General features: G+C 40.8%; 1 protein-coding gene across 14 annotated transcripts; it reads right to left on the bottom strand.

Moving 5' to 3' along the window:
- Positions 1-781: 781 nt before the first annotated feature.
- RPS6KA5 (ribosomal protein S6 kinase A5) lies at positions 782-186,040 on the bottom strand. 14 transcript variants are annotated; one of them, XR_009264722.1, is made up of 18 exons: positions 185,907-186,040; positions 135,773-135,844; positions 114,166-114,384; positions 84,041-84,156; positions 80,986-81,093; positions 56,834-56,917; positions 54,793-54,896; positions 35,493-35,643; positions 31,867-32,028; positions 29,855-29,980; positions 28,852-28,985; positions 28,063-28,156; positions 24,099-24,269; positions 20,382-20,573; positions 11,970-12,129; positions 10,006-10,169; positions 3,709-3,907; positions 782-2,760 (listed from the first exon to the last, which is right to left on the bottom strand). XR_009264722.1 is itself a non-coding variant. In XM_058740018.1 (18 exons), the coding sequence occupies exons 4-18, from the start codon at positions 114,320-114,322 to the stop codon at positions 7,972-7,974; spliced, it is 2,163 nt and encodes a 720-aa protein (XP_058596001.1). In that variant the 5' UTR covers positions 114,323-114,384; positions 135,773-135,844; positions 149,835-149,967; positions 185,907-186,002; the 3' UTR covers positions 6,375-7,971. The 14 variants fall into 14 exon arrangements, 12 of the variants coding, with proteins under 12 accessions (XP_058595997.1, XP_058596004.1, XP_058596001.1 ...); XR_009264721.1 differs by having other exon boundaries at positions 3,695-3,907; XM_058740018.1 differs by lacking the exons at positions 782-2,760; positions 3,709-3,907 and adding exons at positions 6,375-8,211; positions 149,835-149,967 and having other exon boundaries at positions 185,907-186,002.
- Between the last annotated feature and the right edge of the window lie 46,434 nt (positions 186,041-232,474).

Below are 232,474 nucleotides of genomic sequence, written 5' to 3' on the forward strand. Positions count from 1 at the left end.
TGTTTGCTAAAATCTGAAGTTAAAACGAGAAACCACAAGTGGGCTGACTGGATCACATATGGACACTCACGGAAGGATTCGCTTTCAGAGCTATGTTTGTTCTCCCTGAACGAGTTCCTGGAGTTTTAACTAGAATTGTCACTTACTTCTGCTCCAAAGTAAGTCTCTCAAGTGTTTGTCTTGTCCCTATGATGTAGAAACTCGCAGATAGGGAGGTAGGCATAATGCCTTAGCTTTTCAAAAGATTAACCCACTGTGAAGTGGGTTAATCTCTGCGGAATTTTTTAAAAGCCTAAAAATATTTTTATAAACTCGGAAGGCGTTGTCATCCTAAGGGCCTTGAGCTCAGTCTGTCTCTCATTCACCCACACACAAGAAAAAGTCTTGAAATAGTACAACACAGAAACCCTTTGGGAGCAGTCCTTCTAGGAAATGAGAGGCTCTAATTCCCAAAGTGGCCGAAATCTTATTTCCTGCTGTATTATCCATGTCGAGAATAGTACCTGGCCTGAGCAGGAGCTCAAAAAGACGTGTGTGAAGGAACAAACGAATAAACTGGGTTTCCTCCTATGTGAACCCATGACAACCAAGTTATCATTGCAAGAAGCCACTGTGGGGAAAATGACTTTGGTGACTGAAAATGATTACCATCAGATTTCTGCTCTGGGCCACAACAGAGTAGCTTGTGTGTTTATTCCAGGAATGCAACATTTGAAAATCAATTACTGTAATTAATCACTAGATGAGAACGAAAGAGAAAAACCACATGGTCATCTCAGAAGAGGTAGAACAAGCATTTAATTAAAACTCTCAGAAAACTAGGAGAAAAAAATCCCTTAATTTGGCAAGTGGTATCTATTAAAAAATTTACAGCAAACATCATATTGAATGGTAAAATACTGAGTTCTTATTTTGAGTTTAGGAACTAGCCAAAGAGGTCCACTGTCACCATTCTATTCAAGATTTTGCCAGAAGTCTAGTCAGCTCAGTAAGGGAAAAAAAGAAAAATTGGAAACGGAGAAGTGAAACTATCATTATTTTTAGGAGATATGTGTATACATGAAGAAATACAAAAGAATCTATAGAATTAGTATAATTAAAGTGAAGTTAGTAAGGTTGAGAGATGCAAAGGCAGTATAGAAAATAATTATATTTCTACATACTAATGAACAATAATTAGATAATAACATATAAACATCAAAAATCTAAAGATAAATCTAACCTCCACATGTAAATCTTAAAACCTTGTTGAGACAAAGTAAAGATGATCTAATTAAATAGAGAGATATACCATGTCTATGGATTACAAAACTCAAAATTGAGAAAATATAAATTCTCCTGAAATTGATCTCTATAACTTAATGCCATACCAATTAAACCCTAATAGGTAACCTCCCCAAGGAAAACAACAACCTGTTTCTAAAATGTGTATGGAAGGGGTGCCTGGATGACTCAGTCGGTTGAGCGTCTGACTTTAGCTCAGGTCATGATCTCACGGTCTGTGAGTTTGAGCCCCACATCGGGCTCTGTGCTGATGGCTCAGAGCCTGGAGCCTGTTTCAGATTCTGTGTCTCCCTCTCTCTCTCTGCCCCTCCCCCGCTCATACTCTGTCTCTCTCTCTCTCTCTCTGTCAAAAATAAATAAACATAAAAAAAATAAAAACAAATGTATATGGAAATGCAAAGCGTTAAAAATAGCCGAGACTATCCGGAAGAAGATCAAAGTTAGAGATCTTACATTACCAGATGGGAAGACTATAAAAATTACAACTGCAATGCACTGAGATTTTCAAGACACTGTACTAGGTCAAGTGAACACTCATGGAATAAGTAAACTTTGCAGTATCTCACACCATGCACAAATACCAGTGCTAGATGGATCACAGATCTAATGTGAATGATAAAATAAAGCTTTTAGAAGAATAAGAATCTTGGGGTAAAGATTTATGAAACAGGACACAAAAATCACTAACCATAAAAAACGGGTATACTGCACTTCACAAAAATTAGAACTTTCTGGTCATCAAAGGACATCGATTGGAAAGTGAAAAAGCAAACCAAAGAGAAGAGATTTATAACAACACATCCGACAAAAACTTCATACCAATAAAATATAAAGAGCCCCTGCCAACCAATAGGAAAAAGACAGACAAGCGAATAACTGTAACTTGTTAAGTGACTTGAGTAGGTGCTCAACAAGTGAGAATGTCCAAACGGCTAATAAAGATATAAAAGGGTGCTCTACTTGTCACTGCTTCTCAGGGAAATGCAAATTAAAACTACAACAGAATCCACACTTGCCAGAATGCCTAAAACCACAAGGAAATACAATTTCGCCAGAATGGCTACAACCACAAGGAAATACAACTTCGCCACTCACACATTGCTGGTGGGAGTGTAAATTGGTGCGACAGCTGTTGGAAACTATTTGGCAACATCTTTAAGCTAAATATGCATCCATCTTATGATTCAGTAAGTTTCATCCTTATGTATAAACCCAAGGGAATGAATGTACATATCCACCAAAAGTTACGCACGGGAATGTTCGTGACAACTTTAGACAAAAAAGCTAAAAATTATGAACCCAAATGTCTATCAACATTAGAATGGATAAATAAATGGGGATATACTCATCTGATGGAATAATACAGAGCAATGAAAAAGAGCACACTATTGTTATGGCTGCATGCACCGACGTAGTTGAATTTCACAGATACGATGATCATCAAACCCAACCAGACACAAGGGCAGGCAAACAAGTCTACGGGAGACAGAAGCCAGAAGAACAGTAGTTAAGTTTGAGTATGGAGTGGGAGCCTTATCTTGATTGAGGTGATGGTTATGAGGGTACATACATAAGTTAACGTTCACTGAGCTGTACACTTAAGATCTGTGTACTTTATATGCTATACTGCATTAAAATTAGAAAAAAAATTGTTTATTTATTTTTGAGAGACAGAGAGAGAGAGAGAGACAGACAGAGTGTGAGCAGGGGAGGAGCAGACAGAGAGAGAGAGAGAGAGAGAGAGAGAGAGAGAGTCACAGAATCCCAACCAGGCTCCAGGGTTGGAGTCGTCAACACAGAGCCCAAGGCAGGGCTCGAACTCACGAACTGTGAGATCACGACCTGAGCTAAAGTCGGACACTTAACCGAGTGAATCACCCAGGCGCCCCTAAAATTTTTAAAGAATATGATCACTACCTACATGTACCCTTAGTGCTCCATTTGGACTGGTCTCTTTGGCCACGGAAAGTCAATGGTCTCCATGGCAGAAAGCAGTAGGAACAGTTGGAGAGGGAACAGGGAAAGAGAGGAGAAGGCAATCACATGGGCCTCCTAGCAAAAAATAACCATCTTACAAAGCCTGTATAGACATACTAAATAAGTTCACCTACCGACCCAGTAGATACAATGATTAAAAGAGATTTATACACATGGCTACTGAAATGGCCTTTTTGTAAAGTCACCCTCTGTCCATGTTCATAGCAATTGTTTGTACCTCTGAGATGTAAAGCTGCTCATTTTCCCACAGGGCCAGTATTTCCCTTTTCCTACAGCCCTTTCATCCCCAAATGTTCCCTTCTCTGCCCCCATCAAGGATTTCTCTGATGTTAACTACAATCCATAAACATTAGTCAACACATGGGTGTGTTAAGAAGTGGGGAGTAAAGTGTCAGTGTAGGGAAACACTCACGTGTGCGGTTGTACCATTGGAAAGCAAGAGGAAGTACACTTGCTGCCATCCGTGAAGACACCACAGATGGCGACGGGCGGAATGGCATTCGTCTGAATTGTGTGACACCACTGTCCCCCTTAATCGTTCACACAGAAGAACAACAATGTTTCTCATCTTTTTATATCCCACTTACTTACTTTCTAGGAAGACGAATTCTTATCTTTATGAAGGCTGTGGAAGAATTTACATAGTTACGTGGATTACTGTAGCTTATTTTCGGCAAGTTTTCAATTCCACACCCAAGGATGCATACATACCCCTTGAGACAGAAGTACACCTGCTATCCATTAAAATGCCAGTCTTTCAGGGGCGCCTGGGTGGCGCAGTCGGTTGAGCGTCCGACTTCAGCCAGGTCACGATCTCGCGGTCCGTGAGTTCGAGCCCCGCGTCAGGCTCTGGGCTGATGGCTCAGAGCCTGGAGCCTGTTTCCGCTTCTGTGTCTCCCTCTCTCTCTGCCCCTCCCCCGTTCATGCTCTGTCTCTCTCTGTCCCAAAAATAAATAAAAAACGTTGAAAAAAAAAATTTAAAAAAAAAAATAATAAAATGCCAGTCTTTCAAAAATTTCTCTAACTATGTTCGAATGTGCCTTCCTCTTGTTCTTTTTAAAAAGTCATGCGGTAAAGTTCTTAGGGATATTTTTCAAAACTTCAGTACTAAAGCGTTACCTTTACATGTAATGTGGCACCCTCTGTATTTCCCTTCTTACTCATCAGGAGAATGAGAATTATTGTACACTTAATCTCTCCTTTTACTGGTGTTTATAACTTCAGCAAATAGGCTAGCACTACAGCGCCTAAAATAAACTGTTATGAATGATCTAAGGTCTACACAACCAGTAGGTCTTTCATGAGGATAATTGTCACATATATTTCAACACAACAGTGCACATTTTGCGTGACCAGCCCCATAGAAAGTCAAAAATAAAACCGCCGTTAAGAATGTCATGTTCGTCAACCTTCCTGGATTTTAAACAAAGAAAACAAGAGAAACAACGATTTCCCCATCTACCTACAAGCAGGAAAACAAAGCTGTAGCATTGGGTTCATATTTAACTTAAATTTCCTTGTCTTTTTTTATTTAAAAAAAACTTTTTTTTTTTTTTTAACGTTTATTTATTTTTGAGACAGAGAGAGACAGAGCATGAACGGGGGAGGGTCAGAGAGAGAGGGAGACACAGAATCTGAAGCAGGCTCCAGGCTCTGAGCTGTCAGCACAGAGCCCTATGTGGGGCTCGAACCCTAAAACCTGGTATCATGACCTGAGCCGAAATTGGACGCTTAACTGGCTGAGCCATCCAGGTGCCCCAAACTTACATTTTAAATGTAGCCCTTTACATAGTTTTTTTAAGAAATCAGTAGCAATATAAAAAAATGAAAAAGCAGCTTTTCACAGGTAAATGAATCTGCAACTCCAACACAAACAAGCATGTTTGAAATGAACCCAGGAGGCTTGATTTTTTGTTCCAGTGGCTCATTGACTTATTATTTTATAGAGGTTTGGAAGAATTAATGAATTTCAAAATAGCTAATTTAACTCAGTCAGCCACAGGATCTGGCATAGTAGTTAGAAGAAATGGGTCTTTTAAAATTTATTTCCTCTACGACTTTCCTTTTCTTATTCTTGACTCTCCATTAGCCATATACAGTTATAAAATATTTGAATCAGGGTCTATGATGGTATGAAAATGACATGCAATAAAATCAATAAGGGAAAAAGGAAGGGGTGATTTCGCCTTATCTCCAAAATTAATATTATAAAGAGAAATTAATGTATTTATATATTGGGGGCTTTTTTGGATCTACTTCTATTCTACTCCTAATACTAAGAAAGAGTTCATATGAAGTATTTTCATATAAAATATTTCTTAGTGTACTTCTGATGCGACTAAGTGAAAGTGTTGTGAATTTTAGAATACAAGTCACTGGGCGGTGACAGTTTGCACACAGTGTAACCACTGCAAGCTTAGCATCAGAGGCTGTCTTTCTGGAATTCATAAGCGGGGTGGGGATGAAGGTATTTGACATGGGGCACCACCCCGAGTGCTTTTAGGTCTTTTCAAAAGCCCATTCTAGATTATTCAGAGACCCTCATTGCGATGGATTAGCTGCTCCTTCCTTCCTCTTCTTACTCTACCTTTTTACCCATTTCATTTTCTGTCAAGTCCTTCTGAAGAAGAGGCAATGAAAATAAACGAAAATGAAACCCCTCAATTTCAACATCCAGGAGTCAATGGCATCTTCAATCATTACACTGACCATTTTTCTGGATCGTTTTCCATTAGCAACAAAGTCCGTTTAGTTTATACTCTGCAAGTAGTATTTTCTACTAGGATGCACAGTTAAAAAAAAAATGACCTGAAGAGCTAACTTAGACATTTCCAAATCTATTTAACATAACTATAGATACAAACGGACATTTTCTTGGTTATTATAATTCTGTGCCTGAGGAAATCAGTTTGTGAATTAGCTATATGGTGGTAATAATTCATGTAAGATTTCCCATCATTACCAGGAATGACTGAAAGCTAGGAGCACAAAAGTTTCATTGACTCGTGAGAATTATATAGCCATTTGGGCCGCTAAAAAGTATAAAAAGTCATTTCCAATAACCTTCACGGACAAAAATGTGAACAGAGTGATACAGTATTTTGAAAATATTTTAATATTTGCCATTTTTTGCCTGTGCTATTAATATGTACATTGATTTAGTAATAAATATACTATTACATAGAGTGCAATATTTTTAGTATTTGTAACTGTTTGAAATTAATGCTGCTATTATCTCAAGAAAGGAATAAATAAATATCATGCCCAAATTCCAAACCAATGCTCAAGAGATTATCACTAACAAAAATTATAAAATAAACATGTTGGGCATTATCTTTTTAAGCATGATTCTTGTAAACACAGCCAAGATCACTTTTCTCAGTCCTGACATTTCCTGTGATGGCTTTAAAAGAAAATACAACGTACAAATCCTATCTTTTTTTTTTTTTCTTTTTGCATAGGGAATGAATTCATTGTATTTGAAAAGGAAGCAATCTTTTTGGTGAAAGGTCTCCATCACATAGTACTTGTTTTCTGTAGGAATGCAGAACTTTGGAGCAACAAAAGGGCTCTGCGGAAGTTTATAAAATATGCTCTCTGCATTTAAAATTTAACAGAAAAATTTCAAGACAAGTCAGAGTCATGATTCTAAAATAGTATGTACATAATATCCGACTCCGGGAGGGCATGCCTCGCTGCAGCACAACGCAGTACACAGATGTGAAGCACAGTGTTTCATAGAATTTTCCTTTAGATTTTCTTCGCATCGGTGCCTAAGTGGATCGTGATTGTGCCCATTCCGCTTGTCGCAGACAAGGTAGAAGGGGGACGTGAGGACAAATTTAAAGCGGATGTGGAAAAACGGGCAAAAATGCAGCACATGTGCTTTAAACGGTGCACTTTATAAAATAGTTTGCTTTATCCATAGTCTTTTACAAAGTGCAGTATTACTTAAAACAGAGACGTGTACCTCAATATTCGGCAATAACCATTAAAACAACCTGCCAGGAAAGAGCAGTGCGAAATTAAAACCGTATGTAGCTTAGCATGCATGTCAGACGGGTCCCCAGTACAGAGTATGGGACCTTACGTTCCTGTATCTTTTTTTTTTTCTTTTACTTTTTAGAAAAGGACTCATAACAACAGGTTACCATCGTAGGCAACCATAAAACAAAGACAATAAGTTAAAACCCTCTCTCAGGAAATGAGCGAACGCCACGCATCAAATTCACTACACAATCTCTGCACTGCTCCGCGGGGGCCCATCTCTTAAAAGGCCACACGGTCCCCGAGGCAAAGCAAAAGGCATCATCATCACCGTACGCGTGACTCCTGCGGGCGGACGTCTGGAACACCCGAGACTCGTTTTGTAAGCAGCTCGAACCTGACCCGTCCCTAAGTAGGTTTACAGACACCCCTGCTCTTTCAGGAACAGTCCTGTTGGCGTCACGCCAGGTCACTCAACAGTAAAACGTGTGCTCTGTTCACAGTAACATTCTCCGTGCAGTGCTTTTTGGACACGGGCAACCAGTTGGGTTTGCCTGAAAACGACTCCCTAAGAGGCAGGTTCCGCGAAGACCAATGGGGCACGTTTTTAAAAGCGCACGACGTCACCTCAGGCACAGGCTGAGGGCACGCGGGTGCGATGGGTCGTCGTCGGCGACAGTCCTGCCCTCCGCCCGCCTGCGCTCAGTCCGAGAATTGGGAGAGGGTGTCCGGGTTGCTGCCGTCAGCGGGGTGGACGGGCTGCAGTGTCTTCGTTGGGGTGGTCTTCCCGTGGGACTGGGAGGAGGACGAGTGGGAGCTTTCGCTCGAGCTGCTGCGCGTCTCTGTGCTGGTGCTGGTTTTCTTCATTTTCCTTCTCTTGGCCAGAGGGGCCTTATCGACATTCTGCAGGCAAAACCCCTCTCTCTTGTATTTGTTAAAGGCCTAGGGGAGAAAGAGAGGGAGCCTCTGTGAAGGCAAAGGGGCTGACGCTTTCCGGGCATGTCTGAGTTCTAGAAGAAGACAACTTTCGGTTGGCAACCACGGCTCCAAGTTGTTTCAGGAACAAAGTCCTTAAAACCGGTACTTGCCAACCTCCTGGCAGGACACACAAGCTCAGGGGAAGAGTCCCCAGGGCTCTGCGTAAATCAAACCAGCCAGGCTGCTCAGGAGTCCTGATTCTTCCTCAATCTTTTGACGAGGTCAGCGCTACCTCTCAGTAAAAAACACTCACCACCCCCGCTCCAACCCCCATTACTTTTACTGGTCCTGCGTCTGAGATTTAAATCCAACCACAGGGGCACCTGGGTGGCTCGGGTGGTTAAGCATCGGCTTAGGTCATGATCTCATGGTTGGTGGGTCCGAGCCCCGCATGGGGCTCTGTACTGACAGTGACGAGCCTGCTTGGGATTCTCTCTCTCTCTCTCTCTCTCTCTCTCTTTCTCTCTCTCTCTCTCCCCCCTCCCATGTCTCTCTCTTTCTCTCTCTCTCTCTCAAAATACATAAATAAACTTATAAGAATAAAATAAAAATAGAATAGAATAAAATAAAATAAAATAAAATAAAATAAAATAAAATAAATTCTGACCACAAAACCCCAATACAGAGCAGACCTGATCCATTACAGGCCCCCGTCTCCACCTCCAAGTCGGGGTAATCCGGGTGGATCTTGGACACTTCATCTACATAGAAAGGCTCAGCGCCACATGCCTCGGCCTGGTTTCTCCTCCCAGCAGCCTGTCCCTACTTTTCTTGGTCTCCAGCTTGGGTGTCACTGGGGCTACTACTGATCGTTTTGCCTCAAATACCACCGGGAAGATGGGCGACCATCTGCTACAACCTTCGCAGTCACTCCCTGCGCACCTCAACGGTATCCTCGTTCATTAATTTTCGATCCACGTCTGCCGCTGAAGAAGAAACTGTCCTTTTTCCTCTCTCAAGATGATCCCTTCAGAGGTAATTGTACTTCTCCAGAACTCACCTATTCCTTATGCGATTATCTTAAAGCATTAGCAGCTGCTTGGTACAAATGCGTGTACTCTGACGACACGTCCCCCGCAGCCTCGAGGATATGTGATGTGTCAATGGTTGTTAAGTGAACAGACTTTCACATGTGCCTTCGCTCCTAATGTTTATTTATGGCTTTCAAAGAAAATGATTTAGGGGCGCCTGGGTGGCGCAGTTGGTTAAGCGGCCGACTTCAGCCAGGTCACGATCTCGCATCTGTGAGTTCGAGCCCCGCGTCAGGCTCTGGGGTGATGGCTCGGAGCCTGGAGCCTGTTTCCGATTCTGTGTCTCCCTCTCTCTCTGCCCCTCCCCCGTTCATGCTCTGTCTCTCTCTGTCCCAAAAATAAATAAAAAACGTTGAAAAAAAAAAAAAATTTAAAAAAAAAAAAAAAAAAAAAGAAAATGATTTAGCTTATTTGAGAGAGAAAAGTTCCAATATGAAGCCTATTGTTTTCATGATCTCCCAAAAACTTTCAACTACTCAAATGTCACACGACTGCCCCATCTCACAAGCTCATTCTAAATGTCATATGAGTGCTTGTGGGTCAGCAGTGACTCTGATGCCCCACACACTTTGTGTTAATCCATGTGTTTATATCACAAAGGCATTTCTAAAAACATACCTAAACTTAAAAAAAAAAAAAAACGCATTATTTTCAATGCACCACTAAGGATGTGTCTCTGAGGTCATGATTCAAACCCGCCCTATGTGTGCAGAGCCCAGGGCCTTACGTGGAAGGTGGCTTTCACACAGGTTTGCACAGCAGCCCCTGAAGATCCTAGAATGTCTGGAGTCATCAGAGGATTTGAGGACAGCTGACTGCCATCTTGAAGCCATTCATTGTGTCTCAAGCCTGACATTTTAAGCCTTTTATTTGGATCGACTGTGAGAAGTCCTATGGGAATAATTGAGATATGTTTATTTTATGATTTGTTGCTTCAGACATAAATCTCAATGAGGTTCACATGACACAATGGTTTCTATAAGGCTTCAAACTCCTACTAAGGTAATTACATTTTCATATACATTTAAATCTCCTAGTAAATGCTGGGTGCTAATTGATGATAAGGCCTACAATAGCCTATGTCTGCTGTAGGCTAACTGGCTTCTTGATCAGGAGAAAATTAGCACCCACATAAAGACGGCCACTGGCCAATGGGAAGCTCCAAGGGAACAAAGAGCACCTAGATATACTTCATTTGTGTACAAACAATCCTTTTTTTAATGTTTATTTATTTATTTTGAGAGAGAGGGAGTGTGCACGTGTGCGCTCATGAAGGGGAGAGAGGCAAAAAGAAAGGAAGAGAGAGAATCCCAAGCAGGCTCTGCACTGTCAGCTCAGAGCCTGACGTGGGGCTCCATGGCGTGAACTGTGAGATCATGACCTGAGCCCAAATCAAGAGTCGGACGCTTAACTGGCTGAGCCACCCAGGCGCCCCTTGTGTACAAACATCTTGTACAAGTCAGTAAGTGCCATAAGGCAGGGGAGATATGGAGATGGAGACACAAAGAGGAGCTCTGAGTTGATGTACAGACAAAACCAACTAGGACAGCATCAGGGGACGAGCGCAATAGCAAAATCCCCAGGTACAGTGTGTTAGCCGCCCAAGGGAAGGGCTCTGACCAGAGAGTGGGGGCACCCCGGAAGGCTTCCAGAAGATGAGTCCTGGGGGGATGGATACAGGTGGGCTCAACGAAGAGGGACGCCCCAGGAATTACAAAGCGCCAGAGTAAAGTCACACAGGAATCTGAGGGCCGGCACATTTGAAGAATTCAAAGGCAGAGTAAGGGTAACAGGAAGCATAGGCAGGCAGGGCCAGGTCACCAAGGACTTTGAATCTCAAATGCTCCCATATAGGAGTCTGACCTGAAGCTAACAAGGACTCTCTGAAGGATTTTTAACAGAAGAGAGGCATGAGCACGTCTGGATACGAGGAAGGTCACTCTGCTGATTGATAACGGACAGGTAAAGTCAGAGGAAGTGAGACAGGCTGAAAGGATGGTGTGGGATCTCAGGAGAGGAAGGATGGCAAGACCCGAGGGCGGCCATGTGAACCGCAGGAGGTGGTGAGGAGAGACACCGAACCTGCAGCACTGAGTGGCTGAGGAAGGTAAGGAAGGTGCGGGACGTACGGTGACGTCCAGGTTTCTGTCTTGGTAATTTGGCTGCTTGGCAGTGCAAGAGGGGGATGGGAAGAGGCATGTTTGGGGGGAAAGGATAGTAAAATAGTGTCAGTTCATTTTGGAGGTGTTAGATTGAGACACTGCGGACCCTGTGCATGTGGGTAAGACTACTAAGGGACAGAGTTCTGGTAAGAAAAAAAATAAGGCCGGGGCGCCTGGCTGGCTCAGTCAGTTAAGTGCTGGACTTCCGCCCAGGTCATGATCTCGTGGTTCGTGAGTTCTGGCCCTGAGTCCCGCTCTGTAGTGACAGCTCAGAACCTGGAGCCTGCTTCGGATTCTGGTGTCTCCCTCTTTCGCTGCCCCTCCCTGGCTCACGCTCTGTCTCTCTCTCAAAAATAAATATTTTAAAAAATGAAAAAAAAAAAAAAAGGTTCAGTAGACTAACCTGGAAACCTTTTAGAACACATGTAAGCTCCATGAGTAATTAACAAATAAATATATGCACAATGAGTATGATTCCACTTTAATCACTACACATCATACAAAATGTAAAATTGCATCAGATTCTTACCTTGGATCAAATCTTTAGCTTCTTGGGATACATTCTTCCAGGCTTCTCCTTCAAAGGAGAAATCTCCCTTTTTAATTTTCTTCATGATCTCCACTGCACTGGTACATGTCAAACTTTTGTCGTGAGATTGGAATGGGACTTGCCCTGACAACATTGTATACTATCAAGAAAAAAAGGGAACAGAACAGAATGTCTGCCAAAGTCATTGTCAAAGCCACTCCAGTAATCTCACTACTAACTTCATCAGCATAGTTTACCAAATATAATAACTAGCCTTACTGGGTTTAGAAGATTATGTAGAGACTTCTATCACTGAAGCAACAAACACACTTCAAAGCCTTATAAATAAAGTGAGCCGGCTTATTATGATACCAAGATTTAAAGAGCAAGAAAAACAAAACAAGGATAATCCGGCTGCTTCTGAAAAAATAGTATTCGTGTTAACAGAGAATTGAGAGGGAGCAGAACGCCTCAACAGCTATTTTTTAATGCAATTGTTTTTAGTTTATGCATTTATTTTGAGAGAAAGAGAGAGAGGAAGAGAGAATAAGTGGAGGAGGGCAGAAAGAGAGGCAGGGAGAGATCCCAAGCAGGCTCCATGCTCAGTGCTGAGCCCAAAGCAGGGCTCGATCTCATGACTGTGAGATCATGACTTCATGACCCTTAACCCACTGAATCACCCAAGTACCCCAATAGCTATTTTTTTCTATTCAATTCCACACATCCTTTCCCTAGGACACTTTTTCTCTTTCTCTCTTTCTCTCTTTCCCTCTTTCTTTCTTTCTTTCTTTCTTTCTTTCTTTCTTTCTTTCTTTCTTTCTTTCTTTCTTTCTTTCTCCTTCTTCTTTCTTTCTTTCTTTCTTTCTTCAATTTTAATGTTTTTATTTATTTTTGAGAGAGAGAGAGAGAGAGAGAGAGAGAGACAGACTGTCAACGGGGGAGGGGCAGAGTCAGAGGGGAAACACAGAATCTGGAGCAGGCTCCAGGCTCTGAGCTGTCAGCACAGAACCCAACGAGGGGCTCAAACTCATGCCGTGAGATCATGACCTGAGCCAAAGTCAGATGCTTAACTTACTGAGCCACCCAGGTGCCCTGGAAGACCCTTGTTCTAAGGAGGGAAATGCTAGGACACCTGAAGAACAATGCCAGAACAATCTAAGAAAACCAGAAACCTCCCTAAATCTTCTTTCCTTCATCCTTCCTGCATACCGGCAACATTCACACAGCCGATGTCTTTTCCCGAAGTTTCCCTCTTCAGACTCCTACACTGGCTTCCCGACATTCACCAGGCACCTTTCAAGCTCCGGCCTCGTCTTCCCTCCTGGGCTCAGCCTCTGCAGTAGCCGTATTCCCACCCCCTATTCCGCACCGACAGTTCCTAGGCCTCTGGACTGCGCACAAGCTACTCGGTCCCCTCAGAAGGCCATTTTCTTTCCTGAGCTGGCAGAGGCCCACCCACCCTTCGGTGTAACTTTCCAGGATGTGTAACGAGGGCCTCCGCCATCTGTCATAGTTACTCCCGAGAGAAGACAGGCGGTAGGAGGGGAAAATGAGCTTTAGCGTCAGACAGACCTGGTTTCCAACAACTGCTTTTTTACTTACTAGCTTCTGTTTTCTGGCTTTTTAGTTTACTAGCTTGGGTATGTTAGTTAACCTCTCTTGGACTTTTTCTTCATCTACACAACAAATGTAACAGGATCACACAACCCATTGCACGTGGTAACAGCGGAAGCCTGCTCACTAATATACCAGGCTTCACTCTGTTCTTCCTCCTCTTTTTCTGGCTGGAAGGCAGCAGGGACCCCATTTTCTCAATGGAAGGTGGGGAATCAGAACAGTGAGTCAGGCGACTTTAGAGCCCCTTCCTAAAGGTCTGCTTTCTAGATCACTGGAGGCTCCAACACTTCAGCCTGGGTTTCCCAGAGAGCAGAGTCTAAAGCTGAAGTGAAGACACAATTACATTCCTGAGCAGGAAGAACTGAGAACAGGGAACAGTGTACACACCAAAGGAACTGCAGGGACCAGCTGCCATGCTGAATGTGGTACAAGTCAATATGGTGCTGGCATTGATAAGCACCTATTGATCTGGTCAACAGATTGTTCTTGATCTCTATCAACAGGAAGGATCAAAGCAGTAGGTCTTCACATACCAAGGATAGCATTCACTGTCTTGCCCAAGAGCTGTGTGACCTCTCCTGCTCTGTTATAATATAGTCTGTTAGGACCTTGATCATCTCGACATTCTCAAGAATCCCATGCTGGCTCTCTATACTGATGTCTTCATTAAGTAAGACCTGGGGAGCAGGAACTAGCAGGTATCCCAAATGCCTTATAAGCACACGAATGTCAGAGGGACGGAGATGAACTCCATAAACGTTCAGGGGACTATCACATTGGTAAAGACTTTAGAGCTCCAATGGTTAGGGGCATAGAGACATTTCCCCTGAAAGATAAATTGCTGTAGCTTGTCCCACTAAGAAAGAGGTGCAGGACTCAGTGGGGCTTCCTTGGATTTTGGCAGCAGCATACATTGCACTTGAGAATCCTGCTCCAATCCATTTATCAAGTGACCTGGAAGGCTACCAGTTCCAAGTGGGGCCCAGAGGCAAGAGGGCTCTGCGGCAGGTCCTGGCTGAAACACAAGCCGTCCTGCTACCTAGGCCATAGGATTTGGTTGACTCGATTGTGTTAGAGGTATCTGCGAAAGGGAAGAATGCTGTGTGGAGTCTCTGGCAGCTGCAACAGAGGAGTTGTAGAGCAGACCTGAAGGATTCTGTGTGGGGTCATGCCTTCCATGGCAGAGAACTACTCTCTGAAAAGCATCTCCTGGACGCTACTGGTTCCTAGTAGACTATGAATGCCTATAGAAGGGATACCAAAAGCAGTGCATCTTATACTATGATCAGCACTGATTCACCAAGCCCGAGCAGCGATCCAATGTCCTATGGACACAGCACACTTAGAATCAACCCTAGGAAGTCCAGAAGGCATGAGCAAGTTACATTCACAGTGCGTGCCACCTATCTCTGTTGCACCAGCACTTCTTCCTCAGCTCAAGCCAATGGCCTCATTGAGGAGGGGTTCTCTAGGACGTCCTTCCTCTACGGAGGAAGAAAGGAAATTGAGACTGCTCGATAGGTGGCCTGCTAGAGCGTGAAAAACTCAGTGAAGGCAGCTGCTCAGGACAATACCGCGTGGGGTTGGGGCTCTGTCCCTGAGGATTGTGTTGAACCACTGGCTGATCCATTGGTGCTGGATCCCCCATATCTGGATTCTGTGAGTGGAGGATCATGTTTTAAATGGAATTAGCTGTCACCCCATAGGTATGTTAAATGTACCCGTGGGGTAGCATATGATCCTAGCCCATGTAAATACTGTGTGTTATGGACTGAATGCTTGTCTGCCTCCAGAATTAATACGTTGAAGACCCAACCTCCAACGCGCCTGTATTTAGAGACAGGGCCTTTATGGAGGTAATTAAAGTTAAATGAGGTCATATGGGAGGGGTCCTGATCCAATAGGATTAGTGTCCTTATAAAAAGAAACACCAGAGAGCTTGCTCATGCTCTCTCTCTAAGCATACACACTGAGGAGAGGCCATGTGAGGATACAGAGAGCAGGTGGCTGTTTACGACTCAAGGACAAAATCCTCACCAGACACCAGCACTGCTGGCATCTTGGTATTGGAATTCCCAGCATCCAGTCTGTGAGAAAATATATTTCTGTTGCTTAAGCCACCTAATCAGTGGTATTTTGTTATGGCAGCACCAAGCTAAGACACCGTGTAAGCTCTATTTTAATTAAAGTCCCGTACGTTTGTTTAAAACATTTTTTTAATATTTATTTTTGAGAGAGAGAGATTGTGTGTGTGTGTGTGTGTGTGTGTGTGTGTGTGTGTGAGCAGGGGAGGGGCAGAGAGAGAGGGAGACACAGAATCCAGGCTCCAGGCTCTGAGCTGTCAGCACAGAGCCCGACGTGGGGCTCGAGCCCACAAACCACGAGATCATGACCCGAGTCGAAGTCAGATGCTTAACTGACAGAGCCACCCAGGCGCCCCAAAGTCCTGTAGGTTTCTGACAGGGATTGCATATCTATGAGGTAGACGGGGGTTGTAATCATGCCATATGATACTACATGATGCAGCTTCCTGGAGTATTTGTTTTACTCAATGGGGGTAATATAAATTATTTTCAAACTATAATAGCTACATTCATGTTTATTAGATACAACATACAAAAAGGCCATAGATTTCCTTTCTTTTTTTTTAAGATTTTATTTTGTTATTTTTTTAAAGATGTTATTTTTAAGTAATCTCTACACCCAGTGGGGCTCAAACCCACAACCCCGAGATTAAGAGTCACATGCTCTTCTGACTGAGCCAGCCAGGCACCCCAAGGGCCACAGATTTCTAAGGCAAATCAGGAGACTCCAAATAAACTTTCTGCTTGTTATGGAATAACTGAGGCTTTGTATCTAGATCCTCTGAAGATATGCATTTATTCATGTAGAAAAGTTCACAAAGCACTCTGGGTTCTTTTTTTTTTTTTTTTTTTACAGTTTAAGGTGTATACTAACATTCTGCATACGTATTTCATTGTGTATCTCTAAACGGCAAAGATCTTTTAAAAACCACAACAACACCATTATCACATCTAAAAAAAATTAGCAGTAATTCCTTTATATCATTCAGTACCCAATCAATATCCAAATTTCTCCATCTGTGTTATATACGTCGTATGTATCTATTATAATTATATCTGGATGACTTAGAGTTTGAACCTAATAAATAGCATTAAAATTAGAATTTGCTTGAATCAGAATTGAAGTAAGTGTAAATATTGTTTCCTAAGTGTCTTTTAATCTGTAGGGTCTCAGGCTCTTTTCTTTTTTCTAGGAGAAACTGGGTTGTTCGTCCTGTAGAACGGCCCACAGTTTGGATACTGTGACCGTACTCCTGTGGCATCGTGTAAGCTGTTCTTTGCCCCTTGCTTGCCTTAGAAACTTGACAAATAGATCTAGAGAGAAGCATGGCTCCCGTCCGTGCTGTGACACATAGCTATCTCCATAGATGTGGCATTCGGAAGCTCTAAAACACTCGTCCACATCTCGAAGACTGTTTGGTAAAACTTTAAAAAGCATGATGATTAAAACTGACCTATATTTAAAGTAAAGGCTCTTTTACAAGGGGTACTTTTATATTATTACTAAAATTGGAAAGCTCCCCTTTATTTAGACTAATTTTTTCGGAGAAGGTTAATGAAAATGTAATCAGTTTAAGCCCTTAAACAAAACTCTCAAATCTATAGCAGTTCGTTGTTTATTTTTATTGAAAAAACCTTATTCGTAAATATTTTCATTTGAAAATTATAAATGATGAGTTAAAATTGCTGAAATAAAAACTATATAAAGCTTAAAAATAAAAGAGGAACCATCCTGCAGGGACAACTGGTTAGCCACTGTGGGAGAATCGACACCAAAATAAATCCCAGATGGAGTGCAGATTTAAGTATAAAAATAAAATATAATTCTGGAGGGAAATTTGGGAGAATATTTTTATAATCCTGGGTTGGGGTAGGGGTGTGTGACAATCTGACATCAAAACCACATGTCACAGGGGCGCCTGGGTGGCTCAGTCAGTTAAGCGTCCTACTTTGGGCCAGGTCATGATCTTGAGGTCTGTGAGTTCGAGCCCCGCATTGGGCTCTGTGCTGACAGCTCAGAGCCTGGAGCTGCTTCGGATTCTGTGTCTCCCTCTCTCCCTGCCCCTCCCCTGCTCATGCTCTGTCTCTGTCTCTCTCAAAAATAAATAAACATTAAAAAAATTTTTTAAAAACACGTCATAAAGGAAAAGACTGATGTCTTACTACAGAGATAAAAAAATTCTCCATTTAAACCCTGAAACACAAGTGAAAATCCCATGATACTATAAACAAAGTTTTCAAATGACAAAATCAGAATAAAAACATCTCCACTATCAATGGCAGACAAAGGATTAAAGTCCTTCACAGAGCTTTAAAATGGGCAAAGCTCATAAACAGCAATTCATAAAAAAGAAAATACAAGTGTCCAAATACATGAAAAGATGCTCAAAACTGAATATTCATCAAAGAAATGTATGCAAATTACAACAGTAGAAAATAATTTCAGATTGAAATTGATAGTATCCGATGTATTCACATACAGTTGATGGAACATGATCTGGTAAACCTTCTAGAAGGAATTTGAGGCATAGATGTCAAAATAAAGATGTGCGTGCCCTTCTCGTAGGAGTTTATTCCAGGGAAATGAGACAAATGCAGCCACAACTATTAAAAAATAGTCATTTGTGTAGTTTGTAATTAGTGAAAAACTGGAAAATGCTAACTGCTCATTATAAAGAAAAGGTTAAATGAAGTTTGGAGGCTCAAACTACACGTATAATATAAGCTCATTTGCTAAAAAACCCAAACAGCTGTACACGTAAACAGAAGGAGAAAGCCAGAAAGCACACGTAATATGGTGGCGGCAGGCAGTGGGTTAGAAGAGGGGGAGCTCACGCACATCACCTCCACACAATGTCATGAGTGAGTCTGCTTGTTCCTCTACTCTTTCGGTTTTGTCCGAAAATTTCTCCCTAAGATTATGCATTACAAGTTACATGCAGAAAAAGTAGAGCTATTTTGAGAAGAAACATGCCAAGATTATTTTTCTAGCTTAATGTTCTGTTTCTGATCACAGCAGCCCAGGTCATTTTGTGAAAAACATGCTTATCACGATTACTATAAGTTACTATAAATATTTCCCGCTTTATCCATTAATTTGTTAACTTACCCTAAATCATTGTCTTTCATTACAGTTTTAGTCTGAAAATCTCATAGAATATATATATATATATATATATATATATATATATGTGTGTGTGTGTGTGTGTATATGTGTACGTATATATATATGTGTATATATATATATAAGCTTATATATATGTGTGTGTGTATATATACGTATATACATATATATATGCATATATATATACATATATATGCATATATATACGTGTATATATATATATATATATAAAAAAGAAATATATATATACGTATATATATATATATGTATTTCTTTTTTTTTTTTTTTTTAACGTTTATTTATTTTTGAGACAGGGAGAGACAGCATGAACGGGGGAGGGTCAGAGAGAGAGGGAGACACAGAATCAGAAACAGGCTCCAGGCTCTGAGCTGTCAGCGCAGAGCCTGATGCGGGGCTCGAACTCACGGACCGTGAGATCATGACCTGAGCTGAAGTCGGATGCTTAACCAACTGAGCCACCCAGGCGCCCCATATATGTATTTATTTATTTATTTTGAGAGAGGGGGCATGCAGGTGTGCATGTGAGAGAGCAGGCGAAGGGCAGAGAGGGAGAGAGAGAACTCTAAGCAGGCTCTGTGCCACCAGGACAGAGCCAGATATGGGGCTCAAACTCACGAACCGTGAGATCATGACCTGAGCTGAAACTAGGATGCTTAACCAAATGAGCCATCCAGGTGCCCCCTCACGGAATATATTTTTTATTTTTTACTTATTTTATTTATTTTTTATTTTTTTTAAGTTTTTTTTATTTTTTATTTTTATTTTTTTTCAATATATGAAATTTATTGTCAAATTGGTTTCCATACAATACCCAGTGCTCATCTCAAAAGGTGCCCTCCTCAATACCTATCACCCACCTTCCCCTCCCTCCCACCCCCCATCAACCCTCAGTTTGTTCTCAGTTTTTAAGAGTCTCTTATGCTTTGGCTCTCTCCCACTCTAACCTCTTTTTTTTTTTCCTTCCCCTCCCCCATGGGGAATATATTTTTTAACGTTTTTCTAATAATAAATCACTTTGCTATTTTCATATTATATCTGATATGTATCTTTCGAAAATATACTATTGCGTCTTTATAAATTCTTATGCATATAAAATGCAATACCTTAAATATTTCAAAATAAACCAAAATAAAAATTCCTGGGGCGCCTGGGTGGCGCAGTCGGTTAGGCGTCCGACTTCAGCCAGGTCACGATCTCGCGGTCCGTGAGTTCGAGCCCTGCGTCGGGCTCTGGGCTGATGGCTCAGAGCCTGGAGCCTGTTTCCGATTCTGTGTCTCCCTCTCTCTCTGCCCCTCCCCCGTTCATGCTCTGTCTCTCTCTGTCCCAAAAATAAATAAAAAAACGTTGAAAAAAAAAAAATTAAAAAAAAAAAAAAATTCCTACATTGTCTCCAATGTAAATTTTAAAAAAGGGAAATAGCCTTTGGTCAGACCTTTACTTGGTTGTACCGAAAAGAAACCAATTTGTCAATATCCCCCACAACTTTAAGAAAAACAGTAGGAAGAGATAGGTAAGAGGCCATCCAGGAACTGACTAGGTTTAACGGCTCTAGTGAAATGAACTCACCAAAATGACGCCCAGGCTCCAGAGGTCACAGGACTCGTCGTAGCCATTATGGTTCAAGAGCTCCGGGGCGGCATAGTGCAGGGTGAAGCAGGGTGTCTTGAGAGGCTGGTTATCAGGCGGCTTTAAGCGCGCAAACCCAAAATCGATTACTTTAATTTCCAAATTGTCGTTTTCGTCAGTGAACAATAAATTCTGCAAGATACAAACACGTAAATTAGTCTCCCGTGACAATGTCCTGGGACTTGGTGACACCATGTACATAACGTTGTCTATCTCTATGCTGATACGGGATTTGGACACGGAGAGAGGTCTGATAGAGAGGGTCAGGGAGCTGGACGACAGTGTACTGTTCTTCTCTGGCTTATGCTTGTTTATATTATTTCAATTTTACAACGTCTTATGAAACATTTTTCGATTGCACCACGCCTCTTCCTGTGTCAGAGCCTTTGTCTACATTTTTCGGACGGCGTTTGTCCTCTACCCCCTCCACCAACCTCGGTACCGACCAGGCCCACGTGCCCCTACTGCTTGCTTAGAGATACCGCCCTCACCCCCCCAAACGTGCCACTGCACTCAAGTTAGGACTTTTTCTATTTTCTCCTAGCATATTTGCTTTTCCTTTCTGGCACTTAGCATCTCGGCATTATTAGTCCACTGTCTTCTTCCTCATGAGTCCATAATTCCCTAAGGGCGGGGACTATGTGTCCACCTTATTTATGACTCTATTCCCCAAACCTGCTGCACTCATATAGTAGGTGCTTTGGTAAATATCTGCCCACTGAATAAAGTCATAAATAAAATAGCTGTATCCAGTATAGCTTATTAAAGAAGACACGGTAGGCTGGCTTCCAACTGGCTGGCTCAGTTGGAAGAGTGTGTGACTCTTGACCTTGGGGTCGTGAGTCCAAGCCCCACACTGCATGTAGAGATTGCTTAAATAAATTTAAAAAAACACCAAAAACCTTTAAGAAATAAAAACAAATTAAAGAAGACATGGTAAAGACATACATTACATTTCAGAATATTTTCTCCAAAACAGCTAAGACTTAAACATTTTTTGGATGCTTATGGATATTATTCCTCAATTATGCACACATTGTTCTTTTGAATCCCTCATCTGCCAAGCCTTCTCAGTCACTAAGCTTTTACTGTACTGTTTTCGTGTTTATCACATGTTTAATAAATGCTAACTGTACTAAGGCATGATCATCACTTTTATTAGTCTATCAAGCTAGTAGCCACGGTAAGCAAATCTGATTATACTGTCTTCAGACACGCTGACGAAACCTGTTATGTCTTTATGTTCATTAAATAATTCCTCGGATCTGGAACATCATTTTTTTTTTCGTTAATATTATTTCCGCTAAAATAAAAGACATTACAAGGGTTCATTCATATAAAGAAGAAAACATCTTCTACACCTTCCACCCAAAAGTTAAAAATGGATAAAGTGGGGGGAAAGAAAAGCAAAACAATTAAAAAGTTTTCTTAAATTTTCTATCCTAGGATGCTTGATCCTGAACGTGTGATGGAATTAAAATGTGGATAAAAACTGAAGCCCAGCTGGGGTTTACACGCCATAGCTCCGGGCAAGTCTTTCAGCGAATGACTTGTGGGCTCCTCTGCGGCGCAAGCACTGTGATCTGTACAGAGGACCATGGGGCACACCTGGCCCCCGTCCGCACGGAGCCTGCCAAGTCTTGGGAGGTGGTTTCCGTTTATTCTCTGAGAGGACTTCCTTAACCGCAGTTCTTGAAATGAAGGAGGGGGGCGCTCCCCCTCTCGGCTCTCCCGATGGGGCTGGGTGCGCATGGGCGGGAGTGGCAGGAAGCAGCCGCCTTTCAGCGTCCTCTCAAGCTCCACCCTGAAACTCATCTGATGTCACTGGTCTCTCATCTCTCAGGATGGGGACCGGTTTGAAAAGCACAAATCAGTCCACTAAGAATGTCAGCTAGCTTCTAAGTTTATCTGCTTCTCACCTAGAATTTAGGAGTTTGCCCATGCCGAAAGCAAATGCCACATTAATATTGACCAAAAGATACACCATCAGGTCTTAAAATACGACATCAGTGGGAAAGGGGTTACACTTTGGGCCTGGGAGTAACATACTCTGCCATTTAAAAGTCAAAGTCATTTTATTACGAAGATGTTAGTACGAAGGCACATTTTCATTTCTCCAGAATCTATGTTGATTTAGGACTATAAATGTAGTAGAATGTCCTAACTCATCTGACATGTCTTCACTTCAAAAGGCTACTTGAAAGAAAAGGTTGGTAACAAGAAGAACGAAGCTACAAGTATCTTTGTATCGGTAAGATGGGAAGGCAAATTTAAATTCTGTTGGAAAGGACAGTTGCATCATTTGAGACTCATGGGATGACAGATGGCCGGTTATCAAAGAATAAAACATGTGAAAATGAATTCTATACAGTCATGGAACAGATCTCTTCAATTAAAAAAATTACATGCTTGTTCCTTGTCTATCAAGAAAACATTTAAGTGGTGTGCTTTTGCATTTAAAAATAGATTGCTAATCTCCAATGTACAGAGCACCATACTGTCAGTGGGCGTTCTGTAGGAGAGTGAGAACTCGGAGGAAGGAAGCAGAGGGAGAGCTACCACAGTTGCAAGTTCATGAAACACAGTTCACTTTTGATTCATTACTAGTAATATGGATAACAGTAATAGGAAGTCCAGGGACAGAAGTCTATGTGCTTTAGAATCAGTTGATTATACTTGGATGCACAGAATTCCATTTTTAAAACACCCTCTTCCTACCAATGATCCAAGATACTTAAAAAGGCAAAAACAAAAACAAAAACAAAAAAACCGGTGCTTTTGGAGACATAGTCTTTCGTGGTCTAACACAAAAAACAGACTCCAAATAAATTATTATTTTAAGAGTATTTGAAAATGCTTTATCAACATGTGGTAATTACAAATGAAGTTCTATTTTAAAGAGGAAATATGTATAATTTTGCATATGGTAAACGATGAGTCACTGTTGTCCTTTTATAAATCATTGGGTTTTGTTTTTCAATTTTCGTTATTATTTTGATGATTTCCTAAAAGGGGGGGATTTTCATATTTTTGATACTACAAAGGGACATTCTAGAGTTAGAACCTTCTTTACTAACCTTTTGACAGAAGAAATATATAAAAAGCTACTACTTTTGCTTTGCTACACAATTCTATAAATACAGTACACGAGCAAAGACATATAAGGATGGTGTGGCTAATTAAATCAAGACAATTCTTTATGTTTAAGTATTTAGAACAGAATTATATACATTCCTATTCATGAGCTAATCAATTTGATTACAAAAATGAGAAACAAGCTTTCAAAATACATCATTAAAAAAATAAACCTCTAAAATGGTACACATATAGGAGGGATATTATTTTCTGCTACAAAAATTTCCATAGCTATTTTTAGCCCACAACTGTTGCATAAAGTATTTCTTCCATAAAAGGCTCTCACACTTACAAATATAACCTCAAGATGATCTGCTGGCAAAAAAAAAAAAAAAAAAAAGACAAATTTATTTTTGACTAAAATAGAAAAGAAAAAAAAAAAATCCCAGAAACAGGATATCTGCAAGTATCTATTTAGCAGGAAGCCCTAAAAAACAAAACAAGAAAAGCCCACACATACTCGGGGGGATATTCGGTAATGAGGCGAGGCTGAGTTACACGAGAGAGCACGTCACTTTATACCTCGGGTTTCAGGTCTCTGTGCACCACGCCGACATCATGCATGTGGCTTACAGCTGAAACGAGCTTCCGCATGATGTAGCTGGCTTCGGTCTCACTGAAGTGCTTCTTTTTCTTAATACGTTCAAACAGCTCTCCCCCGTTCAGAAGTTCCATCACCAGAAATGTGTGAAGCTAGATAAGAAAAAAGATTAACGTGGAGGGCTTTCATGAAGAGAAGTGTATTTATGTATGAAACATTCCTTGACTATTAACTATCACCAATACATTTACAGAATCCCTTGGTAAAATAATCAACAGCAGTCCGTAATATTTTAGAGGAAAGAATCGAAGGGTAATGTGGCTTTTTTAGAATTCTATTTTGGTAATGGAAAATTTCAAGTACTGCAGTGAAATCTTTATATATCCTTTCCTTGACTAATTCTTTCATTTGAATTCCATTCCAACCCTCTTGATCAAGTTTACATAGCTTTCTTTTTAAAGTGTGACCTGGTGCTGATAATAATGTGAAATCATCTGCTTTAAATAATATAGAAGATTAATGACAGAGAATGGGCAACTGCCCACAGGAGGCCTGACACACCCAATGAATAGCAAATTTATCTTTTCAAAAAGGTGTTTCATGATGTCACTTTGAACCTCCTGTCAGACCTCAACAGATTAGTTTCAGGGTTCCTTGTTAATACCCACGGCAAATACCCATAACTCACTGCCTTTTTTTTTTTTTTTTTTTAATAATTGCTTTGGATACCAATGGCGTTATCTTAAAGAGTTTAAAAAGTTATTTATTTACTATGCTTTGCACACATGTCCATAAAGAAAATAACTCAGGAGCAACTGAAAAGCAAAGGAACTGTATCAGCTCTCAAATGAACACAAACATGTTGTTTAAAGAAAGATAGCCGGGGCGCCTGGGTGGCGCAGTCGGTTAAGCGTCTGACTTCAGCCAGGTCACGATCTCGCGGTCCGTGAGTTCGAGCCCCGCGTCAGGCTCTGGGCTGATGGCTCGGAGCCTGGAGCCTGTTTCCGATTCTGTGTCTCCCTCTCTCTGCCCCTCCCCTGTTCATGCTCTGTCTCTCTCTGTCCCAAAAATAAATAAAAATCGTTGAAAAAAAAATTTAAAAAAAAAAAAAAAAAAAAAAGAAAGATAGCCAATCACCAGATTCAGGTGCTATGCATTACAGAACCAACATCACTTGACAAATATGTTTCTTTTCGAATTAGCAAAATCCTCCCCGAAAGAAAAAGCTTCATAATTATCCTGCACAAACTGGGCGAATTTTAAAAGGTGAACATTTTTAATAAGAGAATTGCTTCCAGCCTACCAGAGATCAAGCTAATTTGAGTTTCTACGTATGACAAACCAGGTCAACACTGAAGGTCTGTTACAAACATCTGCCAGTGACTAACAAACAATGGAATGGTTTAAAAGATGGGCTTTAGGGGTACCTGGGTGGCTCAGTCGGTTAAGTGTCCAACTCTCGATTTGGGCTTAGGTCATGAGCTCATGGTTCGTGGGTTTGAGCCCCACATTTGGCTCCGCACTGATGGTGTGGAGCCTGCTTGGGATTCTGTCTCCCTCTTTCTCTGCCCCTCCCCTGCTCTCTATCTCTCTCTCTCAAAATAAATGAATAAACATTAAAACATTTTTTTGAAGATAGGTTTTAGAATCAACCCTGGATCTGAATGCTGCTTCTGCTACTTACTTATGACCTTGGGAATGCCACTTAACCTCTGTGACTTTAGGACCCTTGCCAATAGAATGTAGATAACAGTGAGAAAATGTATATGAGACAGTTGACTAATGGCCTTCCAGAGATGTCCGTGTCCTAATCCCCAGAACCTGTGGATGTTACCTGATATGGCAAAGGGATTTTGTGGACGTGATTAAGGATCTTGAGCTGGGAGGACTGTCTAAATTATCCATCAGAGCCAACAGTATGGGATGGGACTATGGAAACAAGAGATTGGAGAGATATACAGAAGGGTCACGAGCCAAGGAAGGTGGACAGTCTCCAGAAGCTAAAAAAGGCCAGCAAATGGATTGTCCCTTGGAGCCTCCAGAAGGCACCAGCCCTGCCAACACCCAGACGTTATACCAGTGAGACTGATTTTGACCTTCTGATCTCCAGACTGCGAGATTATAAATTGGTAGTGTGTAGGTATGTGGTAATTTGTTACAGCAGCTATAGGAAACGAATACAAATCATCGCACACGAAGTGAACTATATGCTGCACACCCAGAGGCTGAAGACCCACCCTAATCAATTTCACCCCTCCGTCAAAGAGAAGACTGTGTGTACTTGGGGATGATCTAGGCAACTGTGTCACCAACACAGAAAGAAATCACCCCAGGTATCAACAACTGGACAGCAGAATGATTATATATTTGTACTAGTAGATACAAGGTCACATTGTGAGACAACTCACATTCAGTAACTCTTTAGTATAAAAATAGCAAACAATAAATTTAACCACAAGGGAGGGATGCAGTTCCTGAGATCTGACATCCGCCAGAACGTAAGAGCTGGGATGGAGCTGGGCCCAAGTGCAAACATCAGAGGGGGGTGTCGAAGGTCATCCACCAGTCCCTTGACTTGTTATGTGAATCATCTTCAGGAGGAGACTGTCCGGGCTCCTTTTAGGCACCTCCAGCGGATGGGGGACTCACTACCTCCACTGCAGTCAGGTGGCCCCATGAGGTGGCCGCAGTAGGAGCACGGAGAGCAGCTCCTCCAAGTCCTCCTCTCAAAGACCTCCCTTTTCTGACTACGAGGGCCAAAGAGAAAGGAGATGACGATGTTATTTTTGGGTGCTCGCTCACCTTCTGGGAGAACCGGGCCATGTTGCTGCCTCCCCTAAGGCAGCAGAGCAGAGTAATTAAAAGCTTGTTCTGCAGTCGGACTGCTTGGGTTCAGAGCCCGGCGTTACCACTTACAAGCTGTGAGATCCTGTCGCTTAACTTCTCAGAGTTTCAGTTTTCCCACCTGGTGGAGTTACCTTATATAAGGACTGAATCGCGCATGTGGAGTCTGGGACAGTACCTGGACCATGTAAGGTATGCAATACTAAAGGGCGGCAGTCACTGTGGCTAAGCTGTATCATTCCAGTGCTCTGGGAACTTTCAGTGTGGTGGAGAACTGGGCCTCGGCCTACCCAGGACATGCTGTTACAGCAGCACAGTGGAGGTGGCCCAGATTTTCCCGACGAGATGCTTATGGCCCTGCTCTGTGACCATGGACAGGGCTCATGACCCTTCTGAGTCTGCTTCTTCTTTGGTAAAGCTAGGGTCAGCTGCATCCAGGACTGGTATCGGCTTTTGTGCTTAGCATGCTGTCTCAAGTAGGACTGTGTCTTCCCACCCAGTCTCAGGGGGAAATGTGTCAACAATGGAGCAACTATTTTCATGGAGGTTGGCGGTGGAGGGGCTGAGGAGACACGGACTTGACACATTCCTCCCACATCCAGAGGTACATTGTTTCTGCGCGGGGTCCTGTTGCAAAGCAGGACCTGGCCTGTGGTCTGAGTGAACGTGCCATCTGGAGAGGAAAGGGGGTACCCTTGCCCTTCTGCTTCATCTTTGTTCTGGAGCTTGCATTAACTAGGCTTAAACTCTAAATCCTATTCTAGAAGTGAAAAGAGAGTCGAAGGCTGATTGTTAACTGAATACTGAGAAGTCCAGGGATTAAGCTGTGGAGGGCCGCAGTGGAGCCGGTGGGAGGCCCAGCAGCTGTGACCCACCCTGCCCTCTGCCCTTCGTCCATGTCACATATGCCTATGACTGAGTGAGAAGAGCAGAAGTGAAAGCGTGCACTGGTTTTGGGGGTGGGTAAGAAGTTTCTCTGCCCTCTCTGGTGGCCAGGTCATATCCCATTATCTCTAACTCTGACCCTGGCAGTTGCAACTCAACTGGCAAAAAGAAGAACTCTGTGTGAGTCAGTAGGGACAGAAAAATAGTGTGAGATACCTGGTCGTGGAAAACTTCATGCAGCTTCACGATATTGGGGTGTCCTTCACAGAGTTTCAGGGCTGTTATTTCTTTCTGAGTATTGGCCTCCATCCTGCAGGGATGAAAATGATTAGCCTCCACGTACGTACCTTCTTCACCAAGTTTTCATGTCCATATTATCCCAGCCCTAGTTTTGTGTTTATTTACAGCGTGTTCAGAATGTAAGTGTTCAAGTATCACAATGAGGTTTCCATGACAGTAATGAATCATACCACCCACCAGAACAAGTAATGCATTATTCCTGAGAAAATGATTACTTCTGAGTCAGAAAAGAGCCCATCATGAAGAAATGGGTGCCTCACTTGCCTGACATTTTGGTAGTAAGAATACACAATCATGGAAGTAATAATGAGTTCCCCAAACAACTAGCTGGCTCCCAAAAGCTGCCAGCAAATTGCTAAGTAATTTCAGAAAAAAAAAAACTCAGATACACAACTATTAGGAGTGGCAACAGCTGTCGAAATGAATGGGGCAAGTCTGATTATCACTGCCACAGAAAATGTTCTCATGGTAGACTCGAAAGCCTGTCACGCCATGATTTACGTCCCAAATGGATTACTTTACCAGCAAACATCTATTAGAGTCAGAGGATAATGGATCAGCTAATGAGCTGAATGGCTACACCCAGGGTTAAAAAGCTTTACAAGAAACCACTGATTTCAAAATAAAAATCCTAATTTACAGAATTCCTTGACCAGGATGAGTCCATACAAAAGAATGCCAAAGGATGCCAGAAATGGTCCCTACCTTTTGCTGATTATTTTGACTGCGAACGCTTGGTTACTTTTTTTGTGTATGCATTTTCGACATATTGAGAAACTTCCCTCTCCCAGTGGCTTGTCCTTCAGGTCTAGGTCATAGTGTTGATAGAATGGGGAGTCCTGATAAGAAACCAATATCATTTACCTTAAGAGAATACTAGAAACTGAGGCGCCTGGGTGGCTCAGTTGGTTGGGCATCTGACTCTAGATATCGGCTCAGGTCATGGTTTCACGGTTTGGGAGTTTGAGCCCTGCACTGGGCTCTGCACTGACAGCATGGAGCCTGCTTAGGATTCTCTCTCTCTCTCTCTCTCTCTCTCTCTCTCTCTCTCTCTCTCGTTCCCTCTCTCTCTGCCCCTCCCCGATTGTGTGCTCTCTCTCTCAAAGTAAATAAAAAGAAACTTAAAAAAAAAAAAAGAAAATACTAGGAACACAGAGGGATAAATAACAGAGTAAAAGAACATTATTATTTCTTTTAATATTTATTTTTGTGTGTAAGAGACAGAGAGAGAGGGCATGAGCAGGGGAGGTGCAGACAGGGAGGGGGACAGAGGATCTGAAGTGGGCTCTGTGCTGACAGAAGCGAGCCCAACACAGGGCTCGAGTGCAAGAACCATGAGATCATGACCTGAGCGGAGTCGGATGTTCCAGCGACTGAGCCATCCAGGCACCCCTAAAGAACATTATTAATGTTAATAGATATGCATGGAATATATTTATATGCTTCCAAGATTCAGCTTGCTTTAGATCATTTCTACTTTCATCTGTATAATTTTTTAAGATATATAATTTGCTATCACTGTAAAAAGGAATTCATTGAAATGGATGTGACTAATTCTCTAGGGCAAACATTGCTATTTCCATTTATTCATTTCTTAAAATTGCACCTTACTCAAATGGTAAGCCTATTAAATTCATTGGCCTTGACAATGTTAATTAGCATTGGTATTTAAATCATAACTGTGTCATTTAATTAAGCACATGTATACCTTCATCATTGCGCTCCTGGCGACACTCGTCACTCCAGGGCGATCAACTCCTGTGTGGAACTGAAGAGGATCTATGACGGCCGCGTTCCGCTTAAACAGAATGGAAGGAGCGACAAAGGAATAGCCCTAAGAAAGAAAAGGAAGAGTAAGGAACAAGGGTTTGCAATTTTCCAGTTTAGCACAGTCCAGATTGTAATAATGTTTTTCACTCTCTGTGAAAAACATTCAAATATGTGTGGAGATGAATCTAATTTTATTTTATTTGCAATCTAAAATGCAAATCAATGGAGATTTCAAATCAATGGAGACACACTTTTCCGAAGGAGATAATGCCATCTTCTGGTAGAATTAAACCAATTCAGAATTAAAGGCAGAAAAACCTTCTGTCCAATTCCACCCCCAATATCTGACTCAGAGATGGAGTTCTTTCGCATTGCTGATGAAAGTTCACTTAGGAACGCAACTAGCTTCTCAAAAAAGGTACAGTTAAGGTATTAAACAAAGTGGCCCAAGAGTTATCATTTTTCAAGCTCAAAAAATAGCAAGTTTCACTACAGCGAGTTTCTAATTTAGCAATTATTTGACTCTGATTAGATTTCCTTAGACTAAAAATTTCAAATGGAGTTTTGGAAAAGAAATAAAAATCAAATGGCAGAACGACGTGCCAGAATGAACCAAAAGTAGTATAATGACAGATGATAAATCTGTTCAAGCTAGAACACTCACTAGTTCAAAGAACATTTTTGAAACATCTACTATGTGCTCAGCCACGTGCTAGATGTTAGTGTCATGAAGGTCCAGAGACACAGCCCAGGTGACCAGATGAAGCCATACTAATGGCATACTTATGGGGGTCCAGAAGTGAATCTCTGATAGCATTTAATAGTCTTTAATGGTTTTAATAGCTTTCTGATACCATTTAATAGCATAAGTCTGAGAAAGACCTTTTTCTCAGTATAAAATCTTCCCTAATTCTTTTTTAGGAGTTGGAAAACAGTTAAGATTTCTCATTGAAGATAAAGAATCAGATAACACTTTTTATGAACTGAAGACAATTTTATATGCTAGAGGTAAAATGAAGTAGTCTTGTATTTTTCTATAAAAGCAACTGAAGAGAAATAAAATTTCAAGTAAAAAAATCAACACTTCTTTACATAAAGAACTTGGAGATGCAAGCTGGTGCAGCCACTCTGAAAAACAGGATGGAGGTTCCTCAAAAAATCTAAAATAGAACTACCCTACGACCCAGCAATTGCACCACTAGGTATTTATCCAAAGGATACAGGTGTGCTATTTCAAAGGGGCACATGCACCCCAATATCTATAGCAGCACTATCGACAACAGCCAAAGTATGGCAAGAGCCCAGATGTCCATCTATGGATGAATGGATAAAGAAGATGTGGTGGGTATAGATATCTATATAGATATATAGATATAGATACAATGGAGTCTTACTCAGCAATCAAAAAGAATGAAATCTTGCCATTTGCAACTACGTGGATGGAACTGGAGGGTATTACGCTAAGTGAAATTAGTCAGAGACAGACAAAAATCATATGACTTCACTCATCTGAGGACTTTAAGAGACAAAACAGATGAACATAAGGGAAGCAAAAATAATATCAAAACAGGGAGGGGGACAAAACAGAAGCAACTCATAAATATGGAGAACAAACTGAGGGTTACAGGAGGGGTTGTGGGAGGGGGATGGGCTAAATGGGTAAGGGGCACTAAGGAATCTACTCCTGAAATCAGTGTTGCACTAGATGCTAACTAATTTGGATGTAAATTTTAAAAAATGAAAAAAAAAAAAAGAACACATAAGTAATATCTACTATGTCACAGACCATAAGCTTCAGTTAATAATTTGCAACATCTCCATATTTAATCATTTTGAAGAGATTAGAGAATCTTGCTTTTAAGACGCCAAGAACACTTATATGGGAAAATTAATCTTTTCTTTCACAGCACATCCGGCCACCGCACAGGAGCGCCCTCTCTTGGAGATTACCTGAAACAGCCTCTCGGAGCTCTGGGGCAGCGCAGCAGGGGAGTACGTGGGATCCATCTCTGTGAACTCTTCTGCAAAGTTACTCACATCTAATTCATCTCGGATGACCGGCTTAAATGGGGCGGGCACTTTTTTGGCAGCTAGATCGTCCCAATTTATTTTCTGAAACAGAAAAAGAAAATGGATACAAAGTAGAGACCAGCAGAGTGGAAATATTTTCTGAGACTAACACAGATGGATTAGGGTTTTAATTAGTCAACAGGGAAAGGGCACATCTTTCAAACCAATGATTATAAATATGTTTTTTTCCCAAGCATGAGCACATTTTCTGACTGCAGTTTATTGCTGCATTCAATGCTATGCCTGAATGAGGAGACTGCCTTCCGTCACTGTGGGGTCTGGCCGTATCCTCCGGGGGGCACCAGGATATCCTAATTCACCCATAGGGAAAACAGAAAAATTACTTTTGTCCTGAAGGTGTGAGGCCAGAACAAAATAAAACTGAATGATGACAGAGGGCTTTTCAATGCTCTATGAATATGAATGCTGACTCTAATATTCCTATTTTCTAGAGACAAAGTTAGGTAGCTTTCTTCCTAGACCTGCTTTTCCTCCTGGTCATCTGGACAGACTAGAAAATAAACTCACTATAAGTCATGCACTTGTTTACGTCTGTAAGTTTAAATGATCCTATCATACTGATATAATCACCCTTTTCTCATTTAAGTCTGTATCCTAGCTTTTTAAATACTGCTTCTTGTCTCCCCCATGGGATAATCCGAGCCCCCTCTTCCCCCATGCCAGACACTTGTTGTCTGATAAATAGAGCCAACTCTGTGCTCTATTTTCTTTGTGCTCCTTCTGTCACTTAAAACAACCTGAGATAATACTTCTTGAATCAAATCCCACAGCTATTCTATTAACATATTTCTTCAAATCTAAGATGTCCTCATTCATAGTGAGATATGCCATGATTTCATGTACCATGAAGAAAGAAAAGGCATTATGAAGTAGAATGGTTAAGCTGTCCATTGTAAGACGCATTCTGATTTCAGAGACAGTGGATGACGTTCAGGAAGTTTAATCAACTAACGAAAAAATGTTTTTATTATGCCCTCTTGTGGAGGCAATGGAGAAAAAAAATCATTAGATTACAGATCTTCAAGTTTTTCAGCTAGCGTGGGCTTTAGAGACCAATTAGCTCATCTCCTTTAGACCCAGATGGAAACTGAAGCCTGGAAGTAAGAACTAACCTTCTCACTTAAACATTAGCTCATGGAAGGGTCAGTCTCTTGATTTTCTCGTTAGCGCTCTGTCCTCCGTGTGGCTGTAATGTTTTCCATTACAAGCATATGATTTGTGCTTGGCTATTTATACATACATTAAGAGAAACTTCTAGAGGAAAGGGGTAATTTAAAGAAATATATTGTTAGCAGGAGAATGTTTAGTATGTAGAAAATTGATCGCTGTTACGTTCCTCTCCACGTCCTCTCCATTTAGGTCTTTACAAGTTGGACTCTGGTCTTTCCTAAAGAGTCCTTGTCATTTAAAAAGCAAAGCCATTAAAGAACCTAAAATTACTATTTCAAGCTATAGAAAAATTTCCGTAATATGAAAGACATACTGTAATATTCACAAATATAGTGAACTGTAGTGAAAAAGATCCTATGAAAATATGATGGGGGTATTTTGCTTGAGCACTTTCTTGAATTTTACATTGTTAAATTTTGAGCCACATTTCTCAACAAGGTATTTGAAATAGTTTGTTCAACTATTAATCTTTGTAAGCCATGCTGATTTATGAAATGTACACACTGAGAAGTTAATTTTATTCTAAATGTATTTCTGTTACTGAACTTCTGTAAGATGTGCCATAACATATTTTTAAACGGGTTACAACTGAGAGACTGGTGCTCTTTTTTTGAGTATAGAAATACAGAGAGGGGGGGTCAGTTGGTTAAGCGTCCAACTCTTGATTTTGACTCAGGTCATGATCCCAGGGTTGTGGAATCAAACCCCCTGTCGCACTCTGTGCTGAGCATGGAACCTCTGGAATTTTCTCTCTCTCTCTCTCTCTCTCTCTTTCTCTCTCTCTGCCCCTCCCCGCCACTCGTGCTCTGTCTCTCTCTCTAAAACAAAATTTAAAAATACGTCACACATAAAAAAGATAAGAAATACAGAGAGGTAATTCTTATTCTCAACTATCACTTGTTTTTCTAGATTTAAAAAACAATAGACAACACAGAGGTTACTCTAGGGCAGTTTTCCTTTGTTATGTTAGGCATTTTTGTTTGCTCTGGTGATAATACTGTAAAAGCTCAGTTTGCAGAATAAAAATAAAACCCGGATGGTCCCTTTAGACCATAAACATTTAAGTCATGCTTACTGAGGTGATGAAATTTTTTAAAAGTCCTAAGTTCAGGGTTTTAAAAACTGAGGTCATGGTATCCTGGGTTGACTACTCAGACTTAAATAGCTAGCCAACTCAGCCAATTTAATTCTGTTCCCCCAGTTATCTAAAATTTTGGAGTTCTTTTGTTCGTTTTACTAAAGTGAGCAAACTAAGTTAAGCAGATGTATTGGTGCTCTGTAGAATGGTCTCATTAGGTTTCTTCAGAATAAGCAATAAGTAAGTAAGTAAGTAAATAAATAAATAAATAAATCTATGTTACAGATACGTAACTGAGAAATAGGTACATTTTAAATTTTCTGTGATTGCTCCCGAGAAAAAAGGAGAAAGCATGAAATCACTGTCTAAAGGGCAAAACACACTGGTGGGAATGGCTCGTGAACTGAGAGAAAAGTAAAAAATAAAAGCTCCTTCAGTCCATATGCCTAAATTTCAAGATCATAAATAGAAACCAATACTCAAAACTCGAACCAATAAGCATATGGAAGACTGAACGCCATTATGGTCCTCCCCACTCTCACTTCATTTAGGCAGAAAAAGACCATTTAGGTGTCTCTAAGTAGAATTCTTTTTTTTTTTTTTAAATGTTAACTTATTTTGAGAGAGTGAGAGTGAAAGCGGGGGAGGGGCAGAGAGAGAGGGAGACAGAAGCTCCCAAGCAGGCTCTGTGCTGACAGCAGAGAGCCTGATGTGGGTCTCGAATTCACAAATTGTGAGATCATGTCCTGAGTCAAAGTCAGACGCTTAACTGACTGAGCCACCCAGATGCCCCTCCAAGGAGAATTCTGATCCTAGGATTCCTACAGGGTCCCTGCTATTTAAAAAAAAAAGGTACATTGGGGCGCCTGGGTGGCGCAGTCGGTTAAGCGTCCGACTTCAGCCAGGTCACGATCTCGCGGTCTGTGAGTTCGAGCCCCGCGTCGGGCTCTGGGCTGATGGCTCGGAGCCTGGAGCCTGTTTCTGATTCTGTGTCTCCCTCTCTCTCTGCCCCTCCCCTGTTCATGCTCTGTCTCTCTCTGTCCCAAAAATAAATAAAGAACGTTGAAAAAAAATTTAAAAAAATTAAAAAAAAAATTAAAAAAAAAAAAAGGTACAGTGTATGTGAAGACAGGGAGCAAATGTCTCCAAAAGGGGCCATATTCACTCATTTCATGAAGAATGCCAAGCACCCTGTAAATAGCAGGCCATATAAAACCATCTGTTCAATAAATTTCACCTGAAAAAAGAGATGTTCTTTGATTTCATCCGCATCACGTGGACCACATCCCAATCTTTTCTTGGGATCTTTCATCAAAAGACGCTGAATCAGGTCTTTAGCTAAAGCACTCATTTCTTGAGGATATGGAGGCTCGCTTTTTAATATTCTCCTGTTGACAGATAAAACTTGCTATTAAAACAACCAGAGGATGAAGTTATAGTGATGATATTCTTAGCAAGACAAGTACTGTGCCACACACTCTGAAACTAAACTATATGTGAAAAGCAGAGCAAAAGTATTTAAAATGAGATGCCACGAAATCGAATTTCCGAAACTAAGCAGAGACAAAAAGCGTTGGATCATTTTTTCAGTGTAAGTCGCTCTTAATGGGGAACCACCACCCCAAATATTTAATTGGGGAAAAAAATGAAGGCTTGGGACAGGTTAGACCTTGACTCGACTCTCTGATGAAAGATTTCCCAATGGAAACAACTCCTAATAAACTCAGAGAAGTCAATCCAGCACTCAGCTCCAACCATCATACCCTTCTCTCTTCCCCTTCCCTGTGTGCCGGGGAACAGCTGGGCCCGGCAGGAATGGGGAGGGAAGGCAGGCCAACGCAGGTAGGGTCACAGCCACTGGGGCATGGCTCCACTCTTAATATCTGAAAACGAGCACCAGATCTGGGGCTTTTCATGGGATGAGATCACCTGCTCCATTATCTCCCACTATAAAACAGTCAGGTAAACCCTATAAGGAACTCAAAGGTAAAGTCTACTGTTTACTATGGAAGGTGAAACATTAAGATAATCAAGTTTCTTGATGAAATATTTGAATTTATGCTAAGGTCATGGAAGAAATCAATCCAATCCAAATGTACCTCTGCCTCTGTGAAAGGGCAGATGAATAATGAGAAAGAATAATGAAAGGGACAGATTGAAATTAAGAAGCTTAACACGGTATACACGGAGATAGTTATTCCTTTATTCGGGTTTGTAAAAAGATTCCCTGTTGGGCATTAAAATATTAATAACCGTTATGGAACAAAACCAGGTAACACATTTGTAACAGACAGCACAGTGTGGTTAAGCACACGGACTCTGGAGCCGGACCGAATTCAAAACTCTGGCTTGCTGCTAACTGGCTGTGCGACTCTGAGAGTTAATGAACCTCTTCACACCACGGTCTCCTTAACCTAAAATGGGTATTATGATGCTTAAGTGAGCGAAGACAGTGCTTAGCGCTGCACCGGGAACATTGCAAGTGCTTGACCTGTGTGCCCCTGGCTCCCTTCGGCTACACCAACCACAGAGAAAACCACAGCCAGTAGCCACTCAGAATCAGTCAAATGACAGTGGAACTGTAAGTTTTCACTAGAAATTCTAGCCGTTTTGTTCATTTCAAAGCTAATCCCGCTTCTGGCACTCCATCCTGGGGATGCAAAAAAACCCGGACAGAACAAGGGAAAAAAAAGAAGTACACTTTTTCTCTTTAGGGTTCTTTAGTGTTCCCCCAGGGCTCGCTGCTCGTCAGGGTTTTCTGCATTGGACAGAATCCTCTCCTGGGACCAGGCACAGGCGTCTCTGAGAGACACTGGCAGCCCGGTTTCTGAGGGAAAGCTAAGCAGAGACTTTTCCATTTTCCCCACCTTTCATGTGCTTTTAGCAGGCAGGGACTTTTTGTGTGAAATAGATACGCTGTTGCTGACATTCACTTTGGCTGAGAAATAAGCACTTTGGCCGACGTCGTCGGAAGGTACGGATTCTGTAGGTCCATACACTTGAGTCATCGGCATTTGCTGGAAGTCTACTCTGTACAGGCACTTAGGGAAAGCAACGGTCGTGCCAACCCTGGCGGTTCATCCACAAAAGGAGGGGCATCGAGAGAACAGGGAGCACCCGGAAACAGGGATGGACCCACTGAGATGCCAAGCTGGGAAGAGGGGCGGGAGACTCCGTGTACAACTTGGGGCGGAGGTCTGGGCACGCAGACAGCATTGGTGGGCGACCGACGGCTGCAGCAGGTGCCACACGCAAGGAACTAGAGCGTGACATTGGAGTGAGGCAGGGAGCAGCACATCAGGAAGAGACGGAGTGGAAATCTAAAGGGGTTTCTCAGAGCAGTACTGACGAGGGGACGAGAGGGACCACCAGTGGTGGCCCCAAAGCTTCCCTTTTTCCTGGCTGCAGCGAACGTGGCCAGAAGCAGCCGGAGGAGGTCGGGCAGGCGATGGTGAGCACGCACCCCAGCTCGCAGGAGTGAAAGCAGGGGCCACGCAGGAGGTAGCACAGCAGGACCGCTTCTTAGGCTCCTTGTCGTCTTGGTAAACGGAGTGGCACGGGGCTTCCTCAGTGCGTGGAGAGGTTCTGAAGCCTAATCCCGCGGAGAACCGTAGGGCCAGGAAGAGGACCAGAAATGGAGGTGCGCTGGTCAGGAGAAAGAGCCCCCAGCAGGCTTAAATCTCTTCTCCAGGGGAAGATGATCTCTTCTTCTGCTTCCTTGAAACGTACGGGGCCGAGACGCATGTGAAATGACAGCTGTGCCTGGTTACCGCGAAGTCACCCCTGAGATGTGTGAGCAGACAGGACTATTTAAAACTCAGAGAGCACAAGTTTCTGGGTGTTGTCTCTTACCCCAAGGGTGTCCTTGGAAGCGGGGAGCGGTGGAAGCTGTGCACAGAGGAGTAGAACAATGCAGTCCTGTGGTGGCCTTCCCATGTAGGGGTCACCCATCCACCTGTTCCCATCACTAATGGCTGAGTGTGCCCTCTGTGGGCTGGCCAGCCAGGCCTGGTCACTGCAAGGACCCCTGATGAAGAGGTGCTTGATGCTGTCATGCTGATACCCATGTTTCCTGATCTGTATCTCAGGAAGCTAAGTAAAACTGGTGCCAGATTACAGCCTATTGTGACCTGTGAGTATGAATGTCAGTCTGAAGCTCAGACCAGCGCAGTTACGCAGAATGCGCACTGCAGAGAGGGGGACGCAGATGGAGGATGCTCATGGACCTTTAGCCGTGACAATACTAGAACATCCTGCAACAAGGGCAGGGAGACATTTCTCAGGTGTTGTTGCCACTTGACCTCTTCGAATGTTCTAGATTTCTGAATTGGTAATGACCCAGAACTCTTTCTTTTTAGCTCCAAAGGGAATCTGGGAAACTTGAGAAATGAACTGTAATGGGGTGGGGCCCAAACAAATCTTTTTTTTTTTTTAATTAATTAATCTATTTTTTATACATTAAAAAAAGTTTTTATTTATTTATTTTGAGAGAGACACAGAGAGAGAGCAGGGGAGGGGTAAAGAAAGAATCCCAACTAGGGTGCACTGCCAGTGCAGAGCCCTATGCAGGGCTTCAACTCATGAACTGTGAGATCATGACCTGAACCAAAACCAAGAGTCAGATGCTTAACCAACTGAGCCGCCCAGGAGCACTGAGCCCAAATAAATCTTAGAGCTCTCTGGAAAATCAGAACAGGCTCTGAGTTGACATATCACGTTAAACATTTCTTGTGTTTGTTACCATTTAATCCATACAATAATCCTATCAATAGGCAGCCACTATTATCCCTGTTCTAAAGGTAAGGAAAGATTCCTTTCAAATCAAGACATATACACACAAAATTTTAACTTGATATTCCAGAACATAGATGCTCCTAATATTTTTTTGCAAGAAGCAGCAAATAACAGAGCTAAGAAAATTTTGAAAAATAAAATAATTGGGAAAGATCTGCTTAGCCACATGTTAAAATGTATTATGAAACAAGATTGTAAAAGTGAGGTGCTAGCAAAGTAAATCAACAGCCAAATCACATGAACAGAAGAGACAACTTGAAAAACATCCAGACATATACACAAACTTACATTGTTTTTGAAAAGGGACCAGCCAACATGGGAAATGCCACATTGTTTGACAAATGTGCTGGGGAAACCAGCTATTTGGGAAATAAACGAAGCAAGACCTTGCCCCATACCACAACCTGAAATGAATTCCAAATGGATTAGGAATTACATGAAAAAAGAAAAATCAAATAAAATTAAAATCAATAATATAAAAATGAATATAAAATTTCTTTCTATTCATGAATGTTAAGTTTCTGAGAACCTCTGTGGTGAAAGAAATTCACATCTGATTAGCTTAAGAATGTATGGATTGGGGGGCCTGGGTGGCTCAGTAGGTTGGGCATCCAACTCTTGATTTCAGCTAAGGTCTTGATCCCAGGGTCATGGGATCAAGCCCCACATTGGGCTCCATGCTGAGTGTGAAGCCTGCCTAAGATCCTCCCTCTCTCTCTCTCTCTTCTCTACCCCTCTCCCCACCTCATACACACACACACACTCTCTCTCTCTCTAAAATTAAAAAAAACAAATGTATGAACTAAAGAGTACTAACATCGAGATTAAAATTAAAACTATGATGGGGAGCAAGATGGGCAGATGGGTAGATATACAACAAGCAAGGATGGTAAAATAGTCATGGCAGCATCATGGCAGCGTGTAGGCAGGTTTCCACTGTGACAGGTATTCGAACATTTTCATATAAAATGTGGTGGAAAAAGTGAGCTCATGAAAGTGTGCACGTGTTTCTTATGATCACAACAATATAACAATACGGAACTGTCTCAACACTGGTGTTAGTACAGTGGGCAATGCTCACCTGTCACCCCACTGAGGTCTTTGCTCAAGTGTCACCTTATCAGAGCAGCCTTCTGGACCATCCGAACAAAAATACCTATTTCCCCACCTTATTCATCCCTCTCCTTTCTTTTCTTTTCCTCCATGGCATTTAAAGGCTATTTGTATTTATTGATTGGTTACTCTGATCTCTCCCAGCTAAAATGTAAGCTCTCAGGGAGGAGAGATTCGTTTTAAAGGCAATTTTGTTCAGTGCTTTTTTCCTGGGGCCTAGAACACTGCTTAGCATATAGCAAGTCCTCAACATAGATTTCCTGAATAAATTATTTTCCATTTACGATACCTTGCTCACTCAGGATCTTTCTTCCTCAGTTGCAACAGATGCCTGCAGACAACATCTTTGTTTTTTCACCAATAGCATATGCCTTCTCTTGGGGTGATTCTATTTGTCCTCCATTTCAAAGTTCACAATCTTTCCTATTTTGTGACTTAACATTGTTGATTCTCCCTTGCTGGTTCCCATGTGGTCCCAGAATTACCGGACTACTTATATGCCTGCCTGAATTAGGAAGTTTTCTATAAACTTCATTTACTCTAACTAGATAAGAATATTATGGTACGTCTACTCAATGGTATATTATACAGTCATTGCAAAATTATGTGTACAAAGAGTTTGTATACATGAAAATGTGTATAACTTTAAGCAAAAACTGGAAAATATGAAGTTATATTTCTAGTATAAGTACAACATTATACAGATGTAAAAGACTAAAAGGAAATATATCAAGATATTGGCAGTGCTGGTCTCTGGGTGTTATTACAGTTTTCCCTTATGTACATTTTAAACTATAGTGAACGTTACTTTTAGAACAGGAACAACAGAACGAACTTGATTTATAAGATCACAGACCCACGGAGACCAGCACAAGCCTGGCATGGGGGCTGGGAAGTCTTGAACCCTCTGTGGGTATTTCCCACTGCCCAAAAGGCCTTCTTTTCTGCCTTCAGCGTCTGCAAGCCTCTGGGTCCTCCTGGCCCAGCCCATGCGGTCTCTCCATCATGAACGCTTCCCTGACACTCTCAGTCCCCAAGGGTCCATGCCGCCTTTGTATTTCCATGGCAGTCATCTCACCACTCCAATACTTCCCCAAACTCCTGGTATTATGAATTGTCATCCTTTTATTCACATCTTCCTGAACAGTATACAAGTTTTCTTAGGACAAGAACGCAACGTGCCTCTGTATTTCTCCTCTGCCTTAGGAGGTAAAAATTACTCAGCAAATATTCCAGAGATGAATGAAATCAATCACCCTGTTTTCTGGGCCGGTACTTCCCAATCCCTTACCTGAAATAAGCATTCAGCTCTAGGAAAGAAAACAGCAGCACAGAACCAAGTGTGAGCCATGGGACAGCATGAAGCAACTTTCCAGGAGTCATTTTGTACTTGACCCCAGTCCCAGCGCCCAGTTGCTCTGAGTTCTTAGGCAAGACAAGCCTCAGTTTCCTTGTCTGTAAAACAGCACATGCAGCTACCTGTTTTCCAGGGCTGTAAGGATTCCAGGAAATGCTATGTGGGACTTCTCGGCACAGAGGCTGGCACGCGGCTGTGGCCCGGGGAGCCTCCCCCTCTGTGGGGCTACTCCAGGACTGTTCCTGCTCTCAGACACTGGCTGCCAGAGGGGACACTTCTCTTTGGCTGTTACCAAATCCTTCCTTGATCCACCTACCCCGTCTTTCTTTAGACATTGCCAGTAAGAATAATAAAATGAGATTCTTTACCAACTCCTGCAAAATCTGGGACTCTACTCAAAATCTCAGCCAGTAATCCCTGGGAGCCCCCAGGGCATGTCTTAAGTGAGCTATAAATACTCTTCTTCACTCTCACATAAAGCATCTCCTTTCCTTTTCTTGCCTCACAAGCCACCTGAGAGGTGCTCACTCCTGCCATGGCTTCTGGTGCAGAAGAGAGAACGTTTCTGTTCCCCGTGAGGTTTGAGAACGTAAAGATGTATGCACGATCTTGTAAAGATTTTGGTAAGAGAGCTTTCTTTTTCTTTTCAATGTATAGCATCTCCCTAAAAGTGATGGATACGACCTAGACTTGCCCCCCCCCCCCCCCCCCCGCCCCAGGGCCAAGGCCTCTGAGGACCGAGCTGATCTGCCTGGGCTCCTCCTCCTTGCACTCTCGTGCACTTAGTGGGTCTACCAGACGGCTTTATCAGACATGCCTGAATGTGTCTTAATCATGGAGTGGGTGCAGATTTAGGCTAAAGCTGGGACCCTATTACACTGACTCTGGTTTTTGTTGGCAGGCCTCATCCCTGTCCATCTTTCTTTCTCTCTTTTCTGTGACCAGGATGATGCTCAAGAAGGTTTTACTTCACCCACTCCATTATCTCTGCTGGAACACCTTTCCTTAATTGGCAGGATGAAAGGGATGCGAGAAGGTGGAGAACCACACCTTGGTGATGTAGGACCAAGTGGCTGCAAGGGACAGTAAACTAAAAGCAGTATTTCAAGTCAAGAACAGAGTGAAATGCAAAGAATTTCAAAGAGATTGCTAAAGGGAAAAAGAGCCAAGGTCAGAGCAAAGAGCCAGTACAGAGCCAAGAGTTATCACCCGAAAGGTTTGAGGCCCTTCCCGGGAGGTGCTGGAGAACCATGAGCACCTAAAGAACAGTAAGATTACTCCAGAAACTGAACCAAATGAGTCACAAAGGCAGAAGGCCACCTCCACAGCCTCTCCCAGTACGGATGAGGCTGAGCTTTCAGACTTCAGGTGGATGGGACCAGTGGAGAGCCGACTGGGTGGTAATGAGAGGTGGTGATAAGTACCTCCACAGAGCCTCGCCGGGAACAACCCAAGGCCAGGTCTCAGGGGGAGCACTGAAAGACTACAGTAACCATTCTAATAGCGCCTCTGGCGGGTCCTTCCCACAGTTGGAAGGATTCTTCCTATGTTCTGTTCAGGGCTCTAAGCCCTCCAGTGCCCTAGAGAGTGAGTGCTTCAGAGGACGAGTTCATGATACAGCAGGATTCAACTCTATCCCCACACATCATGCAAGGGCAGCAGGAGTAAGCCGAGCTGAAGGACGATGTAAGGCAGTTAAGACAGAAAGCTGAGGGCAGGGTCATGTCCATCCCATTCCTCTCCCAGCTGCAGCCTCCCAGCACTGGACTCTGTCCTCCAGCTGCTGCAATTGTGTCACGGAGAAGAACATGTAGATGAATCGCTATTGTGACACACGTCATCGGATTCGGGGGGTGGGGGGAACTAGTCAAAACCACCTCAAGAAACACAGATGCTGCTACTGGGTACAAAAATACAGAAAATGAGGAAGAGAAGAAAAAAATGAGCAGCACACTGGGAATCAAGAAGCCTTTATAAAATACGCTGATAAAGGATTTTATCATGAAAATGTGAGAGAGACACGGAAGCCATGGGGGAAAAAATGATCTCTTAAAACAGGGAAAGAAATAATAATGCTTGCCAAAGTTATTCTATGTGTAACTCTAAAAGCAAGACATTCGTAAACAGAACATTTAAAAAAATACAAATGAACTAATTCAAGGTGTTACTGACTCATCAGCATGCATAAAAGAATACAAGAAAACTACTATCTTAATTTTGTTTTAGAACACTATAATAAGGCCACACAAAACCAACGTAATTCCCTAAAGACAGACACTCTTTCGGAGGACAAATAAGAAATTAATCACCTAAGGCAGAGGTCAGCAAACATTTTGTAAGGGCCCATGGCACGCAGACTTCTAAGATGGTCTCCAATGATCGTGGTCTCCTTATATTCACAGCAATCTCCTTGGGTCATCCCTTCCCTTCAGATGTGTGTGGGACCTGGTAACTTGCTTATAAACAATACTATCAGTAAAGGTGACAGGATACTGCTTTCATGATTAGGTTACAAAACAGTCCAGCCACCTGGGAGATGCTTCCTGTTCCTTCCCGGTTTGCATGCTTTGAGGAAGCAAACGGCCAAGTTAGATAGGCCCAGGTGGCAAGGAACTGAGGGTGGTCTTTGGCCCACAGCCAGCCAGGACCGGAGGCCCTCAATCCAACAACGGTGAGGAACTCAATCCTGTTGACAAGCACACGTGCTTGGAAGCAGATCGTCTCCCAGGTGGGCCTGGAGACAACGACAGCCCAGCACTTTGCAGCCTGCGAGTGACCTGGAAGTGGAGGGTCTGGCTGAGCTGTGCCCAGATTCCTCATCCCCAGGAACTCTGAGAGAGTTAATGTATGTTGTTCTAAGCCACTGAGTTTTCAGGCAGTTTCTCACTGGGCAATGGATGACAGATAACCAGTGAAAGGCCAGACAATAAATACTTCAGGCTTTGTAAGCTACATAGTCTCTGGGCCAAATATTCATCTCTGCTGCAGTGGCCCCCAAAGCAGCCAGAGGGGATACCCCAATGAAGGAACCCAGCTGGGTTCTAATAAAATGTTACTAATGGACAGTGAAACTCAAAATTTCATAGAATATTCACATGGCACAAAATATCTTCATCTTTTGACTTTTTCAACCATTTAAGAATGCGAAAACCAGCTCCCAGGCCACAAGAGAACGGGCAGCAGGATGGATTTGGCCTGTGGGTTGTAGTTTGCTAACCGCCTGACCTAAAAGGTACAGCAAGAGCTCTGTTGAGTATTATTTTGATAACACTTAGACCTGAATTTATAGAACACTATGCTATATACAACAAAACACACTAATAAAGCCAAATAAAACAGATAATGAAATGCCAAATAAACATCTCATGGCAAATATTTTCTACATTTCAGAGTCAGAGAAATTGAGGCAAAGAAACGCCCCTGTCAGAGATGACGGAAGAAGTGCAAACAGAACCTGTATGTCCTGATTCTCAGGTGAGGACACAGGACTCAACCACCATGGGTAACAAAGCCCCAGTCAAGTAAAGGAGGAGGCGCAGACAGAACCGATGGAGATACTGTGATCGGGTGGACCCCTCCCCACAGAGCCCAGGAGAAGTTCTACACAGAAGGGGAATAAAGGCTAGTGGGAGACACACATGGAAAGCACACACGCCACATACATGAACTAAAAATAAGACACGGACTCAGAAAAGCTAATGAAAGGTTTATCCTAGATAAAACTATCTTCACTTCCCTAAAGCGACGTCAGGAAGAAACAACAGAACTACTCTATGTTCTTTAAATTTTTTTGAAGCTTATTTATTTATTTTTGAGAGAGACAGAGACAGTGCAAGTGGGGAAGGGGCAGAGAGAGAGAATCCCAAGCAGGCTCCGTGTTGCCAGCTCAGAGCCTGATGCAGGGCTTGAACCCACAAAACAGCAAGATCGTGACCTGCGCTGAAACCAAGAGTCAGAAGCCTAGCCTACTAAGCCACCCAGGTGTCCCAACTAGTCTATGTTCTTTAGAGGACAGAACCAGGATTGATGGGCAGAGGTTAGAGGAAGCTTATTGCAACTTACGTTAAGGGGGCAGGATTTTATACAAAGTTGTTCATTAATGGAAGGGGCTTTCTTGAAAATACCTTATACAACTGTGCTCACCGCTCATGGATGGCACTCAGACAGAAGGCAGAGGACTACAGGACCCTGTTGAAGGGACTCTTACATCAGGGAGAAACTTTTCCTATCATTCTTCTTCTTCTTTTTTAAAAATCTATTTATTTGGGGGGGTGGGGTACAGGCATGTGCAAGTGCACGCAGGGGAGGGGGCAGAAAGAGAGGGAGAGACTCTCAAGTAGGCTGCACGCTGTCAGTGCAGAGCCCAACACAGGGCATGATCCCACACACTGTGAGATCATGACCTTGAGCCGACATCAAGAGTTGGACACTGAACCAAGTTGAATCACCCAGGCGACCCCTCTCATTCTTATTACATTTTGAAATTTGACATACCAGAAAAACATGCCTGCTCTCATTTTAGGCTATGTCTAGACAACAAGAGCAGGTAGATAACTTGGATAAGATGTTCTTTTGAAGCACCTCAAGTCAAAGCTCTAGAAAGTATACAGCATTCAGGGAAGATCACAAAAACTAAGGAATGGAAGGGTTCAATGATGAAGAAAGTCCTTGGCTAATTAATACAGGGGACAAGACAATGATTATTTATCTGAATGGTACATTTTTTTCCACTTTTTAAATTTATGTGTTTTTTTTTAATTGAAGTCAAGTTGACACCAAATGTTATGTTAGTTTCAGGTGTCCAGCGTAGTGACAAGACTATATGCTATTCTCTGCTCACCACAAGTATAGCTACCTACATACACTATTACACTATCACTAAAACTACAACACTATTACACTACCATTTACTTATTCCCTATGCTGTGTTTTTTTATCCCTGGGACTTATTCTTTCCATACTCGAAGTCTATTATCTCCTCCCCCCTTCACCCATTTTGCACCCCCACCCCCACCCCGCCACTTATCTCCTCCCCTCTGGCAACCATCAGTTTGTTTTCTGTATTTATGGGTCTGTTTCTGCATTTTTTGTTTGCTAGTTTGTTTGGCTTTTTAGATTCCACGTATAAACAAAATTATATGGTATTTGTTTTTCTTTGACTTACTTCACATAACATAATACTCTCTAGGTCCATCCATGTTGTTGCAAATGGCAAAAATATCATTCTCTTTTACAGCTGAGTAATATCCCATTGTATATATACTGAATGGTGCATATTTTTAAAAGAACATACTATGAAAGACTTTATACCAGGAAGACAATCAGAATGATTACTTTGAAAGGAAAAGATAGTTTAGGATAACTGAATGATGACACAGTTTATAAATTTCAGTAACAACAGCAAAAACCCCCAAACCACGAAATCACGGGTCAACACTAAGCTTTAAAAAAAATTATTGGGGCGCCTGGGTGGCGCAGTCGGTTAAGCGTCCGACTTCAGCCAGGTCACGATCTCGCGGTCCGTGAGTTTGAGCCCCGCGTCGGGCTCTGGGCTGATGGCTCGGAGCCTGGAGCCTGTTTCCGATTCTGTGTCTCCCTCTCTCTGCCCCTCCCCCGTTCATGTTCTGTCTGTCTCTCTCTGTCCCAAAAATAAATAAAAACCGTTGGGAAAAAAAAAAATTAAAAAAAAAATTATTAATAACATGACCAAATGGATAATTGATTAAAGGGAAAGAATGTTATCTAAGTTCTTGAAAAATATTTTCTAGTTTTAAGAATTTAGACACTCTGATTCAGGTCCTTTCTCTTTCTAAAACCAGAATGTCAAATGATTGACCTAAAGGCAATAAAATCAATTTAAATTTGAGTATCACATGGCTCATAACATTCCTGCCATCATAAACAGCAATATACCTCTCTGCAGGCAGACCTGTGCAGGAAAGGAAAACTGGAAAAAGGAGACTGCTTGTGGATGTGGAATCATAAAGTGGGGAATCAGTCAGAGGAGATACTATTTAATATCATCATTAAGTCTAGCTTTGCACCTGTCACCATGACAGGTATGACCTTGCAAAGGAACCCAAATTCTCAAGACCATGACCAAGGTTTCCTATAATCCTGAAGCATTTTCAGACTGTCAAAAGGCCCATTTAAAATAAGCAAAGTAATATTTTAAAATTTTAATAACAGGCATGACTTTAACTATGATTTTAACAAGAAATATTACTGATCACTTCACTTCAGTATTAAACAAATTGGAACAGTGAGAAATAATTTCCTTCCTAATCTGTCCTGTAATAAGCATATTAAGAAAAATTTAAGTTTTATTAAAATAACGGTGATGTACAATAAGCTTCTGACATAAAAAGTGTGCCCTTTGGTAAGTTCTGATATATGTATACACCTGTGAAATCATTGCCACAAAGTAAGTGACATAGATAGCCAATCACCCTCCAAAGTTTCCTGGTGTCCCTTTGTCATATCTACTGCCCTTCCCCAATCAACTGGCCCTCAATGAATTCCCACATTTGAGCCAGTTTATATCCCCCAGAACCTCTTGAATGAAGGGAAAGATGAGTCACCTTAAGGAAGGACCCTGAAAATTTATACTGTTACTCTTTCTCCCAGCCTTCCCCAAAGGGGCCCACAGCTTTTTAATGGAGGAACTGTACATTGGTGAGAAGGAAATAACCAGACTTCTGGGGCCTACTGGACTCTGGCTCTGAACTGGCACTAATTCCAGGAGATCCCTGTGCCCACCAGTCAGAGTAGGGGCTTATGCAGTCGTGAGTTCAAGCCCCATATTGGGCTCCGTAGTGGCATAAAGCCTAGTTGAAAAAAAAAAGTTCCCACCAAGCAAATTAAAACAAACAAACAAAAAACTTATGGGGTGCCTGGGTGGTTCAGTTGTTTTGAGCATCCAACTCTTGATTTTGGCTCGGGTCATTACCCCAGGATCGTGGGATTGGGCCCCCCATCGGACTCCATGCTCATTATAGAGCCTACTTAAGACTCTCTCTCTCCCTCTGCCCCTCCCCACCATTCATGCACGTGTGTGCATTCTCTCTCTACGATAAAATGAGAAAAAAAAAAAAAAGAGTAGGGACTTATGGAGATCAGGTGACCAATGGAGTTCCAGCTCCATCTCACGATGGCTTCAGTGGGTCCCGGACACCATCCTGTGGTTATTTTCCCAGTTCCAGAATGCATATTTGGAAGAGACATATTTAGCAGCTGGCACAATCCCGTATTAGTTCCCTGACCTGTGGAGTGAAGGCAATTATAGTGGGAAAGGCAAAATGGAAGCCATTAGAACTGGCTCTACCTAGAAAAATGGCAAAACCAAAAGCAATATCACATTTCTAGGGGACTGCAGAAATTAGTGCCACCATCAGAGACTTGAAAGATGTAGGAGTGGTGATTCCCACCCATCTCCTCACCGATTTGGCCTGTACAGAAGACAGATGGATCTTGGAGATGACACTGGAGTATCGTAAATTTAACCACGTGGTGACTTCAACTGCAGTGCTGTACCCGAATGTGGTTGCATTGCTCGAGCAAATTAACACACAGCTGGTACGCAGCTACTGATCTGGCATATGTCCTTTCCCCACCACTGTCCATAAGGCCCAACAAAAGGAGTTTCTTTCAGCTGGCAAGGCCAGCAATGTACCCTCACTGTCCTACCTCAGGGGTATATCAACTCTCCAGCCTGATGTCATAATTTAGTTCATAAGACTCTTGATTGCCTTTCTCTTCTATAAGATACACACTGATCTGTTACATTGATGACCTTATGCTCACTGAACCTGGTGAGCAAGAAGTAGCCACTACTCTAGACTGATTGGCAAGAGAGTGGAAAATAAATCTAACGAAAATTCAGAGGCCTTCTACTTTAGTGATTTCTAGGGGTCTAGTGGTGTGGAGCTTATCAGATACCATTTCCAAGGTGAAGGAGAAGTTGTTGCATCTAACCCATCCTACAACCAAAGAAGATGCACAATCCCTAGTGGGCCTCTTTGGATTTTGGAGGCAACATATTCCTCATTTGGGAGTATGGCTCCCACTTGTTTACCAAATGACCTGAAAAGCTGCTGTTGAGGGGGGCCCAGAACAAGAGACAGTTCTGCAACAGGTCCAGGCTGCTGTTCAAGCTGCTTTGCCACTTGGGCCATATGCTCCAGCAGATTCGGTAGTCCTTGATGTGTCAGTGGTAGATACAGATGCGTTCGGAGCCTCTGGCCCCTATCAGTGAATTGCAGCACAAAGTCTTAGGATTTAGGAGCAAAACCCTGCCATCTTCTGCAGAAAACTACTCCCGTTTTGAGAAACAGCTCTTGGTCTGCTACTGGGCCTTAACAGAGACTGAACACTTAACTATGGCCCTCCAAGTTCCACTGAGACCTGAAATGCCCATCACTAATCGGGTGTTATCTGATCCATCAAGCCATAAAGTTGGGTGTGCATGCACTGCAGCCCTCCATCATCAAATGGAAGCAGTATGCACCAGATGGGGTCTGAGCAGGCCGATAAGGCACAGGGAGTGACATGAAAAAGTGGCCCAAATGCCCACAGTCCCCACTCCTGCTACGATGCCTTCTTCCTCTCAGCCTGCATCTCTGGCCTCATGGGTTGTTCCCTATGACAGCTGACAGAGGAAGAGAAGACTCGAGGTCTCATTTACAGACTGTTCTGCATGACATGAAGGCACCGCCTGAGAGGGCCGGCTGCAGTGCTACACACCCCCGAAGGACATGCTGAAGGGAGATCCTCCCAGTAGGAAGAGCGCGGGCAGTGTACCCGGATGTTCATTTTGTGAAATGGCTGGACATCCAACTTTATATTGATTGATGGGCAGTGGCCAATGGTTTGGCTGGATGGTCAGGGACTTGGAAGAAACAAGATTGGAATACTGAGGACAAGGAAGTCTGGTTGACCAAGATATCCGGGGAAGAGGCATGTGGATAGACCTCTCTGAATGGGGAGGAAAAAATGTGACGATATCTGTGTCCTATGGGAATGCTCACCAGAGGGTAGCCTCAGCAGGGAGGATTTTAATAATGAAGTGGATAGGATGATCTGTTGTGTAGATAGCAGTCAGTCTCTTTCTCCAGTCAACCCTGTCATCATGGGGTGGGCCATGAACAAAGTGGCCATGGTGGTAGGGAAGGTTATATGTGGGCCCAGCAATGTGGACTTCTACTCACCAAGGCTGACCCGGCTACGGCTACTGCTCAGTGCCCAATCTGCGCCAACACTGATTGTCCAAGATGGCACCAATTCCCAGGGTGCTCAGCCAGTTACATGGTGGCAGGTTGATTACATGGGACTACTTCCATTACGGAAGGGGCAATGTTTCATTCTAAATAGAACAGACACTCTGGATATGGATTTGCTTTTCCCGATGAGCTGCTTCTGCCAAAACTACCATCTGTGAACTCACAAAATGCCTTATGCGCTGTCATGGTATTCTACACAGTGTTGCTTCTAATCAAGTAACTCACCGCACAGCAAAAGAAGTGCAGCAGTGGGCCCATGCTCATGGAATTCACTGGTCTTACCAAGTTCTCCACTATCTTGGAGCAGATGGCTTGACAGGACAGTTAATGGCCTTTTGAAGACACAGTTACAGTGTGAGCTAGGTGGCAATATGTTGCAGGAATCTGGCAAGGTTCTCCAGAAGACTGTCAATGCTCTGAATCAACATCCAATATATTGTGCCTTTTATCCCATACCAGGATTCATGGGTCCGAAAATGATGGGGTAGAACTGGGAATGGCACCCCTCACTATTCCCCCCCAAGTGATTCACTAGCCAAGTGTGTGCTTCCTGTTCCCATGACTTTATGCTCTGCTAGTCGAGAGGTCTTAGTTCTAGGAAAAGGAATGCTTCCACCAAGAGACACATAATGATTCCACTGAGCTGGAAATTCAGACAGCCACCCAGCCACTTTGGGCTCCTAAAGCCTCTGAAGCAATCGGAGGGAGTTCTGTGCTGGCTGTGGTGAATGATCCTTGCTACCAAGGAGGAAACTGTGGACTACTACTCCCCAGGGAAAGTAAGGAAGAGTGTCTGAAATACAGGAGATCTCTTAGGGTATCTGTTAGTATTACCACGCTCTGTGATTAAGGTCAACCGAAAGCTACAATAACCCAATCTAGGTAGAACTACTAAAAGCCCAGATTCTTCAGGAAGGACTGTTTGGATCACCTCAGAAGGTGCTGAAGGCAAAGGGAATACAGAGTGGGTAGTAGAAGCAGGTAGTTATAAATACCAGCTATGACTCCATAACCAGTTATAGAAATGAGGACTGTAATTATTGTATTTCCTCATTTAGTTATGAATATATCTGTGTGGTTGTATGTGTGCATAAATAACGTAAATGTATATATTTGTTACAGATATGTCTTTGTTTTCTTCCCTTTCTTATTCCTTTATCATGTAAGATAAGATGTACTGACTTTATAGCATGGTATTTAAGTATTGTTAATTTTTTCACAGTACCTAAGTTATGGGATTTCAAGAAGGGAGAATATCACTTAGGGGTTGTATGTAAGGGGTTAGTGGGTTTTGGTTGTATGAGGGATAACTGTATCACGTTAGGTGGAATTAGAACCGTGTTATTGCCTTTACGGAGACGAAGGACAGTTTGAGGAGATGTGCATGGCTGCCAAACTGACGAGAGGGGGACATGTGATGGTTAATCTGAAGTGTCATTTGACCGGGCTACAGGTTGCCCAAATTAAACTTTCTGCGCATGTCTGTGAGGGTGTTTCTCAATGAGATCATCAGCATCTGAGCTAGGGGACTCCAGTAAAGCAGAATCCTCTCCTCAGTGTGGATGGGCAGCAATGAACCCCTTAAAGGTCTGAGTAGAAACAAAAAGCAGAGGAAGGGAGGATTCAGTCCCCCTTCTGCCTGCCCGCTTGACACCGGTCACTGGTCTTCTGCCACTGGACTGGGTTTTACACCATGGATTCCTGTCGTTCTCAGGCCTGGCTCTCCTGGGTCTCCGGCTTGCAGATGGCAGATCATGGGACTCCTCAGCCTCTATAATCTTGCGAGCCGATTCCACATAATACATCTCCTTTTATACATACCTGCGTGCATGTGTGTGCACGCGCGCACACGCGCGCGCGCGCACACACACACACACACACACACACACACACACACCCTATTGGTTTTGTTCCTCTGGAGAACCCTGATACAGTCTCGCTCTTTATTTGTAGCCATTCTAGTGACTATACAGTGGTATCTCACTGTGGTTTAGTTTGCATTTCCCTAAAGACTAATGATGTTGGTCATCTTTTCACGTGCTTAGTTACCACTCATAGATCTTCTCTGGTGAACTGTTAAACTCTTTTGCCCATTTTTCAAAACAGGTTTTTTTTTCCCCCTTGAGTTTTGAGAGTTATTTATGTATTCTGGAAGCCAGTCCTTTATCATATCCAGGATTTGTAATTTTCTCCCAGTCTGGGGTTTGTCTTTCCATTCTCTTAGTTTCTTTTGAAAAGCTCATGCACGCATGTACTTAATTTTGACGAAGCCCTATTTATCAGTGTTTTCTTTGATTGATTGCACTTTTGGTGTCCTAAGAAATCTTTGCCTAACCCAAAATCACAAAGATTTTCATTTGTTTTCTTCCAGAAATTTTGTAGTTTTAGGTTTTACGTTTAGGTCCGTGATCTATTTTTAGTGAATTTTTCTATACAGTGAAAAGTATTTATTCAAGTTCATTTTTCCCCACATGATAGCCAATCGTTCTAGCATCTGTTGAAGAGACTTTTTTCCACTAAACTGACGTTGTGCCTTTGTTAAAAAAAAAAAAAAATCAGTTGCCTATATTTCTGTGATTCCATGTCTCGGCTTTGTATTTTACTGATGATTTGTCTATCTTAATATGAACACCACAGTGTCTTAATTACTGTAGCCTGTAAACCTTGAAATCAACTTTGGTCTACTTTTTCAAAGGTGATGTGGCTATTCTAGGTCCTCCACATATCTCTATGCATTTTAGGTTGTCAATTTCTGTAAGAAAAAAAAAAAAAAGCTTGCTGGGATTGGGATTGTGTTGAATCTACAGATCAATTGAGAGAGAGATCACATCTTAACTATACTGAGTAGCTCCCAAACACATGTGTGTTTATCCATACTTCGCTGAATACTTTTGGGGTACCTTCTGCAAATCTCTGGACTTCTCTCTGGACTCTGCCCTGCAAACTCTAGCTGCCTGGTCTTCCTGGACTCTCACTTCCATCTCCTCAACTCTGCCTGGGTTTCCCCTCCCTGTGCTGCAGCCTAGATACTCTCTCAAGGCAGTAAGCTGGGCAATCATAGCGCTCACCTCGTTTATTTTCCGTCACTGTGTTCACTGTCCTTCATTGCTAGATGTTCAATGTCTTCAATATTGCTGTTGCATACATTTTGCCCATTTTAAAAACTGTTTCAGGCAGGAAAGTAAATCCGGGTCCCTGTTATTCCATCTTGGTAAGGAGTGGAAGTCTCAATTTTTAATTTTTAATGTCAAATCTGTTCTCAAAGTTATAAAATTCAAGTAAAAACAGGACAAAAACATAACTAGTAATTAGTATAAAGTTTATCACTGTTCGTTTATTTGTTCATTAACTCATTTCATTCCAAAAATATTTATTGAATTCTGCATAGTAAGCACTGTGCTAGCACGTGAGCATACAACGCTGAAGATCAAAGCCAGACATGCCCCTTGCTCTCACAGAGCTTACAATCTAGTGGGACAGACAGACATTAATCAAATAACTATGAACAAAAATGTAACACTGCAATTGCGATGACTGCTATGATGGAAAAGAATAGAATAATGCTATGATAACCTATAAGAGGGTGGTTTTATGGTATTTGTTTCTACTGAGAGTATGTAGCCAGGAGTTGAAGAGATCACTACTGTTTCTTTATTTGCAAAGAAATTACATTCAGTATACAGTGGGAAAAAAGTACCCAACAAATACAGTTCTCAATATATGATGTACTAGGTTAAGACAATATGCTAAGTGCTTTGGAGCACACAAAAATTTTGACACTATCCTTATGAGACTTAAGATCTAACTGGGCACATAAAATATAGAGAAATATAAAGGCTATGTATCTACATTCTATGTGAATATAAATGAAAATTTACCACGAACGTTATTTTGTCTATCTTCATTAAAACATTATCTTTTCTATCAGCCTATAATTGCAGAAATTTGGTTAAGTTCCTTTGATAAAACAATATATTTATTTTATTAAGTCTTACCTAGATATCTCAGCTTGGGAATTCTTCTCTCCATCAACAGTGAAAGGAGACGCTCCAGTTAGTAACTCATACATTAGAACACCTAAACTCCACCAGTCAACTGCCTATAAAACAACAATGTCATTTTATAGAATATGAATATATATTTCATAAGAAAAGATGAACAAAATAAAGCTATATATTTGGAAAATATTTTAACCAAAAGGCTTTGTATATAACTTTCTGTGTAAGGAGTATGAAATTAAGCACTTGCACGAAAGACATTTAGAGAACAAATATCGAGGTATCCTCACAAGAGAATGTAAACATAGTAAAGTCAATCAAGGGGCTAAAAGTGTTTTCATTATTTCCTAAATCATTAAGTAATAGTTTCAGTTTAGTTAATTTTTTAAAAATTTCTATTTTTTAACTTTTTTAAAAAGTTTATTTATTTTGAGAGAGAGCGAGTGAGTGGAACAGAGCAGAGAGACAGGGAAACAGAGAATCCCAAGCAGGCTCTGCACTGTCAATACAGAGCCCGATGCAGGTCTCGAACCTGTGAATGGTGCGATGATGACCTGAGCTGAAGTCAAACATGTTAAGTGAGCTACCCAGGCACCCTAATTTAAAAAAATTGTAAATTTAAAATAAATTTTAAAAATTGTAAGTAAAATCTTTACACTTATGATGGAGGGGAAAAGGGAGCATTCAGCATTATTTATTTGTTTTTGAGAGAGAGAGAGACAGAGAGAGAGAGAGAGAGAGGGCACGTGAGTGAGCTAGGGGCAGAGAGAGAGAGAGAGAGAATCCCAAAAGGTGAAGAGAGAGAGGGAGACGGAGAGCAGAGCCCAGAGTGGTGCTCAGGCTCACCCAACGCGGGGCTCGATCTCACGAACCAAACCATGAGACCATGACCTGAGACAAAGTCAGATGCTTAACTGACTGAGCCACCCAGGCGCCCCATTCAGCATTTTTATTGATTATTCTGCTCCAATAAGTATCATGAAATTCCTTGACCTTACAGGGCAAAAACGAAAATGGTTGTTTTCATAACCACATAAATCAATTCCTCTTATAGAAACATTCACATACATCTTCATTTGTGTGAGCCATCCTTTTTTTGGGAGGCATGAAGACACTTAATACAAAATAAAAGAAGATCTAAAAAAGAAAAAAGCAATCTAAATTGGAAACCAATTTATAAATGTAGTTACCTGAACTGAGAGCATACCAAATTATATATAATTTAGGAATTTTGATATATCTCAAATTAGTTCTTTTATAATTAGGCAAATCAAGATTTCAGTAATTTCTTGAATACACAAGCTTATACCAATGAGATATTAACTGGATGCTAAAATTTTTAACTCTGCGTCCCAACTTCAGGGCAAAGGTTTCAGAGATATGATGCAAAATTTATGAACCTAGAGCTATTTTAAAGAAAATACATAACCATGACATATGAAACATGCAGGCAGACTGCAATCATAAAAGGAACAGTGTGGAGGCAGGTACGTTGATAAGCACTTTGCATATATTGTCACACTTAATTTAACTCAAAGTTGTCAAGCTGTTCCATGAATGGGAAAGAGTATTTATTGACTAGCTCTATTCTGGACCTCAGGTATGTAGGAATTCTAGGAGGTTTTCCTAAAAATTGGTTACTTAGGATGGGACTAAACAAATCTGTACCCTTTAATACAGGAAAAAATAGATTTTATAACAAAACTACTCAGAATGCTTCTTCTACAATCTTCATTTTGCACATACAAAGGCAAGTGAGGTTTTTAGAGGGCTTAGGAAAACAGACTATCTTGAATCCTTGACTATCTCCAAGGATTGTTAGTATGCTTATTTCTACTGAAGAGATAATCAACAAAGTCTTTTTCCTCTAAAACACTAGACACCATAATGTGTTCATGTATACAAAGCAAAGGAGAGAAAACAATGAACGTAAGACAACACTAGAAAGAGGGCTCTGTTGAAGAGACTGTACTCAAGTTATTAACTAGGATTCTTACTGTACATTTTATAGAGATATATAAAGAAGTACAGAACATACCTTGTCATGTCCTGAATCTCCCCCTCTGACAATGTCTGGTGCCATGTATTCAATAGTTCCACAAAAGGAATATGCTCTTTCACCCTTAAACAATCAAACAAACAAAAAGGCATTTGATTTCAAACTAGTCTGACAAGTGACAAAAAAGGAAAGTTAATACTACATGTTACTGGTCAAGATAAACCACAGTAGCAAAGTAGTGGTAGAATCTGCTTGACAGACTCTCCCCCGCTTCTCACCAGGACAGATCATCACCTGTATAGTCAGTCCTGGGTGAATGTCCTGTTGAAAGACTTTGATGCCTGAAAATCTACCATCATCCATCCATCCATCCATCCACCCACCCACCCACCCATCCAGCCACCCATCCATCCATTCATCTATCTGTTCTTCTTCTTTGCTGTATGTATGTATATTTCAATTAGTGGTTTCTTGTACGATTCTCTTTGTAAAACTTCAAATAGTCCTAGTAGGGTACCAAGAACTGCCTAATACTTTACTACTTTATTTCCAGATCAGCAACATTGAGAAAACACTGGGAAACCTTAAGGAAAAAAAAAAAAAAAAAAAGACAGAGACCAAATGCTAAGAAGGGAATAGGGAGCCCAGAGATGAAAAATGATGAAAAAAATTCTTCCTACCTTATTTTTTCTAGGTTTGGCACTGCCAATCATATGCTCAGTAATGATGAGCGGAAGTGTTTTTATAAAAAGACTGTCCTTAAAGACAGTTATTTCTCTTTTGTAGGGCTTTAAAAAGGTCTAGATTTGAAACTAAATTTTTTAATGGATCAACTGTGTCATATGACTCATCCCAATGAAACAGAAGAGAGGAAATATCTAAATTATTATACAGATATATAAAATTAAAAAAAGAACTCCTCTTTAATGGGACACAATTCGTATGGCTGTACCTGAAACATTTTAAGGCACTTTGGTGCCATTAAAATATTTTTAAAAACTAAAGGAAGCTTTTCAATTTGCACTTTATTCTTCCTTCATCAGTAAGATTTTGAGATATAGGCATTCTTCTTATTTGCCAATTTCAAATGTAAAGAACATTACTCCAGCAATGTTACAGAATCAGCAGAAGTTCTCTATTTGTGTAAAGTTAAGCTCAAAGACAATACATGTAATGAATTGATATAAACACTTTGGTAACAAATATATTAAAACTACTTAATTGTAATTATATTAGATGGTTTAAGATTCATTTCTTTCTTTTTTATACTACATATGCTGAAAGATTACTATTCCTGAGTATAACGAAAAGAAGTAATTTACTTATGCTTAGATCTGCAGAAAATATTTTTTGTTATCTGGCAGAATATTGTCAATAAGTAGCTAATATAAACCATATATCAAGTATCATTATCTCTCTGCTTCATTATTTCAGTACCAAATGCAAATTTTGTATCAAACTACAGAAGAATTAAAGCTAAATAAAATTGATTCCATTTTAATTTACATATAAAAAGTAATGAATAATTTTAAACTTTGTTAGACATGCTTAGAAAAAATGTGTATATTAAGAAGCATTCATCTGTTCACTGACTTATTTAAAAAGAAATACTACAAAATTACTCTTAAAAAAAATCCAAACTTCATAAAACCAGTGTTTTTAGTTAATACACTATTTAGTATACAACAGCCTTCTTTTGGGTGAGCAAAAATCACTGTGTAGTTGACATAAAGAAACACGAAAATTACTGAATCATTGTATTTATCATTTGATCTCATCTAAGAAATACCTTTAAACCATTATATCCTAAATCAAGTTTAGATATCCTGAAAAAATATAAATAATACTCCAAACTGTTTTATAAGTAAAAAGAATGAATTTGATTTATTGCTTCTCTAGATTTTATTTATTTAGAAAACTAGTCTTTTTAGCAAATATAAACTTTCACTGCCATTAATAGGCAGCTCCATGTCACAAACCATTTTGAAATCATGCACTTTTCCTTCTAAGTATGAGACAATGATTCAATTTTACAGAGTTATGAAAATATACACTCTCTTCTTCAAAATACTAGATATTCATGAAGTTTAGTGTTCAAAGGGTATAAGGCACATAGATCTTACTGATGAATGCCAGAAAGGTCTGACAGTCACCCCCACTTCTCATGTTTTACTTTCTCTGGCAATGAGAACTACTCAGCTCAGCTCTTGAAGGTCTCAACAGAGAGGAAGCTCAGAACCATATTACGTGCTCAAAGATATCTCATCTACCTTCTCCGTATGAGTTTTGAGCTCTTTAAATCACTTTAGCTTCTCTGTTTTGTGTTTATTTGTTTGGGGGTGGTGGGTAGTGGAGGGGAGTAGGCAGTATCTACATTAACAAATAATTAATAATTACCTATTAGATCGAAATTCTAGGAGACAGAAAAATTAAAGCTTAAGTTTTGGGAAGTTCCAGTTACTGAGAAACAAGAGTGAAAAGCATTAGGAAAAGCATTTCTTAAGTTTCTCTGTTATTTTAAAACATTGCCATTTTAGCCTCTTGCAGTTCTGTATCTGCTTCCTCTTCCTCTGCCCCAATGGTAGTGTTACTCCCTCTGGGTTTTAAGTTTTAGTGTGTCAGCCTTGATTTCCTGAGAGTTTATCTTCTATGTGTAAAAATATCCCGAACTTACTTTTGAATTTGTATTTATCTGCTTAGGAAGATGCATGCTATCTGGAAAGGATGCATGTTATCTGGAAAGTATACAGAATGCCTTTCAAATAATTCTACCGAGGAGATAAACTGATGAGGTATGACAGAGGAAGGTCTGCTGTGGGGGCAGGAATGAATCCTAGGTAATATTTTATGAACTATGGTTTTATAAGGCTAGGATAACATAACTAAATTCTATTCATTACCATTTGTTCAAAATATCTTTACAGTACTATTTTAATATTTTAAAAAATACCCTAACCCTATTTAGGTCCACATTATTTTATAAATAATATTATTGATTAAAGCGAGCACAGAGTTAAGAGATTGTGAATGAGAATGTACTTAAATGTAAATATGGTAAAAGCAGTGTGCGTGTACCATTCTGGCAGATAAGACAGAGTGTTCTTGCGCTTAAGTGACCAGCTGATCAAGGAGGTTCCACTGTCTCTTGGAGAGAAAGATCAGATAGCACTGGACAAAAAAAAAACAAAACAAAAAACTGGCTCCCTTCTAAGAAAAAATCCAAATATAAACTTAAGTGCCAAATTCTTAGGCATTTCTCAATAAACACTAGATTAAATCATTCTCAGCTTTTATTTGCCAATGTTTTATCCTGATCTTCTTTGCTTATGATAAATTTATAAATGCAAAATTACCAATGAAAAGTCTCATCCCCATCCTAATTTTGTCAAATCTTACAACAAATATCTAGAAATGTTTAATTTTAATTTTTAATTTTTTAACGTTTATTATCAAGACACAGAGAGACACAGAGCGTGAGCAGGGGAGGGGCAGAGAGTGGAGGAGACACAGAATCCGAAGCAGGCTCCAGGCTCTGAGCCGTCAGCACAGAGCCTGTTGCGGGGCTTGAACTTAGAAACTGCGAGATCATGGCCTGAGCCGAAGTTGGACGCTTAACTGACTGAGCCACCCAGGTGCCCCTAGAAATGTTTGATTTTTAAAAAGAAGTAAATATTGCATTGCTAATCATCTAAGACTGTGCTCATGAGAAAGAGAGGGGAATCCCTAGATGCAAGCCACGAAGAGGGTGCCAAAAACCAGTGAGGTAGACATATGACCTGTGCTACAGCTGCAAAGGGAGGGCCTTTAGCTTAGAAAACAAATATGCCCCTTTTGAAATCAAATCCCAAGGCTTCTGCCTCTTGTAGACTTGAGGCCTGAATTTACTCTCCCCTCCTTGGTATGAGGAAGTGAGTAAATCTGGTCCAACGTGGTAATACTCTGGAACACATGACAGAACCAGACAAATTCCCACAATCCAGCTGGCCCAGGGTTCACACAGATAAAGCCCTGGAGTCTCAACATTATTAAATAAGTGAACTAGACTCCCCAAACCAAACAGAAGGATTACTTGAAACACTAGAACAACATTCTATAAAAGACTAGTATATTGTAAAAGATGAAAGACATAAAGAAGGAAAATACCTATAAAATAATGTAGCGGCATAAAAAAGATGAGAAAGATATGAAAAGGAAGCAAACATTAACTATATAAATGAAAAAATGTATTAATGAACACAGGCTGATTAAACAAAGTAGACACAAATAAAGAATCTGAAAACCAGAAGATACACTTGAGAAAATATTGCAAAAGTCCCAAGCAGACTAAATAAAAATATATCCATGGGTGGCAAATTCCCATTCTTTTTTTTTTTTTTTTTTTTTTATTTATTTATTTATTTTTTTTTATTTTTGGGACAGAGAGAGACAGAGCATGAACGGGGGAGGAGCAGAGAGAGAGGGAGACACAGAATCGGAAACAGGCTCCAGGCTCCGAGCCATCGGCCCAGAGCCTGACGCGGGGCTCGAACTCACGGACCGCGAGATCGTGACCTGGCTGAAGTCGGACGCTTAACCGACTGCGCCACCCAGGCGCCCCGCAAATTCCCATTCTTGAGTGATGGTTGTAAGTGTTTGCCTTATAAAAATCCTTAACCTATACATTTATTTTGCTTTCATTTTTGCATATGTTTTACTTTAAAATAAAAAGATACACTAGTCCATGAGTAGATATAGTCCATGACAGCTAAATTAACAATGAATTTGCAGTGCAAAATAAAGGCATTTTATTTGGGAAACTCTTTATCTCTCCTTCTATTCTGAATGGCAGCCTTGCTGGATAAAGAATTCTTGGCTGCATGTTTTTCCTATTTAGCACATTGACTATGTTCTGCCACTCCCTTCTTGCCTGCCAAGTTCCTGGGGACAGATCTGTTGTGAACCTGATCTGTCTTTCCTTGTAGGTTAAGGACTTTTTTTTCCCTTGCTGTTTTCAGTATTCTTTCTTTGTCTGTGTATTTTGTGAATTTGACTTTGATATGCCTTGGCGGTGGTCAGCTTTTGTTGAATTTTAAGGGAGCTCTCTGTGCTTCTTGCATTTTGATGTCTGTGTCCTTCCCCAGATTAGGGAAGTTCTCAGCTATAACTTGTTCGAAGAAACCTTCTGCTTCTTTTTCTCTCTCTTCATTTTCTGGGATTCCTATAACATGAATGTCATTCTGTTTCAGTAAGTCACTGAGTTCCCTAATACCTTCATGATCCATCACTTTTCTTTCCCTTTTCTTTTCAGCTTCATTATTTGCCATAATTTTATCTTCTTTATCACTCATTTGCTCCTCTGCTTTGTCCATCCTCGTTTTTACGGACTCCATTTGGGTTTGCATCTCACAGCAGTTTTGATTTTGGCATAACTAGATTTTAGTTCTTTTATCTCTGCAGAAAGGGATTCTCTAGTGTTTTCTATGCTTTTCTCAAGCCCAGCTAGTATGCTTATAATTGTTGTTTTAAATTCTAGTTCAGACATATTATATCTGTAGTGATTAAATCTCTGGTTGTGAGATCTACTTCCTCTTCTTTCTTTTGGGGTGAATTTCTCCATCTTGTCATTTTGTCCAGAAAAGAAAAGAAGAAAACACACACACACACACACACACACACACACACACACACACACACAACAAAGAAGAAAGCAAAAAAAAAAAAAAAAAGTAAAAAAAACCAAAAAACAAAAAAACACTAGGTCCTGGGTGTGTTCTGGTCTGCTGGTTAAAAGAATCTAGATCCTAAATTAAATTAAATTAAAATTAAAACCATATATAAAATATTTTTAAAATAATAAAAAGTTTTAAAAGGAATTAAAAAAAAGAAATGGAAAAAATAAAGAATGAAAATAAAAAGGAAGCTAGATTTGAATTGCCCTAGTAGACTTGGTACAAGCTAGTTGTTTGTGCTGGTCCTTCTGGTGGAGGTGCCTGTCGCACTGATTCTCATGTGAACTTGCCCTAGTGTAGATGCACCTCCAAAGTGCAGGGGGGTGAGACTTGGCAGAAGTGGCTCCAGCCTCTACCATGTGGCACAGTTTTGCTCCCTGAAGGCTTCCAGTGCTGATGAGGGGGGATGAATGTGGCAGCACCCTGGTCTCTAGCCCTGGAGCTGAACATTCACACCCCCACTCCTCAGGTCACCCTCACAGAAGAGCAATCAACATCCCTCAGCTGTCGCCGGTTGCCATCAGAACCCTCTGTTCACCCAGCCTGCGTCCGAGCTTTTTCATCTCAGGTGTGCAACTGAATTTCAAAATCTAAATTTTGGGGACTTCCGCAGCGCAGACCCACACTGTTCCTCTGGGTGATCATCTTGTCACGCTTTTACAGTTTGCTGGCTGTGCAAGGAAAGTGGCTGCACGGGGGTTCAGACTTTATGGCAAAACAGAGCAAAAAGCCAGCACTCCAGCTCCCCGCCCTCAACAGGAACCCCCTGCCCTCCCCACCCCCCACTCCTATGCCTGGAAACAGTGCAGCATGTTGGTGCCACCCTTTCTTCTGGAGACCCAGGGGACCCTCAGTACATGCTGTCATTCCTGGGACTCCACCCCACTAAGCACCTTTAAGCCACGCATGTCCCTGATGGTAGTGGACTTCTGAAAGTTCCAATTTTCCACTCCCTTGCCTATAATACTTTGCGGTAGCATCCATAAACAGGCTTCCTCCCCACCACCTTACCCACAGTTATATCTCCCCCAAGTCAACTCTCTGCACCTCCTACCTTCCAAAACGTGGTTGCTTTTCTACTTGTAGACTTGCAGTTTTTGTTCTCTCAGACCTCCAATTGATTTCTTGGGTGTTCAGAATGATTTGATAACTGTCTAGTTGTGTTTGAGGGACGAGACAAGCTTAGGATCCTCCTACTCCTCCACCATCTTAACTTCCCCATAAAGGCATTTTAAAACAAAGAGAACTTACTATTCATTAATCCTTGTTAAAAGACCCCTAAAAGATGCAGTTCAGCAATAAACTGAACTCACAAGAAAAGAGTTAAGTTATAAGAAGCAATAGTAAACAGAGAAAACAGATAAACATGTGAGAAAATCTAAACAAGTAGTGAATTTATAAAATGAAAATTACACAATAATGATTAATTTGGGGGAATATAATACAAGGTAGGGCTAAATACTAAGTAACAATAATACAGAAAATGAAATGGATAATTGAGGTTAAAACACTCCATGTTCTTGTAGTGGTCATGACAATTATAGACATAATTGTTAAGTCAGTATATAAGTTAATAGAACAGATATAAGTTCTAGACCACTAGGGAGAAATGAAACAAAGAAATCCTAACAATCTAAATAGGAAAGGAGGAGGAGAAAGCAAAGAGAAATTGTGATAAAGAGAAACACATAGCAAGATAAGAGAAATAAGTAAAAATATATCAGTAATCATAATATACAGATTTAACTCACCAGTTAAAAGATAGAAACTCTCTGGATCAAAAACAAAATCCAGCTATATGTTATTTACAAAAGGCACACCTAAAACATAATGACAAAGAAATATTGAAAGTAAAGAGATGGAAAAAGATATATCAGACCAGCACTAGCCAACAGAAAGCTGGAGTATTTTATTAATAGCAAGAAAATAAACTTTAAGGCAAAAGGGATTATTAAAATTAGGTAGAGTCATTGAATAATAATAAAAGGAACATTTCACTAGGAAAATAATACTATCCCATACCTGAATATACTCAACATTTGTTGAAAAGCCTTAAAAAGCAAAAATGGAGAGATGTTTAAGAAGAAATGGACAAATCCACAACCATAGCAGGCATTTTAACATATCTTTTTTATAACTGACTAATCAAGCAGGAAAGTAATTAGTGAAGCTATAGAAGATTTACATGACGTTCCTGAGAATACCCCAAACTTTATATGTAATAGTTAGAGAATACAAATTCTTTTCAGGCATATATGTCATATTTATAGAAATCAACTATGTACTAGATCACGAAGCAAATCTCTAATTCTACAGAAATAAAATCATATATATTTTGTTCTCCATACAGAAAGCAATAAAATTAGAACTCATTTACAAAAAGACAACCCAAAATTCCTATATATTTGAAAACCTAAAAACCCATTTCTAAATAATTCATGGCCCAAAGGAAAAAAAAAAACCCACAATGAATATTAGACTATTTCAATAACAATAAATATCTTATATATCAGAACTGGTGAGATATATCTAAAAGTTGTTCTTAGAAATTATCTCATTAAAAATGAAAAGATTAAATATAGTGAGCTGGAGGTCTGACTCAAAGTTTAGAAAAAGAATATGAACGCAACACTTGAAAAATAAAAGGAACAAAGGAACATCATCAAAGAAATATAAAAAAATGAGAAGCTTGACAAAAGCTGTTTTTTGGAAGAGATTAAAACGGACAAATTTCTAGCAAACTGATCAAGAAAAAAGAGAAAAGTTATAGATCAATAAAAAGGAAACTTTACTACACTCACAACAGAGATTAAAATATAAGTGAATTCTATGAACAAATGATACCAAGGAATTTAAAAAGAAAAAAGATAACATTTTTCTATAAAAATACAACTTACCAGAGTTGACTGAAGAAGAAATTGAAAACCATATATTATTATACATATTTTATAAGATTAAATAAGTATTTGAAAAGCTACTCACACTCGGGGGGGGGGGGGAGAAAAAAAATTACACTCTGATAGCTATACATGTGCAGTAAGAGGAAATATTAAGAGGAATAGGATTTCTATCTATATATCTGATTCTAAATTCATTTCATGATGTTGGTATATAATCTTGATACCAAAATCAGACAAATGTAATATTAGAAAATTATACATCAACTGGAAAATAAAGTCCAAAATAAAATATTAGCAAACAAGCTCCAGCAAAGTGTAAAAAAAAAATAAAATATAGAAAGTAAAGTTTTTTCCAAGAATTGAAAGATGGCTTAACACTCAACAACATAAAGTTATTAATATAACTCACAACACTAGGTGACTAAAGAGAAAAACTATAAGAATTTCTTTATATCAATAAACAATTAGAAACTGAGAATTCATCTACTAAAACCCTAGAGTAAACACCATACTAAATTGTAAAACCCAAGACACATAGCCTTAAAGTAAACAAGCAAGAATACACATGAATAAAAGGGCAATAAAACCAAACCAAACCATCCATTCACAAACACACAGAATAAAAATAATGAGAATCGCAAAGATATAAAACCATCATTACTGACAAACAGTGGTTCCGATTTTCTCTTAATATAGTCATATACTTAAAAAATCCAAGTGAATCTGTAAGTTACTGGAATATGAATTCAGCAACATTGCTTTGTACAAGATCCAACATTCCTGTAGTGCCAAAAAACCCCATATTCTTATTTTTGTAAATTGGAATAAAACTTATAAAGTTAATAGAAATGAATCTAATGATATAAGTACAAGCATTACACAGGAAGTTATAAAGTATTATTAAAAGAAATAAAAGATAATAACTGGGAAGGTAGGACTATTTATTTATGCTAATTAATCAGAAGATTCACTATCCAAAGATCACAGTTATTTCCGAATTAATTTATCAGTTTAATTCTGTAATTCACATGGAGGAACAAAAGACCAAGAATAGAGAATACAGAGAAGAGAGTGAAGGAAGGTCAGATGAAAGGAGGAGAGAATGGCAGGGTAAGAGTGAAGAAGAGAAAGATCTCACCTTTCCAGATTTAAGACTTACTATAAAATCATGGCCTTTAGGGGCGCCTGGGTGGCGCAGTCGGTTAAGCGTCCGACTTCAGCCAGGTCACGATCTCGCGGTCCGTGAGTTCGAGCCCCGCGTCAGGCTCTGGGCTGATGGCTCGGAGCCTGGAGCCTGTTTCTGATTCTGTGTCTCCCTCTCTCTCTGCCCCTCCCCCGTTCATGCTCTGTCTCTCTCTGTCCCAAAAATAAAAAACGTTGAAAAAAAAAAATTAAAAAAAAAAAAATCATGGCCTTTAAGATTTTTTATTTTGACTCAGAGAGAAGCAACCAGAAGAATGAAACTGAGTAAAGAGAAACAGAACAGAAATAGACTCACAGGCATGTATAGGAATTTGGCATATGACAGAAGGTACCTTTCAAATCAGCAGGGAAAAGATTGACCATTCACTGATAGTGAACTATCAACTGGATTATCTATAAAAAGAGGTAACATAATATCCCCACTTTGTTTTATATTCAGAAATTCCTATTAAATTAACATTTTAATGTGCTCATTTTTAAAAGAAAATAAAAGCAAATATCTTAGTGTACTGAGATAAAAAGAGATTATGTTTTTAAAAATTCAAAGAAATCAACAACCCAATTCACACCTCAAGGAACTAGAAAAAGAAAAACTAAAAGCAGCGGGAAAATAAATAAGTACAGCACAAAGAAATGAAACAAGAATAGAAAAACAATAGAAAAAAACTAACAAAACTAAGAGATGGTTTTTTGAAAATATCAACAAGACTGACAAAACTCTTAGCTACATTAAAAAAAAATTCAAGTAAGTAAAATCAGAAATGAAAGAGAAGACATAAGAAAATGAAAGAGAAGACATAAGAAGCTACTATTGGGGTGCCTGGGTGTCTCAGTCAGTTAAGTGTCTGACTCTTGATTTTGGTTCATGGTTGTGGGATTGAGCCCCAAATTGGGCTCTGTGATGGGCATGGAGCCTGCGTGGGGTTCTCTCTCTCTCTCCCCCTCTGCCCCTCTCCTCTGCTCATGCTCTTTCCTTCTTTCTCTCTAAAATAAAGGAGGTAAAATTTTTAAAAAAAGAAATAACTATGAACAATTATACACCAACAAATTGGATAATCTAGAATGGATAAATTCCTAGAAATATAATTTATCAAGACTGAATCACAGAGAAATAGAAAGTTCTGAACAGAACCATGATCAGTAAGGAGATTAAATCAGCAATCAAACACCCTTCCCCCACCCACCTCCCTCCCCGAATAAGCTCAGGCTTAAAGGAAAATTCTAAAAAACATTTAAAGAATGTCCTCACTTTTTCAAAAAACCGAAGAACATACTTTTAAACTCATCAGATGAGGCCAGCATTACTCTGATACCAAAGCCAGCAAAAGATACTGCAAGAAAAGAAAACTACAGCCTTCTATTTCTGGTGAAAACTGATACAAAAATCCTAACAAAATATTAGCAAACCAAATTCAACAGCACCCTAAAAGGTTTATGTAACATGATCAAGTGAGGTTTATTCCTGGAATGCAAGGATGGTTTAAGATTTGAAAGTTAATCAATATAATACACCACATTAACAGAATGAAGAACAGAAGAACAGAATGAAGAAAAATTCAAGTGATGTGGAAACAGCATTTGAGGGGCACCTGGGTGGCTCAGTCATTAGAGCACCCAACTCTTGATTTTGGCTCAGGTCATGATCTCATGGTTTCGTGAGTTTGAGCCCTGCATCAAGGTTTCAGTGCAGAGTCTGCTTAAGATTCTCTCCCTCTCTCTGCTCCCCCCTCCCCCCGCCATTCACACTCTCTGTCTCTCTCAGGATACATAGATAAACTTAAAAAAAAACACTCAGCAACAAAGTAGGAATATAAAGAAACTACCTCCATAGTAAAGACTGTATATGAAAAGCCCACAGCAAACATCCATACTCAATGGTGAAAAATGGAAATTTCCTCTAAGATCAGTAACAAAGTAAGGATGTTCCCTCTTACCACTTCTATTTCATACAGCACTGGAAGTCCGATCCAGAGCAATTAGGCAAGAAAAAGAAATAAAAGACATCCAAATTGGAAAGGAGAAAGTAAAATTATCTCTGCTTGTAGATGATATAATCTTATATGTAGAAAATACTAAAGACTACACACACACACACACACACACACACACACACTATTAGAATAAGTATATATAGCAAAGTTACAGGACAGAAGATCAACATATTAAAATCAGTTAATTTCTTTGCACTAACAATGAACAATCTAAAAAAAAATCCCATTTAAAATAGCATAAAAAATAACAAAAATGCTTAGAAATTAATACAACCAATAAGTCAAAAGACCTGACAATTAACATTATAAAATACTGTGAAAGGAATTAAAGAAGATAGAAATAAAAAGAAAGACATCCCCTGCTTGTGGATTGGAAGACATAATATTGTGAAGATGTCCATACTACCCAGAATAATCTAAAGATTCAATGTAACTCCTATCAAAATCCCAATGGCATTTTTTTTTTTGCAAAAATTAAGAAAAATCTTAAAATTCATATGGAATCTCAAGGAACCCTGAATAGCCTAAATAATCTTGAGAAAGAAAGAAAAGTTGGCAGTCTCACACTTCCTGATTTCAAAACATATTTCAAAGTTACAGTAAATAATACATCTTTGTAGTGGAATTAAGACAAATATATAGAGCAATGGAACAAAACACAGAGCCCAGAAATAAACCTTACAGTGCATATGGTCAAGACCACACGTGAACAAAGGATGGGCTCTTCAACAAATGATGCTGGGAAAACTGGAAAGCCACATGCATTCGGCCCTTACTTTGCACCAAATACGAAAGTTAACTCAAAAAAGACTAAAGACCTAAATGTAAAATCTAAAACTATAAAACTCCTAGAAGAAAAAACAAGTTTCATGACACTGGATTTGGCAACGATTTCTTGGATATGATACCAAAAGGACAAGCACAAAAGCTGACAAATGGGACAATATCAAAATTAAAAGCTTCCTTGCATCAAAGGAAACAAAGTGAAAAGACAACCTATAGAATGGGAGAGAAAATTTTCAAATCACATATCTGGTAAGTGGTTAATATCCAGAATATATAAAGAACTACAACTAAACAACAACAAAAAGTAAATAATCTGATTTTAAAAATGCAAAGAGGGGTGCCTGGATGGCTCAGCCAGTTAACTGCCTAACTCTGGATTTTGGCTCAGGTCATGATCTCGTGGTTCATGAGTTCAAGCCTCACATCAGGCTCTGTCTGCACCGACAGTGTGGAGCCTGCTTGAGATTCTCTCTCTCTCCTCTCTCTCTGCTCCTCCTCACTCCCCCCTCCTCTCAAAATAAATAAATAAATAAAGAAAATAGGCAAAGAATTTCAGCATTCTTCCAAAGATGATATACAAATGGTCGAAAAGAATACGAAAAGATGCTCAACATCACTCATTGCATCATTAATGCAAATAAAAACTACAATGAACTATCACTTCATGCTCATTAGGAGGGCTGCTATCAGAAAAGCAGAAATAATAAATACAGATGAGAATGTGGAGAAACTGGAACCCTTGCACACTGTTGGCAGGAATGTAAAATGGTGCAGCCGCTATGGGACACATTATGGACATTCCTCAAAAAATTAAAAATAAAATTATCATGAGGGAAAATAAATAAAATGTTATAATCATATGATCCACCAGTCCTACTTCTGGATATATATCTAAAATAACTGGAAGCATAATCTCAAAGAGATATTTGTATACCTATGTTCACTGCAGCATTGTTTACAATAGCCAATAAGTGCAAGCAACCCAAATGTCCCTTAGTAGATGAATGCATAAACAAAGTATGATATATACATATATTATAATATTATTTAGCCTTAAAAAAGAAGGAAATCCCAGGATGCCTGGGTGGCTCAGGCAGTTAAAGTATCTGACTTCGGCTCAGGTCATGATCTCGCCATTCCCAAGTTTGAGCCCCGTGTCAGGCTCTGTGCTGACAGCTCAGAGCCTGGAGCTTGCTTTGGATTCTGTGTCTCTCTCTCTCTCTCTCTCTCTCTCTGTCTCTCCCCCGCTCACACTCTGTCTCTCTCTCTCTCTCAAAAATAAAATAAACATTAAAAAAAAAAAAAAAAGGAAATCCTGTCACTTGCTACAACGTGAATGAACCTTGAGGACATTATGTTAACTGAAGTAAACCAGTCACAAAAAAGATAAACGCTGTAAGATTCTACTTATACTAGGTATCTAAAGTAGTCAAACTCATAGATACAGTGTAGAATATTGGTTTTCAGGGGCTAGGAAGGGGAAAAAATGGGGAGTTATTGTTCAATGGGTGTAGTGTTTAGTTTTGCAAGATAAAAAAAAATTCTACAGACCTGTTACACAACAACGTGAATATAGTTAGTACTACTGATCTACACTTAAAATTAGTTAAGATGATGGGGCGCCTGGCTGGCTCAGTCAGTTAAGCATCTGACTCTTGATCTTGGCTCAGGTCATGATCTCTCGGTTCACGGGATCGAGCCCTGCATCAGGCTCTGTATTGACAGCACGGAGCCAGCTTGGGATTCCCTCTGTCTCTCCACCTCACTCTGCCCCTCCCCAACTCATGCTCACTCTCTCTCTCTCTCAAAATAAATACACATTTTAAAAATAGTGAAGATTATAATTTTTATGTGTATTTTCTAAAATTAAAAATTTTACATAATCAAATATAAATATTAAATGATTACAGTAAATTTGATTTTATTAAAATGTCAAATCTGATGATGGCAAAAATATCATTCAAAACAAGTGAAAGACTTGGAAAAGAAACAATACGTATAATTACAAATGACAGGTATCTAGAATATCTAAAGAACTGCAGCAAACCAATAATATCAGAAAAAAAACTTCAATACTGTGATAAACACAGAAAGCTAAATGAATCTCAGTAGGATAATGGGTAAGTAAACTGGATAATTCACATCCAAGAATATTATACAGAGGGTAAACTGAATGAAATAGATTCATACTGATCAACTTGGATACATTTCAAAAATAAGTCAAATAAAACAATTTGCATATGGTATGTCATTTATGTCCATTTTAGGAACATGAGCTAATAGTGTATATAGTTTCTGGATATACACATCTGAAGTAGGGGCACTAAAACAGGATTAAATTCAATCCACCATCTGCCTTTTGCCTGCACTTGTTAAGCAAAATGTGGTTGGAGTAAAACACAGAATCAGGTTGACCAATTTCAATTTATTTTTTAAAAAATTTTTTTTTCAACGTTTTTTTATTTATTTTTGGGACAGAGAGAGACAGAGCATGAACGGGGGAGGGGCAGAGAGAGAGGGAGACACAGAATCGGAAACAGGCTCCAGGCTCCGAGCCGTCAGCCCAGAGCCCGACGTGGGGCTCGAACTCACGGAGCGCGAGATCGTGACCTGGCTGAAGTCGGCCGCCCAACCGACTGCACCACCCAGGCGCCCCGACCAATTTCACTTTAAATTCACGACTGTGAACCTCGAGCAGGCCTTTAACGCTGCCCAGCAAACGCACTCATTTCCTAATCCATTCATTCTCCCACGGACATGACTGCTTATTTTGTATCTTCTCCTCTCTCCTCAAACTCCAGTGTCTCCTTCTTTTCCCTCCTCACTTTCAGTGAGAACACAGAGGCAATCAGAAAAGACCCTCTATGAGCTCCCACTACCACGTCTTGACAGCCACCTGCTTCTGTGCCCAGGAACTCACCCTTCTCTGTTCCTAAGGATGAACTGAGTAAGCCACTAGCTAAGAACTACATCCCCATTTGTGCACTGAGTTTATCCCTCCCAAGGTCCAGCATCTCCCCCCCATCTCTTATTATTATATCGACCCCCACTTCCTTTACAGGAATGTGTCAACCAGCCTATGACGTCTGTCATTTCTCCCGCCTTATAATAAAGAGACCTCTTTTGACCCCGCTTCATCCTCTGCTGCTCTCTCCACACGATTTCACTATTCCTTTTTACAGAAAACCCCAAGGTTGCCTTTATTGGTAGAGGACAATATGTCTATTCCCATTCTCTCTCTCTTGAGGTTTAAATTGAGCCAATGATCAATCTCCTGTCCTCACCTTACTTGAGTAAACAACAGTATTTGACATAGTTGATCTTGTTCGTCCTTGAAACATTTCTTCACGTGGTTTCTAAGATAACACACTCGCCTGTTTTCTTCCCAACTTTCCAGTTTCCTTTGCTGGTGCCTCTTCCTCTCTTTACTCTCCATGTTGGAGTAGCCAGGGCTCAGAGTTTAGTCCCTTTTTCTTTTCTATCTGTACTTACCCTGCTGATATTCTCCTCAATTTTCATGATTTTAAATATACTGGCAAATTCCAAATCTGTATCTCTAGATGGGACTTCTCCCCCACACTCCAGACTCCTATGTCCTATTGCCTCCTGGACATCTCTGTAAGTCTAATAGTCATCTCAAAACTCAAGCTGCTCAAATGAACTCCTCCACTTACCCCAAATCTTCTTTCCATCTGAAGTCCACTAGCTGATGGCGACCTCATCCTTCCAGACTCTGTAACGAAAAAACTTAGGGCTCCCCTGATTCCTCTTGCTCTCTCACACCCCACACCCAACCCATCAAGAACTTTCATCATCTCTAATGTCAAAATATATCTAAACTCTGACTACTTATTACAACCTACTCTGCTAGCCCATGGTCTAAACTAGCCATTACCATCTCTTGCTGGGATTAATGCAAAAGCTTACTAACTGGTCTCCATGTCTCTAGACTTGTCCCACTATTAGAATAGCATGCTTGGCAAATCGAATTACTCTTCTAAAATAAGTCAGATCCTTTCCCTCCCCTACTCGAATCTCTCCAATGGCCCCCACTTCACTAAAAGAAGCCGTAGTCCTTACAACAGTCTTCGATGCCCTACATGACCTGTACAATCCTCCCTCTGTATGACTGCCTGCACACCCCGACTTTCTGCTACTCTAACCGTCAGTCATTTTATACACTTACACTGCACTCCTCTCTGTTCCGCAAACAGCCCAGACATATTCCCACCTGGGATCTTTCACGCTGGCTGATCCCTCTACCTAGAAATGTCTTTCCTAAGATACGGACATGGCTCACACTCTCACTCTCTTTGTGTCTCTACTCAACTGTCACTTTCTCAGCAAGGCCATTCCTGATTACCTGATTTAAAAGTGCAACCTTTCTCACCCTGATACCCCCATCCCTCTTTCCTAGTGTACTTGTCTCCTTGTAACTCACCACTATCTACCATATTCCATACATGTTTTTACTCATTTTCCTGTTACTGGCTGCCCCCCTGTCTAGAGGAAAGATTTCTGTCCATTTTGTTCATTGCTAGATTTCAACACTAGACAGAACTCTGCCTGGATCACAGTAGACATTCAACTGATATTTGCTGAGTGGAAAAAAATACAAAATGTTTATAAGTGCATATGTAAATAGTGGGTGCACAGATTCTGTTGTATCACTTTTTTATATTTTTATTAGTTAAATATTGCACAATGTAAAAAATTAAAAAAGATATTTAAAAGATATAAACATTTATTCATCCCATTTATTCAGGGTTGATTAGTATTCCAGAATATTTTTTGCTAAATTCCCCTTAAGGGCTTGAAAATCCCTGACACTCAACATGGTTTTAAATAATTTTCCTTTTATTATGGTCTATTTTCAGATTAATGCATCCTATGTTAATATAGAATAATGTGACTGCTAAATGTAATTTTCACGTAAATAGAAATTATATATATTTACCCTGATTTGAACAATGGAACACATGATAGAAGTTTCTGTGAAAAGAATCTCCACTCAAAAGTTGTCCCTGCTTGTTCTGTGATGCCATTTACATTAAACCTGCCCACTGAACTTACACATTGAACCTGCCTTATTTTCATTTTTTAAATAAAAAAAAATATTTTTTAGAGAGAGAGAGAGAGCGAGTGAGCTGGGGAGAGAGAAAAAATCTTAAGCAGGCTCCACGCTCAGCCCAGAGCTAGACACGGAGCTCTATTCCACAATCCTGGGATCATGACCTGAGCCAAAATTAACAGTTGGACCCTTAACCGACTGAGCCACCCAAGTGCCCCAAACCTGCTGTAAAACAAATAGTATAACGATAAGTCTTAGCAGAGCCAATAATTTTTTAAAATTTTTTAATATTTATTTTTGAGAGAGAGACAGAGCGTGAGCAGGAGGAGGGATGGCGCAGAGAGAGAGGGAGGCACAGAATCGGAAGCAGCAGAGCCAATAATTTCTACTGTAAGAAAAGTTATAAAGGAATCTGTGCGGCAGACATCTGAGGGCAAAGCCCTATCCGTCTCCCTTCCCCTGACAAATACCTGACAGAAAAACATTGCAAAAACAATGGCTGAAACTAACGTGCTAGCATCTGTAAATTGCATAATACTGTTTGAGTAGAAGAAAAACTGGGGCAACAGAAAAATGCTCTGACTGGTTTCTAGGCCTCCTGTTTTCCCAACGCTTCCATCTCAGTGTTGACCCTAAAATAACTAAAATTATCCTAAAGTCACTCATCTTGGCAAGTGACTGACAAGACTTGCTTACAGAGACTTACTTAATACGTTCTTCAGGAGCACATGCCAATGCAAAGAATCGTGAACATATGTCACTACAAATTAGGCAGGAGGGGGACAGAAGTAACTAGAAAGCTGCCTTAGAGAGGAGGGTTATCTGATTCCTAATGCAAACATGCTCTTTATGGGTCCTGAACCTCCCCAGGCATCTTGTGATATATATGTCACAATAGCAGAATGCTGCAAATGATATTATTAACCAGGCGTTCATTAAAGATGTACTTTAAAACTTTCTTACAAATCAGAAAAGGGAGAATAATTAAGATTCTCATCTGTCTATTTTAATTTTGCTCACAGTAATCTAAACTTTGAACAGTATGTCCTACAAGTAGAAACTGATATTTATTTACTGCTTCACACATTAGAACATACTTTCATAAGCACCAACTCATTTTGTCCATATTATGATCCTATCAATTAGATATGACAGCTATTATTTTACAGATGAAGAAACTAAGACTGAGAGGGGTTAATGACTAAGTGGCTTGCCCAGAGTCACACAGCCACAAAGTGGAGAACTGAAAAAGATCCTCTTACTTTAATACATGTTCCATCCAGTATATAAGCCTTTATATGTTCAAAAAATTAATTAATGAGTAACATCATTTTATAAGCGAAGGTACATTTTTCTATTTTCTGTAAAGAGAAAATAGTGATTAATCCATAGGCCTGTCCCTTTAAAGTATATTATAGTTTGGCAGTATGTTATAGTTTAGCTACTTCTATTTTAAATGTTGGGGTCATTATTTTTCTGCTACTTTTATTTAGCTACCTGTAGGTTCATGTTAATAACCTGTTGTGATATTTGTAAATGTTCAATGTGAAATTATGAAAACATAGAATGCATGCACTATTTAAGTATAGGGTAACTAGGGGCGCTTAGGTGGCTCAGTCTGTTAAGTGTCTAACTTTGGCTGAGGTCATGATCTCACGGTTTGTGGGTTTAAGCCCTATGTCGGGCTCTGTGCTAAAAGATCAGAGCCTGGAGAATGCTTCAGATTCTGTGTCCCTACTCTCTCTCTACCCCTCCCCCACTTGTGCTCTGTCTCTCTCTCTCTCTCTCTCTCTCAAAAATAAATAAACATCAAAAAAATTTTAAGTATAGGGTAACTAATAATACATTAATGTATCATTTTGACATTGTTTACGAAGAGGTAAAAACAAACCCCTTTTAAAAATAATGTTTAAAAATTTTTTTTTAATGTTTATTTTTGAGAGAGAAAGACAGACAGAGTGCTAGCAGGGGAGGAGCAAAGAGAGACAGAGACACAGAATCTGAAGCAGGTTCCAGGCTTTGAGCTATCAGCACAGAACCCAATGTGGAGCTTGAACCCACAAGTGGTGAGATCATGACCTGAGCTGAAGTCGGGCACTCAACCGACTGAGCCACCTAGGCGCCCCCCTAAACAAATGTTTTTGAAATCTTCAATGTTAGAATCATATATCCGATACCTAGCAAATGTCTGACTTACATTAGGAACTCAACAAATGTTTACTGAATTGTACTCTCAAGAAATCCTCTGAAGGACATAGGCTAGCATACAGGTATTTAGAAATGTCTTCTTTTATTCTTAGAGTCTCAAGGGATTTATCAAATTCCATGATTGGGAAAAGAACATATCAAAAGTATCAAACTTGTAAAGTATTCATTATCATATAAAAGACTTTAAAGATTTCTAAAATAAATCAATTTTATCCTGTTTACAATCTAGTTTAGCAAACTGTAATCTAGAAATAATTAATCATATGAATATTTGACAAATACCTCTCAATAGAGGCTCATCAGGGCAAAGATTTTGTTATGTTCCCCACTATATTTCCAGGGTCTAGTACAATACCTGACATACTGTACTCAATATTTGCTCAATTGTTAAATTAACGAATACACAGAGACATGAATATTACGTCATGAACAGAAACTTTAAAGATTTTAAAAGTACACATTTTTTATACTAAGTAAACTCCTAAAAATTAAAAAAGAAGTACATTTCCCAGACCAAATGAGGGCAGAATTTATAACGCAAAATTGCAACATGCTGAAGGAGAAGCAGATTTGGGTGGGGGGAAGACAAGCTCGGTTTTGGAAATGTTGAGCTTGAGGAGCTACAAAAGTGTCAAGTGGAAATACGGTAGAAGCATGTTAGGGTCTGGAGCCCAAAGGAGAGGTCAGAGTTGCCATACATATTTAAGAATCACCAGCCTAAAGGGAGAGAGTAAGGCATAGAGAGAGAAGAGCACTTAGTATTTAACTGTGAGGAACACTTGGGTAGAAGAGGAAAAGCCTGCAAAAGATAGTGAGAGAGATAAGGAAAGCCAGGGGACCGTGGTGTCACAGGAGCCAAAGTAAGAGGCAATTTCTAGTTCAACATTACTAGGTAGTCAAGTTAAGAAGAGGACTAAAAAGTATCTAAAACTGAGGTCAATAGTGACCTTGACAAGAAGACTTATAGTCAGTTGGTAGGTGCGCAAGCCAAACCAGGGTAGACTAAGGAGTGAGTGAGATGTGGGTAAGTAAAGAGTGTGTAGACAAATACTGACAGAGGAGAACAAGAACACAAGAGATGGCAGGGAATATGTAATTTTGAGATTCTTTTTATCTACTAGTCAGTCTGTCCATCCGTCCATCCATCCATCCATCCATCCATCCATCCATCCATCCACTCTCCATCTTTAAAAGTTTAAGACAGGAGAGACTAAGCATGCTTAAATGGTAACAAAAGGGTCCAAGAAGAAGAGGTAAAAAAGGAGAGAGGTTAGTTAGAGCTAGAGCCATACAATCTTTCCCTAGGCACTGGAAACCTAGGAGGAGACTCCTTAAACTAGAGTTTAAACTAAAAACCAAGGAGGTAGAATAGGGATAAACAAAAAAGAAACTCACTCCAAGAAAGATACTTCAATATAAGTGATTCAGCGTGACATGTGAAACCAAAAAGGAATGCTAGCTAATCAAAACAGAAATTGTTTGGTGGAAATATTTTTAAGGTGGAAGGAGTCTAGGCAGGGAAATTGGCTGAATAAGTGGTGGGTGGAATTAGGGAAGCAAAGGACCACGAGATCCCGTTGTAGGGGTCTCAGAGAAGGGTAGTTCCCATGCCAGCCATGAGAGCTAAACCTGAAGTCTAGTGTGATGGTATGTCCCCTACAGAAAGAGGAAGAATGAGCTGGTAGTCTGAGGGGAAGAGATGAAACTAGAAAGCTTAATTATACAGACACTATCACGTAACTATAATTAAACACAGCTAGGTTGTATTCAGTGAAAAATAAGAAAATTTGTACAGTATTTCTCCACTTCAGATAGAATCCCAGTATTTCATTTTTGCACCTAAACAACTACGTGCTCAAAACTTATGGCAGCCAATGAGAGCCTCCCTTGTGGAGGGGCGGCTGACAGGACTCGCAGGACACACAAATCTCTCTTGTGAGGAGGGACCTGGCTGGTTCAGTCACACAGTCTTTCTGATTAATTTGTATCTCTGTATTAAAACTCAACAACTCTGATCCATTTTTGACTTTTGTTTATTTTGTTTTAGTTTCTGACATTTTGCCGTTGCCCAGGGCCAAAGTCTGCCAAACATTCAGCCACATGTACCTGTAAATACAGGAGTCACTAAGTGATTCTTTTCATTGGTGTCTTACCAGAACCTAGCCCAATGTCTCCATGGAGAAGGCCCTCAACAAATACTTTGATAGAGGGAAGGAGCAAATGTGTGAATGGTCCCATGGAGAGAGGAGATGATGGTCACCAAATCTCCCTGCGAAGGGGTCCTTTACAAACCAAGGGCCCTTTGGCTGTCCGTTGAAGCCCACAGACCACTTCTCAGAATAGTGTTTTTAAATGCACAGTATGACAGAGGAAACTAATCATATTGCAATACAGACAAAAGAAACGAATTACGGTGAAATATACTGAAATCAAAATAGAAAGAGAAGTTGTGACATCATCACAAATATGGTTCCGGGGCACGCGCTGGGCCCGTCAAGTCCCAGACATCTCTGTAGAAAGATCTGGCCGGGCTACTTCACTAGCAACACCACCAACTGATAGCATCTGGAGGTTTTGTTTTCAGTTTCTCAGAGAGGAATTCTCCAAACTCCTGTCTGGGAAGACGTGTTCTCAGGACAAAGTAGCAGAAAGAGGCCGTGGGAGCTCCATGGTTCGCTGTGTCATTTTTCACCCCACCCAGTAGTTTCCTTGTTGTGGCCTCACCTTCAGCCCCTCGTCCCTGAATCCAGTCTTTCTACTTAACCCTTTCAGTCTTCCTGGAAGGTAAGGGAAGCATGGCTGCCTGGGTGAATAGGGGAGACAGAGACCCGGAGGCTACCTGTTTCTTGTATAGACTTCCAAACAACCCTCCTATGTCCCATGGCACCTGTGTTCCTACTCTGAGGGAGTCCTGAACCTTTCTGGGGGCCAGAAGTGCAAATTAGTTTGCCTTGGGGCTTCTCACGTTGCTAGCTTAGGATTCAACTGTGATCAGGGATGCTTAAATTGGCTACAAGTAGTATTCCTGCTGACCGTCTTCCAAAATTTGGTTACTATATTCTTTCATCTTTTCTGAGTACATACCTATTTTACTCCTTTACTTTTGTTTATGGGGTTTAATGAGGAAGCAACAGTAAATGTATTTAATCTGTCACATTTTACTGACATTGCCACTAACAGGTTTACAAAGGAGAAAAAGTCTTAAAAATCAAACTTTGAAGTAAATTCCTCAAAAATTCATCTATTTTATAACAATGATTGTCCCATCAAAGATAATCAATAATTATAACCATAACTTCATGAAGGCATCTTATTCACCACTGTATTATCCAGTACCTAGCATAGTAGAGGTGGTCAATACTTAATAAGCGAACTGAATGAATACAGATATGATAAAAAGTTGAGATCTTTAGTTTTTATGATTTCAGCACTTATCAAATTCACTTAGGACTACATGGGCAATACTCCAAAAGGCAAATGTTCAGAAACAGATACGCCTAATTTGGAATTCAAGACCAATGTGTTTTACAACCACAAAGTTCTTCACTACAAAAATTCCACTGTGATTCTGTATTCTAACTAATAATTTCTTAGATAAAAATGAATTGGCATTCAAATTCATCTAGTTACCTTGCATAACCAGTAGTGTAAAAATATAATTTTTATCACAGCTGCTACATGAGGAGTATTTAACTAGAACTAGATGTACAGTTTTAAATGTCATTAAATGCACCTGTAATAATAAAGACGTTCTACTGAAAGTGCAAGGTCCTCCATATTCAAAATCTGCACGTTAGCTATCAAATTTTAGTTTAGCTATCACAAATTACTTCAATAATTTTAGATTGTTGAAGAAGTAGGTCTAGTAGATCCTTGCCATTTTTGTCAACTGAATTCGAAGGGCCATCACGACATGTCCTACTTTGTAAATATAATGTAAACTGTATGTCCTTTGTTTTGTAATGGTCCACCGGTTATCACCTAAGCCATAATTCTCCTAAAGGGCCCAAAGGATTATTCAAAATTTTCAGTCATATTTTATAGGGAAAGTTAAATGCATAGTTTTGATTTGTTTTAGACTGGGGAATTCTGATATATTCATTAAATGTTTACTGCAATTCTAGCAAGATGGTTCCATGTTCCATAGTAATTTAAGCTAAAACTCTTTATAGTCATTCAGGTCAAGATGTTCCTCTAGGCAAACCTGCCCAAAAAATCCATAATCCATATGGTACTATCCTGATAAATGCTTCTTCTACAGCTCATTTTTTATCATTGTGTACATTCCATTGTTACTAACTTCAAATTAAAATATAATACTCACTTCTTCAGCCACAAACTCCTTACTCAGACCAAAATCTGTCAGCACCACGTGGCCATTAGAATCAAGTAGAATGTTCTCAAGCTTAATGTCACGGTATATAATCCCCAACTGTAAAAACAAACAAATATGCATTTTAAAATAACAGTTTCCAAAAAATAAGTTAGGAAAGTCTTTGTCTACCTTAAAAACAAACCAAAAAAAGGATTCTCCTGCTCAGGATACACTAATGGCCCTTAGTGACTGGCCATGGCAAATGTGAATTCCTCTATCTCAGGGCTCATCTGCTAGGCTCGCTGGACCTCTCCTACCTCCTAACTCTTCCTTCTTTGTGTAACGAAGGTCCATCTTTGTTGGACCAGCTTCTGTGGGGTCTTTCTGTTGACTATTGCTTCCTCCTATCTTCTTAATTATCTAATCCTCACTGACATGATCTTCTTCAGGTATTTTTAGCCAATTCGTGTCCATCACTTGCTAATGGATTCGGAGGCTTTCCTGACTAACCAGATTCCACACTGGTCATGTCTTTCTTTTTCTTCTTACAGCACCTACATATATATTGTACTTATCTAAAAATAACTGATATTTTCTAGGTGTTTCCTCGTTGTCTTGATATAACCATACTCTAACTCTGTTCTTCACATTTATCTAGTATCTTGCAAAGCATCAAATAGATAATTAATAAAGTCTTGTTGAATAATAGGCTTCTAAATAAGCAACATAAGTCAATTAGATAACATTTATATATCCCTCCATTTTGTTTTGCATGTATTACAGTAAAACACTTCAGCTATTTCTTCAGCTAAATAAATCTACACAAGTCATATAAGTTCTTGATATATGTGCATTGCACATTTCATGTTATGTCAGCCTAAATTAAATGTTTTTAAACTTAGAAACCCTGCTTTCTACAACATTAAGTATATGAAAAAGCAGATTCGTACTAATTGCTTAAAATTGAAACAAAAAATTACAGAAGGAAACATGCTAGGCAATTTTCCTCCTGGAACTTCAGTGTTCTACACGTAAGAGAGGATAATATCTGCAGTCCGAGCAGACATTTGACTCAAAGCTTCATGAACATCTAACAGCCAGTGTGACTTTTTTTTCTTTGAAACAAACTCTTTGAAAACAATTTTAGAAATAAATTATTTACTATCTGCTTCACCTCATCACTTCCAAGGAAACTCTCATTTTTGTCTCTTCTCAGGAAACTCAATGTTAGCAGCTGTGTCAAGGTGAATATTCCTGGCTTCCTGTTGTATCTCTTTGTATTTATCTTTTTAGGGTAATAAGATTAAGAGAAACTTAGCTGAGATCTGATTTGCTACATTACTTTCACTCTACATCAATTACACGTATATCCAGTATTCATCAGGTTTTCTACTTCTGATTACCCTGTTTTAATAATAACAGGTGTTCATGGATTTTTTTTCTTTAATAAACAGAATTAACAGAATTAAAGATTTCACACAAATTAAAAACTGAATTTAGTAGCTTACCCATTGGAGCTTTGTATTTGTTTTGCTTGTTTCTACTCTGGTTATTTATGGTGATTTTTACCATCGTTTTTATATTATAAAAACTTATACCTAACCATAAAACTCCAAGATCCTTTCAACCCATTCCTGGGGCCCAATTTGGTTCATATATGAAGATGTCCTAAGTGCTTTATATCCCACGGATACTCAACCAGCAAAAGCTGGCCACTCCACGACAACTCCACCCAAAGGAATGTCTGTCAGCTCCCTTCCTGCTCCTCTGTCCCTTTGGTCCACGCACTGCAGCCCCACCCCCCATGCCCACCAGGGCCTTTTCTCTTTCCCTCCTGTTCTTATACATTTTCATCCACTCTCCGTAAGACTGCTGCTCTGACCACCCCACCCCCCCCGCCCCATCCAGTCCTGGCTCTGTTCTGCTCTAGATGTCCCCTTTCCTTCATCCCCTCCTTCTGTGCTTGTGTCTTCTCACCATCTTTTCTCACAGCCTCTCCCGTCCATTGCCTCCATCTTGCAATTCCAGTCTCCTTGCCACTTTAAAATTTTCCTCCCTCTTCCCTGCCTTTTCCTTCATCTCTCTCCACTCCTGTCCATGCTCCATAAACACCACTTTAATCCCTGTTCATGTCTAATCCAGTGCAGGATCTGAATTCACGACAAAGAATAGTAGCTCTACAATGCACCTGTCTCATCCTAATGTAGCGACTCAAGTCGTGATGGCCTCATGATCTCACACACTTTGATGAAAATTACTCAAATACTTTCTATTTCTGAGGAAATACACACACGCTTGGTCTACACAGCTAACTGCTCCTATAATAATCCATCCTCATTAAGTTAAAAAAAATTTAGTCAAAATTTCTTCGATCAAGATTAACAGTATCTGAAATAATATATATATTTTTAAAGTTCGAATGGATTTTATGGAGTTCAAACAGCAGCACAGGCATGAATTCCACTTAAAGTTTTTAGCAACTGAGTTCGCGCTACATGGAGACAATGGAAGAGAAGGGACAGAGAGGGAACAAGAGGGGGGCCCCAGGGGCAAAACAAAGGCAAAGGCAAAGGCAGACCAGAGTGGGACAGCGGGGTAGCTGGGTAGTGTGGCAGGCGCTTCTTTCCAAAAACTCGTATTCTCCAACTTAATCAGGAAATATACCCTGCAAACAAACAGGCAGAGTCTGCAACGGAGTAAGTCACAACTAAGCAAAGATAGATTATGACTTGTGGTTTTATTTCAAAGGTTATTTTAAGAATGAAAAGCTTTTTTCTAATGGTACTTTGTAGTAAGCATTAGGATTTTTCATAAACAAGAACTAAAGAACTGCTCACATTCTACCTTTTTAATCCGTATCGCAGGAACTACCAAGAAAAAAAGATGATTTTTGAAAAAGGGAACTACAGAATTGAGAATATTGGCAACGGTGTGTAAGTGTGCTTTCACAATCTCCACGAAGACAATGACGTTTAAAACAGTAGCTCTTTAGCTCCAGCATTACCTCAGTTAAAATAGATTTTTTTTTTTCAAGAAAAGAACTCTCAAAGACTGAGCATCTTACCTTGTGGAGATGTTCGAGGGCAAGCACAATCTCTCCAACATAGATCCGCACCTCGTGCTCTGTGAAACGCTCTCTTTGAGAAAGATGAGTAAAAAGTTCTCCACCATTTATATAATCTAAAAATGAAATATATTTTTTTCTTTCTTTGACTTGTATTCATAAACTTAAGGAAGTATTCCCTTTTAAACATTTTGGATTAACCACAAGGCACTGACTTTAATATATTATTTTTGTAGAATTCTTTGTCTATAGTATATAGTTTCATCTAGAACATATTACTAAATACACATAGTAATACATTTCATAAGATAACGACTACCCTAAGCCACAATCAAACGAATGTGCATGGAGTATTGCCATTAAAACTATTACATGACATCTGTATATATTTAAATACATTTTTCCAAATGCAGTGTATCAAAACCTCTGCCATCACCACATAATACTTAGCTTGCTGTGGAGTACCAAAACGTCAACCATTGCAACAACTAAGATAAAAAAAGGAACAGAACAAAACAGAACACAAACAAAAATCTCAGCTTTTCCTTTGTAATAGCTGCCAGTCACTATCTGAGCAGATTCCCTATTTTCTAGAATTTTCTATGTACCCTTTCAAAAACGTGTTTCAGGTAGCAGGTGGCCTTCTTATTGCTCTATGCAGCCCATAAGTAAAAGTGGCACAAGGTGGCTGAGTCAAACACCTGACACTGAAAGATTCCCATTTCCCTCTGAATTTGCCCCCATTTAGCCCAAGAATAATGAAATTAGAGACAAAAAAGGCTACAGTGAGAAATACATGAGAGCTGAATAATAATAATAATAATAATAATAATAATAATAATATAACATAATAATATATTATAATGTGATTAATAATATAATTACTAATTATAAATATAATTATTATAATATAGACAGTATAAATATAACTATATTTAATAATTACCATTATTATTTGTAAAAATTATTTGTTTGTAATTAGCTCTAATAAGACATTTATTGATAATCTGATAGTAGCTTCATCAGAAACTAACCACTGCTACCTGACCACACAACATCTACGTGTGAGAAACAACATATACCTAGAAAATAGTCACAGATGTAATTTAAAGCTTTCCTCCTAAATATTTGAGAAGCATGCATCCCAAGTATATTCATTTATCAAGTTCAGCAGAATTTGAAAAAGGAACAAAGCAAAATCTTCACGAACTTGCAAATTTTTGTTTCATCTTGCCTGGTTAGCTTTAAATTCCAAAAAAGCAGATGCAACAGAATGAAAGAACTCTAATGGTTGTTTTGCAGTGTGTTTTACAAAGCGCATGCCAATAAAAAGCATTGCCCTTCTAAGGCTTCTGCATTTTGCTCAGAGGTTTTAATTATATCTTAACACAAAGCTAATTATTAAAAAGGTGTAAAGGAACACAGCATTCCTGCCAACTAACAATGAATTTTTTCTACCTTTAAGTAGTTATTTACTTAAATCAAATACTGATGTTTATGCATACATGGTTTCCACACTTAGTCATGACACAGAAACAGACACCCACAGGTCAGCTGACCAACTGACAAACTCTTACCCATCCATCCTTGCATGTCCTATGCCATTTTCTCATCTTCAATAACCACTCCAGCAGTTGATCACTTCCTTTTTTGTTAGCCACTGTACTTACTAAAGACTTCTCCCACTGCAGTTATCTTACTGTATTGAAAATGTTTATTTGCACACTTGCCTTCTCTACAAAACTCTGAGCTTTCTACAAGTCTGGATCAATGTATTCATCTCTACAAACAGTAGCCACATACAGGAAGCACTCCATAGATGTATTAATTAAACACAGATTCTTTACAGTGGAATATTAAATATACTCTGAAAAAAATCACTCTGAAACTCAAAGGCAAGTGTGTTGTAAAAAGAATCCAATATACTATCTTTAAGGGACTTCAAATATAGGCCATAGGACCTGGGCTTTGTAACTCTCAGACTGGGATCAAACAGCGGTTTCACTGTGTCCTGCCTTGAGCAAATCAAGATTCTCTCAGCTGCAGTTTTTATCCATACAATGGAAATGGTTAACTACTGTGGATTATGGTTGCTTGGAACATAGAAAGTGGTTTATTTTCCATTTACTGGGGAGACAGAGAACAACTAATGACAGACTTAAGAAAACAAACCTAAAATAGCATCAAGTAACCTACTTTCTACTTTTGGAATCGCCCAAGAGCCAAAGGTGAAGACCTGACTTTCATAAAATAAACGTGTTTTATTTGTAGGTACATGGTTGCATACTTTACAAAGTGAACAGCCAGCTCTACGCAGCGGTCCAGGTATCGACAGTGGTAAGTAGATGCAGAAGCTGCCAAAGGGCTATAATGGCAGGAACTATGGTACAACTGAAGTGTCCTTATGGGTTAAGTACTTGTGCTAATCAGTGGCTGGGATATGAGGTCAGTGAGAATTTCTATAATGTAAGCAGTTGGTACTCTCAGTCATTATAATTTTAGTTGTTCTGTTTAGTGTGTTGTGGTATCTCATTATGGGTTTAATTTGCACTTTCCTGAATCATAATGATACTTAGTATCTTTCCATGGCTTATTGGACATTTAAAAAAATATTTACTTATTTTTGGGAGAGCACAGGTGGGGAAGGGCCACAGAGAGGAGGACAGAGGGTCAGAAGCCAGCTCTGCACTGATAGGCTGAAAGCAACGAGCTCGATGTGGGCTCAAACTTATAAGCCAGGAGATCATGACCTAAGCCAAAGTTGGACACTCAACCCACTGAGCCACCCGGGTGCCCCAGCTTATTGAACATTTTTATATCTTCTTTGGTGAAGTGTATTAAAGTGGGTTTTGTTTGCCTCTTGATGTTTTTATTTTTTTAAGTTTATTTTTGAGAGGGAGAGAGTGTGCAGGGGAGGGAAGGGGCACAGAGAGAGAGAGAGAGGGAATTTTCCAAGCAGGCTCCACGTTCTCAACACAGAGCCTAACACGGGCTCGATCCTGCAAACCGTGAGATCGTGACCTGAGCTGAAATCAAGAGTCAGACACATAACTGACTGAACCACCCAGGGGCCCCTGATTTTCTTTTCTTCATTTGAAATATAGTTCACATAGGAGCACCTGGGTGGCTCAGTTGACTGAGTGTCTGACTTTGGCTCAGGTCATGATCTCATGGCTTGCGGGTTCGAGCCTGATGTCGGGCTCTGTGCTGACAGCTTGGAGCCTGGAGCCTGCTTTGGATTCTGTGTCTCTGGCTCTCTCTGCCCCTCCCCACTCATTCTCTCTCTCTCTCTCAAAAGTAAATAAACATTTAAAAAAAACTGAAATATAATTCACATACCATGAAATTCGATAGTTTTTAGTATATTCAGTTATGCAACTATCAACACATTCAATTTTAAAACATCTTCATCACTCCATCCAATTTAAATTCCAATTTATCTTTTTTTTCTTTAGTTGCTTGTGCTTTTGATACCATATTTAAGAAACCATTGCCAACACCAAGGTTGCAAAGATTTACCCATCTTCCACTAAGAAATTTTTTCATTTTAGCTCTTACTTTTAATCTTTGAAACATTTGGAGTTAATCCATTCATGTTGAACAAAGCAGTGAAAGTGGATATTCTTGCCTTGCTCCTGATTTTAGGGGGAAAGAATGGCTCTTGATTTTGAGGAAGTTCGCTATTCCTACCAAAAAGTAGCAGTAGGAGTGTTTTTATCACAAAGGAGTGTTGAATTTTGTCAAATGTTTTTCTATGTCTACCATGATGATAATATGGTTTCTGTCCTTTATTTGACTAGTAAGGTATATTAATTGATCTTCACTTTTCCTTGCATTCCTGGGATAAATCCTACTTGGCCACAGTATACCTTCCTTTTAATATGTTGCTGGATTCAGTTTGATAGTATTTTGTTGAGGATTTTTGTGTCTTTATTCATAAGAGATATTGGTTTATAATTTTCTTGATTTATCTTGATATTTTTGTCTGGTTTTGGTGTTGAGGTAATACTGGCCTCATAGAATTGGTTGGAAAGTGTTTCTTCCTCTTCTATATTTTGGACATTTGTGAAGACTGGCATTAATTCCTTCTTAAACGTTTGTCAGTATTCACTACGGAAGCTATATGGGTCCGGGCTTTTCATTGTGGTTAGTTTATTACGTCTTCTCCTTCTTCAATTTACTTACTTGTTATAGGTCTCTTCAGATGTTATATTTCCTCTAGTCAACTCTAATAGTTTGTGCCTTTCTAGGAATTTATTTCACCTAAATTGTCTAATTTTTGGCAGACAGCTGTTCACAGTTTTCCCTTATGACCCTTTTTAATTCTGTAGTTAGTAGTCCCTTCTTCTATTCCTAATTTTGCTGACTTGAGCCTTCTTCCTGTTTTACTTGGCCAATCTAACTACAGGTTTGTCAATGAATCATCTTTTGGTTTCACTCATTTGCTTTACTGTTTGCACATTCTCTATTGGATTAATTTCTGCTCTAATCTTTATTATTTCCCTTGTATCTGCTTGCTTTGGTGTGAGTTAGCTCTTCTTTTTCCAGTGCCTTAAGGTGGAAGATAAAGTTACTGATTTGAGATCTTCTTTAAAAATTTTTTTTTTCCTTCTTTTTCAATTCAGGCAATTACAACTATGAATTTCCCACTAAGCACTACTTTAGCTGCATCTCATAAGATGTGGTATGTCATGTCTTCATTCTCTCTCATCTCAAAGTATTTTCTGATTTCTCTTTAGAGTTGTTCTTTGACACACTGGTTACATAAGAGTAAATTGTTAAATTTCACAGCTGTGAATATCCCAAATTTCTTTTTGTTATTGATTTCTAACTTCATTCCATTGCAGTCAGAGAACATACTTTGTATAATTTTAAACTTTTTAAAATTTATTGAGGTGTTTTTAAAAAAAGGTTTATTTGGGGCGCCTGGGTGGCACAGTCGGTTAAGCGTCCGACTTCAGCCAGGTCACGATCTCGCGGTCCGTGAGTTCGAGCCCCGCGTCAGGCTCTGGGCCGATGGCTCGGAGCCTGGAGCCTGTTTCCGATTCTGTGTCTCCCTCTCTCTCTGCCCCTCCCCCATTCATGCTCTGTCTCTCTCTGTCCCAAAAATAAATAAAAAAACGTTGAAAAAAAAATTATAAAAAAAAAATAAAAAAATAAAAATAAAAAAATAAAAAAAGGTTTATTTAAGTAAAATTTACACCCAACGGTGGGGCTCAAACTCACAACCCCAAGATCAAGAGTCAATGCTCTTTCAACTGAGTCAGCCAAGCACGCAGAGGTGTATTTATTTTTTTAGTGGCATACCATATGGCCTATCTTAAAAGAATGTTCCTTATCCACTTGAGAAAAATATGTACTCAGCTGTGTTTGTTCAGAGAGCTCTACAGATGTCTGTTATATCTAGGTGGTTTATCTTCTATTTCCTTGCTGCTCTTTTGCTTAGTTAATCTAAAGCATTATTGAAAGTGGAGTCTGTTGTTGAGTTGTTTATTTCTCCCTTCATTTCTATCAGTTTTACTTCACGTATTTTGGGTCTACATTGTTAGATGCATGTTTGTTTGTAATTGTTATGTCTTCCTGATGATTTGGCACTTTGGTCATTATGAAGTGTCCCTTTTTAATCTGGAGTAACATTTTTTGTTTTTGAGTCTATTTTGTTTGATATTAGTAAGCCACTCCTGCTTTCTTGTAGTTGCTGTTTGTGTGATTTCTCCTTTTCCATCTTCATTCTTTAATCTATTTGTATCTTTGAATCTACACTGTATCTCCTGTAAACAGCATAATGTTGATTCTTTTCTCCCCTTGTCTGACAACTTCTGCCTTTTGATTACATGGACTACTCCATTTACACTTAATGTTATTATTGATATTGTTGATGTCTGTCTGCTGTTCTACTTTTTCGTTTTCTATATATTTTTTCTCTATTCCTCTTTTACTCCTTTCTGTTTCACTAAGTGAATATTTTCTAATACAACATTTTAATTCCTTTAATGAATCTCACTTTTTATTAGTGGCTGTGCTATGGCTTATTATATGCACATTAACATCAAAAAAGCTTCAGATATATACCAACTTAATTTCAGTGACACACACAAACATTACTCCTGTAGAGCTCATGGCCTCTTCCTTTTTATGCGATACTGTTATACACAGTACAACTACATGTTACAAGCCACCAGAATATAACAACGATTACACAATTTTATGTCTTTCAGAGAAGCTGAGAGGAGAGCAAGTATATATTTATAATTTAGCATGTTAGCCTTATTTACATTTTTGGTTCTCTTCGTTTTTTTTCGTGTGGATTCAAGTTATGATCTGATTCCAACTCCCTACCCCCACCAGACGCTTGTTTTTATTTATTTTTTCTTTATTTAATAACTGAGTATTCTAGTGAGGTCTGTTTTACCTGCAAGAAGTCTCCGCTGCTGCTCCTTAGAGAACACAACCTTGGGCATTCATAGAATGGTTTAGCAGGACTCTTTTTTTTTTACTTTCTTTAAGAACCTGATCTGTTAAGCTGTCGGACTCTTTCATATTATACCCAGTTGTTGAGCTCCACTAACTGCTGGCTGATTGATCTATTGTTTTCAATTTATGCCCTGGGGCATAAGTTACTCCCCAGTCTGATCCAATAAATTCAGGCTCCTTTGTAGGGTTAGTTTCTGAGGCTGGTGTTTGAGATTTGTTCTGGCCCCAAAAGTGTTCTTCATCCTTGACTATTTCCCTGTATGCTCATTCCAACAGTTTAGTGTGCTGCTCCAATGGAGCTACGAAGCCTCCTCTTAATTGCTTACCACCAAAGTCCCCATTTTCCCCTCTCATCCTTAGGTTTGAACTTCTACATACTCTGCTTCAAATAAGTTCTTTTGTTAAGAGCTTCAGAGTTCCGGGTTTATGCACTACTTCTCCCTCTGGGGAAATCTCTGATGCACTGCTCTGGGGCTGGGGGTGAGGACAGTGGCCCACTTCTCTCAGAGTGACACCCCTGCTTAATTAATAAGGTGCTACATGAAGGCACTAGTCCCTGGCCTTCTCAGTTTGCCTCTACCAGCACAGAACCCTCACCCTACAAATCAAGCAGGGCAAGAGCATCAGAGCTCCATATTCTCAACTTTCCAAGCCTAGAATAAAGCTTCTGCCCTAGGAGTGGGGGCTGGGTGGAGGAAAGGAGCTCCCAAACTCTCAGCCACAATTCTTTGCCAAGAATTTACCCTTTGTAGCAAGGAGCTGGGTGAATGAGAAATGCTTGGTGTCCTGAAATCTCCTGATGAGATACAGTATCTCTTAACTGGGAGCTGAGGGGAAGGGGACCCCAACTTCTTGGCTACCCCCACCCAAATGGAGTTTCGGTCATGCAGTGTGGGAGAGGGCAGAAGGTCATGGCTCAAGTGCCACCCACTTTTGCTGTTCTAACACTTAGATTTCCTTGAATAAATGTTTCTTCAACTGCTGTATGTATGCTCACCCACAGGCTAACCTCCAGAGATTTTAAATGATAACTTTTATTAGTTACAGTTGTTTCCCTGGAAAGCAGGTCCATGTAGCTCCTCACATGACCATTCTAGGAGCAAGCTCTCTTTGTTTACTTTTTAAAATAATTTAAAGGCATTCTTGTAGATTTTGGATACAAGTTCTTTGTCAAGTACGTGTATGGAAAATATTATCTCTGAGTGAGTGGTTTGCTTTTAATTTTCTCAAAAGTGTCTCTTGATGAGAAGAAAATGTTTAATTTTTATTAGTTCAGTTTTCTCCTCCTCCTTCTTCCTCCTCTTCTCATACTGCTTCCGTCCGCCTCCTCCTTTTGGTTACTGTTTTGAGGAGACTTTGCCTACACTAGTTATAAAGATATTCTCCTATGATTTCTTATAAATGCTTTATATGCTTAACTTTTATGTTTAGGGTCTGTTTCAAACTAATACTTGTGTATGGAGCAAAGTAAGTGTTGAGATTCACTTTTTTCATTGTTCTAGCACCACTTACTTCTTTCCCCATTGAATTGCTTTGTCACATTTGTCAAAAATCAAAGGGCTATAAAAGTGTGGGTGTATTTCTGGAGTCCTGTTCTATTCCACTGATCTATATGTTTCATGCCATACTGCCTTGATTACTGTGACTTAATAGTCATTTTTAAATCAGATCATTTAAGCCTCCCATATTTGTTCTTCTTTAAGACTGAACGAGCTATTCTAGTTCCTTTGTTTTTGCATAGGAATTGGAGTCAGTTTGTCAGTCTCCACCAAAAACCCTGCTTGGATTGTGACTTTGACGGTTTTGCATCTATAGTTCAATTTAGGGAGAACTGGCATGTGAACAACATTGAGTGTTCCTACTCATGAACATGGTACATCTCTCTATTAATCATGTTTTCTTTAATTTCTCTCAGCAATATAGAATTTACAGAGTAAATTTATTCCCAAGTATTTTATGTTCAAAAAATTCCACTTTCCAGTTGTTTGATCCTACTATATAGAAATACACCTTTTTTTTCATTTTATTTTGAAACAATCATAAATCTAAAGACAAGTTTTAAATATAGTAATAAAACTTTTTTCAGGAACCCATCTAAGTGATTTGTCAAGTTGACAACCCATCACTCAAGCACACTTTCATTTGGACGCCATACCATGACATGATCATTTACAAAATCAGTATATTAACACAAATATATTGTTACCATCTAATACTCAATCCTAATGTCAAGTTTCCTTAGTTGTTCTCAAAGTATTACAGCAAAAGGTTCCAGTTTAGAATCAAATGTTCAGTTTAGTCATCCAATTTCTTCAGTCCAGAATAGTTCCTGTCTTCCCTTGACTTTCATAACCTTGACACTTGGAAGATTACAGGCTTCGTATTTTGCACACTGTCCCACAATCTGAATTTGTCTGATGTACCTGCATGATCATACTCAGGTGAACATCACTAGAGGAAATCATGGAAGTCGCACTGTTCTTGGTGCATCGTCTCAGGTAGGGCCTGATTTCGATTCATCCTAGTATCAATGATTTTCACTTTGATCTCTTGATTAAGGCAGTGTCTCCTTGGCTTCTCTACCGTAAAGTTACCTATTTCACTTTGTAATTAGTAAGTATTTTTGGAGAAGTACTTTGAAACCATGTAATTATCCCAAATCCCATCATTCAATTTATTTATTTACATCTGAAGGAACTCAGGGGTTTAGTTTATTCAATGAGTTAAAATTCGCTACCACCACTTATTTTTGATTCTGCAAGTGTGGTTCTTACTCTTATGGCCTGGCTCTTCTAGAATTTTGACAAAAGTCTTGTAGAGTTTACCAAGTCCCTATACCTTGGGAGGAATTTAACTGCAAACTGTGTCCCCGAAGGTGGGAGCTGCTGAAATCTTTATCGGGCTCTTTCAACCTTTCCAGCTTTTGTCTGGGCCACTTAGATGTTCACCCCATGCACTCACTGCTGGGAAGTCAGTCCACACACAGAGATTTCTGAACCACCTCACCTGTGGTTCCCTTCTTGGCAGGGTCCTTTGCCACAAAGGAAAAGGGTCCTTTGCAGCCACTGTGTTGGCCCCAAACTCCAACTTTTGACTCCTCAGCCTTGTAAGACTGCCACTTCTAGACTACATTCTGACCTCTTATTTTATATATCCTTGGAAAGAAGTATTTTTGGTATTTAAGAACCTAAGTCTTTAGTGTCAGAAAATCCAAAAATCCTAGTGATACCATTCATCAGTTGTGTGACTTTGAGCAAGTTGCTTAATCTCTTTGAATCTAAAACCATAATTATAAAAGGAGAACAATATATTTCCCTAGGGTTTGTTCATTTCATTCAACAGGCTTTGAGCCCTTATTATATAACAATTACTTTTCTAGATACTGCACCCATATGCCAAACTAAACAGGCAATAATTTTCCATCCTAGTGAAGCCTGCATTCCAGTGGGAAGAGACAAACATAAGTAAACAAGATACTATGAATACGTTGGAAGATGATGATTGCTATGGAAAAAATAGCACAGCTAAAGGCAGATAGGGAATGCCAGGATAGAGCTGAGGACTGCATTTTAATAAGGGTGGTCGGTGTATGCCTCACCAAGGTGACTCTTGAACAAAGAATTTAAGAAAGTGAAGACATGAGCTAAGCAGATGTTGGGGGACCCGATTCCTGGCAGAAGTAACAAATGCAAAGGCTTCAGGCGGGAGAGCCTGGTGCACCTAACAATTAGGAAGGAAGCTAACATGGCTAGAACACAGTGAACAAGGAAAACGTAGCGGGGAGCAAAGGTCACAGAAGTCACTGAGTTATGGGGGTGGGAGAGTTGTGCAAAGTCATACAGACCATCACCGGGGCTGCTATGCATACCATGCACGGTACAATATATTGTGATCCTCTGGAGCTGAGCTGGCCATTGGAAGGATCTCATCTTTCACTCTGAATGAGATGGGAAGCCTGTAGAGGATTCTGAGTAGAACAGTGAGGGAAGATAAGACTTGCGCTTTACTAGGCTCAATGATTCTGGCTGCTGTGTTGAGAAGGGCAAGGGTAGAAATAAGGGGATCACTTGGAATGAAGCAGGGTGAGAGAGGATGGTGGTTAGGAGGAAGGCGACTGCAGTGGTAGGAGTACAGATCCAGTCCCACCGGAGCACCTGAAGAGATGGAGTTGGGGAAGGCTGCTGGAAGAACAGGTTTGGAGAGGATGACCCAGAGTTCACTTCTGGGGATAAGGAATACACAGTGTCTAACAAACACTGAAAGCTCAATACAAGGTAGTTACCATGATCCTCATCATCACCCTCAATTATTCAAAGACTGTTAAAGAGGTACAAAAGAGCCCTCTGAAACGTTTTGAGGGAGAGGAAGATAGACTTCTTATGGCTGGTTTTGGAGCAATGAAGAGCAGGCTCTGAAAGTGCTTCATGTAAATTCCTTGAAATTATGTGCAATTGTTTTCAAGCATATGTAAGCATCTGTGCATTCTTCTGAGAAGAGAGGGTCTACAGCTTTTATCAGATTCTCCAGGGAGTTGGAAGCCAAAAACAGTTTAAGGAACATGGCCCCTACAACAACATTGTAAATTTGAATCGAAAAGTTCCTATCAAGTTCTATTTACAAACAAACCAATGAGTACTGGCTGCCAGCACATGGGAAACATCTGAAAATAGTGTCCTACAGGTCTCCAGCACAGCAAACTTTATCATCACGGCACACACACCTGGTTCCGGCCTCTCCGGGGCACCGAGCTCACTTCTCACTGACTTCTACCCTTGCTTGGCATAGCTGTCCTGGGGATTATTTGTATTTAGGATTGGACTGGTGAGGTCCAGAGCTTTACAAAGTGAAATGGAGCAAGGGGTTTTCATTTTCAACAAGATCTCTGACTACTGAGGATGTGCTGGGACCGCATTCTGGTGTCTTTACATTGGTGTGTTTATCAAGAGATCTAGCAAATCTAATAGGGTAAAGTTGGGGCTTGCTTGCCCTAAGTAAAAAAAATTTAGCCAGGCAGTGAGACAACAATAACACAAATTTAAAAGACCGTAGGGATATTGTTAAATATGAGCTGAATTATAAAATCTTGACTCTCTTGAAGGAGAATACTGGAATCAGGAAAGCAGGCAGATTCTGGGACAGAGTTAGCAATGGCATGGATATGGTCAGTGACATCACAAAAACCCAGATCCTTACTGATATCTGGGAGGAAGATTCTTCTCAGCTTTATAAAGCAAGGAACCCCACCCTTCACCCCCATCCTTTCCAACTGAGCATAAATTATATTTCCTCCCATAAAAGACTTACTAAAAGCTCAGACTGAAAAAAGTCGCTGAGTGGAAACTGGAATTACCTCAGGTCTACTCTGCTTGGTCAGCTTTTGGCCCATGCCAACATGTCTACCCTGAGTAATAAGTTTCCTGTACAAATTATGGATTCGTTAGATTTCTAGAAATTAGATTTCTCAGGTTTCTGCCAATTTCTTTCACAACAAATTGCAAGCATGAAGTTTGGCATTTTTTGGTGGTTTGTTTGTTTGTCTGAAGCCAATGCTGACTGTTTTTATTCTGTTTATGATAAGGAAACTGTCAGAAACAGCATGAGAATGCTCCATTTTTACTGATATTCCTGAATCTTCTTGCCTCTCTGGGCATAAAGTGGACCAAGTGGTACTGACTCAGTGAAGGCTCTTGGCTACTGCTGTTTGTATGGAAGCCGCATCTCTATAGCCTGTAAGTCAGGGAAGCAGGAAAGGGCTGCTGACAGGTAGGAATTCAGGAACATAAAAAAAGGGTTTTCACTGCTCTCCTTTAAAATTTATTATCTCAACACAGCTCGCTGCTTTTGAGACCAGACAAAGAAGTAATAACAACTACAGACATGGGGCACCTTCTATGTGCCTGTTCCACTTAGATATGACAGTGAATCTGACCCTTATCAACAGTGCTCTTAGGTACTATTCTAATAGTATGATCCCCAGAGAAAATAGGTACTCCCTAGAGAATAGTGAGGCTAAACAAATATACAAAGTTGTATATCCTGTGAGTGGGAGGATAGGGATTATGAATATGGGCAGTCTAACTCCAAAGAGTGATTTTTTTATGTCGTATTAGAAATGTGCTTCACTTCCTCCAAATATGGTTTTACTGTTGCTTACTAACAGCAGCCTCATCGTGCAGCTGGTCTGGTTAATTACTGTCCAAAAAACTGCCTTAAGATCAACTGTTCTAAAAAAAAAAAAGAAAATCAACTGTTTTGTCCTTCAAACATGTAAATGGCTTAGAGCCAATAATTCTATATATTTGGTCATAAAATTGTGCTATCTTACATGTTTTTCACAATTAAGTTTGACAAGTTTGGAGGGCTCATCTCAATGTCACAGTGCTCAAAAGTAGACATTCTTGGCGGGAGGGGGGGGTTGCTACACAGAGGGGTTTTTTTAACGGCCACAGTAAACAATGAGTTTCAATCTCTTCTAAGAATGTACCAAGCTAAAATTATCATTGACCCATTTATAGCACATAATTTAAAAGAGTCAATTTATATCTTGCAGGAATGGACTGGGCTGTTTTCTCAAAAAAAAAAAAAAATTACTTGGCCTTGCCTTCAGGAATACCTCCATCCTTGTGGAAGACTCCTTAACTTTTCCTAAGAGGTGATAACCTTAGCCCACCTGCCTGTTCAAGACGATGAATTGAATTTGGCAACACAGAAGAGCTACAGTCTAGGAGTCCAGGTTCTTTGTTGTTGTTATTGTTGTTGAAGTAGGCTTCACACCCAACATGGGGCTAGAATTAACGACCCTGAGATCAAGAGTCCGACGTTCTACCAAGAGAGCCAGCCAGGCACCACTACAGTCTAGGTCCTTGTCAGAGATTAGAACCTCAAATTGTCAGCAGTCCAAATCTCATCAAATATTTGGTTGTGAGAAATAATACATACAAAGGACGATACATGTAATTGTATCTATACCTCTTTCTGGATATGCCATAATGGCTCTGGCCAAAGTCAGAACAGAAGAGAAGTATAAACTTGAATAACACCATTTTGGACAAATTATACTCTAATCTTGTTCCTCAGGCTTACATTATATGGAATATTGACACGAAATGTGACATCATCTTTAGTCAAGAAAGGCTGGTGAAAACTGTCATTACATCTGGGCCCTATTCGAAAAGTTTTTCCTAGGTCATCCTGCCTTGCCTGTGGGCTTTATTTATTTATTTTTAAACTTATCTTGATATAATTTCAAACTTACAAAAAATATTTGCCAGAACAGTACAAGGAATCCCTACATAACCATGATGAAAATTCACCAACTGTTTACATTTTGCTTCATTTGCTTTAGTATTCTTTCATGTTTTTATATATGTGTATACTCTTCCTGAGAATAAGTTGGAGACATCACGCTCCTACCCCTAAATCCTTCAGGGTGCACCTCCTAAGGAAAAAAAAAAACCACCCTTTTCTATAACCACAGTACAATTATCAAGATCAGAAACTTTATGATAAAACACTATTATCTAATTTGCCCTTTATTCAAGTCTTGTCATCTGTCCCACTAATACGCTCTCTAGCTACTTTTGTTTCTAGCCTAGGACCTAGTTTATGATCACACAATGCATTGGAGATCCTAGGTCTTTAGTCTGGACCCTCAGTCTTTCTTTCTTTCTTGATCTTGACATCTATGAAAAGGATAGTTCAGTTATCTCATAGACAAACCCTCAATTTCATTTTTTTCCCCCCAGATGTTTTCTCATGATCAGATGCAGGTTATGCATTCTTGGAAGGAATAGCAATGACATGATGTGACCGTCAGAAAATATCAGGAAGCGTGTGATGCTAGTTCTCCCAATATTGGTGTTAATTTTGATCACATGATTAGTGTGGTGTTTGCCAGGTTTCTCCATAGTAGAGTTACTCTGTTTCCTTTTGTAATTAACTGGTAATTTATGGGGAGATGAATTGAGACTATGTAGAAATATCCTATTCCTCATCAAACCACTGTCTACCCACTTTGGATCCAATGATGATTTTCTAATTCCATTGCTCTTTCTCTTTGTTGGTTGGACGTACATTTTGTCTGGCTGGGCAAGTATAGATTAGTAGGACAGATTCATAGAGTTAGACTGCAGAGCTATAACATACTTACATATTAAATTTTTATTGCTGACAATATTTTATAAGCGCTTTCCTCAGAAAGGCTTATAGCCACTCATACTCCCCACCAACAGTGAATGAATGCCTTAAAAAACAAAGTTCTCACCAACTCTTGATATTATTATTATGTTTAAATTTTTACCAAATATGATAGGCATTTCCAAAAATTTCCAAGAAATTCTTAACATGCAAAAGAAAGAAGAGAGGAAGAAAATCTGAGAGTGTGCAGCAGCTGGGACCCATTTTATAGTCCATACAATGCAAGACCTTAAATGATGCTTGTATAGACTGCTGGTTCCTTGAGTAAACTAAAAGAAACTTCTTATATGCAAATGATTACATTTTAAGGGGTTAATATAAAAAATATATAAAGAACTTACACAACTCAACACCAAAAAATCAATCTGATTAAAAAATAGACAAAAACCCCAAATAAACATTTTCCCAAAGACATCCAGATGGCCAACAGACACATGAAAAGATGCTCGACATCACTCCTCATCAGGGAAATACAAATCAAGACCACAGGTGAGGTATCATCTCATACCTGTGAGAATGGCTAGAATCAGAAAGACAAGAAATAACAAGTGTTGGTGAGGATGTAGAGGGAAAAAAAACCCTCATGCACTGTTGGTGGGAATGTAAACTGGTGCAACCACTGTGGGAAACAGTATGGAGCTTCCTCAAAAAATTAAAAACAGAAGGCGCCTGGGTGGCTCTGTCTGTTAAGCATCTGACTCTTGATTTCTGCTCAGGTCATGATCATGAGACCAAGCCCCATATCAGGCTCTGCTCTGACAGGGCAGAACCTGCTTGGGATTCTCTCTCTCCTTCCCCTGCTCGCACATACTCTCTCTCTCTCTCTCTCTCTCAATATAAATAAACATTAAAAAAAAATATTAGCAACAGGGGCACCTGGGTGGCTCAGACGGTTAAGCGTCTGACTTTGGCTCAGGTCATATTTGTGATTCAGTAATTCCACTACTGGGTATTTACCCAAAGAAAATGAAAACACTAATTTGAAAAGATATATGTACCCCTATGTTTACTGCAGCATTATTTACAACAGCCAAGATATGGAAGCAAGCAACTTAAATGTTTACTGGCAAATGGATAAGGAAGATGTGGGGTGTGTGTACACACACACACACACACACACACACACACACACACACTGGAATATTACAGAGCCATTAAAAAGAATGAGATTTTGCCGTCTGCAACAAGAATGGACCCAGAGGGTATTTTGGTAAATGAAGTAGGTCGGAATGAGAAAGACAAACACCATAAGATTTCACTCATATGTGGAATCTAGGAAACAAAAAAATGAGTAAGCAAACAAAAGCATAATCAGACTTATAAATACAGAGCACAAACTAATGGTTGCCAGTGGGAAGGGGGTGGGGAGATGGGCAAAATGGGTCAACAAGCTTCCAGTTATGGAATGAGTAAGTCACAGGAATAAAAAGCACAGCACAGGGAAGACAGTCCATGGTATTTTAATAGTGTTGTAAGGGGATGGATGGTAACCATACTTGTGGTGAGGTAGCATAACATATAGAGAAGATGAAACACTATGTCGTACACCTGAAATCAGTGTAATACTGTGTGTCAACTACATGCAAATTTTTAAAAAATATTTTATTTTATTTTATTTTTTTATTTTATTTTTTTATTTTATTTTTTAAGATTTTTTTTTATTTTTTTATTTTTGGGACAGAGAGAGACAGAGCATGAACGGGGGAGGGGCAGAGAGAGGGAGACACAGAATCGGAAACAGGCTCCAGGCTCCGAGCCATCAGCCCAGAGTCTGACGCGGGGCTCGAACTCACGGACCGCGAGATCGTGACCTGGCTGAAGTCGGACGCTTAACCGACTGCGCCACCCAGGCGCCCCTTAAAAAATATTTTAAAAGGCAGAAGTTTGTAAAAAAAATCACAATAAAGCCAACTTAAGATAATACAAATTATATCTCTGGGTGCTCTGGGTGGCTCAGTTGGTTAAGCATCTGACTCTTGGTTTCTGCTCACGTCCTGATCTCATGGTTTTGTGAGTTTGAGCCCCGCATCGAGCTCTGCACAGACAGTTTGGAGTCTGCTTGGGATTCTCTCTCTCCTTCTCTCTCTCTGCCCCTCCCCATTTGTGCTGTCTCTGTCTCTCTCAAAATAAATAAATAAAAACTTAAAAAAAATTATATCTCAATTCTTTTGTATTTGCTAAATGGGTCTTTTTACGTTTAATGGCTCATATTCTCTATCTGTAGAATGTGAATATAAATAATTCCAACTCCCACATAAGATTGTCATGAGGATTCAATGAGCTACCAAGAGTTAAACTTGGGCCAGATATAATAAGCATGCATTGCACAGTGTTTATTGACTACTGTTATTGTTTATAGAGATCAATTACAATTTATAGGATTGAAAAATAATGCCCAGTTTACTTGTAATGATTTAGAAATAAAATTCAAATTCATGGTGTCCTGACATCTACTTTCTCAACGTAAGCATAATTTCAAGGCTTATAAATGTTTAACATATATTACCGTCAAGTACTACTAGGGTATAATTAGTTTTAGTCAGTATTAAGCTAAAGAGAAATGTTCTTATAGAATTGGTATTTTAGTGCAATCAAGTTTTAAAGTTGCAGAGATATCTGATTTGTATTCAAGTACAATTAACTTGCTTTTAAAGAGTTTTATGTGACAGTAGTGGGGAGTGTCGGGTAAGCACTCTGTTGCTGTATCTCTAAGAAGCATAAAAATAACTCAGAAATCACACAAATAATGTAAAAATTCAAAAGTGCAGAATCTCTGCCATTTTCAAACAATACCATCCTCCCTAAATCCTGCAGGTCCTCATCTTCTCTTTCTTCTTCCTTTGATGGCAAACTTCTTTAGAGGGTCTATGTGGATATCCGACTCTCCCTACCCTCTGTTCACTTCCTATTGTTGGTAATCAAACTACTACAAGATTTGGTGGCTTAAAACAAAACAAATTTATTACTTTATGTTGTAGATCGTAAGTCTGACATGCATGTCATTGGGCTAAAATCAAGGTGTCAGCAGGGCTGCATTTATTCTGGAAGTTCTGGGGGAAAGTCTTGTTTCCTGGTCTTCTCCAGCTTCAAGAGGCTACCCACACTGGGGCTCATGGCCCCTTCCATCTTCAAAGCCAGCAATGGCAGTCAAGTCAACTGCTCACACCCCGTTACTCTAACCTCTTCTGTAGTCACATCTCCAGTGCACTCTCCTCTTTTGCTTTCCTCTTTCACTTTTAACCACCCTCCCCTGTGATCACACTGGGCCTGTCCAGGTAATCTGGGAAAATCCCCCTATTTTAAGGTAGCTGACTAACAATTTTAATTCCATCTGCAACCTTAATTCTCATCTGTCGTATAACCCGACATATTCATGGGTTCCAAGGATTAGGCTGTGAGCATTTCTGGGTGGCCATCATTCAGCCCACCACAGCCTCTATTTACTGCTTAACACACTACAGAACAATGTCCACCTTCATAACAGCCTCGTAGACTAGGGTTAAAAACAACCTTGCGTTACCAGACAATGGATGCTTTTCAGCCCTCACATTACTTGACTTTTCAGCTGTACTTTGCAAACCAAGAGAAAGATTTCAAGGAGAGTAAAGTAAGACTGGGGAACCATGCCTGTGGGTCCAGCCCAAACTGACTTGCCCCAAAATGGTTGTGTTAAAGCCACTTAACTTGGGGTAGTCTGTTTCGCAAAACAGCTAATGGAGAAGACATTGGTAAGTTGTAAATCGTGCTTAAAACCAAGGGACTTGCTTAAGGTGACACAAATCCATCTGACTCCAAGATCTAAAAGCCCTGCATGATCTGACCTCACAACCACACCACACAGGACTGTTTCCACTGGGTTCACACTGACATTTTGGTAGCCCTCTACTGCCCCTATTTTCAGGCTACCACACATGCTGGGTGGAGCCCTGTGCCTGGAACATTCTTCTATATCCCCTCCTGTTGCTCACCTAACTTCTATTCTTCCTCTTAAATTACACTTTAAATGTCACTTCTCTGGGAAGGTCTTGCCTGACAACACAGACTAGACTTAGGTGTTTTCACGACTGACTTTCATTAGTGCCCTCTGCATCTCCTTCCGACTACTTGCTTCAACTGAGTACTCAGTTATGTGCTAATTTATTTAACGTCTGTCCCCCTTTTCGATTACAAGGCTCTGAGGGTAGAGAATCTTGTCTAGGTTGTTTGCTACCATTTCCAAGCACCTGGCACAGGGTAAGCAGGCATGAAGAGTTTTAGAATTGACAAAATCTTGATACAGTCCACCTCTTGTACCAAAGGGGTCAGTATCCCAAAGAGTCCTCCAGGAAACCTACACAGTGAACTTGAATTTGAAGCCACATATCTCTCCCATGAACCATCATTTATTCGTCCACTTTTGAGACCTGCAAGAGTCCCTATGCTTCTAAACTGGCTCAGTATCCGGCCCATGGACTGAGGAAGAAGTCTTCACCCAAAAGTCTGGGTGAAGTTTATGTCTAGAGAAGTAACAAGTTACAGTGTGTAAGACTTCTACCAGTGGGCAGCAATTCTAGTACTGTGAACACATTAATATGTCCTTGTAGAAAATAATTAAAAATAATTATAAAGTGCCAGATCCTTCGCAGTTCCCATTAAAAGAATCTTTTTCTCTATTATGCTAGAATGATGTTCCTCTAATTTAGGCCAAATTTTTTTTTCATACAAGGGATGCAATTTAGGTCTTATTTCAATGACATTTAACTGACACAGATATTTAACAATAGCAAGTAGATTCCGTTTTGTTGTTGTAGGGTTATCGCATCCTCAATAATATTTCCTTCTTGGATTTAGGACAGCACACTCTGTGGTGTGGGTCTGTCTCTGTGTGTGTTTGGGAAAGGGGGAAGAGATTGGAAGAGAAGGAAGTAGCCTTTAAGCCAGTATATTTGTTTTTTAAAAACAATGAACTAATCTTCAGAACTCGACCTGAAGATCCCCACAAAATTTCCAGGATTCCAGCAACTCCCTATGACAAATTATTCGTATTTTTTGAGACAATATATTATGGGGCTCTCATTAACAATACTGTACTGTATATTTGCAAGTTGCTAAGAGAGTAGGTCTTGAAAGTTCTCATCAGAAGAAAAAATTTTTGTAACTCTCTGAGGTGATGGGTGTCAACTAACTTAGTGTGGTAATCATTTCACAACATATAAACATATCAAATCATTATGTTGTACATCTTTAATATACTGTTATATGTCAATTACATCTCAGTAAGACTGGGGAAATATGGGATTAACATTAAAGTAAACAGCATCTGCTTTCAATCACAATTATTACTTTCTACGTATTATTTAATTTTTCCATTTCAAAACAAAAAAAATAGGTACTCGAAGTCACTTCTAAGTATTTGCAACAACTTTTTCTGTTCATGCTTTGAGTATACTGTTGAGAAGTCATGCAACAAGAGCTTTAATAACATGGAACACGTTCACTTTGTTGAGAAGAAACATACATTGCTAGTTGGTAGAGGATAGTTTCAGCTGCTCAGACCCATGCACATCTGATGTGACTTACTGTTGAACGCAGAAACTCTCTGCTGTTCTTAGTTTATACGCTTCTATTAATAGGTGGAGACACTGAAATCCACTCGAGATACTAAGTTTGATGAGCCTTCAAATGTTACAAAAGACTACAGAAACGACCTACACAGCACTATTTTCCCCTGAGGGTGTACAAGGATAACCATGGGAAGAGTTGGGTCAACTTTTGAAGGCTCTGTTTTGTTTATGTCATCTCCTGGAAATCAGCTGGCAGGAGGGGAAGCAGAGCTAAGAGACAAAAGCAAGGGTGAAATCCTACATCTCCTGTTTTCAAAGGGAGACCTTCTGGTTCTACTTTCACTCTCCACAGATCTACTTATGTCTGGCAATACTCTGACCTCTAGTCATTTAACCTTTTTAATCTCAAATCCCTTTATTTAGCATTTCTCTCTCATGTTTCCTCTTACGGTGGCACCCTCCAAAGAGCTATCTGCTTTACGTCCCATATTCTGCCCTCACCACTACTCCCACTGTGCACTATTACTTGGCCTTCTTTTCTTTTCTTCCCCTACAAATTTTTCTCTTGCTTCAGACTGGCCTCAAATACATGAACTCCTACACATTCTGGTTCTCATTTCCACCTACTCTTCCTCCTCCAGACCACCCAAATCTCTCTTGATCGCACCTCTTCTTGTCTTGTATCTCAAGTACAGTCTTTTTTTTTTTTTTTTTTTTTTAATTTTTTTTTCAACGTTTTTAATTTATTTTTGGGACAGAGAGAGACAGAGCATGAACGGGGGAGGGGCAGAGAGAGAGGGAGACACAGAATCGGAAACAGGCTCCAGGCTCCGAGCCATCAGCCCAGAGCCTGACGCGGGGCTCGAACTCACGGACCGCGAGATCGTGACCTGGCTGAAGTCGGACGCTTAACCGACTGCGCCACCCAGGCGCCCCTCAAGTACAGTCTTAATATGATATGCCACACATACCTGAAAATAATTTCTTTTTAATGTCATGCCAAAGTCATCTTCCTTTTTTTTTTTCTTTTGGTTTTAGCTCAACTTCCTAATAGCACTTCTTCATGAATGCATTCCAGCTTATCGAAATCATTATCAAGTTCTAAGACATCTCTATCAGTGTTGGACATTAGCCATATTTACTTCAAAGCAAAGAAAAGGAAGTTCCTTCCATTACTGCCTGTTTCGCCAAGTACTACAGACTGCAATGTATCACGATCCACTCCAACTGCTACCATCTCGGCAATGTCCTCGCCCTGCAAAGTGTGAGATGATATTAAGACTCAAAAGTGAAACTTTAATGCTTTCAATAACTTCAATTCATATTGAAAGGATGACTCATGATACTGTCTACAAGGCCGGGGTGGCATTCATTATTAACAAAGCTCCTTGGCATCACCTTTATAAAACCCTTTGTGATTTGTTTCTTCACTCTCTTCTTTAGTGTCTTAATTCTACTGATAAATCTGATAGTTTATACAGTCATAAATCAGCTGGTATTTTGACAAAATTACCATTAACAGATCAGAGAATACCAAAAGAAAAATTGTTTTTATAGATTATTTTCCACAGAGAATTCTCTCCCACTGTTAGTTAAAATGAATACAATTTTAAGAGACAGAGACAGAGAGAGAGAACAAGAATAGATTAAAATATTTTTGTATTTCTTGTTATAACCATACAGAGAGAGGTACAAAGAAAGTTATAAAAGGAAGTACGTATGGTTTGCATGTTATAAGACTTGGAAAGGCTAAATAATTATATAACGGAGAAAACCCATTAAATCCATATGATACCATTAGATGTAAATTACAACAGAGCCTAAGAAGATATTCATGATGTAGAATTAAAAAAAAAAAAAACACCACAGAAATGCGACTTACAACAGATGGAGTACACAGGAGTAGTCAACAAATTACAGCCCAGGAGACAAGTCTAGTCACTGCTACTGAGCCCTAAGGTAGAAGACAGTAAAACAACAGAAATGAATGGAAGACAATTACAACTAAACCAGGTGTATTGTAGGAAACAATCGTACCTACGCAGTTCTGACAGAAACACTATACTCCATATCTGGCAAGTGTCAAGGGTAAGCATCTGTCAAGATAATACTAACGTTACAATAATCTTATCGTTTGGAGAAGCCTGTGCCAATCAGGCAAATTTTGTCCCAAGGGAAGGAGACTGGTCAAGAAATGCCCAGTGAGCCATGAATCCGAGGAGGAATGTGACAGCAACCTAGTTGTGGGTATCCACGTCAGCTCCCAACACATCCTAAAGAATAGCAAGAATGGTAATAAATCTCATAACCTGTTCCTTCAGCAAAACTTAGAGACAAACCAGTGTGCCATGAGCAGGCTGAGAAAGAATAGGACGGGACACAAGTACCATGGAGGGGGTAAGAAAATGCAGTCAGACAGCAGGTATAAAATTAATGTACAAAGACTGTCAGCTCTCAGCTAGAAGATACAGTAGAAGAGAAGACCCCATTTACAATGGTGACACGTGGCAGATTATCTAAGATTAACTTAAGAAATGTGGGTGGGAGGAAAATGAGAAACGCTCCTGTAGGTCTCAGAATTCAACACGTGAGAAAAGACATACCGTGTTCTTAAGCAGGAATAACCCGTATCATAAAAATGTCAATTCTCCCTAAATTTGTTTTAATTTAAAACGATCCCAATAAAAACACCCTAACAAGCTCAACACCCATACAGAACTCAACAATTTGATTCTAAAGTTCATGTTGAAAAATAAACAAACGTGATGGCCCCCCAAAAGGTTCTGAGGACCAGCCTTGCCAGGTATTAAAGCACACTGTAGAACTCGGATAAACTAAAATAGCATGATTATGGCTGGTGATTCAACAAACCAAACAGAGCAGAGAATCAAGAAACAGACCCTGATGTATATGAGAATTTAAAATATGGGAAAGGCAGAGCATCAGGTAAGTGGAAATTTGGACTTTTTTTTACTAAATGGTACTGAGAAAACCAGTAGTCATACGAAAAAGATTAGGTTGGATACTTATTTTATGTTATACCCAAAGAAAAATGCTCCATGTATCAAAGTACTCAATCCAAAAAATAAAACTATATAAGCACTGGAAAAAAACATCACTCAGTTCTTTTATAACCCTCAAATTTGAGGAGATCTTTTATGAGGATTTTTATGACTGAAAATCTGTAAGCCATAAAAATAGTTTTAAAATAAATTCCACTACACATAAATTTAAATTGTTTACCTGGCAAAAACATCGTAAAGTCAAGAGGCAAATGGAAAGCAGGGGAATTTTTACAATGCATATTGCAAATGGTTCCTCTCTCTAAGAGCTCCTCGAAAATTAAGAAAAAAATGAGCAAAGGGTACAAATGATTTTCAGAAAAAAACCCCAGATGACCTTTAAAACATAAGCAAAGATGTTCACTGTCACTAACAAGACCGTACATTAGCTCTATACTGAGATGCAACTCCTCGCCTGTGAGACCAGGAAACACCCACGAGTTCAATCGTGCTCCACAGACAAACAGGCACTCGAGGACAATGCTGGTGGGAGTATAAAATGATGCAACTGCTATGGAAGGGTATATGCAAAATACAGACCTAGAAAGCCTTTGGTTTTTTCCTACACAAGTGGGAAATTACATGTGCAAAGTTGTATCTGAAGCCTCAAAATAAGATTAGAACCAGCCCAAAGATCCAGTCATACAGAACTGGTTATGTACACCATAGAAAAGAATGGCATTGCTACAAAGGAAATTTAAAAGAATGAGATCTTTTTTTTTTTTTTTTTTTTTTTTTATGATTTTAGTTTTAAGTAATCTCCACACCCAATGTGGGGCTCGAACCTACAACCCCAAGATCAAGAGTCACACGCTCTACCAACTGAGCCAGCCAGGCATCCCAAGAATGAGAAGATCTTTATGAACTTATGCAGGGTGAGCTCTAGGACACACTTGTAAGTGAAAAAGAGAACAATCAGAACAGTACACGGGACAAGCTACCTCTGGTTATGACTGTTGGTAGTTGATATCAGGCACCCTGAAATACAGGCCTACTGGAGTTTGCTTTTTAACGTCTCGCTTTGAATGCAGACAGTTAAAGGAAATGATTCTTGCCCTTCCATTAGAAACCGTATCTCAAGGTAACCAAAGAATTACAGTGGATGACAGAAAGCCACACTTGACGAAAGAATGCCAGCCAATAAACATAGAAGAAATGATAGATGTAGAAAATCACCACTTTGCAACTCATAATTCGTTGATTTTAGCAAGTAATTATCAAGTATTGTTAAAACCATAAAGTGCCAAAACAGCATGCAAATTATTTTCACTAATAAGGAAAAAACATAATTCTGTTATAAAGGGATCAGACTGTCATCTCTCTTAGTCTTCACATTACTAACAACCAGATAATGGGTTTCTCCTGATGCGATACAATATGAAACATGCAACACCACCTACGATTTATTCCAGCTAAAATAGTGAACGTCAATCTATCAAGACCAGATCTAACTTCCCAACTACTAGAATTCAGTAGAGAGAGGGATAAGCTAAAAGATACTACAAGATAATTTCTCAGACCAGTAAGCCATGGATACAAAAAAGGGTAGGTTCCAGATTAAGAGACTTCAAGGACATAACAACCAAGTACATGTTCCTGGACTGGATCCTGGTTTGGACGAATCAGCTGAAAAAGATACCGTGTGACAATTAGTGAAATGTGAATATGGCCTTGTGTGGTAGACGGCCACCAATTATTTGTAGTCCCCTCATCAGGAAGTGAGGTCTTTGGCGAGCATGTGAACAGGGACCCTCCTGCACTGTGGGTAGGAATGCGCCCTGGTGCAGCCACTGTGGAAGACAGTATGGAGGTTCCTCAAAAACTAAAAATGGAACTACCATATGATCCAGCAACTGCATTCTGGGTATTTTTCTGAAGAAAATGAAAACACTAACTTCAAAAGATATATGCCCTCCTCCCGTGTTCACTGCATCATTATACTTACAATAGCCAAGATATAGAAATAACCTAAGCATCCATCAATGAATGAATAAAGAAAATGTGGTATATACACACGGTGGAGTATTATTCAGCCATAAAAAAGAATGAAATCATGGCATTTGTGACAACATGAATGGACCTTGAGGGCATTATACTAAGTGAGATAAATCAGAGACAGAAAGACAAATATCATATGATCTTACTTATATGCCGAACCTTAAAAAAGAAACAAAAGACAAACAGAAACCAAGCTTATAAATAGAACACTTAGGTGGTCACCAGAGGCAGGGATGAGGATTAGTAGGTGACATGAGTGATGAGAGTCAAAAGGTACAAACTTTTTGGGGCGCCTGGGTGGCTCAGTTGGTTAAGTGACCAACTCTTGATTTTGGCTCAGGTCATGATCTCACACTTCGTGAGTTCAAGCCCTGCATCAGGCTCTGTGCTGATGGTGTGGAGCCTGCTTGGGAATTTCTCTCTCCCCCTCTCTCTCTGCCCCTTCAGAGCTCTCTCTCTCTCTCTCCCTCTTTCAAAATAAATAAATATACATTTTTTAAAAAAGGTACAAACTTTCAGTTATAAAACAGGTCATGGAGATGTCACGTACAGCAGGGCAACTGGAGTTGTTGCATATTGTGTTGCATATTTGAAAGTTGCTGAGAGAGTACATCTTCAAAGTTCTCATCATAACAAAATTCTGTAACTACATGTACTGAGGGACATTAACCAGATATACTGTGGTGATCATTTTGCAATATATACAAATACCAAATCATTATGCTGTATACCTAAGACTAATATAATGCTGTATGTCTATTAGATCTTAATTAAAAAAAAAAAAAAACTAAAAAAAAGGCGGAGGGGAGTCTATTTCTCTACTCATCAAATCCAGGCTGGTCTCAGGTCAGAGGTGAGGCTGCATGAGTTCCAGAGCCTGGCCTTGGGAGGCCTTGCAGCCTCTACCTTTGCCCTCTCGGCGGCTGCCCTGAGGCTGCTGTGCTAGGAAGAAACTGATCTACTGCCCTGGAGGATGACAGGCCACACAGAGAAGAGAGGTGCCCGAGACAACCGCCAGCACTCGTTTTCAGACACGAGAGTGTAACCATCTTGGCAATTTAAGGCCAGCCAACCCTGCAGCTAGCTGAGCACCACCCCACGAGCAGGTCTGGGCTCCACCGGCAGAGCTCCGCCCGGCCAACCCACAAAATGACGAGAAAACAAATCCTTGCTGAAGCAACTACTTTGTAGAGCGGTTTGTTATATGCACAATACATCACTGGTACCACCGGGTATTAAATGAAGTGAAAGTTTATTAACCAGGAAAAGCAGGCATCATCAGCTGAAAAATGGATGTTGGGTGCAAACCGTAAGTAGCACGGGACCACCTCATCTGACAAAATGTGCCTGCATGCGGACACACAGACAAAAAGATCTAGGATACACATACTAAGTAATAACCGAGCGATATAGAATGAGGTAAACTCCCAGTAGTGAAAAGGTTTTCTTATTTTTGCTTTCCCATATTTTCCATACACAAATACATGCTTTTATAGTAATAAATAGTTTTAAAAATATATATATATATATATATTTTTTTTTAAAAGGCCTATAATATTTACTTCAGACAAAAAGGTCAGCTGGGCAGGCATCTGGGTGGCTCAGCTGGTTAAGCATCTGGCTTCGGCCCAGGTCATGATCTCACGGTTCACAAGCCCACGCCGGGCTCCCTGCTGTGTCAGTGCTGAGCCCACTTTGGATCCTCCGTTCCACCCCCCCATCACTGCCCCTTCCCCACTCATGTGCTTTCTCTCTCTCTCTCAAAAATAATAAATTTTAAAAAATTAAAAAAAAAAAAAAGGTCAGCTAGGTCCCTGAAGAGCTCAACATGAAAATTCTGCTATCTCTAATCTATAAACTTAACAGATAGTTATGGGCTGAACTGTGTCCTCCCTGCCTGCCCTAAATTAATATATTGAAGCCCTAACCCCCACTACCTCAGAACGTGACTGTATTTGGGGACAGGGTCTTCAAAGGTAATTAAATGACTAAAATGAGGCATTCAGGGTGGGCCCTAATCTAATCAGACTCGTATCCTTATAAGAGGACTATTGAACACATAAAGCACCATCAGGTGTGATGCACAGAGAGGGGACTGTTGGAAGAGGCAGCAAGAGGACGGCCATCTGCCAGCCATGGAGAGAGGCCTGGAACAGACTTTCCTTATGGCCCTCAGAGGAAACCAACCCTACCGGCACCTTGATCTGGGACTCAACACCTTGATCTGGATCACAACAGTGAGGAAAACAGACGTCTGTTGTTTCAGCCCCCTGTCTGTGGTATTTTGTTACAGCAGCTCAAACGGACTAAGATGAGGACTAAGTGTATAGCACAACATTTGGAAAACTGGCCTAGTGTGCATTCTAAGCATTGCAAACTGAACCATAAAAACAGTTGATAATAAAGCCTTGCTCAAAGATTCTGCAAAGTTTCGATTTTAAAGCCGAAAAAACAACTATTAACATGCACAATGAGAAATTATGTTAAATACATCAACACAGAGAGGAAGTAGAGGGCATGCGTTCCAAAGGTACTGCCTCACTCATGATGGAGCCAGCGTGCTATTCTAGTCCACATTCTACTCCTGAGATGGCTCCAGAAACAGGTTTTCTTGTTTTCTTCTGTATTTATTTATGGGCCACTAACAAAGAGCAAAATTAATGGAGAACCAACAGCTAAAAAACAATACTATTAAAGACTATTGTTTTGTTTTGCTTTGTTTTTAAATGTTTATTTTTGAGAAAGACAGAGTGCAAGCGGGGGAGGGGCAGAGAGACAGGGAGACACAGAATTGGAAGCAGGCTCCAGGCTCCGAGCTGTCAGCACAGAGCCCAACATGGGGCTCAAACCCACGAACTGGGAGATCGTGACCTGAGCCGAAGTCAGACGCTTAACCAACAGAGCCACCCCAGGCACCCCAAGACTATTGTTTTTTAATCAAATACAAAATCGTCCATTCATCTACTTCTAAATTAAAAACATGATTTACCAAACTACACTATTTACGATAAACAGTAAAAGAAAAGACCGAGTCCAGTTATGGTGCGAGAACAGGAAGAAGAGGAGCGGAAGAGAAAAGCTGCTCTGCGGTGGTGCAGAGTCTGGGAGTGTGGCTGCTTTGCCACTTCAGGCTCACACTACTTACATGATCTTAGGCGCATGATTTCACTTTGATGAGCCGGCTCTTTATCAGGAGAGAAGCTTAAACAAGATAATTACTTCTCAAGCAGTGTTCATGGACTTCCTAAAGCTTCCCTGGAGATTCTTGTAGGGTGGGTATAGAAATAAACTGGCAGGACTTAGCGCCCTTGGGCTTAGATTCAAGCAGGGGTACTCATTTCTATTTGTTTTCCATTTGAATGTTTGCGTCGTCACTTGAGGGAAGAGTTCTCCTGCCATAAGTGTTCAAAATCATTGTACGAAAGCGCTCTGTGCCATATACCTGGGATACTCCGGGAATACATATTTAACAATCAGTAAGTAACAAAGCTGAGCAGGTAGACCCAGGAGGCAGAAAGAAGAGCCAAATGATAACTGACTTGCAGGAACACCGGGTAGATGATGATGGTAACAGGGGACCCTGACAGGGCAAGGGAGAGTGTGACCTCTACGTATACAAGATTTAGGACTGTTAGTTGATGGTAAGCATTCCAAACTGAGCCTGAAGTGTAACTTCATGACTCAAAAAGTGAATGCAACTTTAGGCGTCATTGATAAAAGTATAATTTCCAAAATAAAGGCATTCGACAAAATCGTCAAATATATATTTAAGAACCTACCTGTCTGTACTACCAATAATCAAAGAGTATAGGCAGCACTGTTTGGCGGACTTTGAAATGAGTCAGACCCGAGTTCCAATCTTCATTCTCAAGTTTACACAAGATATGTAACTTCAGGAGATACAGCTTCTAGAACCATCAGCATCACTAATGAGGGGACTCTAGCGGCACTGTCGTGAAGGGCTAGTGATCACCATGGATAATACTTGGCACGTAGCATGGTGCAGGCACACCACTCACACTCAAGAAATAGGTGACGCTTACAGAGCACGATGTGGACTTCTATCTCCTCTAACCCTCAGAACAGTTCGAGAACCAGGGGAGCACAGCACATAAATGCAAATTATCACAAGGGTGGGACTAAAGTGGAACAGATGAAATAGTCAATGAGGACAGAGTACAGCATCACCATTTATCATTAGGAGGAACAGAAAACGCTACAGCTTTCCCGCGAGGCAATCTGGCAACGTGTAACAGAGGACATTTCCAAAGTTCATACATGATGGGCCAACTCTGTTTGGGAAAGGAAAGGATTCAGAAAGTGTCTGTGGGTAGAAATGAGAGTGCCCCCATTGACTGGCTGGTGAGCATCTCCTTTAAATGCAGATTTTTCACCAAAAAAGCAAAGCATCTCCAAGAATAGAAGTCTCCCTTTTATCTTTTTCCCCAATTACCAGTTTCCACAAATATCCCTTTTTCAGCCCGAACGTGGAAAGCTCCTGAGAACTCCTGAGGCAGAAACTGTGGCCCATGTCACCGTTCCAGTCCTCACATTTGAGTGGAAGCACAATGCCCAGGGAAGCAGACCCCACTAATGACTCAAGTATTCCTTAAGACCAATAAAGGAATGTGGAATAGAAGTATATAAACCCCTTCAGGGTGGGAGGTCCCAAATCCCGAACAACTCATGGTGTTCAAGGAACTGCCGTCACAGAAAGAATGAGAGTCAAAACGTTTCATTTCTTCTAAGTCTGAGGGAGGCGGTCCTTTGAGTTCATTGCGGCTCGAGACCCAAGGGAAAAAGTGTTCTGGAAAAAAGAACAACTGACAACCGAGGGCCAATGGACACTTACCTAAAATGAGATGAAGTTTGGTTTCTGTCTGGAAAGCATAGTGCAACGTCACCAAAAATGCTGACTGCCTGATGTGCTCCAGGACTTGCCGCTCTGTCCTTGTGTGCTCTGTGGTTTTGGCCTTTTGAACTATTGTTGCCTTTTTCAGTACTTTCATGGCATACAGCTTTCCAGTATCGTGACCGCTGATTTTACGAACCAGAAATACTTTTCCATAAGCTGAAAATGAAAAGAAAAAAGAAAAAGAATGAAAATACTACACAGAACGGTAATCTATTGGCAGGTGAAAGTTACGAGATGCACGACAAACTTTCCTTGATGAAAAAGTACCTTTATTGCGGTTTCAAATAAAACAGCTTTGACAGATTTCTTTCGTTGTAGGCCAAATATATTTCTAGGTCTAAACCTTGGTATTTACATATTTCACCACTGCTGACAGTGTTATGTTTTCACTCTTTTACTGGTATTTTCTCCTCAATATTTTTAGCTGTAGGGAACTAGCTGCTATTATGGTCAATTAACCACAATCTGATTCTGGAAAAACTAGGACATTTTAGACATCAGATAAAATCTTCAGGTTTTGCTGTTGATGTAAACAAATGAAAACAGTTCTTAAGAATCTCATACACATATAAACCTAGCACCTCGACTATCCCTCTATATTTAATAAAAAAACTAAAGAAACATAAGCTGACATTATATAAACAGAAGAGATCTTCAGACTTAGAAAACACTAAAACACCTTAACTTGTAAGCATCCTGACAGAAAAGCCCCTTTACATCTTTGGGCAGTAATTCATGGCTCAGTAGGTCAACCTCAAAAAGTTTTCCCTAAGGGCTCAGTTGGACAAATCCTGTGTGTGGTGCCACTCCCCCAGATGGAGGAACTGGGGCCGAATGCGCAGGTATCTGCATTTATTTCCCTAGAAAAAGGCGAAGAGGGCAGGAAGGGGTAGGAGGAGGAGGGTGAAGGAAAGGCAGACAAAAACACTGTGAGAGGGAAGGGGTAGGTCCCCAATGCATCTTCACAGTGTATTAAAATTCTCTTTCCTTTGAAACACCTCCTGGGTGGGTAAGCCCAGTCCCACTTTTGAAGTTCAGCATTTTATTTATTTATTTTCAGAGAGAAAGAGCACAAGCAGGGGAAGAGCAGAGAGAGAGGGAGAAAGAGAGAAAGAGAGAGAGAGAGAGAGAGAGAGAGAGAGAATCCCAAGCGGGCTCCATACCATCAGAGCAGAGCCCAATGCAGGGCTTGAACTCGCCAACCATGAGATCACGACGTGAGCTGAGGTAGAGTCGGACACGTGACCGACAGTACCACCCAGGCGCCCCAAGTTTGATACTTCCATCAGACCGTTCTGGAGTTAGTCTGAGTTCTGACCCAGACCTTCCCTCCAGGGCCTCCCTGCACCCTGCCCACACCTCTACGGTATTTAGCCCATAATTCTGTTCTGATCCACTCACTAGTGTGGGAGCGCTTAAAGGGAGGGGCTCCTGTATACTCCACGTTGTTCAGGTCAGTCCTTCGAGAAGTAAATTAGTACCAACACGTGACAGACGTATGCACATGGATTGGTGAAAGGCTGGAATGCTCCTGAGGAGGACGCTTCCTAAGGAACTTGCTTATGCCAGGCTCTGTGCTGAACGCATTCCACATGGGTTCACTTAATCCTCGGAACAGCTAGTGAAGGTGGTACTTTTAGTGACTGCATGTTACAGATAAGAAACGGGTTCCAGGACTGTAAGGAACTGGCCAAAAGACGTGGGTAAGCGGTGGCAGAATGGATACAAACTTCAGGGACCACGCTTTGGGCTGAAAATGAATTTAAGAGATGATTCTTCACGAATACTAGAAATCGGATGCCCTGGTTTTAGTAAAATCACTATCATATCACACTGAACACATTCTGGAATACAGAGAAAGTGCATAAAGGGCTTGTGTCCTACCCCATTGTAAATAAAATGATCACAGACTGAGATTTTAGTGAGGTAGAGGTGAACAAAAAAAACAAAATGACAACTTTCCGAAGCTAACAAATTAACCTAAAGTATAAAAATGAAAAAAGTTCATCTATTCCAGAAGCCCTGCCAGGAAGCTGGAAAATATTCTGATGAAGCGTGCTATATCTTCCACAGAGTCAGCCATGACAGAAAGTCGGGAGGAAGTCAAGTCCTCTACAAGTATGGGGCTTTTGTGTTCCCTACACACACAGCACCCGCCCAGACCCCCCCCCGTTCTCTGAGACTCCCGTCTCCAGAATGCTCCGGTCCTTAGAAATTATGTGTGCTGTCCAACAAAGCAAATCTTCCCAAGACATCACTGAAAGATGGCTGTTCAGCTTATAGCTAGCTCGTCTTTCAGCCTAAGTGTTGACTGTGTGGCTGACAGACAGCAGGGTGTTAGCACTTAACATCTGAGTACTTGCCAGGCACTGTAGAGGTATATTAACTCATTCAATTCCTACATCATCCCTGTAAGTAAGGGAGAAGGATTACCACACTGAGAAACTGAAGCATCGAAGACCATACTTGCCCACCTGGCCCTGCGTCCCACACACTTAGCTCTGCTCCATCTGCCTCCCTTCAGTGGACGACCTCACAGGCAAATAAATAGGGAGTGAGACATTAAACAGAAGTCACAATAGAAGTAAGGTGGTTTTTTGGTGTGATGGACACGGGGCCATTAACTTTTATGAGGAGAAAGTCTTGCAAAGTAGCCTATTTTATTGATGGGGAGAAGGGATGGAAATATTAGAAAATGTTCCTTTTATTGAGTGGACACAGACCTTTTTTATAATATTTATCTGTTGGTCCTTCTATACCCTCTGGACTTACAAAAAGAGTATTACCCTTCCCTGTAAGATCATTTTTTAAATACTTAAAAACACTACCATGCCATCTCACCTATGCAAAATGTCCTTATTCCCTAAGCTAAACTTAAAGTAAATGATTTTGAGACTTCTCACCACTAGGAGGTTCCACTGACGTACTCTGTGAGTTACAAATATTTTTTCTTTGATTTCTTTCCTATTACTTTAACTCCTAAAAAATTTCTTTAAAAATGTTTATTTTTGAGTGAGAGAGAGAGAGGGAGAGAGAGAGAGCAAGGGAGGGGCAGAGAGAGGAAGACACAGAATCCAAAGTAGGCTCCAGGCTCGGAGCTGTCAGCACGGAGTCCAACACGGGGCTCAAACCCATGAACCGTGAGATCATGACCTGAGCTGAAGTCGGATGCTCAACCGACTGAGCCACCCAGGTGCCCCTCTTTCCTATTACTTTAAAACTATGTCCTATTATATTGGGAAGCCTGGGTGGCTCAGTCGGTTAAGCGTCTGACTTCGGCTCAGCTCATGATCTCATGGTCGGTGAGTTTGAGCCCTGTATCAAGCTCTGTGCTGACAGCTGGGAGCCTGGAGCCTGCTTCAGATTCTGTGCCTCCCTCTCTCTCTCTGCCCCTCCCTCACTCATGCTCTGTCTCTCTCTGTCTCTAAAAAATGAATAAATGTTAAGAAATTAAAAAAAAATGTCCTATTATGCTAAATATGAGGTAGTACAGGATGCTAATGTATGTGGTCAAATAATATAAAATCATCCTGCTGCTACATTATATACTGTCAAAAGGTAAACAGTCATCCACCTTACCATGTGATGAGATCCAGAAGCTTACCAATAACATAAGCTAAAGACTGCATATATCCTGCCAATACAATTATTTTCCCTATCAGAAAGTGTCAGGGAAAAGAAAGAAGGATAAAGCTTACAAATCTTCTGTTTTTACTTTTATAGTTGCCATGATTAACTAAGGCTACAGTACTTTTATCACATAGTAAGTGCCAAAGGTGTTTATGTCAACAAAATTCAACAAGTGCCTTACAACATTCCACACAACAAACATTTCAGATAAGTAGGATCCTAGGAGTAGAGTGGTCTAACTAAAACATAGTTGTGTCCAAAAAGCCTTGTTTTTGAAGCACCCATAAGGCTGCTTGTCACACTGCAGAGGGGAAGAAAACCCAGTCGCTACGCCCTCCCTGGGTAAACTGGGTTGCAGATGAGTAGAGAGAGAGAAAGTAAAGCAGCCCTTCTGGTGAACAGCACCATCCACTCCAGAACCACCTACATGCATTCCAGTATCTGAAGAGGGGACACGAAAAGTGGAGTTGATGGAAGTATTGTATCCTTTTAGTTCGTAACCAGATGAATGACTGCTTGCCTTCTAGTGCAGCCAACAACTAACTGGCTTTCATTCGGTAAGTGGTGTGCCGACCTCGTTAAAGAATTCCTATTCTGAAAGCATCGTCTGGAACCTGCAAAGGCTACCAATGCTGACAACCCTCCTGGCCATAAAAAATGAACAGTACTTCCTGCTCAGATGGAGCCCCTAAAATGGATGTTTGGCCACACATCCGGATTTGCTGCTTAGGTAGAGACTAAGCTTCCTTCTTCAGCATGACTCTAATTTTCACATGGACACGCAATGGTTTCAAAGGCTTTATGAGCAATCCTCACGGAAGTCCTGTGTACTGCCGTGAATCTTATCAATTTCATTAGCATCAGCACCTCTTCAAGATACTCTGTCAAGAAATGTGAGAAAAAGAGGGCACGGAGTTCACTGGGTTTCCAGAGGACCAGTCTAACGGCGCTTGACGGAGAGGTAGAGGTTCTACTTCTTTTGAGACTGAAGGAAAGTCAATTCTAAGAATGCATGACAAGAAGGATTAGTTCCTGACTTTAGCTTGATAGACATCTGGGACCAAATGAAGGAAGTAAACCCTTCAATTCTAGGCCCAACAGACACCATTTTGGGTTCTGCTTAAGACCGGAGTGCTCTTCAAGCAGCCATTTCAGAGGAGAGAACTGGATCAAGACACATAAGTAAACTTCCCCACAAAGCTGGAGAAAGAACTCCACAGCTGGGAGGAAACCAGCTCCCTTATGAAGGTTACTTCTGTTCAAAGTGAAATGCGGATTTAGAATTCTATCCTCGCTGACACAGACAGCACAGTGCTGGCAAACCTTGTTGACAACGATCTCAATAGCTTGAGGATAAAGCAAGTAATATAAAATGAACTAAAACCAAGCACCACGGGGAAATGTCTAGTTCCTTGGAGTACGTCTCAGTTTGCTTTTCCAAGTGTGGGAATCTTACTCCACTTGCCACAATTAGTATTATCAATCAGGTGTTTAGTGCTTGTTGTCATAATAAAGAAAAGTTAAAACTGACTGACGGTTTGAAAACAAGATGACATTCATGCTGCCATATCAAAAGCCACCACACAATTTCAACTACATTTTCAGGCTAAACAAAAGCAGCCTTCTTGCTGAAATTTATTTTGAGCATAACTGAACCGATCTTTTTGCTTTATTTGTAAAATGTGAATTCATTAAAAAGTTTTAGGAAGTAGCATCTAATCTCATGATAATGAGATCACAATTTGTTAAAAAATATTTTTACAGTCTGTAAAAGCAATCACTTTACAATGCCATATAATTAAACGCATGCAAAATGTGCATATGTTTACATGCATTATTCTGGAGGAAGAGTTAGTTAGGAGCCATTGTTCTAGAAGGTCTCTGGTTTATTTACTTAATTGCAGTCCTCACCTAGGACATGCCGCTCTCACTGGGACCCAAATGGCTCAAGCACTGTGAGATCACTGCTTCCCAATTTTTACTAATGCTATTGAAAACTGTGTGCCTTGTACACACTGCTTATCAGTTATGCCACACTTTGGGTTCATACCAAACTCCTAGTGGAAACTGCTGTACTTGAACCATGCCTTTTAAAAAACTGCATGGCAGAAATTGTTAGCGACTTCCACTTGGACCAGGAATACGCCCCCCTTTTCCTCTGTACAACACACTGCTGCACACTGACTGCCTAGGACGGGTTCACCCATGCGTTTCTGTCTCCATGTAGCTCAGCTGTCTGCTTCACACCAACTCGTGGATACTCACTCGTGGCCTCACCCATTTACTCCTGTTATTGTTATTATATAATTTAACTACATGTTACATAAACCACTGAAATGTAAATGTGAAAGAAAAATGAGGTTGAATACTTTGGAAGAACTGGATAGAAGCAAGACACTTAAAAAAAAAAAAACTGCTGAAAAGCTAGGTGTGGGTGGAACACTATAAAAGGCTTGGGGGAAAACTGTGGAAATCTAGAAGGATTCTGGACTCAGAGTACTTCAAATGCTGCTGGTTCCCACTCTGCTTTGAAGAATCCGAAACTTAATTTTAGATGATGCACTACAAGCATCACTACAAGTGATTTATACAAAATAAACTATTGTTTAAGAAATTATTCTCGGGGCGCCTGGGTGGCGCAGTCGGGGTTAAGCGTCCGACTTCAACCAGGTCACGATCTCGCGGTCCGTGAGTTCGAGCCCCGCGTCAGGCTCTGGGCTGATGGCTCGGAGCCTGGAGCCTGTTTCCGATTCTGTGTCTCCCTCTCTCTCTGCCCCTCCCCCGTTCATGCTCTGTCTCTCTCTGTCCCAAAAATAAATAAAAAAAAAACGTTGAAAAAAAAAATTTAAAAAAAAAAGAAATTATTCTCGGGGCGGCTGGGTGGCTCAATTAAGTGTCTGACTCTTGGTTTCGCGTCAAGTCATGATCTTGTGGTCTGTGAGTTCAAGTCCCACATGGGATCTGCACTGACAGCGTGGAGCCTGCTTGGGATTCTCTCTCTTTCCCTCTGCCCCTCCCCTGCTCGTGCTCTCTTTCTCTCTCTCAAAATAAATAAACTTTAGAAAAAAGTTAAAAAAAAAATTATTCTCAAAGAAAAGGTCCCATGCCTACATCCAAAGACTGGCAAGTGGGGGTGCCTGACTGGCTCAATCTGTAGAGCATCTGACTCTTGATCTCAGGGTGGTGAGTTCAAGCCCCAAGCCCCTACTTAACAAACAACCACAAAGACTGGCCTCACTGGCAGATGAATATATATTTATCTATTTTAAGTGAAATTAATATGTTCAAAGCACATATTTATATATATCCTTTTAAAGTGATTTTCCACTTTAACCGTTTTTTTTTGATTAACAAGTACCAGTCATGTCATTATGAGAGAGGATCTTGTTCATTACTGTTGGAACCCAAGAAGTCTCTCCTCCTTCCAGATTACTGGAATCTCCTTAAAGGGTGACTCGGCCATCAACCACACTATGGCCCAAGCTTGCTTTCATCCTCAACCTGGCAAGCACAGCTTTTGTGGTACCATCTAAATTGTTGATAAAAAATATAACCCTTCTGGCTCAAATCAGTTGATGTCCAATTGCCCTTAAGATAAGGAGAATACTTAATATAATTAAATTATCTGGCGTCCACCTCCCTCTTTCCCCCTTCTGTCTCATTTAGCAGACTCTTTCAGACCTCCAGCCTTTTCTGACTTCTCCGACTAGCACAGTTCCTCAAATTTTATGCTCTCATAACACCATGCATTCTTTGTCACAGAAATGATCAGAAACATGATTTTTCACTGATCTGTGTGACTGCTTCACTGTCCACTTCCACAGGACTGGAAATTCCACGAAATCATACACTGTGATTTGACTCCTTGTATCATCAGCAAGTAACTGGAGACTCGATGCTAAGTGCATGAAAAAAAAGAACAAACAAGCTAGCAAACAGGAGCAGACCAAAGAAAGAGCTCCGTAGCGTATAGCCAAATACCCTCTTCTCGGCTGATAATTTTGCTCTAAAGTTGAAGCTGAGTCTTTAACAAAAGAAACCAGTAATGCAGACCGGTGGTACCGAGCTACCCCCAGCCAACTCTTTCCCTCGGAGGAAGGAACAATCAGCTTTCGTGAAGCAATTCCTTTTAATTTGGGTATTAAATTTGATTCCTGGCAACATTCCCTGGTGAAAGTGAACTCAGGAAACTTAGGAGCCACCATTCTAGAGCAGGAAAATGTCTTAACATAGTCCACTTATGGCCACTGCGTTATGATCTGCCACAATCACTGAAGAACGAATCACAATGCCTGGCCACATCCCTTTCTCAGATATAATTTAATCTGGGGAAAAATTTCTGTCTTTCCACATGTGATATGTCCTGGTACTGACCAGCAGGCCACCTGCCTTCCCTTCCTCCTTCCCCTGTACAACTTCACTGACCCCAAGACAACATTGTCAGGAATGGAACCAAACAAGAAATACACTCATGGAATTCTGAATTTCATTTGTCCTGCCCTTGGAAACGAGATCCCTGTCACTAGGCGAGTGGAACGTACGTGGTGAGTAATGCCAGAGTGGTGTGTATGAAGCCCCAGAAAACCCACCATCATCCATGTCAGAGAAATAGCTCCATTTCAGTGTTCTTACAGCACAATTAGCCACAAAAACACACACTCACAAGTCCAACCGACTAACCGTAATCTGGTACTTCTAAAAGACCCATCTGAAACATCTGATTAATTAGACCTTAGCATCAAAAAGAAACATTATTGTCCAAAAGACAATGTTTTTCCAATAATATTGACACATCTTCTGTCAAAGATGCTGTTCTTATGATATCATTTAATGTTCATGATATAGGAACCATTTGATAACTTCAGCACTTAAGTCTCTCTAGGCCGGTTTTTGGGGGCACCTGGTGGCTCAGTCAGTTAAGCATCTGACTCTTGATCTCATGGTTCACGGGATCAAGCCCTACATCGGGTTCTGCACTGATGGCACGGAGTCTGCTTGGGATTGTCTCTCTCCTTCTCTGTCCTTTCCCTGCTTGTGCGTGCTCTCTCTCTCTCTCTCAAAATAAATGAATGAATGAATGAATAAATAAATAAATAAATAAACTTCAAAAAAAAAAAAAAAAGGCTCTTTAGACTGTTTTTTCCCAAACAGTGGGCAGTGGTACCAATTAGTGGGTCTAAACAGCATTTAAAAAAAATAAGAGAAACAAATACACTAAAAGTGTTTCATGAAACCCGTGCTTCCTCTTTATAAATGCATGCCCATGTGTATGTATATATGGATGTAAACAAATCTGAGCACATGGGAGGGGAAAAGAGAGGGGAGTACAGAGCAGCAGCTAAACACAGACTCTGCCAGATTGCCTGAGGCTGAACCCTACATATGGTATTTAGTAACTGTATGACCTTGGGTAGAACAGTTAAGATCACAGCGTCTCAATTTCCACATTAGGGAGAGTAATAGTTCCTACATCTTACTTTCTGTTCCAGGGATTAAATAAATTAATGTAAGCATCCTGGCAGATAACAAACACTATAGAAGTATTAGTGGAAGAAAAGTGTGTGTGTGTGTGTGTGTGTGTATACAGACATAACATAAATACACATACTGAGTTGCAATATAAAAACGTGCTTATTTCATCCTATGGGAAATAGCCAAAACAGCTTGAAAGTCACTGTTCTAAATAAATTTATATGCCTTTCCTTTAAAAAAAAAATTATGTAAGCCACAGAATTTTCCCTTTTATCCCTACCTCCTAATAACCTCAGAGTTAAATTTAAGACTCAATTATAATGCCTATCTCACCCCAGATGTCTGTAAAATCTATTTCACTTTCCTTTTATCTGGCTTTCACTTTTTTTTTTTAAGGTTCTCTCTTTTTTATCTTGAAAATGCCCTTAAATCTCTTTTTGAAAGAAGGTAAATTTCAAAACATATTTAAAATAAATGCACTTGGGGCGCCTGGGTGGCGCAGTCGGTTAAGCGTCCGACTTCAGCCAGGTCACGATCTCGCGCTCCGTGAGTTCGAGCCCCGCGTCGGCTCTGGGCTGATGGCTCGGAGCCTGGAGCCTGTTTCCGATTCTGCGTCTCCCTCTCTCTCTGCCCCTCCCCCGTTCATGCTCTGTCTCTCTCTGTCCCAAAAATAAATAAAAAACGTTGAAAAAAAAAAATTAAAAAAAATAAAATAAATAAAATAAAATAAAATAAATGCACTTGACTTTATATATTTATCAAACAAGCATTGATTCCTAAATTCCTTTATACAACAGATATCTTAACTGTACACTAAATTCCAAACATTAAAAAATACATACCTATAAAATGAAATATTTCAAATTTTAAAAGAAAAAATGTCTAAAGAAAAAAATTTTAAAGAAATACAATTTTTATTTTTTTTTTTTAATTTTTTTTCAACGTTTTTTATTTATTTTTGGGACAGAGAGAGACAGAGCATGAACTGGGGAGGGGCAGAGAGAGAGGGAGACACAGAATCGGAAACAGGCTCCGGGCTCCGAGCCATCAGCCCAGAGCCTGACGCGGGGCTCGAACTCACGGACCGCGAGATCGTGACCTGGCTGAAGTCGGACGCTTAACCGACTGCGCCACCCAGGCGCCCCAAGAAATACAATTTTTAGAGAGATAAAATTGTTAGAGGAAAAAAAAGGAGAATCTGAGCCATTTCATATAACTATTTTGTAAAAATTGGCCACTGCTTTGATTTGTAAAATCAAAAACACCCCAAATTTATCAAATTAATTAAGGCAGACTAAAATATTCTTCTAAGATATAAGGAAAAGCTATGAACCCCAAACATGATTAAATAAACAGATGCTGTAAGTAAACAAAAGAGGCACAGTAAAAGCGTATGAAATCATAAGCAGTGATTTTTATAAAAGACACTGAGGTAGGCCATTTGTTTGGGGCATAAACATTTATATCCTTCTGAAGATATGTAATACAGAGGATCTGGATGAGACATAATAAAAGTGCCAGCATTCTAGATTTAATCCAGTTGTAGTTTTTAAACTAAAAACACGGCCATTTGACCCATTTGCTTAACTACATCAATGGTCAGAAACAGTTGTACAGCTGAATCAGGAACACAAAACAGTACATTTTCTTATGGATGGTGATAGCGTCTAAAAAAGACTTAACATGTACAAAGGTTGAAAATAAAAATAGTCACAGGAATAACTATCTATGGCTACCATTTGTGCATACTGCATTAGCTTGAGTAACTAAAGACTAATTGTGTAATAATTTTCTAGATCAGCACTTTGTAAGTTTCAGAGAAAGCACTAAGACACTACATGCATGAAGCCAGCTCATAACTGCATATATGTAAGTGGGTGTGGCCAACTCCTGCCTATCTCCACATGAGTGACCCATTACATCACAGGCCATATCTTATCCCTGGTGCCAAATGACTTGAAAACCAAAGATTCTGGTCCAGCAGGAAAGAAGAAAAAGCTACAAAGGAAACCATGCCCAACTGTGAGGTCTAGACTTGGAAATGACTGCCCATGAATATGATTGTCAGAGAATCTTACTAAAAGAAACATCCACAAGAACAAGGAAGTAAGAACAACCATTACTTGAAGCACATTCATAAATCATTCCCTTTATACCTCAACAAACAAGCTGTCTGCTTAGCTACACAGTTATGTCTTATTGGCCAGTGTTAAATACCATCTGTAGTAGAAGTGAAGGGTGCTCTGCCAGTGACACTTGGACAGGCTGATATACCCATACACCAGAGCTGCTGATAATCCACAGCTGCCTCCTTCTCAGGAGAAAGGCCTAAGGTAGACAGACCATTCCCTAACCCGTCCCAACCCAAGCAGCCTACAGCCAGTGACTAACATAGGTGCAAAAGGCCTGCCTTCTTACTTTTGCTCCAAAACTTCCCATGAGTCTAGGCTGAATCTAGACCCGAGCTTAGACCACATGCTGCTTGGGCTCTTCCCCTGCTCCTTCTGCTTCCCTCACTCTCTCCTGAGAGCATTCCTGCAATTAATCACATGCACTTAAATCCCTGTCCTGGCCTCTGCTTCTAGCTGACATGACCTACGACAGCATCAGTAATAAGTTGTATCATGTCAATGTCAACCAACATCTTCCTATGGAATCATTTTATGATCATGGCATAAATCATTACAAACATTTAACCTCTAAGGCTTCCATAAACACTGTAGGTTTACACTGAAGCATAAGGTACAGTGGATATATACAGATGCAGAATTATAAGCTTTTTTGAATAACAATTTTGACAATTCATGAATACATGCTTGGAAAAGTACTATTTTAATAGGGATATTTTCCAAACACTTAAGGGAATAAAATGAAAAATGATGACTAAGTCAGCATACTTTATAAAATAGTCTTTTACATGATTCAGCCAAAGTTTTATTTCCCTTTATCCTATCACCAAAAAGTAGCTGTCTTTAAGTTGCCTAGTGTAATTTCTAGCACCCTCTAGTGGCAAATTACCCAAGAGAAATAGAAATCTGTCTCATTTAATAAAGAAAATGTGCTTCTGAGAACGCTGAAGTATAAATTAAAAAAAAAAAAAAAGGCTGTCCCATCAAGGATGATTTTCATAGAGTCTGGGAAAATGAGTAAAGAACACCAGAGTCACCATTTCAAGGATGGCACTTAAGATTGGGGTAAGCAACCAAAAGATGGTCTCTCTACTGGATAAATAAGTATTTCCATGCAACAGCTTGCAAGATCTGCTATTGATTAGATGACCCCCCCCCAAAAAAAAAAAAAAAAATCAACACAACAAGGAAAAAGTTATCTTCTCATGAGGGCACCAGGGGCTGAGGTAGGCACAAATGATAGTTGCCCACTAGACATTCCTGGAGGTAAGGCATTTTGAATCTCTGTACTTTGCCAGTACTCATTCTAAGGTTTCATAAGCTCAGGAATAATTCCATATTAAATGACTACATTAAATGCCTAGATCCTTATTATTCAATTTGCAGATTTGTATGTAATCTATCATTTTTTTTTAATACTTCCTACTCTAAGCCCAGCACCCAAAACAGTACTTGCCTCTTGATAAACACATGTAAATGAGTGAATCCCAAGAGCAATGGGAATGAACTGAAAGTTTATTTTTAGTATTTGAGAAAGAGAGAGAGTGTGAGTACGAGCTGGGGAGGGGCAAAGAGAGAGGAAGAAAGAGAATCCCAGGCAGGCCCCATGCTGTCAGCACAGAGTCCAATGCAGGGCTCCATCCCACAGACCGTGATATCATGACTTGAGTCGAAATCGAGTCAAATGCTTATTAGTCAACTGAGCCACCTAGGTGCCCCTGAACTGAAAGTTTCAAATAGAGAAGTGGCATGTCCAATTTTGCACTTAAGAAGGATCACTCAGGCTGTGGAGTGGATAATGGACCAGAAGAACCAGCCTGAAACCTGGAAGATCTTTGGTGGCTCTATTCCTCTCTTGCTGGACATATTTTAGGCTGTACCATAAAATATTTGTTAAAAAATGACACGTATCAAGCTCATGTGAGACCTCGCTAATGCATTATATTATCTCTTTTAAGAAGCTGGGCTTCTTTCTCTTTTAGTTACATAACTAGCTGAAGTTTATACAGCAGTTACTATGTGTCAGGCACTCTAAATGTTTTATTACTCATTTTCTGCATATTTAAGTATAAGATTGCCAACCTAAAATAAAAGGGTGTTCAGAACCTAAAATGTCTGTATAGTTAAAAGAAGAAAGCAGAATAAGAAACACAATCCTTTCATTTGATATGTTATTTTTAAGGTAATAGACAAATCAACTTCTTAGAAATGTTCATCAAATTTCAACTACCAATATCTCATTTATGAAGCAGTTTTTCATTTGTTAGACTTTTCTTATTAGAAATATAACTTCCGTTGAAATTACTCCCAGATATGCTAACATATCTATATGAAAAAACTAATTGTCCTTATGAAGAAGTCCCAAATAATTTTGTTTTTCAAATTTAGGATATAGCTTTACAGTGGAGTTTCCTATTCAATAAACAACCACAACTGATGGTTATCCATCAACTGGCACTTCGTATCCACTATTTCATTAATCTTATAACGACACTGTGAGATGGGTATTATTGACTTATGCCAATAGGGACTTAGGCTCTCAGAGTTCAAGTGATTTACCCAGGGAACACAAGTAGGTAATGAAAACATCAAGATTCAAGCCTGAATTTGCTATGTCATCCTGTATATGAAGTACTTCACAGTTGTGAATGCACTAAAACTGGAAGAGGAAATCAACTCGGGGGCACCCTTTGTGGTCACATGGCAAACTTTATTTAACTTTTGGGGAGGCGTAATGACAAAAGATCTCCAAAGTACAGGATCATGTATGATGAATAAAGAAAATTCAAGGAGAATACTAAAGTTTTTTTTTTTTTTGGCTAAAACCATCATGCTCCATTCCATTAAGCATTAGAAGTACTAAGAATGTACACAATGGGTATGCTTAAAGACTTTCTTCACCTCTACCTGGGCACATGTCTCAGAGAAAGCAAATGGTTAAAAGTAAAGCAGCAGAAAAGGTAAGGAGAGAAATGAAAACAGAATCAGTATTCGCACAATCTAAAATTTCGTCATGAAACAAAATACAGTTGATCCTTGAACATGGGTTTGAACTACACAGGTCCACTTACACATTAATTTTTTAAAAATAAATACAGTACAATACCGTAAATGTATTTTCTCTTCCTTATGATTTTCCTAATATTTTTTTTCGGGCTTTATTGTTAAATGCACAGTATATAAGGCATATAACACACAAAATATGTGTTGATCAGTTATTTATATTATCAGTAAGGTTCCCAGTCAACAGGAGGGTAGTTAAGTTTTTGGTGGGCCAAAAGTTATGCATGGATTTTCAACTAGGCAGGGGGTTGGCGCCCCTAACCGCCACACTGGTCAAGAGTCAAGTATAATTCTAAAAGATGAACCAAAGCTATTTCCTGGACTTGGAGGTATCAATCTCAAGAATCATGCTAGAGACAAGAGCATGAATTATATACTCGTTAGACCATTATCATCTCACACTGTTGTGAGCTATTGAGATGGGGCAGGGCTACAGAGTTGGACAGATGTATAAAGATGATCTTAAGAGCTTACAATCTAGAAGGAAAATAGCAGAAAAGAAGGAAAATTCAGAGAGCCACTCAGTGCTGTGTTCTCTGCAAAGGAATTTCAGCACCCCAATTCAGAGAAGGAAGGGATCTAGGCAGGATTTAGACGGGCAGAAGAGAAAAGGAGCACTAGGATTATGGGAAAAAAGATAAGGCAGAGCATCAGAATATGGGAAACTATGCCTAAATGTAGGGGAGTAAAACAAAAGTAACCAGATTAGAAAGTAGGTGGAATATCAGGGTAACTGGACAAAAAAGACAGGAGAAAACAAAGCTAAGTCTGAAAACAAGGCAAAAGGATTTGGATTTGAATTAATTAACTGGGGGAGGGGGAGGCACTATAAATTCTGAAATAGGAGAATAGCGCAGTAATGTTGAATTTTAATGAGGATGCATACCATTTATAACAGAATGTAAGTAAAATGCGTAACACAGAAGAGAGAACTTGCTGAAAAGCAGACCAGTTAAGAAAACCCTAGCAACAATCCATGTACAAGGTAATATCTATCAGTGATGGCACAAGGAACAGAAAAGGTCAATCCAAGGGTCATTTCGAAGGAAAAATTATAAGACTTTGTAAGAAATAAGAAATAAAAAGTAGAGAAAAATAAAAAATTACTTCCAAGTGTCTATCTTAGGAAACTGATCGACAGACTAGTGATAGACCAACAGAAACAAGATAGCTGGAAAGAGAAATAAATCAACAGTCTGAGTGAAAGAGAGGTTTTGAAACGAATATTACATGCATTTAAGTATGAGATCAAAAAGCAAATCTTTGATATTTTAATATTCCACAAAGTCTTCAAGATATTGGGTGAATAGCATTTTATATAGTTCAAAACACATAAAAATTAATTCATCAGAAGAATTTTCAGTTTCACTTCCAAAGAAAACCTGGCTTGACACATAAAGACATCTGATGAGGCTTTTCTATTATTCTAGGTGGTGTTGGAAAAAAATTATCTTAAAAAGGTAATGAAACTGAAAGATTAGTGGTGAAATTTTTGAATAAAAATTGAGATTTTATTATATTCATAAGAAAAGTTTCCACCTACTCCATTTAGTCATCAAAAATGTGATTTTAAATACAGAAATACCTACAAATGACACCTTAGTTATTCCGTCTTCTCCTAAGAGAAGAGTATAATTGGTAATACGGCAACGAAAAAGCATGAAATGAAAATGCCCAAGTAAAACGTTCTTGATAAACTCATTCCTCACCTTTGCAGAGTTATCTTAAGGACCTGGAATCATACCACTCAAAAAGGTGAAGCAGGTAATGCGACAAAGTATTAACTGTGTTGAAAGAAAATATACCCCAGGTTTGATTTCGATAAATTCGCTATTAAAAATTTCACACGGATGAAACTGGCCTATAATTTTCCTTCCTCATATTCTCTTTGTGGTTTTTGAAATCAAAGCCATACCACATCCAATGAACTGGAAAAAAAGAATCCCACTCTTCTATCCTCTGAAAGAGTTTGTGGAAGATGAGAATTATCTATGTGTTGAATGCTTGGCAGAACTCATTCTTAAAACTCTATCAACTATTGTCCTGGCAGGAAGTTTTTGCTTACTAATTTCGTTAACAGTTACAGAATATTAAGGTTGACTGGTCTTTTTTAATCAGTTTGGAAATTTACACACTGCAAGATTTATGCGCATGTTAAAGTTTGCGGAATACTACCTCAGAACACTAACTCCTATCACCTCCCAAACTGTATGCTATTTTTGTCCAGTGATTCAGTTTTCTTTTTTTAACCCCACAATTTCAACATTACAGCTATGGTTGTTTAGATTTTCTTTAGATCCAATCCTTTTTGCATCTCGGAAACTCTCCTGAGATTACTTTCCTTTTTCCCTACAACTAGGTCTTTTAGAAATTCTTTTAGTGAGGACGTGTTGGTGGAAAACACACTCAGCTTTTGTATGTCTGAAAATGTCTATTTCGCCCTCGCTTCTGAAAAATAGTTTTGTTGGGTATACAATTCTAAACGGACTTATTTTCTCCGGGCATTCTGCAGATATTTGTCTACTCTCCCTTGGTTTTCATGGTAGCTGTTGAAAAGTCATCTGTTTATCTGATCATTGTTCCTTAATAAATAAGTCTTTTCTCTCTGGCTGCTTTTAGGGTATTTCTCTCGTGCTCATCACTTTCTCTATGATGTATTCGTGTGAGAATTTCTATATACTTGTCTGCCTGGAATTTGTTCTGTTTCTTCAACCTGTGAATTCACATGTTGAATCAATCTTAGTAAATTCTCAGTTAGGATTTCTGATCAGACAACCTTGTACCTTCTCTCTGTCCTCCATGTCTTAATCTCTCTTTTACAGTGTCTTTTTTTTTTTTAATTTTTATTTATTTCTGAGAGAGGACAAGCAGGGGAGGGGCAGAGAGAGGGGTACAGAAGATCCGAAGTGGGCTCCCCACTGACTGGCTGACGGGCTGACAGCAGCAAGCCTGATGCAGGGCTCAAACTCACTAACCAGCTCGTGGCCTGAGCTGAAGTCAGACACTCAACCAACTGAGCCACCCAGGTGCCCCTTAATCTCTCTTTTATAAATGCCATCTCATTTTCCTCCATTTTATATTCTGCACATTTTCCTCAAATCCATCTCTCAGTATGTTAATTCTCTTTAGCTACATCTCATCTGCTAGTAAACCAACTACTGAGTTTATAATCTGAATTACTTTTTCAACTTCTAGAACTACTACTGGTTCTCTTTCAAATCTGTCCATTTTGTAGCATGCTTTTTTACCTTAATATTACCATCAAAGCTCTGTTTAATTTTAAAGACCATATCAACATTTATATCATATTTCAGACCTAATAATTCCAATAGTCTCTACAGGTCTAATTTTGCTATTTGTTGTTTCCACGTCTTTCACTCATGGAGACTTGCTTCTTGGATGTTGTGATCATTGACAATTAAGACCATGTCTGTAAAACTTTCTTCGATACTTCTTTATGGTCTAGGTAACAGTTTATTCTTTCAAAGAGGATTTACATTTGCTTTTCCTAGGCACCTGGGAATACTACCAACTCAGTACGACTGTAAACTAAATTCCTACCTATTTTTTGTTCTTTGGGATTACACAAATGTGTACAAATTCAAGCTGCAAACCCGCATGATGCCTGGCTTATGTTGTGAATGCTCAGGGAACGCTTTTATTTATTTATTTTTTCCCTTCACCCAGAGCCAATGCTGAGGCAGAAAAATTTCCTCTGCACCTCCCTTTGCAGACTGGATTTTTTTTTTTTTTTTTCTTATTTAGTGGTTTGCTAAGCAGTAGCCTTTTCTACCTCTCGGGAGTCTTAGATGATGTCCCTCATACCAGGCATGGAAATGCTAAGTCCAAAGAACCTGCTCACAATCTACTGGTACATTTCCCCAGAATAACCTTTGCCTTCAAGGGGCTTATTTATTCTCTAGATTCCTGTTCTGTTTTCCTTTTGGATTCCAAGGATTTTTCTTCTTCTTACAAGCTGACCTATACTATTTAGTAGACTCTCTTTAGAGGTTTTTATCCAGCACTTCAGGGGTTTAAAAATGAGGAAGATTTTCCAAGATATGCAAGCTGTCATCTTATCAGAAAGAGAACATAAACTGCCTTTCTATTTCTACTTATGTATTTGGAATATACTGCCAAATATAAAATTGACAGATCAAGGAACAGAATTAGTTTCATGGTTTTTGTTACATGTTATAAAATTCAGCGATGAAAATTAATTAATATTACATGTTAATAGTGGCTTGAGGAGATCTGTAGTTTCCATGCCTATTTTGCTTCAGAGAGGTTATCCACTAATATTAAATAAAAGTTTTTTGGCTTTGACCATATCTGGAATAAAACATGATCTTATGCTGATTTTCATAACTTATTTTCTAAAAGACCAGCTGCAAGTGTTGATAAGGTTGTGGAGATATTGAAACCCTCATACACTGCTGGTGGGAATATAAAATGGTGGGAATGTAAAAGGATGTGGCCATTTTAGAATACAGTCTAGTAGTCCCTCAAGAAATTAAACATAGAATTATCACATGGAATAGCAATCCACTGCTAAGTATGTACCCAAGAGAAATTAAAACACATGTTCACACAAAAACTTATACATGAATGCTCACAGCAGCATTGTTCATAATAGCCAAAAGGCAGAAACAATCCAAAAACCCCCTTGACGGATGAATGGATAAACAAAATGTGGTATATCCATATAGAGGGATATTATTAAGCCATGGAAAGGAAAGAAATACTGATGCATGCTACCACATGGATGAATCTATAAAACATTATGCTAACTGTAAGAAGCCAGACACAAAAGACCACAAATTATATGATTCAATTACATGAAATATCCAGAACAGGCAAATATAATGTATAGAAAGTAGGTCAGTGGTTGTTTAGGGCTGGGAGGATGGCAAGCTTGGGAAGTAATAGACAAAGGGTTCATAGTTTCTTTCTGAGGTAAGGAACATGTTCTAAGACTGGCTGGGGGGATGGTTGCACAGCTCTGTAAATATACTAAAACCACTGACTTATACACTTTAAATGGATGGACTATATGGCATGTGATTATACTGCAGTAAAGCTATTAGAATAAAAAACATGCAGATAAAACAAATTCTGTGGCTATAACATAAATTGACCTGAAAAAGCCTTTGACAAAATGGCACAAACTATTTCTAAGGAAATTCAGTCACCATACAGTTGTGACCCTTCTTCTTCTTCAAGGAGATACTGCCTTTGAAAGAGGAAACAAACGTTAAGAATAAAAGACATTATTTTGATATTTTGCGAGCATGATTTCTTAATGATATGGTAGGGTGAGGCTAGTTTGTTTTAAAAATACATCCTTACAAATGATCTGATGGAGAGAATGCACAGTAAACTCTCCCAAGTTGACAATTATACTAAACTCTTCCTGACAATAAAATATTTAGCTGATGAAAATAAATTATAGGGCTTATGCACTGGCAGCTGTAAAGGCTGGCTCTATACAATATGCTGAACTACTCAGGAAAATCATGAAAAGCTTATATGGCAAGGCCCTAGGCATGACAGCTCAATACCGAATGACCTAAAGACAAATTGCATACATGGTATGCGAGGGCAGTGGCTGGGACTGATCCTGGAAGCCCAGGAGAAAGGACTTTTCTCCTGCTAAAAGCCTCGGCACTTAGGAATCTATGGGCAGGTGCCTTCCTGCGGACAACGGCGGCTAAGAGGCTGGGAATCTAGGAAGGCATACAGGCCCCTGAGAGTGTGAAGCTAAACTTTAGTGGAGAAGAAAAATAGTCTGTTTTCTGAGGCTCTCCCTCCCCTTCCAGGAAAGAGACAATAGGGCCTGTTGAGACTGCAAAAATAAAGAATTAAAATCCTCCTTTTCATCCCTACCTTAAAGATGGAAAATGAGAGTCCCAAGTTCTCACAGCAGCATACCTACAGAGCAACACATCCCAGAGAGAGAGCTGAAGAGACCAGGTGCGTTCCTGGCAAGACCAGCTGTGTAAATGGTGGGCCGACTGCAGAATGACAATGTGGGATGCTCTGCTCATGAAGTACTTAGAATCTCAGGACAGTGAAAGCAGAGCATTAAACCTAACATGGGGCTCTTCTGAGTGTGGGGGTCTCTGCAACTGCACAGGCTGTACGTCCAAGAGGCCCTGACTCTTGAGCAGCAAGAATGGCAGCAGCAAAAATCCAGGAGGCACAGAAATGTATAAGGCAGAAAACCAAGATGGTCCAAAATCCTACCACCTGAGACAACCACTGTTATCATTTTGGTGATTTTCCACAGAATTTTCTATATTCATATATACTGCTGACCCTTCAACAACAGAGGTTTGAACTGCATGAGTCCACTTATACATGTAATTTTTTTTTTTGATAAATACAGTGTAGTACTGCAAATATATTTTCTATTTCTTATGATTTTCTTAATAACATTTCCTTTTCTCTAGCTTTCTTAATTGCAAGAATACAGCATATAATACATATACAAACTATGTGTTAATCAACTGTTTATGCTATCAGTAAGGCTTCTCGTCAACAGTAGACTGTATTAGTAGTTAAGCTTTGGGGGAACCAAAAGTTACCCACAGATTTCCAACAGTGCAGGGGTTGGCACCGGTAACCCCCTGCATTGTTCAAGGGTCAAGTGCACATGTAGACATTGATTCATACAGAAATGGTATGTTGCACACTCTCGTCTGTAGCCTTTTTTTAAGCTTATTAAGCTTCTTACATTATGGAGAATTTTCAAAAATGTTAAAAACACATCATTTCAATCCTATTGTCTAAATTACAAAACATAAAGATCCCTGTTCAATTTAACCAAACTCAAACCTAACTTTTGTTAGGTTTCTGAAGGGTCTTGGGTTTTTCGTTACTAACAATGATGACCAGTGGATATGAATAAAATGGAGTGAGGACTGAATGAGTTAATCAGCATAAAGTATTTCACAGAGTACTTGGCAAGTAACAAGCTCTCTATAAATTTTAGGGATTTTAGTATTGTGTCCTATGTAAAGACTGAACTAATTTACATTCCCAACAGCAGGGTAAAAGAAATTGGTTTTCCTAAATCCCTGCCAATTCTTCCAAATTTTTCCTTTTGTATTTTTTCTATGAATTGTTTGTTTGTGCTCTTTGACAGTTCTCCCACTGGATTCCTTACGCTTTTAAAATTTTAACTGATTTCTGTATTGGAGATACCAATCCTTTGTCATAGGAGTAACAAATGCTTTTTTAAGACTTACCTCCAGTTCCTAGGACCTTGAGGAGCTCAAAATTTTCAATCCCCACCTTCTCTGCATGTCCTGTTAAATTAGCTAAAAAAAGAAAGAGAAAAAGGAAATAATTAAGGGGGTCAGGAACAGGAGGGGGCCCTTGGGGGCTTCTGAAATACCAGCAATATTTTACTACTTGACTTGGGTAGTTAAGCCAGGGTTCACTTTATAATTATTTGTTAAACTACACAGCTATGTTTTGTATACTTCTCTGTATGTTATATATTACAGGAAAACTTTTAACATGTATTTATTAGAGAGAGAGAGAGAGGGAGAGAGAGAGAGATAGCACAAGTGGGGAAAGTGCAGAGGGAGGGAGACAGAGTATGTGCAACAGGGTTTGCATTGTGAGCACTGAGCCCAGTGTGGGGTTGGAACTAACCAACCGCGAGATCATGACCTGAGCCAAAATCAAAAGTCAGACCTGAATAAAATCTAAGATCTCTGCCAGCTCTAAAATTTGTTTGAAAGTATTAACTCTTTAAAAACATATTCTGGGGGCGCCTGGGTGGCTCAGCTGGTTAAGCGTCCGACTTCAGCTCAGGTCATGATCTCACAGTTCGTGGGTTCAAGCCCCGCGCAGGACTCTGTGCTGACAGCTCAGAGCCTGGAGCCTGCTTCAAATTCTGTGTCTCCCTCTCTCTCTGCCCCTCCCCTGCTCATGCTCTGTCTGTCTCTCTCTCTCTCTCTCTCTCTGTCAAAAATAAATAAACATTTAAAACATTTTTAAAAACTGGTTAAAGTGGTAAATTTGATATGTATATGATACGTATTTTACCACAACTACAAGAAAGAAGGAGCTCTGTAAACTGTGGGCTTCGGGTGAAAATAACGTCACAGAATTGGCTCATAGGCTGTACCAAATGAGACACACTAATGTAAGATGTTCAGAGGGGAGGCTCTGGGAGAAGGTGGAGGCAGGTGCTCTGAAGGAACTCTCTGCACTTCCTGCTCAATTCTCTATAAATTAAAATGAAGTCTTCTAAAAAATGAAGTCTCTAAAAAATGAAGTCTTCAGGGCACCTGGGTGGCTCAGTCGGTTAAGCATTGGACTTCAGCTCAGGTCATGATCTCGTGGTTTGTGAGTTTGAGCCCTGCATTGGGCTCTGTGATGACAGCTCAGAGCCTGGAGCCTGCTTCAGATTCTGTGTCTCTCTCTCTGCCCTTCCCTCACTCATGCTCTGTCTCTCTAAAATAAATAAATGTTAAAAAAAAATTTAATAAAAAAATATTCTGTCCTAGATAAACAAAATTAGGCTATCTTACAAATGAGCATTTTCCAAAATATATTCCATTGATTCTGGTCCTATACTACAAGATGTTAATTGGTGTTATGTTTAGGGGGAAAAGATGCTTTCAAGTCAAATAAACCTGAAATTCTCGGCTTAAACAAAGTTAATCAGGTTACAGGTTTCTTTACTGCTGAACTTCATAGATTCTACACCATGAAAATCTGCATGTGAATCTAAAACTCAGATACTGTATTTACCAAATTTATTGGATCACAAAATTATTTTTTTATGGCAATACCTATTAATTTTGTGCCAACCAGCATTCTATAGATGTGGTTAAAGGAGGCCTAAGCTAAATTCTATTTCTACCACTTAAAAGCCATGTGACCTTGAACAAATTAATTAACTTCTCTGTGTCTCAGGTCCCCTCTAGTGTAAAATGAGGATAATAAAAATATCTACCCTCAAAGCATATTGATGTCTGCACTTTGCTTTGAAATGCTTAAAAAAATAAGATGGATTAAGGGGTGAATAGAGGTATTGACAAATATGTGATAAAGCAAATACGATAAATGTTAATTACAGAATCTAGACAGTGAGTGGGAGGGTGTTCAACATGTAGTTCTTCCAAATTCTCTGTATATTTGAAAATGTCCATAATAAAATGGCAGAAAATAAAATAACACCTACCTCATAGGGATCTGATGCGGATTCAAGGAGTTAAATTTATACGGAGCTTGTTGTGTGCCACTGAGCATCATTATAAGTGTTTGCAAATAAATAATGCTCTGGGCCTCCAACTTCAAGCAAGTCAGACCCAACTGCGAACTTCTAGAATTAAAAGTTTCAGGGGGATAAGTGACTTCAGTGTCCTTCCAAAGTTTAACTAAATGCATAATTAAAATATTTTAATTGTGGTCAAACCATGTAACATAAAATTTACCATTTTTAAGTATATAATACAGTGGTGTTAAGTACATGTACTGTGTTTGCAACAGATCTCTGGAACTTTTTAATTTTGCACACCAAACCCTACACCCATTGAACTTAACCTACTGACAATTTAATGAAATTGTTGAGATGGCTGGATTTGGGTTTACCATTTTATTGCTTGTTTTTAACTTGCCTCTTCCCTTTATTTAAGTAACCTCTACACCCAACGTGGGGCCTGCACTCACAACCCCAAGATCAAGAATCGCATGCTCTTCCAAATGAGCCAGCCAGGTGCCCCTTGACTTGTTTTTTCTGTTTGTTCCCATGTTTCTACTTTCCTGACTTAAAAACAACAACAACCACAACAAAACATTTAAATGGTTTTTAGAATTTCATTTCAATTTTCACATGGCATTTTAGCTCTACTTTGTTACATTATTAGTGCAGTTGTTGCCCTAAGGAGTAGTGTACATCTTTAATTACCCACAGTCCTCTTATAATTAATACTGTTCCATTTCCCTAAAACTGTAGAAACTTTGTAATCATTCTTTATGGAATATTGATATATATTAAATGGAGTTAATATCTTCTATATATGCGATTATGCACAAGACAATGCTATCAGTTTTCCTTATATGATTTACAAAGAAAGAGGAAAGAGAGAGACTTCTGCATTTCTGTAGATATTTATCATTTTTGATGATCTTTCTTATCTTTTCCAAGAATCCAAAATTTCATCTGGTGTAAGTTTTCTTGAGCCTCGAAGAACTTCCTTTGACATTTCTTGTAGCGCAGAATTCTCCAGGTTTTCTTTTATCTGAAAGAGTCTTTCTTACCTTCATTCAAATCTTTTTATTGAGATATTCACATTCCATAAAACTCACCCTTTTAAAGCGTATCTGTCCATGCTTTTTAGTCTATTCACAAGTTGTGTCACTGCTGCCACTAACTAAATCTGGAATCCTCTTCATTTTTGAAGCATATTTTTCTTCGATAAAGAATTCTGGGTTGACAGGCTTTTTTCTTTTCTTCCAGCACTTTTTTTTCCTGCTTATTTATTTTTTAATATGAAATTTATTGTCCAATTGGTTTCCATACAACACCCAGTGCTCATCTCAACAGGTGCCCTCCTCAGTATCCAGCACTTTATATAAACATGTTCTTCCATTCTCTTTTGGCCTCCATGGTTTCCCAGGTGAAGGCAGTAATTTAAATGTATCATGTTTCTCTTACTGCTTTCAACATTTGCTTTTGAAAGTTTTGCCGTGATGTGTACTGATGTGGGCTTCTTGGGTTCAGTCACCCTGGTATTCATTAAGAATCTTGTATCTGTAAGTTTCTGTTTTTCATCAAATTTGGGGGGTTTCAGCCTTAATTTTTCAAAAGAAAATTTTCTATCCCATTCTGTCTCTCCTCTGAAATTTCAATTATGTCCATGTTAGACTGTTTGATTCAACCTGAAAAGTCCCTGAGACTCTGTTCATCCCCCCTCCCCATATGTTTTCTTTCTGTTCTTCAAATTGATTTCTATTGCTCTATCTTCAAAGTTCATGTACTTTTCCTTTTGCACCTCCATTCAACTGTTAAATCCAGCTACTGAATTTTTATTTCAAATATTGTATTTTTCAACTCTAGAACTTCCATTTGGTTCTTTTTCATTGTTTCTATTTTCCTGATAGGATTTCTTGTTTTGTTATTCACTGGGAGCATGACGTTTTATTTCACTGAGGATATTATAACAGCTGCTTTAAAAGTCTTGCCTGGTACAGCCAATATCTCGTTCATCTCAGGGTAGAATTCAACTGATTTTCTTCCTCTCTGATATGTTCCATTTTCTTGATTCTCCATATATGGGGTAATTATGGACTGTAGAAATGTTAATTTGTGGAGATGAGAGATTGTCTTTTTCTCCAGTGACAGTTGCTTCTTTCATTTAGCCGGCAAATATCTTGGGTCGGCTTGAACTGTAAACTATTTTTCTTAGGAGGCAGCTCCAGTCCAGTTGAGATTCTTTGTCTTTACCCAAGTTTTTCTGAGTCCACTGTACTCACGCAGGGCTCAGAGGGCAGTCAGAGATGTGTGCTCACAAAAGCTAAGAACTCCCCCTCCTCTGGCTCTTCTTTTTCTGGGATTTCTCCCCTATCTTCAGTGATCAGGGTTCTCTGGTTTCAGTTTTCTAGTCTCCCTGGCCAAAGAGACTACTGTTTTTCCACCAGAGTCCCCAGAGTACAGACTGTACTTAGCCTGAAGCTAAAATCAGTGAAAAGGCAAAGTTACTTCTTATAGCTCCCTCCCTTCCCTCCTCCAACTGTGTACTCCCCAGTAGAGTCTATCTGCTTCTGTTCACTCTCCAGTGCCTTAAATAGTTGCTTTTTACATTAAATCCAGATTTTACAGCTGTTTTCTACAATGGAATTCTCCAGTAGACGGTCTTTTTGTGAAATTATGAGAAACAAAAGTCTTCCCTCATTACAGTCAACATCATGAAGGGGAGCAGAACACGCCCCCTCCAAATACGCCACTTTGGCATACTGGTTCTTTAGAATTAAAGTTCCTTAAGACGCAGCCAGTGAAAGGACAGTGACCTCCTGGGTCTACCCTGAAGGCAGCAAATAAATCTCTCATTTGAAAGGTATCCTCCCTGTACTAGGAGGGTAGAAGGCATCCTTATTATCAGAAATAGGGGATTTAGGGCCAAGAAAGCTATATAAACAAACTGTTACTGCCTCCCTAATTCGATACCTGAGCCTAAACCCTTTTGTCAATTCTTCACAAAGCTACCTGCTTTGGTCACTTCTTTCAGTCTTGTATTTCTTTAGGCTCCTGTACATACAAAATTAAATGTGTTTTTTTTCCCCCTGTTAACTTGTGTTATATCAATTTAATTATTAGGCCAGCCAAAGAACCTAGAAGAAAGGAAGGGAAAGGTTCTCCTCCCCTACAATTACAGAGTTTCTACTTTAACTGCTCCCTTCGCAAGTTAACTTCAAAGAGTAAAATAAAATTAAAAAGGTAATTTGATATAAGCCCAACTCAGGGATCTTGAACTTAATATCCATATAATTCTTTTACACGACATCTGTTAGGCAAAGTGAGTAATCAGACACATGGAAGCAAATTAATAGGAAGCTCTATCAATATTTAGGCATGGGGAAGAATTTATCAGTTATAAAGACTTTTTTCACTGTGTTAACAATAAAACACATATAGACAGGGGCGCCTGGGTGGCGCAGTCGGTTAAGCGTCCGACTTCAGCCAGGTCACGATCTCGCGGTCCGTGAGTTCGAGCCCCGCGTCAGGCTCTGGGCCGATGGCTCGGAGCCTGGAGCCTGTTTCCGATTCTGTGTCTCCCTCTCTCTCTGCCCCTCCCCCGTTCATGCTCTGTCTCTCTCTGTCCCAAAAATAAATAAAAAATGTTGAAAAAAAAAAATTTTAAAACACATATAGACAAATGGTAAATATGATACTATATATAGAATCCTAAGAACCAACAAACATATGTTTGGGCATGTGAGTCTAGGTGTCTAAATGGTTCTCATTTCTATGCTATTGTCACTATTTAGAAGCCTTTGAATATGAAAGCCTAAAACTATATTTCTCTTAATTAAATTATTAAGCCAAGATCAAGAGCTCCAACTTCCCAGCACAATACCAACATTTATTAGAACAAGACTTAAAATATTTACACATTGTATTTCACCCTGGAGGTAAAGTAAACATCAGCCAATCACAGAAATCTGCGTTTCTGAGTCATCACACGCCTTAATAAAGTCCAAAATGTATGCTGATCAGGAGCTACTCCATGCCTGGGGCCAGACCGTACCAGAACCGAGCATTTAGAACTGAGGGACAGAACTGTCCATTGTTTGCCTTCCTACGTGAAAGTAAATGGCACTTTATTGTGCTTGCAGGAGCTCCTTTTCCTGTGCCAGGCAAGCCGCTGCCCACCCCCTGTCTAGTCCTACCCACAGGTAAGAGCAGTTACTAATCTAATTATTCAAGAGTCCAAAATCCTGACTGGGCACAGTTAACAGTAGGTGGGGTCACTGTGTTAAAGCAACAGTCTCCACACAAGGTTTGTTTCATTGCCTCCAACTCCTGGCCTGGCCTGGCCTGACCTCCTGGGGCGCAGTGGCCATTCTCTTGCACTTCTCCTTCACTACACAGCAGTCCCCTTATCCACAGTTTCACCTTCTGTGGTTTCAGTTACCCACAGTTCACCATGGGCCGGGCACAGATGATCCTCCTTCTGACCATCCTCAGAAGGTCAATAGTAGCCAAACGCTATGTTACAATGCCTACATCATCCACCTCACCTCAGCGCTTCATCACACAGGCATTTTATTTTCTCACATCATCACAAGAAGGGTGAGTACAGTTCAATAAGATAGTTTGAGAGAGTGACCACAGTCTCACAACTTTCATTACAGTACACTGTTGTAACTGTCCTGATTATTAAGTATTGTTGTTAATCTCTTACTGTGCTTAATTTATAAAGTAAATTTTATTATAGGTATATATGTATAGGAGAATGCATAGTATATAGAGGGTTTGGTACTATCTTTGGCTTCAGGCATCTGCTGGGGGTCTTGGAATCGATCTCCCGTGGGTAAGGTGGGAGACTACTGTATACAATAATCAACTAAGCAGATTCAGAGGTTCTTTTGGGACTGGGTTCACTTACTAGTTTGTTCTCCCCCCCAGTTGTTGTTTTTTTTTTTTTTTTTTTTTTTGAGAGCGAGAAAGAGAGAGAGAGAGAGACAGAGAAAGAGAGAGAGAGAGAGAGAGAGAGAGAGAGAGAGAGAGAGAGAGAGAGAGAATCTTAAGCAGGCTCCACAGTAAGTGTGGAGCCTGACGTGGGGCTCAATCACACAACCCTGGGATCATGACCTGAGCCAAAATCAAGAGTCCCATGCTCAACCAACTGAGCCACCCAGGTGCCCCTCCCCTCCAAATCAAACACTCATCTCAACATGCTGATTGAATGTGATGGGGTAATTGGTGATTGGATGAAGTTGGAAGGAAAGCAGGAGTCCCGACATAGGCCTTAAGCCCAAACTGCTTGCACGAAGGCCACTGTTAAGGAGACTTCTACACTGATGTGCTGGAAGTTTACAAGCCTTTATTAATGTGGCACCTCTGAGTCCCACTGGCTACTACTGTTCCTTGCAGACAGTCCCCTCATGACTCCCAAAGGATAAGAGTAGATTGGCTGGGCAGAGGTTGGGCATTTCTGGATTTCTAGCTCTAATAACTTAATGGCACCAAAACCTTACCCTCAGCTCCCAAATCCTAACTAAAAGGATTAACTCCTTCCCACAGAAAGAATGCCTTATGAAACCTCTTCACAAATATATAAAATAACAAAGAATATCAACAAACTATTTAGTTGCTACATAAGCTATTAATTAGTACATAATAGTACAACCATGTCAGTTATTTGTGTCTAGCAGCTATTTCAATGCCTATCTCATGAGTTGTTAAATATTAGTAAGCGCAGACTAAAACAAAGAAAATATTTTTAAACCTTTCAAGATCTATGTTAGGCCTATCTCTACTGTTAATCAGCTTAGACAGTCTCTTCTCATCAAAAGGATTTTTTTTTACATTAATGCATTACTCAGTTTATTCATTTAGAAAAGATAATGCTTTCATAAAGCAATTTTCACCAATTTTTTTCTTATTAAGATATTGGAAACTACCCCCATTGAAAATCTTTCACTTCTTCATTAGTGTTATTATCCTATAATGCATATTTCCTGATAAGGAAATCACTTTTAAGGGTGAATTTCATGAGTTCCTTTACAAGAAGTCAATGGAACTTTACAAAAGATTTGCCAAAACTTAAACGAATTTCAGTTAACTGATTCTCTTTAGAAAACAGTCTGACCTATTAATAGCTCTTAAAGGAAAAATCTTGTCTTACACAATGAATATAAAGTACTTGGTGTTTTACACTACAACTGGATTCCTTTGGTTCCTTGTATAATAATATGGTTGTGTGCCTGTGTAGGAAAATATGACTGATGTATTTTTTTAAATAATAAATTTAGACAAACCAGATAACTGTCTTTTCTCCCAAATTTAAATAACTTTGTTGTTTGTTCTATTATTATAAAATAATCCTGGTTTGTGGCTTAAAAAAATAGACAATATAAATAGGTCTAAAGTAAACCTTGAAAATCTCCCATATTCCCAGCAAAGATTACTATTTGTAATCCTTGGCACCTCCTTCCAGGATTTGAGCCATAAACTTATGATTGATAAATGGCTTCTTAACCCAACTTTCTAGGCAATTCCACCAAAAGTAATTTGTAACGCATCTTATCTATGACCATTTCTTTTAACTTGAGATGTTTAAGTTGGAACTTCCCAATCTCATGGAGGAAAACAATCGGGGAAAACACATTTTTCATTCTGTTGCCATAGTTTCTGCTAAGCTGCACAAATGTAATTGCTCAGAGCATGTGCCGAAATCATTTGATTAGATCCAAGAATTCACTTGTGTTAAAGCTAAGAAAAGGCTTAATTTAAAGCACTTTTACAATTAAAGTAAAAGTAAAGAAGAAGAAGAATGCTTTTGAAGCCATTTCAAGTAAGTTGTTAGTAAATGAGTGAGGTACTCAGATACCATTTTATTCAATGGATTAATCACTTAATAAACTTGCAATAAACTACAAGAAATGTAATTGATTAGAAAGGATTATGGAGTCTATGGATATTGAGGGGGATATCATTGTCATGTAAAGCTACTTACAAATGCTCACTGAGAATACAAGTTCTCATTTACTCATTTAACAAACATTCACTGAGTACCTACTGACACACGAGCCAGCTGTTAGGTCTTTAAGAAGTATATGATTTGAAAATAAGAGATCAGCTAGGGAATTCTGGGCTAGAAGAATATCAGGAGCAAAAGCATAAGTAGGAATAAGTCTTTTCCTAACACAGAATAAGAAGAGGATTGTTCTAATTAGCTACAATGGGCTTATGTGGGAAAAACAGAAAAATATTACATCAAGTAGGAACAGGAAACTAGGGGATTCAAAACTTAGAATGCCAGACTGGTTTCAATTGAATCCATAAACAATAATGGCTCTTGACAAGATGAAAGTAAGGTTTTAGAAAACTGCTTTGGCAGTAGTGTGCCATGTGGAAAGCAGCAAGGGGAAGACTAAAGCTAAAAGGTGGTGAGGTTAATGCAATAAACCAGATGTGTGCTAACAAGACTCTGGTCTGAGTAGACACTACAGCAAAGAGGAACGGGCGAACCTAAGAATCACTGCAATATTCAGTTCAAGAAACATTTGCTGAACCCCTGATTTGGGGTTTGGGTGCTGAGACCACAAAAGCAAACAGGACAGGGTCCCCACTTTCAAAAATAAATAAATAAACGCAACTCTGTTCCTCCCTCTGCCCTTTGGCCCCATATCTAAAGTACAAGAAATGAAAGTCTGGTGAATGGTAGTGTTACTGGTGAATACTGTGGAAAGAGGAAGTTGAACGGGGAAGTTTTGGGGTTTCAACACTGATTTTGGAGGGACAGCTAGGCATTCCGAAAAGGCTGCCATGTAGACAGTTCTAGACAAGGAACTGAAGTTTGGCAGAGACAGCACACTGATGGGGCTCAGAACATGCCATCCACCCACCAAACACAGCACCTTGGCATGGTGGATATTTTAAACTGAAGTAATCTCAGAATCAACAGCAGGTACAGGAAGGAGTTTCTGACCTTCCCCTGAAGCAAGACCTCCTGTGAAACGCACCCTCCCTGTACCAGAGGAAGGAGCATCCCTATCTCTTTTTTTCATTTTTATTTTTTATAAAAAAAATATTTTTAGTTAATTAATTTATTTATTTTGAGAGAGCGACAGAGAGAGAGAGAGCACACAAGCAGAGGAGGGGCAGAGAGAGAAGGAGAGACAGAATCCCAAGCAGGCTCAGCGCCATCAGTGCAGAAGTCTGATGCCGGGCATGAACTCATGAACCATGAGATCATGACTTGAGCCGAGATCAAGAGTCAGATGCTTAACTGACTAAGCCACCCAGGAGTCCCATGAGCATCCCTATCTCTGTAGACAAGGGACACAGGGAGGAGTGTGAACAAACAGGCCTTGCTAGGTTTCTCTCCAGTTACCACACTTACCTCATACCTTGGTCCTCTCTTACTCCTTTTCTACAACTTTCCACTCCATCAAACCTAACACGATAATGCACAGGTTTATGTCTCCTGGGTCTTCCTTTCCTTATGAAGGCTCCCATGTCACATAAGACTTTTTACATAAATTTGTATGTTCTTCTCATATTAATCTGTCTTTTGTTCCAGAGGTCCCAAAGAACTTAGAAGGGCAGAGGGAAAACAAGTTATTAGGAGAGGAGCAAACACTTTAAGAAAAAAGTCCTCAGGAGACCACACAAAAAGAAGGGCAAGTCTTGCTGACAATCAGGAGTTAGGATGCAGGAAGAAAAAGAGCCAGAGAAAAGGTGGGGAAATGAACAGTGTACAGAATCCGAAGAAAGAATGCCAGGAAAAAACAAAAAAACAAAAACAAAAAAACCCAACCCTCATTAACGATGAAGTCAAAAGGCGGTACAACGGGAAATGTAGATTTGGTCTTTGTCGAGGCTCCCAGCACACAGCTTCTAGAAGCTTAGGAAATGTCCAGAGTGGTAAGAGTGTCTTTTGTATGCTAAAATGACTGGGGGCTAAGGGCCCCAGAGAACTTCAGGTTGGGGACTGGTTGCTAGAAAGACCTAGGACTTTCAGCCCCACCCTCCCCTCTGTCCCTTCCAGGGAAGAGAGAGGCACTAGGGATTAAGTTAATCGCCAATGGCCAGTGACTTAACCAGTCATGCCTACATCATGAAATCTCCAGAAAAAACCCTGAACACTGGTTCTGAGAGTTTAGGGCTGGTGAACACAGAGGTGCTGGGATGGTGGTGCTCCCTGACGGGGCACGCGAGTTGCACAGTTCCCTGCTGCTCCCCTATTACCAACACCTTGTCCTGAGCATCTCTTCCAGTTGGCTGTTCCTGAGTCATAGTTTCATCCCCAAGTCTAGGCTGGGAGGTCAGGGTATATGGCTGGGGAGGGGCAAACAAGACAACAACCTTAAAAACCATGGAAACACTTCATTCGATTTAAGGATACAAAAGGAAGGAACAGAGTGAGAATGGGAAAAGAATTATATGAAATATTTTTCCAACTCAGCAGTCAGATGAAAGAGAAGGCCTGTGGGCAGAGAGAGTAGATCCTTCGGGAAGGGATAAATGATGGGATCCAGGACAGAAAGAGAGAAGGATTAAAAGACAGAAGAATAAGGCTGTGTTAAGGATGGAAAAAAAGATTATCCATGGTCTTTCTACTCCAGGCGGGAGTACCAGAGAAGCAATGCATTGAGTCAACAGCAAAATGCCTCCGAAATCAGCTTGGCCAACATGCACAGGGGGATGAAATGAGATCTCTAAAAAGTCACCTTATGCGACAAAAACCACTATAACCCTAGAATCTGAACTGTCGAAACTACAGAAAGAACTAAGATATTTAAAGAGTGGACAACAAAAGATAGATGGGAAAAAATGAACACTAAAAAACAGAATGCTAAATGAGGTAATGTGTTTCTAGCACTTTCCAGGGGACACCCTGATCATTAGCTTCAAATACCAGGTCCCCTAGGAAGCAACACCCCTATCCCGGAGACGGCCATATTGTTCTCCTAAGCCTTTCTCTGGTAGAGTACACAACCAACTCCCTTTTTTTCTAATTCCATGCATTGCAAGCAGCCCTATTTTACACTGACAGTCTTACCCAAAAGGAAAACATGCACTCATCAAGCAAACACAAGTGTTTCAGGTAGTTTTTTGTGTTTCCCACTCTAAATTGGTCAAGTGTCATTTGAGTTGATACGTCAATCTTTTGAGATTGTAATTATAGCTACCTGCGTGAAACCCGAGCACGAGGAGAAGACACAAATGACAGAACAATCCAGCATCAATCTTGTCACTATCAAGAACATTTCAATAACAGCAATAACCATAAGACAACATAGTAGCGTACTGTGACCTTGTCAATGGTTTTGTGACTTTTTTCATCTCGGAAGAAAAGGAGAACAATTACAGAAAGCAGCATTCTGAGATTAGCCGCAAGTGCAACAGGAAGTAGGGCAACAGCCCGTCCCCGCTGAAACCAAAACGATTAAGCCACGATTTATTATAAATCTGTGATCTACAGAACACCAACTTAGAAAGCTTAAGCACTACTCTTGACTTACACAAGAGCTTGCCCAACTTTCAGGCACTTAACAGGTTTATTTTCCTCTCTGAGACATTATCTCATCAATTTAAAAAAAAAGGGTGGGGGGACAAAGCCTAACAAGTCAATAAAAAAAAGTTCCTGTTTTTGGTAAAGAAAGGAGTTTCAGTCCTGGCTCAAATTCCCTATTCCTCAATAATTACTTTCACCTTCCCCTTTCTAGCACCTTCAATGTTAAAGAAATCAACACCGACCTCTAATTTCCAAGTACTGGGGAGAATAAGATCACAGCACGGTATTGTAGACATTTCTCTCTTTTTAGAACTTTTCTTTTATCATGAACTGTAACAGAAACAGTTTCAGAGGTGGCAGCGATTATAACCCCCCCATCCTAATGCTAGCTACTCTCATCTTGTACATTCATTTCCACTTTTTTCTCGTGTATGTATCCTAGTTACTGGCTGGGGCTTGCCAGCTCAATAATCTAAACCAAAGGACTCACACCGGCAGAGCCAGGACTTGTGCTGGTCCAAAGCCTTTCCCTCCCCTCCAAGGCTTCTCTCAATTCCCAGGAGAGCTGACATATCCTCAGTGCCCTCTGAGATCCTCAGGTACCTCTGCTCCGCACTGCTCGATCCCTGCGTGACAGGGGCTCCTCCCGAGTTCTATGAAAGTAACAAAACCCGAACACAGGCAGAAAGCATCCCTTGGTAAGAAAGGCTTTGGTGGAGATTTCTGGAGAAAGGCAGAGATTTCTGGCACACAGGGCAGCAAAGAAAAGGGAACCAGAAGGAGGAACAGTCTTAATTTCTCACCGTCTTCCAGTCTTTGAAGGAGGGGGTCTTTGGCTCACCTATTCCCTGGCTTCACAAGGCTTTTCCGACTTTCCTCCTTTTCTCTCTCTCTTTCTCTCTGAGGAGCAAACCCAACAAATCTGTCCCCGTGTTTCCTGTCAGGCAGCTTCCTCTACTTCTGACCTCTCAGCCCTAGCTGACACCCATACTCCCATCCCTGAGTGAGCCTGAGGTCAAGGCAATACCCGCCTGCAAGGCCGCTCCCTCCATACAAAGAATTCTGGTGCCCGTTGCTGTGATAACACATTTCCCTCCTCCCTACCTAGAGCAAACGATACTAAGTGAACAATACTCTGAACGCTTACTTGTATCCAGTATTGTGCACACCAGTGGCAACACCGGAGTGGACATCCTCCCTGATGCCAAGCAGCTCAGGGGCCAGAGGAGGTGCTTGGGCAAGTGAAGAAGCCACAGACACAAACACCACTGCAGAGGCACGAGGCACGCAGAACACCCAGAGGACACCTGACCACATCTGAAGGTTTGGGGAAGTGAGGCACCGATGGGGGGAAAAAAAAAGGCCTGCATGTCCGAAGAAAACACAAAACTACCATGATGACAGAGAACACGGCATGTCTGGGAATCAGCAATTAGCGCGGACAGGCAAACGCAAAAGAAGGAAAGGGCAGGAAGGCATGGCCAGACTTGAGGCAGGAACCAGCTCGTGAAAGACTGATTTGAAAAGGTACGTATTTTGTTCTACAGGCAACAGGAGCCAATGAAAGCTTTTAAGCAGAGAATTGAGATAATCAGTTCTGTACCTTAGAAAGACCAGCAGCAGCAGCAGCAGCGTGGAAAATGAGTTAGAAAGGAATTCACATGAAAGACAGCGAAGCCGACGCACAGGTTGCTACAATGGTTGAGGCCAGAAACGATACAGGCTACACTAAGGTGCTGAAGTTAGGAAAAGAGAAGAAAAGTAAATTCCTTAGTATGTTATTTATTAATACTCCTAAGCACAAAGCCAAAACATCGGAAATTACTAAAATTACAAAATTCTGAAAAGCTGTAGCACAATCCCTTCAATTCAAAATGGTAATCCATCAATGACCACGAAATCACAAAGTACTTGGAATAAAAGACAAGATAAATCTGCAAAATGTTGTACATGAACTGTATTCATTTGTTAAAACTCAGAACTGTATGCCAGTGAGAGTGAATTCTACTGTATGTAAGTTATACTTCGATACAAAAATATGAGAGCTATAAATATTTTTTTTTGTTTTGGGGGGTTTTCCCCATGAAGATATTTTCTAAACACAAATGTTACATAGAAGAGAGTTTCAGATTCAACTAGAATTTTCTTGATATGTACTTGGTTATCGTAAGATACAGATGTGGGGGAGGGTGTCTATAGATTTGGTAAACATAAACTTTGTGAGTTAAAACTATGTAAAATGTCTGTGGGATTTCCAAATGAAGATGAACAATACACAGTAAAGAATTTTACTGTAGTAAGATGATTTGAAAATTCACAATTATTATAAAACATACAGCTTTACAAGAACAGTCAACTTGAATACTTCATTTCCTGGCCATGCCGCATGACTGAACTTAATACATACAAAGATGTGAAGACAAAGATAATTTAGGGAATATAGCACATCGAAAGGATTGTGTAGAAGTTTTTAGAAGACTTCCTTTCAAAAGTAAGCTCCCTCAGTGTTAGTTTATCACTTAGTGTTAATTTTTAGTCATTAGCTATCTGACGGACAATTTAGAGACAACTGTGCTCTGAACTTGAATCTGGATAGACAACAGAACCACGTTACTGACACTCGGCACAGCTTTCCTTATTCTTAAGGTATATGTTCATTTGCAATGGAAATCATGCGGCAGTATTTCGGTAGGCAAAAAATTAGCCAACTTACAAACGATAAAAAAAACTTAAACCATTACAGAAGGTAAATACTCCAGATTCCAATGTGCTACCAAAATTATTTTGGCATTTGTTGACATACTTGAAATTGTACCTTCCACGCAAGATATAGTTTTCAAATAGTCCAAAGTAATATTCCCAAGAGTCAGATTTCAATTTGATGTAAGAAAATACAGCAGCACTTTGTTCCTCCTAAGCCATACCTCATTTTTCCACTGCAATTCTAGTGTCGCCTCTACGTTTGATTCTATTATGAGAAAGTACTTTACCGACACCCTTTTCTTTTTCTATTTTCCAGAGGACATGCTGCTAATAGCGTCAGTTTGGTTTCTATTAGCACTTAAATGTAGCAGCCTTGCATCAGATCAGTTTGCAGTGATATGTGCCTATGGCTATAAACTTCCAGAGGGGCTACCGCCAACTGGCTTCTCAAGAACAGTTCTACTTACAAAAAGTATCAATTTTGACTCCTAGTGAATGAACTAACTTCACGCTTATGAACACTGGGGACCGGACAGACTAAATTCATCCCGTCTTATCCCATCCTTCCTCCATCTCAGTTTTAACGGTCTTCTCTACCACAACCAGCCTCCGACACCAAGTCTGCATTTTACTTCCTCGTTTTTATTTGTTATTTGTTAAAGTTTATTTACTTATTTTGAAAGAGAGAGCGTGCACGCTCCAGGCTCCATACCATCAGCACAGACACCAACACGGGACTGGAACTCACAAACTGTGAGATCGTGACCTGAACTGAAATCAAGAGTCGGACGCTTAACTGACTGAGCCTCCCAGGCACCTACCAAGTCTTCAATTCAGAAGAAAAGGTCAGAGAATATTCTAGAAGGACTTACGGGCCGGCACTAGAGCTCTGTAGGACCGCGCTCCTGTGCTGTCCCCTCCTTTTTTTATTTCACACATGAAGCATGTAACCCATTCCGCTGAAACCAAGTCAAGCAATGAATGCTTCTGATTTTATGACAAGGGTATCAGCACAATGGTGTTGCCAGTGAAAATGTTACAGAACTTTCATGCCTCTTAAACACTATTATAGTGCTCCCTGGTCACATGAATTTTTTATTTTATTTTAAAATGATTTCAAAGTCTAAAGTTGCAAAAATAAGGGACAACTCTCATATTCAGAATCACGAGTGTTTAACATTCTGCCAACATTTCTCTCTTATTCGTACACTCAACGTGTATGTACACACTCTCACACGACTTACTTTTTCTGATCTATTCACAGTGGTTTGCACATGTCATGCATCTTTGCCCCTCAAGACCTCAGTATGCATTTCCTAAAAATGCTTTTAAGTAACGTCAGTGTAGTTATCAAATTCAGAAAATTTAACACTGATAAAATACTTTAATCTGTGGTTCCCATTCCGATCTGTCAACTGTCTGATGTTCCTTGTGATGGTTAATTTCATGTGTCACCTTGGCTGAACTACACAGTGCCCAGACATGTGGTCAAACATTATTCTGGGTGTTTCCATGAGGGTGTTTTTGGATAAGACTAATATTCCATCGGTGGACTCTGAGTAAAGCAAACTGCTCTCCATAAAGTCAGGTGTTTACAGAAGCCTCCATCATCAAATGGAAGTGGTAACGTGAGCTTGGGGCTGAGCAGGTCCTGAAAGCAGACAAGTTAAGAACAAGTGGCCCAAATGCCCGTGGTCACCGCTCTTGCCATACTACCTTCATTCTCCCAGCCTGTAGTTATGGCCTCATGGAGAGATCCCTAAGATCAATAGAAGAGACAAGACCCAGGACTGGTTATAGATGGCTCTGCACAACATGCCATCACCACCTGGAAATGGACAGTTACAACACCACAGCTCCTTTCTGGGACATTCCTGAAGAAATGTGAAAGCACCATGTGACCAGTTACAGAAATGAAGACTGCAATTGTCATGGGTATTTCTTCCTTATATTGTTATTAATATGTTTCTGTGTGTGTGTATGTGTGTGTGTGTAAAATAAATATCTTTGTTTTCTTCCCTCTCTTGTTCCTTTATCATGTAACATACATGATGTATTGACTTTACATCGTAGTATTTAACTTACAGGATGGATACCAAGGAGAAGAATAAACATCACTCAAGGACTGTGAATCCTCTTCTGAGAAAACAGCATGTTTTCTGTTGTACACAGGATAGTTGTATCATGTTAATGGGAACCTTGACCTTGTTATTGTCTTTACTTGGAGATTAAGTATGATTTAAGGAGATATACATAGATATTTGGTCAGTCAAACATTATTCTGGGTTTCTGTGACAGTGTTTTTGATTAACATTTAAATCTACGTACTTTGAGTAAAGCAGACTGCCCTCCACAATGTAAGTGGGCCTCATCTAATCAGGTGAAAGCCTGAATAGAACAAAGAGACCAGCCTCTCCTGGGGAAGAGAGAATTCTCCAGCAGACTCCCTCAGACTAGACTTGGAACATCAGTTCTCCTCAGTCTCCAGCTGCTAGCCCACCCTTGTACATTTTGGATTTGCTAGCCTCCATAATCACGAGCCAATTACTCAAAATAGATCTCTTTAGACACACGTGCACACACACACACATACACACACACTTTTGGTTCTGTTTTTCTGGAGACCCTTGACTAATACATTCTTTAATAGCACTTTTTCCTTGAGTGTAGAATCTAGTATACAATCACATATTGCACTTATTTTGTCATGTCTCTTTAGTCTTGTTTAATCCAAAAGATTTCCTCAACCTTGGTCTTGTATAACTGATGTTTTCTGAAGAATATAACTATTTAATTTTTTTTATTCAAACAGAATTTTGTTTGACTGAAGTCTGCTCATGATTCAGGTTGTACATGCCCAGCTGGAATACTACTTAAGTGATGCGTGCTTCTCAGGGTATCACAACCAGAAGGAGACAATGTCAGTCTCATTGGTGGCATTAGTTTTATTTTTTCTTTCTTTCTTTTTTTTTATGTTTTTTATTTATTTTTGAGAGACAAAGTGTGAGCAGGGGAGGGGCAGAGAGACAGGGAGACACAGAATTTGGAGCAGGCTCCGGGTTCTGAGCTGTCAGCACAGAACCCAACATGGGGCTCAAGCCCACATGACCTAAGCCAAAGTCGCATAACCAACTGACCCACCCAGGCACCCCCATTTTATTTATTTCTAATTTTAAGTAGGCTACATGCCCAACATAGGGCTCAAACTCAAGACCCTGAGATCAAGAGTCGCATGCTATACTTGCTGAGCCAGCCAGGTGCCTTGGCAACGTTAGTTTTGATCACCAAGTCAAGGTGCTGTCCAGTTTCTCCATTATAAAGGTACTAATTTCCCTTTTGCAATGAGAAATCTGTGGAGAGACACTACAGGGCCGTCAAAATATCCCATTCCTCATCAAACTCCCACACCTAGATTTAGCATCCATTGATTCTTGCCTAAACCAATCTTTGCTATAATGGTTACAAAATAATACTTTTTTATAATAATAATTTTCCACCTCTTCCATGCCCCTCTATGTCTACCAGTTAGCACTGTATTGCAAGAAGAGTCCTCCCTTCTTCCTATCTATCTATCATCAGACAATACGTGGATTACCATTTTTTCAGTGCCTTAAAATTCACTCCTGTCAATTATTTTCCTGCACAAATGGACCCAGATTTGGTTGGTAGAAGCATCTGCAAGCTGGCTTCTGTGTCCTGACATGACCCCTTCATTTATTTTCTTCCTTTCTTCTTAGCATTTCTTTGCTTTCTCTTACAAGTAGCCTTGATTCCTTTTAATGGTAAATGGCAATAGAAGCCAAAATCTGGGTGCCAGGTGTGCTCACTGCTACTGGGAGATCTTGCCTTCTAGGCCTTTTCACAAACAGAGCTGGGGAATGTATATTTATGCCATTACATATATATTTAAGTCTTCTGTACATATATTTGTATACTTATGTTCTATATGGACTTATGTTGTACATGGACATACACTGTATACACACGTGGTATGTGTTCCAAAATACTGTAAGAGATGCCTCATTCAGTGGGTGTAAACTATTTGCTTACAATTTGCTAATGTAGAAAATTATTCTATATGAAATTATTTGACCTTCAATTTATTTACTGGTTTAAGTCATTCCAAATGAACCAAAACGCATATGGCCAACTCACCCAGAAATAAAAGAACATGATGAGTACAAGAGTAATGATCTAATGCTGAATGATGAAATCCAAATATTATAATGTTGAACCAATGGAATGTGAAGTACACCAATGATGTCCATGTATCTAGATGGTCTGCCATATGCCATTACCAAGCCACTTCCCAGCAAACAACCTGAATGCTCAAGAAATGTCAGAATGTCGGCAACTAGAGGATACTTGGTGTAGAGGCTGAAGCAGAAAAAGAGGCTGAGCAATTTGAGGAGGCAGGTCCTACACCCCTTTCCCACCACCTTTTTAGCTTGGAAATAAATACTTGAATCTGAGAATGTGTACATGGTTTGCATGGTTTCTTAGTTCTGCTTCTGTGTGTTTCATTGTGAAAAACTAGATTTTTTCTGTAATGTCAAGAAAAACTGAAATTGAATCTAAAATTGGGAACAAATATGTTCACAAACTTATGCTCTAAGCGTTCTTAGGTGATACAAATTACAAATAGTTACATACAAAATAAAACTTTAAGGTTCACATGCTTTTCTTCTATCTGTGGCCCCATCTTGTTTCAGTCTCAGCTCTATAAATAAATATTACAGGCTCATCATCAGTCCTTTTCCCCAATCTATTTGGATGAAACTCAATCCAACAGATTCCTCAGGAGGACCACTTGTGTAGGTATTCTCTGAGTTCTTGCATACTCAAAACTTTCTCTATAACCTCAATCATGAAGGCAGTTGGTTGTATATAATTCTTCTTTGCACTTCCTTTCCTTAAGTAGTTTTCTCTTTTAAAAGTTGCTCCAGAGTTGCCATGCCATGTGTGTTGCTTTTGAGAAGCCTGATGCCAGCTAATTATCCTACAATTGTGTAATTTATTTGATCCTTTGGCCTGAAGCTCTGAGAATTTTTTTAATCTTTAAAGTCTAGTGGTATTACTAAGATACGTCTCAGAGCTGTTCACTATGGGAGCTGATCATTATATCATCAGTTTTTCCCAGTAACCCAGTGGCCATTGCAATGTGTAGGCTCAAGTATTCTTTGATTTTTGGAACTATATTTCCTAGATAGTTCATTTTTCTTCTCTTAGGACTCTAGTTGAACATGCTACATCTTCTTTGTCCTCTATTTCAACTACTTTATCTCTGACCTTTTTTCTTTCTTTATCTAATTTTTAGCAATTTGTTTCCCTGCTTTCTTCAATGCCTCCTATTAATTTTCATGTGGCTCTATTCTTCTTTGGTGTTTTTGTTATTTAGTCTTCATTTCCAAAATGATTCTGTCTTTTCCTTCCTTCTTTTTTCTTTTTTTTTCCTCCCTAAGTTTGATCAACTCTCATTGCAGTTCCCCCTAGTTTTTTTGGTTTTTGCTTTTTTGCCCATTTCTTGTTTTGTTTTTGAATATATGATTTAAGGTTTTTTTAATATCATCTGGTGCTTTTCTATGGATATTTATTCAGTTAGGAGTATTGTATTTTGTGTTTCTTTTGCATAGCTGCTGGATTTAGGGGGGACTGCATCAGTAGGAATGTTTTGATTTACATTTTCTATTTTCCTTTTATAGTAGTTTTGTATTCTTTTTTTTTTTTTTTCTATATTTAGGTATTTGGTGTACAGGGTTCCTGGTGGTGTAAAAGAGGCCTATAAGTTTAGTGGGGTTCACTGTGTAATGGATGACAGCAAGGCACTGACAGGTTAAGTTATCTTGTTTCTGCAAGGTCTGTTATTTTCTCCTTTTCTTTCTTTCTCTTCACTAGCCACATTCCCAAGGTGCTCACTTCTTCCTTATCTATTTTCCTATAGAAGCAGTTCTTTAACACTGCCACTTCTGATCCTCTTCACTTCAAGCCCTTTCCGTGGCCAAAGCTGTGAGCTACCAAGCACCAGGGCTGGGGATCAGTATTTTGCAACATACTGTTGACACTCTCTTTCTGAGAGCGATTTTTTTGCCTGTGTTTTGCTTCGGTTTTCTGTGCTTCTTTTTTTTCAGAGTCTCTTAAGACTCCCCTCTCCCACTCTATGCCCCACAGGATTGCTGTTGCAAGAGCTCTGCTGGAATTTGGTGCTATTTTTCCTTCCCTCCTTGGATATAATCTGAATATTATGGTATTCCCTATCTCCCAGCAAAGCTGAAGATAAGCATCATAGATGGTTTTATCTGAGCTTCTAATTAATATTATGGGGTGTGGGTTTTTTGCAGGAGGGATGTATAATGGAGATTTGCAATCAGACAACTGTCATTATCCTCCAAACCTAAAAGATTTATCCTTGCTCATGGTTAAAGTGTCATTTCTGAAGTCCTCCCCCCGTCCCCCTAAAAATTCTTCAAGGCAACTAGGAAGTTTCCAGCTTGGTCTGGGAGTCACTTAGAGGTGTTCCAAAAGTTAAAAACCTTCCAACCCATCTCCACCTGACCCTCAATGTAAAGCTAAATGTCAGCATCCTTTTCCTGTTAAAAAATGGTGGATTCTTTGCAGCTTTATAGTCTTAAAAAATTCTGAAAGCCTTCATATAACACTTTCCCTATAGGAGGTTTTATCACTTAGAATCACCTAAATTATATTGCCATAACATATTATCCTGAAATTTCAGTGGCTCAAAACCACAGTTTATTTTATTCATTTTTCATGTGCATCGTGACTTGCCTGTTCCATATCTTCTACTACAGTACCTGGGATCACAAAGAAGCCACCATCTAAAGTACTGTCAGTTGCTGAAGCAGTGGGAATAAAAGCTTTGAAGGGTGTCATACCGGTAATTAAATACACAGGCCTGAAGTCTTACCTGTAACTTCTGATCAATTTCGTTGACCTGAACTAGTCACATGACTCCACCCAACTACAAATGCACCTGTCTTGTGCCAGCAGGAGAATCAGAAATCTCTACAATAGAAACTGCATCTTAAACCTAAAATATGCCCAATACTGTTACAGCAATAAGACAATGTACTTCTTAGTATGTGAAAACTAGATTGACTCTTAATATTAAAATTAAAGAAATCATAATCTAATGAAATTCAAATGACATGCAGTAAATCCAAATAAGCCTGTCCAATACATGCAATATTTTAGTTGACCAAATGACGGAAACTAAAATGCTTTATTAAGAATTCCCATTAAATAAGGGTGCCTGGGTGACTCAGTCAGTTGAGCATCCAACTCTTGATTTCAGCTCAGGTCATCATCCCAGGGTCATAGGATCAAGCTCCACATTGGGCTCCACACTGAGCATGGAGCCTGCTTAAGATTCTCTCCCCTCCCCTCTTTTTGCCCCTCTCCCCACTTACATAAGCACACATACTCTCTAAAAAAAAAAAAAAAAAAGGAAAGAAAAATTCCCATCAAACAGATTTAGCTATTGCCAATGCAAGCCTATTACAAACTTTAAATTATGGAAGATAACAGTATCCATAATACCCTTATGAAGAGAATTACATGATTTTAATAAAGGAAACCGCTAATATATGCATACATAGGTTGACATTCATATACCCAGAGATCTTTATCTACATATAAATTTACATGTTATTAATTACCTGCTTAACATCAGTATATCTGAAGGGGTAATAAAGGAAAGTATTTATTTTATTTTGGATTTATAGTTGTTCTTATTTGGGGCTATAAATCAGGAAGATAAACAGTCAAATTCTAAAGTATCTAAAATATCTAGACAACAGTAAGTTGATAAGCATAAACTCTTTTTTTTTTTAAATAAGTCAAGGACACCCATGGTAAAAGAAGATTAACCACTGATGAAGATTTTTCCTTTCTCTGCTATGTGCCTGCAAAAGGGAACTTTAAAGGAATATTACAGTAATTAAAAACTGAATACCCATGGACTCCTTGTGGGAAGTGACATAAAAAATTCTATTCTGCTTTCCTATTATTTGCCTTATTATAGCCTTCCATTTCAATAGTTACTAAAATGAAGATGAAAAACATACTAGCTTTTAAAAAGGCCTTTCTACTTTGCTAAGCTGCCCTTATTTATGATACTGAAATTGACTCCAAAAAAATGGAAAATAAAAAGATTAAGATTTCACATAAAAAAGCATAGCAACTAGGCAATAGCTAAGCAAAAGCATACCTATAAAAATATTCTAATTAAAAAATTAAAACCCAGAGTGTACTTTAAAACACTTATTCTACAAATATTTAAACACTTGTAATTACAAGTAGCTATCTAGAACAAGAGGGGCTTAGAGTCTCACTGTACAGATTAGAACACACGCTCCATTTGCTAGCAATGCATGCTCAGACAAGTTGCTTAACCCCTCTCTGTATCTCTGTATCCTCATCTATAAAATGAGAATGCTAATAGTACCAGCCCTGTAAAATTTGTCATGGGATAGAAAGAGCTAAAATATTTAAAATTCTGAATAAAGTCCATGCATGGCACAAACCACATATTGTACAGATTAAATAATGCATGCACACACTGGTGGTGCATAGATAGTAAGTGCACAATATAGGTTAATGGGTTGCTGTATAATTCACTGAAATGAAATCATTTATTGACTTCCAATTTCAAGATGGTAAAGACCTTTCTACATCCTAGTTTTTCCAAAAAACTGCTCCCAAACAAGGTAAACAAGGAACAGAAATTCACTTTACAGTTAATAATACCCAAAGACATCTATAATCCTGAACTGCAAAGTGTGAGGATAGAAAATATTTGAAAGAATGGTAAAGTGACTCAGCAGAGTGGAGAAAGGTGAAGTCAAAACGCCTGCAGATGGAGCTATTCCTGAGGAAGCTGAGTTACCCCCAGGGGACCCCAAGAAGGCTTGGGATACGGAGGCTCAGGTAACAGTGGACAGCAGAGGGCTGACCAGGAGGAGCAAAGTGAAACATGAAAACAGGGAAAATGTCTGAAAGCCTTTTTTAAGTTTTACTCCCCATGTCCCCACACTCACACATGATACAGGATTAATAATTTGGGGAGGAAAAGAACCAGATTTGGGGTTATAAGACATAGCGATGGGGAAGGATGAGATAGCAGACTGAAAACAAAAAATTAAATACAAGTCCACATATTTCCTGCTGGCTCCAAAAGCAGAGGGCCAGGCTAGTGCTCCCCAAATAATAGTCTGGAGGATCCTTCTCTGGAGAAATGGATAATCTTGAGTAAAAGCCTAACTGATATTGACATATACAGTTCCCAATACAAAAGCTCTACTGTATAAGCCTCCAACTAGCAAGCGACATATCCCTCACAAAAGAGTTTCTAACCAGTGCTTTAGTGTCTTACTCAAGTTACCAGTCAAGGATCACAAGGTAATTGAGAAAAATCCCTACAAACAAGACATCAAAATAAATAAGAAAAAAGGGAAATCAGAAGAAAGAGTGGTAATTCAAGGTACAAGAAAAAGAAAACTTTATAGAAAGTACAATCAAATCCTTAATTCATTTTAGCCATGAAACAGAAATGGGGTACAATTAAAAAGGAATAAATTAATGGGGCCCTTGGCTGGCTCAGCCAGTGGAGCATGTGACTCTTGGTCTTGGGGTTGTAAATTCAAGCCCCACATTGGATGTAGAGATTACTTTAAAAAAATAAAATCTTTTTTTAAAAAAAAAAGATTATAATAAATTAAAAAGTAAGCTCTTAGAAATTTTTTAAATCTGGGAATAAAAGTTGTATTTTGAAGATCTGAATGATAAAGTTAAAGAAATAAGCCAAAAGTAAAGTAAAAAATGGAAGGAGATGAACAATAGGAGAGAAAAATAAGAATGTTACAGAATATCTTGGAAACCTAACATCTAACAGAATTCTAGAAAGTGTGTATAAAAGAACCAAGAGGAGGAAATTATCAAAGCTATAATTCAAAAAATACTCCCAGAACTGAGAGTGTTTTAAGGGGTGCACTCAATGTTTAGCATACTGAATAAAAAAGTATCCACATGCAAATATGAAATTTCTATGTCCGTGTAAATGTGAAAGTCCAAAATTCCAATCCACGGATAAAGAGAAGATCCTAAAAGCTTCCTGAGATTAAAAAAAAAAAAAAAAAAAAAAAAAAAAAAATTATGTACAAAGCACTGGGAATCAGAATGCATCAAACCTCTCATCAGCATCCTTAGAAACTAGAAGACAATGGGACAAGCCTCAAAATCCTGAGTGACAATTCAATCTGGAATTCTGTACCAAGCCAACCTATCACACATAAAAGAATATAATGAAGACATTTTCCGATTTGAAAAATCTTTAAGAAATAAAAAGCCACAGGATCCAGGAAACAGCAATAAATAAGCACACCATTCCCAAGATGATAGTGAAGTAAAGTTCCATGGTAACAACTATGCAGTCACAGAGAGACCAACAAATCCCAATGGAAAAGGACAGAAAGCTCCAGAAGGAATGTCATCAAGAAAAAAGGAGTGCTCATGGGTTATCTGACCTACAGAAAATCATGTTTAAAATTATTTTACAGAGCTATTAAAACCATGTGGGGACACCCAGAGACTTGAAGAAAATTAAATAAATGAAAATATTGGGGTAATTTAACTCCAGGAAAAAAAATTATATAATGAAGAAAACAAAAATATGAGACATTTAGCTCAGCAATGGATATTTATACAGCTATTAAAGGTTGAATATGGATTCCACCAAAATTGTAACGTAACTCCATTATTGTAGATGAGCAAAGAAATAAAAGTCTAAAACTAAGGACTCAAGAGCTCTTAAACGTCACTAACCACTGGTAGACAATATTCTAAGACAGTAGGAACTGGAAATGGAATATCAGATGAGGGTCAGGGACTGCTGATTTTGTTTTGGTGTAAACCTTGTAGTGGTATTTGACTAAGTACTTACATGGATTAATTTGTTGAATATTCTTTATGGCAGACACTACATGTTGGTCCACCTAACACAAGTCTCCATCACCTTGTTCCTTGTCTAGAGAGGTTGGGAAGCTAAATATTCAATTTCACAGCTTCCCTTGCAGAAAGATGGCCATATGACACCATGTGGCCCAAACACAGAAAAGTCTGTTGAGCATAAAAACTCTACAAGCATTGTTAAGCAGAGTAGGGTCCCAGCCAAATGCATAAAATCAGAAAGATTTCTTTACTGATCCAGCAACACTCAGAAACCCAAAAGAAAAAGTGACTTTGGAAAGTTGTAGTTCAGAAGGTTTAAAGATAACTTATGTTGGTTTACAATAACACATGCCAGTCTCAAAAGCTTATCATCACTACTGACAGGGTATAGCAGTGCTCACACTAATCTGGAGGTTGAGCACATCCAACACCCAGAGTTCAAATACAAGCCCCCAACTGAAAAAGATGGGTCTCCAAGATTTGAGAAAGTGGCTCCTCACGGCACAGTCACTTCACAAAAGACAATACTAATCCTTAGAGCCTCACCTAGATAATTTTATCTAAAACCAGACAACAGTGAAGCAAGAATGAAATAGATGGCAAGCATCAAGAATGGAAACAAGAAACAAAGGAGGAAAAAGGGAATACTATAAAAAGTAAACAAAATAGCTGTAAAAAGCACAGCAGCCCAGGACCATCGAGTATGGGAACACCAACGATCTCATACATCTTCAGCACTGCTATCAAAACACAGCACAATAAATGTTGTTCACAGTCACTATTAAAAAAGAAAAGGTTAAATTATATCCAGAATACTCTGTTAAGAAAGTTAGGGATATTAGTTTCATGTGTAGGACTCAGTGATTCATCACTTACATACAACACTCAGTGCTCCTCAGAGCTAATATTACACGGTATGTTAACTAACTGGAATTTAAATAAAAACATGGAAAAGAAAGAAAGAAACTTAGGGATACAAGGCAGGCAGCATAAAGAACTATGTTTACACAAAGAGAAACAATCCAACAGAAAATCCAGTTTGGAAGGGGGCAAGGGACCAGAATGACAATTTCATAAAAGAGGAAAACCAAACGGTCAATACCCTGTAAAATCTATCCGTTTTCAGGGAATTGTTAATTCAGATAGAATACGCCCATCAAATTGATAAAAATTACAAACCTGGTAATACCAGGGGTTGGCAAACAAAGTAGAATTAACTCCTGCGTCACACTGGCAGGGATATGAACTGGTACAATTTCAAAAGCAACTTGGCAGTATCGAGTGAAGATGAAGGTGTGCCTACCTACAACTCAGTGATTCCATGCCTAGGTATATGCCACAGATAAACTCCTGCACATATGTGTGTGAAGACATACAGTGCCACAGTCAACATTACTGCATGAGAGCAAAAAATTAAAAACCTAAAGGTCCATCAACAGGGCAACAGATGAATTATGATATAGTCATACAGTGGAATACCATACAGCAGTGAAAGTCAATTTTAAAAAGTTAAAGCGGTCCATACAAACAGCTCTCACTTACAATGTCAGCAAGGAAGGATATAGGTACTATAGGCAACAAGGATATGCATACAGGTAATAAAGATGTATATATAACATAATGTCCTTTATGTAAAGACAAAGACATGCAAAACATCATTATGTACTGTAATTTATGGACATATACCTATACAGTAGAAGTATAAAAGCGTAATTGGGATGGCAAAAACTAAATTCAGGATAGCGGTTACTTCTGGAAAGGAAGACAAGGAGGAGAATGGGATCAAGGAGGGGCACAAAGGCTTCAACTGAATTAGCAATGCTTTGTTTCTTGAAAAACAGACACGAGCTCCACATCACAAAACGTTAAAATTGGGGTTTTTTTAACGTTTATTTATTTTTGAGAGAGAGATACAATGTGAACGGGGGAAGGGGCACAGAGAGAGGGAGACACAGAATCCGAGGCAGGCTCCAGGTTCTGAGCCATCAGCACAGAGCCCGACGCAGGGCCCGAACCCATGAACTGTGAGATCATGACCTGAGCTGAAGTCAGACGCTTAACTGACTGAGCCACCCAGACACCCCAAATATCACAAAATTTTAAGATTACATAATGCTAGTTGGTAGGTTTATGGGTGTTCACTCTTTACAGCTATCAGAAAAGATCCATGCTTTTAAAAGTGACCTCTTAAAACAATAAATAAAACTAAAGTAATGAGAATTGACCAGTTTCTAAAGATACAAAAACAGCTTGCCCTTCCTGGCTCGCTCACCACCCCTAAGCTTGCACCACCCCGAATTTGAAAATAAATAAATGAATACACAAAGGTATGTTCTTCTCAGGCAGGGTGAAAAATCAGTTGTGGAAAAAGCATTAGGTAGAGCAGTTTCTGGAGTCCAAATATCTGTCCAAATATTCATACACAGTTTTGCCACTTGCAGTAGGTGTAAACTTGAGCAGAGCCCTTAACCTTAGTCTCATCTTCTGTACCACAGAGAGAGTAACAGCATTTACTATACAGGGCACTTAATGACTTAATGAGAATGCATAGATAGAGTACCTACCTGAATTATACTACTAATAATAGCAATCAAAACTGATTAATGGTATAGTAAATTTCATGCACTACCTCAAAAGAAAAGAGAGGTTTGTTCCAATTTTTTGAATGGCTCGTAAGTGACGCTGACAAAAATAGGGTCAAATGTCTTCCTGTAATGTCCACCTGAAATTAAAGTGTTTCCAAAGAAATTACTCCGCAAATCTAGCTTCATGTGGCTTACTTTGTATTTCTTTTGAATAGAGTAAAGACAGTCAAAATACAGAATGGTACAATTCAAAAATTATCTTACAAATAGTAAAACTAAAGAAAATGATCTTTTAACAAAAAAATATTGGAACGAATGCCTATAATTATGGCACACAAATTTCAGATGACTATCCATTCTGTTCCTTTCACTCTTTTTCCTTATTAATTTCAGAATATGGAAAACTAACAAATGTATTTTCTGAACAAATTCATTTACAGAAATAAATTTCCCTTCTGACCTGTACATTAGTAAATCAATGCACTACAATGTTGACTAACACCGCTATTTATAACAATATCTTTCTACAGGGAATTCTGGATGAAGTCAGGTTTTTTTTAATCCCATGAACTGCAATAAAGTTTTATATATCTCTTATTTAATCTTCCAAAATTTTGTCTAATTTTTGTGTATAATAATCATGGCCCACAATACCAAATGAAATACTGTAGGTAACAAATGGATTAAATGGATCCCTTAGTTTGAGAAGAAATTGCTCCCTTTAAAAAAAAGTTTATGTTATGAAAAGTTAGGTCAAAAAAACCAATTTCTATCAATAGAATATTTAATAATTTTTATGTAAAGGGCCTGAATTGTCAAGAGTTTCCTTAAAGATATACATTCATATTGTCAAATTCTTTATTTCAAAACCAGTTATAGAAAAAGCACAAGTCAGATATCAGCAAAGTGGTAGAAAGTAGCAATAACTGACCACGTGATGAGATTCTGGGACACCTACACCCGAAATTAATCAGGCAAATGGAGCCTTGGACATTTAAGAACCCAAGTTTGTCTTTTCCATAAGTGTGGAACTTTAGCCATGTAACACATAAAATATTTCCTGTATACCAAAATGGTAAAAGGACACTGATACATTAAAATGATCCTTTAAAAGCATTAATTTTGCCAAACCTTTTCATAGATAGTCTTTTTAAAAAAAGAACAAACCATGAATAATTTCATATTCTAGAGTTTTAACTAGTCAGCAATATTAAAGGCAAGGAAAGGTATATATGAAAGTCATTGCAACTTTATCAAATTTGACAATTAACATTATAAGCTCAATGGGAGAGTGTTATTTTTACTATCTTAAATTTTAGTAGTATTATAATATAAACCTGATCATTATTCAAATTTTCTACTTATTTATCTTCTTTTAAAACTGAAAATCAGGAGCACCTGGGTGGCTCAGTTGATTGGTCATGCAACTCTTGATTTCTGCTCAGGGCATGATCCCAGGGTGGGGGGATCGAGCCCCATGTCAGGCTCTGCACTGAGCGTGGAGGCTGCTTAATAAAATTCTCTCTCTCTCTCCCCTGTGTCCTCTCTCCCCCACTCGCACTCTCTTTAAAATAAAAAAAAATTTCGGGGCGCCTGGGTGGCGCAGTCGGTTAAGCGTCCGACTTCAGCCAGGTCACGATCTCGCGGTCCGTGAGTTCGAGCCCCGCGTCAGGCTCTGGGCTGATGGCTCGGAGCCTGGAGCCTGTTTCCGATTCTGTGTCTCCCTCTCTCTCAGACCCTCCCCCGTTCATGCTCTGTCTCTCTCTGTCTCAAAAATAAATAAACGTTAAAAAAAAAAAAAAAAAAAAAAAAAAAAATTAAAAAAAAATTTAAACAATATGACTTAAAAATATTCACATTATTCATAGCTGATAGAGGTGGCATTCATCAACTGACAGTTTCTATGCTGCTTTAAGTAATCTATTTAGTGGGTACCTACTATGGTAACACAACAAAGAAATGTGGTCTGTCGGTTTAGAGATAGTCACAATTTGATGGGGTGAAGGGAAACACAAATATATGATTACGCTGCAATATAAAAATGCACCTATTAGAAGTAAAAGTAGTTAGGAGCACAAGTAGTAAATATTTGAGCATGGAAACTGGAAAACTATAAGGAAGACTTCAAAGAAGAGAAGAATGTAAAGTCTAAGCTGAGTGTTTCAAAGTACAGAGAAACTTCAGGTTAGGAAGATGATAAAGGCTTCCTGTTCACCCCCCCCCCAAAAAAAATAAAAACCACCATAAAACCAACAAAGAGAGGAAATAAAGCCACATGTGACCCATGCCTTGGGCAGGACCAAGGAATACCACAACCTTCAAATGACCTGTACTAGAAAAACAGACCAAATTCCAACCAAGCTCCTGCCACTCCCACAGCCAAGCCTGCAGGTTTGGAGGCAGGGAGGGACACCTATGAGGCACTGAAAAGAGCAGAGGAGAACTGAGGACTTAGACAAAGCAAGAAAAAAAATCATGCCCAGAAAGGGCCCAAGATAAAAGCCCAAAGACTACACATAGGCCAGCACTTTACTTCAAGACACTAGCCAGGAAAGAAGGTCGAGGGTCAGTGGGGTTGGACACAAATGGCAGCCTTGGAGAGAGAAGCACAACTTCTGAGGGCAAACCAGAGACAGAGAGAGAAGGAGATGTACCCTTGGGAACACAGAAGTGGAGAGAAAGAAGGGAATAGGAAAAAAATGAAAGATCCCACAGAAACGAAAGACAAACAAGACATGCCCCCCGTCCCAACACCATCCATAAAAGAAAGTGCACAGAGGAGGGTGCTATAGAACTCTCCAAGTAGGGAATGAACAGATACACAGAAAGAGCAGGTCACGGACACAGAAAAACTACTGTGAAAATCAGAAAACGCTAAATAAAAGCATTTCAGCCAGTGAATCCCTCCCCCTCCTTTTGAAAAGACACAAAGCTGAAGAAAATGGCAGCACAACACTCCAAATGCAATTTAAAATCTTCAAACAAGCATTTGGGATATAAAAAAAAAAAGTCCTAAAACAGAAATACAAAAACTAAGAACAGAAACCAGCAAACAAACAACAACCGAAAAAAGAAACACAACAAGAGTTGATCTCAGAAAAGAAACAGAAAAAGTACACTTTTCCCAAACAGACTGTGAGGGGTGCATCTCCCTACAATAAAACACAAGGAAAGGAAAGAAACTTATTGGCACCAACTTGCAGACCAGTGAACTATGAACAACCCTATGGACAAGCAGGTAGAGCCAGATCACTAAGGACACTGAAGGACCAGCTAAGGTTTACTGATTTCATCTTCAAATGTGGGGAGGCAGAAAATCAAGGAAGAAGAGCACTGCTGTGTTTTGGCTTCAGATGAATTCAATCTCCACCGGTTACTAAAGCTGCACTAAGAAATTATTCCTATCCCTCTAAGACTCTTATTTATAATCTGTGGTTGGTTGGTTGGATGGATGGATGGATGGATGGATAGGTAGGTAGGGAGACACAGACACAGACACACACACACACACACACACACACACACACACACACACACAGAGTTGTACTTGTCTGAATCTAGACTCCTTCCAAAAACAGAGCATCACAGAGGACTTGTATAGAGACAATTCAATTGGCAGGAGAAAAAAAGGACCACAGAGGGTGAAACTGGAAAGGAGCCTGAACCAATACGAGGATGCTGTATTGAGATGCTCATTGCTGTGGGCAACTGGAGCTTAATCTTACCAGACTCTCTGAAAATGATTAGAAAGCTGTTAGAATGGCCTGTGCAAAGACAAGGAGAAGCATTTCACCACTGGCTCCTACTCCCTCTAGTTAAGGGTTGTCCTAGAGGGTACATTAACTTCCAGGCATTTCCAGTCTGAATAAGCCTCTGAACCCTCCCGCCACTATCTCCTGCTGGGTGGTGGACCTTGGAAAAGCCCTGGAGCCGAAAGGAAAAGATGGGTGGTGAGCATACTTGAGAGAAGGCACTGTTAGGGCAAAGTGAGTCAAAACCTGATTGAAAGAGTTTGAAAATGATGTGAGGCGCTGCTTCAGAGGCAACTGATAGACTATAGCTCAAATTCCCTCCCATCTCTGTCACTGAACACACGTGTACCAAAGCATTCCACTATACACCTTAAACTTACACAATGTTACATGTCAATTATAGCTCAAATAAATCTGGAAAAAAATAAATTAGTCACTGAGTCTTTCAAGGAGGAGCTGGTTGCTACCATATAATGGTGACAGGGAAGAGCTTATCTTGGACTGAAGGAATTTACTAGGATGTTTGTTGGTGCTTCTGTGCCTGCTAAATAATGGTGAAGAGGCATCTGGAGAAACCAGAGTCCAAGGGCAAGTGAAGGCTCAGATCCCTCAGAGACGAAGGTCTTAATCAAGTTAACATCCTGGTTGGTTGTCCACCTTTTTTGGTGCCATTGCCACAGATCTCTGCAGGTCAAGGCACCCTGAATGCTACTTGGACCATTATGGTAATTGCATCGACCTTGCCCCTGATGGTACGTACCACCATTTGGCTTTTGTGTCTCCAGAATCCTATCATTTCTATGGACACTAGGGAACGCCATTCCATGGTAGCACCTCCTATCAACCCCAGTCTGTTTCCCATCACCAGTGCATTCTGGATTACCTTGTTGAGTGAAGTGTTTTCTTTGGACCCTCCTAAGGAACATATCAGATAGTATGTTCTCTAGTCTCATACAGTAAAACGATTCTAATATTCTTTCTTCTTTGAGACTTCTGACTTTGATCCTCTGCCAAAGCTGTTCTTGCATATTTATCTAAGAACATATTTATCTAATTTACTGTAAGTCATATTCATGTCCAAGCTTCAAGAAACTATCCCTGCAGTATATTAGGACCAGGTTACTAGGATATTAAATCCTGAGTTATGAATAGTGCTCCCATGTTAATAAATTCTCCCCCATCCAGCCTTATTATTCTGCCACTCCTGGCCCAGTACCTTCAAGATCCACTCCCCCACAAACTCCTCCTGTTCCTATTGGTACTTATTAGCCGGCTCCTGGAATTATTTGTCTGAGTATTTCCTCCCGGAACAAGAATATCCCTGATTAGATTATGCAAAGATTGCATCTAGTTGTTCTAGAAGAAACAGGGGTAGAGGGTGGGGCAGATTCTAAAGAGGACAAGCATCATTCTGGGAGGCATGAACCTCAACAAGTTCTTTGCATGGTGTCCAAACAAGGGAGGGCTGTTCTGTTCTAACAAGACACTGATTCTGCCTGTCCCGAGGATCAGGGAAATTCAGGGGTCCAAAATTATCAGGCTCATCCACCCAGATGTCCCCATCAGAGATCTCAGGGTCCTACTCTTTCCATCTGAGGGTGCTGACTTTGACTCTAAATACCCTAGGTATGTATTCAGGTGTATAGAAGAGGCAGGGTGTATATATGAACAACACAGAATAAAGGACTTACTTAGGGATTTGATCCCACACACATATGAGAGTTCAAGAGTCTACGTAATCCTGCTGCTTCTGTGTCTGGAGCTGAGTCTGAAAAGAGCAGGGCAAGCAAGTGGAAAAGAAAGGTGAACGTGAAGGGGGCAGGAGCAAGGATAGACTGTAATCCCAAAGACAAGCTGGAACCCATGAAGGTAAGTAACAACCTGTCTGTCTCTCATACCTTCCGCGCCTCCAACTTTGATGACGCAGGCAACCTGGGGAAAAGCTGCACATTATGACCAAGGATCCTAAGCAGTTGATGGAGGTGAACCAACAGGAGCTAAAAGAGCTACAGGCCTGGCGGTTAAAGCTGCATGCCAACAATATGACACAGCAGATTGGCAACGACGTGTGGGAGCCGCAGCAGTGCCTAGTACCAACCTTCACACGTAAAAGAAATACGGCTGCTGCTTCACTTCTGCCTTTAAATCTTGCTCAAAATATCTCTGTGGCCAGTGCTAACCCAGAACCCAGAGGGGAGTTCCGGGAAACGTAATTCTCAGGTTAGCTCAGCCGCCGCGGTACAAACCTACCCAAGAAGATATACGGCTTTCCCACCCTTAGGATTAAATCCAGGGCCTGCTTCCTTAGCATCAGCTGTCCTCTGGTTGCAGGCAATGACAGTCTTTTCAAATGCTGCCATGGAGGCTGTCTTTTCACAGTGTGTCCTGCAATGATAGCTGGCTGGCCTAAGTCTGTCAGTCCCTCATTTTCAACGTTTCCAAAGGTAAAAGAGGTCAGTCAACTCCAGGATCCTTTTATAATTACCACTGTCCCCATACCACTCGAGTCACAGAGCTGCAACATGACCCAATGCTTCGCCTTCCATTCAATGCCAGTCCCAATGCCTTGCAGGTCGGAGTCTCAGTAATTGTTCTGTCACACATGACAGGGGTTACTGCCAGCAATGGTGTCCCTCCCTGTTGCGATGTCACCAGTGGGCGACCCACTCCGATACCCTATCTGAAGTAAGCTTCCTAGAGCCAGTGAGGTAATGTCTTAGCTGGGGCTCACGGGCACATAGTTTGTTTGGAAAGTAATCCCAGTGAGAAGGAGTGAGGAAGAACTCAGGAGAGTGAATAGGGAAGAAGGAAAAGCCAATACAAGGATGCATTATCAACTCAATCTAATCTGGAACTGGACCTTTTGAGGAATGTATGGAATGCCCGTCAGAATTTTCCACTCTCGGATCAATACAGAGAAGCATTTATTATCAGCTTCCATCATCCCCCATTAGGTGAGGGTGGCCCCAGTGGGACATTCACTCCGTACATTTCTGGGATACGCACTTGTGCTTGCCAAGCCAGCTCCCACTAGGGTCCCAACCCTTAAAGTCAAAGTCCTGGGGTAGAAAGTAAAAATGTTCAGCACGTATACCTGAAATTAGACACCATCAAACTGTAGTGAGCTGAAGCCCACACAGAACTCTGTGCTACGACTGGACTCTAGAGTGAGGCAGATAGAAAATGGGCTTGGGCACTGCGGGTGTCAGAGACAATACTAATCACGTGTATGTTTTCAGAATTCAATGAAACACACAAAATGCTTGGCAGATTTCCTAACACACACAAAGCTCAATGGATGATAGGTATTACCATCAGGTTAGACACTGATCTAAGACTGTGGCAGCGGCAATGGGGGAACAAGAAACAGATAAAGGAGATACTGCAGACTTATAAACTACACAACGGGGAGAGTGAACGGGTAGGCAGGGAGAACGTAAGGTAGAGGAGGAAGTCCAGGATGGTTCTAGCTAGGGTCCTGGAGGGATGGAGAATGACAGTCCCACGAAATACAACATGGAAAGCTGGAGGAAGAAGCATTATTCAACTTGAGAGTGTAAGGTACCTATGGGCAGCCTGCCCGTTTTCTGTTCTGTAGGCAGTTGGGAATAACTGATCAGAAACTCAATGAAGACAGCCATACTGAAAATAGACTTGGATAGTAGTTCAGGCCACGACGATGACTGATTTCCCAGAAACAGTATGCATATTTACAAGAAAAGAGGGCTGACGATGGATTACCAATATTTACGAGACACACACAGCGATGGAGGCCAGGGAAAAAGAACCAGGAGGAAGGGCACAGTGTCCCTGGGTGAAGGGAAGACAGTGCCAGCACCTGAGCACCAGGTGCTCTGAAAGAGGTTAAGTAAAACAGACATTTCCACCGGATCAGGAAAACAGGGAAACCTTGGTGACTTCAGAGGGTACCGTCATGCTGGACAGATTGGGACAGAAGCCCTCTGCTGCAGCACATCAAAGAATGAACGGGAGATAACAAAGTAGAAACAGCTGTATAAACTGCTCTTTCAAAAACTGGTGGAACAGAGAACGACAGCAAAGACTCGAGGGCCACAGATTTTTTTTTTTTCTTAACAAGACGATTCAAATGTGTTCGTGGGAAGGAGAGTTTGAGGATGAGGGAAAGGGGAGGGAGAAAATGGGAGTAAGTTCTCTGAGGAAGTGGAAGATTTCAGAAAGAGGTGTGAGAGCACGATCTGACTCAATCATCTTTATTTAATATGCTTGGCTTTATTTTTAATATGCCAACTAGGAAATATGTATTTAGCATCTAATTTGCTGAGACCAACCTAATAAAGTTATAAAATAACTTTTCTTATGAAATCTTGCTTTTTCTTATTCAACACTACAAAAACATAAGCTTCTTGGATTAATTTTAGTTTCAGTCAAAAGGTGACAATTGTATGCAGTGAGAAACAAATCTTCCTCTGCTGTTTTAGTTCTTTTTTTCTTTGTGTCAGGGGGAACTAAATTATTTATGAAACAATTTATCAGATAAGCTCTGTGTGTCCAGCACAGTATTGCCAGCACATACATAACTCTGAAATCTAGAATCTTTAACCTCTGTCAGCAGGGTCCAATTAGCCCAGTTCTAGGGAATATATGAGAGCCGGAAAATACACTAAATAGTTAGCACATCAGGTTCCTTTTAACTGCCAGGTGGTAAGCTATTCTGAAGCTGTTTAGATTTGTGGTTGGGCCTCCAACCATGTCTCTGGACAGCGTTCTGCTGGAGGCAGAACAAAGTTATATTTAATATCTGTGTACTTTAAGACAATGCTGCCCACTTTTCTCTTACTGCCAGGGTCACTTACCTTGAAGACTCACTGTACTTTTGGTGTATAAAACAGTCATGTTTACTTATCCAGCTGATTTTGGAATGGCACGATTGGGCCAGCATGAAAATGGAGTCAATAAGAAAACAAAATGCTTATAAAGCAGTAACAAACAGCCTTTTTTCCAATACGCGTACCAAATAAATTTAACTTAGAAGAAGTGAACTAAATATAAAACACTTCAAAAAGAAGAAAAAGAACATTATGCTTACTAAGAATTTTGGCATGATCCAGAGAACATGTTCAGAGAACTGACCTCTGGGAGAGCACAGAAGCATTTCAATGGCTATGCCTGAAAACCTCTTTTCCATAAGCGGTTCCACAACGTTCTGTAAACTTTCATCTTATAGCGGGCACATTCTGTGTCAACTTTCTGGGTGTTTTTCTAGATCTAAGAATTTTTAAAAGACCAGAGTAACAATTTTTTTTTTTAAACGATGAAGTTCTTTTTCTCTTCTTGAATACAGAATTGCCTTTGCTTCACAATTCATAGAGGGGAAAAAAAATACAAGAGCTCAAAACTCCCATATCTTCCTGCCACTAAATCAACAAATGCACCTGTATCCTCTCCCTCTTCCCTTTTATTATCCTAGAAGCGGTGGCATTCTCTTATCAGAGGCCAATCTCTGCTCCCACTTCATGTCCCCTTCCTCTAAGGGACCCTGCTGCTATCAGCTATCTGCTCGCACTTGTGGAGTTTTGATCTCAATCTCTCTCTCTCTCTCTCTGTAATGGATTCAGACTCGTGGTATCTAGCATGTTCTAACACCACTCACATTAAAATAACCAGAAATACCCACCTCGAACCCCCAGGTTCTGTCTGGCTAAGTCCCCCTCTCTAATCCCCTCCAGAACCAAGTCTCTCAAAGTTGTTTCCCCTTGCATCCATTCCCTCAGCCCATCCGCTCTGGCTTCTCCTGCCAACTCGAGGCCATGGCCACTCTAGATAAGGTGGTGAGCTGAGCAGTCGGACTGGACATGTGCCCATGAAGCACCATTCCACCTGGGCTTCCACAAGGTTCTTTCTTGGCTTTTCTTCTGGCTGTTTCCCCTCGGTGCCCCTTTGTAGCACCTCCTTTTCTACACATCCTCTGAACTGTCCAGTTGTTCAGGGCTTGCTTCTGAGTCCTCTTCCTCTCTCGATTCTACAGTTTCTCCTAATTTGATCCCACCTCCACCTGGACCTTCAATGTCACCTAAATGCCACCGATGCTAGGATCACTGCCTGCAGCACAAACATCTTTCCCAAGCTTCAGACCCACACCTTACTAATGAACTAAAGCACGGTGACTTAGATGGGACTTGGGCCAGACTGCCTGGGTTTCAAAACTAGTTCTTCTACTCACTTCCTGGGTAACCCTGAACAGGTCAGGGAACCTCTCTAAGACTCAGCCTCCCCGTCTGGAAAACTGGAATAGTAATAGCACTCACTTCATAAGGTTATGGTGTGGATTAAATGAGTCAATGAAAGCACCTACCTACTAGGTGGCACACAGCAAGCTTTCATTACCCATGATTACTCTTACCATGTATGTTCGTTAGAATACGTCAAACATATCTCAAACTTGCTTTGATCCACGTTAAAACTGGATCCTGTCCTTTCTGCCCACTCCCATATATGATTTACCATCTGTGAGTTCTAAGGCAGAGGTCTAAGATGAGCCCGTCATGAGGCTCTGCATAATCTCCTGCCCCTTGAATGAATGAATCTGGTAACGCCCTTGCAATAAAGGATGTTTGCAGATGTAACTAAGGTCCCAAATCAGTTGGCCTTATGATGAGCAGAGTAACTAGGTAGCACTGACCTAATCACACGGGCCTAGAGATCACAGAAGAAGATCTAAAAGTCAGGGAGTCAAAGACTCTCCGTTGCCTGAAGATGGAGGGCCAAATGACAAAGAATGCAGATGGCTTCTACCAGCCGACAGAGGCCCCCGGCTCACCGCCAGTGAGGAAGTTGGGACCTCAGGCCAACAACTACAGGAACGAAAATCTGCCAACTACAAGAATGAGCTTGGAAGTGGATTTTTACCGAGAGCCTCCAGACAAGAGTAGTATGGCTACTACCTTGATTTCAGCCATGCTGGGAGGGAGGACTTTTAACCCACCAAACTATGAGCTAATAAATGGGTGTTATTATGATTCCTAGATTTGTGGTAATTTGTTATGCAACAATGGAAAATTAATACACCATCTGAACAAAGAGCACCTTCAAACACACATCTGTTCCAGCCAGAAAACGCTCTATGAATACAACACTAAGCTCTGCTGAGCTTCTATCTCCTAAATACATCGCAAACATATTCACAATTCTTAATCTGTTACCTAATCCAAACTGTACGTTCCATCTGAACTTCTGCAACAGCACTTAACTAGTTTCCCTTCATGCAATCTTCCTGCCTATTCTCCTCACAAGAGCGGGAGCCATTTTTTACAGTGCAAAACTAATCTCAGAAAAATCCTTCACGGCCTCATGCTGCACTCAGGGTAACACCTGAACACCTCATCATAACCTTCAAATCCCTGCACAAAATGGCTCTGGCCAGCTTTTCAGCCTCATTTCCTGTGACTCACCTGCTTGGATATGATGTCCGAGGCACAGAGGCCTGTCTTCCAGTAACCCTGGTGTGCCAAACCATGTCCCACATTAGGACCATCTGTGTCACTTCCCCCGACTCACCACCCTGTGATGGCCAGGGCCTCGGCTGAATGTCACCACTTCACAGAAGCCTTCTCTCACCCCTAACATGATGCCAGGCCCTCCTGTCAGACTCTCTCACAGAATCCTGTATCTTTTTTTTTTTTTTTTTTTTTTTTTTTAGTATTTATTTATTTTGAGAGAGAGAGAGTGAGAGCAGGGAGGGACAGAGAGGGGGAGAATCCCAAGCAGGCTCTGCACCATCTGCACAGAGCCCAACGCAGAGCTCGATCCCACAAACCGCAAGCTCACGACCTGAGCCAAAATCAAGAGTCCAATGCTTAACCCACTAAGCCACCCAGGCACCCCAGAACCCTGTATTTCTTCACAGAGTTATCACAATTGCAATCATATGGCTGGTTGTATGATTGTGTATTTAAGGTCTTTCTCTCAGCTATAGCTCAGCGAGGGCAGGAGCCATACAGTTTGTTCCTTGCTAAAACCCAGCATTTGGTACAGTGCCAGACGCACTGTAGGAATTCAACAGTCCTTAATGAATGAATAAAACTGTGGCTGTTTTGCCCAACTTATACATGGCAAAATTAGGTGATGAGTTTGATTTGTGTGTGTACCATAGATGTGCCCTAATCCAGCCATAATTATAATGCCTCCTTACGAACAGATGATATAAATACAAAGGACATATGGGGGGCAAGTTCACTGGAAAGTGTCACTGCAATTCTGCTAGGATTCAGCATTCATGCCCTCTTAAGGCAGCATCATATTTAGATCTGAGGTGCAACATTATCCTTATTGCATATTTTGAATAGTTTCTCCCTTAGGAAAAACATATAAGTCCACTCCAGTATTGATGTGGTCAGAGGACAGAGTGCTTCAGTTGACTGAATTTTCCAGTTGATGAAGGGATATTCCACTAATGTAGAAAACTGCCTGGTACAAAGACAGCCCTGTGTACGCTCTCCACCCTTCTGCCAACAGAATTCATTTTTAAAAGTATGCCTCTATTTTATTAATTTCTCATTATTTCTCTCACTTTTATCATTTGTATAAAAAAACAAAAGTGCTATTAGTTAATAAAGATCTCACTTTTTTTCTTTTAGGAGAAATATAAAAATAGCCTGAACACCATATGACAAAGATTTTATTTAAGAAAGCAAAACAGCGAAGAGAAAGTCAAGTATCTTCCCATATTGCCAATATTATTTATGCTTTGTTTGTATGTGTTTGAATATAGATCCATTTAATTACATATTTACCTAATCCTTCCTCTGGTCTAGAAAAGATTCAAGGCAAATTACTTGGATGAACTAAAGCATAAGAACGAAAACAGAAAAAGGTGGCAGATTAGAGACCAAAAAATGATACTAGAAAGACTTAAGATGCATGCCAGACCACAATTTTATGTGATACAGGCTTGAGTTGTGAAGCTTTCTAGCACTAACTTGATAAAAGAGGGACCCATTTCACAGCGTTCCTAGGAAAAACAGAACAGCTGGTCAAAAGCAGTTCAGCTAGGGTTGGTACTAACATCAGAAAGGAATGTCTTCTTGGGGATTCCTTAGAGAGGACACCACTCTGCTTCTACTAAGAAAAACACTTGTTACCATTTTCTACTAAAATAGTTGCTTCAATAACTGCCTGCTGCACATTGTTATCATACCCAGTTATCCAGGCTTGGGGCAAAATTATCTCTTGGCTCACCCAATCTTAAGCAAGGTTTAATAGTTTCCTATTATTGCTGTAAAAAGAGAAAGAAAAACAACCCCTAAACTTCATGGTTTATTAACAACCCAAACTTGTCTTCTTAGAGTTCTGGCGATCAGAAGTCTGAAACTGGATCTTACAGAGCTAAAATCAAGGTGACAGGAGAGCTGCCCACATTCCTTGGCTCATGGCCCCCTTTCAGCAATGGCATCACTTCAAGCTCTGCTTCCACGGTCACATCCCCTTCTCTGACTCTGACCCTTCTGTCTCCCTCTTATAAGGACCCTGTGATTGCATGAGGCCCACTTGGATAACCTAGGATAATCTCACCTGCAGGATTTCTTGGCCTTGTAAGGAAACATTCATAGGTTACAGGTTAGGGCATGGACACCTTGGAGGACTTGGGGTGTCTTTATTCAGCCTGCCACACAAGACTCCACCATTTACCTATTTGCACCTACCTAAATTGTGAGGATGATGTCAGAAAACAGCAATGTAAGGCCAAATCTACAAAGTAATGGTAAAGCTTACCAATGGAGAACTTAATCAAAAGGGTTTTTTTTTTTTTAAGTTTTATTTAGTTTTGATAGAGAAAGAGCACAAGCAGGAAAGGGGCAAAGAGAGAGGGGGAGAGATGATCCGAAGCAGGCTCTGCACTGACAGCGGTGAGCCTGATGTGGGACTCGAACTCACACACTGTGAGATCATGACCTGAGCTGAAGTCAGATGCTCAACCGACTGAGCCACCCAGGTGCTCCAATCAAAAAGTTTTAATTCAAGAATTAACCTCAGAATTCTTTTAAGTAGCAAGTTCACCTTCCATATCCTAAATAGTTTGATATACAAAAATATTATTTACACAATTTTTTGTCAGGAACACACTGGTTATAAAAAGAAGCACACCTACACAAAAACTTGAGTGTGAAATAAAGTAACTGCAATACCAAGTACTATACTAAAAATTGGGAATTTTACCTCCCTATTCTGTCTGCAGTCACAGGGGAGAATGCCTACTGAATGTTAAAAAAAAAAAAAAAAAAAAGTGAGATCATCAGCTCACTCAATACTTTAGGAAGGTATTAAGCCCAGAGAGCTCACTTGATTTTTGGAGGAACAACTATAGCTGAACCCAAAGGGACATTGCTAGGGACAAACATAATGAGGGCAAGATTCTATTTCAGACCCTATTCATCTTCCTTCACAAACCAGAGGAATGTAGGAGTGCTCACACCTTGGAGGTGCATAAAGAGATCTGTAAATCATTATGGGAGCTCAAAGGAAATAACTGTGACAACCCCTCCCTCCCACTGCATTCTGGGACTGACATCTCTCCATGGTGGATTTAATTGTGAAGTTTCAATCAACACATGATGTTATTATGTTAGATTTTTCCTGAGAGGGGTTTTCACCAAGCATCAGCTTCTTTTTCACAGGAAGAATTCAATCCTGCCCACCAAGCCACTTATGTCTCCAGGAAGCTGAGGTTTCAAGATTCTTTCTTGCTCTGGAGTAGAAGATTAATGTTGGGTCTGATACGACAGGAGACTTGCCACCGGAGAAGGCTTTTCTGCCCAAGATATACTTGAATCCCTCTTGACTTAAGGACTGAGGACCAAGTGAGATTTATCCCAGGAATGCAGGATTGGCTTAACACCCCCGAATTAATTAATGTAATATACCACACCAATAAAACAAAAAACAAACACCACATGATCATCTGCATAGGTGCGGAATAAGCATCTCACAAAATCCAATGCCTTTTCATGATCAAAAAACAAAAAAACAAACAAAAAAAACACATCCAAATAGACTAGGAAAAGAAGGGAACTTCCTCAACTTCATACAGGGCATCTATGAAAAACCTGTGGCTGACCTCATACATAATGGTGAAAGATGGTAAAAAACTAAATCTTCCCCCCTAAGATCAGGAACAAGACAAGGATGTGTACTCTCACCAATTCTACTGAACATATCATACTAAAGGTTCTAGCCTGGGCAATTAAGCAAAATAATAATAATAATAATAATAATAATAGGCATGCACATTGAAAAGGAAGAAGTAAAACCATCTCTATTTGCAGATAACAAGATCTTATAGGTAGAAAATCCTAAGACATCCACTAAAAAACTATTAGAACTAATAAACTAGTTCAGTTGCAGGATACAAGATCAATATACAGAAATAAATTATATCTCTACATACTTAACAATGAACAGAAATTGAAATAAGTAAGAAAACAATTCCTTTTACAATAACGTCAAAAAGAATAAAATATTTAGGAACAAAGTTAACAAAAATATACAAACTTACACTCTGAAAACTACAAAATGTTGTTAAAAGAAATGAAAGGAGATCTAAATAAATGGAAAAACCTTCCATGTTCATGGATCAGAAGACTTACTATGCTAAGATGGAAATACACCTAAAACTGACCTACAGGCTCAATGTGATCTCTAACAGAATGCCAGTGGACGACTTTGCAAAATTTGACAGGCTAATCCTAAAATTCATATGGTTATTCATGGGACCCAGAATAGCTAAAACCATTTGGAAAAAGAAAAACAAGATTGGAGGACTCACACTTCCCAAGATCAAAACTCACTAAAAAGTTACAATAGTCAGCACAATGTGGTTCTGGCATAAGGAAAGAGAGTCTAGAAATAAATCCATCCATCTATGGTCAATTGATTTTCCACAAGGGTGGAAAGACAATAAAATGGGAAAGAATAGTCTTTCAACAAATGGATCAAAAACCCAAATACAACAGCTAAGACCATAAAACTCTTAGAAGAAAATAGGTATAAATCTTCTTGAACGTTGGATTAGTCAATGGTTTCTTAGATACAATACCAAAAGCACAAGAAACAAAAAAGGTAAATTGGACTTCACCAAAATTAAAGGCTTTTGTGCCTAGAAGGATGCCATCAAAAATAAAAACAAAATGACAACCCACTTCATGGGAGAACATATCTGGTAAGAGACTTGAATTAAGAATATATAAAGATTCACATTTCAATAACAAAAAGACAAATTAACCAATTAAAAAATGGGCAAAGGATCTGAAGAGACATTTCTCTCAACATATGCAACTGGCCCACGATCACATGAAAAGATGGTTAACGTTATTAACCATTAGGGAAACACAAATCCAAACCACGGTGAGATACCACCTCTTACTAGGATGGCCACAAACAAAATGATAATCACAAGTGTTAACAAGGATGTTAACTGGAGCCCTGTACATTGCTACTGGGACCATAAAGTGGTAAAGCCACTTTGGAAAACACAAAGTTAAACACAGACCTACCATGGGATCCAGTAATTTTACTCTTGGAATGTACACAAAAGAAACAAAAACATAGATCCACACACAAAAAGTTGTACACAAATGTACATAGCACCATTATGCACAACAGCCAAAAGGTGAAAACAACCCAAATGTCAGTCAACTAATGAACAGATAAACAAAATATGGCATATCCATATAATGGAATGGTATCTGTCAATTAAAAAATAAAGGGCAGATACGTGCTGTAACATGGATGAATCTTGAAAACACTACATTCAGTGAAAGAAGCCAGCAATAAAAGGCTACCTATCGTAAAAATCTATTACATGAACTGTCCTAGGCAAATGTACAGAGGCAGAAAGTGGAATTAGCAGTTGCCTAGGGTTGGGAATGGGTGGTGAAAATGCTGAGTGGCTGATAAAAATGGGCAAGATGTTTCTTTTCAGGGCGATGGAAATGTTCTAAAATTAGATTGTGATGGTGGTTGCAGAACTCTATAAATATACTAAAATTCACTAAATTGTACAATTAAAACAAGTGTATTTTATGGTATGTAAATTATATTTCAAAAATTCTGTTTAATAAATACTGCTGCCTCCACCTTGTTCTTTTTCTCCAATTGCTTGTTCTGGGGAAGCCAGCTGTCATATCATAAGGACATTCAAATAGCAGTATGGAGAGGTCCCCATGGCAAGGAAGTGAGGCATCCTGCCAACAACATGAGAGAGAGATGCCTTAGAAGAGGACCCTACAGTCCCAGACAAGTCTTCAGGTGACTGCAGTCCTAGTCAATATCTTGACTACAATCTCATGAGAGATCTTGAGTCAGAACCATCAAGCTAAGCAACTCCTAGATCTCTGACTCACTGAAATCATGTTGTTTTAAGCCACTAAGTTTTGGGGTAATTTGTGACACGGCAATAGGTAACTAATATCCCTTCCTTGACCCTCTCTTTAGTGTTGGGCTCTCTCTCTTAATGCAGGACATCTGAAGAAATGTCTTCCCAGCAACCCTTCCTCTTCTAAGAGTTTGGTTTCACCCCCATCCACATGTTCACTACAGTAGCTGTCATGTTAGTCAATCATGATCCCATTCCCTGGCCTTCACTGAATGATCTGAAAGTGGGCATCTGACCAAAGCCAGGTCAATAAGGTCCTTCCCCTGAAATTTTTATTCCTGAAATTGTGAAAAAGGCAGTATCTCTCCAATACCTATGGCTGTAAGATGTAAAACTTGGGGTCTGTCAGCAACAATGATCTCTCCCGTGTGGGAAAAGGTAGACAGCAATGGATAAGAAGGAAGCCTTCACATAAAAACAAGCAAAGATCTGGGGTGCCTGGATGGCTCAGTCGGTTAAGTGTCCAACCTCAGCTCTGGTCATGGTCTCACAGTTTGTGAGTTTGAGCCCTGCATCCAGCTCTGTGCTGACAACTCAGAGCCTGGAGCCTGTTTCAGATTCTGTGTCTCCCTCTCTCTCTGCCCCTCCCCCACTCATTCTCTCTCTCTCTCTCTCTCTCTCTCTCTCTCTCTCTCTCTCTCTCTCAAAAATAAATAAACATTTAAAAAAGCTTTTTTTCTAAGAAACAAGCAAATATTCAAGATGGAGGGAGTACAAACAACATATGTCTCTGGCTCAAGGGATTTTTGACTCGACTCTGCCCTTCCAATGGCAAGACCATATCTATCTTGTAACCCCACCATCTAAACCAGCACTCAGGACGTAAGAGGTAATGAAATATTTATTGAATAAATGAGTGGGTAAAGTAATCCAATATCCTTCCAATATAATCCCTCCCTCTTTTTTTGTTGTTGTTGCTGTTCAACAGAGAGATTTGATTATTTGAAGCCTAAAGGTCCTAACCTTTTCTTTGCTGCTTTTATACTCTGTATATCCCTCTGTTGTTGTGATTATGACAATATATCCTAATTACTGGTCCACATCGTCTCCTCCCCTATCAGAGCGCAAAACATTTGCTTATCATTTTTGGTATCACCAGTGCCATTTAGCCTAGAAAACAGAAAGTGACAAGAAATGCTTAACTGATTCAAGCAATCGTTTACTCCATTCTTCAGTGTTTATAATTAATGCCATCAATTTATCAACCACTTAACATTTACAAGATACTGGGAAATACAATCAACTATTGGTTGTTGCTTGGTCCTGGATTCTCATCTACTCAACGAATTCATTCAACAAATATTTGAATCCATACCATATACCAGGGGCTGAAAATGGACAAAGGACACGGTGTCTGCCCTCAAGAACCCTACAGTCTAGCACAGACGAGTGAATCCATTATTACAGCGCTGTATGTTAAATATTACTGAAGTGATACACACAGGCTGCTAAGCAGTAGCAGGGGTCATGGGGAGTTTCCACTCTACTTCAGAAGGCAAAATATACCCAGGAAAAGAGGAGAGCCAGCAATGTGACATAGGCTAAGCACCAAAGAAGTGATTTATTTTCTTGGTTACATGGGACTAATTTGCACACTTTAAGAAAAGATACTAGGGGCGCCTGGGTGGCTCAGTCGGTTAAGCGTCCGACTTCGGCTCAGGTCATGATCTCACGGTTCATGGGTTCGAGCCCCGCGTCAGGCTCTGTGCTAACAGCTCAGAGCCTGGAGCCTGTTTCAGATTCTGTGTCTCCTTCTCTCTGTGACCCTCCCCCGTTCATGCTCTGTCTCTCTCTGTCTCAAAAATAAATAAACATTAAAAAAAAAAATTTTTTTTTAAAAAAAAAGAAAAGACACTATCATTAAATGATTTTCAGATTTTCATGCAACCAACATCTTCGGAGTGTCTCACATGTGCCAAGCAAACTGCTTAGCACTTTTTCAGCAGGGTCTCATTCAATTCTCCCATTTCGTAGATGAGAGAAGTGAGCTCGAAAGAGTTGAAGTGACTTGCCCAAGCAAGTAAGCGGCAGAGCTAGGATTCAGAATTAAGTCTTCCGATCCCATGTCCACGTATACCAGGCCACTCAATCTACACAACTGGAACACCTCCCATGTCTACACAAGTGGAACGCTTTCCATGTGACTTTCATTGCCTTTTCATTCATTCTAGAGCATACAACATGGTGTTGGACACAAATGGACAGTCACCAGCTGCTGACTTGATACGGCTATAATGCTTGTCCACGTTGTGAGAAGCAAAGGACCACGTCAGATCAAATTACTTTGATGCCTGTTATAGCATCATGTGCTGACAAGGATGCAGTTGGCTATAGATGAGCAAATCTTTCAAGTTATATTTTAACACTATTTTTGACCACTATATCCGGTCAGTTGTTCCAGTGTTCAGCAGTAAATCAAAATGACTGTTCATTTCCTTTGACAGTTAACAGTACTAATGAATTCAGGATAATCTCACCATCTATCAGAACAATTTCTAAAATGCAAACTTGAAGGTGATGATTCACAGGGTTAGCAGAGAAGGAGAAGTAAAGCAGCACTCACTGTTATCTATAAAACTAGCATTGTTTGCAAAACCCAGAAACTGAGCAGTTGGTCTACTGCTAATAACAAATAGGTTGCTCTTTGGTCACTTAGCAAAAAGCTGCTTGTTGCACCATGGCCAACAGCTGAGGAGTGTATGTAGCTTTTGTGATACAGCACAATTCTACATATATAAATCGGTGAATTGTTACATAAGATTTAAAAAAAAAAAAAAAAAAAAGAAAGAAGGAAAGAAATTCAAAATCTCCACACCAGAAAGCACCTGATACTGAGCCTGCTGGCACAAATCAGATTTTAATACTGAATAAATGTTTACTGAAAAAAAAAAAAACTGACTTCATGGCTCTTTCAAAACATAAGTTGTCTATTAAATTGAGAGAGAAAAAACAAACCAACCAAACCCACACAGGTTATGTTAGGATTTCAAAAAGATTTGGGGTAACTAGCTCAGGATACATAAGAAATTCACAATGACCAAAAAAAAAAAAAAAAAAAAGTTCAAAAATGTTGAAATAAGTAAACATGCATTTGACATCCCTCTTCAATTAAGTCACCACACTGGCACGCAGTGGAATGCTAACCAGCAATCTCCTTAGAAATAACAAAAACTAAAAGAACAGGTGACAGATGTTAGCTTTACAGTCTGTTCAAAATGATAACGAGGTGTACCAGGTATGCACCTGATATCTGCTGTATAAGTTCTGTATCTACATCTTTATATGCCAAAGAAACTGAATCATAACCCTTAATAAATGCTCACGAGAACATTTAATAGCAATAACGAACTCGTTAAATGTATTAAAATGTATTGTCCAGAAATGAAAAAGTATCTCTAATACGAGACCGGGCTCCACAAATCTAAACCCAAACTGTAGTGATTAGTCAAAATAACCATTTTCCAAAATGAGCCACTCGTACCCACACAACGAATAAAGTAATCTCACAAGTATGAAGCTTGGGACAACTCAAGAGATCTCAAATGTTAGAACATTACAACGTGAGCGCTTAACCAGGCTGGTTAGTCGCTTCTACTTAGAGCTTTAAATTTACAGAACCTTCTTCGCAAGCGACCTTTGAAAGACTTCAAGGCCAGGTATAGTATTTCATGATAATTGCAAATAAAAGCACTCAGATCCTGAAAGCCCGCGATCCCTATCTACCTCACAAGACACTGGACTCGTGAAACACCCCGGGGAACAGCCACCCTTTACTCTGTACAGGACCCCGGGGCTTAGGGGATGGTTCCACAAACCCCCACCGGGACCACCGTTAGGGAAGGACACGAGGGGAGGAGAAGCGACTCAGGCTCCCCAAACAAACCGTCGTTCACCCCACACTCAGGAAGGCGCACCTTTCGCCCCGGACAGGATGCAGTGACAGATCTGTCACCTGTGAGGGAAGGGGGCGCGAATACATCCTCAGAGATGAGTGCCAACAGGCAGCAGTCCGCCGCTCCGCCGGCCCCAACGCCCCGCGCCCGCCGCTCATTCCCGGGCTCGGGAAAACTTTCGGCCCGCGACCCCCTCAGGGTCGCCCCCACCTACAGGGACCCCGGGCTCCCGCCCAGCCCGCGAGGCCCCGCCCCGGGCCCGCCCCCCACGCCCACTGCCCGGCCCCGCGCCCCCGGCCCGTGCGGGCACCCGCGTGCCCTCAGGGCGCGCCCCCGCGCCGGGCCCGGCCGCCAGAGGGCGGGGTCGCTCACCCGTCCGCAGCTCGTGCTTGACAGTGAGGAGCTGCTCTCCCCCGGCGCCGCCGTCCCCGCTGGTCCCCGCGGCGCCGCCGCCGCTGCCGCCCTCCTCCATCTTCTCCCTTTTCCGATCCCGCGGGGTCCTACGCGGGAACCCGGGAGACAGCGGACGCCCGGCTCCTCACGGCTCGCGCTGCAGCTCCGGGAGCCGGGATGCGGCGGCTCCAGAACTCGGACGCAGCGACGAGTCTCTTTCCCGCTCTGGCCGCACGGCTCGCTCCTCCGCCTCCTCCCCCTTCGGCGGGCACCGCTAGTACCGCGCAACCAAACCGCCCCCTGCACCGCCGCCTCCTCCTCCTGGCCGCTCCGCCCACAGTCAGCAAGGTAGAGAAGCCATTCTAGCCGCCATCGCTTATTGGGCACAGGGCGCGCGCATCTGTGAACGCCGGCTCCCATTGGGCAATCCTCTCTGATGCTTCGGGGGGCCGCCCCGCCCAGCTCCTCGAATTGTTGTTGCTTGGCGGGGAGGCAGGAGAGGGAGAAACGCGACCACTCTGATTGGTGAGACCTGAGATCCTGCCCCGCCCATTTCCGCTGTTGCGCACGCGCAGTCAGGACCTTCCCTTCCCTCACCTCTCCAGAACTGTCACACCCCTTATTCCCCAGCTTCGATCTGTTAGTAAACAGTGTCTAGTAGTCAGGAGGCGCTTGGAGTCTGTGATTGGCTATTGGTGAAAGAGGCGGGGAGGGCTGATTGGAACATTTGGTCCGCCAATCACAATGGACAGAGGAGGGGCCTAGAGGGAAGAGCTTCTCACACACGTGTTTGCGGATACACCTGAGGGGTCCAGCAGCGATCCACGGACGTGTGCCCAGCTGAAAGACAGCGTGTCTTAAAAAAGATGTTACTTGCCTTAGTGTGCCCTATACAAGTTAAGTGGAATTTGTGCGTAAATGCAGGTAGTTATTAGACATTGCAAAAATTCACAATCCCAGCTCTCTCGGTGAGGACTTTTGCAAAGGATAGACATTTCCATTTTGTACAAGATACTCCAAGTCATCAAAAGGATACAGAGATTAATAAAACAGAATACAATACCTTCCCCTAAGCAGCTTTCAATAGAACGTGAGAAACAATCCGTATATACACAGGAAATATAAAGCAGAGTGAAACAAAACAGTGGTACAAACGGTTAGAGAATTGCACAGATGGCAATAATTATTCTCAGTAGGGGAGCAGGGAAAGCTCTTAGGGCAAGAAGGAATTTGAGATAACCAACTTAAAGGATGGGTTAGATAGAAATACCAGCAGCAGACATTTCATGCAGAAATGAGCTGTGACGTTCAGCCTGGAAGTAGAGAAGGCAGGGGTGGGTTAAGTGATTGATAAGACTGGGTGGAAGTATGACCTAAGAGAAACAGCTAAAAAAGGTAAGGTGCTTAAAGACAATGGAGAACCTTGACTACCATCCTAAGCAGTGCGGATTTCGTACTGCACTGTAGTCCAGGCTAGGGAGTCTCAAAGAGTAGTTATAATACCAAAGCTGTTCTCTTGGAAGTTAGCTTCAGTTACAGTGAGAAGGATGGACTGGAGAAAAAGAAAAATAACAGGGCAAGAATACTGTGGCAAAGATAGAACCGTTAACCTAAAAAAATAAAATAAAATAGCCATTTATTTTACCAGCAAAATGGGTTTATTTAGGAATATCAGAGAATTGCAACTTGAGGGTGCAAGCTATGGAAAAATCATAGACAGGTCCAATAAACAAAGGAGAGGAGTTTTTTTAGTGGAAAAGGAGGAAGTTGGCAGGGGTTGTTTTGAAGGAAAGTCCATTGGAGAAAAGCAAGAGTTCAGGGTAATGATGGGTTCTCATTGGCTGAGTTGTAGAGACAGTCAATTTCTTATCAGAGATACAATGTACATCTTTTCCTATGGATCCTGTAATTGACCATTATTTCCTCTTGACTATTCACTTACTGGAGTCTGTATTTGCCAATTTCTTCCTGTATTTGCTGTGGAGTGGTAGGCTCCCCTTTAGTGAGGTTTCCCTTTTTTGATTTTCACAGAAGTTATGGGGCCTAATTTCTGGCAGTGGACCTGAGAATAGGAAAAGGGGAGGATTAAAGATGGCCTCTTGGATGTAACTCACATAGAAGTGACTTTTTAAACTCAGCATGGATTAGATCTGAGGTTAGCAAACGTTTTCGGTAAAGGGCCAAGAGGTCTCTTTCACAACTACTCAACTTTGCTATTGCAGTGTGAAAGCAGCCATAGACAATAAGTAAATAATGGGTATGACCATGTTCCAGTAAAGCTGTATTTAAGGACATTGCAATTAAATTTCACATAATTTTCATGTGACACAATATACTCTTCTTCTTTTAATTCTTTTCAACAATTTAAAATGTAAAAACCATTCTTAGCTCTTGGGCTGTAAAAAGCAGTCAGTAAACTAGATTTGGCCTGCAGGCCATAGTTTGCAGACTCCTGGATTAGACTGTCAGGGAAGAGAAAGCGGAGAAGCTTTGACAGCCCATTCAGGTTGCCTCAGCAACCTGGGCTTACCTGCCTGGAACATTTATCCCACTAAACCATGACTGCCTACTTACTTGCCTTTCTCCTCCACAAGTAGTGTGCTAGCTGGAGCCAGGGAATGACTGTGTGTAATTGTTCATTTGTTCACTCAACAACTTTTACGCCAATTATATACCAAGTAGTGTGATAGATGCTGGAAACAGTGGAAGCAAAACAGATGTAATCCTTCTTGCTCTCATAGAGCCTACAGTTTAGAAAAGGAAATAAATATTAAATAATCACATAACAAAAGGCAAAATTTCCATTGTGATCATTCTATAAAGGAAAATTATAGGCTGTTACAATAAAATATATCAACCTAATTTAGGCTGGAGGAGCTCGAAGGCCTTAATAAGGAAGTATTATTTTAGCTGATTCTTTAAAGATGAGTAGGTTTTAACCAGGATGTGGCAGAAACTGGCCTGGTGCTCACCAATCTCATTTCCTCTTCCTGGACACACAGGAAAACTACTTTTTTTCCCCTTTGTAGTTAGACTCAGGTCATGTGACTGTGATCTGGCCAACGGGGTGTGGGCAAACATGATATGTGCCATTTCCAGGCCTGGCCAGAGACCCCCTACATAATCACCTACACTTTCTTCTCTTTCCACAGCAACTACAAAGGCTAACTTTCGAATATGGGGTGCCACAATTTATAAGAACCCTGAACCCTTGAGTCTCCACTTGAAGAAGAGCCTCCCTGACCTACATACAAAGTGATATGAGCAATAAATAAATCTTAGGCGTAAGCTACCAAGATCTTGGGGTTGTTTGCTACCAAAGCAAAATCTAGTCTACCCTGACTATTTCACAAGTGAATTGTTGGCGGGGTGGGAGGAAATTTTAGGAAGATACAGATGCCAAGTCCTGAGGCAGGTGAAGAGTCTATGTATGTTAGGGATTGAGAGAAAGCTGGTGGGGCCCGAACACAGTGAGCAAGAGATTAGTTAATAGAGGGAGACAGAGACCCAGTCATGAAGTATGTGGTAAACCTTATTAATAATTTTGGAGTTTTTCCTGTGTGAAGTCCAAAGCAATGGAAGGAATATAAACAGGAGAACGATATAATGGAATATTATTTCCAAAAGGTCACTGTGGTTAGTGTTTGTAGCCTGGGCTGAAGGAAGCAAAAGGGGATACAGAAAGACCAGTTGGGAACTTATCACTATAGTATAGGCAGAAGATGACAGTGGGTGAAGGAGATATAGTAAGAAATGGAATGTTTCTGGATATGTATTTTAGATTTCATAAAGGATTGGACTTGTTGGGTGAGGGAAATGGGGTACCTGAAATGACACCAAAGTTCTTAACATGAGCAACTAGGTGGATGGGAGGGGATGATGGTATCATTTAATGAGAGGGGTGAGTTAAAGGAAGAACACATACCAGAGTGAAGATCAAAAGTTTTATTTTGAGACATCCAAGTCCGATATTAGGTAGCTATGTGGATATATGAGCCTGGAGCTCTGCAGAGAGTTCTACAATAGAGATATAAATTTGGGAATCACTGGCAGATAGATGGTATTTGAGGTCAGAGGTACGAATAAGATCACCTGGGGCAAAAATGTGCAGAAGGAAGAAAAGATGAGCCCAGGACTGATGTCTAAGGAATTTCAACATTGAGATGTTGGCATGAGAAGGTAGACTGGAGGCGTAGAAGGAAAACCCATAGCTTCTTGGAAGCCAAATTGTTTCGAGAAGGAGGGAACGGTCAGCTGAGTCACATGCCCTAAGAGGTCATATAAGATGAGGTCTGGAAAGATCCCATGAATTTGTCAACTTGGGTGCCATTGGTGACAATATCCAGAGTGGTTTTGGTAGAGCAAATGGGAGGTGAAGGGGTAGAAACAGCATGTGTGGACATATTTTTCAAGGAGTTTGACCCTGAAGGAAAATAGAGAAGAGAAAGCCCTAGCTGGAGGGACCCAGGGAGGTTTTCTTGTTTTGTTTTTTACTTTTTATTTTCAAAAAATTCTTAAATTGCAAAAGAGTTGCAAAAACAGTGCAGAGTTTCCACATACCCTTCACTCAGCTTCCTCTGATGTTAATATGTTACATACCATAGTTCAATCATTAACACTGAGAAACTGACATTGGTACAACATTACTAAATTACAGACTCTACAGATTTCACCACTTTTTCCATAAAAATTATTTAATTTTTTTTAATGGTTAAAAAAGAAGAATATACCATGACACATAAAAATTATGTGAAATATAAATTTCAATGTCCATAAATAAAGTTTTATTGGAACACAACCATGTCCTTTCTCTGTGCCAGTATCTAATTCAGAATCCTACATTATATGTAGTTGTCCTGGCTCCTTAGTTTCCTCCAGTCTGCAGCAGTTTCTTAGTTTTCCCTTAACTTTAATGACCTTAACTCTTTTGAAAAGCACTGGTCAAGTATTTTGAAGAATGCCCTTCAACTTGGGTTTGTCTGATGTTTTATTATGATTCAATTGAAGTTATGCATCTTTTGGCAAGAGTAACACAGACGTGATGTGCTCTTTGTCAATTCTCCATATCAGAGGTACAAGAAGTTTATATTCTTATTACTTTTGGTGTTAACCTTGAACACTTGGTTAAGGTGGCACTTGCCAGATCTCTCTACTCTAACGGTGTTATTTTTTCTATTGTAATTAATAAGTATCGGGAGAATGTGTGAGGTACTTGTAGACTATGCAAATACCTGGTTTCTCCTTAAACTTTCTCCCACTAAATTTAGCATCCATTGGTGGGTCTTGCCTATTGCAGTTATGACTGTGATAGTCTAATGGTAATTTTCTATTTGACTGTCTTTTAAGATAAGAAATACTGGAATATGTTTGAATGGTCATGAGATAGGTGGATGGGGCAGAGGTAGGAGAACCAATGAAGAGAATCTCTGAAAAAGTGAGTGGGGCTGGGAACCTGAGCTCACTGAGAGGTTTGCCTTTGAGTAGGAGGTCCTTCATTGTGAAACCTAGTCCTTCATTGTGGCTGGACAGAGGGAGGAGGGACTGGAAGCAGGCATGGATTAGCTTGTGGGCTTGGGGATTTCTTGGGCATCCATCTCAGTATCCCTGGCACCTAGAATGGGGCTTGAACTTTGGGATGTTTTTTAAAGGTCCCCAAGGGATTGTGAGGTAGAACCAGTTTTGTAACATACAACCATTAGAGTAGAGGAAGATAAATAAGGACATGCTGGAATTTTGAAACAACAACTTCTCATAGGCGATCATGATGCTAGGTATGGTAGAAAGAAAAATTATAAATCAGTGGCTGAAAACACCAAAAAAAATGTGTGGAAGGGGCTTAATTAACGAGACAGTGATATGAGAAGATGGCTTAAAATCCACGGAGGAAGTTGTTGAAGGCATGTGAGACAATGGCTGATGGGCTGGATGTAGCTGCTGGAATTAAGCAAAATATCCCTGTTCCTTCTGGCCTTGAGAGATGAGCAAGTAGCCAGGGCAAGTCTGTCTGGGAAAGGGAAGGTGTCATGGTTCTGCTAAGGCCCAGAAGAGTAATAGAGAAAAAGCTTGAAAATATGTTTGTTTGCCTTAGAAACTGCCTTTCACAAGGCTTGCTGGCTCCTGGTGCCAGAATGAGGGAACCCAAAGGTGTGCACACCACCCCTTTATCTTGCGGGCCTGTGTCTATGGCACCATGCTGTGGCTTCACTTATCCTTAGCATGAGTGGAAGGGTGGAAGCAAAGTGGAGGGGGACCTCATTTGGTGTGAGCCATTAGGGCTTAATGATCTCATTTTTCCTGCAGTGTGAGAGGGAAGCTCCTCACCTTTGGATTTATAAGATTTAGAGAACACCAGAGGCTTACCACATCTTGACCCCCTCTAACTGACTCTATCAAAACACTCAGGTAAACACTCAGAGAAGAAAGAACTTCTTTCGAAAAGTCAAAAGTGACGTTGTCAACATCTTTCACCTGGTCAGAACCTCCTCTGTGTGATATAGATGCAGCAAATTTAAGGGAGTCACTGCAGGATAGTTAGGGGGTGTAAGGTTCATCCTCTCTGAAGACACCTATCCACTGCTAAAGCTGACATATAGCCACTGTTGTCAAAAAGGATGTTGGGAAGGCACACACACCTTGAGTCCACAAAACGGGAAGGAAGTTCTGTAAGGGGACGGAACCATTAAGGCAATTTCACACTCTCCCTTCTGGTATCCCAGATAAGGTATCTACAAGCTTAGAAATCCTTGAGTGTGGCAGATGTGGAGTGCTGGGCTGAGTTGGAGTATCTGGTCTGAGCTCTGGCAGCGTGGAACTGTGCCAACTAGTGCACAGTGGGAGAGAGGCATGCACATCACATACAGATCCAGTGAAAGATAGTAAAGATATTTCTACCTCCGACCTCCCCAGACCCCCCCACACACACACCAAATCTGCTGGAAGCAACGAAAAACAAAACAAAGCAAAAACACAGAAAAAGCCCCGTTTTTAATGAAACAAGGAAACTCTCAAAACCTCAAACCACAAACCATGAAGTTTGCCTGCCAAATACTGTAAAATCTGCACTGAAATTGTTAAAATGCTGAGAGCCAATATACACTGTCTCCAGCCTTGAGCAGGAAACACCTTTTCTTAGATGTTAGTGTCACAGTCCCAAGGGACCAAATCATTGACCCTTGAATGAGAGTGGGGTTTCTCAAAGGCAAGGGGGCCTTGTATTGCTTGGGGAACAGGAAATAAGTTTAGGTGGTGCACGGACAGTCATTTGATTATATCAAATAACATAATGAAAAAGCTATTTTGAGTTCCTTTCCACTTGTGATTACATCAGGAAGAAAGTCTTGGTTTGGGGCCAATGGTCTTCAACTTGTTTCTAATTTGTAATGATGTCTCTTTCTAACCAGGAATATGTAGCCCTCAGACTCAGCTTCCAGCAGACAACTGTGTCTAGGTAGAACATACTATCATTGTTCTGTTTCAGCATTTGCCTTAATAGTTACTTCCTATTTATCACAAATGATACTGGCTTTTCATTTCTGATAGTGATATGCCTCCTTTTTAAATAAGTAATAATTGGGAATTGATTCAAAGAAGAACATTGATTATAATAGAGGTGATATTCAGATGAAGCAAAAATTGTAGAAGTGGCGTCCAAATAACTGAGATTTAGGCTTGAGTAACGAGATCCAAGGACCTCACAGGAGAAATAGTGTTCTTGCAAAGAACCAGGATGATAGCAGGGAGGGCCAATGCCAAGGAGAAGTCAGGTGGATGCTCATTTTTTTCTGTGACCTGGCCTCTATGCCAAGGGAGTCTCCCGGAGATGAGAGAGTAAGGGATGGAGAGGTGACTGCTAGATTGTAATCCAGAGAGCTTTATCCCAAAAGAGGCTTGCTGGAGACCTCAGTAACCCCTCAGTGCCCAAACCTGGGAATCTAAGAGACATTCTCTCATAGAGAAGAAATTGACAGATTTGGAAACACACCAAAGAAAGCTGCCAAGTGCCTCAACATTCTTCTTCCACCCCTCCCATGTTATTCTTTAACAAAGAATGCCCTATCTCACTGGAAAAAATTACAAAATAATATTATAAAAATTACAAATTACAGGAAAAAATCTCAAAGAGGACGTTCAGGGGTACAAATAAAGAATTATATAGCAATAAAAGACAATGAAACCAAGTGGCAAAGCTCAAGAAAGGAAAGAGAGGAAAGCAACTTTAGAACCAGCCAAAAATTGGGGGGCCTGGTTAAGCCCCCCCAAAGTCGGTTAAGCATCTGACTTTGACTCAGGTCATGATCTCACGTTTCATGAGTTCGATCCCCACATCAGGCTCTGTGCTGATGGTGCGGGGCCTGGTTGGGATTTTTTCTCTCCCTCTCTCTCTGTCCCTCCCCTGCTTGCTCTCTCTCTCAAAATAAATAAATAAACATTAAAAACTATATTAAAAACAGAATCAGCCAAAAATAGAATGGACACCAGTAAAAACATAATGGAACAATATGGAAAACAACATTAAAAATTATAAAATGTGATAGTTATGGAAAAAAAGCAATGGAGATCCAGTATATGAGTAATTGGCATGCCTGAAGAAATGCCCAGAACAAACAGAACAACAGAAGGAACTTGATTGGAATGAAGATTGAGTCAGCAGGTAGAAAGCACACACTGTCAAGGTAAAATTTGTTCAGAGTCATCAATAATAAAATATAGCAGATAAAAATAAGCAAAAGCCACACCTAATATTAAATGACAATAAAGCAAGGTCTACAAACGTTAGGAGCATGATGGTATGATTCATAAATTTTATATTCTGCCAAGTTGTCCATTAGCATAAAGGCTATTCCCAGTCTTTCTCTAACATGAGACTCAGGGTTTCCACATTCTTGAAAAAAGTCTTTTATACTGAAATCCAGTCAGCTTTTGGATGAACCCAAGTAAATCAAGAGAAGAATTAAGGATTTTTTAAAAATACTGAAGATCAGTTTTGAACATTTTAAATACAGAATTAAGACAAAACAGCCATGGAGTTTATTGTTGAAGAACAAAATGTAAACACTATAGAAGTAATTATATACCTAACAAAAATGAGGGGAAAGTCGCAGCAGAAGGACTGGAAGGATGTACATGTACTCATGTTTAATGGCAAGGAAATAATCACTCTAAGAAAATGCATGGACTGCAGCTTTTTTAGGCAAGCAGGATTCTAACTTCTTGATGATTTTTATATTCAGTTTTTCTTATATTTAAAGGGGATATTGTAAGAATTTTTGTGGTATCGAAACATTTAATTCAAGTTCAACAGCTTTTATTTTACTTCCATTTCTCTTTCTGTTAGATTATTTTTTTTTATTTTTTTAATGTTTATTCATTTTTGAGAGAGAGAGAGAGTGCATTAGAAGCGGATGTGGGCAGAGAGAGGGGGAGAATCTGAAGCAGGCTCCAGGCTCTGAGCTGTCAGCACAGAGCCCAATGCGGGGCTTGAACCCACAAACCAGGAGATCATGACCTGAGCTGAAGGTGGATGCTTAACCGACTGAGCCAGCCAGGTGCCCCTAGATTAATTTTAATCATTTTACTTAAAAGTAATCTGCAGGGGTGCCTGGCTGGCTCAGTCGGTGGAGCATGCAACTCTTGATCTCAGGGTTGTGGGTTTGAGCCCTGCATTGGGTGTAGAGATTACTTCAAAATAAAATATTTTCAAAAAAAAAAAAAGTAACTTGCAAAGTAAAATCCCGCTGTTGTCTATCAATCTGGCTGCTCTGGTTCTATGCACAAGGACCTGTTGAGATGATCATTCCAAATGTCATTTCTGGTGAGATTTAGGGTGCATTTTTTTGAAACTTCCTCTTTGAACTGTTCTATGTTATTTTTTATCATAAAACACACCAAATATAAAAATAACAGCTATTTTCTGGGGAGTGTGGTAGAACAATAAAATGGCCCTGTGGTCTTTGTCCTTGGGTGTTGCTCCTGGGATTATGTCATGTTAGACAGCAAAAGGATTTTACCGATGTCATTAAAGTTACTAATTAGTTGACTTTAAGATTAGGATGATCTGTGTGAGTCCAACCTAATCATATGAGCACTTGAAAAGCTGAGAGTTTTCTCCAGCTGGTAGCAGAAGTCACAGAGATTTGAAGCATGCAAAGACTTCCATGCAAGAGAGATATCCCAATGTTGGCTTTAAAATAGAGGGCACCATACGGAAAGGCCCTGAGAGCAGCCACAAGGAGCTATAGCAACCCTCTGCCAAAAACCAGCAAGAAAACAAGACCCTCAGCCCTACTCCTGCAAGGACCTAAATTCTGCCCTAAGTGAATAGGAAGGAGATTCTTTCCCAGAGCCCCCAGCTAGGAACCCCACCTGGCCTGCACCTCAGTTTCAAGTTTATGAGACCTTAAGCAGGTAACCTGTTTGATCTGGCAAGTTCTGACCTACAGAACTGTGAACGACTAAGTGGATGTTGTGTTAAGCTGCTCAAGTTTGCAGTCAGTTGCCACCCAGGAATAAAAACTAACAAAACTAAAGAAGGTAGTAGACATTTTTTGCTCCGTGCCAGACTTACAGAATCACAATCATCATCATCAACCTCATCATCCTGCCCATGCTATCCTCACCCTGTTGCACATCCTCGTTACTTTATCTGCAGAGCTCAGAACGTTTCCTGAAGCCCCCACAGACTCTGTGAGAAAATGGGGACTTTTATGTGACAGCTGGAAGACTCTAGTTTGGGATGGGATGTTCACGGAGACTTTGAGTCAGATTATGCCTTTCGTACTAGTTGACTTTTTAAACCAACCAACCAACCAACCAACCAACCAACCAACCAACCAATCAACCAAACAAACAAGCAAAGGTTTTAAATGAATAAGTAGACAAGATGGGGCCAGAGAACTAAAGACGAAGGAGAGAGGGAGGCAATGGGTGGGGAGTGGGTAGGAAAGCAACATGGCGGGGGGCTGAGGAGACAAACATAGTGAAAATATCTCTGCCCCACCTCATCTTTTTCTTGGTCCTCAGAAATAATCATTTTTATCTCTTTCTGATATTTCTTCTGGTGTCATCTCTATACCTTTAAGTAATTTGCTCTTATCACTATTGATTGTTTTATGCCTCCTGTATTTTCGTCCTTACATGATAAATGAGGATTGAACACATTGTCACCCACACCCACTCTCCTCTTTATATAGCTACATAACTCTGTTTTTCTATAGGTTTTCTGTGTTACATTAATGTACCTTTATTTCTTATTCCATCAACTAAGGGTAGTTATCTCCTGACTGCTCAGAAAAAAGGATGAAGGTAACAGCGTCTCTACACTTCTCTTTCACGTTTACCACCAAATCTCTGCCATATACAATTTGAAAGATAAGAATATTTGCATTCTCTTCTTGGTAACTGATTCTCCCACAGACTTATCATAAAACATGAATAGCATTTAAACAGCATTTACATCGTTGTGACTCTATAAATACTGTTTTCTGAAGAGGCAAAATGTTTATGAAGATTGTTCTTCTTTTTGTGGTACAACGTTTTTTCCTCTTGGGTTTTCTATTTGTCTTTCTTTTATCTTGTTGCATTTTTCTTTATTACTGCTCTTTTCTCCCCCAGCTTCTTCAACCAATCAGGTATTCTGTTGAGTTTTTAAGCCCCCACCCCCCTCCCCGAGGCCCACCATCCTCATGCAGTGCTCACATGATGGGATTTCCCTTAATGGCTTTTCTAGGTCAATTCTAGATTTTCCAAGATGATATCTTCTTACTTCTTAGATTATGTTTTTGTTTTGCTGTAGCATATTTTCAAGTATCCTCCGAAGAAATGGTGTGTGAGAGGTTAATTTTCTGAGCCCTGTTTGCCCCAGAAGATCTTTATTCTGCACCCACAGTAGGCTGATGGTTTGAGTACAACGTCCTAGATTGAAGATCATTTTCTTACAGAATACTGAAGGCATTACACTATTGCCTTCTAGTCTCCAGGGTTGCCCATGAGAAATCTGTTTTATTTTCATTCCTTTATAGATGACCTTTTTTTTATACTGGAAGTTTTCCAACTGTTCCCTTTAACTTTGATGTTTAAAATCAGATTATGTGACTAAGTGGATTTTTGTTTCAAACTCTGTGTTTACCACTCAGTGGGCCCTTTCTGTCTAAAGATGTGTGGCACTCAGTGCTGGAAAATTCCCCTGTCGTATTTCTTTGGTACTGTCCTCCTCCTTGGTTGTCTTTGCTCTCTTTCTCTCAATCTACTATTAACTGGATATTGGACATCCTGTATTTATTTTCCTTTCCTTTTCCTTACCTTTTTTTTTTTAAAATCTCTGTCTTTTGGTTCTACTTTCAGAGAGTACCATAATTTAACTCTCACACTTTCTATTGATTCTTTTATAACTGTAACAGGCATATTTTTAATTTGTAAGAGCTCATCTTGTTTTTTCTTTGTCATAGCATTCTGTTCTTTTGTGGACGAAATAGCTTCATGAGTCTTTCTGAATATATTAACCAGAGGTTTTTGTTCAGTTTGCTTTGATTTGGGTTCTCTTCTTAAAATAATTGATTGTTTCCTCCAAGCTTCTTGTGTTTTCCTATTTACTTTCATCCCCCCCCCAGTTTTATTGAGAAATAATTGATGTACATCACTGTATAAGTTTAAGGCATATCTCTCTCTCAGAATAAATAAATTAATTAATTAAAAAAAAAAAAAAGAGTGAAGCTCCAAAAATCTGGTTAGTTCTGTGTGCCTGGGCTTGTAAAGGCTTCATGTAAATGCCCAGCAGTCCTACAATGTGCTGACATTCTCCCTCCAGAGGTACTGAATATTTTTTTTTTTTAAGAGTGGAATCCGGGGGCCCCTAGGTGGCTCAGTCAGTTAAGTGTCCAATTGGATATCAGCTCAGGTCTTTATCTCAGGGTCATTAGTTCAAGCCCCATGTCAGGCTCTGTGCTGACAGCTCGGAGCGTGGAGCCTGCTTCAGATTCTGTGTCTCGCTCTCTCTCTGCCCCTCCCCCTCCCTCGCTCACAAGTGCGCTCTCGCTCACACTCTCTCTCTCTCTCAAAAATAAAATAAACATTAAAAAAAAGAGTGGAATCTGATAGTACCTTTCTTGGGTGATAGAGACCTTGCTTTAGGGATAGGGGGTGAGATAGGAAGGCCCAATTGTTCCATATTCAGACTTTCAATTAATTCTCTTGTCTCCAGCCCTGTGTCTCACAACCTCTGTGGCATTTGATGTTTTCACATCCTGGCCTTCTCTGAGATTCAGCTAGGAAGCTCAGCCTCCTGTTCCTCCATGTGTACCCCAAAGAGTGGTCCCCTGCCATTCCTTGGATTCTTGTATGCCACTTGGGGAACCATCCTATCTAAACCATGACTTTTATTTTCCCCCCTGACATCACAAAGCTCATGAATGCTGGAGCTAGGGCTCAAACCCACTCTCTGATTCCAAAGCTGCGGTGCCTGCCACTAACCATAGCATTCTAGGAACTACATGCTTAAGGACTGATAAAGAAGGGTGAGAAATTTGGGCCTCTTTTTCAACAGATATCGTAGATTTGTTCACTATTCAGTGCTTATATGCCTTAGGATCATATTCTTTCCTTCACAAATTTCAGACTTAAATATTTACATAGGCCAGAGAGGTAAAATGAAGCAGCCACTGGGCGTGGGGGGTACGTGGGGGGGGATGGTGGTGGCAATACACATACCTCATTCAAAGTGGCAGTCAGTCACTCGTCAGCTGCTGCCACGCAGGAATGCTGGCCAACCACAGCCCGGTCTTGTGATTTTTCAAGAAACATCACAATCTAAATTATTATTATTTTTAAAGTTTATTTATTTATTTTGAGAGAGAGAGAGCATGCACGTGAGTGGTGGAGGGCAGAGAGAGAGGGAGACAGAGAATCCCAAGCAGGCTCCATGCTGTCAGCACAGAGCCTGAGGCAGGGGTCCATCCCACAAATCACGAGATCATGACCTGAGCCAAAACCAAGAGTTGGACTCTTTTTTTTTTTTTTAATTTTTTTTCAACGTTTTTTATTTATTTTTGGGACAAAGAGAGACAGAGCATGAATGGGGGAGGGGCAGAGAGAGAGGGAGACACAGAATCGGAAACAGGCTCCAGGCTCCGAGCCATCAGCCCAGAGCCTGACGCGGGGCTCGAACTCACAGACCGCGAGATCGTGACCTGGCTGAAGTCGGATGCTTAACCGACTGCGCCACCCAGGCGCCCCAAGAGTTGGACTCTTAACTGAGCCACCCAGGTGCTCCCAAAATCCAGATTACTAAGTAATATTAAGTAATGATTTTAAAGGTTGGCAAATAATTCAAGTTCAACTGTGACTGTAGGCCAGCTGCAGCAACTAGTTTGCTGCCTCTAGACATTGCTTGTGGGATAGAAAACCTGAAATGAGATTTGTAGAGGGAACAAAAGTAAAAGCCATCACAGGACCCCCCACCCCCACCCCCACCCCCACCCCCACCCCCACCCCCACCCCCACCCCCACCCCCACCCCCACCCCCTGCCTATCCCAGAAGCCTGTTTTATTTATTTATTTATTTTTTTATTTTATTTTTGGGACAGAGAGACAGAGCATGAACGGGGGAGGGGCAGAGAGAGAGGGAGACACAGAATCGGAAACAGGCTCCAGGCTCCGAGCCATCAGCCCAGAGCCTGACGCGGGGCTCAAACTCACGGACCGCGAGATCGTGACCTGGCTGAAGTCGGACGCTTAACCGACTGCGCCACCCAGGCGCCCCTCAGAAGCCTGTTTTAAACAAACCCAGGCAGTGTGTCTTCTTTGAGCCAGACACTTTCTAGAGTGGATCTGGTGATCATTTCCTAATTCTTGTAACATTCACAACTCCACTGCCCCTCTTAGATCCTAAACCAGCTGGTCTCTCTCCTTTTCTTCTCTTAAGTCATTTGGGCTCAAAAAAATCTTCTTCCTTTTGGATGACAGAGCCAACAGCACATATGAAGGACTCATGAATACTATATTCAGGTATCAAAGAGGTGGGGGCGAGGACTAAGACCAGAACCCCCATGAGTGAACCCGTGCTTGAATAGCTGATCTGCTAGGTTTGCATACTTTGGTGACAGGGGCCATTTTTAGCCAGAGGCCTGCCTGGAAACTGGGAAATGGACCAGAAACCATTTAAATATCATTGAGCCTGAGCTTCTTGCCTCTAATAAACTGAGATAATAAAAATAGCTGTTTGTACTTGAGAGTATTGTTCCGAGAATCAAATGAGATAATGTGCAAAGTGGTGGTATTGTGATTGCAAACAAACTATCGCCTCTGTTGGAGAAATTAAGAATGCATTTGGATGGTACAACGTGGGGGCAGGAAACAAACCTCAGAAATATCCCAAAGTTACCCTGTGATGAAATTTCCAGTCATTTTGAGGTTGATGTCATCCTGTCTGATGAAATGGGCTGCAGTTTATTTTATTTAATTAAACTTATTTAAATAATCAGACACCTGAAATAACAAAATACATTAGAAAAGAAAGTGAGCCTCTCATCGGAAGTCCTTGGAATATGCTGACTCCTGTATCCAATGATGACCTATGAAGAGCATTTCTGGAACACATGCATCCTTCTTAAGTTTTTAAGAACTCCGTTTATGTGCTGGTCTCCTCCCAAAGAATCCCTTTTACGACTTGCAGTCTTTTGGGAAACTGACAGAGAATTTTGGTGTCATGGCCACACTCAGTTCTAAGACAACTCAGCTACCAGAAGAAGAGCAGGCACTTCTAAATTTCTTTTGGTTGGGAGATTATGGCCAAGACTCAAACAGTGTCTGCTTTGTCATTCAGTTTCATCATTATTGTGTACCTTTCATATTGAATGACACGAAGGTTCATGTACAATATGTTCACTGAAGCAATCTTTACAAAAGCAAACAATTTGAAAATGACATGTTTGCTTAACAGTAAGAGAATGGTTAAATACAACATATTTTGATGATGAAGGATCAGGAAGCTATTAAAAATATATTTGCACACTGGTTCCTATGAGGGAATGGTTAACAACACAGATGTGGTTCTGTTGGACTGGACCAAGGCAGGCTGGGAACATCCACTTCTGCCCAGCACAGGCCAGCTGAGAGCAGACGGAATCATGACTTGAAATAACGCAGCACAGCTGTGCAGTGTGGACAAGCGTCTGCAGCCTACGGACAGGTGAGGTCTGCAGCTGTCAGAGGTGATGCTGTTCACACCAGACAGACACATCTGGAGCGTTCAGGGGAAATGAACGCTACAGACCCTGTATACTCTGTGCACACTTGCATCTGGGAAATCCCCCAGAAGCCATTAGTGTATATTTCTGAGAAGGCTATTTATGGGGACACTGCCCCCATTGGCCATGTCATCTGCAGTGAGAGGAGCCAGGTCACCAGGACAGGGAACAAAAGAACGAAGAGGAACTCAGCAGTGTGTATCAGCAGAAGCCAAGCTCCGTATGCTTATTCTAAGCTGTTATTTAATGCAAAAGCAAGTTGCAATTAAATCATTGCTTTTATTCTTGACCCTGGGACATGTGATAGTTGGGGGGATGTTACTTCAAGTCCAAGTGAATGAGTGGGATAAGCTCAACAGAGAACTATTTTCAGAGGAGCCATTAAGCCTTCCAGAGTGAACATCCCAGGAGAAAAAGCAGCCCAGCCAGGCACTAGGAAATTTCTCTGATAAGAATGTCAGGGTCGTTGGAGAAACAGGGCGGTTCTAAAGTTAGTCTCCAGGCGGGGCCTTTGAGGCTTCTCCTGGTTCGGGCTCTAGTGATCTTTTTGAATTCTGTAGCGTGGGGGCTGACATGGAAGGATTATATTACCAGAAATTCTTAAACATTGGGCCATAAGTAGATTGCTCTAGCACCCCTCTAAGTGGACTGTAGACAGGACAAGGCAACCGCCTCCCCAAGTCATCCCAGATGACTGAGCAAACCACTCTGATATCACAGGTGGGGTCTGAACCCAGGGCACCAGCAGGGTCCATGGTGCCTGGCTGGACAATGGTGGTGCCCAGCAGGCATGGGCTTCTAGGAGTGGGACCCCTAGCAGTCATGAGAGAGGTTTCGACAGGGACCAAGAAGCTCTAAATGAGACGGTGGGGATGAATACCAGGAAAACCGGTGACTCCCGTCTCTGCCCACAACATGTTGAGGCTTAGAAACCATGTTACATACAGATGGGGTAAGTGAGGCACAAAGAGGCCAAATCACTTGCTCAAAGGTGTAGAGCTGTAAAGTGACAATCCAGATTTGAACCCAGATCTTCTTGACTTCTGCTTGTTCTACTAGACCATGAGCACTTTCAGGAGAAATCAGAGAATGTCCGAGGAATACCAGTAATCCAGTTGGATGGAAAAAAAAAAAGCATCAGAGGAACAGCAACAATCAAAGCTGGAAAGGTACTTGGGCCTGTATTGCAGAGAAGTTTGCAGTAATTTGGGCAATAGTGGCACAGGGGAACGGCAAACTATGGCCTTCAGGCAGAATCTGTTGTCTATTTGGGGGCCACAAGTTAAGAGTGGTTTTTACAGATCTGATGATAGGGAATACCGACTTTAAGCCCCAATGTCATAGGTGAAATATTATCCTATGGGAAAGAATTCCATTCTTCTCATTAGTAGTCTGTTATGAGAAAATATTCAATTATTATTATATTTTGACCTCAATAAAAATTTGTGAAAATTTGTTATATGATTCTCTATATAATTTTCTTGATTTTGCCTCTTGGCCTACAAAGCCTAAACTATTTACTATCTGGCCCTTGACAGAAAAATATCTTCCACCCCTGGCATAACCAATGATTGAAGAAAGTTATGGAATATAATTATTTTTGTTGTATACTCTTACCAAGAAAAAGTTTGGGCGTGCACATCCTTAACATGCATATTAATTAATATGTATAATATGCAATGGAATACTATGTGGCAATGAGAAAGAATGAAATATGGCCTTTCGTAGCAACATGGATGAAACTGGAGAGTGTTATGCTAAGTGAAATAAGTCATACAGAGAAAGACAGATACCATATGTTTTCACTCTTATGTGGATCCTGAGAAACTTAACAGAAGACCATGGGGGAGGGGAAGGAAAAAAAAAAAAAAAGGTTAGAGAGGGAGGGAGCCAAAACATAAGAGACCCTTAAAAACTGAGAACAAACTGAGGGTTAATGGGGGGTGGGAGGGAGGGGAGGGTGGGTGATGGGTATTGAGGAGGGCACCTTTTGGGATGAGCACTGGGTGTTGTATGGAAACCAATTTGACAATAAGTTTCATATTTAAAAAAATAATAAAATAAAAATTAAAAAATATGTATAATATGTAGTAATATACTACATTACTAATGTATACAAGCAGCATAGTCAGGGCTATGAATATATTTAGAGCTATCCAGTCAAATTGCCTGAGTTCAAATCCCAGACCTACCACTTACTAGCTTTATGACATTGGACAAATTTCCTAGCCTTATGCTTCCGTTTCCTCCCCTGAAAAATGGGGATAAAAATAGTATCTATTTAAAAAAAAAAAAAAAAAAAAAAAAAATAGTATCTATTTTATTGGATTGTTTTGAGAATTAAATTAGTGAATATATGTAACTTGCTTAGAACAGTCCCTGAAACACAGTATATAAGTGCTAAATAAGGGTTATTAATAATGGGACAAACATTCTATTATCATTCGTGCACGACAAAGCAGAATTTAAAACAATGGGATGATAACAAAAGTCCTAAACTTTTCTTCTGGGCATGCTCATGTGATCTGTCTCATCACCCCTGGGGTGTGCACAGAGCAGACCCCAGGTAACTTATCAGGGCACAGAGGCAGGTTGCAGAGAGACTAATCAGGGGGCGGGGGGGGTGGGAGGGGAAGGGGCAAGGGCTTCAAGCCCACTAGGAGGGGGAGGGGAAACTTCACAGGGATGGCCATACTAGGGTTAAGTACCGAAAGACGTGTGGGCACGGGCAAGGGCTGGAGAAGGCATTCCAGGCAGACAGAGCAGAAGAACAAGAACAAAAAGGCACGACGCAGCCCAGGAAGTTCTGGGGACAGCAAACGCCCAGCGTAGTGAGGCTACACGTGGGGAGGGCGTCATATGCCAAGCCCTGGGGCCATGGCAACCACGCAGAGCTGGGGAATCACTGATGGCAGAGTAAACAGAACAAAAATATATAAATCTCTTTTTAATAACATCCTGCAATACAGACCCTGCTGATAGGGTCTTTGTGGTGCAATACGCATTGGTGGGCCTTAAAAAACTATTTTGTTTTGATTATTTTTAAAGGCAATATCAACGTCCGTAAAAGTTACTTTGGATGGTATGCTAGTGAACAATTGAACTCAAAACTGAATTTAATAACCTTGACATTACATTTTCTTTCAAGGGACTTGGTCGTCTGCTTTTATACCGAAAACAGAAACTTGTGGTTTTAGAACCTAATTTTTCATGGTGAGGTTACAGTGGGGGAGAATGAAACGCTTTCCTCCCCCGCCTCCCCGCCCTGCCCGCAGTGGGTCTCCTCCTTGGAGTCCTTTTCTTTCTCTGTCTTTTCACCCATCCATTCACTGACAGATATGTATGCGTTTCTGTGGACAAGCCTATGCCTCTTTTTGAAAACACTAGGTTGACCTCAACAACTAGGATTAAAGTAGCAGTTGTTAGAAAAGAAGACAGACAGTCTTGTACCAGGGAGGATGTGGCAGACGCCCAAATAAGCAAGGACTATGCCACACTGAAGTTTTGGGGCTTGGGACATTTTTGGGTTTTGGTTTCTGGTCTTTAAAATAATATAGGCTCTCTGAGGAAAACCGGAGAGTACAGGGAAGTAATTAAGAGATGGGGGGGAAGTAACCTTCTTTCCAATCATGTAGGGGCAACCTCTGTTACATTTTAGAGCACTTTCTCCTAATATTTTTCTTATATAGGTTTGTAATTTTTTTTAAAGATTTTTTTTCTTTAAGTGATCTCTACCCCCAAAGTAGGGCTGGAACTCACAACCCGGAGATCAAGAGTCACATGCTCCACTGACTGAGTCAGCCAGATGCCCTGGGGTTTTTTATTTTGAACATACCTGGGAATCATACTAAGCACAATAGTATACTCTGACTTTTTAAAAAAAATTTTTTTTAACGTTTATTTATTTATTTTGAGAGAGAGAGTGTGTGTATGTGTGTGAGTGGAGGAAGGGCAGAGAGAAAGGGAGACAGAATCCCAAACAGGCTCTACCTCGCCAGAGCAGAGCCCAATGCAGGGCTTGATCTCACAAATCCTGAGATCATGACCTGGCCGAAAACAAGAGTCTGACGCGGAACCAACAGAGCCACCCAGGCACCCCTACTCTGCTTTTTTTATCTTAACATTATATTATAAGCATTCCTTCGTGTCAGCAAAATCTCTTCGTAAACATGACTTCTAAGGCCTGTCCATACTTTGGACACATATTAATTTCCTAACAAATCACCTGCTAGTAAACTATAAGGTCTTTAGAATATTTTATAATTAGAAACAACCATGTGGTAAAGAGTCTTCTGCAAAAAAAAAGGGGGGATGCTTGCATTTCATATTACTACACTAGAATAACTTCAGAGAAGAGATTTGAATGTTTTTTATGACTTTTTAAAAATTCTTTTAATGTTTATTTTATTTTATTTTATTTTATTTTATTTTATTTTATTTTATTTTATTTTTGGGACAGAGAGAGACAGAGCATGAACGGGGGAGGGGCAGAGAGAGAGGGAGACACAGAATCGGAAACAGGCTCCAGGCTCTGAGTCATCAGCCCAGAGCCTGACGCAGGGCTCGAACTCACGGAGCGCGAGATCGTGACCTGGCTGAAGTCGGACGCTCAACCGACTGCGCCACCCAGGCGCCCCTTAATGTTTATTTTTGAGAGACAGAGAGAGAGAGCGCAAGTGGGGTAGAGGCAGAGAGAGAGGGAGACACAGAATCCAAGCAGACTCCAGGTCCTGAGCTATCAGCACAGAGCCCAATGTGGGGCTTGAACCCAGGAACCGTGAGAGCTGAAATCGGATGCTCAACCGAATGAGCCACCCGGGCGCCCCTGTTTTTATAACTTTTAAAATTTGTGGTAAAATATATAAAACATAATATTTACCATTTTAACCATTTGTAAGTGTGCTGTTCAGTGGCTTAAATCCATTCACCATGTTATAATAGCCATGACCACTATCTACCCCTGCCCAAAACATTTCATTAACCCCAACACAAACTCTGTATTCATTCTACAATAATCCCCTGTGACCCCCTCCTCCAGCCTGTGGTAACCTCTACTCCACTCTCTGCCTTTATGAATTGGTCTCTTCCAGGGACTTATCATATAAGTGGAATCATATGATATTCTTCCTTCTGTGACTGGCATATCTCACTTCGCATGATGTTTTCAAGGGCCATCCAACAAATGTTCATTTTGCTTTTATAGCTGAGTGGTGCTCCATTGCCACTATCACACATTTTGTTTATCCATTTATCCATTGGTAAACATTTGTGTTGTTTACACCTTTTGACTGTTGTGAACAATGCTCTTATGCACATTGTCGTACAGATGTCTTAGTCCCTGCTTTCAACTCTTTTATATACCTAGAAGTATGTGATTCTATGTTTAACTTTTTGAGGAACCTCATGCCATTTTATAGAGACCCAACCTGGAAATAACAGATGAGGTTTGTATGTTATTTAGGCAAGCGTGACCAGCAGGAACTCCTATTAGCGCACACACAAGTCCTTGGTCTTCCATCAAAATTTGGTGAATGATTACACGTTTATAAATGTTTATAGAGAAGGTGTTGCCATTTTTAATGGTTTCCCCCATTTTATTCAACCAGTCCCAAACTCATACAAAAGGTCTTCAACTATAGGGGCACCTGGGTGACTCAGTTAAGCGTACGACTCTTGGTTTCAGCTTAGGTTATGATCTCATGGCTTCATGGGTTTGAGCCCTGCATTGGGCCCTGTGCTGGTGGGACGGAACCTGCTTGGGATTTTCTCCTTCCTCTCTCTCTGCCCCTCTTCCACTCACACTGTCTCTCTCTCAAAGTAAATAAGTAAACTTAAAAAAAAAAAAAAAAAGCCTTCAACTATAAGTGTGAAACCAGTGCCAAAAGAGGGGTCCTGGGGAAAATGCTTTAAACTTCCGGAAAATGATCAACAAATATATGAGTACCTTATGTGTGCTTCGTGCAGTGTTCGTTCTCTCGAGAAATGCAAAGAAGCCCAGGGAAAAAATAGTTTATTTTTCACTCACCAAAATAGGTAAAGCCCTGCTCTGTGTTCTAGAAATGCCATGTCAACTAACCCAAGGGACATGCCCAAGATGAAAACGGGAGGCCCATCCCACAGCAGCACGGTATTAACTTTTGAATGCCTAAATAGCAAGTAATAGGCATTCATAAACTAGCACAGTCCTTGAAGACCTCAGGTCTGGGCCTACAGAACCTTTCCAAAGGTTGGAGGATTTTAGCTGGTGTGTTAGTTTCCTTTCTGTTGTAATACATTGCCACATATTTTGTGGCTTGAAACGACACACATTTATTACAGTCCCAGAAGTCAGAAGTCTGAGATGGGTCTTATGGGCTAAAATCAAGATGTTGGCAAAGCTGTGTTCCTTCTGGAGGCTCCAAGGGTGAATCCGTTTCCTTGTCCTTTCCAGATTCTGAAAATCTGATTTTACATGCTCTTTCAGATTCCAGAATCTGCATTCCTTGGTCCATGAACCCTTCCTGTATCTTCAAAGACTATCTGTCCAACCTTTATTCCCATTGTTGAATCTCCTCTCTCCTCTCTGACCCTCCTGCATCCTTCTTACAGGGACCCTGTGATTACATAGGACCTGCCTCGAAAATCTAGGAAAATCTCCCCATCTCAAGATCCCTAGCTTAATCTCATCTTCAAAGTCCCCTTTATGTGAGGGAATGATGTTTTCACAGGTTACAGCAATCACTGTGGACATCTTTGGGGGCCATTATTCAACCTACCACAGCTGAGCAACATCTGGAAAAGCAGAAATGAGGGAAATTGTGCTCGAAAGAACATGTAAAGGGTATTTGTCAGTTGGACCACCAGCATGCAAAAACCCTTTCATATTTGGGAGGGATTCCAAGATAAAGTGTGAGACAGGCAACCCTCTTCCCGTGAAAGAGTTACACGACCCAGGTGTGGCCCATGTGATGTTCCCACCTACCATTCTGACCAAATCGGTTTGCTTTTACTCAGGCTCTTGGCCTTGATTTAGGGACCTTCTAACAAACAGCCACATGGAACTTGTTATTGTGGTCACTTCAGGGACACTGTTGAGAACCAAGTGCACCTCATCACGCCCTTCACGAAGGGAAGGGTTTCTTAGGTCTCAGTGCCAGGGAGACCAGCAAATCTTGTGAGCATATGGCCTACATTTGACTTATTGAGGTTGCGACTCCTGTAATTCAACATTTCCCAGCCCTCAGTGTGGAACTCTGGTATTCTATAAGATTGAGGCCAGCTCCTAGAGGTTGGAGGGTGACAATTAACCACCCTTCCTGCCTTCAGTGTTGAAAACGAGTGTAAGGAGGACTTAAGGATCCCAGTGAAGCTCAGGCTCAGTGTAGACTCCATCATCCCCAACAATGGCTTTGGTTAACTTTGTTGGAGCTCTAGGTGGGCATCTTTCATTCTGAAAGAGGGCAGGCATCGTGTGCCCCACCCCCACTTTCAACCCTAAATCTGCATATGGAGAACAGCATAGAGGAGTCTTGTTTGTGAGCCTGCTCTAAGCACATTTACACCTCTACCACACTGAGGGTTGTGGTCTGCCTCACTCTTATAGAACAAAGTGAGAAAGACCCACAAAAGAGTGGGTCTCCATATGTCCGATTGTGGGCAAGCAAGAACAGAAGGAGAAGGGAGAATATGCTCCTTGAAGCTCCTTCCTGGGGAATGGGGATGTCTCCTTGTTTCCATGTCAGCTTAAGAACGGGCATACCAGCAATGTTTACTCTTAAAAAAATTTTTTTTTAGTATGTAAGAAATACGTGTTCCTGTCTTAGAGCTCTAGATGCTCTGTCTCCAGACTTTCCATAGCTCACTGCTAACGCATTGCTCAGGGCTCAGCTCAGCTGTCTCAGCTTCGAGTGGTTTCCATGACCCCCAAGCTTCCTTCCACCCTGTCCCACCCCCGTCTCTTCACCCCCCTGTATTGTCTTCCCAGCCTCGACCACTAACTAGATGATCTTGCTCATGCATTTATTCGTTTGTTGGCTGCTCATCTTCCCCCCTCTCAAACACAAGTTCCATGCAAATAGGAGGATTGCTTTTGCGGGTCTTTGCTGCATGCGCAGTGCTTAGCACCGTCCCTGGCTACAGCAGCCCTAGTGGTACATACTGTCGGATGAGGGAGGGGTGCTGTCTGGACCAAGGGCCTGAGCTCCTGCTTGCCCCCCATCCACTCAGCTCCACGCTTTAACAGTTCTCTCCCCCGTCACCCATCTCGAGTCCCTCTCTTCCTCTCCGCCCTCCCTAACCCCCAGCACTAATGTTCAGCCCTAAAGACAATGGCAGTGGTCCTCCCTGCTCTGTCTGCCGCAGTTGCTGTCCCACCCTGCCACCAAGGGCTCCCCGTGTTTCCCCGTGTACAAGCTTTGCCTTTGCTGCCACCCCGTGCAAACTGGTGCTGTCCAGCGCAGAGGGGGGCCTTACCAGGCAGATGCACTGAAGCTGGTGGTGAGATTGAGGATGTGGACGTGCAGGTTGAAAACAAAGCTGTGCTTCCTCCCCGTAGCTCTGCTTTGTTCTATACTCGCCGTATTTAATTTTCTGTATCAAATGTTAGGGAAGGGCCTGCAATTTTGTGCTTCTCACGGAGGCTGGGGTGTGGTTTTTAAAACTAAGGGAGCAGTCAATTGCCCTGCCTCCTAGATAGGTTGGGAAATCTCACCCCTTCACCCTGCCCTCACCCAAGGCAGGTCTTCCCTCCCGATCCATGCTTAGGAAACCCTTGCTTCTGTTCATGGGCCAGTTCAAAGGGCTTTTCTGTGATGCCTGCCCACATATTTTTCTTCTTCCTCAGCCAAGTGGACTGCCCACTCCCTAAGCTTCAGAGCACTGTGTCCACAGCTCTGACGGGTAATTATTTTGTACTTGTTCAGATTCCCCGTCACTCAGTATCTTACTTAGCCAGCCCAGGGTACCATAACAAAATACCGTGGACTGAGTGGCTTTGACAACAGAATATGATTTTCTCATAGTTCTAGAGGCTGGAAGTCTGAGATCAGGGAGTCAGCATGTTCAGGTTTGGTGAAAACTCTTTTCCTGGCTTGTGGGGTCCACCTTCTTGCTGTGCCCCACATGGTAGAGAAAGAGAGAAAGAGAACAGGCTCTCTGGTGTCTCTTTTTTTAAATGTTTTATTTATTTTTGAGAGAAAGAGAGACAGAGAGGGCATGAACAGGAGAGGGGCAGAGAGAAAGGGAGACGTAGAATAGGAAGCAGGCTCTGTGCTGACAGCAGTAAGCCTGATGTAGGGCTCAAACCCATGAACCACAAGACCATGACTGAGCTGAAGTCAGGCATTCACCTGACTGAGCCACCCAGGCACCCCTCTGGTGTCTCTTATAAGGACACTAATCCCATCAGCCCAGGGTTCTACCCACATGAACTCATCTAAATCTAATTACTTCCCCAAAGCCCCGTTTTCAATGTATGAATAAGAGGTGGGACAGGGGAACTTGTGCAAACATTCTGTCCATAACACTCAGTAAGCATTTTTCAAAGTTAGTTAGTTATTTTTTGGGAGAGGGCAAGCAGGGGAGAGGCTGAGAGAGGGGGATAGAGGATCCGGAGCAGTCTCTACACTGAGCTCGAACCCACGAACTGCGACATCATGATCTGAGCCAAAGTCGGACACTCAACCGACTGAGCCACCCAGGTGGCCCAGCATTTTTAAATAAAGAAAGAACCTATGCTTCCTTCAATTCCCCCTGACTAAGGACAGGACTGATCCCAGGGTCCAAAGCAGGTGCAGTTCACAGGACCCACCTTGGAAAGTCAGAGTCACAGACGGAATCTAGCAATTTGCTACAATGTTGACATAAATGGATCTTGTCACCTGGTCTCTTTGTCACAGATTGAGAAAGTCAATCCCCAAAGAAGTTCAAGGGACTGGGCCATTGTCTTATTCCTCTGATTTGTGCCTAGAATCAAACATTGCTTGCAAAATCATCTTGTCCATTCAGAAAAGATTTATTGGTCACCAACCGTGTGCCAGGAATTGTGTTGCCCTCCAGAAGTAGGAGAGACAGACCCACAACCAGCCACAATAGTGCGGAATGGTCTGGACCTTGAGACAGCCCTAGGCAGGAGCCGCTAGCCCAGCCTGGGAATTGGAGGAGGCGTCCTGGAGAGGGGACACTTGAACGGGGTCTCCCAGGACAAGGAGGGGTTAGGCAGCTAAAGGGTCAGAAGAAGATGTTCCAGGCAGAGAAGGCAAGCCGGAAGCCGGGCAGAACAGGGCCCCATTGGGAACTGCAAGTAATTACTGCAATTACTGAGAATTCAGTGTACGTGCCAAATGCTGTTCCCAGCTCTGGGGTTACCACAATGTGGAAAACAGAGGCCCTGCCCTCAAGAATTTGCAGTAAAAGATACATGAAAAGTGAAATAAGTAACAATTCGAAGCACAACTCTCAGCTTCACCTCTCCAGGGGTTACTTAATACAATGAGAGTTTGCACTCTTTTTTTTTTTTTCTTCTTTTAAAGTAAGCTGCACACCCACCATGAGGCTTGAACTCAAGACCCTGAGATCAAGAGTCACGGGCTCTACCAACTGAGCCAGCCAGGTGCCCCAATAAAATGACAGTTTAAATGTGCTTCTGAGCCCCCACGCTATTGTTTGGAGAATGCCTTTCCCCCCTCTTGGGAGTACCTCGATAAATCCCACAATCCCAGGGCCTTCCTCGGTCCACGAGGGCATCCTAGTGATTCTGCCTCTTGGAGAGAAAATCAGAAAAGCTGAGGATCCCCCTGGGGGGTTGTGTTCTACACTGTTATTGTTGCTGCTGTTGCCGCAGTGCCTCTGCTGACACACGGGGACCTGGGACAGAGCTCATCTGGGCAGAGATGTGGCCTGTAGTCAGGGAGCGAGGAAGGGAAGAGGCCTCCTTTCCATTGAGTCGCGCTCAGCGAGGGATGCTACATGACACAATGGACTTCAACCCCAGTGCCTCAGGTCCTGTGGAGACAGACACACACACACACACACACACACACACACACACACACACACAGCTTCAGGGGCAGGGGACTTCCAAACTAGAGCCACATGCATTCTGGGAACCAGCATCTTTCCCCAAGAATCCCTCCCTTGAGCAAGGAAGCCCCTCCGCCTCCTGCTCCAGATCAAATGACATCGCTCTGGGGGACTGAGAAGGAATATGCCTCCTCTCTGGTACATAAATCACAGACAAGTGATCAGATGCACGCCACGGGGATCATTAATAACTACTTGAAATTGTCTGTGTTGGACACTGAAGGGATTGTCTATTCTACACCTTCTCTCCTCTAAAAACTGCCTCTTCCTCCGTTCTGTCTCTGGTTGCCCGGAGAGTTACAACATTCTGAAGCCTCCTGGCCCACCTGCCCACAATGTGGCCATAAGTCCCTGCCTTGGGACAGTTTCACACTTGCACCTGAGAACGTTGGTGTCCCTTTGATGATGGAAGCTGTCAAATGTGCAACTCAGGAGCTGGTGGCAGCTCTTGTCACGAAGACAAGGACAGTAGTACAGAGAGAAAAGGCAACGGAAGCCTCAGGGAAAAGCAGGACAGACAGCAAGGGGTCACGTGGGGTGCAAGTCCCTGGTTCCCACCGTATCCCACTGTCACGCAGACGTGACCACAGAATGTCACTTTGCTTAAGCTACCTTGTGTGCTTTATGTAAGCCTGTCCCTCATAACTAGGACGACCAAGGAATGTACTGTCCAACCCAGGACACTTTAAAAATGAAAGACGCCACTAGTAATAATTACCCTGGGACAACGGATGTCACCTGGGGCAGTCCCAGGCGGGCGCTCCCTTTAACCCACTAATATGATGACGGGGGAAATCAGTCCGTCCAGCATTGAGGTGTAGTGGGCGGGCCTGAGAAGATGGAGGGGGTGCCTGATCCGGTAGGTATGGAGTCGGCAGCTGCAGAACTGTGTGCCCACGTAGACTTTCCTCCCTCCCCACTGCCTGGCCACACTTTCACTACAGCACAGAGAGGAAAGCACCTCGTTCCCGGCGTTCCAAACTGCATGGGGTTCTTGTGGGGAGACCTCCACAGATTAGGAACTAGACGGGTCCCGGCCCCAGAGGTGGATCTTAGGAAGGATCATTTACTATCCATGTACCCCACTTTTCTCAACCCACAAAAGAAGAGGGGAAGGTAGGCTGTTGAATGGCAGGGATGCTGTCCCCACATGCTCCGCTCTCCTGTCTCAGATGTCACTGCCTCCTGAGCTACCACCTGCCTGTGTGTTTTTTTAAAACTTCACCTCCCAGGTTACTTTGACCATGAGCATCACTCCTCATCCGAGCTGAGGACGACAAGATGTTCCTGAGGGTTGGGTAGTGTCTCCCGCCTAGGTTCTGGGGGAGGAGGGGGGCAACCTAGTTAGGAAACTAGGAGCCACACTGGCAGGAGATTGCTGGTGTTAAGAAAGAGAGTCCATTGATGGCCCTGGAGTGCATGATCCAGTGCCCCAGCCCCCCCAACCTGGTGCCATTTGAGGAATCACACAGGTCAGCTCTCAGGACAAGTAGGAAGGGGGAGGTGCCCATGGCTTCTCGTGGAGCCAGGCTGTCTGCTCTATGCTGTTCTGGCCAGAATCCAAGGAAATGTACACGCTGAGGGTGGTGAAGGCCCCATCCTCCAAGGTCACTTAGGGTGAGCTGTCAAGGACTATCAAGGGTTAGCCCCAGAGGCTGCATCCTCAGGTATAAATCTGCCAAATACTCTGGCTTCTCTAAACAACCCTCCCTCTTAGCCTTCCACCTTTGCGCTCAACAAGAGTGGGTGAAAGGTGTGGCCAGTGTGGACTTTGCCATGTGAAGGGCTATTGTTCTAAGGAGTGTCAAGTATGGGAAGATATCTATAAAACCAGCTTAGCAAATTTCCAGTCCATTTATCCATTCCCGGGGGGCATAGGTCTTTCCCCAAACCTTGAAATAATGCAAAGAGTTCTGGCAGCTAAGCAAAAGTCCATAGCCTGTCTGGGCAATTCAAATTTGCATGTCTAGGGCAGAAGATGGTTGGTACACAGGGAAAACACGTTCAGTTCTGTCATAAGAGACCACTATGAGGACCACTATGACCTGGAGGCTCAGTCAGTTAGACATCTGATTCTTGATTTTGGCTCAGGTTATGATCTCTTGGTTCATGAAACCAAGCCCCGTGTCAGGCTCTACACTGACAGCTTAGAGCCTGCTTGGGATTCTCTCTCTCTTTTTCTGTCTCTGTCCCACTCTAAATAAACAAACAAACAATCAAACATTAAAAAGAGAGAGAGAAAGAGACACTATGGGTACAGACTCCTGTTTCATCCCTGGTGGAGTCTTTGTGATATAACTGCAGCCTGGAATAAATGTCCCTGAGTCCCCTGAACCCATCCCTGGCCCCCGGCTCTCCTGCTCCAGCCAGGCTGAGTTGCCTGGGACACAGCTTTGGTTCAGCCATCTACAGCACTAAAACTTCAGGGCTTTTGGTTGCCCATCAGTCACCCTTGCAACTCTGGTGCTCTGTCCTCTGACCTCCTCATCATAGGAATTGACCATGTCTCCCAAATCAGACCCTGGACTCCAGGCAAGCCAATACCCATCCTCCCATATCCTCACTTTCTTGTTCATTCCCGTCTCTACCTGCTTGGAACCCCCTGTCCCTTGTAAGCTTCCCCTGTCCTTTAAGACAGACTCTTCCTTGAATCCTTTCCTGAGGATATCAGCCCCCGTTGAGTTTATTTAGTATCCATCTGGCTAATTTAACAGCTGATCTTGATGGGGTTCAGGGCAGGCTGCCCCAAGGTGTGCCATTCCAGCATATTGATTATTTTGAATTAAAGTTACTTAGGAAACAGCCAGTGTAAGGACACTCTGAACTTTCTCTGTCCCCCTGAAAGCAGAAAATAAACCCCCCATGCAAAGGGTACTCTCTCTGCACCTGGAGTATAGAAAGCATCCTTATCACCAGAGAAAAGGAATTCAGTGCTGAGAAGGCCGTATAAACAAACCTCTTACTTCTTCATTCATATTCTACCCCCAAACCCATACTTGTGTGTCCTGTCAACTCTTCACAAAGGTATTGTTACCTTGTCTAAAAAGTATGAAAGCTGCCCACTTTGGTCACTTCTTTGAGTCTCATATCTTTGGGACCCCAGTACACACAAATTTAATTTTTTTTCTGTTAATTTCTCTTTCATTGCAGGGGGTATCTCTGCCAAGATCCTGGAAGGGTATAGGAAAATGTATTTTTTCTTCCCTACAATCTTGTGCAGACATTCTCCACTATTGCACTGCCCCCTGGATCTAGTCTTCTCAGTTTCAAAGTGTGCAGGACAGAAACTACCTTCTGCTTATTCATACTCCCACTCCCCCACCGTGCTGCTTGGGATAGTACCGAGCTTGCAATAGATGTTCAATCAACTCTTGTTAATGGTTTGATATTCAGACTAAGAGGAAATGCCTTGGTTCCATTTGGTTTCATTGTGCGCTGGTAGCTTCTGACCTTTCAAAGTCAGGAGGACCTCCGCCCGAGATGAATGGTATTGTGAGTTTTGCTGGACTGAGGGGGCACATGATGACAAATGCTTTGGATGACTTATCATTTATTCATCCCAACAGCGACTAATACATTTGAGAAACAGTCATGCCATGCAGCAGAGTAAGAACTCAGCACTGGAGAATGTTTGCTGCAGACATGGTTCAGGAATTCTGTGCTGTAACTGGGTAGCAGAGACCCTATGACTCTGTGGCCTACAGATTGGGAACCTCTGGGGGATGCATTCAACACCATGCTTATAAGTACCTAATCCGTGCACCTTCTCTCTCTCTGCTGTCAAACCCTGGTTGCATTTAAGATATGTTATAAAACAGGGGCTCCCAGTCACTGAGTCAGTTAAGTATCCGACTCATGGTTTCACCTTAGGTCATAATCCCACGGTTCGTGGGATCAAGCCCTGCGTTGGGCTCTGTGCTAACAACACGGAACCTACTTTGGATTCTCTCTTTCTCTCCACACACATCCCCCAAAATAAATTAATAAACTTTTAAAAAGAATATTTTGTAAAATACATGGATGGATACTACAGAAAAAGGGGTTAGGAAGAATTCATAGATTCATAATGATAGCATTAATAATTTATTGTTGAGCACTAATTGTTGGATGCTTTGGGCCATTTTTTTAAAATGTTTTTCTTATTCTTGAGAGAGAGAGAGAGAGAGCGAGCATGAGCAGGGGAAGGGCAGAGCAAGAGAGGGACACAGACTCTGAAGCAGACTCCAAGCTCTGAGCTGTCAGCACAGAGCCCGATGTGGGGATCGAACTCACAAGCTGTGAGATCATGACCTGAGCCAAAGTCAGACACTCAACCGACTGAGCCACACAGGCACCCCAGGTCATTTTATTTGTTACGTATGACTTACCAGTCATAGAATTCTATGAAGTATCATTATTCCCAGGAGCAAATTGTGAGTGGAGGTCATTGTGAAAATGGAGGAAGGGCCCAAGCTTTGCATGTGGGTAGATGAGATACAGAACAGCAATGACAGGTATGCAAAGTGTGGTCTATCCATGCAATAGAATATTATTTAGCCATAAAAAAGGAACAAGGGGCTGGTTCACACTGCAACATGGACAAACTTTGAGGTGTTTTGCTAAATGAAGGAAGCCAGACACAAAAGGCTACACACTCTATGACTCTATTTATATGGAATGTTCAGAATAGGTAAATCCATAGAGAGAGAAAGCAGATTAGTGGTTGCCAAGAGCTGTGAGGGGGTGGGGAAGGGGAGAGGAACTGCTTAATAGATATGAGGTTTCCGTTTGCAGTGATGAAATATTCTGGAAGTAGATAGTGCTGGTGGTTGCACAACACTGTGTATACACTTAATGCCACTGAAGTGTTCACTTTAAAAGTGGTAAATTTGGGGGCACCTCGGTAGCCTAGTCCGTTAAGCGTCCGATTTCGGCTCAGGTCATGATCCCACAGTTCTTGGGTTCGAGCCCCACGATGGGCTCTGCACTGACAGCTCAAAGCCTGGAGCCTGCTTTGGACTCTGTGTCTCCCTCTCTCTCTGCCCCTCCACCTCTTGCTCTCTCTCTCTCTCTCTCTCTCTCTCTCAAAAATAAATAAACATGAAAAAAATTCAAAACAAGTAAAAATGGCAAATTTTATGTTATGGGAATTTACCACAATTTACAGCAACAACAACAAAACAAACAAAAATAGCAACAGTAGCCCGCGAGGAGACAGGGTCCCAGAGATGGGGTGACCATTCAGAAATAACACTTTGGGAGCCTATAGACACAGGTGGGATCACTTGGAGATCATAAACACAGTGATGATTGCTAAGAAATTAATCAGTCACTGCCCAAAGAAACTCCAAGAGTCCTGGCTGGGAAATGCTGTCCCCTGGAGGGGACAGGAGGGCTGGGGGGGTGGGGGCTGGTTCTCAAGATCCTCACAGAGTACAGACCTACTTCCAGCTTATACTTGTTTATCTCACCTCCCGCCACAGCAAGGCAAGTGGCCAGTAAGAGCGTGCTCACCGCTACATCCTTGTGCATGAAGGAAAGTGAATATTTGATGCACTCCATGTTCTTTTTTTCTTCCAAGGGAGTGTTTTTTCCTAATGGGATCCAGACTCTTCAAATATATATATATTAAAAAAACACAGTTCAATCAATTTCTTTTGTGAATTTCAAAAGAGATGTTTTATTCAGTTCAGATATGTGGCAACAGCAGGAGATCAAACGCAAAAAATAAATACTTGCAATTATTTGTCATATGGATGGGAAGAGAGGACAAAGACTGTGCAAATAACAGAGAGAAAATGGTGGCTGAAGGAACTAGATGGGATGGGACGACCGCCCCATATTTTTCCTTAAATGTAGGGACCTTTCCTTTCTACATCTCTTCAATGGTACTCTCCACTGGCCTATTCTGCTCTCCTCACTTTCTCATCTGGACCCATCTTTCCCCAAAATATACCCTCTTATCTTTATAATCTAGAATGGTCACTACTCCTCACCACTTCAATCCACACCTCACATCTCAACGTCCCACTGCACACAGGATCCAGTCCCTGCTCCCCAGTGTAACATCTTGCTGGCTTGAACCACCTGACCCCAGCCCACATCACAGGAACCTTTCTTGTAGCCTCTGGGGATGATGGTGCAACTCAGAGGAATGACAGGGATTTCAGGCACTGTTATAGGCTAGAGATGGGCATTTATTTCAAGATAGGTGAAGTCTTCGTCATGCCCTCAAGTTATATTGCACAAGTGGCCACCTGAACCAGTGGAGTGATGCATTGTTGGAAGTAGGAAGTAAGACCCTCTTTCCACTCCTCCTGGGGCCACCAAGTCAGTGGTAGAACAGTCTGTACGGCTGTACAGGCTTTGGGCTTTCTTAGAAATGTCTGGAGACTGACCACCGCACAGTTCTCCAGAGAGGCTTGTCAGCCCTTAGAATGTTTTGGGTGTACAGTTACATCCAGTCACACCCAACGTGAGCAGCACCCTGGCTTGCTTCTTTGAATTCCTCAACTATCAAGATCACAGCTTGTTACCTTCAGCCTGAAGCTATCTCTAATGACAACTCAGCTCACCTGTATAAATTTTTCCTCCTTGCTCCCTCCCAGGGAAACCAGTTGGCCCACTATGAGGGGGTGAGTCAGCGACAGTCAAGAGGCCATTTTATCAAGCTCACACTGGGAAAATCAGGTAAATTACTGACTGGCACAGGGGCATGCAACCCACGAAACACTCTCCAAGATTAACTCATAGTTTCTGGTTTCTGTGTCAGCTTAAAAATAAAAACAACAACACTATAAATCTATAAAGGCAGAAAGTAGATTAGTGGTTGCCTAAAATTCTGGGCGGGGAAGGGACTTGGGGGGAAATGGGGAGTGTCCCCTAATAGGTACCAGAGTTTCTTTTCAAGGTGATGAAAATGCTCTAAAGGTAATTGTGGTGATGGTTGCACAACTCTGTGAATATATTAAGAAGTCATTGAGTTGTGCCCTTTAAATGAGCCATGTATGTGAGTTAAATCTCAATAAACTGATTATTGAAACAAATAGCCTCATCTTTCCCTCCAAAGACAATGTTGACAATCCCCTCAAGACAGGTGTGTAGGCAGATTTACCCACCATTACCCCTCACCCCGTCTCTCTCCGCTTAGCATTCAAGGACTGATTGGAGCCACTCCCTCCGAATGTTCTTCGTTCCTCATTTGGTTCCTCTACCTTATACTATGTCATTTTTATGCAGCGGTGTGCTACTACAGGGTTAACAACCAGCTCTTCAGGGAAAAAAAAAAAAACAACCACACCCTAGTTTGTAACATTTGACGATTTCTGGGATGTAAATACTAACACCACACCTGAGCTACAGTACCTGACCACTGAAGCAGAGTTGGGAAGTGCCTGGCAGGACACCATTAGGTAACATTTCTACCATACAGATGCAAATTACCTCAGGACCATGGCAAAACATCCTAAAACGGTTGGGAAATGAGGACTTTTGAGTGCACATCAACTTTGAGTGTGTTTCCATCATCTTTGTGATGAGCTTTGAGGGTGTACCTCTGTCTTTTATTTAGTTAATTGTCAGTTTATACAACTTAACTTGAAATAATGGCTGTGTTTAACCACCAGCTCACAAAATCCCTGAAAAGTTAACCATCAGCTCCTACAAGCTTGTATGAGCCAGCTCTAGCATCCCACCTGGCCAGGCCTGCCCTTTTGCCAGAAAGACACCGTTTCCTAGAACGCAGCCTGGACACTCTCAAGAGCAGGGACAGGGCCCATGCTTGTTGATCATCTAATCATCCGTGGGGTTCGGTGGCCAACAGTTACAAGGCATGTTCAACACATGCTCGCTGACTGACAGCAAGAGGTTATCTTTGAACCACCACAGCGGTTAAAGACTGGCAAATAATAGGCTTCTGAACAGCGGAAGATAATGGAGTAAGAGAAAAATTAATGCAAATCGGTCTTTAACCTATTCATTTTAATAAGTTAAATACAAGTGAAAGATGTCTGTTCTGTACTGGGCACAGAGCAAGATCTCTCTGCATGTGGAGCGTAATGTTACAGGAAGATGATGGAAGATGGAGACCAGAGGAATCTGCTTACAGGAAGTAGTTTTAGAAGAATTAAGGCAAAGAATCTGGCTTACCTTCTGACCTACTAAATGAAAGATTAAGCAGGAAGGTGACATGGCATAAGGTCAGTGTTTCCAAACTTTTTTGAACACATACCCTTCACTGATTAGCATAAAAAATGCCCCCTTTTCTTCAGAGATTGTGATCTGTCCCCCTAGGGAGTAGAACCATTGCCTTTGGATGACAATCTCTCATACTCAGAACTCCTGGGTCTCCCCGCCAGCCCAGGTGATTTGCAATTTATTTATGAAAGCATGATGGTTTTGGTTGATTGGGCTGTTTTTTTTTTTTAATATTTTTTATTTTTCAATATATGAAATTTATTGTCAAATTGGTTTCCATACAACACCCAGTGCTCATCCCAAAAGGTGCCTTCCTCAATACCCATCACCCACCCTCCCCTCCCTCCCACCCCCCATCAACCCTCAGTTTATTCTCAGTTTTTAAGAGTCTCTTATGCTTTGGCTCTCTCCCACTCTAACCTCTTTTTTTTTTTTTTTTTCTTCCCCTCCCCCATGGGTTTCTGTTAAGTTTCTCAGGATCCTCATAAGAGTGAAAACATATGGTATCTGTCTTTGTATGGCTTATTTCACTTAGCATAACACTCTCCAGTTCCATCCACGTTGCTACAAAGGGCCATATTTCGTTCTTTCTCATTGCCACGTAGTACTCCATTGTGTATATAAACCACAATTTCTTTATCCATTCATCACTTGATGGACATTTAGGTTCTTTCCATAATTTGGCTATTGTTGAGAGTGCTGCTATAAACATTGGGGTGCAAGTGCCCCTATGCATCAGTACTCCTGTATCCCTTGGGTAAATTCCTAGCAGTGCTATTCCTGGGTCATAGGGTAGGTCTATTTTTAATTTTCTGAGGAACCTCCACACTGTTTTCCTGAGTGGCTGCACCAATTTGCATTCCCACCAACAGTGCAAGAGGGTTCCCATTTCTCCACATCCTCTCCAGCATTTATAGTCTCCTGATTTGTTCAGAAAGACAAATAAACTGATCCCATTCACAATTGCACCAAGAAGCATAAAATACCTAGGAATAAAGCTAACCAAAGATGTAAAAGATCTGTATGCTGAAAACTATAGAAAGCTTATGAAGGTAATTGAAGAAGATATAAAGAAATGGAAAGACATTCCCTGCTCATGGATTGGAAGAATAAATATTGTCAAAATGTCAATACTACCCAAAGCTATCTACACATTCAATGCAATCCCAATCAAAATTGCACCAACATTCTTCTAGAAACTAGAACAAGCAATCCTAAAATTCATATGGAACCACAAAAGGCCCCGAATAGCCAAAGTAATTTTGAAGAAGAAGACCAAAGCAGGAGGCATCACAATCCCAGACTTTAGCCTCTACTACAAAGCTGTCATCATCAAGACAGCATGGTATTGGCACAAAAACAGACACATAGACCAATGGAATAGAATAGAAACCCCAGAACTAGACCCACAAACATATGGCCAACTCATCTTTGACAAAGCAGGAAAGAACATCCAATGGAAAAAAGACAGTCTCTTTAACAAATGGTGCTGGGAGAACTGGACAGCAACATGCAGAAGGTTGAAACTAGACCACTTTCTCACACCATTCACAAAAATAAACTCAAAATGGATAAAGGACCTGAATGTGAGACAGGAAACCATCAAAACCCTAGAGGAGAAAGCACGATTGGGCTGTTTTTTCAATGACCTCTCTCCATGCTCACCCCGCAGGCTGAGAATCAGGAGGTGATGGCCCAGGGCTGGCAGGCAACATACCTGGCTTCCAGGTCTGCACCTGCCACTTGACTTACTGTGCCACCTTCACAGGTCACTGCCCCTCTCTGGGTCTCAGTTTCTTCACCTTTAACTCTCCCATCTTTAGCAAGAAAATTAGAAGGTTTTAAAGTTTCTTCCCGGCTCTAACATTTCATGAGCCCAAGTTCATTTTTCATCCTGACCTAGATTTTAAAGATAATGTACTTAAAATATTACAAAATGTGAAAGTGATCAGTTATCTCCTCCGCTTGGCAATGTCATCGCTGGAAGTGCATTGGTGGGCGTTGGGGGGGCTATTTTGGTGCCTGGATGCTCAGAAGAGGAGGAAGAGAGGGTGGAGAGATTACCAATTCAGTAACCTCCTCACGACTTCTGAGGCCAAGTCGATGCTTGTCTTGAATGCCTAATCCAAATAACTATGAGCTGTGCAGGTGTGTTAGAATAGTGATTAAAAATAGCTGCCACTTTCTTTTACTGACTGCCTACTAAGGGCCTTGGACTTGACATGATTTCTCTCTGATTTTCAAAACAAGTGCACAGTATGATCCCAATTTTATAAGTGAGCAGTGAAGTAACTTGCCCAGGCTTCCATAGCTCGATGAAAACCAGATTCAAACTCAATTCTAACGCCAATCAATGCCTATCTTCTTCCATTATGCCGGCGTTATAAAGTATGGCTTCCAGAGCAGCAGCATCTTCTGGGAGCTTAGGAATGCAAATGCCCTAGGTCTACTGAATCAAGAAGCCCTCCAGGGGATTCTGATGCTTGTTCACATTTGAGAACCCCTGTATGATGTTAGGCTGTCCCTTGCCAGTAGCTTGGTCAGCAGTCACATTGTGGAGATCTTCAGAGAGCCAACATTTCCTATGCCCTTACAATGATTTGACCAGGACAGTGAAAACCATCCACTCCCTGGTTTGGGGGTAATATCCTGACATCATGGGTGTTCCAAATGTCACAGAAACCATAAAAGTTGGCTTATTGAATCATTCTTGAATCAAGTCAAAATAAGCTGCCAGAGATTGTTTTTCTAATTTGACTTCCTGGCTCCAAAAAAAGTGATCAGCATTCCAGAATGCTCTCTAGGGGAAGATGGGTGGGTTCTAGAAGGAGGTGTTGGGGTGAATTGAAATTTCTCTCATTGGAATTTCCTTTTGTCTCGTGTCTACTGGAAGACTTGCTTCATTTGAAGATGAGCTGATCATAAGGTATAGAATTTTGCATGTTGATTCCTACATGGAATCATTGCTCATATTTGCTGTCCCTCTCACTGGGACTGGGAACAGTAGCCAAAAGGAAGGTGTCCTTGGAAGTGGGGGGCAGACATGACTTGCAGAGGAGCAGAGGCATCACTGGCAGGATGTGGAAGGTCAGTGGACTTTGGCTGCAGCTCAGTGGAGTAGAGTCAGGGCTCACAGGTGCATGCACAGAATGTGGACTTGGAGGACGGGGGACGGGCTGGGAGATTTGTGCACCTGCTCCTGGGGACGAAAGGGTGCTGTGCAACCCCACCCCAGTTCTTGATCTTGAAGGTGCACATTTCCCTCTGGCTAAAGGAAGAACAACCAAATGTTGAGGCTTGGCTCCAGAACGCTGCCTGGGGGAGCTACTGCCAGGGACCAGAGGCCTCATCCACCTGCTCCACGCTGACACCAGCACAGATGAGGTTACTGGAGAAAATCCTTACACCACCATGCGCTGTCTTCAGTCCAAACTCCTGGTTTCAGACTGCAAATGGGCTATCAACACTGCCTCTTCTCCTTTTGGCTTGCTTTGCTCCAATGCAAGTATTGGGCCTTTTCCTCCCTCCTCCACCCCGCTCTCCACCCCAGCTCTGCTGCTGACCCAGCCGCATGTTTGGTTGGGAAAATAGAAGCCAACAGATGGGAACTCCCTCCTCTTGCTGCCACCAAATGCACACACCTTCCTACATCTACTTCTGCAACAGGCCTCTCTTTCTTCTCTTACACTGGAGCAAGTGTCCCCACTCCTTTCAAAGGCAAACCCCTCAGCTTGTGGCCTGGATCCTACTCCTTCTTGTCTATCCCAGAAAATCACATCTCCTCTCTCTCTCTCTCTCTCTCTCTCTCTCTCTCCTTCATCTGCAAATTTTCACTCTCCCCTGGACCAACCTATAGACTTTCTCTGCTCTCTCTTATATGTACATAAAGAGTTTTAAAACTTTAACATATAGTATTAATATAAAATACATGTGCATATGTTAAAGCATAATATACATGTAAAAATAACTCCTACGTGTAGATGTATGTGTTATGTATACATATGTGTATACATGTATACATATATGTATACACATCTACATGTATATATACATATACATCTATATAAAACTCTTAAGTATATATGGGTTTTAAAGACAACAGATGTCCCCCTTGGCCCTGCCTCCCCCCTCATTTCTGGATCTCCCCTCGCACCTCCTGTTCTCTCCTCTCCTCACTCCAATCCAGCTTCTGTCCCCATGAGACACTTGGCACTGTCTGGAAACATTTTTGGTCCTCATGACTCAGGGGAGGGGTCCACTGGCACCTAGCAGGTGGAGTCCAGAGATGCTGCTTAACGATCTACAATGCACAGGACAGCCCCCACAGCACACAATTATCTAGCCATAGGGGCACCTGGGTGGCTCAGTCAGTCGAACATTCAACTTCAGCTCAAGTCACGATCTCACAGTTCGTGAGTTCGAGCCCCTCGTCGGGCTCTTGTTTTCCAACTCTTGATTTCCAACTCTTGATTTCCAAGAGTTCCCATGATGCCTAAGTCTGAGAAACTATTTTCCATGCTCGACACACTCAGCCATTTTCCCTTGAACTCTGTGATGCTTCTCTTTCTTGGTTTTCACCTATATTTTGGGCCATTCTTTTGCATGTTCCTCCTCCACCTGACTCAGTTCTGGGCTTTCTTCTTGTATTTCTCTTTCCCTTCTCTTCCTATTGGCCCATCCAGTGACTTCCTATCATTTGCAGGCTGGCTCTGGTGCCAGCCTGTCTGGTTTAAGTGCCAGCTCTCAGCTTCCCAGCTGTGTGACCGTAGTAACAATTTCTTCTCAGAAACTTGGCAGCCTTTGTTTCTTCTTCAGTAAAATGGGGATAAGAATAGCATTTAGTGTACAGAGTTGTAATCACCAAATGGAGAAAACCAAGTAAATCTCACAACAGAGAGTTTAAACGCATGTTAATTGTTATTATTGGTGTTTACGACTCTTTGACATGAAAACTGCATGTCTTTTTAGTTTTTACCAGAGAGCCCAAAAACCGATAGACACTGAGGACTCACCAGATCAAATCAAGACGGGTCAAGCCAATTAAAAACAAAACGAAACAAAAACACTGCTTGAGCATGAGCTGTGTGCCAGGCACAGCTGGAAATTCCTGCCCCAGAGAGCTTATTTGCTGGGAGTACACAGGACAGAAACCCAGAAAATACGAGGAAGTAATGGCTGGCATACGATGGGTGCCCAACTACTGGAAGACAGTGATTTTCAGAAACCTGTTCATCAGGGACACTTCAAGTAGGTGGGTCCTCAAATTTTTGAATTCAAATCTCTATTTTTTTTATTAAGGTATAATTGACACATAATATTAGGTTTTAGGCACACAGCTAAAACTAGAGATTCAGTATTCAAATTTCTGTTTTGAGGTGTATTTTAAACTATTTTATTAAATTAATGATAAGATTTTAGTAAAATTTATTAAGTTTTTTAAAAAGTTGTTTTAGGATTTTTTTTATTAATTTATTTTTAAGTAATCTGTACACTTAACATGGGGCTTGAACTCATAACCCCAAGATCAAGAGTCACATGCTCTACTGACCGAGCCAGCCAGGCACCCCTATTTTAAACTATTTTAGGGGCGCCTGGGTGGCTCCGTCGGTTGAGCGTCTGACTTCGTCGGCTCAGGTCGTGATCTCGCGATTTGTGAGTTCAAGCCCCGCGTCGGGCTCTGGGCTGACAGCTCGGAGCCTGGAGCCTGCTTCGGGTTCTGTGTCTACCTCTCTCTCTGCCCCTCCCCACTCACACTCTGTCTCTCTCTCTCCTTCAAAAATAAATAAACATTAAAACAATTTTTTTAATAAAAATTTTAAAAAAGCTATTTTAAAATTATAATAGGGGTGCCTGGGTGGCTCACTCAGTCAGTTAAGCATCTGACTTCAGTACAGGACATGAGCTCACAGTCCGTGAGTGTGAACCCCGTGTCAGGCTCTGTGCTGACAGCTCAGAGCCTGGAGCCTGCTTCAGATTCTCTGTCTCCCTCTCTCTTTCTGTCCCTGCCCTGCTTGCACTCTCTCCTTCTCAAAAATAAATAAACACTGAAAAAAATTTTTTTAAATTGTAATAAATAAGAACATACTTATGACAGGTTACAGGCTAAATTTCAAGATGGTAGAGAGCATCGACACAGTAAGCTTGGTTTCAGGTTGATAGATTTTCATCCAGACTGTGGGGAAGTGTCTCCTTCCACCTCTATTTCGTAAAAGAAAATCTTCATTCATCTAGAGACTTGCAAGGGGAACAATTTTGTTTTGTTTAACAGCTTTATGAGAGATATAATCCACGTACCATACAATGCACCCATTGAAAGGCTGTTGTTTTTTTAATAGTTACAATTTCAACTGCTTATCTTGGTCAATCAAGATTCTCTTGAGATTGTACCAAGAAAATGGAATATGAAGTAAAATAAGAGGGACACCTGGGTGGCTCACTCTGTTGAGTGTCCTACTCTTGATTTTGGCTCAGGTCATGATCTCATGGTTCACTAGATCGAGCCCCGTGCCAGGCTCTGCACTGACAGCATAAAGCCTGCTTGGGATTCTCTCTCTCTCTCCCTCTCTATCTCCCCCTCCCCCACTCACGCTTCCTCATGCGCTCTCGCTCTCTCTCCCAAAAGAAATAAACATTAAAAACAAAATAAAATAAAATGAGGATGCCGTGTGGTGAGGCCAAGTGTCCCTAACATCAATTTTCAAATTTTTATGCTCAAGTGAACATAAAACATTTCCTTCAGCTGCCTAAGTAATTATATAAATTTAAACGTAGAAAATTATTTCATACTAACTAAAATCTTCATTTATCTGCTTTATGTGTTGAGGCTGCACATAGGAGTTAGACTGAAGAGATTTAATTTGACAAACATAATTGAATATGTGCCACACACCGGGCCCCGTTCCGGACTCTGGGAGTCAGCCATGGGTCATCAGGCCCTGCTCTCGTGAGGCTTAGATTCTAGTACAGGAACGGGTGAGAAGTAAACAAAATGACGCATCAGATGGTGAGAAATGGCATGAAAAACTAAAGCAGGTCAGGAACCAGGTGGGGGAGGGTGGGAGACAGGGAACAGGCCCCTGAGGGGCTGCTACGAGTACAGGGTCCGACCCTGTCTTTATGTGAAATTTTGGTATTTTGTTCATCGCAGGGGTTTGGGGCATTCATTTTGATTTTTTAAGATCAGTACTTTTGGTTACTGAGTTCTTTGGTGCCCTCTTCAATTGCACACTGGTTTCACCCTGGTTTCAGCCCCGGAAGCAGGGTCTGTGTAAATGTGGTCACAGTCACCAGAGGAGGGCTTCGGATGCTTTGCTAAGTCTTCAGAAGTTCCTCTGTGGTCTTTGGAAAGGCCACTAGAGGGTCTTGAGCAAATAGATGATGTGACTGAAAATACCACCTGGGGACTGTTGGTCTAGAAGCCGGGTGGAGACCGAAGGGGAATGAGCCCAGCGCCGGGACCAGTCAGGAAATGTATTGTGACAGTCAGGCCCAGGGCTGCTGGAAGAGTAGGCAGCAGAAAGGAAGCTTGGTGGCCCTGTGCCCCTCACGTATTTTTGCCTGCCCCTAAACCACCCCCAGAAGTCAACATCTCCCAAACAACTGAGCAGACACAATGAATGCCAGCCTCTTGCCTCTTTCTGTTTTTAATATGGTCGATTTGTGCAAAACAGGAAGTTCTGCTGTGACAATGGCATTATTTGTGGCCGAGCAATGTACTTTTGAGAACTCTAAAAACCATGGGTCCCTTGTGCCGCTAGCTCAGCCGTGCTTATGGAATCTCCCATCGGGTGGGCCCCTTTCCAACAGGGGCCGTGATTTCCCTCTGCTCTGCCAGCAGAATGAACTCAAGAGCGGCTCTGTTCCTAAGACAGGGGACAAGGTTGCTTAGACTTTCGGGAACTCCCAGCTGCGTGGGGCCCTGGCACTGCAGTGGAGAGGGGCTGGCTGAGTGCCAGGCAGGCACTGTGAAGGCAGGGAGATTTACTGGGAGGTCACAGGAAACCCTCCCCCCGCCCAGGCTTTGGTCCCAGATAAAGGGTTCAATGTGAGGTAGTGGCCGTAGGCTGGGGAAACTCAGAGGAAAGGTAATTCCCGGAGACAGAGGCAGACAGGAATGTGTGGTCGGTACCAAGCTGGAGTTGGGAGGCCAGACCCTTCAGCAGGAACTTCCAGTCTTCTGTTCAGCGGAAATGAAATTGCCAGTTCCGGTTCACCCTGGTGGCCTCACTTGCTCAGACATCTCTAGCCATTTTCTAAAATGACATTTTTCACTGGGCCATGAAGACGTTCTTTTGGAGAGTGGTCTTGTGGAATCAGAGTCCGGTTTGAAACCTGACTCTGTGGCTTCCTAGCTGGGTAGCCTCACGCAGATTGCTTAACCTCTCTGAGCCCCAGACCCTCCATGGAGTTTGTGAGACGAAACCCAACAATAGTCAAAACCCCACTCTGCCACATGTTTGTGTGACCGTGGGCAAGACGCTCAGCCAGTTTCTCAGAGCTTCGGTGTCTTCATCTTCAGTGCGGGAATAACAATAGTGCCGACCCCAGAGCCTAGTTGTCAGGATCAAATGAGACAAACCCCTGAATGAGATAAAATAGGAACATGGCATACAGTAAGAACTCAATAAATGGTTAATATAATTGCTGCCATGGTTGGAAATGGTAAGCTGTTCCAGCCTCATTTTGGAATAAAGTGCAATAACATGGGTGCAAGTTGAATTTCAGGACCCCAGTGAAATTATTTCAGAACTCCCTTTCCATCTCCTCTGGTTCCTTTTGACCGACTCAGTCAACAAGCATTTATTGAACATCTACTCTCTGCCGGTCACTGTTAAGAATAGGAGACATGGCAGCCAGCAAAACAGGCATGCGTCCTACTCTCGTGCAGCTTAAGATCTAGTGGGAGAATCAGACGATCAAATAATTTTACGGATTTAGAGCTCCCTAAGGTAATGAGTGTTTTGAAGGAAATATTTGGCAGTTATGAGAACTTATATAACAGGAGGTGCCAGCTTGGCCTAGGGGGTCAAGGAGACTTCTGGAGGAAATAAAGTTTGATTTGAGATCTGCGGATGAGGGAAGTGATTAAGTCCACCCCTGTGTCCCTCCCTCTGACGCCTGGAGGTCTTCACATCTCAGCTCCCCTATACTCTGGGAGTCTCACCCGCCAGCTGTAAGGCACAGACTGTTACAGTCACCTCCCTCCCTGTTTTCTCTTCGAGAGGTCCAGCAGACTGGAGATCAGAGGTGCAAATGTGCTCTGCAGAAAGGGGAAGTTGTATGAAGCCCGCGAAGGCAGAGACCCAGTAGAGACCCAGCCCGAACGGAAGACAAGCTGGAAACCAGAATCCAAGCCCTTCCCAGCTACCTCTGTGGACTCGGCAGATGGGGACTTGGATCTTTCCTGCCTAACGGATACTTCCTGGGCTGCTGAGGGGTGCTGGCTGCGGGCCGATGGCTTGTGGTTTCTCCTTGAGGTTTCCGTGGAGTCAAAACAACACATGGACTTTGATCTCTCTTCAGCAGTTGGCAGAAAGCTCAATTCCAAGCAGAGGCCAAATCAACTTTTGAGGACTAATCCCTCAGCCTCCCCACTGTCAGGGACAGCCACTTCTGGAAGCTTCACATCTAATTCAGGCTGCAAAAAGCAGCCTTGAATTCTTATTTCTATCACCCACTAAATCCATTCAATTGCCTTCCCTTTTCTTAACTTCGAAATAGCTTCAATTACCCGGCATACAATAGTCACCTGGGTTTAATTTTTTTTTTCTTTTTTGAGGGGAACTCATTTTAGCTAAGCAATTACAAACAATAGCTTGATTATATTTCTAAATGCTTTTGACACAAGCAACTGCTTCTTTTCCAAAGCATGCACTGAGCTATCGGAATATTGTAATATTTCCCTCCCCCAGCAGTTTTGCCTGGATCTCACCCACTGAAGAAACCAACTGTAAATATTTGACATTCCTTGTACTTCTGGTAGTCCGCACTGTTTAGCCTTCTGGGGCTCTCCATTTCAGTTTTAAGCCTCAAGGGAAAATGGAAAGAAAAGGCTGGGGTATGTTTTAGGCCCTGAAACTTTGCTTCTTTATAAATAGTCACCCCTTGGGGCACCTGGGTGGCTCAGTCGGTTAAGCATCAGGGCATGATCTCATGGTTTGTGAGTTCGAGCCCTGTGTTGGGCTCTCCGTTGATAGCACAAAGCCTGCTTCAGATTTCCTCTCTCCCTGCTCCCCCCCCACCGCCCCGTTTGCACTCTCTCTCCTTCTCTCAAAAATAAATAAACATTTAAAGAATAATAAAAAATTGGGGCACCTGGGTCACTCAGTTAAGCGACAGACTTCGGCTCAGGTCATGATCTCATGGTTTGTGGGTTCGAGCCCCATGTCAGGCTCTGGGCTGACGACTCAGAGCCTGGAGCCTGCTTCAGATGCTGTGTCTCCCTCTCTCTCTGCCCCTCCCCTGCTTGCACTCTGTCTCTCTCAAAAATAAATAAACATTAAAAGAAATTTTTTAATAAAAAATTTCATAAAAAATAAAATAATAGTCATCCCTTGAGGGATGCATGTTAGCATGTTGCCATAGTTTAGGTTTCTAATAAAGGTTTTTATGTGTGTTTGGTAAAATAGATATACGTAAATTTTACCCTTTTAACCATTTTTAAGCATACAATTCTGTGGCATCACATACATTCACAATGTCATGCAATCTTTGGCACTATCCATTTTCAGATATTTTTCATCATCTGAAACAGAAGCTCTGTACCCATTAAATAGTAGTAGCTCCCCATTATCCTCTCCTCCAGTCTCTGGTAACCACTAATCTATTTTCTAACTCTATGAATTTGACTATTCTAACTACCTCATACAAGTAGAATCAGATAATATTTGTCCTTTGATGTCTGACTTAATTTCACTTAGCGTAACGTCTTGAAGGTTGATCCATATGGTAGCATATATTAGACTTTCATCCCTTTTTGTAGATCCCATTGCGTGTATATATGCCCCATGTTGTTTATCCAGCTCATCTGTTGGTGGACACTTGGGTTATTTCCATTTTTTGCCTAGTGTCTAATAA

Source organism: Neofelis nebulosa, chromosome 7, assembly GCF_028018385.1.
Source record: "Neofelis nebulosa isolate mNeoNeb1 chromosome 7, mNeoNeb1.pri, whole genome shotgun sequence".
In the NCBI taxonomy this organism is placed as follows: Eukaryota; Metazoa; Chordata; class Mammalia; order Carnivora; family Felidae; genus Neofelis; species Neofelis nebulosa.

Bases quoted from the DNA above. Each gene is read 5' to 3' on its own strand.
- RPS6KA5 (XM_058740013.1), bottom strand. From the start codon at position 186,006: ATGGAGGAGGGCGGCAGCGGCGGCGGCGCCGCGGGGACCAGCGGGGAC. The intron at 114,385-135,772 runs GTAAGTCTTAAA...TTTCATTTTCAG, and splicing joins CAAGGTCCTAGGAACTGGAG to CTTATGGAAAAGTATTTCTG. The intron at 81,094-84,040 runs GTAAGATGCTCA...TTGTTTTTACAG, and splicing joins CCCTCGAACATCTCCACAAG to TTGGGGATTATATACCGTGA.